We start from the raw sequence: 288358 nt of genomic DNA on the forward strand, positions 1-288358 counted from the left end.
ATCGCCCAGCTGGAATACCCAGTTGGAGCAGCAATAGCATGCAATGACGTCCCTCGTTATTTTATTTAATAACAAAAGCAAAACGAGAGGACCTGAGAGGCTGAGTGAAACCATTTGTCTTGTGTGGCGGGCATCGTCGTAGTTGGCCCTGCTGAGACTGCTTGTACACAGCACAGCGTCTGTCGGAGCCCCATGTGGAGACAGGCTGCAACCCACCACCCTGGGGGCCGAGCGCGATCCATTCATATCGGTCACGGAGCCATTTGGCTGTAGACTCAAGTTGTTAATTTGATCAGGGGCTAAGGGGGAAGAGAGCTCACCCAAAGTTTCTTCTTTGTCAAAGGGGGTGAGTGCAGTGTGTGTAGTGCAGTTGACTCCCAAATTAAAGGGACTTTATTAATCAAAGTGGCCTGTCCTAGTGCTTTTGTAATGCTTGATGGTGATTGAAGATGAAATGCAGTGACAGTCAGTGATATCATGCTCATAGAGGGCACAAAGTCAACTGCCCCTTTAGATTTCTACAGTTTAAAAATAATCTGATGTTAAATGAATTACTAACTTTTTGACGACAATACCTTTTGTGCAGTATTGTGGGTGGAGGAGTGTAGAGTGACACACAGCATTTGATTAGCTGCCGGTGATGGGTAGGACTCACAGGAGTTAATATATGTTTGTAAATCAATTTGATCAAGCTACAGTATGTAGCAGATTGATTCCTTCTTGATTAATACATATTTTAATACATTTATTTTGTTCTTCTTCTGTAATACTAGCCACCTTGCAACTGTATGAAGTTGGCTTTAGCTAGCTAATCTCCCAACCTCCTAACTAGCTACCTTTTCAAGCTACCAATCAAGTTAGAGTAGCTTGTCTAACTAGCTTAGCTGGCATGCCTGCTTACAAAGTGCTAGCCTTTGAAAAGCAAGCATTTGCTTAGTGTACTGAGTAAGACTCACATTCATTTCAATCTTTTACCCAGTTTGTTTGCAGAGAAGCACATTTAGTTTACTTAAGTAAGTAGTTTAAGTAGTTTACTTACTTAAAAGTTATTTGCTTTGGCAAATTGTACTTTCTTGCTGAGTTTAAATGACCTTCACTCTAAAGCGATATCGTAAAGCCCTGTCTCTCACCCGAAATTGTTCAAGGAGCATAATTGTTTTAAGGCAAAACAGGTGTCAACTTAAATCAAATCAATGTTTTATGGATGTGACAATAAGCACACAAAATTGTGGGGTTCGATCAATTGAAAGAGGGCCAAGGAGACTCTCATTCTTCATTCCAAATTCATTTTGTGTTGTGTCATTTTCATCCTTTTCAGTTCTCTTGCGCTCCAGTCTTTAGCTGAAATGAAATTGTTTTGCATAATGAAAAGGAGATTACATTTACTGTACAGAAATTAGACATGGAGAATAGGGTATAAACCACAAAAAGAGAAGTGAACGACGCAATTACACAGCGCCAATAAACATAATTCCTCCACGTACCAATACCAAGATCGGAGGCTCACATTATTTTTCATTCCACAACGCCACAAAGGCTCATTCAAAGCCGCAATGAGTCTTACAACACAACAATTCCTCTAATCGCCAATGCGTCAAAAGTAAAAGGACAATGTAGGCAGCCCTGTGGACAGCTCCTTCCTTTCGCTGGTATTGCTAATTACATTTCTATTATCATGCTAATGCCAAGTCTCAACGTAGAATCTTATCGTTCTGTTACAGGTATATCTCTGTTAGGGGAATCATGTCAGGGAGTGAGGGAAAAATATTAGATATTGTACATCTGGGCTTGGATTAAGTATGTTGTTCTCTTGGTTTGTGTTAAAACTGGCAAATGGGTTTTCAAAGTTCTCAAAACGATATTTTACAGCAGATGTAGAGGGGTTATCCATAGGCATAACTGACAAAGCATCTTGTTTAATTTTGGAGTGCAGCCCAGTAGTAAGCTCTTCTAAATCACACACTACTGTTGACACAACACTATTTGCAACACCACTTGCTTGCAACTTGGCAAGGATGAAGGCACATATCTTTAGCAAGACTCTGTCCATTCTTCTCAAAACAATCACTTTGAGTGTTATCATGTGGGACACCAATTTGTGGCGCTTCTGAATGGACTGGAGAATCAGCAGCCTGAGAGGGCACAGTTTAATGCATCAACTACTTGACCAATATCCATATGAATACTATTCAAATGTTTTCTGAAACCTGAGTATGTTGAAAACTTCCGTCTACCACCATCTTGAGCACAGACCAATCTAAACTTGGAGGGATAGAAGCTATGCTCAATTCTCAAATGAGATATCAATGACTGGCTGTTTCTGTGCAACGCTTGACAACAAAAGCCTGTAACATACTGTACATGTATATAGTTAAGACGTTTTGTCCTCACGCCTGGGGCCTCATTGTTAAGCCTACATTAATGTTGTAGATGGTTGTCAGCACAAATGTGTAGAAGTTGCCAAAATCACACGTCAGCTTAAAGATAAAGTGGGCTTTTAACAGTTCATCACAGGCCACTAGTTGCTTAGCTGTCAATCTTGCTCTGTCTTCTTCCGATAGCAAGGAGGTATGGCTGTCGACCATGGCTCCCATCAAGATGGTCTTCAATGCTGCAACATGACTGCAAAACACAAATGGTATTTTTAAGTCACTCTCCAGATGTTAAGGCAAGGAAGAGAATCCAAAAAAAGAAATTACATAACAATTACTGTATCATATGCCCTTACGAAAGTGCACTAGTCTGCCCACAGCCTAACTGGCACTGATCTTGGTCCTCTTCCCTCCTGCTGGTGGTGAGAGGAGACGAAGCAGCAGCGAGGACATATTGTCCCAGTCTGAGGGCAATGAAACAGAGAATCCCCTTACCGATTTCACTGTCATTCTCTGTCAGTATTTCTGCAGACTTCAGGAGGCGACGCAAATCAGTGGTTGTAGTAGTCAGGGATTTTGCCAGTTTGATGACATTAGGCTTTAATACAGTGTTCCATTTTTCAAGGAGCTTAGAGGATATTTCATAGTCGAACATCAGAAAAAAGTCCTGATTCACCTACAACAAAGTGGATCAACAACTTCATGACCAACACAAAATCATGTGAATTCCCTTGGACCTAGATTTGGCGCTACAGTACCGTTTGCCGTGCGGCAGCAGAGAGAACAGTCTATAACTTGGGTGGCTGGAGACTTTGGCAATTTTTAGGGCCTTCCTCTGACACTGCCTGGTATAGAGATCCTGGATGGCAGGAAGCTTGGCCCCAGTGATGTACTGGGCCGAACACACTACCCTCTGTAGTGCCTTGCGGTCGGAGGCCGAGCAGTTGCCATACGAGGTAGTGAAGCAACCACTCAAGATGCTCACAATGGTGCAGGAGTAGGACCTTTTGAGGATCTGAGGACCCATGCCAAATCTTTTCAATCTCCTGAGGGGGAATAGGTTTTGTCGTGCCCTCTTCATGACTGTCTTGGACCATTTTAGTTTGTTGGTGATGTGGACACGAAGGAAGTTGAAGCTCTCAACCTGCTCCACTGCAGCCCCGTCGATGAGAATGGGGGCCTGCTCAGTACTCTTTTTCCTGCAGTCCACAATCATCTCCTTTGTCTTGATCACGTTGAGGGAGAGGTTGTTGTCCTGGCATCTCCCTATAGGCTGTCTCATCGTTGTCTGTGATCAGGCCTACGACTGTTGTGTCATCAGCTAATTTAATGATGGTGTTGGAGTCGTGCAGTCATGAGTGAACAGGGAGTACAGGAAGGGACTGAGCACGCATCCCTGAGGGAGGATCAGTGTGGCGGATGTGTTATTACCTACCCTCACCACCTAGGGGCGGCACGTCAGGAACTCCATGATACAGTTGCAGAGGGAGGTGTTTAGTCCCAGGGTCCTTAGCTTATTGATGAGTTTTTAGGGCACTATGATGTTGAATGCTGAGCTGTAGTTAATGAATAGCATTCTCACATAGGTGTTCCTTTTGTCCAGGTGGGAAAGGGCAGTATGGAGTGCAATAGAGACTGGATCTGTTGGGGAGGTATGCAAATTAGAGTGGGTCTTGGGTTTCTTGGATGATGGTGTTGATGCGAGCCATGACCAGCCTTTCAAAGCACATCATGGCTACAGACGTGAGTGCTACGGGTTGGTAGTCATTTAGGTAGGTTACCTTAGTGTTCTTGGATTTTCCATATGGAGGGCGAGGGAGAGCTTTGTATGCGTCACTGTGTGTGGAGTATATGTGGTCCAGAGTTCTTTTTCCTCTGGTTGCACTTGCTGATAGAAATTTGCTAAAACGGATTTAAGTTACCTGCATTAAAGTCACCGGCTGCTAGGAGCACCGTCTCTGGATGAGCGTTTTCTTGTTTGCTTATGGAGGAATACAGCTCATCCAATGCTTTCTTAGTGCCAGCCTCTAACTGTGATGGTGTGTAAACAGCTACAAAGAATACAGATAAACTCTTGGTCGGTAGTGTGGTCTACAGCTTATCATGAGATACTCTACCTCAGGCGAGCAATAGCTCGAGACTTCCTTAGGATATTAGGATATCCGCCGCTCCTCATCTTACCAGACGCCGCTGTTCCATCCTGCCGGTACATCGTATAACCAGCCAGCTGTATGTTGATATTGTCGTCGTTCAGCCACGACTCTGACGCATAAGACGTTAGTTTTTATTGTCCCATTGGTAGTTTAATCTTCCGCTTAACTCATTGATTTTATTCTCCAAGGATTGCACGTTTGCTAGCAGGATGGAGGGGAGTGGGGGTTTATTCGATCGCCTATGAATTCTCAGATGGCAGCCCACCCTTCGGCCCCTCTTTCTCCGCCTCTTCACGCAGATCACGGGGATCAGGGCCTGTTCCCAAGGAAGCAGTATATCCTTTGCGTCTGGCTCATCAGAGTCGTGAAAGGAAAAAGGATTCTGCTAGTCCATGGTGAGAAATCGCAGTCCTGATGTCTAGAAGTTATTTTCGGTCATAAGAGATGGTAGCGGCAACATTATGTACAAAATAAGTAAAGAAATAAGTTGCAAATAAAATTTAAAATACACAAATCAGCTGGGGACACATAAAATGTCTGCCTTCTTCTCTGACGCCATCTCCTTGATCCAAGACATACTAAATCATTCCAGAAACCTAGTTAATACTGCGAGGACATCTATGCTTCTGTCTTGACTATAAACTAGCACTTGGCGACACTGGAACTCCTCCATCTTCTGATAGATTTGTTTTTCATAGGCCGAGTGGACAAGGAATGATATGGCCTACTTGCAAGCATCACCAACAAGCTGGTAGACCAGGTCGGCCTTCTGACTGGGGGGAAATACTCGATGGGTCGAAGTGTGGTCTTCCTTGATACCATCTTCACTCAATAATTCAGATATGGCCCATGTCAGGATTATAGAAGTGTTCCTAAGATGTCAGAAAAGGTGACCAACATGGTATTCAAATCATTGTTATTTTTAGACTTGATTCTATGATAGTTTGATGCCCCTTTCAGAACAAGTGTCAAAATATTAAAGCAAGCATGCTCCAAGAGCATAACGTTCTCTCTGTTGACGAGTGGGAAGCCTCATGCTCAAAAACAGTAAAGCATACACACTCCAAATATGTTTAGCCAAATTTTTGTTGATGAAGGTACGGAGTCTTTTAACAGCTTCATAATAATGCCAAATAACAATGTATAGTTTGATTGTTTTGATCGATTGTTTGTGGTCGGATTGGTTAATGAGAAGCTTACCCATGCATCTCTTTTATGTGGCTGACTAAGATGGCAATCAGCTCTCTCCTGGTTCTGTGGTCCAATGTTTTGGTTGTCTTGCCACCATGTATACTAGTCAGGGCATCTTGGACCATCTATTAAATCAAGAGAAAAGTGAAACAATTTAGGGTTGTTTTATGCAGTCGGAATCTCCATGAAGAGCAAACACAGCAATGTGATCATCAACATCCAATATCAGTTATCATTATCTCTTTTACTGCTGTGGAGTCGATGGCCTCATCTCCTAAGGTTGTGTTAGCCTTTTTAGAGTCTTTCTGGAGATCTCAGGTCTGTGTCTGTGCACGAACTAGGTGTCGAACAGCCTGCAGGAGAAAAGTCAGAGCACAATGGATCAAAGCAATCAATCCATACATTTCTGTTATTATGTGAGACTGTAGAAAGATACCTTCAAGATCTTTGATTGTGAGGCAGAGGTCTGGATTGGCCTCAATTCCAGCAGGACATCATACTTCACTTCAGTTTGTGAATCATCAAAACTTTGTATTTGTGCTGCAGAGGGCAGTCCAAACCTATTTTGGACTACAAAAAAAAGAGAGACTAATCAGAATACAGGAAGATAAACCACCTAGGGGGCAACAGAATGGGTCTGACCCAAATCAAGCACAAGGGTTCAATTAAGAATATACAGACTGCTCATATATTCACCTTGATTGATGAAATCCACATTAGAGAACCCAAGTTGCAGCAACTTCATAAACGTCGTGCATTTTTGGTATTGGACCTTCACCAACATGTTACACTGCATTCCTGCAAAATGCAAATCCACACACAATGTCATATTTAAGTTCAATTTGGTTGCAAACATTGTATGGTGTAGCTGTACATATAGAAACAACCACACAAAATTCCCCCTTATACCCTCTGCCCTTTGTGTTCCATGCAGTGGATCAACCATTTGTTCCAAATACCACTTTAATGATGTAACAGGCCTGCCTGCGGATCTGGGGCTTGGCAAGGCAATATTCCAGTGAAATCAACCAACAAAACTAGCTTCAGTTACCAAAACTCAACTCTATAGGAAAGAAACTGCCCAATGCATTTCAAACAGTATTGGCTTGGACACAATGTCTGATCTGTGATTAACAACAAGCACACACCAGACATGGTGACCAAGGACAACCCTATCACGTTTGGCCATGTGCACTAAATAGCTAACGTTAGCGCTAAGTTACAATATTAGCCATGTTGTTACCCTTACTTTCTGGTTAGCTACCAACTGCACCAAACAAGGCTCAAATTGATCACACCCCAATTAACACCATGCACCACTAGTGTTAGTTGGCCTCAAGAACTCAACACGCACATGGTTGAAATCACCTAACGGTACAGCCGGACTGATCCTTTTGGATTTCGATTCATTTTCTCAAATCTAATAGTTTCCTAATTTTAGCGATCCAATGAAGTGGAGACAAAGTTCCCACTAACATTTAGCTAGATAGCTAATTAATCTAGTGCTAGCGTTAACTAGCCACATTAGCTAACTAGCAACCTAAATCTAAACTTTGCAGATGTAGCTATATCTACAAACAAAGATCTCAACCATTCACTTAGCCGATATAACAAGTTTGGCCACCAGCTAACTTATACATTTTTTTACTTATTGCTTACCTTTCACTGCTGCGCAATGTCGGCAATTAGATGAAAAGGAAGTTAAGTTAAAACCGGAAGCTCAATCAACACTGCTCAGTGCCACGACCCAACCACTGTACAGTAACTCACCTGTGAGTTATATTAGCACAGAGCGTGTAAAAACAAGTCTTAAATCAACACGTCTTAACACTAAAACTGTAACACCAAGAAAATCAACACATTAACACTGGCAAATTTACTGTAAGAAACACCTTCATCCACAACTCAGGGATGAGACATTTACTGTAACCATTTCATTGACACAACACAATGAGCAACTCACCACCAACTGGTTCCCACCACAGACTGGCCTCTTCTCCATTGCCATGTTTTTAATAATGCATGAAGACCGAGTCGGTGCTACCTGTCTCTCCTCTTGAAAAATGTCAGAGGTGAACGGTGAGGAAGGTTGAACAGAGCACTTCCTTATACGTCACGCCGCTTCAAGCGAGAAAGGAAAATAACCCTTAATTGCCTCCCAGGTAAATTGATAAGCATGCGGATGAACCCCCACACCCTATAGTCATGGCTCCGCTGCCCACGCCATAATTCTATCTGCCTCCACTCTCACTCAATTTGGGTGCCCATTATAATGATGAACGAAGCTATATCATTCCATGCTTCAAAATTGGACAAAGTCTATTATACAGTGTTTATTTTAATTAAAACTAGGGAGCGGTATTCTCCTTTTCCAATTATTGGACTTGTCCATGGTTTTGCTTTCAAGTGCAGAAGCTCGGATTAAGAAGCTTCGCATTAATGTAAGCACATGCGAATTCTCATCTATTGAGAGTGGTATGTTAAACCACGTCTCAGAGTCACCGACTTTCAAGGAGCCTCTCAAGTGAGCCTCAGGATATGTTCTTTGGTGGTGCATGGTACACGGTGTGGTCCTGAATAGAAAGAAATTGGTATTTGGTGGCTGAAATTAAAATAATATGATGTGTCTTGTAAACTGAATCCACCTTGAAGCTGCCGTTTTGCCAATTGCAATTTTGGGGCCATTCACGCCAAGGCATGAGCGTGCATAAATGGAAGTTGGCATGTAAATTTCCAGGCCTTGGCAACCTGTTTATCTGACATTATTTAGCAATCCTTCTGGCACTGTCATGTCATTGGATGTGACACATTTTTGTTTAATAGTTTAGCCATGAATGGCCACTAAAAGTGTGAATAATTTTGGACAAACAAGTATCAAAACAGGTTTGAATGTATGCCACATAAAACAGTGAAGAACAAATACCAAATGAGTGTTTTGCATTACAGAGGAGAGGACACGTGCACGATATGAAAAAGGGAACTAACATCCTCGGCAGGATTGGCAAATCAATGTGAAACTTAAATGCGCTATCCATTTTATCGTAGCAAGGCAAGCCATAGTGAGAGTGCATACGTCTACACTGAACTATAGAAAAATAAGATCAAAGCATGCAACAATTTCAAAGATTGAAATAAATTCACAAGGCCCTAATCTATGGATTTCACATGACTTGGAGTACAGATATGTGGATGCAGCGCGACATCTCCTTAGTATAGAGTTGATCAGGCTGTTGATTGTGGCTGTTGATCAGGCTGTTGATTGTTGTCCCACTCCTCTTCAATGGCTGTGCGAAGTTGCTCGATATTGGTGGGAACTGGAACATGAGCATCCCAAACATAGTCAATTGTGACATATCTGGTGAGTATGCAGGCCATGGAAGAACGGGGACATTTTTAGCTTCCAGGTATTGTGTACAGATCCTTGCGACATGGGCCGTGCATTATCATGCTGAACCGTGAGGTGTTTGCGGCTGATAAATAAATGGCACGAGAATTGCCTCAGTGTCTCATCACGGTTTCTCAGTGGAATTCAAACACACCTAATTCTTTATTTTGACTGTTTTCTACATTGTAGAATAATAGTGAAGACATCAAAACGGTGAAATAACTTGGAATCATGTAACAAAAAAAAAAGTGTTAAACAAATCTAAATATGTTATATTTTAGATTCTTCAAAGTAGCCATGCTTTGCACACTCTTGTCATTCTCTACATGATTCCATATGTGTAATTTCATAGTTGCAATGTCTTCACTATTATTCTACAATGTAGAAGATAGTAAAAATAAAGAAACCCTTGAATGAGTAGGTGTCCAAACTGTTGACTGGTACTGTATGAGGTAATAGTTGCAGGCGGGAATAGCTCCCCAACTATAGAAAAGCTATACAGCATTAGAACACATCCCATAGGATATTTTATTGACTTGCCTAGTTAAATAAAAGGTTAAGAACAAATTCTTATTTACAATGACGGCCTAGGAACAGTGGGTTAAATGCCAATATCAGGTGCTAGGGCGCCCATTAATTTGACCATGCATCTTCAGGATGGACATCACTGATGAAGTGGCTACATTTCCACAGTGCTGGCTGGACAACTTTTCTTCCCAGGCAGGATGACTAATCTCAAAACATGTATTGGGAATATGCTGGATAGGGCAGATTACATAGTCAGCAGACGACTATGGTCCAGATCTGGTTGTTTGGCAGCACATATAGCTCAATGCTGCCACTGCAACGTGTCATATCGGCTAGATCTGGTCCAAATGTGGAAGATACAACCTGGAGTAGGTTTGAAATGTTTCTTATGGCTCAGCTCAGGTTTGAGATATATAGCCTTAACAAGTTCCCGTAGTTGATGGGCCACATTTCGAATCAAATTTTGTCACGTGCCGAATACAACAAGTGTAGACCTCACCGTGAAATGCTTACTTACAAGCCCTTAACCAACAGTGCAGTTCAAGATGAGTTCATTACCAAATGAACTAAAAGTAAAAAATTATAAAAAGTAACAAAATAACGAGGCTATTCACAGGGGGAGGCGGTACCGAGTCAATGTGTGGGGGTACAGGTTAGTCAAGGTAATTTGTACATGTAGGTAGGGGTGAAGTGACTATGCATAGATAATAAACAGTGAGTAGCAGCAATGTACAAAACAAATGGAGGGGGAGTGACAATGCAAATAGTCCTGTGGGTATTTGATATGGCTTGGGATGTGTTTGCCGGGCTATGTCACTGCCAACAGCGCCACCTCACACTGACCTTTTCATGGCGAAGATTTGGTTTAGGTATGGTAACTAATATATGATAAATGGTAAAAATGGAGATGTGGGTCAGATTTAGGGCGATTAATAATTTTGACGTCTGGGTGGTCTGTAAGTTAATGTCAGCCTGGGCTCACATGGTTACTCTAATTAGAATTGGCACCATCCCCTGAAATGCCAATTCGAGGGCATATCGAACAAATTCTGGTGTCTCTTCTGTGTGCATATGATGACATCAAAAAGGATCGTCTTTGGCTTTCTGAACGCTGCTTTTGAAAAAAAAAACCCTGAGGGAGTTCCTGCATTGTGGCAGCTGAATTTCCGAAAAACATTTCAAAATATTACTTATGACAGTTGATGTCAACCTAGGTGAACCAATGGCCTGGAGGGAAGTATCATCTAACGGCATTGGTGAGGCCCATGATAGAGTAAGCCTAGAGAAATAGGGGCTCAAGGGCATCTACAATGAGACGTGTGAGAGGATCAAGCTATCTTTCAACTGTGTAAACTAGTTAAGATTGTCAGCTTTTTTTCTGGAGCAGAACAGGGATTTTGCCAGTTCTGAAATGAGGGGGAAAAAAAGGATGGAGAGATAGCACGGCAAGCCCCATAAAGCTTAGAGCTAAAACAGCAGCAGACATCTGGGAAGGGATATACTTCTATAAAAACCTTGAACCAATATAGCTATCAGAATTCAAGTAAAGAGTACAGCACCACTGTACTACAGAGGTATCTAATTATTGTATTAACCTTAAGATATTGCTAGCAACATTATAATATGTAATATTAATAACCAATGAGTAAATGTATTTAATATGTTTTTGCTCCTGAATAATGAAAAGTATTTGAGTGCTTATTTACATTAGAAAAAGCATATTTACCCAATGCATAAAAGATTCAGAACAAAAACATATTGCATTTTCAAAATGTAATCCTCACAGGCTCTCTATGCAGGCTTTTGTGCATTGTGGGTTCTGGGAGGCATCCTGAAAGCACAGATAACCAGCCTTTTATCTTTCTCCGACTGGCAAGATTGCTGACATTATACAACATGATGAACTGTAAAATAATACAATTTACACACAAGCCACGGGAAGAGAGAGAGAGAGACAATACCAGCCTTTTCTCCATAGCAGACAGATTACAGCATCCATAGTGCTTATGTTCTTTTTTATTCAAAGTGACAGAGGTGCAGTAGAGGTATAGTCTCAGCACTAACATGGAGTCAGTATTGAATCAGTTCTTTAGCTACGGAGTCAATGTCTATTGTTCTTAAAGAATGGTGACGTCTTCAAATAGCCACATCAGTTCTATGTTGTGATATTTTTTTATATTTTTTTATTTCACCTTTATTTAATCAGGTAGGCAAGTTGAGAACAAGTTCTCATTTACAATTGCGACCTGGTCAAGATAAAGCAAAGCACTTCGACACATACAACGACACAGACTTACACATGGAGTAAAACAAACATACAGTCAATAATACAGTATAAACAAGTCTATATACGATGTGAGCAAATGAGGTGCGATAAGGGAGGTAAAGGCAAAAAAAGGCCATGGTGGCAAAGTAAATACAATATAGCAAGTAAAACATTGGAATGGTAGATTTGCAGTGGAAGAATGTGCAAAGTAGAAATACAAATAATGGGGTGCAAAGGAGCAAAATAAATAAATAAATTAAATTAAATACAGTAGGAAAAGAGGTAGTTGTTTGGGCTAAATTATAGGTGGGTTATGTACAGGTGCAGTAATCTGTGAGCTGCTCTGCAAAAGCCGACCTAATAAAATATTAAACTGTATGCGCTAATTGATTTGTTTTCTAGATGTTCATTTGGTGACGTTTTCAGTGGTAATGGAAGTATTAGCTAATACACAAGGCATTTTTCTTAGCTCAGGGCTATCCTTAAACCTGGTAAACTGCCCAGGGCTAGTTTACCCTACTTTCAGACAAGCAGTTGTTTACACAGGGCTATCTGAAAACTTTCACTTTTCTGGAGTAGAATATTCAAAATTACGTGACAACAGAACATAAATTGGTGCTAAGATTGCTTCTGAGCTGGTCCATCTAGCCCTGGTTTTAGGTTGGCGCTATTTTACTTTAGAATGTGCAAATGTTAAGTCACTTAGCCCCAGGCTAAAATCTTTCTTAGCCCAGGGCAGTGTGAACACAGCTATAGGTCCCAGGGTCTTCAAAAGTCCATTATTGCAAATATCATACAGCTGGTAGGGCTCTATTCTTTCAAAAGTCTTCAAGCAAGAAATTTAACTATCTGGAAGTTAATGATAAACGAGACAGGATTTGTTTAATAAACTCAAGTTTAATTATTGTCAATCATATAAATAAAACAGTTTTGAAATGGCAAAGGTTGTGACGTGACAGTCATTAATGCGATGACTTATCTTATCAAATCAATGAACTATGTTTAACTGATTCAATTAATCATGTAACAATTAACTCAGTAACTTGGGGCACCATGGGAACTTATTTACCAAGTTACTTTCTCTCGAATTAACCTCTTATAAGATATACATATGTCACTTAATGTATTTTTACCTCAGTCTCATTCTGAACATCGTTGACTTAAAATCTGCACAAACCCTAGTCTACATGCCTTAGTAAATAAATAATCAAATTTATGTAAGCGAAAAAATCACACAGAAATACACAGTATAGGTTGAATTGATTACTAACATAATGCAATGAACAGTCCTTAGTGGACTAACTCGATGACGGCTGGTTACACAATGAAAGGGATGGGGGAAAAAAAAGAGCGGGAGAAGGAGATATAGGAATTCAACTACCGTACATACAGTTGAATATACGCTCATTGTAAATATAGATATTTAGCACCCCAACAACCGCTCATTCGTATTTAGATATGCAATGTACATATTTACGCTTGCATGTCTTTGTCGTCTCTCTGTTGAAATCGCCCGATCCGTCTGTGACTAATAGTTAGACAGAGTCTCTGGTTGTGTAAGTCTATGGTTGTCCACTAGAGGTCACAATGTCCTATGTAGTTGTAGGTTTCCTTTGTTCTGGAAGTGTTTGTTAGGCTGGATACATCAGACGTTCCAATGGTCATTTGATAAGATCTTCCTCGTGTCTGGTCAAAGTTCTAGACTACTTTCAATCAATCAAATGCATCTATAAAGCCCTTTTTACATCAGCCGATGTCACAAAGTGCTATACAGAAACCCAGCCTAAAACCCCAAACAGCAAGCAATGCAAATGTAGAAGCACGGTGGCTAGGAAAAACTCACAAGAAAGGTGAAAACCTAGGAAGAAACATAGAGAGGAGCCAGGCCATGAGGGTTGGCCAGTCCTCCTCTGGCTGTGCTGGGTTGAGATTATAACAGTACATGGTCAAGATGTTCAAACGTTCATAGATGACCAGCAGGGTCAAATAATAATAATAATCACAGTGGTTGTAGAGGGTGAAACAGGTCAGCACCTCAGGAGTAAATGTCAGTTGGCTTTTCATAGCCGAGCATTCAGAGTTAGAAACAGCAGGTGCGGTAGAGAGAGAGTCGAAAACAGCAGGTCCTGGACAAGGTAGCACGTCCGGTGAACAGGTCAGGTTTCCATAGCGGCAGGCAGAACAGTTGAAACTGGAGCAGCAGCATGACCAGGTGGACTGGGGACAAGGAGTCATCAGGCCAGGTAGTCTTGAGGCACGGTCCCAGGGCTCAGGTCCTCCGGGAGGGAGAGAGAGAATTAGAGGGAGCATACTTAAGTTTACACAAGACACCGGATAAGAAAGGAGAAATGCTCCAGACAAAACAGACTGACCCTAGCCCCCCCCCCCCCCCCCCCCGACACATTGCAGCAAAAATACTGGGGGCTGAGACAGGAGGGGTCAAGAGACACTGTGGCTCCGTCTGACGATACCCCTGGACAGGGCCATGCAGAGCTGCATGTGGTGCATGTCTTAGTCTTCACTTGTCGAATTTCAGAGGGTCTTGTAGTTTTAGACCATTTGTCACGTAATTCAGCTCACGCCGCATGTACACTGGTCTAGTAGTTTTAAACCATTTTACACGCCAGTAGGGTCTTTGACCCTATTTAAAATGGCAACCATTTCAACATGTAGCCACCGCTACACGTTTTCTGGTCTAATGTAAATTTCGTTGAGTCCTTTTATAAGCACTCTGGCAAAAGGGGTATTCCATCCTTTTGCCATAATGTCTTCGCTCACGTGGACGTGGTTACTAACTGGAAAAAATGAACTAGTAGGATAAAAATCACATTTAATCATATAAGTTCGACAACATTTAGATGTAACTCTGACATATACATTGTGAAAGCTCTTATAGTATTTCCGCCGTCGCGTTCCTAGGAAACTATGCAGTTTTTTTTACATGTTATTACTTACATTGGTACCCCAGGTAATCTCAGGTTTCATTACATACAGTCGGGAAGAACTACTGAATATAAGAGCAACGTCAACTCACCACCAGTACGACCAGGAATATGACTTTCCCGAAGCAGATCCTGTGTTCTGCCTTCCACCCAGGACAACGGAATGAATCCCAGCCTGCGACCCAAAACAAAGACGTCGTAAAAGAGGGAAACGTAGCGGTTTCTGGTCAGGCTCCGGAGACGGGCACATCGTGCACCACTCCCTAGCACACTACTCGCCAATGTCCAGTCTCTTGACAACAAGGTTGATGAAATCCGAGCAATGGTAGCATTCCAGAGGGATATCAGAGACTAACGTTCTTTGCTTCACGGAAACATGGCTCACTCGAGAGACGCTAACGGAATCGGTGCAGCCAGCTGGTTTCTTCACGCATCGCGCCGACAAACAAACAGCTTTCTGGTGAGAAGAGGGGCGGGGGCGTATGCCTTATGATTAACGAGACGTGGTGTGGTCACAACAACATACAGGAACTCAAGTCCTTCTGTTCACCTGACTTAGAATTCCTCACAATCAAATGTCGTCCTCATTATCTACCAAGGGAATTCTCTTCGATTATAATCACAGCCGTATATATTCCCCCCCAAGCAGACACATCAATGGCCCTGAACAAACTTTATTTGACTCTTTGCAAACTGGAAACCACATATCCTGAGGCTGCATTCATTGTAGCTGGGGATTTTAACAAGGCTAATCTAAAAACAAGACTCCCTAAATTGTATCAGCATATCGATTGCGCAACCAGGGCTGGTAAAACCTTGGATCATTGCTATTCTAACTTCCATGATGCATATAAGGCCCTCCCCCACCCTCCTTTCGGAAAAGCTGACCACGACTACATTTTGTTGATTCCTGCCTACAGACAGAAATAAGAAGCTCCCGCGCTCAGGTCTGTTCAACGCTGGTCCGACCAATCTGATTCCATGCTTCAAGACTGCTTCGATCACACGGACTGGGATATGTTCCGCATTGCGTCCAACAACAACATTGACGAATATGCTGATTCCCAAACCAGAAACCGTAGATTGATGGCAGCATTCGTGTGAAACTGAAAGCGCGGACCACTGCTGTTAACCTCTTGAGCTTAGCCATGCCGGATCCGGTAGCGTAATGATAGCCTCAAGCTCAATACCATAACGCAAAGTTAACTATTCATGAAAATCGCAAATGAAATGAAATTAATATACTAACTCTCAAGCTTAGCCTTTTGTTAACAACACTGTCATCTCATATTTTAAAAAATATGCTTCTCAAGCATAGCAAACTAGCATTTGTGTAACAGTACTGATAACTAGCGTAACATTTAGCATTAGCATCAGCAGGAAACATTTTCACAAAAACCAGCAAAAACATTCAAATAAATCTTTTACCTTTGAAGAACTTTGGATGTTTTCAATGAGGAGACTCTCAGTTAGATATCAATGTTCAGGTTTTCCTGAAAGATGTTTTGTGCAGGAGAAATCGCTTCGTTTGGGGCGTCACGTTTGGCTACCAAAAAAAAACGAAAATTCAGTTATCCAAACGCCAAACTTTTTTCCAAATTAACTCCATAATATCGACTGAAACATGGCAAACGTTGTTTAGAACCAATCCTCAAGGTGTTTTTCACACATATCTCTTCAATGATGCACACTTCCAGGAACGATACTTCGCTGTCTGTATCGCATGGTAAAATTTTTGCCGCTGAGAGTTACGCACCAACGTAGACAAAGGACACCGGACGGGCCCCTGGCAAATGTAGTCTCTTATGGCCAATCTTCCAATGATATGCCTACAAATACATCACAATGCTGCAGACATCTTGGAGGAACGGCAGAGCGCATAAGCTCGTTCACAGCATATTCACAGCCATATAAGGAGACAACGGGAAACGGAGCCTCAAAAATCCTGCTCATTTCCTGGTTGAAGTTGCATCTTGGTTTCGCCTGTAAGATCAGTTCTGGGGCACTCAAAGATAATATCTTTGCAGCTTTGAAAACGTCAGAGTGTTTTCTTTCCAAAGCTGGCAATTCCATGCATAGTCGAGCATCTTTTTGTGACAAAATATTGCGCTTAAAACGGGCACGTTTTTTTATCCAATAATGAAATAGCGCCCCCCTAGCTTCAACTGGTTAACCAGGGAAAGGTGGCGGAAACATGACCGAATACAAACAATGTAGCTATTCCCTCCGCAAGGCAATCAAACAAGCTAAGCGTCAGTATAGAGACAAAGTAGAGTCACAATTCAACGGCTCAGACACAAGAGGTATGTGGCAGGGTCTACAGTCAATCAAGGATTACAAAAAGAAAACAAGCCCCGTCACGGACCAGGATGTCTTGCTCCCAGGCAGACTAAATAACTTTTTTTGCCCGCTTTGAGGACAATACAGTGCCACTGACACGGCCCACAACCAAAACCTGCAGACCCTCCTTCACTGCAGCCGACGTGAGAAAAACATTTAAACGTGTTAACCCTCGCAAGGCTGCAGGCCCAGACGGCATCCCCAGCCGCGTCCTCAGAACATGCGCAGACCAGCTGGCTTGTGTGTTTACGGACATATTCAATCAATCCTTATCCCAGTCTGCTGTTCCCACATGCTTCAAGAGGGCCACCATTGTCCCTGTTCCCAAGAAAGCTAAGGTAACTGAGCTAAACGACTACCACCCTGTAGCACTCACTTCCGTCATCATGAAGTGCTTTGAGAGACTAGTCAAAGACCATATCACTTCCACCCTACCTGACACCCTAGACCCACTCCAATTTGCTTACCGCCCAAATAGGTCCACAGACGATGCAATCTCAACCACACTGCACACTGCCCTAACCCATCTGGACAAGAGGAATACCTATGTGAGAATGCTGTTCATCGACTACAGCTCAGCATTTAACACCATAGTACCCTCCAAACTCGTCATCAAGCTCGAGACCCCACCCTGTGCAACTGGGTACTGGATTTCCTGAGGGGCCGCCCCCAGGAGGTGAGGGTAGGTAACAACATCTCCACCCCGCTGATCATCAACACTGGGGCCCCACAAGGGTACGTTCTGAGCCCTCTCCTGTACTCCCTGTTCACCAATGACTGCGTGGCCATGCACGCCTCCAACTCAATCAAGTTTGCGGACGACACTACAGTGGTAGGCTTGATTACCAACAACGACAGGGAGGAGGTGAGGGCCTTCGAAGTGTTGTGTCAGGAAAATAACCTCACACTCAACGTCAACAAAACAAAGGAGATGATTGTGGACTTCAGGAAACAGCAGAGGGAGCACCCCCCTATCCACATCGACGGGACAGTAGTGGAGAGGGTAGTAAGTTTTAAGTTCCTCGGCGTACACATCACGGACAAGCTGAATTGGTCCACCCACACAGACAGCGTCGTGAAGAAGGCGCAGCAGCACCTCTTCAACCTCAGGAGGCTGAAGAAATTTGTCTTGTCACCGAAAGCACTCACAAACTTCTACAGATGCACAATCGAGAGCATCCTGTCGGGCTGTATCACCGCCTGGTACGGCAACTGCTCCGCCACAACCGTAAGGCTCTCCAGAGGGTAGTGAGGTCTGCACAACGCATCACCGGGGGCAAACTACCTGCCCTCCAGGACACCTACACCACCCGATTTCACAGGAAGACCATAAGGCCACTCGAGCCACTGCCTGTTCACCCCGCTATCATCCAGAAGGTGAGGTCAGTACAGGTGCATCAAAGCAGGGACCGAGAGACTGAAAAACAGCTTCTATCTCAAGGCCAGCAGACTGTTAAACAGCCACCACTAACATTGAGTGGCTGCTGCCAACACACTGACTCACCTCCAGCCACTTTAATAATGGGAATTGATGGACATTGATGTAAAATATATCCCTAGCCACTTTAAACAATGCTACTTAATATAATGTTTACATACCCTACATTAATCATCTCATATGTATATGTATATACTGTACCCTATATCATCTACTGCATCTTTATGTAATACATGTGTCACTAGCCACTTTAAACTATGCCACTTTGTTTACATACTCATCTCATATGTATATACTGTTCTCGATACCATCTACTGCATCTTGCCTATGCCGCTCTGTACCATCACTCATTCATATATCTTTATGTACATATTCTTTATCCCTTTACACTTCTGTGTATAAGGTAGTAGTTTTGGAATTGTTAGGTTAGATTACTTTTTGGTTATTACTGCATTGTCGGAACTAGAAGCACAAGCATTTCGCTACACTCGCTTTAACATCTGCTAACCATGTGTATGTGACAAATGGATTGGATTTGAAGTTACCGTGTTTCCGTTATACCGTCTTTAATCACAAAATCAAATGATACGACAATCATTGTTTGTATCCCCATCGACAATTTCCCACATTCTTTATATGTTTAGAAATATGGTTTCATTATCTACTTTTGGATGAAGAAGTTCTTTGGGCAAGAGTCTCTCTATACCACTCAGACATTCCATTCTTGGATACTGCAAATGCAAGAGAAAGAAAGTTCACGACCAGACGTTAAATTCCTAGAACCGGCACCACTCCCCCTCTTTGGTGGGAGAGAGGGGGGCTCGCTTTGATCCTCACTCAGGAGGGAAAGTCATGACAGTGTCATGGTTTTTCAATCAAGAAATAATCAAGTTTAAGTGATAAAACAAGATGTCAAAATTATTTAAACCGAAACCTCTGAAATTAAGTAAAGTTCTATTCCCAATTCTAAATCATCTGAATGAACTGTGTTGTGCATAACTCTAACTGCCTACATGCCTGCAACCTGGCATTAGGTTTTGCCAAGTCTTGCATTTCATAACACAAGTAAAGAAATAGGTGGTTTGTTATTACTCTTTCAAATCAGCTTTATTTTTCATGTGCCTTCAAAAAGTAAATAGTGCTGCCCAGACTTTAGGCCTATTTTTGATGAATATGTTCTGCGGTACATTCATATTTGCAGAATGCTTTATCAATTGTCATTATCAATTCCAATGAGAAAAGAGGGGGACTTTAATGTCACCACAGAAATCCCCCAGAGCACTGTCAATCACCTGTCATCCATGCTCATAACAAATGAAGGTCCTCATGTTGCACTTGGACTAGGGGAAACGTGTGATTTATTACAACACATGAATATGTTTGAATGTACATCCCATTACTGAAAAATGGCCGCTGCTACCTCAGTGAAGATGCTCATTTACGTGTGGAGAGTGGACTGACCAGGAGTCCTGGGGGAAACGGAGATTCTCCCTTTGACAGTGCTTACTCTTTAACCTTCTCCATTGGATTGGTCATACGGTGGTATACTTCTGACATTTCACTGATGAGGAATTCATTAAGAGCCCAGAACAACCCCGTCTCCTCTCCTATGACTAATGGCCGGTGTTCATAGGCAAGAGTCTAGAGGATTCTAGGCTCTTGACATCACATCATCTGGTGCTGTCATCTTGGCGCAATGATTAACAATGGATGGACCATCTCCCTACATCACGATTAGACCTGACCACATCCAATCTCGCCTGACCACATATGGTTCCATTTATCTGTTCTTATGCATATTTCAAGTCACATATACACAGAACAAAAATATAAATGCAACAACTAACGATTTTATTGAAATACAGTTTAAAATGGAACTCAGTCAATTGAAATAAATTAATTAGGCCCTAATCTATGGATTTTACATGACTGGGAATACAGATATACATTGGTAGGTCACAGATACCTTTAAAAAAAAAAGTAGGGGTGTGGATCAGAAAACCAGTCAGTATCTGGTGCGACCACCATTTGCCTCATGCAGCTCCTTCAAATAGAGTTGATCAGGCTGTTGATTGTGACCTGTGGAATGTTGTCCCACTCTTCAATGGCTGTGCAAAGTTGCTGGATATTGGCGGGATCTGAAACACGCTGTCATACATGATCCATAGCATTCCAAACATGCTCAATGGGTGACTTGTCTGGTGAGTACACAGGCCATGGAAGAACTGTGACATTGTTAGCTTCCAGGAATTGTATACAGATCTTTGCGACATGGGGCCGTGCATTATCATGCTGAAACATGAGGTGACGGCGGCAGATGAATGGCACAAGAATGGGCCTCAGGATCTCATCACGGTATTGCTGTGCATTCAAATTGCAATCGTTAAAATGCAATTGTGTGCTTTTTCTGTAGCTCTTGCCTGCCCTCACCATAACCCCACTCTGACATCAGCAAACCGCTCGCCCACACAATGCCATCTTCCCAGTACAGTTGAAACCGAGATTAATCCATGAAGAACACACTTCTCCAGCAGCCATCGAAGATGAGCATTTGCCCACTGAAGGCGGTTACGACACTGAACTGCAGTCAGGTCAAGACCCTAGTGAGGATGACAAGCACGCAGATGAGCTTCCCTGAGAAACTTTCTGGCAGTTTGTGCAGAAATTCTTTGGTTGTTCAAACTCGCAGGTTCATCAGTTGTCCGGGTGGCTGATCTCAGACGATCCCGCAGATTAAGAAGCCCGATGTGGAGGTCCTGGGCAGGCATGGTTACACGTGGTCTGCAGTTGTACTGCCAAATTCTCTAAAACAACGCTGGAGGTGGCTTATTGTAGAGAAATGAACATTCAATTATCTGGCAACAGCTCTGGTGAACATTCCTGCAGTCAGCATGCCAATTGCACGCTCCCTCAAAGCATCTGTGGCATTGTGTTGACAAAACTGCATGTTTTAGAGTGACCTTTTATTGTCCCCAGCACAAGCTGGACCTGTGTAATGATCATATTGTTTAAATCAGCTTCTTGATATGCCACACCTGTCAGGTGGATGGATTCTCTTGGCAAATGAGAAAGGCTCACTAACATGGATGTGAACAAATTTGTGCACACAATTGAGAAATATTTTGTGCAAATAGAACATTTCTGGGATCTTTTATTTCTGCTCATGAAATACGTGTTTTGTTTCCCAGCAAGAAAACCCAATAATGTCACTCAAACAGAAGGGGGAACAAACAAAGAGTTACTGACAACCAAAACAAAAAAGGTAGGGTTTTAGGAGTTCTGAAAGACTCATATAGGGGTCTCCACTGAAAGTTGCACAGCAACAACTGGGACCTATGACACCCACCATGAGCTCCTACTAAATTTACCCACTAAGGAGGCAAACAAAAGAAAAACCCACACCAAACTTAGACAGCAAGCAAACCAAAAAGTGGAGGAAACCAAAAACAGGGAAGATCAGATCAAGGATTGTACTTTTAGATATCAAATGGGGCACGCTGACTAAAGGTGTTAACACTCCACATCTCTCAAAACAACTGGAGCACTGGACCAGCCATTATTAAATAGCACCTGGGCCAGCACAGGTGAAAGCCCTTCCCACTAATGAGATAGCAACCGGCACAGATGTAAGACATACCGACTAACAAGGTGACACCAATTGGTGCGCCCTACGTGCTCAAACTCTAAACATAAATAGAAAAAACAAAACCTGTAACACATGAGACCAACACTTACCATGTTGGTTTATATTGTTGTTCAGTATACTTCTGGCCCACAGTCAAGCTGAAGATTTGATTATCAGAATTATTTTTACTGATCAATAGGACCTTGAAATGAAGACATATATTATGTTTTGGAAGTGGATATTCAGCCAGAGATTGTGATTAGTTTAAGGTAAAATAGGAATTGGTTAAGTTCAGGGTTAATATTAGGATCATGTTTACAATAAGTGTTAAGTGTGGTGTTAGGATAAGTGTTACATTTATAAGATTAGGGATAGGGATCTGTCAGCTGAATGTACACTGTCCAACGCTTTCCAATGTCCTGTCTCAACACTCGAATAAGAAAAGTGAACTTTGAGCTCACCATGAACCTCCAACTCCTTTGAAGCATAACCACAAATGTTATGAGTGGGCCACCTTGACCACCACCACAGACCACAAAGATGAGACTCAACTCCATATGCGACAGTATCCTCAGGTGACCATGTCAAATAATGGGTTTGGGAGTAGGGAGATACTCTGAACTCCCTTAATCTGCATCTAGCCATCGTCGGCAGTAATTATACCTACACATTCTGACTGTACTGTAGTGGAACCAAGCTACACAATTCACTTCCTGGATGCAGGATTATTGCTCCCTGAAAAGAAACAAGTCTTCAGTAAACAAGTGTCATCATACCGTAATTATGAGGGTAGTTTTAATGTATTGGATCAACTACGATAAGATAAAACTGTATCCTGGCAATGCTGTAGTGACTCTCAAACATTGACTTGGTAAGATAAGATGTAATAAATCTATTAGATCATAAAGATCTCCGTTTTTACAATGTGGAGAAAAAGCCATCAGTCTTTTTACAAAACAAATCATTACATTTTTTATTGATTTTATTTTCCATACATTTGCAAGTTTAAGATCAACATTAAATAGGTTTTGGATACTGGGTGGAGGAATTCCATCTACTCATCCCTTATTTCTGTACCTGTCACCCCACATATTCATCCACCCTGTGAAATAAAAGTAATCAAATCTTCTGGAATAGAAAACAAGTTGGACACACACATACAAATTCTGGAATGAACAAATACCCAACTCCATGAAAAAAACACAGTCATTTCATACAGTATAGTCTTGAATCACTTGTGCGGATTGTGCCTTATTGCCTTTTAAATGGCGGTGAAAAAGCCAAGCAAAAACCCAGTTAACACCTAATGTCCCGCATCCTTCATAACACCTTAGAAATCTTTACAATACATTGAAAGCATATCAAACCAAAACCAATCTTTGCACTGAATCGACTCATCCTTTTGTTCTCTGACCCTTTTCTTTTTAGTCGCGCTCCGTCTTCCAGTCTTGTTGTCTATTTTTACAAAAGTGTTCCTAAAAAATTAATACAAATATTTCCAAGACTGTAGTTGTTTGTGACCCAAATATCATGTTTGTGAAGTCCTCTGCTACGTGCTTATACAGAAGCTCTTCTCTCCTCAGGTTTTTTTCACCATAATAAATATTTCTCTATCATTCTTCATTGATGTCCATTGTTACAAGTGGTGCGGTGATTATGGACAAAATAAATACATAAATACAAAAGGAATAAATACATTAATATTTGTTCATAAATAAATGCATATTTATCACACATACATATTAACCCCCTGCTGAGTTTCATAACGTTCATTTCTCTGAATGTCCTCAGAGCCTCCACACTCACAAAGCTAAAAATAGACCAGTCTTTGACTCCAGACAGAAAATACCCAGAAACAAATGTAAAATGTAATTGTATTGTAACCTGTGGCGCACCACTTATATTGTATTACGTCTTACTCCTTTTTTCTTTACTGTAAAGGGAATAGTGAATGGATAACACCTCCTTTAATCCCTCATTTAATCAGCCCACCTTTCACCATGACGTTTCAAACCATGTGAAAACACAATGTTTCTCTTTGAAAAAAAGTCAAACTTGAAGTTTCGAAATAAGATTTTTTGTTGTTGACCAAATTGATTTCCGACTCACACTGACTGGGATTCAGTTCTGTTGCTCTGAAGAAGTTGGAGGAGTGCTTTTTAGGACAGTTTTGACACTGGGCTCTTGATACAGTGCTGGGGATGGAAAAGGAGAAAGGGTCTGGGCCGAGGACACCGCTAGGAGCCGTCTTCCTCAGGATGTCCCGGGGCATAGTATCCCGCCAGTTGCCTGAAGCGCGGCCCCCAGTCGCTGAGGTAGGAGAAATCCTGATCAGATGTGGTGGACAGGGTGTGGATGGAGCTGAGAGAGAGGGCTGGCGAGCTGTTTCCCTCGAAGGCGTACGTCTGGAATGAGTCGTAGGGCGGCACCGACAGGTCGCCATCTGTCTGCTCCACCTTCTTGCGGATGTAGCCCTTGAAGAGGGAAAAGTCGGCCGCCTCGCCGTCACCACTCATCTGCCCCTGAATCCACTGGGGCAGCGTGCGTAGTTCAGGGCCTGACTCGGACGAGCCACCCTTGGCCTCTGGAAAGTCAAAGAGGTTGCGCAGGGTACTCATGTCGTAGGCCTGCGTGTCCTGCTCGCCGCCACCCTCGTCGTTGTACTTGATGACATTGTCGCGCATGTCCTCCTCATCCTCCGACATGCTCTGGCCCTTGCGGTGACGCTTCAGGGTTAGGATTAGCAGCACCAGGACTGCAGAGGTGGAGAAAGAGCATGGGATTAGGGATTAAGGGGTTTAGGGATTAGCCACATCGACAGTGGGGAAGTCAGAGCCTAGGAAGTGTGTCTGTGCTGTGCAGAAGTTGTGAGCCAAAGCTCTGGATTATTATCTGGAGTTGCCAGTGAACATTTGGAGAAACTCTCAGAGAGTATCTGGTAGAGAGTAATTTCACGTCATGAAGCGAAGGCTAATGAATTATACGAATGAACAAAAACATCTGCCCTTTTGTAAAGATTCTCTCAAGCACAAAGGGGAATAACACAAGACGAATGAAGAATATTGGATTGTGCAAATGGTGGGTGGCTAATGAAATTACAACAGCCTTTTTTGTATTTATTAGCAAAAAGTTTGCCCTTTCCTTTTCCATCTCTGGTTTTCCAATTTTGATTTCACCCCAAAAAAGACAGCAAATTGAAGCTTAAATGATGATGGGTAACATTTCCAATGCATGGGCATTGATTCTCCACCAGTGCACAAAGCAAAATTCCTAATTGCTCGCCCAGAAATATGTTTTCAAATCCTTAATAGAGGCTGATCTGTTCATCAATACTTATTCAAGTGAGACATGCTGCATTAGAACCAGACAGAAATTTAGAGCAGAGCTCTACTGTTTTGGCGTCCACCAACAGAGGGTTTAATGACAGAAAAATTAAGTCTGAATTAAAAAGGAAAACAACTGAGATGGATCACTTAATAGTCTAATGAGGCGGAGGAAAAACAAAAGCTGTATCCATCCCAATAAATCAATCAGGGCTTTAATCCAAGCTTACTTATTTTAATTACTGCCTGATTAGAAAACTACCACTTAGCTGTAGCCACCCTTCTCCAGACATATGGTTATTCCGGAGGGGCTCCGATTGATTAATTCATTAAAACTTCCTGTCTACCACTTACCAAACTAAATGTCAGCGCTATGACAACAACACCAATCTTCACTAATCTAGTCTTCATCAAATGTGGAAATAAAAATATAATGATGATATGAATATTCAAACAATGTAGATCATGACTATTTTGGAGTAATATGACGATTAATATGTATATCACTGCTATTACCATTACTATTATTGTTGGGATTGAAGCCATTATCGTTCCACGCGGCATGAGGTTGATATGCTATCACCTCCATCGTTGAACATTGACTAATCTAGCATGTGATGATGGCCATCAGGGGGTCAGCTCACTAATGACTTTCATTAACAGTGCATTCAGAAAGTATTCACACCCCTTGACTTTTTCCACATTTTGTTGTATTACAGTGTGAATTTTAAATTGTTAATTTTAGATTTTGTGTCACTGGCCTACAATAAATACCCCATATTGTCAAAGTGGAATTATGTTTTTAGAAAGTTTGAAAAAATAATTAAAAACAAAAAGCTGAAATGTCTTGAGTCAATAAGTATTAATTGAATATCCCTTTGAGCATGATGAAGTTATTAATACAATTTTGGATGGAGTATCAATACACCTAAGCAATGAAGTGAAACTACAAATAAATGTCAAATAAATGACCTGAAACTAGAGTGTTATGTTTGGGACAAATCCAACACAACACATCACTGTGGTACCCCTCTTTATATTTTCAAGCATGGTGGTGGCTGTATCATGTTATGGGTATGCTTGTCTTCGGCAAAGACTTGGGAGATTACAGTAATGCCAGCAAAATCACTACAGTAAATACTACAGTAAAGTCTGCAACAACACTACATTGAATACTATAGTATATAAATATAGTAATAATACAGTATTTAGACCATAGTATACTATAGTATTTTTTCATGTGAGTTAGTTGTAAATGTGTAACATGTTTGAACTAGGACCACAATAAAAATACATTAAACGTTTTTAGTTATTCTCAACAAATTTCTAAATTCATCGTATCCAAATTTGTGGTTGTATTGTGTTTTTATATAGTCAAATAAAATCAATCACTCAAGGGATACTACAGTGTGGAGTATATTATTCTACAGTATACTACACAATTCTATAGTAAGCAATACACGATCGAGGGGGAACCTTAGAGGAAATTCCTGGCATGAGCTCCCCAAGGACATCCCGTTGAAATCAAAACAACATCGACAAAGCTAGCAGGTAGCAGTAAAGCTAGCTAGGAGTCCCAATCGATCTAAAACTTCTAAAGTAAGCACTACGTGTTTGAGAGTTAGTACAGTGTGTACTATAGTATTCTACACATTATACAACAATGTTCTAAAGTAAACACTACATGATCAAGGAATACTACAGTTTGTAGTATAGTATTCTACAGTATACTACAACATCCTATAGTAAGCACTACACGATCGAGGGGGATACTACAGTGTGTTGTATAGTATTATGTTTTATCTTAGTGGAAATGGAAATCAGAGGGAATACATTGGCTGCTTCATTCTTGTTAAAGAGATATGAATTTAATCTTTCAATGTTACTGTTATGTGCAGTGTTACAGTGACGGTAACATAACACATCATCTCCAAAGTCACATTTTGTATGTTATGCATGGCATAATGCACAGCCTATGATATGTCCTGCGTACATGTTGTACCTGCCCTCTTAACATGTGGCTGCTCCTCTGTGTACAGAGTGCTCCGATAAGCGGTCCAGACAAGACGGGCAATTTACTCTTGGGCTGCGCCAAGCCACATGAGCCAAGGAGTTCATCACAGCAGATGGGGCGTAATTGGTACGGATGTGCGCAGATTCCTCGCCGCGCCAAAATGGATTCCTCACGTCACCCACTAAATTAACTGATGGAGGGATTGTTTGTTTGTTGCTAATTAGGCAGAAATGTGTTTTCATTTCGCTCATCATGCCACAATCTAATACAGTGCTTGGGTACCTCCGGAGAGCTGGGTTATCCCCCCAACCACACTCACAAACACGTACAGATCAACAGGCGAGTTGGTGGGAGTCATTTTGTTTGTGAGTTCTGTGTGTGTGTCTAGGCTCTCTGCGTGGTTATATAGGCTGTGTGTGTGTGTGTGTGTGTGTGTGTTTGCGCTCTTTGTGTGTGTTCTGTGGGTGGATCGTTGGGAAGTCAAGGCTGACACACAAGTAAGTCAGTCGTTTTGCTCCAATCCCTATCACAAGGTGGCTGTTAAACACACGCTGTCCGTTCTCATTCCCTTGAGCCCAGCTCAGCTCTCTCCCAGCCCAGGACCTCCACTATAATTGGCAATACCTCAGTGGTCTTAGAGCTGCTTAGAGCACTAGCCACTTAATATAGGTGTTGTTTCCATTTTCTACCAATGAATATCAATCAGTCAATATTAATTTGTGTGTATCTGACATCACTTGAACTGCGATCTTTTCAAATGGGTGAAAATCAGCCAAGGTATTGGCAGAATTACACTGCAAACAGTAAATGGGAGTTTAATGATGACAGATATCAATGTTTTTTCAATTTCAGCTTAGGCTAATCACCAACACATACGCCACATCATATTTTATATCTAATTTCCCTTTAAACAATGGGAAATTTTATGGACAGCTAGTTTTTGAAGACAGGAACTTTACTGAGATAGCAGGCTTAGGGTAAGTGGCATTTCAATTGAGTTTATTTAGGAAGTACACTGATATTCCAATTCGACATTTAAATGCATTGGGGAAAACTGGAATTAAAAGGTCTGTTTTAATTCCTGACTTTAAATTACCCTTTGAGGTGGTACAGCTATAGTACCACAAAACACAGTACTTTTTAACCACTGCTTTTTATAGTTAAGCTTGCCTGCTTCAGGTTTGTACATCATCTTTACGTTTTGGTTGAGGGCCAAAAGGCATTTGAAATCGAATCAAATCAAATTATATTAGTCACATGCACCGAATACAACATGTGTAAACCTTACAGTGAAATTCTTACTTACGAGCCCCTAACCAACAATGCAGTTTAAAAAATATATATAAATACGACTAAGAATAAAAAATAAAAGTAACAAGTGATTAAGGAGCAGCAGTAAAACAATAATAGCGAGACAATATACAGGGGGGTACCGGTACAGAGTCAATGTGCGGGGACACTGGTTAGTCGAGGTAATTGAGGTAATATGTACATGTAGGTAGAGTTATTAAAGTGACTATGCATAGATGATAACAACAGAGAGGTGCAGCACTGTAAAATAGGGGGGGGGGGGGGTAATGCAAATAGTCTGGGTAGACATTTGATTAGATGTTCAGGAGACTTATGGCTTGGGGGTAGAAGCTGTTAAGAAGCCTAGACTTGGCACTCCAGTACCGCTTGCCGTGCAGTAGCAGAGAGAACAGTCTATGACTTGGGTGGCTGGAGTCTTTGACAATATTTAGGGCCTTCCTCTGGCACCGCCTGGTACAGAGGTCCTGGATGGCTGGAAGCTTGGCCCCAGTGATGAACTAAGCCGTTTGCACTACCCTCTGTAGTGCCTTGCGGTCAGAGGCTGAGCAGTTGCCATACCAGGCAGTGATGTAAAAACCCCAATTCATAAAATATAGGTTCCTTTTGAAGCTTACTACGCTTAAGTTAATAAAGAAATGACATCAAAACTACCCTAAAAACAATACTACCTCCCTGATTCAGAGATACTGGATGACCCAAGGTAAATCCCAAATGGCACCCTATTCTCTAGTGCACTACTTGACCAGAGCACTCTGGGCCCTGGAATAGGGTGCCATTTGGGTTGAAACCCCAGCCTGTTCATCAGTCATTCAAAACAAACGAGATGTGAAACACATATTAGCAAAGTAAGAAAAAAATAAACTGACGACGACGTGCACTGCTTTCGTTTCTACCGCAGCCAAATAAGGAACATTTTGCCAGTATTGACGAGGCAAGAATTTAAAGCGACTCATTAAACTTTCAAAGATGACAACACAAAATCTTCTCTCGCCTAGCACTCCTGCTGAGAGTGTGTGTGTGTGAATGCTTGTATCTGAGAACGTCTGGAACGCCTTGTCTATTTAAAGAGCGTTGTTCCAGGGAGATGTGAGTGCTGGGGCAGCTCCACCCTCCCACCTTCTTTCTACTAGGCCTCCCACTCTCACCATTCAGCTCCCCCTCCCCAACTATTGTATCCAACTATTGTCCAACTAAGTCCAACTATTGTATGTACTATCCACTTGGGGTAAAAAAGATAATGAAAGGGGATTGAGAGTTGCCCAACTGCAATGTCACAAATATGGAAAATTGAAAATAGAAAACAAATCATAGATACATGACATTCATGAATGAAGGATACATCTCTAGATGTAGACTGTACTTTGGTTGTACAGTCCCTATACTGTATTATTCACATTGTTTTGAATTATTCCCATTTACTCATATATGCCACGTACTTATACCTGTATTCCCTATACTGTATATATTTGTATACTTCTCTCCTGTTTTAAAACAAAAACATTGTTCTGTGTCCTGATAGACCCCCATCAGATCATGCAGAGCAGATGTCTTTCCTTTATTAATGGCAGTTGTAAACATAGTTAATCCTATGTTTACCAAAAAATCTGTATCCTTCAATTTGATCCTATCTCCAGATTGTGTCTTTACAGTTGACTTATTCCACCAGAAGGGCGGTTTCATTAATTTGTGACTCAGTAAATATTTAAAAAATATCCCAACAAGTGTGCAATTTATTTTGTCCAAAAACCGTACAAGCAGACTAACAGGTCAACGTGTTGTTTGTTTTAAATAGTTTCTTTACCCAAGTGCTCACTTATTTTGGAGCTAAAACAGATGATTGCAGACCTAGATTAAAATAACATTTTTTTTTCCTTTTCTTCCTTTGAGCATTTGATTTCCTACAGTGCCAAATGGACGGGGTTGCACTTTTAGGACTATGCTGTTGGTTATTTTATGCCAGACAGGCTCAATCAAGCGCAGCTAAATTTGAAGGAACTCAGTTCAATTTTCACTTGCTTCAATTGTTCCATACTTACCAATGAGTATGAGCATGCAGACCAGTAGGGCTATGAGGGCCCCGGGACTGAGTGAGGTGCTAATGGCGTAGGCGGTGGCATTGCAGGACTGGATGGTGCCCTCCGGGTCACAGCCACACACGTGGATGGTCAAGGTGCCCGTGGAGCTCAGGGCGGGAGGCCCGCTATCCACTACCAGGATAGGCAGAAGGTAGACGTTCTGCTCGTGGCGGTTGAAGCCTGAGCGCTGTGTCCGGATTCCCGCAGTATTGTCTGGAACAAAGAGATACAATATTATACCAGTGGCCTGTCATACCTTCATAACTATCTGCTGTTGGCGGTTGAAGCCCAAGCGCTGGGTTCAAATCCCTGCAGGGTTATCTGTAACATAGAGACATAATACTGTTTATGAGATAATACTAGAGTGGCCTATGCCATAGACCTTCATAACGTGGCGGTTGAATTGCCGTCCTGCATAGTCATGTTGCCAATATGCCAATGTCCATTATAGTGTTCCAATTTTATAGTCCCACACAGGCAGACAAGTCAGAGAACAAGATAATTCTGTAAAGAAATGTGGTGCTACCTGAGAAATAGATTTGCCTCTGCGCAGATAGGTACTTGACAAGAAGCTGCCATGTGGGGAATCGTACGTGGCTCGATTCATCTAGTTTTCTCTTGTTCTTAATACCACACATTGTTTTGAATGATGTCCTGTCTATGATAATATGGCTAAAATTCGCTAGTTAGCTAATCAAGAACTGTAACTGTCTATTCATCACACATTCTTTTTAGTCAAATGTAACCAAGGGGAGAAAATTGGAGGATGCCAAATTTGAAATAAAACCTAACTGGTGCACGGCCTCTCAGAGAGACATATACAATACATACAGCATCAGGCGTTGACAAATATAGTCAGAATATCTAGTGTGGATGGATTTGTATATAAGACGCTAGACAATTCATCACTGGAGGCATACTGTATATCACTGTCATCGATGCAGCTAGACCACTGCTCTGTCACAGGCAGGCAGTGCACTCTTCCTATCACCATGGCTGTTTGTGTACGGGAACTTTGCTGAGTATAATGTCTGTGACATTGACCCTCTGACTTTGACTCTGCATCCTATTTCATAAGTATGCCTTTCTGAACGGACAGAAGAGGGATGCAGTAATCTTAGGCTCTCTCGTCGTTGAATTGTAACTTTCCGAAAGACATTTTGATAATCACCTTGAAATGGCTAAAATGGTAGTTCCCTAATAATTTCAATATTCATTTCACTTTGAGATTCATTGACAAAAGCGTTAAGAAATTACCAATGGTGTTAACCTCTGAGGGCAGTATTTCATTTTTGGATGAAAAACGTTCCCGTTTTAAACAAGATATTTTGTCACGAAAAGATGCTCGACTATGCATATAATTGACAGCTTTGGAAAGAAAACACTCTGACGTTTCCAAAACTGCAAAGATATTGTCTGTGAGTGCCACAGAACTAATGCTACAGGCGAAACCAAGATGAAATTTCATACAGCAAGGGAGCCAGATTTTTGAGGCGCTGTGTACCAATGTCTCCTTATATGGCTGTGAATTGCGCAAGGAGAGAGCCTACACTTTCTGTCGTTTCCCCAAGGTGTTTGCAGCATTGTGACGTATTTGTAGGCATATCATTGGAAAATTGACCATAAGAGACTACATTTACCAGGTGTCCGCTGGGTGTCCTCCGTCGAAACTATTGCGCAATCTCCAGGTACGCGCATTTTTTCCATTTTGAACAGAGGAGAAACCAAACTGCCAGGAGTGACTTATCATCGAATAGATATGTGAAAAACACCTTGAGGATTGATTCTAAACAACGTTTGCCATGTTTCTGTCGATATTATGGAGTTAATTTGGAAAAAAGTTCGCATTGTTATGACTGAATTTTCGGGTTTTTTTCTCAGCCAAACGTGAAGAACAAAACGGACCGATTTGTCCTACACAAATAATATTTTTGGAAAAACTGAACATTTGCTAACTAACTGAGAGTCTCCTCATTGAAAACATCTGAAGTTCTTCAAAGGTAAATGATTTTATTTGAATGCTTTTCTTGTTTTTGTGAAAATGTTGCACGCTGAATGCTATGCTAAATGCTATGCTAAATGCTACGCTAGGTATCAATACTCTTACACAAATGCTTGTTTTGCTATGGTTGAAAAGCATATTTTGAAAATCTGAGATGACAGTGTTGTTAACAAAAGGCTAAGCTTGAGAGCTAGCATATTTATTTCATTTCATTTGCGATTTTCATGAATAGTTAACGTTGCGTTATGGTAATGAGCTTGAGGCTATAAATAGGATCCCGGATCCGGGTTTGCTCGTCGCAACTGGTTAAATTACTTGAGGTAAGTACCAGAAAGTATCCATACCATCTTAAACCCATTGAAAATAAAGGGACATTTCATTGCACTAATAGGTGCGTTGACAAGTGCGTTCTAAACAGTGTATTTTTTAGATATTTTATGAGGTGACAGGGGAATGTATAAGCTAATCATGCGTGTTTTATTGGAGTCGTTTTTTTTATTGAATGTCATGTTAAATTACATGAATCAGATTAGTAAATTAAAAATGACTTATTAACAGTAACAAAAACTGATCTGACAAAACAAAACACACTTATTTTACAAGCTTTATAACAAATTTTCCCCACCACGACTATAAAGTCAAATAAGTAAAGCAAGAAGTCACTTTTGCGACAACTGTAGACCTTTGATCCTTCAGTGGCGAAGATTAGCTTTGCAGACTTCCAAAAATAATCACTAAAAAGTTTTGAGGAATGAAAATAAGTGCCTGTTTGTCTTCATGTGTCAAAGCACGAAAACAGAATGGAATGTGAAGCCGTGATGGTGAAAAGAGAAAGTGACAGATCCAATCTGACAGGTTGACAAATGTGTCCATGAAAACTGAAGAACAGTGGAAAAAATAGGTGGGAGGATAAAAGGTCTGAGCCACTGTGTCTCTGTGTGAGAGCATGCATACTGCTGAGCACATAGTGTATGTGTGTGTGTGTGTATTTATGTGTGTGTGTGTGTGTGTGATGCCAGCATATAGGTTTGTCTGTGTGTGTATACCTGTGTGATTAGTTCAAATAGCCTGTGTCAATGCATGTGCATTTGTGTGCTTGCCTGTGTCTCTGCGTATATGCATGAGTCTGTGTGTGTATGTGGGCGGAGGGGTGAGTCGACTCATGCAGACGCTGAGCCCGTGTTTCCCAGTACCCAGGCCCCCCTGTCCAGGCATGTGACTGCGCTACACCAGGCCACGCCACAGCCTCCTCTGACATTTGCCTGGCTCGCTCCTCTGACATTTTCACCATGTCAGATCAATCTTGATTAGGCCACGCGTCACATCCACTTAGGTACCCATTTCCAAAGAGGGATTTGCTTGCTAACATGTCATCCCGCTTGGCTCCATGGAGTCAGCGTTTTGCAACAACAACAAAAAGAAAAAGGTTTGGGTCCACTGCAAAGTCGCCACTAGAAAATGGATGTCCTTACATTGTGTTTCATAATGTAGGGGCACTTATATTAATTAAGCAGAGCAGTATGTCCATATACTGCATCATATGCCCATATGACACATACAGTACTTTTCCAGCTACACATATTTCACAGTATATTCAATAACCTTTCATGCTACACAGTTTGACTCATTCATATCACATATGACACAGTATACTCTAACAGCTTCCACTCACACACGGGCAGCTTAAAGATCCTCTGAGGCATTGCACAGGGATGTCCAGTATCATCCCTTAAAATGACCTTCAGAGTCGCTCTGTAAGAACTGTATGACCTCTGACCTATAACTTTTGACATTCTTACCTTTGACATCCCACAGGGTGAAGTGGCGGTTGTTGGTGGCCTCCGGTGCCAGGGTGAAGTAGTAGCGGTGGCCCAACTGCGGCTCGTCCCTATCCACCACGCTGATAGAGTGAATGAGCTGCCAGAGAGGAAGGAAATCAAGACACGAGGATGACTTTACACAAGCCACAATTCCTACCCCAGCCATCGCTTAACCTCAAGACAGCCCCGCAATGAAAATTCACACCTCCTCATTCTATTTCATTGAAGCCAGCATTGAAGCGCTAGTTGATAAATTACGTTTTCACATTTAATCAGTGTGCCACAGACTGATGAGTAGAGTAGCACATGGAAGGAAATATGGGGAACTTTATGGTTAACCAAATTAGCTGCAGATATTCAATTAAGTGACTATCTAAAACAACAGATGGGTATCTTTATAGAGGGGAAGGGGGGATTGAAATAAAAGGGGACACATCAGGCAATCCTCCTAAAATCCAACGTTCAGTTCTCATTATACGCTTGTCAACAGGCTCGTACAGTTCTGGATTTATTACACACACACACACACACACACACACACACACACACACACACACACACACACACACACACACACACACACACACACACACACACACACACACACACACACACACACACACACACTCACACACACACACACACACACACACACAGAGAGAGAGAGTAAAGGGGTTCCACACACATATGCATGCATCTCTCGATGTTCACACACAGACAAATTGTTCCTAACAGTAACACTTTTAAAGATGATTAAAGCTAACGATTTGGAGAGCCGTATGTGAGGACATGATTCCCTTTTCTGGACATGGAAAGATGCTCTATAAGATAAGTCTTGTGGGAATAAATCAAGAAGATACAACTTGTTTTAAAACATCTTCGGGATCGGTGTCCCTTCCACGGGATGGTTGAGCTAATGTAGGCTAATGAGATTACCATGAGGTTGTAAGTAACAAGAACATTTCCCAGGACATAGACATATCTGATATTAGCAGAAAGCTTAAATTCTTAGTAATCTAACTGTACTGTCCAATTTACAGTAGCTATTACAGTGAAATAATACTGCGCTATTGCTTGAGGGGAGTGCACATTTTGAACATGAAAAGTTATTAATAAACAAATTAGGCACATTTGGGCAGTCTTGATACAACATTTTGAACAGAAATACAATGGTTCATTGGATCAGTCTAAAACTTTGCACATACACTGCTGCCATCTATTGGCCAACATCTAAATTGCACCTGGGCTGGAATAATACATTATGGCCTTCCTCTTGCATTTCAAAGATGATTTTATTTTTTCATTTTATTTTTTTACAAATTAACAATTCATTTTGTTTTTGTATTATCTTTTACTAGATCTATTGTGTTATATTCTACTACATTAATTTCACATTTCTATAAACCTCAGTGTTTCCTTTCAAATGGTACCAATAACATGCATATCCTTGCTTCAGCGCCTGAACATTGCTGCTGGTGATTCTTTGATCCACCTCTACACAGACGACACACCATTCTGTATACTTCTGGCCCTTCATTGGACACGGTGTTAACTAACCTCCAGACAAGCTTCAATGCTATACAACTCTCCTTCCGCGGCCTCCAACTGCTCTTAAATGCAAGTAAAACTAAATGCATGCTCTTCAACAGATCGCTGCCCACACCTGCCCGCCTGCCCAGCATCACTACTCTGCATGGTTCTGACTTAGAATATGTGGACAACTACAAATACCTAGGGTGTCTGGTTAGACTGGAAACTCTCCTTCCAGATTCACATCAAGCATCTCCAATCTAACATTAAATCTAGAATCGGCTTCCTATTTCGCAAACAAAGCCTCCTTCACTCATGCTGCCAAACATACCCTCGTAAAACTGACCATCCTACCGATCCTTGACTTCAGCGATGTCATTTACAAAATAGCCCCCAACACTCTACTCAACAAATTGGATGCCGTCTATCACAGTGCCATCCTTTTTGTCACCAAAGCCCCATATACTACCCACCACTGCGATCTGTACACTCTCAGTCTTGCCCTCGCTGTTATAAGTGCTGTTATTGTGAAGTGGAAACGTCTAGGAGCAACAACGCCTCAGCCGTAAGTGGTAGGTCACACAAGCTCACAGAATGGGACCACCGAGTGCTGAAGCGCGTAGCGTGTAAAAATCTTCTGTTCTCGGTTGCAACACTCACTGCCGAGTTCCAAACTGCCTCTAGAAGCAATGTCAGCAGAAGAACTGTTCGTCAGGAGCTTCATGAAATGGGTTTCCATAGCCGCACACAAGCCTAAGATCACCATGAGCAATGCCAAGCATTGGCTGGAGCGGTGTAAAGCTCCCTGCCATTGGACTCTGGAGCAGTGGAAATGCATTCTCTGGAGTGATGAATCACGTTTCACCATTTGACAATCCGACGGACAAATCTGAGTTTGGCGGATGCCAGGAGAACATTACCTACCCCAATGGATAGTTCCAACTGTAAAGTTTGGTGGATGAGGAATAATGGTCTGGGAATGTTTTTTATGGTTTGGGCTAGGCCCCTTAGTTTTTGATGAAGGGAAATCTTAACACAACAGCATACAATTACATTCAAGACCATACTGTGTTTCCAACTTGGTGTCAACAGTTTGGGGAAGGCCCATTCCTGTTTCAGCATGAAAATGCCCCCGTGCACAAAGGGAGGTGCATACAGAAATGGTTTATCGAAATCAGTGTGAAAGAACTTGACTGACCCGCATAGAGCCTGACCTCAACCCCATTGAACACCTTTGGGATACATTGGAACGCCGATTGCGAGCCAGGCCTCATCTCCCAACGCCAGTACCCAACCTCACTATTGCTCTTGTGGCTGAATGGAAACAAGTCCCAGCATCTAGTGGAAAGCCTTCCAAGAAGAGTGGAGGCTGTTATAGCAGCAAATGGGGGACCAACTCCATATTAATACCCATGAGTGTGGAATGAGATGTTCGACGATCAGGTGTCCACATACCTTTAGTAATGTAGAGAATTTTCCATAACCCAAAATATTGTTGTTTCAGCTGTTTGAAGCTGGTGTAAAAAAACATACTATTTTCTATACTTTTTTGTATTATAGCTACTATTTTGTATTACTGTCACTGTTGTTTTTAGAATTGTATGTATCACTTTGCTTTGGCAACATTAACCTTTTTATTCATTCAATTAAAGCATATTGAATGAGAGAGAGTGTTTATTGAGCAGCTCCCTCAAGCACAAGCACAATCACCTAATTAGATTTCTATCTAACAGTACCCCATCTGACCCTTTACATCTGAAACACCCTTGGAAAGCACGAGGGATCGATTTTTCCAAAACTAGCATATATACCCTGGGGCCAGGGTACAGGGTAAAGGTCCAGAGAATGTGTCTTGCTTTCCCATTTGTGAAGGTAATCTGCCACTTCAGTGGGCAACCAGGGAGATTTTAAGAGGGGAGACTGAAGTTCAGCCGTGTCAAGATAAGATACATGAACCTCAAATCGTTGCAAAGGGGTTCACAATCATTAGGGGTAGGTTAGAATGAAATAAAACATTATTTAAGTGAATACTTGTAAAATGACTCATTGTCCGAGAAAAATTGTTGGAAAATTGTGGAGGGTTGTTAAATCAAGACAGTGTATGTGTCTTTCAGGTTATATGTGCATGTTAATCAGCAAAAAAATGGTTGAATGTCATTTTAGTGAGTTAGAAAATGATTCAGTCAATCTCGGATGCAACACATTAAATAATGTTGCAAATCTGCCTGTCTGCTTGTCATATTGTCTATTTGCATGCTGTGTGTGGGGGGGGGGGGATCTGTATGTGTGCATATATATGTGTGCGTGTGTATCTGTATGTATGTGACTGTGCACATGCTTCTGTCTGTGCGAGTCGATGTGATTGCGGATTTGAGCATGTTTTTGTGATCATGAGCCCCCATGTGTGTGCATGTGGCAATGTGAGCACACATGTGCCAGTGTGTGTGTTTCAGAGGGACCTCACATTATTCATCTCACTTGTACTGTCCCAGGGGAGAATTGAGCCCTGGTGATCTGTCACACTGACCCACTAGCTGGGCTTTGAGAAGGCTATGTTGAGTTGACAGGCACCTCTACCCGGGGCCTTACTCAGTATTTGCTTCTCCGCCCCGCCTTTTCCTGCACACACAGCACTATATGATATCTGTCTATTTGCATCTAGTCTGGAAAATGCCACAGGGTCGATGAGGGGAATCGACACAGGCCTGAGACTTGTTTAACGTGTCAATCCGAAAAGGGCAGACAAGGAGAATGTGCCAGATTTGGGGGTTGGTTCAAAAATGGAAAGACACAGATGTTGAGGGGGTGGAATGTGGAGGACTTACAGAACAAGGAGGCTGTATAACGGTTTGAATGATTCAACTTGTCGCGTCTCATCATTACCTATAGTAAAGATGGTACCGGAAATTGCAACAAAAGCTTTGGATGCCTTCTCACGATCTTAAATCATTTTGAATAAGCAAGTCAACCAGCACATCTCAGCTATGAGAGAAATTGTATTTATTGATTTTTATTTAACTAGGCAAGTCAGTTAAGAACAAATTCTTATTTACAATGACGGCCTACCAAAAGGCAAAAGGCCTTCTGTGGGGACAGGGGCTGGGATTAAAAATAAAAATAAATTAAATAAAAATATAGGACAAAAAACACATCAAGACAAGGGAGACAACACAACACTACATAAAGAGAGACCCAAGACAACAACATAGCATGGCAGCAACACATGACAACACAGCATGGCAGCAACACAAGATGACAAGAACATGGTAGCAACACAACATGGCAGCAGCACAGGGTACAAACATTATTGGGCACAGACAATAACACAAAGAGCAAGAAGATAGAGACAACAATACATTACAAAAAGCAGCCACAAGTGTCAGTAAAAGTGTCCATGATTGAGTCTTTGAATGAAGAGATTGAGAAAAACAACTATGCAGTTTGAGTGTTTGTTGCAGCTTGTTCCAGTCACTAGCTGCAGCAAACTGAAAAGATGAGCGACCCAGGGATGTGTGTGCTTTGGGGACCTTTAACAGAATGTGACTGTCAGAATGGGTATTGTATGTGGAGGATGAGCACTGCAGTAGATATCTCAGATAGGGGGGAGTGAGGCCTAAGAGGGTTTTGTAAATAAGCATCAACCTGTGGGTCTTGCGACAGGTATTTAGAAAATGTTTATTTTATTTTATTTCACCTTTATTTAACCAGGTAGGCCAGTTGAGAACAAGTTATCATTTACAACTGCGACCTGGCCAAGATGAAGAAGTGCGTGCGACAAAAACAACAACACAGAGTTACACATGGGATAAACAATCGTACAGTCAATAACACAATAGAAAAATCTATGTACAGTGTGTGCAAATGTAATAAGATTAGGGAGGTAAGGCAATAAATAGGCCAAAGAGGATAAATAATTACAATTTAGCATTAACACTGGAGTCATAGATGTGCAGATGATGATGTGCAAGTAGAGATACTGGGGTGCAAAATAGCAAAAAGTAAATAAATAACAATATGGGGATGAGGTAGTTGGGTGTGCTATTTACAGATGAGCTGTGTACAGGTACAGTGATCGGTAAGCTGCTCTGACTCCTGATGCTTAAAGTTAGCGAGGGAGATATGTCTACAGCTTCAGTGATTTTTGCTATTTGTTCCAGTCATTGGCAGCAGAGAACTGGAAGGAAAGGCGGCCAAACAAGGTGTTGGCTTTGGGGATGACCAGTGAAATATATCTGCTGGAGCGCGTGCTACGGGTGGGTGTTGCTATGGTGACCAGTGAGATAAGGTTGGGCTTTATCTAGCAAAGCCTTATAGATGAACCGGAGTGGGTTTGGCATCGAAAATGTAGTGAGGGCCAGCCAACGAGAGCATACAGGTCGCAGTGGTGGGTAGTATATCCTGTTAGGTTAGGGGGCAGCACATCTCACTTTTTGATGAATTGCGTGCCCAAACTAAACTGCCTCCTACTCTGTCCCAGATGCTAATATATGCATATTATCATTAGTATTGGATAGAAATCACTCTGAAGTTTCTAAAACTGTTTGAATGATGTCTGAGTATAACAGAACTCATATGGCAAGCAAAAACTTGAGAAGAAATCCAAACAGGAAGTGAGAAGTCGAATTTCAAAACAGAGCCCATTTAAATCCCTGATAGTTATGGATGTGCATGCACTTCCCAGGGCTTCCACTAGATGTCACCGTCTTTAGATCCTAGTTTTAAGATTATACTCTTAAGGAGGGGCTCATGAGACCCCTTTTAGTGAGTGGTCTGGCAGAGCGCCTCAGTCTCATGAAGCGCGCTCCCGAGAGAGTATCCTCTCATTCCAGGGCTTTTATTCAGACAATGAAATTCTCCAGGTTGGAACCTTATTGATGATATATGTTAAAAACATCCTCAAGATTAATTGCAGACATGTTTTGACTTGTTTCTACGACCTGTAATGGAACTTTTTGAGTTTTGTCATGGAGGAAATAGTCGTGCCTCCATAAAGATGGATTACTGGGCTGAACACGCTAACAACCGGTGGCTAAATGATGGCCTTTAGGGAACTTTACGGAACAAATCACTCATTTATTGTTGAACTGAGATTCCTGGGAGTGCCTTCTGCTGAAGATCATCAAAGAAAGGTAAGTGAATATTTATAGTGTTTTTTCTAACTCATATTGACTACAAGATGGCGGAATTATCTAATTGTTTATAAGCAGGTACTGAGCGCCGATCTCAGATTATGCTTTTTCCATAAAGTTCTTTAATTCTGTGAATAACACTTGCATCTTTTATCAATGTTTATTATGAGTATTTCTGGGAAAATCACCAGATGTTTTGGAATCAAAATATTACTGCACGTAACGCGCCAATGTAAACTGAGATTTTTGGATATAAATATGCATGTATTGTATAACATGATGTCCTATGAGTGTCATCATCAAAGGTTAGTTATTAATTGTATCTATATTTCTGCTTTTTGTGACTCCTCTCTTTGGCTGGAAAATGGCTGTGTTTGTTTTTGTGACTTGACTATGACCTAACACAATCATATGTGGTGTTTTCACTGTAAATCATTTTTTAAATCAGACACCATGGGTAGATTAACAAGATGTTTATCTTTCATTTGCTGTATTGGACTTGTTAATGTGTGAAAGTTACATATTTAAAAAAAAAAAATTGAATTTCGCATGCTGCCTTTTCAGCGGAATGTTGAGGTGGGGTTCGGCTAGCGGAACGCTTGGCACTGTGATAGACTGCATCCAATGTGCTGAGTAGAGTGTTGGGAGCTATTTTGTAAATGACATCACATATAATTAGTAGATTTGGATAGAAGTTTCTAAAACTGTTTGAATGTTGTCTGTGAGTATAACATAACTCATATGGCAGGCAAAAACCTGAGAAAAAATCCAACCAGGAAGTGGAAAATCTGTGGTTTGTAGTTTTTCAAGTCATCGCCTATCGAATATACAGTGTCTATGGGGTCATATTGCACTTCCTAAGGTTTCCACTAGATGTCAACAGTCTTTAGAACCTTGTTTGAGGCTTCTACTGTGAAGGGGGAGAGAATGAGAGCTGTTTCAACCAGGTGTCTGGCAGAGTTCCATGAGCTCAGTCTCGCGTGCACCCGTGAGAGTTAGCTGCATTCCATTCCATTTCTAAAGACAAAGGAATTGTCCGGTTGAAAGATCATTGAAGATTTATGATAAAAACATCATAAAGATTGATTCTATACATCGTTTGATATGTTTCTACGAAATGTAATATAACTTTTGGGACTTTTCGTCGGATCTTTCGCCTGGACTTGAAGGTATTTGGACTCAAATGATGGACTTTATCGAACAAAGCAAACGTTTATTGTGGAACTGGGATTCCTGGGAGTGCATTCTGATGAAGATCACCAAGTGTATATTAATATTTATAATGCTATTTATGACTTTTGTGACACCTCTCCTTTGGAAAATGGCTGTATGTTTTTCTGTGGCTAGGTGCTGACCTAACATAATCGCAAGGTGTGCTTTCGCAGTAAAGCCTTTTTGAAATCTGACACAGCGGTTGCATTAAGGAGAAGTTTATCTATATCCCATGCATAAACTTTGAATCTTTTACAATGTTTATTATGAGTATTTCTGTAATTTGATGTGGCGCTCTGCACTTTCACCGGATGTTTGTTTGAGACAATGCATTTCTGAACATAACACACCAATTTCAAATGAGGTTTTTGGACATAAATATGAACTTTATCGAAGAAAAAAAACACATTTATTGTGAGTGCCATCTGATGAAGATCATCAAAGGTTAGTGATTAATTTAATCACAATTTCTGACTTTTGTGAGGGCTCTCCTTGGCTGGAAAATGAACTCAGTAGATTGCAACACAGCCCCCTTTGACGGTTGTAGTTTGGGATGGAAATTTCAGAATTTTTGGTGGCCTTCCTAAACCAGGATTCAGACACGGCTAGGACATCAGGGTTGGCGGAGTGTGCTTAAGCAGTAAATAAAATAAACTTAGAGAGGAGGCTTCTGATGTTAACATGCATGAAACCAAGGCTTTTATGGTTACAGAAGTCAACAAATGAGAGTGCCTGGGGCCTGGGAATAGGTGTGGTGCTGGGGGCTACAGGACCTGGGTTAACCTCTACATCATCAGGGGAACAGGGGAGGAGTAGGATAAGGGTACGGCTAAAGGCTATAAGAACTGGTCGTCTAGTGCGTTGGGAACAGAGAATAAAAAGAGCAGATTTCTGGGCGTGGTGGAATAGCTTCAGGGTGTATTGTACAGGCAATGGTATGGTAGGATGTGAGTACAGTGGAGGTAAACCTAGGCATTGAGTGACGATGAGAGCGGTAGGTAGTGTCTCTGGAGGCACCAGTTAAGCCAGGTGAGGTCTCCACATGTGTGGGAGGTAGGACAAAAGAGCTATCCAAGGCATGTAGGGTGGGTTTGGAGTCTCTACAGTGAAACAAAACAATAATAACTAACCTAAACAGCAGCAGTAGACAAGGCATATTGACATTAGGGAGAGGCATGTGTAGCCGAGTGATCATAGGGTCCAACTACAATAGGCGAGCTGGAGATACGGGAATTCAGAAAGCTAGCGGGCCGGGGCTAGCAGATGGGTCTACGGCAACGTCGCCACGGAAAAGCCTGTTGAAACCTCCTCGGACGATTACGTCGGCAAAGCAGTAGTGCTGGATCGGCGGGGCTCTGTTTCGGCAAAAAGGGTCCAGGCCAATTTGCAAAAGAGCTATTGTAGCCCAAGAATTAACTGGTAGACCTCTTCGGCTAGCCAGGAGATGGGCCTAACTCGAGGCTAGCTCAAGACTAACTGGTGCTTGCTTCGGGACAGAGGCGTTAGCCAGCAGAAGCCACTCAGGTTGCAGATAGCTAGCTGCGATGATGCGATACGGTGTACTGGTCCAGAGCTTGCTGTAGGAATCCGGTCATGTTGTAGAGAAATGATAGTCTGATATGCTCCGGGTTGATATCGGGCTGTGCAGACTGGCAGGTATTGACGGAGCAGAAGCTGGCTGGTATCCGAGTTAACGGTGAAGACCGCTAGGAGTGGCTAACTGCCTACTAATTAGCAGCTAGTTAGCTGGCTAGCTTCTGATGGGGTTCCGGTTCTAAAGTATAAAAATAGCAGATCTGTACCACATTGGGTGAGGTAGGTTGCAGGAAAGAGTGATTACAATATATACAAAATATATACAGAAAAAATAAAGAAGATGACTATTTACACGGGACAAGACAAAACACACGTCCGACTGCTACGCAGTACTTGGAAATACAGAGATGACCAGTTTACAGAATAGAATAGAGTGCAGTGATGTGTCCTATAAGGAACATTGGCAAATCTGATGGCCGAATGGTAAAGAACATCTAGCCACTCGAGAGCATCCTTACCTGCCGTAATCTAGCATGGATGGTAGGATGGTCATCTGAATCAGGGTTAGTTTGGCAGCTGGGGTGAAAGAGGAGAGATTACGATAGAGGAAACCAAGTCTAGATATAAATTTAGCCTGCAGCTTTGATATGTGCTAAGAGAAGGACAGTGTGACTACCTTAAGCTCTAAACCCTCAGAGGTAGTAATTACAACTGTGGGGAGAGGGGCATTCTTCTTACCAAACCACATGACCTTTGTTTTGGAGGTGTTCAGAACAAGGTTAAGGGCAGAGAAACCTTGTTGGACATTAACTTCTTATGGTATAGGGCAGGGGTGTCAAAGTCAAATGGACGGAGGGCCAAATAAAAAAATCAGCTACAAGACGAGGGCCGGACTGTTCGAATGTTCATTGAAAAATTTTTAAATGACGCATATAGTCTAGTGAACCTAATTGAACCTACTGAAAACCTAACAAATATATTACAATATGATCAGATAAATAAAGCAATATTTTCTTATGGCTCTGTCAGTAATCTTTAATTTTCAACAGACACAAAAGACAAATTTCCTTTATATAAATATCCCCATAACATGAACATTAAATGAAAGAAACCGGTATTCAAGGCACCATCAGTAGACTATATTTTCTATTTTAGCAAAAGTGGGCTAAATTTACTTCAAAGAAAAAACAATAATAGCAATTTTCTATCATCCACTCAACTGAAATATTTTTAAAATATAATTGGATTGAAATACAAAAAAATAAAGTGCAAAAATCTATTAATCAAAAACAACACTTTGTTTAAGGAGAAGTAACATGCAGTGAAAACAAATATTAAATTTTAACTTTTAAACTTGAACTGAGTAAAAACTCTAAATATGTGATTGCACAGTAATGTTCACTTGTTTGAGGTTGAGGGTGATACTTGGTGGTGTCCCATCTTTTCCACAAGTTCATCAATGTTCGGGGTAAGGCTCTGAGCTGAAGAAATCCTCAGAATTGAGTGGAGGTGTTCAGCAGTAAGTCGACTTCTGTGTGATGTTTTGTTCAGGTTCATCAAAGAAAACAGTTGTTCACACAGGTATGTGCTGCCAAACATAGACAACGTTTGAGCAGCCTGGATGCGCAGCTGGGGCATTGTGCCGGGGAGGAAACGGGCGAACTCCGCAGCACCCACTGCCGCATATTTTGCCCTCAGTGCATCATTGCATTGGAGGTCAATCAACTCCATTTGGAGGTTTGGTGGTGAGCTTTCCACGTCAACAGCAAATGGGTTACCGAGCAGTTCCAACCTGCTTTTTTGTGCTTCAAAGTCAGCAAATCGGCGTCGAAAGTCAGCGGCAAGCATACCTATTTTATCAGCCAACTGTGTGCTCGGGAACGCACTGGTAGAGAGCTTCTCTTTCATGGTCTGGCAGCTGGGAAAGTGGCTCAAATTTTCTTTCCGCATCTGCGTCTCCCACAGAGTCAGTTTGGTTTTAAATGCCTTCACTGTACTGTACATATCAGAGATGACACGATCCCGACCCTGCAGCTGCAAGTTTATTGCATTCAGATGACTCGTAATGTCACACAGAAAAGCCATTTCACACAGAAACATTTCGTCTCGGAGTTGTGTTGTGTCTTTCCCTTTGCTGTCCAAGAACAGACAAATCTCCTCACGAAGCTCGAAACATCTTTGAAGCACCTTTCCCTGGCTTAGCCATCGCACCTCTGTGTGATAAGGCAAATCACCATGCTCCGTTTCTAACTCCGTCAGAAATGCCTTGAACTGGCGGTGATTCAAACCTTTGGCTCTGATAAAGTTAACTGTGCGCGTGATGATGCTCATTACATGCTCCATTTTCAAGGCTTTACCGCACAACGCTTCCTGGTGTATGATACAATGATAAGCTGTCAGCTCACCTGTCGCGTTTTCCTCTTGCATCTTTTCCCGTATCTTCGCCACCAGTCCGCTCCTGTGTCCACACATCGCAGGTGCTCCGTCGGTTGTCAAACCCACGAGTTTTTCCCAAGGCAGCTCCATCTCATTTACACATCTTGACACCTCTTCATACAAATCATGCCCCGTAGTTGTGCCATGCATAGGACGTAAAGCCAAAAACTCCTCTGTCACGCTTAGGTTGGAGTCCACTCCGCGGATGAAAATTGACAACTGGGCAATGTCAGAAATGTCGGTGCTCTCATCCACAGCCAAGGAATATGCAATAAAATCTTTTCCCTTTTTCACAAGCTGCTCTTTTAGATTGATGGACAACTGGTCTACTCTCTCGGCAATGGTGTTTCTGCTCAGACTCACATTTAAAAAGAGTTGCCTTTTTTCTGGGCAAACTTCGTCACAAACTTTAATCATGCAGTTTTTGATGAAATCCCCCTCCGTAAATGGCCGGGCTGATTTAGCGATCTCTTCTGCCAAAATAAAACTGGCCTTGACAGCAGCCTGGCCTTGTGATTTGGCTTTTTTGAACAGAGCCTGTCGAGATTTGAGGCCTCGTTTTAATTCCTCTGCCTTTTGTAGCCTTTGTTCCATGTCCATATTCTTGTTTTTGTCCGCGTGTTTCGTTTCATAATGTCGTCTCAGATTATACTCTTTCAGTACCGCCACACTTTCTCCACACAGAAGACACACAGGTTTTCCAGCTACCTTCGTGAACATATACTCCGACTCCCACCTTGTTTGAAACCCCCGGTTCTCAGTATCCACCTTCCGTTTTGCCATTTTTGATGGGTATCTGAAAGTTAATTTTACTGTGATGCTGACGACTGCTGTGCCAATAAATATTGAAATGAAGCAGCCTACTGCTCGGTGCGTCACCTTTGCATTGTGGGAAATGTAGTATTGGTGCGTGTAAAAGATCTGCGGGCTGCCGGCTTGCTGCGGGCCGGTTCTAATAATAAATCAAGATCATCCCAGGGGCCGTAAAAAACCTTCTTGCGGGCCGGATGTGGCCCGCGGGCCTTGACTCTGACATATGTGGTATAGGGGATGCTTGCGTCCCACTTGGCCAAAAGCTAGGGAAAATGCAGCGCAAATTCAAATAAAATGATATAAAAATCAAACTTTCATTAAATCACACATGTAAGATACTAAACTCGTTGTGAATCCAGCCAACATGTCAGATTTTAAAAAGGCTTTTCGGTGAAAGCATAAGAAGCTATTATCTGATGATAGCACAACAGTAAACAAAGAGAGTAGCATATTTCAACCCTGCAGGCGCTACACAAAACGCAGAAATAAAATATAAAACATGACTTACCTTTGACGAGCTTCTTTTGTTGGCACTCCCATATATCCCATAAACATCACAATTGGTCCTTTTGTTCGATTAATTCCGTCCATATTTTTCCAAAATGTCCATTTATTTGGCGCGTTTGATCCAGAAAAAAACAGCTTCCAAACTGCGCAACGTCACTACAAAATATTTCAATATTTGTAATACAACTTTATTTTTAAACGTTAATAATCGATCAAATTGAAGACGGGTCTATCTGTGTTCAATACAGGAAGACAACAAACCAAGCTACTTTTCAAGTCTTGCGCAACTGTCAACAGTGTTACGCCATTCCTAGATGGTCAAGAAAGTCAGTCAATTGATTATAGACAACTTTTTCCAACACTTTTGATAAATAGGGCAAAATAGAAATGGTCCTATAACAGTGAGGATCAGTTTGATCCCCCCTTTAAATAAAGGACGATGTCACAATCGTCTAAGGTGGAAACAGTGGACCAACGTGCAGCGTGGGGAGCGTACATACTTCTTTATTTTAAGCTGTTGCCAACAAAACAATAAACATCAAACGAAAACATGAAGCCAACGTAGTGCTCACATGCAACTATACATGGACAACTACCCACCAATACATGTGGGAAAATGCTACCTAAGTATGGTTCTCAATCAGAGACAACGATAGACAGCTGCCTCTGATTGAGAACCACACCAGGCCAAACACACATAAATACAAATCATAGAACAAGGAACATAGAATGCCCACCCAAATCACACCCTGACCAAACCAAAATAGAGACATATTATAGAGACATATATACGGTCAAGGCGTGACAGACGAACTGTGGCTGCCTTCGAAGCAATGGGAACCTCCCCAGAGAGGAAAGGTTTAAAAAAGTCAGAGATAAGCTTGGCAATTATAGGGGCAGAAACCTTAAAACCTGTTGAGGATATGGCTGACTTATGCCCCCTTTGGAGGAATTGGGTACCCCTAGTAAACTGAAAAAAAAATTGTCAAAAATTGCTAATATATGCATATAATAATTATTATTGGATAGAAAACACTCTAAAGCTTCTAAAACCGTTGGAATTATGTCTGTAAGTATAGCAGAACTCACAGGGCAGGCATTCTTCCAAACTAGTTTTGTGGTCATGAAAGTTGGAGCAACTTTGACGTCATCGCCCCCACCCTTCCCAACCACTTATGGATCTGGGGACACTTTCTATGTCTTCCACTAGATGTCCTCATTCTGTAGAGCGTTTAATCGTTCAAATCCCGCGAGAATTGGCCCTATGGGAGTGATTTGAGTAAGTGCCGCGAGAAAAAACCTGTGCGTTAGGGCGCGAATTGGTCACAGCCATTCCTTTGCTCCAGTACTCAGAAGAAGGACAAGCAATGACCGGTTGAATTGAAAATTGTTTTGTATGTCTATAACATCCTAAAGCTTGGTTTTGTACTTAGTTTGACCTGTTTAGTCGACATATAATATGTAATTTTGAAGTTTTGATGCGCAACTTTTCCGGACCAGAGGACATTTTGGGTGCATTTCAGCTGATGTTATTAGCAGTAGCTAATACAAAGACGCAAGACTTGAAACCAAACGATGTATTGGGTAAGTATGAACCTTTCCAGAACATTCTGAACGAAGACCATCGAAGGTAAGGGAATATTTATGCTGAAATCTGTGTTTCTGTTGACTCCAACATTACGGAGAAATGTAGCTTATATCTGAGTGCCGTCTCAGAATATTGAATAGTGTGCGATTTCTGTAACGTTAAAAATAAATTTAACAAAGCGATTGCATAAAGAAGCAGTGTATCTTTCTAACTATATGTAGAACATGTATATTTAGTCAAAGTTTATGATGTCTATTTACGTTATCTTGCGGCGCTACCTACATTTTCTGCGGACATTTTTGAGTATTTTCTGAACATGAATTCAATGTAAATGGACATTTATGGATATAAATGGCATATTATTGAAAAAAAAAATGTCCTATTACTGTCATCTGATGAAGATTTTCAAAAGGTTAGTGAATGATTTATTTTTTAATCCTGCTTTTATAATTTTATATTTTCTGGGACAAAATGGCTGCCTCTTGTCTTGGTTTCGGTGGTGGTCTAATATAAATATGTGGTGTGTTTTCGGCGTAAAACATTTAAAAAAATCTGACATGCTGGGTAGATGAACAAGGTGTTTATCTTTCATTTGAGCTATTGGACTTGTTAATGTGTGGAGGTTAAATATTTCTAAGAATATTTTTGCGTTCCATGCGCCACGGTTTGAGCTGAACGGGGGGGGGGGGGTGGCGTTCCTCTAGAGGATCCCCTGGCATCAACAGAAGAAAGGGTCTAAATCATCTGACTCAGATGTTTTTTGGGGGTCAAGTTTAAGGAGCTCCTTTACCACCTCAGACTCAGTGACCGCCTGCAGGGAGATACTTTGTAGCGGGGCAGGGGGAAAAGAGGGAGGAGCATCAGGGCTAGTTGCATTAGAGGAGGTAGGAAATTAGGAAATGTTGGACGGGAAATCCTGACTTAATGAAGTGGTGATGAAAAAGCTCAGCCATGTGCTTCTTTCTAGTAACAACCACATCATCAAATTTAAGGGACATGGGCAGCTGTGAGGAGGAGGGTTTATTCTCCAGGTCTTTAACCGTTTTCCAGAACTTATTGAGGTTCGACCCACATAACTTTGGCCTTATGGATAGCCTGAGTGCACTTATTTATAATTTGCCTGAATGAGAGCCAGTCAGCGTGAGTATGCGTGTACCGAGCCTTTCGCCAAATGCAAATTCTTGAGGTGGAGTAACTCTGCAAGCTGACGGTCGAACCAGGGTCTGAAACTCATTTTCCTTATGGGGTTGTGTTTTAAAAATACCACTGAAAATATCAAAAAAAGAAGGTCCAAGCGTCTTTGACAGAGGGGATCATGCTGATTATGTAACAATTTACAAAGGCCAAGTCAAGAAGGAAGGCTTGCAAAGTTTTTTAGCAAGCGTCTATGTCAAACCAGGGCAGGTCGTTTCACTGAGCAGCCATTACGAACACAGGCTGTAAAACAGTGATCAATTAGGTCATACAGAATACACCAGACTAATACCTATCAGGATTATTTGTGAGGATAACATTGAGGAGAGTAGCCTTTTCTGGGTGTTTGGGGTCATACCTTGTGGGATTGGTAATAATCTGAGAAAGATTTAGGGAGTCCCATTGCCTTAGAACTTGGTCAGGTGGTTTAAGCATGTCCCAGTTTAGGTCACCTAGCAGGTCAAATTCAGACTTGTAAGTGTAAGGGGCCAGAAGAGAGCTTTAGGGCAGGTAGGGTACATGCCTGTGCTGATGGAGGACGATAACACCCAGCAACAGTCAACGAAGAGCTATTTGAAAGTTTATTGCTTAAAACCAGCAAATCATATTGTTTGAGGACAGACTTTGTGGAGACAACCGAGCACTGAAGGTGATCCTTGGTAAAGATTGCCACTCCCCCACCTTTGGAAGATATGTCTTGCCGATAAAGGTTATAACCAGAAAGGTTAACATCAGTATTCAAAACACTCTTTCTTAACCACGTCTCATTAATGACCAACACATCTGGATTGGAGCTGTGAACCGACACTATCAATTGATGCATTCTAGGTAATAAGCTTCTTGTGTTAAAATGCCGAAAACCCAGGCATTTACGAGAGCAGAAATCAGTGAAACAGATATCAGAGCACAAGTCAGAATTGGGGCTAGCAACTGTAGATGGGCCATTTCCAGATATCATCAACAGTAAAGCAATCAAGGCACGGCAGAGGATAGTGATCTCTCTCTCTCTCTCTCTCTCTCTCTCAATCCTCGGCAATCCAAGATGAGCCTTTAAATATGTAAATTCAGAAGGAACCTACAGTGAATCCCAGGAAGAGTAGCTGCCGCATAAGGAACAGCTAATAGAGATTCTAATACGATAAGCGACGACAGTTTTATGTAGCCTACGTGTCACCAATGTGTTTCTTCGACCCCTTACTGTATTCAGAAAGCCATACAGTTGAACGAGTCCCTTCATAGTGACCTAAAGGACATACATAAACACCCACAAATAAATAGCAGAAAAGCAATTTGCCACAATCTGCGCCTGTCACACAACTGGCATGAACTTTGCTCTCGAGCTAAAGCTGCTTATCCTCTGTCACCTAAAGTTGCGTCTCAAATGACACTCTAATTCTTGACACTACATTGTGAACTACTTTTGTCCATGGGGGCTGGTCAAATGTAATGCAATACAGGGGGTACCATTTGGGACAGAACCCTAAGTCCTTTATTTACATCTCAGCCATTTTTTTTGCCTGATTTATCTTGCCTTTAAACACAAACAAATATGCCATGTTGCCAGCTCCTCAAATTTTCACTGCAGTGCCACCAAACTTGAGTCACAAAACTCACACGCTGACAAGGCATGGGTGATAGGCATGCCATATACACACTTAATGAAAAGCCCCTAATGAGGTTGCGTGGGCCATACTGAGCTGACAGATGCTGGGATGACAGAGTTCCTGGGCTGAAAGTGGAAATATGGTGGTGTGTGTGTTGATAGGCTTAAAGGGGATATTTCGAGCAAATGAAGTGTCCACTGTGTAAGACTGTGTAGACACCATATAGGATGGCAGTTCATGTTTTGTTATGCCATGGTAAACCTGCATGACTAGTACAGAGAGGAAAATAAAGTTGAATGATGACTACCTAGAAAATGACTATCTAGAATACCCTAAAAAATTAGCACAAGTGGAAACATTGCAACCAGCTATTCCAGAAACTATTGAGGGAAAATAAATACAGTCATTGGCCTTACACATTTCTTAGAGGCCATAAAGTAATTGCATGTACTGAAGGCAGAGCAGACAGAATCATGGCCAAAGTGCAGATATCAAATGTTTAGCTAGTACTCCAGGTGTAAGAAACATTTAGGCAATTATGCTCACTTCTGAGAGGCTGTGCTCTATCCAACTTAGCCAGCTGATAAATAGTGTTCTCGGGAACGGTAACAAAATTCAAGCTAATTTAACACGCAAACAACCACTGCCTTTCCGCACCTCCAGGCTCTGCCTTTGGCTGCCTAATTTGTTGAATAAATATCAGGTTTCTGGCTGTGCATCACTGACACTAGGCATGAGCTTTATATGCAAGTAAATATCATGACCCAATGGTAATACTGTAATACCCAGTGCAGAGAGCGTTCCTTAAGGAGGATTAAGATACTGTACGGCCTTGTATTAATTGTGTCAATTTTTTTTATCAGGAAACTATGAGTGGGTCATACATTGCCCTTTAAAAAAAAACATGTTTTTTGGCAGAACTACCTTTTAGCATTTGGTGTACAGCTGATTTTAGCCAAAACATGAAAGTATTCAAAGTTTCTTTCCTTACTCAACAAATCCTCTTAGAATAAGCTATTTCTTAACAGCAATATACTGTAAATGTACAGTATGTCATTCTGGTAATTCATGAATGGGTTGATGTATTGATTCATGCTCCCCTGCAGGACTAAGAGTGAAAGGAACATGGCATCTAAGAGACATTTGCACGTATTGTAAAAAGGTTCAGAAGTAGAGTGAAACAAAATGGGTCAAAAAAACAACATAGCACCCGATTCAGACAGGAAATCTATTCCTTTTTTCAGTAGTGGTGCATGGGTTAAATCACTGGGGAAGTAAGTAAAAAAATGTTGTGATATAACCCATTCGTTCATACGCCACCGTGATGTACAATAAGGCCGAGACAACAAAAAGACAGTCACACAGTGGCGGAATAAATTAATAAATAATAATAATAAATATATTTATTATTATATTAATCAAAATAAATTCATTTGTTTCATCACAAAACTGGAGAGCAACCTCTGTCTCGTGAAGTCCACAAAGCAAATATTGATTGTAACAAACAGTTACATGACCTACAGCAATGTCAAGCAAGTTAATATTTTCGGCAGTTTACTAAACAACTACCGATTTAGAACCACAGAGTTACCACAAGTCAGCACAGAGACAACAGGAGCACTGCCTCCGCTATTCCAGCAACATCTCAACATAAACATTTAAACATCATAAAATCAACCAGGCTATGGATGCTTAGTTTAATACAGTGAATACAAACTTAAAGATACCAAAAACAATGTAGTCCAATCAATGTTCCTAAATATCATTTGTGGCTATCCAGAGTACTGATTTCTCTCTGTGTGTGCGTGCATCCGTGCAAGTAATTATTAGTTGAAAGCCAATGCCAGCCTCCTCTCTTTCATGTAGACAAAACAGTCTATGGCTCTGTCATACAGTATGCTTTTTGTTGTCATAGCTTACCTAGCTAAAATGCTTGCTAGCCTAACTACTTTACATAGGCAACAATGAACCAGAAAAGTTAGCTAGCTAGTTAACATGAGCCTACTAGGCTACAGCTTGGCTTCATATTGAACTTCAATCATCTTAGGCTAGTGGCATAATATATGCATTTTTTGGTTAGATCATAATCATTGTCCTGTACAGAGAATTAAGTCCAAATACCCATCTCCATCAATGGCTTAGAAAAGGGCTGATTTAGCAAGCTAGCTACTGCAGGACAACACAAGCAGACCAGAAACAGATATGTTTTTCTGACAATAACGTTTTGCTTTGGATGTGATTTGATTTGTGTGAAGCCAAATCCAAACTGGCCTACCTTGGGGGGAGTTTTGCTGCGCCAGGACAACCACAATTGAGCTCAGTTCAATGCTGATTGGCTAACTATTTAATATTTTTTTTATCAAGGGTGGCCAAATGCTTGCTGGCATCAATCAATCAAATGCTACGGCGGACACATGTCATACTCTTTTGGTCATCAGATACATGGGCTACACATACTGAGACAGAGGGAAGCTGTTTCCCTTGCTATGATGATTTTTCCGGTGAGATTCAGCCACTTGCGAATTGAAGTAAAATTATGAAAACTCAGAGAGACAAAAGATACAGTATTTTATCATTAAAAAAAAATGATTGGTAAAATAGTTCAGAAAACTTGGCTTACCTTGATATCCATGAAGAAATACAAGCCACGGTCCTTTTCTACGCGCTCTGTTATTATCAGACGTATGTTATTCATGTGTGTGACAAGCTAGTTTGGGTGTGTCTTCCTTCCGCATTCTGAAAATGTATATTCTAGGCAAGAAAACCACACCCCATGTTGATCTTCTTTTGGCTGCTGCAATGTTATCATGGAGATCCCACACAGACAAAATGTCCTCAATAAACAAACCAGCTCAAGAACCTCACTACTTTTATTTTGAAAGTCAAAGTTAACATACAGGACACTGTCACCATGAAATAAGAATACAAATCTGTTATTGAAACATAAAGCAGGCTATCCCAGATTAAAATTGTAATATCTTTCTTTGGCTGTCAAATCGAATAAAATTTAAGTTGACATTTAGAACCTGGATAGTGCTTGACCGTAAGCTATTTTAATTTGCATATTTGAAACTATGGGTGCACAAAGCCTAATATAGGCAATTTCTTACTTGTGCAGGTGGTGGGGCAGCTTGACTCAATTTCAGGGATTACATTGCACAAGTAAAATTCAATTAACAGCTGCAGCTTGCCCATTTCAGTGGGGTTATCATCATGGTAAATTAAGGGCTATCACCCGACTTGTAAACAATTGTTTCAACTAGATGGAATGGAATACTGGGCTATTTAAGGTTATCAGTATGACTAGTAGTCTAGAACCACCATGGAAGAGATGGAAAAAAGACACAAACCAATTTCGCCAGCGAGGAGCTGGAGATACTGGCCACTGATGTGACTCGCTCTATTTATTTACTATACGCTTAAAAGTGACTCCAGTAGAAAACAACAAATATGGCATTCAGTATTAGGCTGGATGAGCGCACTGACAAGTTGCAAAAGAGACATCCAAACTGCAGTAAAGTCCAGATTGTGGAACCATAGGATCTTGTTCAGTGCGACCAGTGGAGGGCCAAGCACGAAGCTCCACCTCACTCCTTGGGAGGAGCTGATTGGATCGACCCTCTCCACCACCGACACCCACGGATATGGTGATGGTGTGGATAATGATCAAGGTAAATACATACAGTATTAATTAGCCTACAATGATAAGGATTGACAAAAGATGAATTGTAGACATCTGTCTCAAATAAAAGCAGTTTGTTTATCCCACAGTGCAGGCAGGGATGTCGGACAGTGACCCCCTATCAGATGCTGTAGCCGGGATTGCAGAAGCACTAGTCAGTAAGGCCAGCAATTCCATGACACTGTTGAAAGAAATTAAGAAATGTATAATTAGAGACTGCAGATGGCGTCCTACAGTATAGGTAAAACTGAGACTTTCCCTCCTACTTTCATCTCCTCAGATGAGGAGACACCTGCTGTTCCCCCGAGATAGGGCGGTAAAAGGCCTACTTTGTAGCTTTCCTCCAGTTGAGGGTTGAACGGAGGAAGAAAGACATGTGCAGAGTGCCAATCCACCCCCAGGCCCAGATGACCCAGTGTACCGTCCTCAATTGCGGTTGGAGGAGGAGCGGATGGAAGAGTTTAGTTTAGTTCATGAGGATACCCATTAGCTACTGCAAAATGTAGCAGCTACTATTCTTTGGGTCCACATAAAATATACAAATGCATTAGAAAGTACAAAACAGTTATAGACAAGAACAACATGAGATATTACATAAAATAAAAGAAAATAAGAGTTATATATGGGAAAGACACCAAGAGACAACACAAATTACACACTAATCATATATTCATATTCTTATTGTGATATACAGTAGCCTACAGTTAAAGTAGATCTTTTAGAAAGAGGAGAGGCGCTGTGATACAATATGTTTTTTATCTGGGTTTTCTTTTAAGCTAAACTAGCTTTTTGCCTGTTAAGCTGGCTCTATAAATATAACTGAGCAACGCATTAAATCTGTTTTTGGTTTTGGTACCTGAAGCAACACGTGTCTGATGGGGGTATGTGCGTCTGTCTGAAGTGTACGCTAATAGATTATACAAGTAGGCATTTTCAACACACACAAGTTTTTTTAAAGACTAGAAGAGAAGACGTCAATTTCTCCTAAACTATGAAAGACTATCATTCATGTTGTTGGTGTTAGTTCAGTGTGTACAGTTCAGGACAAGGCGTGGTGCTTTTGTTTTGAGCCAGCTGCAGCTTCGATAGGTATTTCTTTGCTGCACCTGACCATATTACCGGACAGTAATCAAGATGGGGCAAGATCAGAGCCTGAAAAAACCCAGAACAGCTTTTTATAACAGACATACCTCTTCCCATCTTCACAACAACTTTGTCTAAATGACTTGACCATGATAACTGACTTAGTAACTACTTAACATACTTTGCAACTACTTACGAATGTTACTCCTGGGAGTTCAACTTCTTCAATTTGTTCAATGGTCACCCTTTATGCACAACTCTTGGACGTTCTGGTCCAAGAGAATGTTTTGAACCAAATAAAATGCTTTTGGTTTTAGATGTATTTAAGATCATTATATTGTTAATGACCCATTCTGACACTGACTCTAACTCCTTGCTAAGAGCCTCAGTGATATCACTGGCTGTAGGTGCTGTTGAGTAGAGTGTGCAATCATCAGCATATATAGTAGTCTGGGCTTCTTGTAAGACAAGTGGCATATCAAGGCAACCTCCCTGAGGGATACCGCACTGTACATATCTGCCGTTAGAAAAGCTTTCATTGAAGAATAGTCTCGGAGATCTATTGGGTAAGTAATTCTCCAACCATGCGATGGCAGGTGATTTAAAGCCATAACAAGTGAGTTTTTTCAATAACAAATTATGACCAAAAACATGAAAGGCTGCACTGATAATCTAAAACAGCTCCAGCTATCATCTTCTTATCAATTTCTTTTTAGCCAGCCATCTGAGTAACTGCAGTACAAGTTGAGTGCCCTTCTCTATATGCATGCTGAAAGTCAGTAGTAAACTTGTTCTTTAAAAAAAGAGCGTTGTATTTGTTCAAACACAATTCTCTCTATCAGTTTACTAAGAACAGGCAGCAAACTGATTGGGTGGTTGTTGGAGCCAGCAAAGGTTACTTTACTATTTTTAGGTAGTGGAATTACTTAAGCTTCCTTCCACGCCTGTTGACACACATTACTTTAGGCTTTGGTTAAAGAGATGGAAAATAGGGGTGACAATACAGAGGGGAGAGGGCCCTCCAGGAGACGTTCCGCACCCGTTTGACCACGCCCCTAACAGGAATTGATCCAACCCATTATCACAGATTATTGTAAAATAGACACTAATATTGCTTATTGGAAATACATGTTTTTGTGTGCAGTACACGATTTTGTATTCAGTGCATTGATTTAGATTTTTGATTCAGTGATTTTGTATTCAATCGGAGATTAATACAGTAGGTTACAAAGGTTGCGTGTTCAAATCTCATCACAGAAATCTTTAGCATTTTTGCTACCTTGCAACGACTTACTACTTTGTAACTACTTAGCATGTTGGCTAACACTTACCTAAACTTAACCCTTTAGCCTAACCCTAACCTTAACCCCAACCTTAATCCTAAATTTAACCCTAACCTTAACCTTTAACTACTTAGCTAGCATGTTACCAAACCATAATCTTAACCCCTAAACCTAACCTTAACCGCTAACCCAGCGAACATAAGCCACCTAGCTAGCCTAGCCAATGTTAGCCACCTAGCGAGCCTAGCTAACGTTAGCCACAACAAATTGGAATTTGTACACGAATGCGTTATGAAGAATAAGTGATGTTGTGTCTATTTCACAATAAGCTGTGATAGTGTGTTGATGTACCACGTGCTGAAGGAGCTCAAAGCTACCCTTAACCACAGATTGGGGGAGATTATAGAGGAACTCCAGGACCATAGCCCCAAGTTAAAAAGGCCCAAACCAGGGGAACTTTTAATAATAAAGATTGCATTCAGTTTATAGTTTGTTCTGAGTGTCTAGTATTACTGGTTTATTAATTTACTATTACGCATGTTTTTAGTGCACATGAAAATTCACATGTTCGAGAAGGCATTTCTGCCAAAAATCGCATTTTGCTAAAAACATTTTTTTACGTTCAAACGGCTCTCCTGTGAAGTCGTGACTTGCGACATCCGCCTTTCCTGAATCGGGTCACATATATGGAAAGTGTTTGGTTTGATAGGATGAACCTAAGCAATATAGCCATTAGCCAGTTGTTGGTGTGCTCTTCTAACACTGCCATCTCCCTGGTGACCTGCAAGTAACGGCCTTCCTCTTCATCTTGCTGCAGCTGTTGTGGACCAGGACCGGGTGCTTGGATGTCTCGCCTCACTGCCATGTTGTGTAATATGGCGCATGCCACGAACACCAGGCACATCTTGACAGGTGTTAGCAGCATGGTACAGTCAGAAGTGTCAAGTTGCAGGAACCTGCTCTTTAGGACTCTGAAGATACTCTCCACGATACCCCTGGTGAGAGTGTGCCACATTATACCCCTCCTGGCTTGAAGGGTTGTGGAAGGACATCATGAGCCATGGCAGAAGTGGATTGCCTTTGTCGCCTGTTGAGATAAACACATTTTAATATAACTAATAGCACAATTACATACATCTTACACCTTAAACATGGGTTATATATAGGCTACTCACCGACTAGCAAGTCCCCATTCAGAGTGGCCATTCTTTCCGCCAACCCAGAGTGCCACAAAATGAAGGAGTCAAGGGCTGACCCTGGAAATTTGGAACAAACTCTCTAAATCAACTGATCTGCATCACAGACCACTTGAGCATTCACAGCTTGTTGCCTCATTCAATTTCTGTACACATGCCCGTCGACAGAGGGTGCCCTGGTGGCTACAGTATATGGGTGCCACCGATGGCACCGAGCACATTGGGGTCTTGGCGTGGAACCTCTCCTTGATGCACCAATGTTCTGCAGGGGCGTCGGGGAAATTAATGAAGTGGTTGGTGTACCGTAGCATCGCAGCAAGGAAGAGGGACAGGCACATGGACACAGATTTGGGAGATGCCAGCGACATCTCCGGACACTCTGAAATGACCCAGTAGCAAACACAGAGTGGGCACAGGTGACTGAGGAGAACCGGGAGTGATGTTGGCTGGTTGTTCCTGCTCTCCAAATCATCCGACATAAGATGACAGCTCCATACTCACTGCTCTGTCCAGCTAAAAGTGTTGCACCCACTCCGTGTCAGTAATTCCCATTACATTTAGACTGCCTCAGAATGTGCAAAGGCGTGATCACAGGCTGATCTCCGTTGTCTGTCCCTCAGGAACACCAAATCAAATCAAATTTATTTGTCACATACACATGGTTAGCAGATGTTAATGCGAGTGTAGCGAAATGCTTGTGCTTCTAGTTCCGACAAAGCAGTAATAACAAGTAATCTAACTAACAATTCCAAAACTACTCTCTTGTACACAGTGTAAGGGGATAAAGAATATGTACATAAGGATATATGAATGAGTGATGGTACAGAGCAGCATAGGCAAGATACAGTAGATGGTATCGAGTACAGTATATACATATGAGATGAGTATGTAAACAAAGTGGCATAGTTAAAGTGGCTAGTGATACATGTATTACATAAGAATACAGTCGATGATATAGAGTACAGTATATACGTATGCATATGAGATTAATAATGTCGGGTAAGTAACATTATATAAGGTAGCATTGTTTAAAGTGGCTAGTGATATATTTACATCATTTCCCATTATTAAAGTGGCTGAAGTTGAGTCAGTGTCAGTGTGTTGGCAGCAGCCACTCAATGTTAGTGGTGGCTGTTTAACAGTCTGATGGCCTTGAGATAGAAGCTGTTTTTCAGTCTCTCGGTCCCAGCTTTGATGCCCCTGTACTGACCTCGCCTTCTGGATGATAGCGGCGTGAACAGGCAGTGGCTCGGGTGGTTGATGTCCTTGATGATCTTTATGGCCTTCCTGTGACATCGGGTGGTGTAGGTGTCCTGGAGGGCAGGTAGTTTGCCCCCGGTGATGCGTTGTGCAGACCTCACTACCCTCTGGAGAGCCTTACGGTTGAGGGCGGAGCAGTTGCTGTACCAGGCGGTGATACAGCCCGACAGGATGCTCTCGATTGTGCATCTGTAGAAGTTTGTGAGTGCTTTTGGTGACAAGCCAAATTTCTTCAGCCTCCTGAGGTTGAAGAGGCGCTGCTGCGCCTTCTTCACAATGCTGTCTGTGTGAGTGGACCAATTCAGTTTGTCTGTGATGTGTATGCCGAGGAACTTAAAACTTGCTACCCTCTCCACTACTGTTCCATCGATGTGGATAGGGGGGTGTTCCCTCTGCTGTTTCCTGAAGTCCACAATCATCTCCTTAGTTTTTTTGACGTTGAGTGTGAGGTTATTTTCCTGTAACCACACTCCGAGGGCCCTCACCTCCTCCCTGTAGGCCGTCTCGTCGTTGTTGGTAGTCAAGCCTACCACTGTTGTGTCGTCCGCAAACTTGATGATTGAGTTGGAGGCGTGCGTGGCCACGCAGTCGTGGGTGAACAGGGAGTACAGGAGAGGGCTCAGAACGCACCCTTGTGGGGCCCCAGTGTTGAGGATCAGCGGGGGGGAGATGTTGTTGCCTACCCTCACCACCTGGGGGCGGCCCGTCAGGAAGTCCAGTACCCAGTTGCACAGGGCGGGGTCGAGACCCAGGGTCTCGAGCTTGATGACGAGCTTGGAGGGTACTATGGTGTTGAATGCCGAGCTGTAGTCGATGAACAGCATTCTCACATAGGTATTCCTCTTGTCCAGATGGGTTAGGGCAGTGTGCAGTGTGATTGAGATTGCATCGTCTGTGGACCTATTTGGGCGGTAAGCAAATTGGAGTGGGTCTAGGGTGTCAGGTAGGGTGGAGGTGATATGGTCTTTGACTAGTCTCTCAAAGCACTTCATGATGACGGAAGTGAGTGCTACGGGGCGGTAGTCGTTTAGCTCAGTTACCTTTGCTTTCTTGGGAACAGGAACAATGGTGGCCCTCTTGAAGCATGTGGGAACAGCAGACTGGTATAGGGATTGATTGAATATGTCCGTAAACACACCGGCCAGCTGGTCTGCGCATGCTCTGAGGGCGCGGCTGGGGATGCCGTCTGGGCCTGCAGCATTGCGAGGGTTAACACGTTTAAATGTCTTACTCACCTCAGCTGCAGTGAAGGAGAGACCGCATGTTTTCGTTGCAGGCCGTGTCAGTGGCACTGTATTGTCCTCAAAGCGGGCAAAAAAGTTATTTAGTCTGCCTGGGAGCAGGACATCCTGGTCCGTGACTGGGCTGGATTTCTTCCTGTAGTCCGTGATTGACTGCAGACCCTGCCACATGCCTCTTGTGTCTGAGCCGTTGAATTGAGATTCTACTTTGTCTCTGTACTGACGCTTAGCTTGTTTGATAGCCTTGCGGAGGGAATAGCTGCACTGTTTGTATTCGGTCATGTTACCAGAAACCTTGCCCTGATTAAAAGCAGTGGTTCGCACTTTCAGTTCCACACGAATGCTGCCATCAATCCAGGGTTTCTGGTTAGGGAATGTTTTAATCAATGCTATGGGAACGACATCTTCAACGCACGTTCTAATGAACTCGCACACCGAATCAGCGTATTCGTCAATGTTGTTGTCTGACGCAATACGAAACATGTCCCAGTCCACGTGATGGAAGCAGTCTTGGAGTGTGGAGTCAGCTTGGTCGGTCCAGCGTTGGACAGACCTCAGCGTGGGAGCCTCTTGTTTTAGTTTCTGTCTGTAGGCAGGGATCAACAAAATGGAGTCGTGGTCAGCTTTTCCGAAAGGGGGGCGGGGCAGGGCCTTATATGCGTTGCGGAAGTTAGAGTAACAATGATCCAAGGTCTTTCCACCCCTGGTTGCGCAATCGATATGCTGATAAAATTTAGGGAGTCTTGTTTTCAGATTAGCTTTGTTAAAATCCCCAGCTACAATGAATGCAGCCTCCGGATAAATGGTTTCCAGTTTGCAAAGAGTCAAATAAAGTTCATTCAGAGCCATCGATGTGTCTGCTTGGGGGGGGATATATACGGCTGTGATTATAATCGAAGAGAATTCTCTTGGTAGATAATGCGGTCTACATTTGATTGTGAGGAATTCTAAATCAGGTGAACAGAAGGATTTGAGTTCCTGTATGTTTCTTTCATCACACCATGTCACGTTAGCCATAAGGCATACGCCCCCGCCCCTCTTCTTACCAGAAAGATGTTTGTTTCTGTCTGCGCGATGCGTGGAGAAACCCGTTGGCTGCATCGCCTCGGATAGCGTCTCTCCAGTGAGCCACGTTTCCGTGTAGCAAAGAACGTTACAGTCTCTGATGTCCCTCTGGAATGCTACCCTTGCTCGGATTTCATCAACCTTGTTGTCAAGAGACTGGACATTGGCAAGAAGAATGCTAGGGAGTGGTGCACGGTGTGCCCGTCTCCGGAGTCTGACCAGAAGACCGCCTCGTTTCCCTCTTTTTCGGAGTCGTTTTTTTGGGTCGCTGCATGGGATCCGCTCCGTTGTCCTGTTTGTAAGAACACAGGATCCGCATCGCGAAAAACATATTCTTGGTCGTACTGATGGTGAGTTGACGCTGATCTTATATTCAGTAGTTCTTCTCGACTGTATGTAATGAAACCTAAGATGACCTGGGGTACTAATGTAAGAAATAACACGTAAAAAAACAAAAAACTGCATAGTTTCCTAGGAACGCGAAGCGAGGCGGCCATCTCTGTCGGCGCCGGAAGTAAACCAGGGAACAATCACGGTTTATATACCTGTGGGTTTGAGTTTAGAGCGTGTTCAGACCAAACAAATGATGCATAAAAACACAGCAACTCAATAATTTTCATGTGCTTGGGAAGGGCCTGTTGTAATGTGTAATGTGTTCCTGCAATGCTCTGCTCCCATTGAGTTGCTGCATTTTTTACATTAGTTTTTCTGGTTTGCAGGCGACCTTATCCTACATCGGCTACTGAACAACATATTTTACCAAATTATATTAATCTGCAAACCCACAAGTTAGGTATTAATAGAATGCAGGCTAATCTATCAAATGTACACTACATGACCAAAAGTGTGTTCCAAAATCATGGGCATTAATATGGAGTTGGTCTCCCCTTTGCTGCTGTCACAGCCTCCACTCTTCTGGGAAGGCTTTCTACTACATGTTAGAACATTACTGCGGGGACTTGCTTCCATTCAGCCACAAGAGCATTAGTGAGGTCGGGCACTGATGTTGGGAGATTATGCCTGGCTCGTAGTCGCCATTCCAATTCATCCCAAAGGTGTTCAATGGGGTTGAGGTCAATTGGCACTATGCATTCGGGCAGGTAGCGTGGTCCTGACATCTGCCAAACTCAGATTTGTCCATTGGACTGCCAGATGGTAAAGCGTGATTCATCACTCCAGAGAATGCATTTCCACTGCTCCAGAGTCCAATGCCAGTAAGCTTTACAACACTCTAGCTGAGGCTTGGAATTGCGCATGGTGATGTTAGGCTTGTGTGCGGCTGCTCGGCCATGGAAACCCATTTCATAAAGTTCCCGACACACAGTTCTTGTGCTGACGTTGCTTCCAGATGCACAGATGCAGTTTGGGGTGGTGGAGTAGACATTTCCACTTCACAATAACAGTATTTACAGCATTGACCGGGGCAGATCTAGCAGGGCAGAAATTTGACGAACTGACTTATTGGAAAGCTGGCATCCTATGACGGTGCCGCGTTGAATGTCACTGAGCACTTCAGTAAGGCCATTTTACTGCCAATGTTCAATATGGAGATGGCGCGGCTGTGTGCTCGATTTTATACTTCTTTTGGCAATGAGTGTGGCTGAAATAGCCGAATCCACTCATTTGAAGGGTGTTCGCATACACTATATATACAAATGTATCTCTGCATCAAAGTTTTAGGCTGTGCAAAATGGGCACATTCAATGTTGGGGAAATGAAATGGTTCATATACAATAATTAAAAAGGTACTATTATTTGAAGGTAGTATAAAGTGAGGAAAGCAGAAACAATCACATGCAAAAAAACTGTAATAGACTTCATGTGGTTCGTAAAACCAAAATCCAATCCAACATTAAGGGTGGCTGAAAACAAATATATATATAAAAAAATATTGGTTTGCAATAGACAGGGTACTAGATAACACAGACATTCTGGTGCATACCACCTTCTCCAGTGTGGAATAATAGTAAAACATGTATTTTATTGATGTCCACATGTGCTTTGACTTTTGCTGCAAACTATTTTATGATGATTATTCCCTAATGGATTTTGAACTTTAGGTACCTTCTCTAACGCCAGAGGTAACCACAAAACAGGTCTTAGTAACAGGTATCTAGGCCCTTGAGCCATAAAATCGGCCATAGGTGTCCTTAAGCGATTAAGATGTTTCAGATGTATAGTCTATTCAACCCTAAGGTCTCAGTATTGATTTATTGCTTTGGCACCAGGCATGGACGGGTGAAACAGCGAACAGATAAGGCAAGAGTATTTAGGTCTGCCTTCCCTTCTGGAGGGGGAGAGATTTGCTGAGAACCTTTAATGGGAACGTGGCTGTCTTTCTATATGCATACAGTGCCTTCAGAAAGTATTCATACCCCTTGACTTATTCCACATTTTGCTGTGTTACAGCCTGAATTCAAAATGGAGTAAATATATTGTTTTTCTCATCTACACACAATACCCCATAACGACAGTGAAAACATGTTAAGAGATTTTTGCTAATATAATGAAAATTAAATTCAGAAATATCTCATTTGCATAAATATTTACACATCTGAGGCAATACATGTTAGAATCCCCTTTGACAGCGATTACAGCTGTGTCTTTCTGGGTATGTTTTTAAGAGCTTTGCACATCTGGATTGTACAATATTTGCACATTATTCTGTTTAAAATTCTTAATTGATAGACATTCATTTTCAAGTCTTGCCATAGATTTTCAAGTCGATTTAAGTCAAGACTGTAACTAAGCCACTCAGGAACATTCAATGTCGTCTTGGTAAACAACTCCAGTGTATATTTGGCCATGTGTTTTAGGTTATTGTCCTGCTGAAAGGTGAATTTCCCTTCCAGTGCCTGTTGGAAAGCAGACTGAACCAGGTTTTCCTCTAGGATTTTGCCTGTGCTTAGCTCTATTCTGTTTCTTTTTATCCTAAAAAACATACATTTTCCTTGCCGATGACAAGCGTACCCATAACATGATGCAGCCACAACCATGCTTGAAAATATGAAAAGTGCTACCCAGTGATGTGTTGCGTTGGATTTGCCCCAAACATAACACTTTTTTCAGGAGATGAAGTTAATTTCTTTGCCACATTTATTGCAGTTTTACTTTAGTGCCTTATTGCAAACAGGATGCATGTTTTGGAATATTTGTATTTTCTGTACAGCCTTCCTTCTTTTCACTGTCATTTAGGTTTGTACTGTGGAGTAACTAAAATGTTGTTGAGCCATCCTTAGTTTTCTCTGAAAGTGTAAAGTGTAATTAATAACTTCCCCATGCTCAAACGGAGAGTCAATGTCTGCTTTTTTAACTTTAACCAATCCACCAATAGGTGCCCTTCTTTGCGGGGTATTGGAAAACCTTCCTGGTCTTTGTGGTTGAATCTGTGTTTGATATTCCATGCTAGACTGAGGGACCGTACAGATCATTGTATGTGTGGGGTACAGAGATCAGGTAGTCATTTTGAGGCGGCAGGTAGCCTAGTGGTTAGAGCTTTGGGCCAGTCACCGAAAGGTTGTTGGATTGAATCCCCGAGCTGACAAGGTAAAAACCTGTCGTTCTGTCCCTGAACAAGGCAGTTAACCACATGTTCCCCGGTAGGCCATCATTGTAAATAAGAATTTGTTCTTGCCTAGTTAAATAAAAGGAATATATATATATATATATATTAAAATGTAAAAATGTTAATGTTACACACTATTATTTGTAAAAATGTATAAAAACATTATTCCATTAATAGGGTATTGTGTGTAGGTCAGTGACACAAAATCTCAATATAATATATTCTTAATTCAGGATGTAACAACACAGTGTGGAAAAAGGCAAGGGGTGTGAATACTTATTGAAGGCACTGTATGTATGTCTATTAAACCTCATTTTTCATCTAGTATTTCTCTATACCTTGACCGGTTTTCGAACCCAAACAGTTGTTACACGTTTGCTACAGTGGCACATTCCTTATTCCAACTTTTCACGAGCACTAGGCTGGTGGAATTATGAGGGAAGTAAGTCAAGGTCAGAATATGAAGTCTCTGTAGACACACCTCCTCCACACCTTAATTTCTTTGATCTCCACCCCAAAATAATTACGGTTGAATAGCATGTTATTCTCATGCTTAAGTTCAAGGTCAGAATACGCATAGAGAAAAGTGCATAAAAAGGGAATTAAGTTTCATTTTCGCACACATAACTTGGGTCGGAATTGGCCCCATAGAGAGCAGCAAATCTGTCCCAGAATGCTCCAAGTAGCTATGCCAAGGCAGAGAATGAACACGAGAAACCCCTGACCCAAAGACAACACATTTCCATTAAAACATTTTGCGGTCAAAGACGAGAGAACTTCTGGAACATTACAGAGCAGGAAGAAAATATATGAAATGTCCCAGCAGCTACGAGACAGCTAGACCAAGAGAGCTCAGTTTTGAGTGTCCTGGTTTACAGTACTGTATGCATTGTAGTGGAGCAGATTGAGAGCTTCAAGTTCATTGCCGTCCACGTCAACAACAAACGATCAAGGCACTACAGAGGGTAGTGCGTACGCCCCAGTACATCACTGGGGCCAAGCTTCCTGCCATCCAGGACCTCTATACCATGTGGTGTCAGAGGAAGGTCCTAAAACTAAAACTCCAGCCACCCTAGTCATAGACTGTTCTCTCTGCTACCGCACGGCAAGCGGTACTGGAGCACCAAGTCTAGGTCCAAAATACTTATTAACAGCTTCTACCCGCAAGCCATAAGAGTCCTGAACAGCTAATCAAATGGATGCCCAGACTATTTGCATTTCCCCCCCCCCCTCTTTTACATTGCTGTTACTCTCTGTTTATTATCTATGCATAGTCACTTTAACTCTACCTACATGTTCATATTACCTCAGTTACCTTGCCTAACCGATGCCCCCGCACATTGACTCTGTACCAGCACCCCATGTATATAACCTTGCTTTTGTTATTTTTCTGCTGCTCTTTAATTATTTGTTACTTTTATTTTAGATGTTTTATTTTTAACATGTATTTATTTTCTTAACTGTATTGTTGGATAAGGGCTTGTAAGTAAGAATTTCACTGTGTGGTCTACCCTGTTGTATTCGGCGCATGAGACAAATACAATTTTATTTGTTTGTGCCTTCAACAAAAACAGAAGCCCATTCCATTTTATTTCTAACGCTTACCTCACCATTTTTCCTGACCCATCAATGGATAGACGTCAGTGGATCAATTAAAATGGGAAAATATGGTCCTATCTACGTTATTTGAAAAATATTTCCAAATGCCAATGTGCCCGTGAGCTGAACATCTTTGAGCTGCACGTCTGAAATCTAAATGGACCTGTGAAAGAATTCTGTTGGGGAAAATCTCAACAATAAGACTAATGGTCTCCCTATGATTATGTGTTGAAGGTTAATGTTGGCTTGCAGATGGAGGAGGGAGCGAGGAAGGAGCGAGGTGGCGAGAGATCAGACCAGACAATGTTATTGGGAGAGGTGGCAAACACAGAGGGCGATGAGCAGTTAAGAGTCTGCAGAGCAAGAGGAGGGGAGGCCTAAGCCTCATTACACATGTAAATGTGGATTCCAGCTTGGAGGCCTCGCTTAAAATCTCTGTGCATCCCAGATGTCACCCTACTCCTTATATAGTGCACTACCTTTGACTAGGGCCTATAGGGCCCTGATCAAAAGTAGTGCACTATACTATATAGGGAGTAAAATACCATTTGGGATGCATCCCCAGTCTTTTAATTATTCCTTTGCTCCGCTCAGTGTAATTGGCTCCAACTGAGCCCGTGGCTTGTTGACCATGAATGGAAATAAAATACCTTAATGACCCCGTCCATTTTTAATGGGAGTTGAGAATCAGGGCTATTCTGTCTATTCTCCTTCTTCTGCACTATGCATACAGCCACACATGTTTTATTCTTACGCCACCAACTGTTCCAAGTTCATGACCTTTGGATTATGCATTCATTTCTGTCCAACTTCAATGATATTGTGTAATCTCTCCACTAAATCGGCTGTTGAATATTATGTAGTAAATTTCAAAACAGCTGGCATTTTTTGTTTGTTTAATAAATACAACAGATAAAAGGGTATAAAATCGCATGCAAATGCATGATGTCAACAAATTAAAATTAGCATACTCCCCCAAAGCGGCTAAGTCAATTTGTATTTTTTGACACTATATTGACTGATACTTGTATATTGATGCTGGGGCCACCAAATGTAAAATGTACACACTCACTGTAAGTTACTTTGGATAAAAGTGTCTGCTAAATGGCTTATTATATACTGATTCAATCCCAGCTTTACATCTTCAGTCAAGAAAGCACAAATGCAAAGAGCACAGACATACATTTTCCTTTTATGTCCAATAACTCAAGTATTGGCGTAAGCCTAGTTTGGTAAGCTGCTTGTGTGCCAAAAACAGAGTTTATAAATTGCCTTTGGAACAAAGTGTCAAATAGATCATGCTGTCCAATTGAGAATCTAGGCGATAATGAAACAATTCTGACAAAGAGGAAGAATGTCTTGGCTGTGCTCTACAACCAACACAAACTGATTTCACAACATTGCATCCGACCAGCAAGTATACAAAGGTCTACTAGTATATGGCAAACAACTTATGTTTTAAACACAGCTTTGGAAACAACATCTTCGATGTTGATGTGTCAGAGATAGTTTAAATGAAGTAGAGGAGTTGGATTGCTGGTGCTGGATAGTTCTTAAAACAAAACTGGATAGAGCACAATGCAACCATGGGCTGTTCCACAACTGTGATATTGAAAACCCTGCGTTGGTAAATCATCACATTACATTACATTTCTGTATGTACACCTTAGAAATTCAAAATGTATTAAAAAATATTGCCAATTAAGTCAGGTTTCCAATGGGATTTGTTTTCTTAGCCCTTTATTGCTGTTGAACTCAGTTTTGGTTGAGTCATGGTAATATTTTTGCTAATCTACTGGAAATAATTATGATGATGAATTCATGAAATACCAGCAACTTCATTCACACACACCATTCACACAACCAGCACATTAAATACATGGTATTAATGCAATACTTTAAAGTTTGCCCTTACCTGACCCGGCTTGGCATCCTCACAGATAGATGCCTCATAGGGCGTGGCCAGTTCAGGAGGGTTGTCATTCACATCCAGGATACGAATACTCACTGACGAATGGGATATCTGGGATACATTATCTACAAAGAGAACAGAGATTAATTTACAGTGTTTCTATTGAATATTTTACAAAATGGTGATGACCTGTATGCTATAACAGTAATATTGTAGTGACTGAAGTAACGTGTTGAACTGGACATCCACTCTTTCAATGTATAATATTGAAAGACTGAAAGAAATGACCAAATAAAACCAAAACTGTACATCATTCTATATATAACTTTCAGAGGTGAAATGCAGTGCAAAGCTAATTGAAATCTGAGAAAACGGGGAGGTCATAATATCGTGCAGTGCATATTAATATCACCTTTTCTCCACACACAGAGACGCATACAAAGCTCTCCAATCTCCCTCCATTTGGCAAATCTGACCATAATTATATCCTCCTGATTCCTGCTTACAAGCAAAAAATTTAAAGCAGGAAGCACCAGTGACTTGGTCTATAAAAAAGTGGTCAGAAGAAGCAGATGCTAAACTACAGGATTGTTTTTCTAGCACAGACTGGAATATATACTGTGATTCTTCCGATGGTATTGAGGAGTACAACACATCAGTCACATCAATAAGTGCATTGAGGATGTCGTCCCCACAGTGACTGTACGTACATACCTCAACCAGAACACATGGATTACAGGCAATATTCGCATTGCACTAAAGGGTAGAGCTGCCGCTTTCAAGGAGCGGGACACTAACGAGGAAGCTTATAAGAAATGCCCTCCGACGAACCATCAAACAGGCAAAGCGTCAATAATGGACTAAGATCGAATTGTACTACACCGGCTCTGACACTTGTCGGATGTGGCAGGGCTTGCAAGCGATTACAAACTACAAAGGGAAGCACAGCCGAGAGCTGCCCAGTGACACAAGAGCATCAGCTGTCCCGGACGACTGTGTGATCATGCTCTCCGCAGCCGATGTGAGTAAGACCTTTTAACAGGTCAACATTCACAAGGCCGCAGGGCCACTGATTTTCATATCAGAGCTCCAACTATCAAATAATGGATATAAAAAAATACAACTTTAATGATTAGAGTACACCAGGGGCCTGACTTAAACATTGAAATATGGATTAACACACTTAATAATGTTTTATAATCATGTCAATTATTTTGATCATGCCCCTGTTAAAAGATAACAAAGCAATGTTCACACCCCTATTCTCTCAGTGAACTTCTTAAAAGGCCACATCGAAACGTGGAAGGGAAGACGATTACATAATTAGCACAATCAAAATCCGCTTTAAATTAGACTCACTACCCCTAATTACAAAACTCTGTGGGTTCTGCGCGTCGACATCTCCTTGCATTTTAATTCCGATTCCTAATTATTTGATTATGTTTGACGAGTTTCCATGTTGGAAGTTATGAGTTACCATTTTACGAATGTATCTCCTTATCAATTGAGAGTGAGTCATCATTGCAATCTCATGTGTGATGACCCTATCTAATGGATGTGCATGTATTGTAATTACATTCAAACATATGTAACTGTGTACAGTCAACAAATGTTGTGATGTTATTATAATTGTCATCCATTCACAGTTTCAAAGTCCATAACAACACAACATTTAAATTGAAAGTGCCACCAATCACTCACTCTTCATTTCACAGTGGTGGTAGTGTTGCTAATGAGAATACTCACTCCACTAACAGCATAATCCTTACATCGATGCTATATTTTAATTGACTGCTATTTGCCTGAGCAGCAAGAATATAAATGGATGTGCACTCACAGTACTCACAGGGGTCCTACAGAGCAGATAGGAGAATGGCATCAGTGGAAATTACATAAAAACCACTGCTATTCCACAGAACCAGGCTCTAGACATAAAGGGATTGTGTAGTTCACACCTAATAGTTCAGCTTGGTTGCTACAGGAAGCAGTTTGTTCTAAATGTCAATTCGGTCAATAGGGAAATGGGGATATGAATGGATTGAGTTATTTGGTCTTTGTTTCATCTCCCTTCTGAGGCGAAAGATCAGTGAAGCAGAGAATGGGGTCATACAGTACTGTATATCAACAATCAAATTGTGACGTTGTACTATACAGCTGACCAAAACAAGACATATTTAGATGTTTGTTTTCATACCTTGAATGACAATAAGTGACTGGAATACACACTTTGGTTTAAATGTCATCCCCAAATCATTCCCCCCACCCCCTAAATATGCTTCTCTGCATCTCTGCTAAAATCTGGGTAAACAATATGTGGTCTTATTCTGTACATTTAGTTATTGCTTGCTTTTCTAAAGTCTACCAACTTTGCCAAGACTTGAGACTTGACATTCACTTGAGACTGATGACTTGAAATTATCTGGCCAGGTTTTGTAACGTTTTGTCACTCATTTTGTGGCACAGAGTCTCTGTGGGTTAGGCTACTCTCCATGCAGCTAGTGAAACACACTCAGCCCTCTGATTGGGCCAGCAATTGTCAATCAACACAAATCAGTGCAGTGAGAAGTGCTAGTGCAGTGAGAAGGTTTTGGAGGGTTGTGAGTAGAGGTCGACCGATTAATCGGAATGGCCAATTTATTAGGAAAGTTTTCATAACAATCGGAAATCTGTATTTTTGGATGCCGATTTGGCCGACTTTTCTTTTTCCCCCCCCTTTTTTTTACACGCAAGTCAGTTAAGAACACATTCTTATTTTCAATGATGGCCTAGATACAGTGGGTTAACTGCCTTGTTCAGGGGCAGAACGACAAATTTTTACCTTGTCAGCTCAGAGATTCAATCTTGCAACCTTACAGTTAACTAGTCCAACGCTCTAACCACCTGCCACATGAGGAGCCTGCCTATTACGCAAATGCAGTAAGAAGCCAAGGTAAGCTGCTAGCTAGCATTAAACTTATCTTATAAAAAACAATCAATCAATCAATCATAATCACTCACTACACATGGTTGATGATATTACTAGTTTATCTAGAGTGTCCTGTGTTGCATATAATCGATGCGGTGCGCATTCGTGATAAAGGACTGCCGTTGTTCCAACGTGTACCTAACCATAAATATTAATGACTTTCTTAAAATTAATACACAGAAGTATATATTTTTAAACCTGCATATTTAGCTAAAAGAAATCCAGGTTAGCAGGCAATATTCATAAGGTCAAATTGTGTTACTTCTCTTGCGTTCATTACACGCAGAGTCAGGGTATATGCAACAGTTTGGGCCGCCTGGCTCGTTGCGAACTCATTTGCCAGAATTCTACGTAATTATGACATAACATTGAAGGTTGTGCAATGTAACAGGAATATTTAGACTTAGGGATGCCACCTATTAGATAAAATACGGAACGGTTCCGTATTTCACTGAAAGAATAAACGTTTTGTTTGAGATGATAGTTTCCGGATTCGACCATATTAATGACCTAAGGCTCATATTTCTGTGTGTTATTATGTTATAATTAAGTCTGATTTGATAGAGCAGTCTGACTGAGTGATGGTAGGCACCAGCAGGCTCGTAAGCATTCATTCAAACAGCACTTTCATGCGTTTTGCCAGCAGCTCTGTGCTTCAGGCATTGTGCTGTTTATGACTTCAAAGCCTATCAACTTCCGCTAATAGCGTTTCAAACGTCACTCGCTCTGTGCCTTCGAGTGGTTGTTTCCCTTGCTCTGCATGGGTAATGCTGCTTTGAGGGTGGCTGTTGTCATTGTGTTCCTGGTTCGAGCCCAGGGAGGAGCGAGGAGAGGGACGGAGGCTATATTGTTACACTGGAAATACTAAAGTGCCTATGAGAACATCCAATAGTCAAAGGTTAATGAAATACAAATGGTATAGAGAGAAATAGTCCTATAATTCCTATAATAACTACAACCTAAAACTTCTTACCTGGGAATATTGAAGACTCATGTTAAAAGGAACCACCAGCTTTCATATGTTCTGTCACGCCCTGGCCATAGAGAGGCTTTTATTCTCTATTTTGGTTAGGCTAGGGTGTGACTAGGGTGGGCATTCTATGTTAATTTTCTATGTTTTGTATTTCTTTGTTGTTTGGCTGGTGTGGTTCTCAATCAGAGGCAGATGTATATCGTTGTCTCTGATTGAGAACCATAATTAGGTAGCTTTTTCCCACTGGGTTTTTGTGGGTAGTTGCTTTCTGTTTCTGTGTCTGCACCAGACAGAACTATTTGGGTTGTTCTCTTTGTTGTTTTGCTTTTCAGTGTTCAGTTCAACTAATAAAGCATGAACACGTACCACGCTGCACCTTGGTCCTCACCTTCTTCCACCAACAGCCGTTACAGAACTACCAACCACCAAAGGACAAAGCAGCATGGAAAAGAGGACTGGACAATGGAGGACATTCTGGACGGGAAGGGATCCTACACATGGGAGGAGATCCTGGCTGGAAGGGATCGCCTCCCATGGGAACAGGTGGAGAGCCAGGAGAGCAAAGGCAGCAGGAGAAGGGAACCAGCGGTATGAGGGAACACGGTTGGCCAGGAAGCCCGAGAGGCAGCCACAAAAATGTTTTTGCGGGGGGCACCTGGGGAGTGTGGCGGAGTCAGGTTGGAGACCTGAGCCCACTCCCCGTGCTTACTGTGGCACGCATGGGATTGGTCAGGCCCCATGCTATGGGGTGATGCGCACTGTGTCTCAGCCGAGCATTCATAGGCCGGTGTGCTCGGTGCCAGCGTCCCGCATTTGCCGGGTGGAAGCTGGCATCCAGACAGAACGGGTGGGGCCAGCTCTGCGCTCGAGACTGCAAGTGCGCCTCCACGGCCCAGTGTATTCACCGCCTGTCCGGCGCTGCCAGAGTCTCCCGCCTGTCCGGCGCTGCCAGAGTCTCACGCCTGTCCGGCGCTGCCAGAGTCTCCCGCCTGTCCGGGGTCGGCGGCGAGGGTCCCCACTCCGCACCAGAGGCACCACCTAAGTGGGCCAAGTCAAAGGTGGAGCGGGGTCCACATCCCGCACCAGAGCCGCCGCCGTAAAGAAGGCCCACCCGGACCCTCCCTTTAGAGTAATATCTGAAATTCTTGAACAATATAGCCTAAATGTACACTGTGACAGTTATAATCTCCACTGGCATAGCCAGAAGAGGACTGGCCACCCCTCAGAGCCTTGTTCCCCTCTAGGTTTCTTCCTATGTTCCTGCCTTTTCTAGGGAGTTTTTCCTAGCCACCATGCTTCTACATCTGCATTGCTCTGCTGATGTAAAAAGGGCTTTATAAATACATTTTATTGATTGATTTATTGACCAACGACCAGTCATCAGCATTGGCATGCAAGGGCGGGCTCTCATATCCAGATGAGTGACCATAAAGTTCTTGTTTAATTTTCTTAGGTGTTGCTTGGCAAAACCAGAGTAGCCGACCTAGTAGCCGACGAAATGAATTACGATATTTGTGAGGAAGAAAAAGGCCACCGGCAGATCATGCTTTTCATCTGATCCCGCAGCCCTTGCTGCATACAGGTAGGCCGTATAATCGGGCTTAATCTGGACTCCAGAGAAGTGACAAGATGACATGATATTCCTAGTTTATATTGACTGCTAACTTGAATAACATTCAGCTCAAAATGCAGCTGTAAAATGCAGTGTATTTCTGTATCTTGAGTTTTGAAAATGCATCCCTGTTTATGGCTGTAATAACAGGCTACATTTGTGCAGTGATCGTTTGCACGTGTTCTCCCTGTACATATGCAGCTCCAATTTTTTGGGGGGGGTGATCAACAATTGTAACTATTTACGATGCAAGCTCACCAGCAATGGGGCATCAAGCAGCAATTACTAGCATAGGCCTACTGGTCTTTTGGTATGTCAAAATAGCTTGATATTTATAATTTACTTATGAAGCTTGTATTTGGAATTTGTTGTTCAAATGAATTATTACATAATGTAGACAAAATAATGAAAAGGGCTGTCTGGTAGCCTCAAAAATAGACAAATACTTAATGACCCTGGGACTGTACAAAACACTGTTTTGAGACACTAAGCATCAAAGCTTTCACGTGTCAGATCTCACCTTAAAGGTACAGAGTATCAAAATCCTGAGCCATTTATAAATCTGTTTTTTAGGGGGGTGCAATTGCTGATAGAACATTATGGCTCTGAAATGTAAATCTGGGTTCAGATCATACGGTTCTATCACTGTAGGACGGCTCCTAATAATGTCTGGAATGGATTCAATGGAATGGTATCAAACATGTTTTTTATAATTGTATTAAACCTCTTAAGTCGACCACCTACTTTTACGAACATTCTGTTAAAAATCGCGCAACATTTCAGCGTCCTGCTACTCATGCCAGGAATATAGTATATGCATATGATTAGTATGTGTGGATAGAAAACACTCTCACGTTTCTAAAACTGGTTAAATCACGACTGTGACTATAACAGAGCGTGTTTCATCGAAAAGCGCAAGAAAAACTGGTCACTGAAAACTGGAAAAAATATCCATGCGCCACTTGCATGTATTGTTTAAGGGACACCAAATTAAATGGGTCCGAGATTGCAATTCCTACGGCTTCCAAACGATGTCGCCAGTCTTGTGTAACCTGGGAGTTATTTCTTGGTCAAACAAAGGAGAGAGATTCCATTCCGTCCGGTCTCCGACAGGAAGTTTTGGAAGAGAGATTTCCCGAACATGATTTGAAGACGTGGAGCTATTGAATACACATCGCCCCGTGATCAATTTGATATGTTATTAACGTTTACTAATACCTAAAGTTGGATTACAAAAGTATTTCGAAGTGTTTTGTGAAAGTTTATCGTCGACTTTTTTAATTTAAAAAAATGACGCTGCGTTTTGAAACAGTGTTTTTTTATGAATCACACAGTTTCCATAGATGGATATTTTGGGTATATATGGACCGATTTAATCGAAAAAAAGACCCAATAGTGATGTTTATGGGGCATATAGGAGTGCCAACAAAGAAGCTCGTCAAAGGTAATTAATGTTTTATATTTTATTTCTGCTATTTGTGTAGCGCCGGCTACGCTAATTATTTTGTTTACGTCGCCTTCAGGTATTTCGGGGTGTTGCATGCTATCAGATAATAGCTTCTCATGCTTTCGCCGAAAAGCATTTTAAAAATCGGACTTGTTGGCTAGATTCACAACGAGTGTAGCTTTAATTCAATACCCTGCATGTGTGTTTTAATGAACGTTTGAGTTTTAACGAGTACATTTAGCATTTAGCGTAGCGCATTTGCATTTCCAGGTGTCTAGATGGGACGTCTGCGTGTCGGGTGGGAGTAAGAGGTTTTAATGTATTATTATTGTTTTATTTGTATATTTTCCTTTTATATATACAAATGTAGAGGGTGGATCAGCTTTAATATTGTGGATATATTGTTGCTTCCATCAATGTAATTGTATGCATCATTTCCAATATCCCATATATTTTTGGGGTATACAGTTGAAGTCGGAAGTTCACATACACTTTAGCCAAATACATGTAAACTCAGTTTTTCACAATTCCTGACATTTAATCCTATTGAAAATTCCCTGTTTTAGGTCAGTAAGGATCACCACTTTACAATCAGATGCTTCTCAAATATGCCCTTGGTGGTCAAACTAGCAATAACTTGCAGTAACAGAAAAAATGGCTGCGTGCCACAGAATGCTGCAGCAGCACACAAGGTGAGCCGCAGTACGACGCAACTTTTAAAGGAGGAACCATTGTAAGTGTCACATGACCTCAGTATATTTACACCTGTTCTGAAAGGCCTCAGAGTCTGCAACACCACTAAGCAACGGGCACTACCAAGCAAGCGGCACTATGAAGATCAAGGAGCTCTCCAAACAGGTCAGGGACAAAGTTGTGGAGAAGTACAGATCAAGGTTGAGTTATAAAAAAAATCTGAATCTTTGAACATCCCATGGAGCACCATTAAATCCATTATTAAAAACTGGAAAGAATATAACACCACAGCAAACCTGCCAAGAGAGGGCTGCCTACCAAAACACATGGACCAGGCAAGGAGGGCATTGATCAGAGAGACAACAAAGACCAAAGATAAACCTGAAGGAGCTGCAGTGGAGATTGGAGTAACTGTCCACAGGACCACTTTAAGCTGTACACTCCACAGAGCTGGGCTTTACGGAAGAGTGTCCATAAAAAAAGCAAACATGTTTGGTGTTTGCCAAATGGCATTTGGGAGACTCCCCAAACATAAGGAAGAAGGTACTCTGGTAAGGTTGAGACTAAATGTGAGCTTTTTGGCCATCAAGGAAAACGCCATGTCTGGCGCAAACCCAACACCTCTCATCGCCCCAAGAACAACATCCCCACAGTGAAGCATGGTGGTGGCAGCATCATGGTGTGGGGATGTTTTTCATCGACAGGGACTGGTAAACTGGTCAGAATTGAAGAAATTATGGATGGTGCTAAATACAGGGAAATTATTGAGGGAAACCTGTTTCAGTCTTCCAGAGATTTGAGACTGGGACGGAGGTTCACCTTCCAGCAGGACAATGACACTAAGCATACTGCTAAAGCAACACTTGAGTGCTTTAAGGGGAAACATGTAAATGTCTTGGAAGGGCCTAGTCAAAGAACAGACCTCAATCCAATTGAGAATCTGTGGTATGACTTAAAGATTGCTGTACACCAGTGGAACCCATCAAACTTGAAGGAGCTGGAGCAGATTTGCTTTGAAGAACGGGCAAAGATCCCAGTGGCTAGATGTGCCAAGCTTATAGAGACATACTCCAAGAGACTTACAGCTGTAATTGCTGCAAAAGGTGGCTCTACAAAGTATTGACTTGGGGGGGGGGGGGGTGAATAGTTATGCACGCACAAGTTTTCAGTTTAAAAAAAATGTATTTCTTGTTTGTTTCACAATAACAAATATTTTGCATCTTCAAAGTGGTAGGCATGTTGTGTAAGTCAAATGATACAACCCCCCCCAAAATATATTTTAATTCCTGGTTGAAAGGCAACAAAATAGGAAAAATGCAAAAAGGGGTGATTACTTTCGCAAGCCACTGTATATAGAGATACAGTTGAAGTCGGAAGTTTACATACACTTAGGTTGGAGTCATTATAACTAGTTGTTCAACCTCTCCACACATTTCTTGTTAATTAACAAACGATAGTTTTGGCAAGTCGGTTAGGACATCTACTTTGTAAATAACACAACTCATTTTTCCAACAATTGTTTACAGACATATTATTTCAATGTATCACAATTCCAGTGGATCAGAAGTTTACATACACAAAGTCGACTGTGCCTTTAATCAGCTTGGAAAATTCCAGAAAATTATGTCATGGCTTTAGAAGCTTCTGATAGGCTAATCGACATAATTTGAGTCAATTGGAGGTGTACCCGTGGATGTATTTCAAGGCCTACCTTCAAACTCAGTGCCTCTTTGCTTGACATCATGGCAAAATCAAAAGAAATCAGCCAAGCCAAAACAATTGTAGACCTCCACAAGTCTAGTTCATCCTTGGGAGCAATTTCCAAATGCTTGAAGGTACATTCATCTGTACATCTGTAAACTCGATGGGACCACGCATCCATCATACCGCTCAGGAAGGAGACGCGTTCTGTCTCCTAGAGATTAACGTACTTGGTGCGAAAAGTGCAAATCAATCCCAGAACAACAGCAAAGAACCTTGTGAAGATGCGGTAGGAAACAAATACAAAAGTATCTATATCCACAGAAAAACAAGTCGTATTGTCGTCTAATTCTGATAATTCCCCAACAGTATATAGACATAATCTGAAAGGTCGCTCAGCAAGGAAGAAGCCACGTGCCTATTTATATAATGAATATGAATTTAGGCGGCTAAAATTATTATTAAATATTAAAGCTTTAAACCTCTCACTAAAAGCTTCACTCATACATAAGTTATACTTAAACCCAAAATGTTTCTCCAGTAGATTATTAAGAAGGCTCATCCTTTGTTCAAAAACTTCTAATTTCCGACTAATTGAAAACAACAAAGTATCGCCCTTTCTTAAACAAGCCATACAAAGCTGGTTACAATTTCAGTTTTATCCTCCAGAAAAGATAGAACAAATATTACAACAAATGTTATGGTTAAACTCAAATATACTGATTAATAAAAAAACATTCTTTATGGAAAAAATGTTTTAAAATGCTATTATATTTATTAATGATATTAGGAATAGAAACAGAGGAGTTATGTCACATGCAGCTATCAAAAATATATGTGAATATCTGCTCAATCTAAACTAACAACCAACTGATTGCAGTACCACCACAAAAATGGAGGAGGCAAGTGGAAAATAGAGAAGGTTGGGGATTTGTTTGCCTCACATATATTAAAGATACAAATTGGCTGAAAAGAACTGGCATAAATATAAAAATATACCAGTTTCATTTGAGGACAAAAATGTTGATCTCTGCGCCATACAGGTTGCAAAATAAATGGGAAGGATTTTCGATGTACCAATTCCATGGCACATGGTACAAAAAACTACACTTGATTCAATTAAGATTTTAAAATTAAATTATTATATAAAATCACTGCCACCAACAGAATGCATAATTTCAGTCTCAGCTCTGTAGATTTTGCTGCGAAGAGACAGAATCAATAGATAATTTACTCTGGTATTTTTTTTATTTAACCAGGCAAGTCAGTTAAGAACAAACTCTTATTTACAATGACCGCCTACCAGGGAAAAGTGCCTTATTTCAGGGGAGAATGACAGATTTTTTCAAATCTGGTTGTGTTACAAACAAAACAGTTGATTGCAATGAAACCAAACATGACTGGAAAAGTCATGTTTTGTGTGTGTATATACCTCAAATGTGTCGTCGAAAATGCAATGAGACGAAATTCACGACACAAGCGGTTCACAAAATGTTTTGTGTTAGGCTATAAAAATGGATTTTATCAAACAAAGGACCATTCATTGTGTAACAAAGAGCATTGGGATTGCAAACAGAGGAAGATCGTCAAAGGTAAACTATTTATTTTATTGCAGTTTGTGATTTTGTTACGCCTGTGCTGGTTGAAATAGTTTTTTTTTTATGGGGCTCTATCCTCAGATAATCACATCGTATCCTTTCGCAGTAAATCCTTTTTTAAATCTGACAACGCAGTTGGATTAGCAAGATTCTAGGCTTTCGAAACATGTGAGACACTTGTATTTTCATGAATGTTTAATATGACTATTTACGTAGCGATCACTGTATGTTGTTGAATTTCATCCCGCTAACGGGTTCTGTGCACAGATAGGTTAAGAAATGCATTATGATCATCAGACAAATTATTATCATCACTGAACAATGAAGTGACAACATAATTCACTTAAATATTTCTGACATGGAAGTTTTCGCTGGCGTGCAATTATTGATGGCTAGACTAGCCTAGACCATACGTAGAGGGAGATGGCAAAGATGTATTCTGATTGGTCCATCTGTATTTGTTAAGACTTGTGCTTGGATTGCAGATGGAACCTCTACTTACACATCATCATCTGCACATCTATCACTCCAGTGTTAATGCTAAATTGTAATTATTTCGCATCTGGCCAATTTATTGCCTTACCCCCCTACTCTTCCACATTTGCACATACTGTCCATAGATTTTTTCTATTGACTGTATGTTTGTTTACATGTTGTTGTTTTTGTTGCACTGCTTTGCTTTATCTCGCCCAGGTCGCAGTTGTAAATGAGAACTTGTTCTCAACTGGCCTACCTGGTAAAATAAAGGTGAAATAAAAAAATATATACAAACATATCGCCAAGTTCAAATGGGTTTATACAGATACACAACTTGGAATTGACTTGAGACTCGGCCTGTTCTACTTGTGACTCGACTTGAGATTCGTACCTTCTGACTTGTGACTTACTTGTGACTCAAATAATAGTGACTTGGTCCCACCTCTGGATTACAGCCTTACTCAATATTGTTAGACATGGTAGTGGATGAGGTGAGTTTCCTCTGAACAATGTAAAGATCTTGTGCATTTGGATGTAAATCCAAATCCAGCGCTATATACAGTCCATTATATACAAATGGCTGACATGATATATTCATCATAAATACAATAAATTGTAAGTCATTTCGAAAGTTCTAAATATCCCTAAAAGCTATTCTTGATAAGGACATTATAGATAATACAATCACATAGATGAAACAGTCACAGACACAGGTCAGTGGCTCTGATGCACATCTGATGTACGGTGCATCATCTGTCTGAAATGTCCTAGAAACTGCACACCATTACTAAATGAATCCAACAATAATTTCCTCTTTTGTATAATTTCCTTTCTCATTTTAACTGTTACACAGGCTACCACAAGTGTGTTGTATACGATTAGATAAAAGTTTCACTATCTGTCTAATTTCTATTCATTTTCTACGGTTGCAACTTTTGAAAGATATTTCCGTGTGAGGAAGCAGTCTGCACCAGGTCAGGGGAAATGTGAAACCTACGCTGTAAAAAGTATTTTGTACTCTGGTATCTTTTAACCCTAAGGGTGGGAATATTATTTTTTTCCATTTACCTGTCTCGAAAAATACAGTTTTGCAATGTGATATGCTCACTATCACAGGTCTCTGAAATGATGTGTCAGTCTTCCTACTCTGATAGGATTCTGCACCGAAAGCAGGTCTGTCAGGAGTCTGCAGAAGATGCAAAAGGCTGCTCATGACACTACAACTCAGGTCCTCAGTCTCCCATCGAGGGAAGGACTACATGTACCGCAGAGGAGCCGCCTTTATGATGCATTCATGCACAAGTTGGAACTAAGAAACTCTGAAATATCCAACTTGGAAACAAAGGATGTAACGATGCTACCCGAGTTTCCAACTCATATTTAACACTCCGGTTATAAACTGTTTTGGATGTTGGAGGTTCTGAGTTTATACGTGTTTTAATAAAAATAATTAAGCGTATGTGAATGCAAACAATTTAGTTGACACACTGTATATTCTCTAACTCTGATATGGAGAGTATGTGGTATGACTTCCTCTGACATGGAGAAATAATAGTTAAAAATATTATGAGTTAGGTTTTTCTGGCCTTGCTCATTACTAATCAGGGTCAATCACCCATGCAACATGATGACCAACCATGGACCTCATTTCATCAAGGAAGAAATCAACAGGGCTGATGAAGCAATCACAGGGCATTAACATTTTCACACATGAGTTCCAGCTATCTCTAACCGTCGCCCCTGCATGAGTTTTGTCATGCGTGTGATGTTAGAATACTCTCACTGTTCCAAAATGTGAATGTTACACAACAGGACAGTTAGTTACCCATGCTGCCCTCAAACCAAAGGCAAGCTGACTGCTAATTATCAATAGGCTATGTTTCAACTTGTCAATTTCAAATTATTTTCTAACAAGTTTTATTTTCTAACAACTATTTGAATTGAGGTGTGTTCCGCCTCCTCGTTAATTCGCATAATAAGTATCCCATTTCACTCTTGCAAACAATTTATGTTTGAGACTTTACTGAACAGACAAACTTCTCTCTTCAACGTGAGCCCAAGCTCTCCCCGAGTGTTTACCCAGATCAAATATGAAGACATTGCGCATCTCTAGTCAGAACAGGCCTTACACAAACATTTTCCCCCACCACATTTTCTGGCTGGCACTTGTATTACCTTCATGGTTGTTTGTCTTACAAATTGGACTTTGGACATGTGTGCGTTCCTATCAAAGTAAGTAGCTTACTTTCTGTATAACCTGTTTCTGCTGTAGCACACCATATGTATGTATGGATCATAATGTATTTACTGTTTTATTAACATGTTTTCAAGTACTGGTGACAAATCATGAATTCCGATACTTGCAATGATTGTAATGGACGCATATGATGTGTGTAAAATACTATAATGTTGTTCCGATTATGATGAGCTAATGCTAAGCTATTTCCTGGCTATGTGTGGTGCCATGTTTGTTGACATCATACAATGCATTCTGTTTGTCACGTTAGCGTCTGTCAGACCAAAGATGTTATCACAAAGGTTAGTTCACTCGACTGACTTATGGTGCTTTCAAGACAACTGTGACGTCAATGATCTTCAGGTCAGAAAGTCGGAGTTTTAGAAAGAGGCCCGAGTTCCCGAGTTGGAATTCTGAATTGAAGGACCATTCAAAACTTTTTTTTTCCTTTGAGTTCCCAGTTGTCTTGATCGCGGTATCAGATCGTAACTTTGGTACCTCAGGGTTGCCAGCTCAGATCCCCCTTTCCAAGGGGTTATTTTTATTTATATATTTTATATAACCTTCTCTTGTGTTTGTCCCCCATTTATTGATAAATTACCCATCATAGCAGTATATTATGCATTATATCCCCCCACAATACCTTCTCCCATTTCTACCCCCCACAGACTTACAAATCCCCTAAAATCGTTTCAGCCCTGTTTAGCTTTTGTGCTATGGTTAGGCTAGGTAGTAGGCTAGTATTTGATGTGATGATCTGTGAGGTTAAACATTGTATTTGCTTTGTGATTTGTCAAAAACGGTAAAGACTTGTCAAGACATGTGCTCCGGTTCTTGTATATACTGTAACAAGTACATCAATGATTTGTAATATGCTGAAAAGTGTCTAAACAAAGTTGATATTTTTCAGGCAATGAGCAAAGCCATCTTTGACTTTGTTTATTTGTATTTTATAGTGGATGGCATTCTGGGATTAGGGTGTTTTCATGAATTTAGCTGCTGTTAGCTTAGCTGACATGCATTTATTTTCTAAACAGCATTACATTAGTCTCTTTAGTCTCACCATTAGTCTCACCAGAGATGTGGTACATTGTAAACTAGTTTAGCTTTTAGGTCACTAACCTGTTATTTAGACTGGTTTATGGAAGGAGTTTGGCTGTGGATGTGTGATGCTTGGATGATGAAGTTCACATTTATCTTTTACAATAAAAGGTACAATTGAGGAATACAGTTTAAGACCTTAATTTTTCATCAGTACAAAATAATATTTAGATGCTGTTTCAGACAACAATGGTGTTTAGACTTGTTTGTTGCATCATACGTTCTGTTGCTACTGTTTCAATCACGTATTTGAGATCGTACGCTGCAGTGACCACTTAATAATGACCACAAATATGTGATTGTACGCGTCAAAGGGTTAAGGTCAATAATGGAGTTGGGGAATAATGAGGTCATGTTATTTTACTGTAACCTTAAATTGGCCTCATTCAATTCAACCTTTTGCCACTCCAATGGTAATTCATCGAAGAGTCATAAAACCAAGTTGCGCAAAACTTCTCCTCAGTGTCTTCGGGACTGGATGAGCCACTGGTGATAAGAAACATTTGGATAGAATTTCTGATGAAATCAAGCATCGACTTTGTTTGTCTGGGCTTTTTTTTGGGAGATGCAAGGAAGGGCCCTGTGTTTATGCTTGCTATGGGCTGAAATGACTGTCTCACACCCTTGAATGGTCAATTAACATAAAAAATGTGCCTATGACATAATGCACAAAGAGGAAGAGCACAAAAGCAAACAATTTGTCTTGAGAAATACAGCTCCAAGTAGATACTGAAAGACTCCCGAATTAAAATCTGCTTTAAATGTTTGCATAAGAAGTTCAAATCAAATAAAATTTTAACACAACAGGAATAAAATACACTACAAAGGAGCTTTATACAGGGAGTACCAGTACCAGATCAATGTGCAGAGGTACAATGTATTTGAGGTAGATACTGTATGTAAACTCAGCAAAAAAAGAAATGTCCTCTCACTATCAACTGTGTTTATTTTCAGCAAACTTAACATGTGTAAATATTTGTATGAACATAACAAGATTCAACAACTGAGACATAAACTGAACAAGTTACACAGACATGTGACTAACAGAAATGGAATAATGTGTCCCTGAACAAAGGGGGTTCAAAATCAAAAGTAACAGTCAGTATCTGGTGTGGCCACCAGCTGCATTAAGTATTGCAGTGTATCTCCTCCTCATGGACAGCACCAGATTTGCCAGTTCTTGCTGTGAGATGTCACCCCACTCTTCCACCAAGGCACCTGTAATTTCCCGGACATTTTTGGGGGGAATGGCCTTAGTCCTCACCCTCCGATCCAACAGGTCCCAGACGTGCTCAATGGGATTGAGATCCGGGCTCTTCGCTGGCCATGGCAGAAGACTGACATTCCTGTCTTGCAGTATATCACGCACAGAACGAGCAGTATGTCTGGTGGCATTGTCATGCTGGAGGGTCATGTCAGGATGAGCCTGCAGGAAGGGTACCACATGAGGGAGGAGGATGTCTTCCCTAGAACGCACAGTGTTGAGATTGCCTGCAATGACAACAAGCTCAGTCTGATGATGCTGTGACACTTTGCCCCAGACCATGACAGACACTCCACCTCCAAATCGATCCCACTCCAGAGTATAGGCCTCGCGTGTAACGCTCATTCCTTCCACGATAAACGCGAATCGATCATCACCCCTGGTGAGACAAAACCACGACTCATCAGCGAAGAGCACTTTTTGCTCCAGCCTCTCTCAGCCTATTGTGGACAGTCTGAACACTGATGGAGGGATTGTGCTTTCCTGGTGTAACTCGTGCAGTTGTTGTTGTCATCTTGTACCTGTCCCGCAAGTGTGATGTTCGGATGGACCTATCCTGTGCAGGTGTTGTTACACATGGTCTGCTACTGTGAGGACGATCAGCTGTCCGTCCTGTCTCCCTGTAGCGCTGTCTTAGGCGTCTCACTGTACGGACATTGCAATTTATTGCCCTGGCCATATCTGCAGTCCTTGTGCCTCCTTGCAGCATGCCTAAGGCACATTCACGCAGATGAGCAGGGACCGTGTGCATCTTTCGTTTTGGTGTTTTTCAGAGTCAGTAGAAAGGCCTCTTTAGTGTCCTACATTTTCATAACTGTGACCTACCGTCTGTAAACTGTTAGTGTCTAAATGACTGTTCCACAGGTGCATGTTCATGAATTGTTTGTGGTTCATTGAACAAGCATGGGAAACAGTGTTTAAACCCTTTACAATGAATATCTGTGAAGTTATTTGGATTTGTACAAAATATCTTTGTAAGACAGGGTCCTGAAAAGGGACGTTTCTTTTTTTGCTGAGGTTACATGAAGGCAGGGTAAAGTGACTAGGCATCTGGATAGATAATACCAAGAGTAAAATAAAGAACAGAGTAGCAGCAGCAGATAATGAGTGTAAAAGTGTGTATATGTGTTTGCTTCCAAGGCAAACAAGTGTGTCGCGTAGAGCACTTAAATAAGCATAATCCCAAACTACTATGAATAATTCCATTCATACACATATTTCTATAACATACAGTTAGGGCTATGTTTTTACAATTGCAGATGCAATATGTAACTTTTTGGGCAACTGACCAAATTCACATATAGAAATGTGAGTTATTGATCTGTCATTCTTAGTGAAAGCATGTTTTAGAAACGTTAGATCTATTCTATGTGCGTTTTTTTTATGCATCCATTTCTTAAAGGTGCACTATGCAGAAATGCTTTGCCATTTACTGGTTGCTAAAATTCTATACTGAACAAAAATATAAACGCAACATGTAAAGTGTTGGTCCCATGTTTCATGTGCTGAAATAAAAGATCCCAGAAATGTGCCATTTACACAAAAAGCTTATTTCTCTCAAATTGTGTGCACAAATGTATTTACGTGCCTGGAAATGAGCATTTCTCATTTGCTAAAATAATCCATCCACCTGATAGGTGTGGCATATCAAGAAGCTGATTAAACAGAATGCTCATTACAAAGGTGCACCTTGTGCTGGGGACAATAAAAGGGCACTCTAAAATGTGCAGTTTTGTCATACAACACAATGCCACTAAGTTTTGAGGGAGAGTGCAATTGACATGCTGACTGCAGGAATGTCCACCAGAGCTGTTGCCAAAGAATTTCATGTTAATTTATTTACCATAAGCCACCTCCAACGTCGTTTTAGAGAATTTGGCAGTACATCCAACCAGCCTCACAACCGCAGACCACGTGTAACCACGCCAGCCCAGGACCTCCATATCCGGCTTCTTCACCTGTGGGATCATCTTACCCGCCACCTGGACAGCTGATTAAACTGAGGAGTATTTCTGTCTGTAATAAAGCCCTTTTGTGGGGAAAACTTATTCTGATTGGCTGGGCCTGGCTCCCCAGTGGGTGGGCCTATGCCCTCCAAGGCCCACCCATGTCTGCACCCCTGCCCTGTCATGTGAAATCCATAGATTAACCTGTTGCGACGACCAAACCCGGATCCGGGATTCTATTTATAGACCTAAGCTCATTACCATAACGCAACGTTAACTATTCATGAAAATCGCAAATGAAATGAAATAAATATGCTAGCTCTCAAGCTTAGCCTTTTGTTAACAACACTGTCATCTCAGATTTTCAAAATATGCTTTTCAACCATAGGAAAACAATCATTTGTGTAACAGTAGCTAGCTAGCGTAGCATTTAGCGTTAGCATTAGCGTTAGCATTAGCATTAGCATTTAGCAGGCAACTATCACAAAAACAAGTAAAGCCTTCAAATAAAATAACTTACCTTTGAAGAACTTCTGATGTTTTCAATGAGGAGACTCTCAGTTAGATAGCAGATGCTCCGTTTTTCCAAAAAGATGCTTTGTGTATTAGAAATAGCTCCGTTTTGTACATCACATTTGGCTACAAAAAAAAAAAAAAAAAAAAAACGAAAATTCAGCCCTCAAAACGCGAACTTTTTTCCAAATTAACTCCATAATATCGACTGAAACATGGCAAACGTGGTTTAGAATCAATCCTCAAGGTGTTTTTCCACATATCTCTTCAATGATATATCCTTCGTGGAAGCCTGGTTTCTCCTTGCTCTCAAATGGAAAAATAATTGCACCTGGCTTTACGCTCCAATTTCGACGCAGGGACACCAGGCGGACACTTGGAAAATGTAGTCTCTTATGGTCAATCTTCCAATGATATGCCTACAAATACGTCACAATGCTGCTAACACTTTGGGGGAACGACAGAAAGTGTAGGCTCATTCCTTGCGCAATCACAGCCATATAAGGAGACAATGGAAAACAGAGCTTCAGAAATTCTGCTCATTTCCTGGTTGATGCATCATCTTGGTTTCGCCTGTAGAATGAGTTCTGGGGCACTTACAGACAATATCTTTGCAGATTCTGAAACTTCAGAGTGTTTTCTTTCAAAAACTGTCAAGAATATGCATAGTCGAGCATCTTTTCGTGACAAAATATCGCGCTTAAAACGGGAACGTTTTTTATCCAAAAATGAAATAGCGCCCCTAGAGATCAAAGAGGTTAAGGCCTGATTTCCTTATATGAACTTCAACTCAGTAATCGTTAAAATTGTTGCATGTTGCTTTTATATTTTTGTTATGTATAATAGTTTGCCTAGTTTCAGTTTGTGAGAAAACTGTGAAATACAGTACATTTTCCATAACCAGAAATATTGTATTTCCAGCTGTTTGAAGCTGGTGTACAAAATCAAAAGACGCAAAAACGAAACTTAAGAACACAAAGCATAGAAATAGAGCACAATAGAACAGATCTCCCGCGTCTTAGACTTGCTTTCAATGAGAATGACAGATCTATAAATCACACCTCTATGTGAATTTGGTCGAGTCATCCAAAAAGTTACATATTGTAGCTTTAAGTTTAGTTTTTCAGACTTTTACTTTGGGTTTTGTACACCAGCTTCAAAACAGCTTAAAATATATTTCACAGCGGTTTAGATGGTACAATGATTCTCTACGCTATACATTGCTTGTTTTGTCACATACACTGAAATTAGGCCAACTATTCGAATTTTAGCAACCGGGAGATTGCGAACCAATTTCTGCATGTTGCACCTTTAAGGGGGAAACACAAATACAAAGAGATGTAGAATTCAGTGTTGTTGTGCTGTAATACTTTCTTTCATCCTGTGCGGACAGGTAGGTATTACTAGCCAGATGCAGAATGCAATCTCTTGTGCTTTGAATACAATCCCAAAATCACATCTGTCGAAGATTAGAAAAAGTATTGAGTGAATGCCTGTCCCTCCTCTTTGCTCCCCTAAGAACTAAACTAAGGAGGGACGGGCATTCACTCAGTACTTCTTCTAATCTTCGACAGATGTGATTTTGGGATTGTATTCAAAGCACAAGAATAGCTTGTCACCAGCTACTCCACAGTCAGGTTATTACATTCTTCATTTTCTTTGCTAATGAAAAAGTATTAGGCGAGACAAAACAACATTACAGGTGTTCTGCTTTCATGTTGGATTATGTGACAGCTTGGTTGGACGCTGATATTTGTCCGCCAACTGTGATTCCTTATCAATATCATAATAATCACATCACGTTAGGCCCATTGATATTTGAAAAAAGAAAACAAACAAGCTTCAGGCTTGTATTATGTCAGTTATTATAGGGGCAGGGCTGGGTGTTATAAACTGTTATGACATATGCTATGTCATTCTCATGACAGTGTTATGTATCATGGCCCTGTGTCAGCATCTCCATCAAAGGCTTATTAACGATTCTTAAAAACACTTTACTTAAAACATCCAAATATAATGCTTTAAAAACGTGTTAGAAGCATGTACTGTATGAGCCTTTACAATATCTTATAAATGGGGTAGTTTGGGTTCTGGATGCTGATTGTCTGAAAGCTATTGTATATCAGACATTATAAACTGGGTGGTTAGAGCCCTGAATGCTGATTGGCTGACAGCCGTGGTATATTAGACCGTATACCACGGGTATGACAAAGCATTTATTTTTAATGATCCAATTACATTGGAAACCAGTTTATAATAGCAATAAGGCACCTCGGAACTTTGTGGTATATGCACAATATAACACGGCTAAGTGCTGTATCCAGGCACTCCGCAACAAGAACAGCCCTTAGCCGTGGTATATTGGCCATATACCACACCCCATCGGGCCTTATTGCTTAAATATACCACAGGTATGACGCAAAAATGACTTGTTTATTGTTCTACTTATGTTGGTATGTTTATAATAACAATAAGGCACCTCAAGTGTTTGTGCTATATGGCCAATATACCACGTCTAAGTGTTGTATCCAGGCACTCTGTGTTGTGTCTTGCCTAAGAACAGCCCTTAGCCGTGTTATATTGGCCATATATTTATATCGCCACACTTCCTTAGACTTTATTGCTTAGTAATATAAGGCTTTTGATATGTTATGTCTATCTATGCATACCATGCAATACAACATGATTTATAGTACTGTAGCATTTACCTGCTTCCACTGCCATCACAGTAATGTTGTGCCAGCCAGCCGTCTCTCGGTCCAGAATATTGCCCAACGTGATGGCACCCGAAACTGGATCAATGTGGAAGATCTGCTCCTGGTCCGTACTCTGGTCAATAGAGTACCTGGTAGGGAGAGTGAGAAAAAAGGGGAATACATGATTGAATGGGGAGTCCATCTGCAATACTTTTTTAGTGGCGCCCGAACACTGTGGCCCATGGGGATATTGCCAGTTGCATTTGACATCAGGTTATGGCTTCACATTAGCATTTTCAAGTGGGAAACTGTGAGCCAGATTCAGAGGACGATGAAAATAATGATGCATTTAGCCAATGTGCTTGTTTCCCTACTGCACCTTTGTCCCCAAACATGTCTGCGGTTTCAGCCCTTCCTGGAGAAAAAACATTATAATTAATATTTAATGCTGCACTCCAATGAAACCAAAATACATTTGCACATCCTTGTGGTTGGCTACTCAAGGACCATTCAGGAGAGTACAGAGCCAACAAAATACGATGAGTAGTTTCTCTTATTTTTCAGCAGGCTTGTATGCCCATTGGGACTTTAATTAAATATTATGAGGATCATCAGTTTCATTTTCTACCTTTTCCACAAAAAGCTCATCAAAGGGATTGGTCGGGTCTTTGTACATGCCATATAAGATTGCCAAAACGGCTACAGTGAGATGAGCTTCTTATAGTCTAGGTTTGGAGAGCATACTGCATCCACAGTTAGATTATTCTAGTCATATTACATTAGTCTGCCTGTTCTACATTTTACATTTTTTGTCATTTATCCAGAGCGACTTACAGTTACTGCATTCATATTAAGATAGCTAAGTGGGACAACTACATATCACAGGCATAGAAAGTACACTTTTCCTCAATAAAGTAGTTACGGGGGGGGGGGGATCAAGTGCATCTGCTGGTTCTGGTTTTATTTCTTATTTTAGAGATGAGGAGTAGGATTATTTAAGATTTGAAGAGGTAGGGTTTTCGATGTCTTCAGGAAGATGGGCAGGGACTCTGCTGTCCTAGCTTCAGGGGGAAGCTGGTTCCACCATTGGGGTGCCAGAACAGAGAAGAGCTTGGACTGAGCTGAGCGGGCGCTGCCCTCCCGTAGGGGTTTTGATGGCCAAGAGACCTGAGGTGGCAGAATGGAGTGCTCGGGTTGGAATGTAGGGTTTGAGCATATTCTGAACGTAGGGAGGGGTAGTTCCTCTTGCTGTTCCGTAGGTTCTGAATCTGAATCGAAGCTGTAATGTTTATACCAAACATACTATATTAATAAACGGTATTACAAAACTTGAAAATCTATCATTAAAATATGTTTTATTTATGCAAGAATTGGGAATAAACTGTGACACCTACACAATAATGATGTAAATTACATACAATTACAGTGGGGGAAAAAAGTATTTAGTCAGCCACCGATTGTGCAAGTTCTCCCACATAAAAAGATGAGAGAGGCCTGTAATTTTCATCATAGGTACACTTCAAATATGACTGAAAAAAAATCCAGAAAATCCCATTGTAAGATGTTTTATGAATTTATTTGCAAATTATCGTGAAAAAGAAATATTTGGTCACCTACAAACAAGCAAGATGTATGGCTCTCACAGACCTGTAGCTTCTTCTTTAAGAGGCTCCTCTGTCCTCCACTCGTTACCTGCATTAATGGCACCTGTTTGAACTTGTTATCAGTATAAAAGACACCTGTCCACAAACTCAAACAGTCACACTCCAAACTCCACTATGGCCAAGACCAAAGAGCTGTCAAAGGACAGCAGAAACAAAACTGTAAACCTGCACCAGGCTGGGAAGACTGAATCTGCAATAGGTAAACAGCTTGGTTTGAAGAAATCAACTGTGGGAGCAATTATTAGGAAATGGAAGACATACAAGACCACTGATAATCTCCCTCGATCTGGGGCTCCACGCAAGATCTCACCCCATGGGGTCAAAATGATCACAAGAACGGTGAGCAAAAATCCCAGAACCACACGGGGGGACCTAGTGAATGACCTGCAGAGAGCTGGGAACAAAGTAACAAAGCCTACCATCAGTAACACACTACGCCGCCAGGGGCTCAAATCCTGCAGTGCCAGACGTGTCCCCCTGCTTAAGCCAGTACATGTCCAGGCCCGTCTGAAGTTTGCGTTTGGAGCATTTGGATGATCCAGAAGAAGATTGGGAGAATGTCATATGGTCTGATAAAACCAAAATATAACTTTTTGGTAAAAACTCAACTTGTCGTGTTTGGATGACAAAGAATGCTGAGTGGCATCCAAATAACACCATACCTACTGTGAAGCATGGGGGTGGAAACATCATGCTTTTCTGCAAAGGGACCAGGACGACTGATCCATGTAAAGGAAAGAATGAATGGGGCCATGTATCGTGAGATTTTGAGTGAAAACTTCCTTCCATCAGCAAGGGCATTGAAGATGAAACGTGGCTGGGTCTTTCAGCATGACAATGATCCCAAACACATCGCCCGGGCAACGAAGGAGCGGCTTCGTAAGAAGCATTTCAAGGTCCTGGAGTGGCCTAGCCAGTCTACAGATCTCAACCCCATAGAAAATCTTTGGAGGGAGTTGAAAGTCCGTGTTGCCCAGCAACAGTCCCAAAACATCACTGCTCTAGAGGAGATCTGCATGGAGGAATGGGCCAAAATACCAGCAACAGTGTGTGAAAACCTTGTGAAGACTTACAGAAAACGTTTGACCTCTGTCATTGCCATCAAAGGGTATATAACAAAGTATTGAGATGAACTTTTGTTATTGACCAAATACTTATTTTCCACCATAATTTGCAAATAAATTCATTAAAAATCAATTGGTGGCTGACTAAATACTTTTTTGCCCCACTGTATATTTCGGCATTCGAAAGTGATATTGTAGGTGTTGAGGTGAAATTGTGTAGATGTTAGCAATGCATTCTATAGCAATTGCAATTGTCAGCACTCTAATATATTCATGGAGAAGTACACATTTTCCAGAAAACTGGAAAGCACTAATAAGATGCCACTAAATTGTTTTGACAACACAACTACCCATACACATCAGTTTCAAGACGCCATTACATCTTCCCCAGTCGATAAAGAGCCAAACAAAGAAAAGCTTGGTCAGCTTTTGTGTCCAGATGCTGTATTCATTCCTCTGGGCCTCTTAACCCCTTGGTACAGCTAGTACCAGGCAGTGGCCACCAATGCCCAGTTGGTGCAGGGTGGCAGGGGTGTGGGAGAGTGATGTCCCATGGGCACCGGGCACCTGGGTTAGTTCCATCCAATAGAGATGATTAAAGTGGTACAGATGGGCACGGCACCGCGCCAACACTCAGGCGGCGGCACTGCCATTGTGTTGTACTTTGTTACACCTGGAGCACTTTCAGTTCAGCCTCATGCATTTTTAATACAGGTAATTTGAACAGCCTGTGTGAGTCGGTGTACGTGAAGCTCTGTTCATCGCACTTGACTAGCCTCTTTTATTCTTCCACCAAAGACCTAAGAGGCTCTGGCACAAAATAATAGAATTTTGCTCATAAATAGGGATCTGATCGAACTCAAAGCCGTGTGAGATATTGATCAACCCTCTAGCACAGTCATCAGTCAATGCGGTAGCCTTCGGTAATAAAATGGATGAATCAATGTATTCATGATATATATTGTTGTTATGAAGTGGTGTCTTCCTATAGTGCGTTTATTACCATTGTTTTGATTGAAATGTCAGTCCCAAAGTCCATGTACGCTCCATGACAAACTGGGATGATTGTTTCTATCGGGGCTCATCGCAACGTGTGATGTTGATATAAGATAACATTTGCATCAGCAGTGTTTGTGAATATCTTATTCATGTCAGGACCTGTTTATAAATGCAGTTAAGTAGTCCTTATTTGGGGGTCTTTAATTTGACATGAAATTGCACAAATAAAGAAGGGTCATTTGTAGCTACAGTATAAACAAGTTTCTATTTGTTGAAAGTTCTACTTCTTTACTCGTGAACCATACATTATACTAATAGCATGTCTTATTATACACTCTTAGAAAAAAAAGTGCTCCCGAGTGGTGCAGCTGTCTAAGGTACTGCATCTCAGTGCTAGAGGTGTCACTACAGACCCTGGTTCGATCCCGGACTGTATCACAACGGGTCGTGATTTGGAGGCACACAATTGGCCCAGCGTCGTCCGGGTTAGGGGAAGATTTGGCTGGGATAGGCCATCGTTATAAAATAAGAATTTGTTCTTAACGGACTTGCCTAGTTAAATAAAATAAAACATCTAGAACCTAAAATGGTTCTTCGGCTGTTCCGATAGGATAACCATTTGAAGAACCCTTTTTGGTTCCAGGTCAGAACCCTTTTGTTTGTAGGTAGAACCCATTAGGGTTCCATGTAGGACCCTTTTCTTGCATCATACAACATAATTAAAAAACATGTTAGTATGTAGGTGACTAAAGCATTGAACACCACACATGGCTGCTACTGTAGGATGTATCATAGAATAGCTATTTTCAAGTGAAAATGTTATGGGATGCATTTTCTCAATAATTTTTGATGGTAGGCAACCCTGACAGGTTTCACTGTACATTATGATCAAATAGCCACAGTAGCCTACTTGGACACTGGGAAACGCTGTCACAGTAGGATCCATGATCCATACCTGACAGGTGCGTTCTCCATGTCCGGGTCCTTGGCAGTCACAGTGCCCACCAGCGCCCCTAGCCTAGCATCCTCCTGGACCTCCAAGATGGTTCCCTCAGCAGGGTGGAAGACAGGCGGCTCATCAATGTCGTTTACACTGACCCGCACGATGGTCTGGTCCCGAAAAGAACCCAGCTCCGAAAAGCGGGGGTCTACGTGCTTGTTGACAGCCTCCACCACCACGTTGTGTGTGCGCTTGCTCTCAAAGTCCAATGCCTTAACAGAGCACAAACAGAGAGGAGCTAAAGCAGTGACATGTCACAAAGGGTGCCTACGTGTAAGCTGAACAGGTATAAGCACTCCTTCATACCTAAACAGCAATAAGTACATCTGAGCTGTGGTAGTATGCCACTGACATAATGTGTAAGGGCAGTTTACAGTATATTGCACACTGGGTGTACAAAACATTAAGAACACCTTCCAAATATGTTTGCAAATGTATTAATATCACATTTGCATAAGTATTCAGACCCGTTACTCAGTACTTTGTTGAAGCTCCTTTGGCAGCGATTAAAGCATTGAGTCTTCTTGGGTATGACGCTATAAGCTTGAAACACCTGTATTTGGAGAGTTTCTCCCATTCTTATCTGCAGATCCTCTCAAGCTCTGTCAGGTTGGATGGGGAGCATCGCTGCACAGCTACTTTCAGGTCTCTCCAGAGATGTTCGATCGGGTTCATGTCAGGACTCTAGCTGGGCCACTCAAGGACATTCAGAGACTTGTCCCGAAGCCACTCCTGCTTTGTCTTTGCTGTGTGCTTAGGGTCGTTGTCCTGTTGGAAGGTGAACTTTCACCCCAGTCTGAGGTCCTGAGCGCTCTGGAGCAGGTTTTCATCAAGGATCTCTCTGTACTTTAGTCTATTCATCTTTCCTTAGATCCTGACTAGTCTCCCAGTCCCTGCCACTGAAAAACAATCACAATGCTTCACTGTAGGGATGGTGCCAGGTTTCCTCCAGACGTGACACTTGGCATTCAGGCCAAATAGTTCAATCTGGTTTCCTCAGACCAGAGAATTTTGTTTCTCATGGTCATGTGCCTTTTACTGAGGAGTGGCTTCCGTCTGGACACTCTACCACAATGGCCTGATTGGTGGAGAGCTGCAGAGTTGGTAGTCCTTCTGAAAGGTTATCTCATCTCCACAGAGGAACTGTCTGGTCACTTGGTAACATCCCTGACCAAGGCCCTTCTCCCCCAATTTCTCAGTTTGGCCGAACGGCCAGCTCTAGGAAGAGTCTAGGTAGTTCCAAGCATCTTCCCTTTAAGAATGATGGAGGCCACTGTGTTCTTGGGGACCGTCAATACTGCAGAAATGTTTTGGTACCCTTCCCAAGAGCTATGCCTCGACACAGTCCTGTCTGTGAGCTTCGACCTCATGACTTGTTTTTACTCTGACATGCACTGTCAACTGTGGGACCTTATGTAGACAGGTGTGTGCCTTTCCAAATCATGTCCAATCAATTAAATTTACCACAGGTGGACTCCTATAAAGTTGTAGAAACATGTCAAGTATGATCAATGGAAACTGGATGCACCCGAGCTCGATTTTGAGACTCACAGCAAATGGTCTGAATACTTATGTAAATATTTCTAAAAACCTGTTTTCGGTTTTGTTATTTTGGGGTATTTTGTTTAGATTGATGAGGAATTTGTTTAATTTAATCAATTTCAGAATAAGGCTATAAAGTAACAAAATGTGGAAAAGGGAAGAGGTCTGATGTGTATGTGCGAGACATGTACAATGTCTATGACATGGGTAACGTGCAATGCATGTATTATGTTGAGGTTGTAATGCACATTGATTATTTTGTGTACAGCAGCACTGTGTGTCTAAGACCATGATCCCCTCAGGGACAGTAAAGTTAATTATATTTTATTCCATCATGCTTCCGTAAGTATTCACCCCCTTGTCATTTTTCCTATTTTGTTGCCTTAAACCTGGAATTAAAATTGATTTTTGGGAGGTTTGTATCATTTGATTTACACAACATGCCTACCACTTTGAAGATGCAAAATATTTTTAATTGTGAAACAAACGAGAAATAAGACAAAAAAAATGAAAATGTGAGGGTTCATAAATATTCACCCCCGAAGGTCAATACTTTGTAGAGCCACATTTTGCAGCAATTACAGCTGCAAGTCTCTTGGAGTATGTCAATATAATCTTGGCACATCTAGCCACTGGGATTTTTGCTCATTCTTCAATGAAAAACTGCTCCAGCTCCTTCAAGTTGGATGGGTTCCGCTGGTGTACAGCAATCTTTAAGTTATAGCACAGATTCTCAATTGGATTGAGGTCTGGGCTTTGACTAGGCCATTCCAAGACATTTACATGTTTCCCCTTAAACCACTTAAGTGTTTTTTTAGCAGTATGCTTAGTGTCATTGTCCTGCAGGAAGGTAAACCTCCGTCCCAGTCTCAAATCTCTGGAAGACTGAAACAGGTTTCCCTCAATAATTTCCCTGTATTTAGCACCATCCAGCATTCCTTCAATTCCAACCAGTTTCCCAGTCCCGGCCTATGAAAAACATCCCCACGGGATGATGCTGCCACCACCATGCTTAACTGTGGGGATGTTGTTCTCGGGGTGATGAGAGGTGTTGGATTTGTGCCAGACATAGCGTTTTCCTTGATGGCCAAAAGCTAAATTTTTGTCTCATCTGACCAGAGCACCTTCTTCCATATGTTTGGGGAGTCTCCCACATGCCTTTTGGCGAACACCAAACATTTTTGCTTACTTTTTTCTGGACACTCTTCCGTAAAGCCCAGCTCTGTGGAGTGTACAGCTTAAAGTTGTCCTGTGGACAGATACTCCAATCTCCACTGTGGAGCTTTACAGCTCCTTCAGGGTTATCTTTGGTCTCTTCGTTGCCCTCCTTGCCTGGTCCATGTGTTTTGGTGGGCGGCCCTCTCTTGGCAGGTTGTGGTGGTGTCATATTCTTTCCATTTTTAATAATGGATTTAATTGTGCTCTGTGGGATGTTCAAAGTTTCACATGTTTTTTTATAACCCAACCCTGATCTGTACTTCTCCACAACTTTGTCCCTGGCCTGTTTGGAGAGCTCCTTAGTCTTCATAGTCAAATCAAATCAAATCAATTTTTTTTGTCACATACACATGGTTAGCAGATGTTAATGCGAGTGTAGCGAAATGCTTGTGCTTCTAGTTCCGACAATGCAGTAATAACCAACAAGTAATCTAACTAACAATTCCAAAACTACTGTCTTGTACACAGTGTGAGGGGATAAAGAATATGTACATAAGGATATATGAATGAGTGATGGTACAGAGCAGCATAGTCAAGATACAGTAGATGGTATCGAGTACAGTATATACATATGAGATGAGTATGTAAACAAAGTGGCATAGTTAGTGGCTAGTGATACATGTATTACATAAGGATACAGTCGATGATATAGAGTACAGTATATACGTATGCATATGAGCTGAATAATGTAGGGTAAGTAACATTATATAAGGTAGCATCGGGTGGTGTAAGTGTCCTGGAGGGCAGGTAGTTTGCCCCCGGTGATGCGTTGTGCAGACCTCACTACCCTCTGGAGAGCCTTACGGTTGAGGGCGGAGCAGTTGCCGTACCAGGCGGTGATACAGCCCGACAGGATGCTCTCGATTGTGCATCTGTAGAAGTTTGTGAGTGCTTTTGGTGACAAGCCGAATTTCTTCAGCCTACTGAGGTTGAAGAGGCGCTGCTGCGCCTTCTTCACAATGCTGTCTGTGTGAGTGGACCAATTCAGTTTGTCTGTGATGTGTATGCCGAGGAACTTAAAACTTGCTACCCTCTCCACTACTGTTCCATCGATGTGGATAGGGGGGTGTTCCCTCTGCTGTTTCCTGAAGTCCACAATCATCTCCTTAGTTTTGTTGACGTTGAGTGTGAGGTTATTTTCCTGACACCACACTCCGAGGGCCCTCACCTCCTCCCTGTAGGCCGTCTCGTCGTTGTTGGTAATCAAGCCTACCACTGTTGTGTCGTCCGCAAACTTGATGATTGAGTTGGAGGCGTGCGTGGCCACGCAGTCGTGGGTGAACAGGGAGTACAGGAGAGGGCTCAGAACGCACCCTTGTGGGGCCCCAGTGTTGAGGATCAGCGGGGAGGAGATGTTGTTGCCTACCCTCACCACCTGGGGGCGGCCCGTCAGGAAGTCCAGTACCCAGTTGCACAGGGCGGGGTCGAGACCCAGGGTCTCGAGCTTGATGACGAGCTTGGAGGGTACTATGGTGTTGAATGCTGAGCTGTAGTCAATGAACAGCATTCTCACATAGGTATTCCTCTTGTCCAGATGGGTTAGGGCAGTGTGCAGTGTGGTTGAGATTGCATCGTCTGTGGACCTATTTGGGCGGTAAGCAAATTGGAGTGGGTCTAGGGTGTCAGGTAGGGTGGAGGTGATATGGTCCTTGACTAGTCTCTCAAAGCACTTCATGATGACGGAAGTGAGTGCTACGGGGCGGTATTCGTTTAGCTCAGTTACCTTAGCTTTCTTGGGAACAGGAACAATAGTGGCCCTCTTGAAGCATGTGGGAACAGCAGACTGGTATAGGGATTGATTGAATATGTCCGTAAACACACCGGCCAGCTGGTCTGCGCATGCTCTGAGGGCGCGGCTGGGGATGCCGTCTGGGCCTGCAGCCTTGCGAGGGTTAACACGTTTAAATGTCTTACTCACCTCGGCTGCAGTGAAGGAGAGACCGCATGTTTTCGTTGCAGGCCGTGTCGGTGGCACTGTATTGTCCTCAAAGCGGGCAAAAAAGTTATTTAGTCTGGCTGGGAGCAGGACATCCTGGTCCGTGACTGGGCTGGATTTCTTCCTGTAGTCCGTGATTGACTGTAGACCCTGCCACATGCCTCTTGTGTCTGAGCCGTTGAATTGAGATTCTACTTTGTCTCTGTACTGACGCTTAGCTTGTTTGATAGCCTTGCGGAGGGAATAGCTGCACTGTTTGTATTCGGTCATGTTACCAGACACCTTGCCCTGATTAAAAGCAGTGGTTCGCGCTTTCAGTTTCACGCGAATGCTGCCATCAATCCACGGTTTCTGGTTAGGGAATGTTTTAATCGTTGCTATGGGAACGACATCTTCAACGCACGTTCTAATGAACTCGCACACCGAATCAGCGTATTCGTCAATGTTGTTGTCTGACGCAATACGAAACATGTCCCAGTCCACGTGATGGAAGCAGTCTTGGAGTGTGGAGTCAGCTTGGTCGGACCAGCGTTGGACAGACCTCAGCGTGGGAGCCTCTTGTTTTAGTTTCTGTCTGTAGGCAGGGATCAACAAAATGGAGTCGTGGTCAGCTTTTCCGAAAGGGGGGCGGGGCAGGGCCTTATATGCGTCGCGGAAGTTAGAGTAACAATGATCCAAGGTCTTTCCACCCCTGGTTGCGCAATCGATATGCTGATAAAATTTAGGGAGTCTTGTTTTCAGATTAGCCTTGTTAAAATCCCCAGCTACAATGAATGCAGCCTCCGGATAAATGGTTTCCATTTTGCAAAGAGTCAAATAAAGTTCATTCAGAGCCATCGATGTGTCTGCTTGGGGGGGGATATATACGGCTGTGATTATAATCGAAGAGAATTCTCTTGGTAGATAATGCGGTCTACATTTGATTGTGAGGAATTCTAAATCAGGTGAACAGAAGGATTTGAGTTCCTGTATGTTTCTTTCATCACACCATGTCACGTTAGTCATAAGGCATACGCCCCCGCCCCTCTTCTTACCAGAAAGATGTTTGTTTCTGTCTGCGCGATGCGTGGAGAAACCCGTTGGCTGCACCGCCTCGGATAGCGTCTCTCCAGTGAGCCACGTTTCCGTGAAGCAAAGAACGTTACAGTCTCTGATGTCCCTCTGGAATGCTACCCTTGCTCGGATTTCATCAACCTTGTTGACTGAACATTGGCAAGAAGAATGCTAGGGAGTGGTGCACGGTGTGCCCGTCTCCGGAGTCTGACCAGAGGACCGCCTCGTTTCCCTCTTTTTCGGAGTCGTTTTTTTGGGTCGCTGCATGGGATCCACTCCGTTGTCCTGTTTGTAAGGCAGAACACAGGATCCGCGTCGCGAAAAACATATTCTTGGTCGTACTGATGGTGAGTTGACGCTGATCTTATATTCAGTAGTTCTTCTCGACTGTATGTAATGAAACCTAAAATGACCTGGGGTACTAATGTAAGAAATAACACGTAAAAAAACTAAAAACTGCATAGTTTCCTAGGAACGCGAAGCGAGGCGGCCATCTCTGTCGGCGCCGGAAGTAATAGTGCCGCTTGCTTGGTGGTGCCCCTTGCTTAGTGGTGTTGCAGACTCTGGGGCCTTTCAGAACAGGTGTATATATACTGAGATCATGTGACAGATCATGTGATACTTTGATTTAATACATGTTGACTTTATTTAACTAATGATGTGACTTCTGAAGGTAATTGGTTGCACCAGATCTTATTTAGGGGCTTCATTGCAAAGGGGGTGAATACAAACGCACCACTTTTCCGTTTTTGAAACAAGTCATTGTTTTAATTTAACTTCACCAATTTGGACTATTTTGTGTATGTCCATTACATGAAATCCAAATAAAAATGTATTTAAATTATAGGTTGTAAAGCAGCAAAATAGGAAAAACGCCAAGGGGGTGAATAATTTTGCAAGGCACTGTGGTTTGCCAGGTGAATGGTTGTCAAATGTCTCTGGTATATGAAATCTTTACCTTTCAAGCAATCAGTTAAGATTAATGACAATATATGACAATGTTCTGATGTGAAAGAATGTAATGATTTCCTTCCCACACAGTCAATTAACAGATTGGTTCAACTTAATTAAGATTAGATAGAATCAAGACAATCAGGAATTAGAAGGATCATTCTGCAATTAACACTTGTAATTGCTGTGACGATAGACTGAACTTCTATATGCTTTACAAAATGTAACACAGAAATATCACATTACTGGCACATTCTTTGTTACAGAAAGTAGAACGTTTTGTACTATAAGCTTTTGCTTCATGTAGGCACAGATCTTAGATCACTGTTTAGGGGCAACTGTATCCTACTCTAACCTTGTGTAGAAGTTACCCGTAGACACAGATCTAGGATCAGCACAAAACTGATGTTAGATCATTGTTTAGGGGCAACTTTATCCTACACTAACCCTGTGTAAAAGTTACCCGTAGACATAGGATTTGATTTGATTCGGATCCTAAATCTAACTATAACCATTAGGTGGTAAAGCTTTATTTTACTCCCACCTTTTTGATGGTGATGATGGCCTCTTGCGTGTCACTGTCGGTGGTGACTTTGAAGAGTTCCCCGCCCTCCTCATCTTTGATCAGGTAGCTCATGTCTGTGTTCTCCCCCATGTCTGCGTCGGTGGCGATCACCCTCCCCACCGGCGTCCCCACGGCTGCCCCCTCAGACATTGAAAACTGGTACATCTCTGAAGAAGAGGAGTGGGGAGGTGGAGAAGGTGGAGGGAGACATTTGTGTAAGAAGAGGAGAGAAGGTGGAGGAGGTGAAGATTAGGGGAAGCATGAGGAGAAGGAGGAAGATAATATTTGGGAAGGAGAGTAAGAGGAAGAAGAGAAGTAGATGATGAAGACGGTTGGTAGGTGGAGGAAGAAAGACAGATGCCTTCAATACATAAGCCCACAATTTACTCTATGTATGAGCACTTCCATAATCAGCAAAAAGAGAATTCACCCAGGATCTTTATTCTGTAGAGACAACAACCTAGTGACTCATGCATCCATCCACCCCCAGTGTTTGACCCATAATCCCATTGGTACTCACGATTCAATGCCCTATGTGCTATATCTTTAACTAAAGCCTAAAGGAATGTGTGTGTCCACAGGCGTGAAGGAACCTAAAGTAACTGCACTGCCTAAAAATAGTAAAGCACCCTTTTGCTGGCTCTAACTGCCTCCCAATCAGTTTGCTGCCTGTTCTTAATGAACCAATGGTGAAGATTGTGTTTGACCAAATATAATGCTATTTTTCTGAGAACAAGTTAAAGTAGGGATATAGGCGTCCTGTCAACAGGGCAGTTTTAAATCATGCAGTGCCGTGTGTCACAAAATCGCAGATTTTAGAGAAACAACAAATATCGGTACATATAAGTGTCTTATATCGGCTGAAAGCTTACATTCTTGTTAATTTAACTTCGCTGTATTTCCACGCGTTCAATTTGTGATTGAACCCCAGGCTGTAGTGACCCCATAACACTGCGGTGCAGTGCCTTAGATTACTGTGCCACCCGAGAGGCCATAATCCTGTGCTTTTCTAATAAAACTATGTATCCTCTTACCCCCATACAGTATTTTGAAATGGCTAAGAAGTTATAGAGCAGAAAAAAATCATATAGGCGACAGCCAAGAGATGGACTAAATCAGCTTATGTGAGATGAAGAGACTAGAGTGTCATGACTGGAAGAGAAGAAATCAAGTACAACACACTTAAACTCAAGACAGTTATCTGATACAAGTAATGTTGGTCATCTCATAAGAATGGGAAATGAGGAAAAACACTCACTGCTACTATTCACCAGGGTTGGGATCAATTCCAATTAAATTAGATATTCCAATTCAAATCTTGATTTCACTCATGAAGTGGAGAAATAAATGTGAATTTCAACAATCTTCAAATTATGGAATTGGAATTAGACTGTTTGAATTTTTGACATTGAATTGTAATCATAAAACCTTAAATCTTTGGAATTGAATTGGAATTCAATATTTGTACATTTCCCAATTAGTGTAATTGGTATAGCAAATGTACTGAAGGATTTGTTTTAAATCATTTCAAAATATATTTCTATGTGTTCAGTATAGCTAGGCTGTCTGAACAGTGACATATGGCGGCCATATTATTATTATTTGACCCTGCTGGTCATCTATGAACATTTGCACATCTTGGCCATGTTCTGTTATAACCTCCACCCGGCACAGCCAGAAGAGGTCACCCCTCATAGCCTGGTTCCTCTCTAGGTTTCTTCCTAGGTTCTGGCCTTTCTAGGGAGTTTTTCCTAGCCACCGTGCTTCTACACCTGCATTGCTTGCTGTTTGGGTTTTTAGGCTGGGTTTCTGTACAGCACTTTGAGATATCAGCTGATGTAAGAAGTCTTTATAAATACATTTGATTTGATTAACAGACCATGTGCTGGTATTGTGCATGTGGTTTACAAGATAACTACACTTTTAGTTCCACGAAGACGTCAAGAATACACTAGAAAAGGTTCTTAACGTTTCTGCATCATGTACTAGTGTCATAGGTAGGATTTTGTTTCACCAGGAAACACATGTTGAAGACATCCTCATCCTTTTACTGAGGACCAATGTGAAATGTACAATACATATTTATATGTCCGTTGTGAAATAGAATTTGTCTATTTTTTTGCTGTTGTATAGTACTGCTTTGGTTCAAGTTTGTTCACTTGAGTTTCATTTATACAAGACACTGAGAAATAAAAAAGAAAAGTATCAGAATTCTAAATTACAGGAAAATGTTGCAGCATTTTATTTTCCAAGGCCCTGTTTAAATTCTTTAGACAGACATCTTCCTTCCTTATTTCCATAAGCTTAGCAGATATCTATAAGTGATTGGATAAGCTTAAGCAAGGTCAGCAACCTATTAATTTCACCAGGTCAGATCTGTTAGTACTTCAAGAAAGGTATGAAGGAAGGATGCATTTCTGAAGTATTCAAACAGGACCCTCTATATTGATAACCGGGTTCCATTACGACCTTTCTCCAGCTGATACATTACGAATGTCAACAGCATAAATCCATACCACTGGAATAAAAAAATCGTTAATCAGCTCTATTGATTCTGTGCCTTATCATATGCAGACATATGGAAACTCCCAAAACCACTTTCATCAGTTAATTGCTTAACCCTTCTAAGCCAAGTGTTAGACCTGTGGATAAATATAAGTGAAATTATTTTCTCCAAGTGCTTCTGGACACTCCATGTAGACTGATACTTATATTACTGATGGGTGTAAGTGCACTGCAAGCATATATCTCGTCCCGCCTCTTAATAAGAGAGTGACTCACTCTGCGGAAAGCGTGGTGGGTTGTCATTAACATCTGTGATAACTATGGTCACTGTGGTGGAGCCGGAGAGACCGCCCATTTGGCCTGCCATGTCAGTTGCCTTGACGACCAGCTCGTAGCGATCCTGCTTCTCCCGGTCCAGATCTGCCACGGCCGTCCGAATCAGTCCTGATATGAGAGAAAGAGGGTGGGGGGGGGGTGTATGGAGGGATGGAGGGAGAGAGAGACGCCGAAAGGGAAAGGTCACGTTAGCGCTTAGCTCTCAGATGTGATAGCCTGCTAAATCTTCTCTAGTAGCGAATATCAACTTCAGTTAAGCACTCTATTAGAGGCACAAGTGCGGCACATTCCATTTCACCCTCTCAGCTCGTCTTGATAGAGTAGATTGTGTCACATCTGTGCCTCCATGCTTATATCATTACGGCTGAGCTGTATTAAAATGAATAATATATAGGGGCCAGAATGAAGGCACACACCACTGAAGAATGTTCCGGCGAAAAATCCAGTGCTCGTCTTTCACTGGCAATCTAGGAGGAGTGGATTTAAGATAGAAAACCAAGACAATCTTATGACTTCTCTTCATGTGATGTGAGTGAGCATTTTGTGAAGTTCCGACGCTTTAACAATAACATAAATATACTCTACCGTTCAAAAGTTTGGGGTCACTTTAGAAATGTCCTTGTTTTTGAAAGAAAAGCATGTTTTTTGCTTTTCAAATTGATCAGAAATACTGTTTAGGCATTGTTAATGTTGTAAAGGACTATTGTAGCTAGAAACTGCATTTTTTTAAATGGAATATCTACATAGGCGTAGAGAGGCCCATTATCAGCAGCTATCACTCCTGTGTTCCAATGACACGTTGTGTTATCTAATCCAAGTTTATCATTTTAAAAGCTCTTTTGCAATTATGTTAGCACAGCTGAAAACTGTCGTGCTGATTAAAGAAGCAATAAAACTGGCCTTCTTTAGAATAGTTGAGTATCTGGAGCATCAGTATTTGTTGGTTCGATTACAGGCTCAAAATGGCCAGAAACAAATAACTTTCTTCTGAAACTCAATAGTCTATTCTTGTTCTGAAAAAGGAAGGCTATTCCATGCAAGAAATTGCCAATAAACTGAAGATCTCATACAACGCTGTTTACTACTCCCTTCACAGAACAGCGCAAATTGGCTCTAACCAGAATAAAAAGAGGAGTGGGAGGCCCCGGTGCACAACTGAGCAAGAGGACAAGTACATTAGAGTGTCTAGTTTGAGAGACAGACACCTCACAAGTCCTCAATTGGCAGCTTCATTAATTAGTACCCGCAAAACACCAGTCTCAACGTCAACAGTGATGAGGTGACTCCGGGAAAAAGCCATATATCAGAATGGCCTAAGAGTATTTCAAAACAGAAAAAGGAAATTCTAAATCAGAGAAGGTTGTGAATTTCTCCTCCTTTCAGTGCAATTTCCATCTGTATATATTTTCATACCGATCCCAGACTCACTGAACGAGATGATAATGTAAAGAGTCAACTTTCTGGTCAAATAGTGGGAGCTGTGTGCTGCTGACTAATGCAATTATATTCCCTGGTGGGATATCTGCATCAAATTCCATTGTTGCATTGCCCAGGTTGATGGCATCTCTCCCAGTGCCTTGCATTGTGCTTGTCTGCTAGACACACAACTTAGAGATTCCACTCACATTCAACATCAAGTAGCTGCAGGCAATGTTTGTATGTCAGCATAGTCAAATTCAGTTGCGGGATATAGAGGCACATAATACTGCTTTCAAGAACCAAGGGCATGGGAGACATCATAAATTCAGCTTTTTGCATCAGCTCTTTCTTAGTAAGATCTCATTCAACTCTATCAAATGTTCCTTGACTGCTAATGTTTGTAACATACTTGAAATTTCATTCCTAAAAAAATATTGCACATCAGTTGTCAATGACTGAGCCCTGTGTGTTTGACTGTTAGTCGCTCTGTATAAGAGTGTCTGCAAATTTACCAAAATGTAAATGTATTTTTATGACAGGGTAGTGAGATCAGAGCTCCAAGAAGTTGTTATATCTCTAGAAATGTATGGAATATAATTAAGTAGAATCCTTAGGCTTTTATCCTGAGAAGTAACTCAAACTTGAACTTCAATACCAAATACCATAGTGAAGTTAAAATACATTCAAATGACATACCATTCCTTTAAAAAACCCTCAAATGTAAGTCATTGTTCATGGATCCAGAAAGATGGTTAAGGATTAACACTTTTGAGTGACCGCGACAAAATTTATGAGGTGAAATTCTCAGCTGTTCTGTTCTTTTACCTGCACCTACACTACATGACCAAACGTATGTGGACACCTGCTCATCGAACATCTCATTCCAAAGTCATGAACATTAATATGTAGTTGGTCCTCCATTTGCTGCTATAACAGCCTCCACTCTTCTGGGCAGTCTTTCCACTAGATGTTGGAATATTACTGCGGGAACTTGCTTCCATGCAGTCACAATTAGTAAGGTTGTGCACTGAGGTTGGGCGATTAGGCATGGCTCGCAGTCGGCGTTCCAATTCATCCCAAAGGTGTTTGATGGGGTTTGAGGTCAGGGCTCTGTCCAGGCCATTCAAGTTCTTCTACACCAATCTTGACAAACCATTTCTGTATGGACCTCACTTTGTGCACGGTGGCATTGTCATGCTGAAACAGGAAAGGGCCTTCCCCAAACTGTTGCCACAAAGTTGGAAGCCCAGAATCATCTAGAATATTATTGTATACTGTAGCGTTAATATTTCCCTCTTCCGGAACTAAAGGGCCTAGCCCGAACCATGAAAAACAGCCCCAGATCATTATTCGTCCTCCACCAAACAGTTGGCACAATGCCTTCTGGCAGGTAGTATTCTCCTGGCATCTGCAAAAACCAGATTCGTCCTTCGGACTGCCAGATGGTGAAGCGTTCATCACTCCAGAGAACTCATTTCCACTGCTCCAGAGTCCAATGGCTGCAAGCTTTACACCACTCCAGCTGACACTTGGCATTGCGCACGGTGATCTTAGGCTTGTGTTTAGCTGCATGGAAATTTCATGAAGCTTCCGAAGAACAGCTATTGTGCTGACGTTGCTTCTAGAGGCAGTTTGGAACTCGGTAGTTAGTGTTGCAACCGAGGAAAGACGATATTTAGAAACTTCGCGCTTCAGCACTCGGCTGTCCTGTTCACTGAGCTTGTGTGGCCTACCACTTCGCGACTGAGCTGTTGTCACTCCTAGAGGTTTCCATTTCACAATAACAGCACTTACAGTTGACTGGGGCAGCTCTAGCAGGTCATACATTTTAACTGACTTGTTGGAAAGGTGGCATCCTATGACGGTACCACTTTTAAAGTCACTGAGCTTTTCAGTAAGGCCATTCTACTGTGAATGTTTGACTATGGAGATTGGATGGTGGCGGGCATGATTTTATACACATATCAGCAACGGGTGTGGCTGAAATAGCCGAATCCACTAATTTGAAGAGGTGTCCACTTACTTACAAATACATAGTGTATTTGAACTGATTGTGAATAAAAAATGATCTATGAGTCTGAGGCAGGGCCATTCATAAAAATGCATAAAAATGATCCAACGCCGCTGAGGCAAGACCATTCATCATCTAGGCACAACCGAATCAAAGTGGGAAGACCAAAAAAGGAATCATTGAAAGTAGGGGGTACATTTGCAGACAACACAAACCTTGGGATATGCATGAGAGACCACAGTTCATGCCCATGTACCTCAGACAAAGAGGGAATTCACCCAAATGTGCTGACTGGTAGATACAATCAGTTTTCTCAACAGACTGTAATATAACACTTCAGAGATGTAATGATAACTATTTCATTTCAATACCTATTCTTAGATTTTGAGAAGTATAAGTATACAATTTGAGGTATGAGACAAGAAATACATAAACTCACTATTTGCTGATTCATTATTATTTCCTTGGATAAAGTATCCAGGACCTCTGTACCAGGTGGTGTCAGAGGAAGGCCCTAAAACTTGTCAAAGACTCCAGTCACCCAAGTCATAGACTGTTCTCTCTGCTACCGCACGGCAAGCGGTACCAAAGCGCCAAGTCTGGGACCAAAAGGCTCCTTAACAGTTTCTACCCCCAAGCCATAAGACTGCTGAATAGTTCCTGTAATCAAATGGCTACCCGGACTACTTGCATTGACCCCCTTATTTAATTATTATTTATTCTCTATTGCACAGGCTGGATGTACACTCACTGGACTCTAACCTCACACTCACACATACTACACTGACACTCCAACACACACACACACACACACACACACTCCTTCACACTCTTCACATACGCTGCTGCTACTCTTTGTACCCCTACCAAAATGTATATATTACCTCAATTACCTCGACTAACCCCTGTATATTGATTCGGTACCCCTTATATTTAGACTTGTTATTGTTATTTATTGTGTTACTATGTTTCCTTTAGTTTATTGAGCACATTTTTCTTACTTACTTTTAAAAAATCTGCGTTGTCGTGTAGTAAGCATTTCACGGTAAGGTGTCACGAATACAATTTCATTTGTAATTTGTAAAACTACAAGTCTGTGAGTCTGCCCTTACCCTTACCCATCTGTGAGTCTGCCCTTACTCTTACCTGTCTGTCTGTCCACTGTGAAGAACCTCTCTCCGTCCAGCACGCTGTACACAACCCTGGCACTGCTCCCGTATGTAGGATCATCTGCATCCGACGCAGTGACCTTCATCACCGATGTTCCTGCAGGAGAATTACATGTCAGAACAGCATAATAACACAAGGCTTCAGGACGGCCAGGTGAGCCCTCCACTCATACAAACAGATAGTGAATCAGTGAGGAAGAGGAACCACGAGACAGAGAGAGTGGGGAGGCTGGAAAGGCTGTGGAGCCATTTCAGTTCCTCAAAATAATATATGTGTTATTTCAGGACACCTCCCCTTCGTGACCAAGTGTTCTTCCCTTCATAGGACAACAAGCTGTGTCTTTCGAGATGAAAGAGAACATTAAGACATTTAACAACTCTATTTTCAAAGACTGATGAAAGAACGTGATAAATTGAAGAAACATTTAACAGTGATTACAACCACATATGGACATGAATAGTTTCCATGATGACTTTAAAATTGTGATTTATTGGGGAACACAGTTGTTTCATTGAAGCATAATTGTCGCTCTGTTCCAAGTCAATTGTGTGTGTAGCCACAGGCCTCTGGCACTACAATGCAAAGGCCATATTTACATTTCGTCACACATTTTAGCCAAAGCAAAGCCCTAAGCACATAAAGCTTAATGAGCCTGAGTCCTGTGGGGAAAGGAAGCTAAACTTGCCTTTTAGCTTGTTAGCCATTTCTCTGTGGAGAAACACCTTGAATGGCAGCAATGGCCCCTCAAGGAAAGAGAGTCGGCCTCCATCCCAGGCCAAGATATAGGTAATTACTGACAGCTGGTGTTGTCCACAAAAGGTCACAGCTGTAGTCTTTCCCAGAGCCCTGTCATGCTACTGTCCAGTCGCATAATGACCGTATGATAATGATGCTAATTAGCAGGATGTGTCAGCGCTCTGTTTGTTTCCTGTCATGGTGGTGTAAGGAAAAGGACAGTGGATTATCATTAAAAGCCACCCAGCCATTACCACAGGTTTTTTTTTTCGTTTCTCTCGCTAGCAGGGCCGCAAAGTTTCTCCACAGTGACTTGCGCCAGCTATTAGCAAAGCTAGCTAAAGTAAATGTTCTCTGCAATGGTACGGAACTAAAGCCTGGGAATTCTGTGATGTGCTTGAACTTTAAGCTAGCGTCCTATTATTGCACTGCTAAATCCTTGTGATCAGTGTAGCTCTTTAAATTGAACCTAATTCCCGCTTAGAGTTCATATTTCAACTCCCTTTGGATTATTCAATGGCTGGATCTATTGATGCTGTTCGAATGAGGTCTTTAAGCGTGTACTGTGTTGTATGCTACCATCATTATCACTGCTACGAACAGTCTTGATCTCCTTACAGCGAAACATAATGTAAGCTCGGGAGATCAGGGGGGTTGGTACGGGGCTAAAAGTAGATACCCTGCCTATCCTCAAATATCAGGTTTTCTGTCATTGTCTGGCTGGTATCAATTTGAAACTGTCCTTATCGCCTTAGAAACAGAAGGCATTACAGCAGATAACTTTTTTTGCATTGCTGGAAATAGGGGGGTAGTCCATTTTTGCATACCTGGTTGTGCACTGGTAAAGCAGAGCAGCCATTCCCTTTCATGGGATTACTTTCTTATCTTAATTTTCCCCAGGTAATAATCAGCGTGACGCTCAGCTGTTTCGGGGCTGCCTGGGTGCGAGGCGGCTGGAAGAACTATATAAATGCAAATGCTACGTTATTGTGTATATATTAAAAAAAAGGTGAAGTAGGAGTAAGTCTGCAGCAGCTAGAGTCGTTACTAATGCCTTGGCTGGCCTCAGCTCTCACAAGCAGAAGCAGCTAAGGCATTAGTTATCGGCTGTGGGGTTTGTCAGTCTTAAGCAGATTCCACTTTGTGACAGCCTCAAGAGAATTTCAATAAAAGTTATTGACTAACCCAATAGGTAAACAACAAAATGTTACAGTAATGAGAAAAGTATTTTAATGAAGAAAGCGCCCATTATTCATTATCTAAAGATTCGTTTTGCCCGCTCTCTAAATAGAAGCGGATGAGTAAATTGCTTTGAGATGAGACGGAAGGTAGTGCAGTAATTTATTTCCTTTTTTTTAACAGCGTAATGGCAGATATACACTAAGTGCACATATTTTTTTTTAACAAGCATGTTTACCTGTTTGTTTGTGGATCTTTCTCGTATTCAGCCGAGTTTCACATTGAATGTTTTCAATCTCTGGCTACTGTTTGTTTGGAAAGACCTATTAGCTATTAGCGTGTCCTGGCCATTAATGTTGCATATACTATAGAACCTCATATCACTGCTCCACCAGAATGAAAGGCATTCTGAAACCTATGTCTGCATACCAAATTGCAACCTATTCCCTAGAACGTGCACTCCTTTTGACGAGGCCCAATAGGGCTCTTGTCAAAAGTAGTCCAAATAGTGCACTATGTAGAGAATAGGGTGCCATTTGGGACGCACAGCTATGTAATATCAATGTACCAGCATCGCACATACATCACTATTCCTGCTCAGCAATGGCATTGATGTTACATCAGCTAGCAGATATGGACTGCATATCCCTGCCAATTTCAAACTTAAGACACACAACTCGGAGGTAGATGCAGTTTAGTCTTTGAATGGGAAAGAGACTATGTATCTCCGAGGAAATGTATCAGGAAACAGTCCCTGCCACGATCTCAGAATTGTGTTGTCACAATGGCAATATGAACATAATTTCTTTGAAACTTATCGTTCTGACCATGGTTGAAGCAATCAAATCAAATGTATCTTATAAAGCCATTTATACATCAGCAGTTGTCACAAAGTACTGTATCTGGCCTCATCTCCATTGCTTCTTCGTTGTCTAATGTGGACATGAACGGGGGAGTCTGGCATACCATTACCCATCACAGATCTAACTACTTTACACCCTTCTCAGTTGAAACAGTTGAGGAAAATTAGTAGTGACTGGCTGTGTCATAAAAGATACATTAAAGGGTGCTTAATTTCTGTCGTACAAACACCCCCGCCTAAATGTCACCTCTCAGCTTTCAAGCTGTCTGTCTCTCAGTGGAAAAAGCGTGGAGTGGTGAACTGCATATTTCACAGATGCTCTGCAACGGCGTCCAATAAGCACACTGGACAACAATGCAAAATGTGGCGCTTTCGAATGCTTATTACCAATTAATAGCATGTTAGTTACTAAGTAGTACAGTGTTCACAACAAAAAATGAGGTCAAATCCCGCGTCAGTGTTTTAAAACATCTAATAGTTCAACGAGCTAGGTGTGTGGAGTGTGTCTGAGTAATTGTACCCTCCGTGATTTACTGTACTGGGGATGAAAATACATAGGCTATTGAGGAAGATACGTGCGAAAATGAAAGCTCTAATAAAAAAAACACATTTTAAGGCCAGCTCCTCTGGAACGAATGGAGGGTTTTGGTGTGATATATTTATTTTTCGCACCTACTGGCAAGATTTATGCACGGGTCGGTTTTAATGGCACAAACACAGTCTGTTCAAACGGCTTCCCACAGCATTCTGCACTCATGGGGAGATGGTTCAATTACCGTGTGGGGAGCTGGAAGAGAGTGCCATGTGTGAGACACTAGACTGACAGCTATTTAAGGGGCAGCCTCGTAAAAGAGATTTGTGCCCATCTCCGGCGCGGCGGTGATGGCTGCACGGTGGCACTGGCTAATGCGGCACCCTCCCCTAGTCCGGCCCACCCTAATCTGCAGGACCGAGTGCTCCCTTCCCATATTATGGATAATTTAGTAAAGCCATAAAAGCCTAGGTGTTTTCACATGAAAAGTTATTTCTCCACTACTTTCAGTTGTGATTCATTCCTCAGCATTCCGCATAAAGGTGAGGAAGGAAAAAAAAGTGGAGGGAAAAAAATTACTGTCATAAAAGTCAATGGCCTGCTTACTGAGGTCCCTATGAGGATTTAGTGATAATATTTCCCATCTGCCGCGACAGAAAAATAAATCTAGCCTTTATTAGCCCGTACCTTGGTTCTTTTATTAGATTGTGTCATTATTTGTTTAGTAGACAGTATTGTGGAGCCGTGACCTTCGGTTGGCTCCTGTGAACCACATCTACTGTTCAGTTTGAAAGTAATCGATTTAATGCTTACAGTGCAGAGTAGGCACTAGCGCGGCCAGGGGACCTAGGAACATAGCGAAAATGTTGCTGAATAATGCAATAGGCAATACGAACATAATCTCTTTGAAACAATAAACTGTACTGGAATCGGGTTAACAAACCTGTGTGTGTAATGAAATGTATCAGTTGAATATTCTTTACTGCACATCCAAAAGACTGCCACTACTAACATGTCTGGGTCATTTTACTCAAGGCATGAAAAATATCCCTTGAAAGCGTCTCTGCCTGCTCTACATTTGTCCATCCAGCTCTCCCAGGTGACACATCAGATTTCCCCACTTCCATGTCTATTCATGCTCAGCCAATCTCCTGACACGTCAAAACCAATGAGTTACAACGCAGGGCTTGAGTCTATAACACTGAATGTTCCTCGGCTCACAAATATACCTGGATGTGGGCCATATTGATCGAGGCACGTGGCCACCGTATCCCATTCCTCTTCTCTGTGATCTCTCTCATTTCACATCTCTCCTGCACTTAGCCCAGATAGGCTGGCGCTGTCATAACTGTGACCTCCACAAGCTACAGTTCTCCACAGCCTTCCACAGCATCCAAAGGTTATATGACCATATGAGTGATGATTACTTTAGTCTCTACTAGACCTGTGGTGGGATTCCACTAAGAGGCTGCTCTCTTGTGTGCTGATCTGTGCTCTACGCAAAGCCATGTGCTGTGCCCTGTCAATCAACACAAGCAGCATCAGGTAGGGGTTAGATGGCTGTGACACAAATCTAATTTCCTGGCTTGTCTTTGCTGTCCAGCGTCCCCTTAGAAGAGAACCACATTAGTCACAGGATTAACGCAGCGCAAAAAAGTTCACGCAACGTTCACCCAGCGACTCTCCAGTCAGAGAGATGGCTCTGCTTCTCACTGTGTTGATCTTTGGGGTCACTGTGAGGATGTCTCGTGTGCAAATACGACTTAAAAGCATACACACGACTACAATTTGAGAAATGCTTTCTTGCTGTTTCTACCAGACCTGGGTTCAAATCCTATTTTAAATTATTTTAAAATACTATATCTGTGCTTGATTGAGCCTTCCTGGCTAAATGGACTAATACAATAGTCCAACAACTGCAAATCCCACCCATTGGCACTTCAGGTAGGGTAGAGCAAACACTAAAATACTTCATAAGATTTCAATAGTATTTGAAGCCAGGTCTTTTCTAATTAAGGGCCCTTGCAGAGTATAGGGCCCTACAAAAAGTTGTTACCGGGCAGATGTGAAGATTCACCTTTTCTGTTAGGTCAAGGAGCATGACCTTTTGAGGATAATGGTTCAGAGATTATTGGAAGATGCAGGTTAAAGGTTGTGTGGATGAACACTAATGACCATTGTCCAATGAGGTTTGTCTTTGGTCCTATTGATCCATATGGATATTTTAGACACAAAATACAAATTTGCCTCAAGTCCAGAAAAGTTAAGCACCATTGTGTTCATGAAGAGCAACGTGTGAGAATTATCCCTAGTGCTGTGGATCCTTGAAAATGTACAGAACAAATTTGACAACTTTTTCATGTAGTATTTTTTTTTAAAACTCTATGAACTCAATGCAACATCTAAGTATTTAAACCACTACTATGGATGGCATAGTCCGAAAGAGTGGGGAGATGGATGACATTCAAATGTGACTTGTTTCAGGAAACTAGGTGTATGTCACGCGTCACTACTTCACAGGAGAGCCATTTGAATGTAAACTTTTTGGGCAGAAATGGCTTCTGGAACATGTGAACTTTCATGTGCCTTAATATCAAACTTGTATGCTATAATTAAATACAAATACAATGGTTAAATCACAAGATTAGTTGGTTTAGCCACTGAAAAAGACAGGATTGGCTGAGATAATGGGTGAGCTGGACATGCTGAGAGATGAGTTCGGATTGGTCTGCCATGTTGCACGCTTCTGTCTATAACATGAACTGGTCAATATGTCAAGGTAATCCTTTCTAACCCAGCTTTTTTTTAAAGATATCACATAGTAGAACTGCAAAAATGTTGCTCTCCACTTTCTGAAGGACCGAGTTTTGAAATCAGTGGAATGCCCGATGGAATTACTGTAGTGTATGATAGCTAAGGAGATGGAGAAGATTCTGGCATGTGATTGCAAATATGTAGAGGGAGTCGAAAAGTGAACAAGCAGAAGGCTGGTGTATAAAACACCTGTCTCCAGATTTCATCTTCAAAGTAAGAGTAACCATGGCATCTGTGACAGAGAGGGAGAAATGTCCATCCATGTATACGGGTAAGATAGCTACATTTTCAGATATTACATGTTTGTAATTTAGTCAGAAAGTATTTTTCATTTCAAGTTAAAGCCTACTGTTAGCTAGCAAGCTAACGTTATTCGGCTGGCTCGCTAGCAAACGTTAAATGTATGATCTGTGTAGTAATATTATTTGTATCTCAGATCCATTTGCATTGCTAGGTATAGCCTAATGTTAGCTAGCTAGCTAACATTGAACCTCAAATCAAATCAAATCAAATCAAATTTTATTTGTCACATACACATGGTTAGCAGATGTTAATGCGAGTGTAGCGAAATGCTTGTGCTTCTAGTTCCGACAATGCAGTAATAACAAGTAATCTAACTAACAATTCCAAAACTACTGTCTTGTACACAGTGTAAGGGGATAAAGAATATGTACATAAGGATATATGAATGAGTGATGGTACAGAGCAGCATAGGCAAGATACAGTAGATGGTATCGGGTACAGTATGTACAAATGAGATGAGTATGTAAACAAAGTGGCATAGTATAGTATAAAGTGGCTAGTGATACATGTATTACATAAGGATACCGTCGATGATATAGAGTACAGTATATACGTATGCGTATGAGATGAATAATGTAGGGTAAGTAACATTTATATAAGGTAGCATTGTTTAAAGTGGCTAGTGATATATTTACATCATTTCCCATCAATTCCCATTATTAAAGTGGCTGGAGTTGAGTCAGTGTCAGTGTGTTGGCAGCAGCCACTCAGTGTTAGTGGTGGCTGTTTAACAGTCTGATGGCCTTGAGATAGAAGCTGTTTTTCAGTCTCTCGGTCCCAGCTTTGATGCACCTGTACTGACCTCGCCTTCTGGATGATAGCGGGGTGAACAGGCAGTGGCTCGGGTGGTTGATGTCCTTGATGATCTTTATGGCCTTCCTGTGACATCGGGTGGTGTAGGTGTCCTGGAGGGCAGGTAGTTTGCCCCCGGTGATGCGTTGTGCAGACCTCACTACCCTCTGGAGAGCCTTACGGTTGAGGGCGGTGCAGTTGCCATACCAGGCGGTGATACAGCCCGCCAGGATGCTCTCGATTGTGCATCTGTAGAAGTTTGTGAGTGCTTTTGGTGACAAGCCGAATTTCTTCAGCCTCCTGAGGTTGAAGAGGCGCTGCTGCGCCTTCTTCACGATGCTGTCTGTGTGAGTGGACCAATTCAGTTTGTCTGTGATGTGTATGCCGAGGAACTTAAAACTTGCTACCCTCTCCACTACTGTTCCATCGATGTGGATAGGGGGGTGTTCCCTCTGCTGTTTCCTGAAGTCCACAATCATCTCCTTAGTTTTGTTGACGTTGAGTGTGAGGTTGTTTTCCTGACACCACACTCCGAGGGCCCTCACCTCCTCCCTGTAGGCCGTCTCATCGTTGTTGGTAATCAAGCCTACCACTGTTGTGTCGTCCGCAAACTTGATGATTGAGTTGGAGGCGTGCGTGGCCACGCAGTCGTGGGTGAACAGGGAGTACAGGAGAGGGCTCAGAACGCAACCTTGTGGGGCCCCAGTGTTGAGGATCAGCGGGGAGGAGATGTTGTTGCCTACCCTCACCACCTGGGGGCGGCCCGTCAGGAAGTCCAGTACCCAGTTGCACAGGGCGGGGTCGAGACCCAGGGTCTCGAGCTTGATGACGAGCTTGGAGGGTACTATGGTGTTGAATGCCGAGCTGTAGTCGATGAACAGCATTCTCACATAGGTATTCCTCTTGTCCAGATGGGTTAGGGCAGTGTGCAGTGTGGTTGAGATTGCATCGTCTGTGGACCTATTTGGGCGGTAAGCAAATTGGAGTGGGTCTAGGGTGTCAGGTAGGGTGGAGGTGATATGGTCCTTGACTAGTCTCTCAAAGCACTTCATGATGACGGATGTGAGTGCTACGGGGCGGTAGTCATTTAGCTCAGTTACCTTAGCTTTCTTGGGAACAGGAACAATGGTGGCCCTCTTGAAGCATGTGGGAACAGCAGACTGGTATAGGGATTGATTGAATATGTCCGTAAACACACCGGCCAGCTGGTCTGCGCATGCTCTGAGGGCGCGGCTGGGGATGCCATCTGGGCCTGCAGCCTTGCGAGGGTTAACACGTTTAAATGTCTTACTCACCTCGGCTGCAGTGAAGGAGAGACCGCATGTTTTCGTTGCAGGCCGTGTCAGTGGCACTGTATTGTCCTCAAAGCGGGCAAAAAAGTTATTTAGTCTGCCTGGGAGCAAGACATCCTGGTCCGTGACTGGGCTGGGTTTCTTCCTGTAGTCCGTGATTGACTGTAGACCCTGCCACATGCCTCTTGTGTCTGAGCCGTTGAATTGAGATTCTACTTTGTCTCTGTACTGGCGCTTAGCTTGTTTGATAGCCTTGCGGAGGGAATAGCTGCACTGTTTGTATTCGGTCATGTTACCAGACACCTTGCCCTGATTAAAAGCAGTGGTTCGCGCTTTCAGTTTCACACGAATGCTGCCATCAATCCACGGTTTCTGGTTAGGGAATGTTTTAATCGTTGCTATGGGAACGACATCTTCAACGCACGTTCTAATGAACTCGCACACCGAATCAGCGTATTCGTCAATGTTGTTATCTGACGCAATACGAAACATCTCCCAGTCCACGTGATGGAAGCAGTCTTGGAGTGTGGAGTCAGCTTGGTCGGACCAGCGTTGGACAGACCTCAGCGTGGGAGCCTCTTGTTTTAGTTTCTGTCTGTAGGCAGGGATCAACAAAATGGAGTCGTGGTCAGCTTTTCCGAAAGGGGGGCGGGGCAGGGCCTTATATGCGTCGCGGAAGTTAGAGTAACAATGGTCCAAGGTCTTTCCTCCCCTGGTTGCGCAATCGATATGCTGATAAAATTTGGGGAGTCTTGTTTTCAGATTAGCCTTGTTAAAATCCCCAGCTACAATGAATGCAGCCTCCGGATAAATTGTTTCCAGTTTGCAGAGAGTTAAATAAAGTTCGTTCAGAGCCATCGATGTGTCTGCTTGGGGGGGGATATATACGGCTGTGATTATAATCGAAGAGAATTCTCTTGGTAGATAATGCGGTCTACATTTGATTGTGAGGAATTCTAAATCAGGTGAACAGAAGGATTTGAGTTCCTGTATGTTTCTTTCATCGCACCATGTCACGTTAGTCATAAGGCATACGCCCCCGCCCCTCTTTTTACCAGAAAGATGTTTTTTCCTGTCTGCGCGATGCGTGGAGAAACCTGTTGGCTGCACCGCTTCGGATTGCGTCTCTCCAGTAAGCCACGTTTCCGTGAAGCAAAGAACGTTACAGTCTCTGATGTCCCTCTGGAATGCTACCCTTACTCGGATTTCATCAACCTTGTTGTCAAGAGACTGGACATTGGCAAGAAGAATGCTAGGGAGTGGTGTGCGCTGTGCCCGTCTCCGGAGTCTGACCAGAAGACCGCCTCGTTTCCCTCTCTTTCGGAGTCGTTTTTTTGGGTCGCTGCATAGGATCCACTCCGTTGTCCTGTTCGTAAGGCAGAACACAGGATCCGCGTCGCGAAAAACATATTCTTGGTCGTACTGATGGTGAGTTGAACCTAGTTGGTTAGTCACAGTTGAAGTCGGACATTTACATACAGCTTAGCCAAATACATTTAAACTCTGTTTTAAAAATTCCTGATATTTAATCTTAGTAAAAAATCCCTTTCTTAGGTAAATTAGGATCACCACTTTATTTTAAGAATGTGAAATGTCAGAATAATAGTAGAGAGAGAATGATTTATTTCCGCTTTTATTTATTTCATCACAGTCCCAGTGGGTCAGATGTTTACATACACTTAATTAGTATTTGGTAGCATTGCCTTTAAATTGTTTAACTTGGGTCAAACATTTTGGGTAGCCTTCCACACGCTTCCCACAATAAATTGGGTGAATTTTGGCCCATTCCCCCTGACAGAGCTGGTGTAACTGAGTCAGGTTTTTAGGCCTCCTTGCTCGCACATGCTTTTTCAGTTCTGCCCACACGTTTCTATGGGATTTGTGGTCAAGGCTTTGTGATTGCCACTCCAATACCTTGACTTTGTTGTCCTCAAGCCATTTTGCCTCAACTTTGGAAGTATGCTTGGGGTCATTGTCCATTTGGAAGACCGAATTGCGACCATGCTTTAACTTCCTGACTGATGTCTTGAGATGTTGCTTCAATATATCCACGTAATTTTCCTACCTCATGAGCTATCTATTTTGTGAAGTGCACCAGTCCCTCATGCAGCAAAGCACCCCCACAACATGATGCTGCCACCCCAGTGTTTCAAGGTTGGGATGGTGTTCTTCGGCTTGCAAGCCTCCCCCTTTTCCCAACAAACATAACGATGGTCATTATGGCCAAACAGTTATATTTTTGTTTCATCAGATCAGAGGACATTTCTCAAAAAAGTACGATCTTTGTCCCCATGTGCAGTTTCAAATCGTAGTCTGGCTTTTTTTATGGCGGTTTTGGAGCAGTGGCTTCTTCCTTGCTGAGCGGCCATTCAAGTTATGTCAATATAAGACTTGTTTTACCGTGGATATAGATACTTTTTTTGCACCAAAGTATGTTCATCTCTAGGAGACAGAACGCGTCTCCTTCCTGAGCGGTATGACGGCTGCGTGGTCCCATGGTGTTTACACTTGCGTACTATCGTTTGTACAGATGAACGTGGTAAAAAAATATGTATTGAGTCATGCACAAAGTAGATGTCCAAACCGACTTGCCAAAACTACAGTTTGTTAACAAGAAATTTGTGGAGTGGTTTTAAAACAAGTTTTAATGACTCCAACCTAAGTGTATGTAAACTTCTGACTTCAACTGTACCTGCAGATTCATGCAGGGTAGTAACGTTATGAGTTAGGATTATGGTTCATTGTTTAGCTAGCTTGCTAGCTAGCTACAAGTCTAAACAAAAAATTCCACTATGCAAATAACCATTTCATTAGAATGTTCATGATGTCACTGCGTCATCCGTCGATAAATGTAGCTGGTAAATTCGCACTGGCTATTTATTCCGATTTCAGAGCGCACTCGGCAGAACGAAGAATAACTGACAAAGTTACGAATGCTCAACACCCGTTGAATATGGCCAGTGTCAGTAACGTTGGCAAAATAAATGTTGCCAGCAGCACAGTTACAGTCACCAATGCTCTGGATAACATAAAAACAGCCTAACCAGCTCTGCTAGGGCGAGTAAAATGGTCAGAGTAAGCTGTTCTCTCAGAAGTAGCTAACAAGCTAGCCAACGTTAGCCAGTTAGCCTGGGTGCTTGACTGCTGTTAGGTCAGAACTGTTAGGTCAGAACCCTACTCCTCGGCCAGTGCATCCAGTGAGATTGTGTGCTCTGAATGCTCCGAAAGCGAAATGCTCTGAATTTACAAACGAACCATCTAACAACACACTGAGTTTATGAAAGCCCAGAGCGCACTCTGGCCCTCCAGATTGAATTTACGAACACACCGTAGTATATACCAGCCTTTAGTGTTGAAATCTTTGGTTGTTTGGTACATGGCCTCACATGTGAATCCTTAAAGAGATGGGTGGGGATAAGGCTTAGGAGGGTATGAACGATGCTGAATGGATGCAGAAAAGAAGAGGTCTCCAGTAGGTTTACCAAAATATTCAAGGACATTTTCTCAAAAGTGAGGTTACAAGTTTATCAACTTTCAAAGCAGAATTACTTTCCCATTGTTCCTCAACTGTCGTGTAAGATATACCACTTTCTAGCTCTGAGTCTCTAATTTTATCCAATGTAAAAAAAAACATTTCAAATTTTGCTGTATAAGACTGAATCGAGCCGGTCACAAATATTAATAGCTTAGCTTTCTGTAGCGCAAACAAAAGCCAAAGTTTGATCCCATTTAAGCCCCTCTCAATAAGTTATTTTCAAATTGTCAGCACAGAACTAAAAGACTGGTATTTGTTCAAAAGATTTAAAAAAAATCCATGTCCCAAACACAGTAAGTTGTTGTGTGGTGTACTGCAATGCCATAGGCAACTCAAAGTACTATTATTGTTTTTCAAGTGTAGTTTTTTCAAAACTGTATTCACACTCTTTGTGTGCTACTGTATACTGCCAGGCTTCCACAGAAAACCCAATCTTACTCTATAAATATCAACAAACAGAGATACACAATGCCCTGCATGCATCAGTACAGTATGTTTGCATCATATATAAAATATAATATTTTTCAGCAAAGTGGGTTTTCCCATCTTGCACCACTTGAAAAGACAAACCATTCCCTTCTCAGTTGCATAAGCAATGGCAAGGAGCCACGCTGTGAGCGCTTAACCACCTCCTCACTATAGAGCTGGTACACCTACGGAAGTTTGTTTACCCATTACCAACTTCTGAGTGGACTGTGTGAATGAAATGTTCTCTTTCAGAAAGGGTCCATCTCGACATACAAACACAGTTTTTGTCCGAGTGAAATTAGAGATATGTGAAAAGCAGCTAGTGCTTTTGGACTTTAAATGGATGGCTGCCCATGACTTGCAAATGGACAGAGGTAGGTAACATTAGCTTTTAACATGGCCAAATAATGTACATTAATGCCAGGAAAATAAAAAAGGAAAAACTATAAAGAGAGATGATGACCTGGTGGTTTTTAAGTGAACAGCCATTAATCAAAAAGGCATAGATAGTCCTCCACACGATGAAGCCTTCTATCTCATGTTACCGTTAGCACTGGCTTCTCACGTTAGCATTGAACCAACTGGCTGACCCCCCAGCGACCCACAATTTGCTGTGCTAGCTGCTGCTTTTACCCAATATATTTTAACAGATACATGGGAGCATAATAGGGCAGCTACACTATACAGTAGGACACTACAGAGACCATGAATGCACCATAGGTGGGCAGAGAGAGTAGCACTCACAAAAAAATGCTAATGCTAACTCGACAACTAATGTTCTGACAATAGAGCCCGTCAGTGGAGCTGTCATAACACCCATAAAACCTAGTGGTCAAACAGGGAATGGTTCCAATAATTTTTTCCACCATAAATTTTTCCTATATGGGATTTTAGAAACACTTTTAAAAAATGGCCATGTTTTGTGTAGGCTTACCCTGATGTGACGTTTTGATAACCGTGTAAATCTCTCTCGGACAAGGTGACTTTTATGAGTATTCTATATATATACCACTTTATATACCAAGGTTTGGACACTCATTCAAGGGGTTTTCTTTATTTTTACTATTTTCTACATTGTAGATTAATGAAGACATCAAATCTATGAAAAAACATTCTGTAAATGGCCCATCCAACTACTTCATCCCCATACTGTTATTTATTTTAATTAGTTTTGCTCCTTTGCACCCCAGTATCTCTACTTACATACTCATCTTCTGCACATCTATCACTCCAGTGTTTAATTGCTATATTGTAATTATTTTGCCACTATGGCCTATTTATTGCCTTAGCTCCATTATCCTATCTCATTTGCACACACTGTATATAGACTGTATGTTTGTTTATTCCATGTGTAACTCTGTGTTGTTGTATGTGTCACACTTCTTTGCTTTATCTTGGCCAGGTCGCCGTTGTAAATGAGAACTTGTTCTCAACTAGCCTACCTGGTTAATATAGGTGAACAAAATGGAATCATGTAGTAACCAAAAAAGTGTTAAACAAGTGTTAAAATATATTTTAGATTTTAGATTCTTCAGAGTAGCCACCCTTTGCACACTCTTGACATTGTCTCAACCAGCTTCACCTGGAATGAATTTCCAACAGTCTTGAATGAGTTCCCACATATGCTGAGCACTTGTTGGCTGCTTTTCCGTCACTCTGCAGTCCAACTCATCCCAAACCATCTCAACTGAGTTGAGGTTGGGTGATTTTGGAGGCCAGATCATCTGATGCATCACTCCATCTCTCTCCTTCTTGGTCAATAGCCCTTACACAGGCTGGAGGTGTGTTGGGTCAATGTGCTGTTGAAAAACAAATAATGGTTCCACTAAGCGCAAACCAGATGGGATGGCATATCGCTGCAGAATGCTGTGGTATCCATGTTGGTTAAGTGTGCCTTGAATTCTAAATAAATCACAGACAGTGTCACCAGCAAAGCACCCCCACACCATCACACCTCCTTATCCATGCTTCACGGTGGGAACCACAAATGCGGAGATCATCCGTTCACCTTCTCTGTGTCTCACAAAGACAAGGCGGTTGGAACCAAAAATCTCATCAGACAAAAGGACAGATTTTCACTGGACTAATGTCCATTGCGCGGGTATCTTGGCCCAAGCAAGTCTCTTCTTATTATTGGTGTCCTTTAGTAGTGGTTTCTTTGCAGCAATTCAACCACGAAGGCCTGATTCACACAGTCTCCTCTGAACAGTTGATGTTTGTGTGTCTGTTACTTTAACTCAGTGAAGCATTTATTTGGGCTGCAATTTCTGAGGCTGGTAACTCTAATGAACTTAATCTCTGCAACAGAGGTAACTCTGGGTCTTCCTTTCCTGTGGCTGTCCTCATGAGAGCCAGTTTCATCATAGTGCTTGATGGTTTTTGCGACTGCACAAGTAACTTTCAAAGTTCTTAATGTTCCTTATTGACTGACCTTCGTGTCTTAAAGTAATGATGGACTGTTGTTTCTTCTTGCTTATTTGAGCTGTTCTTGCCATAATATGGACTTGGTCTTTTAGGCACACCTGTTAATCGAAATAAATTCCAGGTGACAACCTCATGAAAACTGATAGAGACATACCCCAAGCGACTTACAGCTGTAATCGCAGCAAAAGGTGGCGCTACAAAGTATTAACTTAAGGGGGCTGAATAATTTTGCACGCCCAATTTTTCAGTTTTTGATTTGTTAAAAAAGTTTGAAATATCCAATAAATATTGTTCCACATCATGATTGTGTCCCACTTGTTGTTGATTCTTCACAAAAAAAATACAGTTTTATATCTTTATGTTTGAAGCCTGAAATGTGGCAAAAGGTCGCAAAGTTCAAGGGGGCCGAATACTTTCGCAAGGCACTGTATGCACCAACTGAAAACTGTCAGTAACTGGGGAATGTGTGTGTGATGATAGATAAGGTATCTGATGCTAACAGAGACATTTATTTGCTTGGTGACCTGAATATAACTGGTTATCATTTACACTGAACAAAAATATCAAAGCAACATGTAAAGCGTTGGTCCCATGTTTTGTGAGCTGAAATAAAAGGGGCGGCAGGGTAGCCTAGTGGTTAGAGAGTTGGACTAGGAACCGGAAATGTGCAGATTTGTGAAGTCAAGTTTTAAGGGAGCGTGCAACTGGCATGCTGACTGCTGGAATGTCTTCCAGAGCTGTTGCCAGATAATTGAATGTTAATTTCTCTACCATATGCCACCTCCAGCATTGTTTTAGAGAATTTGGCACTAGGTCCAACCGGCCTCACAACCACAGACCACGTGTATGGCGTTGTGTGAGCGAGCAGTTTGCTGATGTCAAAGCTGTGAACAGAGTGCCCCATGGTGGTAGTAGGGTTATGTTATGGGCAGGCATAAGCTACGGACAATGAATACAATTTAATTTTATTGCACAGAGATACCGTGATGAGATCGTGAAGCCCATTGTCTTGCCATTCATCCGCTGCTTTCTTCTCATGTTTCAGGATGATAATGCACGGCCCCATGTTGCAGGAATCTATGCACAATTCCTGAAGGAATTGGGGCTGTGCATTAGTTCTTCCATGGCCTGCATACTCACCAGACATGTCACACATTGAGCATGTTTGGAATGCTCTGGATCGATGTGTATGACAGCGTGTTCCAGTTCCTGCCAATATCCAGCAAATGCACACAGCCATTGAAAAGGAGTGGGACAACATTACACAATCAACAGCCTGATCAACTCTAGGAGATGTGTCGTACTGCGTGAGGCCAATGGTGGTCATGCCAGTTACTGACTGGTTTTCTGATCCACGCTCCTATCTTTTTTTTAAGGTACTGTGACCAACAGATGCATATTTGTATTCCCAGGCACGTGAAATCCATAAATGATGGCCTAATGAAATTATTTAAATTGAATGATTTCCTTATTGGAACTGTAACTCAATGAAATCGTTGAAATTGTTGCATGTTGCGTTTATATTTTTGTTCAGTATATGTGTCCCCTCAAGAGGAAGCTTCTTACTGTGGCTAATGCCTGTAACATGACTCAGGTTATCACTCAACCAACTACTATATACCAATAGTGTTGGATCTGTGACACCCACTTGTATTGATCATATCTTCACCATTGCTGCAGAGCATTGCTCCAAAGCAATTTCAGTTCCAATTGTTTTCTAAGGACTCAAAATGTTTTCTAAGGACACTTTCGTTGAAGATAATGTTGTGTATTTGGAGTAGAATCGAGATGCAGCACTTTTTTATTGACAATTGTTGACAAACAAGCACCTGTTAAGAAACTAACTGTGAGAACTGATAGAGCCCTCTGGATCGATGATGAATTGAAAAATGTTACGGTTCAAATAAATGATGCAAAAAAAGTGGCAAACAAGTCAGGCTTCTCAGCTGATTGGTTGACATACTGTTGTGAAAAAAGACTTTGGAGCACCATAAATTATATTATGGGCAGAAAACCCAATTCATCTCAATCATTCAAGTTGATGGGTCAATTATAACAAAACCTTTTGTTACAGCCCATCATTTCAATGACTATTTTACCAGTAAAGTGAAAAAAACATTGAATAAGTTGGAGAAGCGGAGTAACATTGGTAAAAAAAACAAAACATTGGATGGTCAGTTATCATGCTCAAGTCATATTGACAAAGTTATTGTGAAGATGGGGAGAGATATGTCTGTTATAAAAATATGTTCTTATGGAACAAAAGGAACATTTGCTGTCTAACTGGGAGTCTTGTGAGTGAAAACATCCGAAGCTCATCAAAGGTAAACGGTTAATTTGATTGCTTTTCTGATTTTCGTGACCAAGCTTCCTGCTGCTAGCTGGACATAATGCTATGCTAGGCTATCGATAAACTTACAAAAACGTTTGTCTTGCTTTGGCTGTAAAGCATAATTTCAAAATCTGAGATGACAGGGTGATTAACAAAAGGTTAAGCTGTGTTTCACTATATTTCACTTGTGATTTCATGAATATGAATATTTTCTAGTAATTTTTCTTGACCGTTGCTGACAATTCTGATGACAATTCTCCCGGACCCGGGATGGGTAGTTCCAAGAGTTAATCTAACTGCACTGTCTGATTTACAGTAGCTATTACAGCGAAAACATGCCATGCGATTGTTTGAGGACGGCATCCCACATCAAAATATTTTTCAACCGGCACAGGTTTCATAAATTCACAGATAGCGATTAAATATTCACTTATGTTTTGAAAATCTTCCTCTGATTTGTAATCCAAAGTGCCCCAGCTATAACATGTAGTGTCGTTTTGTTAGATAAAATCCTTCTTTATATCCCAAAATGTCAGTTTAGTTGGCGCCATCGATTTGAGTAATCCACTCGTTCAACATACAGAGAAACTTTGTTTCAACAAGTCAAAATACGTTTCTATCTACTCCTCAGATACCCTAAAATGTAATCATAATATTTCTTACGGAAAGAAGTATGTTCAATAGGAAACCGATTTTAGTAGGTGCGTCCTGTCTTCATGGTGCGTGCAAACACAAATTTCCAAGACTGTCTCCCTGAACTAAAACTGATATTTCTTATTCGTTTCTGAAGTTACCATATCTCTTACATTCTTCTAACATTTCTACAAACTTTAAAGTGTTTTCTTTCCAATGGTACCAATTATATGCATATCCTGGCATCAGGGCCTGAGCAACAGGCAGTGTACTTTGGGCACGTCAAAAAAACAAAAAAGGGGCCTAGCCCTAAGCAGACCAACATAGTCTCTGTACCCAGGAACACTAAGGTAACCTGCCTAAATGACTACTGACCCATAGCACTCATGTCTGTGCTTATGAGGTGCTTTGAAAGGCTGGTCATGGCTCACATCAACACCATTATCCCAGAAACCCAAGACCCAACCAATTTGCACACCGCACTAAAATATTCACATATGATGCAATCTCTATTGCACTCCACACTGCCCTTTCCCACCTGGACAAAAGGAAAACCTACTGTATGTGAAAATGCTATTCATTGACTACAGCTCAGAATTCAACACCATAGTGCCCTCAAAGCTCATCAATAAGCTAAAGACCCTGGGACTAAACACCTCCCTCTGCAACTGTATCCTGGACTTCCTGATGGGCCGCTCCCAGGTGATAAGGGTAAGTAACAACACATCTGCCATGCTGATCCTCAACACAGGGGCCCCTCAGGGGTGCGTGCTCAGTCCCCTCCTGTACTCCCTGTTCACTCATGACTGCATGGCCAGGCACGACTCCAACATCATCATTACGTTTGCTGATGACACAACAGTGGTAGGCCTGATCACAGACAACGACGAGACAGCCTATAGGGGGGAGGTCAGAGACCTGGCGTGTGGTGCCAGGACAACAACCTCTCCCTTATCGTTATCAAGACAAAGGAGATGATTGTGGACTTCAGGAAAAAGAGGACCGAGCACGCCCCCATTCACATCGACGGTGGTGTAGTGGAGCTGGTTGAGAGCTTCAAGTTCCTTGGTGTCCACATCACCAACAAACTAACATGGTCCAAGCACACCAAGACAGTCATGAAGACGACATGACAAAACCTATTCCCCCCCAGGAGACTAAAAAGTTTTGACATGGGTCCCCAGATCCTCAAAAGGTTCTACAGCTGCACCATCGAGAGCATCCTGACGGGTTGCATCACTGCCTGGTATGGAAACTGCTCAGCCTCCGACCGCAAGGCACTACAGAGGGTAGTGCGTACGGCCCAGTACATCACTGGGGCCAAGCTTCCTGCCATCCAGGACCTCAACACCAGGTAGTGTCAGAGGAAGGCCCAAACAATTGTCAAAGACTCCAGCCACCCTAATCATAGACTGTTCTCTCTGTTACCGCACGGCAAGCAGCACCAGAATGCCAAGTCTAGGTCCAAGAGGATTCTAAACAGCTTCTATCCCCAAGCCATAAGACTCCTGAACATCTAAATAAATGGCTACCCAGACAATTTGCAGTGCACTTCCCCCCTCTTTTATACTGCTGCTAATCTCTGCTGTTATCATCTACGCACAGTCACTTTAATAACTCCACCTACATGTACATATTACCTCAACTAACCGGTACCCCCGCACATTGACTCTGTACCGGTACCTCGCTGAGTAGTCTCACAATTGTTATTTTGCTGCTGCTCTTTAATTAGTTGTTACTTTTATTTCTTATTCTACTCATATTTTTTTTTAACTGCATTGTTGGTTAGGGGCTCGTAAGTAAGTGTTTCACCATAAGGTCTACAGCTGTTGTATTCAGCACATGTGACTAATAATTTGATTTGATTTGAATACTTGTAATTGAAAAATTTCATTGAATTTTTTTTTTTTTTTACATTTTCTTACATTTCTAAAAACCTGTTTTTGCTTTGTCATTATGGGGTACAGTATTGTATGTAGACTGATGTGGGGAAAAACTATTTAATACATTTTAGAATAAGGCTGTAACATAACAAAATGTGGAAAAAGTCAACAGGTGTTACGATCAACTAGGTGTGGTGGGTGGAATCAGGCGCAGAGAGCAGGGTTCAGTCGTTTTTCAAATGTATTCCCCAGCGCAACAAAACAGTCACGCCAACACACAGGGCGTATATAAGTTGCCAGTCCAAACAACAGGACAAAATAGTCCGGAGAATAAATACACAAAAAAAATGACACCATCAAACACAGAGTAACAAAACAAGCCCGCACAAATACCCAGCGGGCCTAGTGCCCTTAAATACCCTACAAACAAACCCTAATACAAAACAGGTGTACCCAATTACCCAATAACCCAAAACAAACGGAAAGGGAATCGATGGCAGCTAATAGGCCGGCGACGACGACCGCCGAGCACCGCCCGAACAGGAAGAGGCACCATCTTCGGCGAGGTTCGTGACAACGGGTCTGAATACTTTCCGAATGCACTGTAGCCCACCAGACATGGATTTATTCACGATAAACCATTACAAAAAACCGATGTAATTTGTCACTCAGTTATGTATAGAGCCATGTCATCGTGGAATGCTCTGACACCAGAGGATAATCAGGCAAAAAGCAAGTTTAGCTTTAAAAAACAGATAAAAAAAACATATTGTATCACAGCGCCTCTCCTCTTTCTAAATATCTAATTAAAACAGTACTGTATATAAGAATATGAATATACATATATGAATAGTGTGTAAATTGTATTGTTGTTGTCTCTTGGTGTCTTTCCTATATACAGTTTATGTCGGAAGTTTACATCCACTTAGGTTGGAGTCATTAAAACTCGTTTCTCAACCAACCAAATTTCTTGTTAACAAACTATATTTTGGCAAGTCGGTTAGGACATCTACTTTGTGCATGACACAAGTCATTTTTCCAACAATTGTTTGCAGACAGATTACTTCACTAATTGAAATGACTGTATCACAATTCCAGTGGGTCAGAAGATTATATACACCAAGTTGACTGTGCCTTTAAACAGCTTGGAAAATTCCAGGAAATGATGTCATGGCTTTAGAAGCTTCTGATAGGCTAATTTACATAATTTGAGTCAATTGGATGTGTACCTGTGGATGTATTTCAAGGCCTACCTTCAAACTCAGTGCCTCATTGCTTGACATCATGGTAAAATCAAAAGAAATCAGCCAAGACCTCAGAAAAAAATATGTAGACCTCAGATAGTCTGGTTCATCCTCGGGAGCAGATTCCAAATGCCTGAAGGTACCACGTTCATCTGTACAAACTATAGTACACAAGAATAAACTCGATGGGACCACACAGACGTCATACCGCTCAGGAAGGAGACGCGTTCTGTCTCCTAAAGATGAACAACAAGATGAACAGATGAACAACAACAGCAAAGGACCTTGTGAAGATGCTGGAGGAAACAGTTATAAAAGTATCTATATCCACAGTAAAACAAGTCCTATATTGACATAACCAAGGCCGCTCAGCAAGGAAGAAGCCACTGCTCCAAAACCACCATACAAAAGACAGACTACGGTTTGCAACTACACATGGGGACAAAGATCTTACTTTTTGGAGAAATGTCCTCTGGTCTGATGAAACAAAAATAGATCTGTTTGAACATAATGACCATCGATATGTATGGGAAAGGGGGAGGCTTGCAAGCCGAAGAACACCATCCTAACCATGAAGCACGGGGGTGGCTGCATCATGTTGTGGGGTTGCTTTGCTGCAGGAGGGTCTGGTGCACTTCACAAAATAGATAACATCATGAGGTAGGAAAAGTATGTGGATATATTGAAGCAACATCTCAAGGCATCAGTCAGGAAGTTAAAGCTTGGTCGCAAATGGGTCTTACAAATGGACAATGACCCCAAGCATACTTCCAAAGTTGAGGCAAAATGGCTTAAGGACAACGAAGGTATTGGAGTGATCATCACAAAGCCCTGACCTCCATTGCATAGAAAATTTGTGGGCAGAACTGAAAAAGAGTGTGCGAGCAAGGAGGCCTAATAACCTGACTCAGTTACACCAGCTAAAAGGAGGAATGGGCCAAAATTCACCCAACTTATTGTGGAAGGCTACAACTTATTGTGGAAGGCTTGTGGAAGGTCACACAAAACGTTGACCCAAATTAAATAATTTAAAGGCAATGCTACCAAATACTAATTGTGTATGTACACTTCTGACCCACTGAGAATGTGATGAAAGAAATAAAAGCTGAAGCTGAAATAAATCATTCTCTCTACCATTATTCTGACATTTCACATTCTTAAAATAAAGTGGTGATCCTAACTGACCTAATAAAAATAATTTTTAGGATTAAATGTCAGGAATTTTTAAAACTGAGTTTAAATGTATTTGGCTAAGGTGTGTTCAACTGTACATTATAACTCTTATTTATTTCATTTTTTATTTTAATGTAATATCTTATGTTGTTCTTGTCTATTACTGTTGTGTACTTTGTATGTTTTATGTGGACTCCAGGTAGAGTAACTGATGCATGTGTAGTAGCTAATTGAGATCCTAATAAACTAAACTAAACTAACTACATAGAACATGTATAGGGCCCTTAATACAGAGGTGAAACAGCCACAGCACGACTCTATTCCTGTTCAACCAATGGTCCGAACATGAAGACATTCACACGGCTCAATGCAAAAATCATTCAACGTCGTGACGCAATTTTGATTTAGGACTCCAATTTCATTAGCCGGGCCATGTTTTCACAGGACGGCGGCGAATGATCCCTCTGCATTCATCTTCGGCCTGACAGGCCTAATTTATTCTCCCCTCCTCTCTTCCTAGGCGTTAACCGAGCCGAAACAACAAGCAGACTTTGAATGATATGTAAAGAAATACATTTTGGTTCCTGGGCCCTCTCTCATTGGGGCCATGAGCTATGACAGGGCCATGTTAGGAAGAACATGACAGGAGCGATAAGTGAAAATGAATATGCCGCAGGCTGCCTTGTGATTACTTTCTTGTTATTATTGCAGACCAGCTTTCCACCAAGGCCATAAAAAAGCACAGTGAGCATGTGCATGCTACTGGCTGAAGATGTCTCCCAAATGGCACCCTATTACATACAGTAGTGCGCTAGGGCCACTAGGCATGTGGTAAAAAGCAGTACACTATGTAGGGCATAGGGTGCCATTAGGAACGAAGCCTGGGATAATACTGGAAACCTGCTCCCATTACCGTTCCATCCAGTACCGTCTCAGATCAGTGGTTCTCACATTTGTCTCACTCCATGCCACAGATTAAAGTGTCTGGATAGAGTGAAAAGACATCAGAAATAAATGCTGATTTGTGCTAATCAATTAGTCAAATTGTAAAGCTTGATGGCAGTGCAATGTATTGGGATGTGTATGGAATGGCAAAAAAAAACATTAACTGAAAAGTTGACACGCATTTTTGGAAAGAGAATAATACGTGTATTAACATTCATTCACTTTTCCATTCAACAATAGTTTCCAATTAATTGATTAATTTAATTTAATTAATCCAATTAAATTCAAAATTATCTCACAAGGCTTCATATAGTTCACATTTTCCATAAAAACATTTAACAAGTGTTACTTCTTCCATCATAAGATGGCTGCTACTACGACAAAGTAACTCAGGTGAATACATGTATGTATACTTTAGCAAACATCATATTGAAGTGTGAGCGCCACCATCAACTAGGCCTACGCAGTGGCCCTTAGCGCTGTGCATTTGGTTTGAAGTGTGCATCATTGATCGTCAGTCTGTCACCCAAGCCCTCTGCCTCTCAACCATGCACCGCGGTGAACTTATCACAGTGGTGCCACAGCAACGCCATTAGCTGTTGTTCTACAGGAAGAGCAAATATGACCAGAAAACTAAACGGTGAGAAATGCTTGACTAAGCACTCCAGTTATCTCATTAGCATTGGCACTGTAGTCAATGTATAAAACATGAAGTGCACACTAATTTAGTGTGTAATTTGACTGAGAGGTGGGGGAACAAGTGGGAGGAGGAGAAATGGAGGGCGCGAACATGAACTATTCTCCCCATCTCTCTCTCTCTCTCGCTCTGTCTCTCTCTACACTGTTATCTTGCCTTCTGTCTCTTCTCTTTCCCCTGTTTCAATAAGCACTGCCGGCAGAAAAAAGGCCAAAACGTGCTGAGAAGGCAGGAATTAATTCCAATCAGGAGCGAAGGAGGGCGAGAGACATTACATTTTGCCTAGTATCTCCTACTTACAAGTAGTCCCTCTCTGACACACACACACAATTCTTTCTATACTTTACCTCGAAAACATTCACACACGCTTAAACAACGTTTCTTATTTCCTAACAAACTCTCAAACTTTTACCTCGGGTGATTGTAATCTTGGGACTGGATTAGGTAGCATGGTAAAAATTGTACCATCAACAAATGTCTCTTCAAATACTATTAACATTATTTAATGTCCTCCCAATGACAGGTAATGAAGGCCCTATCACTTTTCCCTATGGACACATACTGTATCTCTGATACTTAAAATGAACTCCTCACATCTTCATGATCAGACCTGAACATAGTCAGAACACATTCCTGCAATCCAGCACCGCCTTTGTTTCACAAATACACACACACACCCCTCCCTCCTTACCTATTTGTGAAAGCTCTCCCACACTCCCGATATAGGGCCCTTCCAGGAACTTGGGTTCACTGTCGTTGATATCCTGGACTTTGATGACAAACTCTGACTCGGATTCCAGCAGGTGGTTGGTGAGCCGGTCCCGGGCCTGAGCTCTGAGGGTGTAGTAGCTCTGCTCCTCGCGGTCTAATCGCTCGGTGGCGTGGATGTCGCCCGTCAGCTCGTCGATGATGAAGATCGTGCCCGCCCCTTCCCCGGAGATGGTGTACTTGATGTTCCCCTCGCCCTCGTCCGAATCTGTGTGGATCTGGCAATCAAGGCAATCAAAGTCAAGCTGAGATTTCATGCTTTCTGGAGGTATATAACATGTTGTTGAAAAGGTTCTATAGAATGCATTGATTTCATTGATTGACAGTTGATACTATTGTGAATGCAATACAATAAGGACTAATGCAGCGGTTTATATCTCAATATCAAATCATGGGTACCTTAGTGTTGTTGTTTTCAATTTAAATGGTCAAAAATAAACAAAAAAAGGCTTCTAAGCAAGGAGCAATTTCTCAAGCAATAATTTTTCTAGGACTGTCTGGAAGTGGTCTGAGTAGGGAGGGGGAAACTGACAACTAGCTGTTATTGGCAGAGAGGTTTGGAACTCTTTCTTATTGGTCTATTAACTAATTTACCACCTGGTGATGTCGCCGGGCAGGCCAACATTTCAGGCAGTCTTTTCAACAGCTCTTGCACTAAACAGGCCTTATCATCATTTTCACAATTTCACAGTATTATTCCAACCTAATAGTGTGGAAATATATATAAAACACAGTAAAATCACATTTATGACTGCAATGGACCTTTAACAACATCAGAGAAGATTAACAGAAAGTGAGGGATAGTTCTACATAGCTACAGTCGATAAACAATTCCATGCTTCAAAGAACAAGACATGTTCAAAATGTCAGATTCTAAAACAGCCTTGAACCTGCCAATCCCAACATGTTTATTATATACATTTGTAGCACTTCACAGTATGCCCTTTATAGTATGGTCAAGGCTTTTCTCTTTCTTTTATGTCAAGGATGTTCTATCTAGTCATCAAGAAGCAAAGTTCCTATTCCACAGCCAGCGAAAGAGGGAAGAGGAGAAGTCATCACCTCCCAGTAAGGCAGTCAACATATGTACTATGACAAAAGACACTGCAGCACTACCTATGATTAACTCAATTCCCACATGGCGTGCCCTTCACAGAATAGGGGCCCATTGAATTAGAAGATCAGTCATTTCTATAGATTGTTAAAGGTGCGGTATGAACACAAACAAGGTAGGGGCCAAAGAGTGAAGTTAAAGAGCCCTTATAAATCTGCCAAGACTTCTATTAATGTGATTAAAATACATTCTAACAGTCCCCTATATACCCTTTGGCTTCATTGCACATCCGAACTGCTACTCCCTCCCTATCTGAAATTAGAACGCAGGACTCAGGCTCCATAGCCAGTAGGACCCATCTCACAAAACAGGTGGGAATTGAGGGAGAAAATGGGAGAAAATGCCCATCTCCCGCGTTAATATTTTATAAAGGCTTGATTAAATACAGGACTCGATCGCTGTTGCTGTGGTATTTGGCGTAAAATGGGGGAATAATGCAAAACCCAGCCTTCATATTGCCTTTTCTTTCACCCTTCCCACTCTTTTTTTCATTTTGAATTGTCCCCATGTCAAATAAATGAACACTCCGAGAGAAAATATACTATTTTTGGGGGTATCAATATTTCAGCAATAATAAAATAAACTTCAATAGCCCAGTAGAAAGACCGTAGAAAGCTCTCCAATATCTGGAGATATGTGACGGGAAAAGAACGACTCTCTTCTCTCTTTGCCTGCCTTCACATTGTCTGACTGTCTCTCTATTGCTCACTGTCGTTGATCAACTTGTGACAACTTACTGCAATTACATAAGTCTTTCAAGACTAGTAGAGTAGACGCGGAGACAAGAATCAACAGTGATGCCATGCGCATCATCCAAACACATACACAAACATCTTTTGGGAGCCTGATTACTGTAATGTGTTCTGTGAATGTAAAGGGTTTTCTATCATCAAAGTCCAGATGCAGTACTTTGATATTTGCTCTCTGATCACACGTACTGTTTACATACAAACACACACACACACACACACACACACACACACACACACACACACACACACACACACACACACACACACACACACACACACACACAGACAGTATGGTACCATATACGGAAACATTTTACATTTTCCCAACAAACAAAACACATGTTGTGGTGACCAGGCACACGTGGCAACAACGCAGCGCGAATGTGATTATATAGATATTTTTGACAGATCGTTCTCCCCCTTCAGGCTCAATGTGTCCATCCGTCAGTCTGTCCTCAGTGGAGTGACTCGGGCCGTGGCTAAGCTGTGGACTTCAAACAAAAAGTCAAAGCCAGGGCTTCACTTGCTTAGCAATGTCAACACGCCATTTCTAGCTAAAAAAACCTGCAATCAAACAGTAGGCTTGCGTCCCAAATGGCACACTATTCCCTATATAGTTCACAACTGTTGACCAGCCAAATCAAAAGTACAGCACTAAATAGGGTGCCATTTGGGACACACTTAGGCCAACAGTAAGCGTTCCAGTCAAGAACAAAGAAGAGGTGGAGAGGTATTTATCAAAACAATGGTGTTGGCACTTGGCACACAAAATATAAAGTTGGGACAAAACAATGACTCATAACGTCACCTCCCACTCAGGGAAATAGTAGCTTTGTCCCGAATGGCACCATATAGGGCTCTATGTTGCCTGCTTCATCAGCAACTAGTTTACATAAAATGTCAGGCAGACAGGCTGGCGAGTGCCAGACCCAAGCTGTGTGAGGAAAGAGTCAAGAGTTAGCCTGAAGCACCGTGGTTGGTGTGAACCCCCCTTGCCTTGTCACACCCTGATCTGTTTCACCTGTCTTGTGCTTGTCTCGTCAAGCCTACCAGCGTTTTTCCTGTACTCCTGTATTTCTCTCTAGGCCCTGTTTTCTACTTTTCCCGGTTTTGACCATTCTGCCTGCCCTGACCCTGAGCCTGGCTGCCATTCTGAACCTTTTGGACTCTGCTCTGGATTACTGACCTCTGCCTGCCCTTGACCTGTCGTTTGCCTGCCCCTGTTCTTGTAATAAACTTTTGTTACTTCGAACTGTCTGCATCTGGGTCTTATCCCAAGGTCTGATAGTACGAACTGGCCATGACTGACCCAGCAGACTCGGAACAGCTCCGCGGCGCCATCACCTCCCAAGGAGCCCCCATTGGGAGACACAAGGAGTTACTCCGAGGTCTTATGGATGGATTCCATGCCTTGGCAGAACGCCATTACTTTGCCTTGAATGCAATGCTGGAGCAATTCCACGGATTATCTGTGAGGCCGTCGGCCACGACAGTAGCCTCGCAGACCCCCAGTAACACCGCTGTCAGCAGTGCATCTCTCCAGGCCACCCCGCCTTCCCGAGTGCCCTGCTTCTACACACTCGGAACCCGAGACCATTCTTCCTACCTCGTGCCTGCGGCTACCCTCGTCAGGCGAATAGAGATCCAGGTCCGTGAGGTAGAACGGGTGGGGGGTGGGCCCAGCTAACCGGATGTTTGTCCCAGACGCTGCCCACTCCCCGGCCCTGGAATGGGCTCATTCCTCAAGGCTTGCCTGCCACCCTGGCTCCCGTTGGACCCTGGCCTTTGTGCGACAAAGCTTTTGGTGGCCCACCATGGTTCTGTACGTCTCCGCGTTCGGCGCCGCCTGCTCTGTCTGTGCTCAGAACAAGACTCCTCTGCAAGCTCCAGCTGGCCTCCTTCAACCTTTTTGTCCTTCACCGTCCCTGGTCACACATAGTCCTGGACAGTCACTGGTCTCCCTCCATCTGATGGCATCACCACTATCCTCACAGTGGTGGACAGGTTTTCCAAAGCCGCCCATTTCATTCTCCTCACTTAGCTACCGTTGGCCAAGGAGACAGCCCAGCTCATGGTGCACCACGTCTTCAGGATCCATGGACTTCCGTTGGACATGGTTTTCGACAGTGGTCCTCTATTCTCGTCCTGGTTTTGGAACGCATTCTGCACACTCATTGGGTTGTCGGCCAGCCTGTCCTTCGGGTTTCATACCCAAACCAATGGCCAGTCGGAGTGTGCCAATCAGGACCTGGAGACAACTCTTCAGTACCTCATCTCGGCCAACTCCACCACCTGGGGCCAGCAACTCATGTGGGTGGATTACTCCCAGAACACCCTTCCCTGCTCAGTCACCGGGCTCTCGCCCTTCGAGTGCTCCATGGGTTATCAGCCCCCGCTCTTCCCGGAGCAAGAGGTTAACATATCCTCTGCACAGATGCTCATCCGCCGCTGTCGGTGTAACCTGGAAGAGAATATAAAAACTATCGGCCTAAATCGAATCTTCCATTCCTCTCAAAATGTTTAGAAAAAGCTGCTGTAGCACTGAGACTGCACATGTGAAGGTGGTAAATTGCCTTTTAATGGCTTCAGACCGAGGCTCTGCATCTGTCCTCGTGCTAATAGACCCTAGTGCTGCTTTTGAGACCATCGATCACCACATTCTTTTGGAGAGATTGGAAACCCAAATTGGTCTACCCGGACAAGTTCTGGCCTGGTTTAGATCTTATCTGTCGGAAAGATATCAGTTTGTCTCTGTGAATGGTTTGTCCTCTGACAAATCAACTGTAAATTTCGGTGTTCCTCAATGTTCCGTTTTAGGACCACTATTGTTTTCACTATATATTTTACCTCTTGGGGATATAATTTGAAAATATAATGTTAACTTTCACTGCTATGCGGATGACACACAGCTGTACATTTCAATGAAACATGGTGAAGCCCCAAAATTGCCCTCGCTAGAAGCCTGTGTTTCAGACATAAGGAAGTGGATGGCTGCAAACTTTCTACTTTTAAACTCAGACAAAACAGAGATGCTTGTTCTAGGTCCCAAGAAACAAAGAGATCTTCTGTTGAATCTGACAATTAATCTTGATGGTTGTACAGTCTTCTCAAATATAAATGTGAAGGACCTCGGCGTGACTCTGGACCCTGATCTCTCTTTTGACGAACATATCAAGACTGTTTCAAGGACAGCTTTTTTCCATCTATGTAACATTGCAAAAATCTGAAACTTTCTGTCCAAAAATGATGCAGAAAAATTAATCCATGCTTTTGTTACTTCTAGGTTAGACTACTGCAATGCTCTACTTTCCGGCTACCCGGATAAAGCACTAAATAAACTTCAGTTAGTGCTAAATACGGCTGCTAGAATCCTGACTAGAACCCAAAAATTTCATCATATTACTCCAGTGCTAGCCTCCTGGCTTCCTGTTAAGTCAACGGTTTACTGCTGACCTACAAAGCATTACATGGGCTTGCTCCTACCTATTTTTCTGATTTGGTCCTGCCGTACATACCTACACGTACGCTACGGTCAAAAGACGCAGGCCTCCTAATTGTCCCTAGAATTTCTAAGCAAACAGCTGGAGGCAGGGCTTTCTCCTATAGAGCTTAATTTTTATGGAATGGTCTGCCTACCAATGTGAGAGACGCAAACTCGGTCTCAACCTTTAAGTCTTTACTGAAGACTCATCACTTCAGTGGGTCATATGATTGAGTGAACGGAAAGGCTCTGGAGCAACGAACCGTCCTTGCTGTCTCTGCCTGGCCGGTTCCCCTCTCTCCACTGTGATTCTCTGCCTCTAACCCTATTACAGGGGCTGAGTCACTGGCTTACTGGTGCTCTTTCATGCCGTCCCTAGGTGCGTCACTTGAGTGGGTTGAGTCACTGACGTGATCTTCCTGTCTGAGTTGGCGCCCCCCCTTGGGTTGTGCCGTGGCGGAGAACTTTGTGGGCTATACTCGGCCTTGTCTCAGGATGGTAAGTTGGTGGTTGAAGATATCCCTCTAGTGGTGTGGGGGCTGTGCTTTGGAAAAGTGGGAGGGGTTATATCTTTCCTATTTGGCCCTGTCTGGGGGTATCATCGGATGGGTCCACAGTGTCTCCTGACCCCTCCTGTCTCAGCCTCCAGTATTTATTCTGCAGTAGTTTACGTGTCGGGGGGCTAGGGTCAGTTTGTTATATCTGGAGTACTTCTTCCATCTTATCCGGTGTCCTGTGTGAATTTAAGCATGCTCTCTCTAATTCTCTCTTTCTCTCTGAGGACCTGAGCCCTAGGACCATGCCTCAGGACTACCTGGTATGATGACTCCCTCATCGCTGAGTTCCACTGCCGGCACCCTGGTCAACCAGGTTTGTGCCCGGGTAGGATGCCAGGTGGCGTCCCTAGAGGTGGGGGGTGTCTGCATCTGGGTCTTATCCTGAGGTCTGATATCCCTGGCCATCACTGAAACTGACTGTGCAAATACTCACATACACACACAGATTCTGGCACCCACACACAGACAAAAACACACGCGCACAAATGCACAAACACACACACGAACCCACAGAGACACAACTACACACACATTATCTTCTTCTCTCTATCTTACACTCTGTCTCACACATACATAACTGGGCAAGCTGAGGGCTGACTCAGAGAAAGAGCAGGGGTGGATGGGATATGGAACTGCCTGCCAAGTAGGGGTCCGCACGCAAACGAAGACCTCTGGTATCACTTTGGATTCAGGGAGAGCCACCCTACAGAAGGACATTACAAATGAGACCGCTGATTTGAAGTTAACAACGAGATCAGATATACTACATTTTGTGTAGTGAATTGGCATTGTGCCTCTGCTCACCTATTCTCGCTCGCCCTCCTACACATATTCCTATTCACCCTCCTTCGCTCTACCATTCATATGCACAGACATATACACACAGTGTACACCCACTCACACACACACACATCCATGTAACAATTATTGACAATTATTAACATACATGCTGGGTCAAGGATGTTCCTAGCGGGGACCCAGCCCTCATCGCTGAGTTGCACCGCCAGCACCCTGGTCAACCAGGTATGTGCCCGGGTAGGATGCCAGGTGGCGTCCCTAGAGGTGGGGGGTGTCTGCATCTGGTTCTTATCCTGAGGTCTCTTATCACTAGCCATGTCACTGAAACTGACTGTGCAAATACTCACATACACACACAAATGCTGACACCCACACACAGACAAAAACACACGTGCACACATGCACAAACACACACAGAGACAAACACACACATACAAACACATACACACACACAGACACACACAAACACAACTACACACACATTATATTTCTCTCTCTACCTTACACTCTGTCTCACACATACATAACTGGGCAAGCTGAGGGCTGACTCAGAGAAAGAGCAGGGGTGGATGGGATATGGAACTGCCTGCCAAGTAGGGGTCCGCACGCAAACGAAGACCTCTGGTGTCACTTTGGATTCAGGGCAAGCCACCCTACAGAAGGACATTACAAATGAGACCGCTGATTTGAAGTTAACAACGAGATCAGATATATAAAATTGGCATTGTGCCTCTGCTCACCTATTCTCACTCGCCCTCCTAGACATATTCCTATTCACCCTCCTTCGCTCTACCATTCATATGCACAGACATATACACACACTGTATACCCACTCACACACACACATCCATGTAACAATTATGGACAATTATTAGCATACATGCTATATTTAACCAATAAGGCCCGGGGGGGGGGCCCCACCCACTTTGCCATACCCTTGGTTTAGCTGAACTGACGCCACTGCTTCCAACACACCGATTAAATGTGTTGTCAAAGATGACTTAACTTTCACAGCCAATCAGAAAGCAAAATACTGTCCATGAAAATAATCTAAATTTAAATCGGGACTATACATGTGGTCAGTCTGGTAAATAGGCAAAGCTCAATGACATTCAAAGTTGTCCATGCTACATGTGCCCATGTTTCAACCCGTTTTAGTCGTTCAATTGTTGTTTTAATCTGATCTCTTGTTCTGTAAATCTAGAAATATTAAATTAAACTTAAAGCCACAGTCTGGGAGATGTCATGAAAAATACCTGATTTGTAATAATATTAGTGCAGTACAATCGCCGTAACAAAAAAAGGACAATGATTCTTTTGTCTATGCATTTGTTGTCATAGGCGGCTTTGCAAGCAAATTATGTGTAGCAATAAATCATAATGTAAATTATATTTCAAAAATAAGTGTTGCTCAAACTTTGAAGACATTCCTTGAGCACTACAGATATATCACAACAGATATATAACAGAAGTCCATGTGAAAATGTCATGGAATGCATTCGCTCAATTGCTTACGTTTTTTGTTGGTGGCCCACTGTTTGGTGGCATGCACATCTCACAGAGTGTGGGTTTAACTGAGTCTAACACATCTTGTATCTGGAATGAAACAAATGAATACAGCTTGAGACAAAGGTTGTGTCACCAAACAGTATGCTTTTATCATCTATGATCTATACATGTAACATTTCATTTTGTTTTATGTTTTGTGTACAATTTGATGGCTAGTGTCTTGTAAGCTCAAAAAAAAAATCAATGAATGAATGAATCATTCAATCCATCCATCAATCAACCACTCAATCAATAATATATAGTAGAGGAATTAAACCTGGTAGTTTTTAGTAGTTTGAAACCTGCTATTACACTTTGGGGTTACTATATATACTACAATAAAGGTGGAAAAGGTTTAATTCTCTTTCTCCCTTATACAAAAGGTTCATCATTCTAAGTATCCAGACCTTTGGTTCAGATATATTATTGTCCGATTGTATCTGAATGCCTCTAGCTGACAATGAGTTCAAATGTATCCTAAGTACAGGTAGTTGTAAGTACCTGTAACCACAGAATTAGAACGTGATTATGTGGCTGCGTTTACACAGGCAGCACAATTCTTATATTTTGCCAATAACTGTTTATTTGACCAATCAGATTTGATCTTTGGCCAATAATTGGGCAAAACATCAGGATTGTGCTGCCTGTGTAAACGCAGCCACATAATCACATTCTAATTCTGTGGTTACAGGTACTTAGATACGCAGCCATAGTCAATGTCTGTAACCTTCTACCTCCTGAATGAGGTTCAGCATTGGCATGGAACTATCTTAAATGGCTCTTTAAATAATCTTAAATCGTAACACTTTCAGATCTCTGCTTTGCATTAATCTGCATGGAAACCTTGGAATACCTTTCCCTTTCAACATTAGGTAACCCTCACAAACTTCTACATGCATTCTGTCAGGCTGCATCACCGCCTGGTGCAGCAACTGCACCACCCGCAAACACTTGGCTCTCTAGAAGGCGGCGCGGTCAGCCCAATGCATCACTGGGGGCACAATGCCTGCCCTACAGGTCATCTACAGGACCTAGTGTCATAGGAAGGCCAAGAAGATCATCAAGGACCTCAGCCACCTGAGCCACAGTCTGTTCACCCTGCTACCATCTAGCAGACTCTGCCCTACACCTTAGAGACTGCTGCCCCATGTATATAGATAAATTGAACACTGGTAACTTTAACAATATTTGTATACTGTTTGACCCACTTTATATGTGTATACTGTATTCCAGTCATGGCTCACCTTATACTGTATATCTACTGCTGTACACACCTTTTCTATCCATATATTTATGCTCATGATTTTGGAATGTGATGTTCGACGAGCAGGTGTCTATATACTTTTGGTCATATAGTGTATATATATACACTGGCAAGAAAAGGTATGTGAACCCCTTGGAATTACCTGGATTTCTGCATACGTTTGTCATAAAATGTGATCTGATGTTGATCTAAGTCACAACAATGGACAAACAGAGTGTGCTTAAACTAATAACACACAAATTATTGTATTTTTCTTGTCTATGCTGACTGAATACATAATTTAAACATTCACAGTGTAGGTTGGAAAAAGTATGTGAACCCCATGGCTAATGACTTCTCCAAAAGCTAATTGGAGTCAGGAGACGATGAGACGAGATTGGATATGTTGGTTAGGGATGCCCTGCCCTATAAAAAAAAACATTTACAAAACTTGAGTTTGCTATTCACAAGAAGCATTGCCTGATGTGAACCATGCCTCGAACAAAAGAGATCTTAGAAGACCTAAGATTAAGAATTGTTGACTTGCATAAAGCTAGAAAGGGTTACAAAAGTATCTCTAAAAGCATTGATGTTCATCAGTCCACAGAAAGACAAATTGTTTATAAATGGAGAAAGTTCAGCACTGTTGCTACTCTCCCTAGGAGTGGCCGTCCTGCAAAGATGACTGCAAGAGCACAGCGCAGAATGCTCAATGAGGTTAAGAAGAATCCTAGAGTGTCAGTTAAAGACTTACAGAAATCTCTAACATGCTAACATCTCTGTTGACATGTCTACGACACATAAAACACGAAGCAAGAATGTTGTTCATGGGAGGACACCAAGGAAGAACCCATTGCTGTCTAAAAAAAACCATTGCTGCACGTCTGAAGTTCAAAAGAGTACCTGGATGTTCCACAGCGCTACTGGAAAAATATTCTGTGGACAGATGAAACTAAAGTTGAGTTGTTTGGAAGGAAAGAACTCCCAACACTATGTGTGGGGGAAAAAGGCACAGCATACAAACATCAAAACCTCATCCCAACTGTAAATTATGGTGGAGGGAGGTCATGGTTTGGGACTGCTTTAGTGCCTCAGAGCCTGGACAGCTTGCTATCATCGACAGAAACATGAATTCCCAAGTTTATCAAGACATTTTGCATGAGAATGTAAGGCTGTCTGTCCACCAATTGAAAACCAACAGTAACAGCACAATAACCCAAAACACAGAAGGAAAAGGGTCATCAAGGAAAAGGGTGGCTACTTTGAAGAATCTCAAAAATAAATTGTTGTGAAGAAGGCTTCAGGGCACCCAAGAAAGTCCAGCAAGCGCCAGGACCGTCTCCTAAAGTTGGGGTAAAGTCATTTGCTCTGATGAATCCCCTTTCCGATTGTTTGGGGCATCCGGAAAAAATCTTGTCCGGAAAAGACAAGGTGAGCGCTGCCATCAGTCCTGTGTCAACAGTAAAGCATCCTGAGACCATTCATGTGTGGGTTTGCTTCTCAGCCAAGGGAGTGGGCTCACTCACAATTTTGCCTAAGAACACAGCCATGAATAAAGAATGGTACCAACACATCCTCCGAGAACAACTTCTACCAACCATCCAGGAACAGTTTGGTGAGGCAAAAGTGATAACTAAGTGGCTCGAGGAACAAAACATTGATATTTTGGGTCCATGGCCAGGAAACTCCACAGACCTTCATCCCATTGAGAACTTGTGGTCAATCCTCAAGAGGCGGGTGGACAAACAAAAACCCACAGATTCTGACAAACTCCAAGAATTGATTATGCAGGAATGGGCTGCCATCAGTCAGGATGTGGCCCAGAAGGTAATTGACAGCATGCCAGGGCGGATTGCAGACGTCTTGAAAAAGAAGGGTCAACACTGCAAATATTGACTCTTTGTATCAACTTCATGTAATTGTCATTAAAAGCTTTTGACACTTATGAAATGCTTGTAAGTATACTTCAGTATTTCATAGTAACATCTGACAAACATATCTAAAGACTCTGACGCAGCAAACTTTATGAAAATTAATATTTGTGTAATTCTCAAAACTTTTGGCCACGACTGACTTTGACTAGAGCAGTGAAGTCAGGTATATTTTATGACGTTGCTATGCGCAGGATCGCTGAGAGGTGAGAGTCGGTAAGAGATGATCTGTGCCTTGACTTGTTCTATTTCATCCCTGAAAATGTCTGTTCACATACATCGGTTGAGCCAAACAGTACAAACGTTTTCTGAGCATGACTCCTAATCTTTAGAAAGTTTTGTTCATCGAGAGATACAGTGGAGAGAACAAGTATTTGATACACTGCGACTTTGCAGGTTTTCCAACTTACAAAGCATGTAGAGGTCTGTATTTTTTTAATCATAGGTACATTTCAACTGTGAGAGACGGAATCTAAAACAAAAATTCTTAAAATCACATTGTATGATTTTTAAGTAATTAATTTGCAGTTTATGGCATGACATAAGTATTTGATACATCAGAAAAGCAGAACTTAATATTTGGTACAGAAAACTTTGTTTGCAATTACAGAGATCATACGTTTCCTGTAGTTCTTGACCAGGTTTGCACACACTGCAGCAGGGATTTTGGTCCACTCCTCCATGCAGACCTTCTCCAGATCCTTCAGGTTTCGGGGCTGTCGCTGGGCAATACGGATTTTCAGCTCCCTCCAAAGATGTTCTATTGGGTTCAGGTCTGGAGACTGGCTAGGCCACTCCAGGACCTTGAGATGCTTCTTACGGAGCCACTCCTTAATTGCCCTTGCTGTGTGTTTCGGGTCGTTGTCATGCTGGAAGACCCAGCCATGACCCATCTTCAATGCTCTTACAGAGGGAAGGAGGTTGTTGGCCAAGATCTCGCGATACATGGCTCCATCCCTCCTCCCCTCAATACGGTGCAGTCGTCCTGTCCCCTTTGCAGAAAAGCATCCCCAAAGAATGATGTTTCCACCTCCATGCTTCCCGGTTGGGATGGTGTTCTTGGGGTTGTACTCATCCTTCTTCTTCCTCCAAACACGCCGAGTGGAGTTTAGACCAAAAAGCTATTTTTGTCTCATCAGACCACATGACCTTTTCCCATTCCTCTTCTGGATCATCCAGATGGTAATTGGCAAACTTCAGACGGGGCTGGACATGCGCTGGCTTGAGCAGGGGGACCTTGCGTGCACTGCAGGATTTTAATCCATGACGGCGTAGTGTGTTACTAATGGTTTTCTTTGAGACTGTGGTCCCAGCTCTCTTCAGGTCATTGACCAGGTCCTGCCGTGCAGTTCTGGGCTGATCCCTCACCTTCCTCATGATCATTGATGCCCCACGAGGTGAGATCTTGCATGGAGCCCCAGACCGAGGGTGATTGACCGTCATCTTGAACTTCTTCCATTTTCTAATAATTGCGCCAACAGTTGTTGCCTTCTCACCGAGCTGTTGCCTATTGTCCTGTAGCCCATCCCAGCCTTGTGCAGGTCTACAATTTTATCCCTGTTAAGGCTTCTAGGAGTAGTAGGTTGAGGAGTCAGGCGCAGAGAGCAGGTTTAGTTCCGAACGTGGATCTTTATTCCAAAGACAGTGAAAACAGACATGCCAAACACAAGGGCGCATGAAATAACCAGTCCAAACAAACAGGACTTCTGTCCGGAAAAATAGAATCCACAAAATAATCCAACACCCTGAACAGAAAACAAGCCCGCACAATAGCCTGCGGGCCTAGTGCACTTAAATAGCCCACAAACAAAACTAAACTCAAAACAGGTGTAACCAATCAGACCAAACTAACATAAACAAAATAGGGAATCAATGGCAGCTAGTAGCCCGGCGACGACGACCGCCGAGCGCCCCGCCCGAACAGGAAGATGCACCATCTTCGGAGGGATTCGTGACAATCCCTAATGTCCTTACACAGCTCTCTGGTCTTGGCCATTGTGGAGAGGTTGGAGTCTGTTTGATTGAGTGTGTGGACAGGTGTCTTTTATACAGGTAATGAGTTCAAACAGGTGTAGTTAATACAGGTAATGAGTGGAGAACAGGAGGGCTTCTTAAGTAAAAACTAACAGGTCTGTGAGAGCCGAAATTCTTACTGGTTGGTAGGTGATCAAATACTTATGTCATGCAATAAAATGCAAATTAATTACTTAAAAATCATACAATGTGAATGTGATTTTTGTTTTAGATTCCGTCTCTCACAGTTGAAGTGTACCTATGATAAAAATTACAGACCTCTACATGCTTTGTAAGTAGGAAAACCTGCTAAATCGGCAGTGTATCAAATACTTGTTCTCCCCACTGTACATAGAACCTCGTCAGTGGCATGGTTTTGAATAGGTCTTCCATCACTGCATCAGACTGAAGATCGATAAGCTCAAGTTGCAGGTCAGTGGGAGCGTTATCCACATTGAAGGTGAAAGGAGAGGAAACCAACCGTATGTAATTTTCCAACACTTTGAAATCCTCAAAATGACGAGAAAACTCACTGTTCAAAGCACGCAGCAGCGATGTATACTTCTCCCGCTGGTCATCGGATAGGCAACAGACTAGTAGTCTGATGGGTGGGTGAGATTGTTGGCTTCTGCTTGGCGGGTCAGGGGGAATAATTTTCCCTTGAAGGTTTTGACAAGGCTCTACATCTGATGTGCAAAAAAGGCCCTTCCCTTGCAGTTTGGAATTCAGTTCATTCATTAGGGCCATGATGTCCACGGTGAAGGCAAAATCAGCCAACAATTTTTTATCTTGCAGTTGAGGGAAATCCACATATTTTCCATTAATTTGCAAAAACTCAGTAATCTCCGACTTCAGGTCCCACAGCCTTTTAAGCACCTTCCCCAAACTCTCACGTTTGTGTGGTAGGGGAGAGCTGCATGACCCGACTCTGTCTCTTCCAACAGTGAGACAAACTGCCTGTGGTTTAAAGATTTTGCTCTTGTGAATTTTCCCACTTTAGTGACTGTGTCCACAACATGGTTCATTTTCATTACACATTTCCATAGCACCTCCTGATGAATAATATAATTCAGGAGAATTATTTTATGATCTGGGTTCAGCTCAGCTACTTCATCTTGCATCCTTTTCAAAAGGCCAACATTTTTTCCTGTCAAGTTTGGGCACCCATCAGTGGTCACACTGGATAACTTGTCAAAACTCAGTCCCAGCTTTGCCACACACTTATTAACCTCCTCCAATGGTTGTGCTCTTCATTGACTGCACTGAAGCAAACTCCTCTGTAATTTCAAAGTCTGGGATTATGCCTCATAAGAATATCAACAACTGTCAAGTGCATCGCTGCTCTCATCCAGGCCAAGGAGAAATAGGTGAAATTCTTTACCTTGTCTTTCAACCTTTGTTACATATTCTCTGCGATGTCTTCAACACGCCATGTCATTGTTCGTCTTGACAGGGAAACATTTTCAAAAAGCTCTTTCTTGTTTGGGCAAAGTATTGCTGCAGAGTCAATAAAATATTCTTTAATGAATTCGCCCTCAGCGAATGGCTTGCTTTGTTTAGCAATTTTGTGGGACAGTATATAGCTATCTCTCAATTCCGTTGTTTGCAAAACACAGTTTTGTGAAAAGTCCTTGCTGCTTTTGCAACTGAGAAAGCAACTATTTCGATGCATTTGCCCTCTGCTCAGAAGACATATTCCTATATTTCTCTGCATGCTTCGTCTGGAAGTGTTGGAACATGTTGTAGTCTTTCATGACAGTGATGCTCTCTTTGCACACTAAGAACACAGCTTTCCCTGATTCCTCAATAAATAAATATTTCGATGTCCACTCCTGCTGGAGCACCCTACATTCATTGTCTACTTTCCTTTTCGTTTTGTGAAATGTCTAGCTAGCTACTATTTGTAACTGTGACATCTGTGTCAGCCTGTCAGTCACTGTCTGTCCTCGTGCAGTTGTTATTTATATGTGCCTTCAAAATAAATGTCCCACTAGCTGTGAGAGTTAAATCATTACACAAAGATGAGTATTCATTGGGCTTTTAATTTGAATAACAAATATGTTTTTCAAAACTTTACTATCATTCAACACCATAGTACCCTCCAAACTCGTCATTAAGCTTGAGACCCTGGGCCTCGATCCTGCCCTGTGCAACTGTGTCCTGGACTTCCTGGTGGTGAATGTAGTAAACCACATCTCCACTCTGCTGATCCTCAACACTGGGGCCCCACAAAGGTGTGTTCTCAGCCCCCTCCTGTACTCCTACTCCCTGGAGCACCCCCCCCATTCACATCGACAGGACCAGTGGAGAAAGTGGAAAGTTCTCAGTTCCTCGGTGTACATATTACTGACAAACTGAAATGGTCCACGCATACAGACAGTATGATGAAGGCGGCGCAACAGCGCCTCTTCAACCTCAGGAGGCTGAAAAAATGTGACTTGTCATCCGAAAACCCTCACTAACTTTTACAGGTGCACAATTGAGAGCATCCTGTCAAACTACCTGCCCTCCAGGACACCTAAAACACCTGATGTCAAAGGAAGGCAAAAAAAGATCATAAAGGACAATAACCAACGAGCCACTGCCTGTTCACCCCGCTTCCATCCAGAAGGCGAAGTCAGTACAGGTGCATCAAAGCTGGGACAGAGAGATTGAAAAACAGCTTCTATCTCAAGGCCATCAGATTGTTAAACAGCCACCACTTGCACAGAGGCGGCTGCCTATCTAGAGACTTGATATCATTGGCCACTTTAATAAATGGAACACAAGTCACTTTAATAATGGCACAATAAGAATGTTTACATATCTCGCATTACTCATCTCATATGTACAGTGGGGCAAAAAAGTATTTAGTCAGCCACCAATTGTGCAAGTTCTCCCACTTAAAAAGATGAGAGAGGCCTGTATTTTTCATCATAGGTACACTTCAACTATGACAGACAAAATGAGAAAAAAAATCCAGAAAATCACGTTGTAGGATTTTTTATGAATTTAATTTGCAAATTATGGTGGAAAATAAGTATTTGGTCAATAACAAAAGTTTATCTCAATACTTTGTTATATACCCTTTGTTGGCAATGACAGAGGTCAAACATTTTCTGTTTGGAGGTTTTCACACACTGTTGCTGGTATTTTGGCCCATTCCTCCATGCAGATCTCCTCTAGAGCAGTGATGTTTTAGGGCTGTTACTGGGCAACACGGACTTTCAACTCCCTCCAAAGATTTTCTATGGGGTTGAGATCTAGAGACTGGCTAGGCCACTCCAGGACCTTGAAATGCTTCTTACGAAGCCACTCCTTCGTTGCCCGGGCGGTGTGTTTGGGATCAGTGTCATGCTGAAAGTTTCATTTTCAACGTGCCACGTTTCATTTTCAATGCCCTTGCTGATGAAAGGAGGTTTTCACTCAAAATCTCACGATTCATGGCCCCATTCATTCTTTCCTTTACATCAGGGGTGTCAAAGTCAAATGGACGGAGGGCCAAATAAAAAAATCAGCTACAAGACGAGGGCCGGACTGTTCGAATGTTCATTGAAAAATTTTTAAATGACGCATATAGTCTAGTGAACCTAATTGAACCTACTGAAAACCTAACAAATATATTACAATATGATCAGATAAATAAAGCAATATTTTCTTATGGCTCTGTCAGTAATCTTTAATTTTCAACAGACACAAAAGACAAATTTCCTTTATATAAATATCCCCATAACATGAACATTAAATGAAAGAAACCGGTATTCAAGGCACCATCAGTAGACTATATTTTCTATTTTAGCAAAAGTGGGCTAAATTTACTTCAAAGAAAAAACAATAATAGCAATTTTCTATCATCCACTCAACTGAAATATTTTTAAAATATAATTGGATTGAAATACAAAAAAATAAAGTGCAAAAATCTATTAATCAAAAACAACACTTTGTTTAAGGAGAAGTAACATGCAGTGAAAACAAATATTAAATTTTAACTTTTAAACTTGAACTGAGTAAAAACTCTAAATATGTGATTGCACAGTAATGTTCACTTGTTTGAGGTTGAGGGTGATACTTGGTGGTGTCCCATCTTTTCCACAAGTTCATCAATGTTCGGGGTAAGGCTCTGAGCTGAAGAAATCCTCAGAATTGAGTGGAGGTGTTCAGCAGTAAGTCGACTTCTGTGTGATGTTTTGTTCAGGTTCATCAAAGAAAACAGTTGTTCACACAGGTATGTGCTGCCAAACATAGACAACGTTTGAGCAGCCTGGATGCGCAGCTGGGGCATTGTGCCGGGGAGGAAACGGGCGAACTCCGCAGCACCCACTGCCGCATATTTTGCCCTCAGTGCATCATTGCATTGGAGGTCAATCAACTCCATTTGGAGGTTTGGTGGTGAGCTTTCCACGTCAACAGCAAATGGGTTACCGAGCAGTTCCAACCTGCTTTTTTGTGCTTCAAAGTCAGCAAATCGGCGTCGAAAGTCAGCGGCAAGCATACCTATTTTATCAGCCAACTGTGTGCTCGGGAACGCACTGGTAGAGAGCTTCTCTTTCATGGTCTGGCAGCTGGGAAAGTGGCTCAAATTTTCTTTCCGCATCTGCGTCTCCCACAGAGTCAGTTTGGTTTTAAATGCCTTCACTGTACTGTACATATCAGAGATGACACGATCCCGACCCTGCAGCTGCAAGTTTATTGCATTCAGATGACTCGTAATGTCACACAGAAAAGCCATTTCACACAGAAACATTTCGTCTCGGAGTTGTGTTGTGTCTTTCCCTTTGCTGTCCAAGAACAGACAAATCTCCTCACGAAGCTCGAAACATCTTTGAAGCACCTTTCCCTGGCTTAGCCATCGCACCTCTGTGTGATAAGGCAAATCACCATGCTCCGTTTCTAACTCCGTCAGAAATGCCTTGAACTGGCGGTGATTCAAACCTTTGGCTCTGATAAAGTTAACTGTGCGCGTGATGATGCTCATTACATGCTCCATTTTCAAGGCTTTACCGCACAACGCTTCCTGGTGTATGATACAATGATAAGCTGTCAGCTCACCTGTCGCGTTTTCCTCTTGCATCTTTTCCCGTATCTTCGCCACCAGTCCGCTCCTGTGTCCACACATCGCAGGTGCTCCGTCGGTTGTCAAACCCACGAGTTTTTCCCAAGGCAGCTCCATCTCATTTACACATCTTGACACCTCTTCATACAAATCATGCCCCGTAGTTGTGCCATGCATAGGACGTAAAGCCAAAAACTCCTCTGTCACGCTTAGGTTGGAGTCCACTCCGCGGATGAAAATTGACAACTGGGCAATGTCAGAAATGTCGGTGCTCTCATCCACAGCCAAGGAATATGCAATAAAATCTTTTCCCTTTTTCACAAGCTGCTCCTTTAGATTGATGGACAACTGGTCTACTCTCTCGGCAATGGTGTTTCTGCTCAGACTCACATTTAAAAAGAGTTGCCTTTTTTCTGGGCAAACTTCGTCACAAACTTTAATCATGCAGTTTTTGATGAAATCCCCCTCCGTAAATGGCCGGGCTGATTTAGCGATCTCTTCTGCCAAAATAAAACTGGCCTTGACAGTTGCGTCCGCGTGTGTGTCCGCGTGTTTCGTTTCATAATGTCGTCTCAGATTATACTCTTTCAGTACCGCCACACTTTCTCCACACAGAAGACACACAGGTTTTCCAGCTACCTTCGTGAACATATACTCCGACTCCCACCTTGTTTGAAACCCCCGGTTCTCAGTATCCACCTTCCGTTTTGCCATTTTTGATGGGTATCTGAAAGTTAATTTTACTGTGATGCTGACGACTGCTGTGCCAATAAATATTGAAATGAAGCAGCCTACTGCTCGGTGCGTCACCTTTGCATTGTGGGAAATGTAGTATTGGTGCGTGTAAAAGATCTGCGGGCTGCCGGCTTGCTGCGGGCCGGTTCTAATAATAAATCAAGATCATCCCAGGGGCCGTAAAAAACCTTCTTGCGGGCCGGATGTGGCCCGCGGGCCTTGACTCTGACATATGTGCTTTACATGGATCAGTCGTCCTGGTCCCTTTGCAGAAAAACAGCCCCAAAGCATGATGTTTCCACCCCCAGGCTTCACAGTAGGTATGGTGTTCTTTGGATGCAACTCAGCATTCTTTGTCCTCCAAACACGACGAGTTGAGTTTTTTACCAAAAAGTTATATTTTGGTTTCATCTGACCATATGACATTCTCCCAATCTTCTTCTGAATCTACCAAATGCTCTCTAGCAAACTTCAGAAGGGCCTGGACATGCACTATCTTAAGCATGGGGACACATCTGGCACTGCAGGATTTGAGTCCCTGGTGGCGTAGTGTGTTACTGATGGTAGGCTTTGTTACTTTGGTCCCAGCTTTCTGCAGGTCATTCACTAGGTCCCCCCGTGTGGTTCTGGGATTTTTGCTCACCGTTCTTGTAATCATTTTGACCCCACGGGGTGAGATCTTGTGTGGAGCCCCAGATCGAGGGAGATTATAATTGGTCTTGTATGTCTTCCATTTCCTAATAATTTCTCCCACAGTTGATTTCTTCAAACCAAGCTGCTTACCTATTGCAGATTCAGTCTTCCAGCCTGGTGCAGGTCTACAATTTTGTTTCTGGTGTCCTTTGACAGCTCTTTGGTCTTGGCCATAGTGGAGTTTGGAGTGTGACTGTTTGAGGTTGTGGACAGGTGTCTTTTATACTGATAACAAGTTCAAACAGGTGCCATTAATACAGGTAACGAGTGGAGGACAGAGGAGCCTCTTAAAGAAGAAGTTACAGGTATGTGAGAGCCAGAAATCTTGCTTGTATGTAGGTGACCAAATACTTATTTTCCAACCATAATTTGCAAATAAATTCATTATGATGAAAATTACAGGCCTCTCTCATCTTTTTAAGTGGGAGAACTTGCACAATTGGTGGCTGACTAAAATACTTTTTTGCCCCACTGTATATACTGTGTACTATATCCTTAACTATCTATTCTTTACTATCAATTGCATCTTGCCGCTCTGTCACTGCTCATCCATATATTTCATAATTATATATTCTTATCCCATTCCTTTACTAGATTGTGTGGATTATGTTTTGTTGTGGAATTTGTTAGATATTATGTTTTGTTGTGGAATGTTAGATACCTGCAATAACATCTGCTAACCATGTGACCATAACATTTGATTTGATTTGACATGAGTTTTGACTGAACTACCATCTAGTCTCAAACCAGGAAATGGCAACACACTGTAGATAAATACTGAATGGGATAATATAGCTTTCAGAATTTGAATATTGAACTTAGCAGAAGGGGGGAATCAAACAGACGGACAGATCATAGAAGGCCAAGGAAATTCATTACCCAAATGTATCAAACAAAGCTGCCAGTTTATTGCGATGTGAGTGGCCATTTAGTGAAAATAATATTTCATTAGCAGATTAATGGCCAGCAGGACAGCCTTGGCAGCTTTGCTGAGTTGGGTGAGAAGAAGTTGTCCCACACTGGCCGTATTTAATCCTATATTGCTCTAATTAAAGTTTTTGATATCCTTAGCGATGGATGAGTCCGGCAACATCACCACCGAGCTACTATTAATAGTCCTGGCTTGTGCCCCGGCTTCATGGACAGCAATAACTCTGGGTAATTGTATTAATAAAATCATCTCTCTTTTGCTCCCCCTTGCTATGCCTCTACCGCGTTTTTATATCAGTGCCTCGCTTGCCCCGCCACACTCTCCCGTAATGAGTCACTTCGAAATGCATGAATCCTCTCTCTCCACCTCTCATTCTTTTGAGCTCATCTTTTCTCATGCTCTGTCTTTCTGTCCATCTGTATGCGTGTCTGTTCATCTGTCTGTCTGTCTGTTTCTTTATCTTCAAGCCCCACCCCACCCCACCCTCTTTCTCTCCTCTGCTCGTCCTCTCTATCGGCCTGGCTAAGGCCTATCATGTATCCTGGCTGAATAGATAGCACAGTCTGTCTCCTAATAGAAAAATAATACAGTGGCAGACGGGGAGGCCTGGGGGTAATTCCTGCCTTTATAAGGAAAAGCATTCAGACTAGAGTTTAATATATGAATTTATGATTATCAATTGTCAATGACTGAATTCAGACAATCATGGGTATGCAGAAACAATTTACCAGCACCATCCCTATTTCTTTCGCTTTTGCCATCTTATCTTTTCCAATCATAACATGTCATACAAATCAAATCGCAATCAACTCATAAGTAAGATATGAATGAGGATAGGATGTCTGGGGATGTTTCGAGCAAATACTTAATCTGTTATGTTGGTGTTATCCCGCTAAACACACGAACATCTCTCAGACATAGTTGACTTACCTTTCCAACGTAGAGTGGTTCCGTGCCTGTGTACTCCTCCACCACAAAGAACTGGTTCCACACCCATCCTCTCTTCACTCGTTCATGGGACATGAGCTCCTGCTCCTTCGTTTCACCCTTGGCCACGCCATTAGTCCTTGTGGTCTCTGACCATCCACAACTACAGCAATGCAAAAGCCAAAGGGCCACCAAGAGGCTACAAGCTCCCAGTCTCCAACAGGTAGCCATTTTGGAAAATCCTGATTGGCTCTACATACGACGGAGATTACAGAAGAGGTGAAAAGAGTCCTCAAGCCAGCAATGTTGAAGAACAAACACACCAAGGACAACCAAGATTTCTGTTCTAGGACTCTTGGATTAATTCACAAGATTCTTGAGTATTCAATTGTCTTAAATAGTTCCGTCTCAGGATGCAGGGCATGTCATGACACGCCATGATTCGGGGAATTTAGAAAGACTGCAGAATGTTTTTTCTCTTTGCAGAAGAAACTTGACAAATCATTTTGAAACAGACTTATCTTTCCCGTGTGATTTTCGCCATTGAGTTTTTCCAGACTTATATCCACTGTCTGTCTACACTGGTATCAAATCCATTCTGGTAACAGAGATGTCTTTTGTTACTGTACAAGGGAAAACTCCATTCGAGATTTCCAAGACTAGCTTTCCCATATGCTTTATGGGTAGCACAGTTTCACGTCGTTGACGGCAGCACCACAATCTCTAAAACAAGTATGGCGTTGAAGGGAGTGGGCCTGATATTGATACAAAACTCCCTGAGAATTCAAATTGACAATTTCAATCCATACATGGTATTTTTTTGTAAAAATTCAATCACATAATTTGGGAAATCCTGCAATGGACAAGCTCCTTTGAGTAGAAGATCGTGGGACCTATAACCATTGAAATGGCCTTGGTATCATTATCAAGGTCAATTTGGGATGCAACTGGTAAAACAAGGTTAAAATCTTACTAAAAACCTTGGGTATCTCACCACTAACTTCAAACTATTGGAGCTGATTGACACTAAAATACGTAGTTATTATCTTTCAAAATATCTTTATTTTGTATTTTCAAATTAAAATGGATTTCAAAGAAATGCAGGTCATTCGAACACTTGAGTCCTCAGATCCACAGATTACAAGCGTCCAGCGACCGTCTCTTTTCACTACATTGCAGTATTAGGGAACAGTATCCTTCATGGGACTCCATTGGCTTAGATATTATTCCATTCCAGAATTCTTCTCGATGATTCAGGCATAGAGAGGGTCCCCATAAAGTGCTGAAGGAAATGGCAAAACCTGAAAAAGACAAGAAGGAAAAGTATAGGTTACCATCATGTTTTCCTGTAGAACAAAAGGCATTTATCACTGGCTGGGCTTTACACTGCAGTGTTTTCCATCACATATGAAATTGTATAAATGCTTTAAATGCATACTGCAAACACAAAACATGCCTAAAGCTCAACTCATTTATCGTTCATTATCTCTCCAAAACATGCATGTCTTTTCATGCCAACTTTCATCTAGCTCTTCACAACTCGAGCCACAATAATGAAAATGTGTTTTCAGCCTGCCATTTGTTGTGTTCGGCAAGCACCCAAACAATGTGCTCTAAGCACAAGAGCGATGGCACAGTACTGTATGAGGGGAGCGCGCGCCAGGTGTATGGAGGGGAGGATGGAGAAGAATAGAGGCAAGAGAGAAAAAAGGGGATGGTTCTTCATCACGAGTCAGGCCCCTAGCATCTGTCTGCCTCCGTCTGGCCAACCAAGTGGGCCTAACCCCGGCCAGCTGATTAATTGCATGAGGGAACACTAATTGGATAAAAGTATTAATCAATCAATTCAATCCCTCATGGCAACAACCCCCTAATACTTCAAACAAACAACGGAGGAAGATATTGCGATTAAGACAGGGCTTTGCGTTGTATTTGGGCAGCAAAGACATGCTTCCTGAACACACACTGAATTCTGAAATCGAAATTCCATGAATAACAACTACTACGTTTTGTAAGGAGAATATAACTTTTATATAGATATTGTATACAAAGTACAACATCTGTGAAGTGTAAACACACAGTATCTTCACATCATCAGATGCCCATGTGTGATATACAGGCCAATTGAATAAAATGCACGGCTTCATGACAGACTGCACCTTGAATTATTGGATGCACTTCAGTTATGGATTCTTCCAATTCTGGCCTCATGCTTTCCATTTGATTTTGTCATGTCTTTGGCTGTGAAATGCTGTGCTCTGATAGCTTTGTGTTCTATCTTATATAACACTGAGTAATAGCGCTACAGTTTGTCCCGCATCTATGAATCATTGTGATATTAAAAGGTTATGACATATGTGACATTTAGAGTAAGAAGTGGCAAAGATTAATCAAGTCACAATTCAACATGACTGTTTGATCCAACGGGAAAACCCTGACAACTGGGAGGAGAAACACCAGGGTCAAACACGCACCATCAATGGACAAAACAGCACTTCACTTTTTATCAACCAGGATTTTAGAATATGAAATGGTAACAAAAAGATATCAAACACTTTTCTGGGTAAAAGTACAGCTCTTAAGTTGCTCTGTAAACCAAAACACTTGCTCGACTCCGAACCGCTTGTCATTTCAAAACAGCAACCAGACTACCAGCTAACTCTGAATTTCATTAAGTACGTATGCATTCACTCTTAATTAGGTGTAAAAAAAAGTATGCAACCATAATGAGTTTGAGAGAGCAAGCGAGAGAAGATGTTCGTTGCTAGTAGCCAGGGTTAATTAGCGCTGTGTCAATGAATGCCCTTCCGAGAAGGAGCCATTTAGTTAGCCGATACAGTACAGTCACAAGTCATCTCTTCCACCCCTAAAGCTATTGGCAAGTCCTGTGCAGTCATTCGTGACATATTAGGGTGGTGGATTGATTTTAAAGCATGGCTGCTGCTTCTCATCAGTGGCCGTGCCCAGAGTAGGCCCCCTGTCAGCTGGCAAGCGGCAGACGACGGATTGGGAGATGGATCACTGCAAAGTGATGGGCATGGTGAGGCCAGTGACAGGGAGACAGGTCATCTCAGTCACTCCCCTCTCCCACATTCTGTCCATTACACCCATCTCTTCATCAGCTCTTGCTTTCTCTCTCTGGATCTCTCTTTCTCATCCTCCTCTTTTTCCAAATGGTCTCCTCCCTCTCTCTCCACCTCCTCTCCCACTGTCTCCACCTCCCCATCCTTCTCTTTTCCTTCCTCTTCTCCCACTCTTCTACCTCTCCCTCTATCTCCTCCGCTCTTCTCTATCACTCCATACTCTTCTTCTCTCTGTCTCTGCAGACAAAGGCTACTATTTTTCATTCAAGGCTACTATTGATGTTCATTCATTTCATAGCTTGTGTCTGCTATTGACAGTATGTGCCTTCTCTTCCTTTATTCCCTTTTTATGTTTAGATGTTTCCATCTATTTCGCTCACCCTGCATTACCCCATCTCTCAGTCTGTCTCAATCTATTTTTCCTCCTCTTTGAATCTCTTCATCATGCTCCCTCAAGTAATTGCACCCTGTTAATGTCCTTGTCATGTAAACTAGTGATTAAGGTTTACTGTTCCAACAAGTGAGTAAAAAATGAATGGCCACCATGTTGGTTCCTTTAAAGAACTAATCCGCAGTTGAAACAATAACAAAGCAGGACCCCGCCACAGAGCTATGGATGCAAGGACTGACCATTCATGATATCAAAACATCTATCCTTTAACCATGTTTTCAGGCTCTACAGTGTGTGTTTATATTTACATTGTTTACAAACATTGGAGTAAAATAAGCTTATATTTTGGGATCTGATGTGGACAGTTGAACAGCTCATGAGGCATTTATAAGTTATATTATTAGTTATATTATTTAAAAATCTATGGATATTTATCATTAATTTATGAATGTAGCCACTGCAGATTTCCCCTTTAAACACGTGACAGCAGAGCTGTGTCCTAATATCACTGCAACATCACCACATTTCTCCTATAACAGCTCGTCATTTCAGGGGGGCAAGAAATACAGACAGAATTGATTAAAATCTAAGGGGGGTGAGGGATTATATTTGTAAACTAATAGCCTGAGGTTGACACATACCCTTCCCATCCTCCCTCCTGTGTTTTTTATATTATTTGTTTTGAATATGCATCTGCAACACTGTCCATGCGATGGATGAAAGTGATCATCAAAGCAGGACCCACGAGGAGTTCAGACAGTCTGCTTATTCAAGTGAGCTCCGCCGCCAGAGTCAAATCCCCTTCGCTATGCTTAGAAAAAAAGTTGATTTTGTTATCTCAAATCCTAATTTGTCACAGTTGCTTGGGTTCCATGGCCCCAGTTTCGGGGAGAAAAACCACAAAAAGCAGCATCCACAACAAAAACATTGCTTTGCAGTGAAATTTTTACGTGGTTGTGCTTTATCTGGAGTTTTAAATGGGTAGTCTGGTTCAGGATTGACAAAGAGTGGGTTGAGAATTCAGTAGGCAGAAAAGATAGCAATGATGCTCACACAGGAGTACTATAACTTTGGTCAAACCATTTGAAACTTGACATAATAGTTTAAAAGTTTATCCGTAAAAGCAAATCAAGCTTTATTGATATTGCACATTTCAGACATGAATGCAACGCAATGCGCATCACAGGAAACATTTTTGTTGTTGTTGTACTTTTACACCTTTTTCGTGATATCCAATTGGTAGTTACAGTCTTGTCCCATCGCTGCAACTACCATACAGACTCAGGAGAGGTGAAGGTCAAGAGCAATGCGTCCTCCAAAACACAACCCTGCCAAGCCGCACTTCTCACTTCTTAACTCGGAAGCCAGCCGCACCTATGTGTCGGAGGAAACACCGTACAACTGGCAACCGGGGTCAGGTTGCAGGCGCCTGGACCGCCACAAGGAGTCGCTAGAGCGCGAAGGGACAAGGACATCCCGGCCGGCCAAACCCTCCCCTAACCCGGACAATTGTGCTCCACCTCAAGAGTCTCCCGGTCACAGCCGGCTGTGACACAGCCTGGGATCATGCCTTAGACCGCTGTGCCACTCGGGAGGCCCTAGGAAAAAACGTTATTTTTAAACTATGAAAATAAAAACAAATATTTACTACACAACAAACATAAGAGGATAAAAACAAAATAATAACAACTAAAAGACTAGAAAAGCAACACTAAAAAGGTGTTTTAATATCTCTTTAAAATATGTCCAAAGAAGTTTTAAACTAATAACACAAATGATTGTACTTTTCTTTTCTGTATTGAATACATCATTTTAACATTCACAGTGTAGGAAAAAGAATGTGAACCCCTAGGCTAATGAGTTTTCCAACAGCTTATTCGAGTCAAGAGTCAGATAACTTGGAGTCCAATCAATGAGATGAGATTGGAGGTGTTGGTTAGAGCTGCCCTGCCCTATAAAAAAACTCACAAAATTTGAGTTTGCTATTCACAAAAGAAGCATTACCTGATGTGAACCATGCCTCAAACAAAATAGATCTCAGACGACCTAAGATTAAGAATTGTTGACTTGCATGAAGCTGGAAAGGGTTACAAAAGTATCTCTAAAAGCCTTGATGTTCATCAGTCCACAGTAAGACAAATTGTCAATAAATGGAGAAAGTTCAGCACCGTTGCTACTCTCCCTAGGAGTGGCCATCCTGCAAAGATGACTGCAAGAGCACAGTGCAGAATGCCAAATAAGGTTAAGAAGAATACTACATCTCTACATCTCTGTTGACAAGTTTAAGATACGTAAAACACTAATCAAGAATGGTGGTCATGGGAAGACACCACGGAAGAAGCTACTGCTGTCCCCCCAAAATATTGCTGCACGTCTGAAGTTCTTATGGAAACATATTCTGTGAACAGATTATACTAAAGTTGAGTTGTTTGGAAGGAACACACAACACTATGTGTGGAGAAAAAAAAGGCACAGCACACCAACATCAAAACCTCATCCCAACTGTAAAGTATGGTGGAGGGAGCATCATAGTTTGGGGCTGTTTTTCTGCCTCAGGGCCAAGACAGCTTGCTATCATCAATGGAAAAATTAAGTTAATTAAGATATTTTGCAGGAGAATGTAAGGCTATCTGTCCGCCAATTGAAGCTCAACAAAAGTTAGGGGGATGCAACAGGACAATAACCCAAAACACAGAAGTAAATCAACAACAGAATGGCTTCAACAGAAGAAAATACGCCTGCTGCAGTGGCCCAGTCAGAGTCCTGACCTCAACCCGATTTAAAATGCTGTGGAATGACCTCAAAAGTGGTTCACACCAGACATCCTAAGAATATTGCTGAACTGAAACAGTTTTGTAAAGATGAAGGGTCTAAAATGTATCCTGACCGTTGTGCATGTCGGATCCACAACTACAGAAAACTTTTGGTTGAATTTATTGTTGCCAGGGTCAACAAGTTATTAAATCCAAAGGGTTCACCTACTTTTTCCACCCTACACTGTGAATGTTTACGCAGCGTTCAATAAAGACATGAAAATGTATAATTGTGTGTGTGTGTGTGTGTTATTAGTTTAAGCAGACTGTGTTTGTCTAATGGTGTGTATTAGATAAAGATCACATCAAAATGTTATGACCAATTTATGCAGAAATCCAGGAAATTCCAAAGGGTTCACATACTTTTTCTTGACACCGTACCTGGATAAGAGAGTATTTGCTTCGTGGACCATCATTATTATATAAATGTGTTTTTCAAATCTCTTCATTTACACACCAAAATGGAGCAAGTTAATACAAAAGACCATTTGGATTCACTGGCTGTAAAAATGTTCCTATCAAATGATGGGATTTGCTAAAATATCTAGTTATGCATTCAAACATCTCCAGACACCACAACTGAAACATTGACTCATGAATTATTAAAAGCCCCTCTGATGCTGTGATAATCCAGACATTTGGCTCATCCAGACAGCAATGCTACAGAGACAATTATCGTTTGGAAACTTCACCTTGAAAAAAAGCATTCTGCATACAGAGGACCCAGTGTCCTATTGGCCAAGTCGATGATGCAGCCGGCTGAGATCAGAGACGAGAATCCGGATTGACCGCGTCAGCCAGGAAAATGTCTGGAAAAACTGTCCAAAGAACGCTGAAACACGCTGCTACTTATTAAGCCATTAAGCCACCAAATAAAATCAAAACGTATTGGTCACATACACATATTTTGAAGATGTTATTGCGGGTGTAGCAAAATGTTTGTGTTCCTAGCTCCAACAGAATTGAACAATTCACAACAATACACACAAATCTTAGAGTAAAATAATGGAATTACGAAATATATTCAGTTGAAGTCGGAAGTTTACATACACGTAGGTTGGAGTCATTAAAACTTGTTTTTCAACCACTCCACAAAGTTATTGTTAACAAACTATAGTCTTGGCAAGTCGGTTAGGGCATCTACTTTATAAATTACACAATTTGAGTCAATTGGAGGTGTATCTGTGGATGTATTTCAAGGCCTACCTTCAAACTCGGTGCCTTTTTGCTTGACATCATGGGAAAATCAAAAGAAATCAGCCAAGATCTCAGAAAAACAATTACAGACCTCCACAAGTCTGTTTCAACCTTGGGAGCAATTTCCAAAAGACCTTGTGAAGATGCTGGAGGAAACAGGTACAAAAGTATCAATATCCACAGTAAAAAGAGTCCTATATCGACATAACCTGAAAGGCCGCTCAGCAAGGAAGAAGCAATGCTCAAAAACCACCATAAAAAACCCAGACTACAGTTTGCAACTGCACATGGGGACAAAGATCGTACTTTTTGGAGAAATATCCTTTGGTCTGATGAAACAAAAATATAATACTGTTTGGCCATAATGACCATCGTTATGTTTGGAGGAAAAAGGGGGAGGCTTGTAAGCTGAAGAGCACCATCCAACCGTGAAGCACGGGGGTGGCAGCATCATTTTGTGGGGGTGCTTTGCTGCAGGAGGGACTGGTGTACTTCGCAAACATGAGGATGGCAAATTATGTGGATATATTGAAGCAACATCTCAAGACATCAATCAGGAAGTTAACCTTTCTAGGGTGGGGTTCAGGGCGGGATTCAGACCCAGGTTCCGAGCTTAACCTTTTTACACGTACCAACAAATGGGTGTGATCATTCTACAGTGGTCACTTATTTAGAATGTCCGGTTTCGAATAACGCAACAATCAGCATTTGAGCTGCCACTGTTTTTTTCACAGAAACATTTTGCACAAACACAGTCCTTACAAAGTTATGTCCAGAATGTGACCAGTTTATTTTTGGATGCAATGTTCAGACATTCACAGAAGTAGCTACAGCATAACACAATCATCCAAACCGGAAAATGTAAAAATTTACATTTGTCCTAGCGCTAACTGAGAAAAGATTGACGTAACACAAGCAGTCATATTTTTATAACTCTCAGCTGACAGAAACTACAATATGAATTAGCTAATAGCAATGACTATTTATAATGAGTCATATCACGGGTGAGCTCCCCACTGTTCAATATAATTGAGTAATACACTTTCTAGTTATCGAAAGTAATCCGACTATGGGTAGTTTGTGATTGCCACCATGTTAGTTTTTTCACATCAATCAAAGATATTAAGGAGACAAGATGAGTTTGGTCTGTTTATAGTTTATATTATTGTTTATATAGTTTATATTATATGTTTATATTATTTCAACACCTTGTAAACACCACTATTTAAAAGAGATCTTAAAACACACCTTTTTAGCTTTGCTTTTCCTTACGGTGCCTTTTAGTCGTTCAGTTTTTATTGTTATTCTGGTCGTGCTTTAAAAGACGTGCAATTTATAAAGTCTTCATAAAGCCTTCATAAACACTACATACATGTGTTACACATCATCTATGACCATATGTCATGCTTTATAAAAGGTTTATAAATGTGGCAGAACTGTGTGACATACCACCAGTGTCAAATGTGACAAGCATGACTTAATAAATTATTTATAAATCAATAAATCGAGGCTTCACAAAGCATTTATAACCCTGTCATGCATATTGGTAGAGCATTGCAAATCCAGGATAGTGGGTTTGATTCCCGTGACCATCCACATGTAATAATTTATTAATGCATAACTTTAAGTCGCTTTGGATAAAAGTGTCTCTAAAACATTTCTAAGATGGCCCAACCTCTTTCCCTCTTGGGTGCATAGCCAATATTGGACCAGACCTCAACTTTCCCCAAAATTATGTGCTGCAGGATAACACATACACTCTAAAGGGCAGTCATGCACAGGAAAAAACATTGATAGGACCTTTTAAAATATGTTTACATGTTTTTGCCTAATTCTGTTTTTATTGCAAATACCATTTTCCATTTTTGTTTTGTTTTTCCAGTTTTGGATTTCCCACATTTTTTCTAGTGTTCCCTGAATTTATTCACACTTTTTAAATAGAAAAAAAAAAGATGTTCTGTGTTCACAACAATGTCACATCAGGGGATGGCTTTTGAGGTCTGGGAAAAATCTAAGAAACTTTGATTTTTTTGTGTAGTTGTCCTTTTAATTTAGTGTGCATGCCCTGCACTGTTGTTTGGTTAGCAGGTTTTCTGTAGCACAGTAAGTGCACGTGATGAGTTCACAAATCAAATACCTACTTGTGTTGCCACTGGACAGTGATAAACAAGTAAGATAACCTTTATTTATTGCAATTTAAATGTGTTTGTAGTAGTTAAGTGTTGAGTTAGATTACATACTGTAGACACCTCTATTATTATTTCAAGTCATTTCTGTGACTTCACAGCAACTGATAGCTAGCGAAACATTTTCTAGCTAGCAGATTCAGCAAAATAAAATCCCCATAGATATAACCAGGTCTCATAGTCACATCTTGAGATTTGTAAATGAAAGAGGAATATAATAATACAAATCAAATGGAGTTTCCTATCTCCCCATTTAGTTTTTCTAGCACAGCACAGAAATATCCTTATCTAGATAGTGAGACAAAGGCATTTCCTAACAGACCTGATAACTTTCTTTGTTGTTACTTTTAAGGTTGGAACCAACATGCAGTTCCTCCAGCAGCCAAAGGCAAGAACCATTCGTCCACCAACTCAGGAACAAGCTATTGTACACTATTTACAGTGTGTGTAATGTTCAATGTAATTGCATTGCTGAACTTTTTGAAACATAATGTATTTGATTCGTTTTAAAAAATATTGAAATAAAGGATATGTATGGCTTAAACATGTCTTTAATGCTTATTTGTTGTAGCTGTCAATGATAATTCCCTAAGTGTTAATACATTTGTGGTTACGTCATTAAGCCTTTATGTATGTGTTATGAATGACCAAAGGTAACTGGCTTTATAGTAAGTACAGCATCATGTGATGTAGTCTTTATGGATGTGTTATGAATGACCAGAGGGATCTGACTTTACAGTAAGTACAGCATCATGTGATGTAGTCTTTATGGATGTGTTATGAATGACTGAAGGTGTCTCACTTAGGGCTGTTAAGGTGGCCATATCATCGTCACAACAGCGGTCACGAGTTATGCAGGCAATCAAATTCGGCGTGACTGTTTAGCGGAGGTATGGACTCGAGTCACACAACTTGACCTCGAGTCAGACTCGAGTCACAAATATGATGACTTGCAACTCGACTTTGACTTTAACACCAACGACTTGTGACTTGACTTGGACTTGAGCCTTATGACTCGACCTGACTTGATACCCTCCCCAAGCCCAAATATTAAAAATGATGCTATCAAAAATGTGTGCAGCACATCAACTCTTCATTTAACGGATTACAGTTTGGAGCACTTGGAAAGATGATACCCATAATTATTATTTTTGGGTATAAAGACGACAGTGTATGAACAAAAAAAGGATTGCAACATGCGAGAAGAAAATTACAGACGGAGGCACATCAATTTTAATTTTTTTTCGACATTTGAAGCTGCACAAAGAATGGTAAGTCATGGCTAATAGAGCCGAAAGCTATATATTTTATTACTTTACTAGTGTATCATGTAGGCTAACGTAACGTTAAATCAATGAGCCTCCACACAGTCAGTCAGTGTGGGAACGTGATAATTGCACCCAAGATTGAGGCAGTTGGTAGCCTAAATCCTGCCTGATGTTACTGCTGTTCCTAAAACAAGGTTGGGCGATTGTGGTTGGGCGACTGTGTACAAGCCTACATCGCCCGATTGTGCCCCATAGCAATCCTCGATAGTCGATCACTATGGGGGGGGGGGTCTTTCTCATGGCTACCCATGTATTTCCATCGAAATATAACGTTGATTTGGAAAGTAATAAAAATATCTATATTTTTAAAAGCATTCAGGATTTGCGTAAATGTAATATACTAACTGTTACTCTTGTTAAAAATATAAAATTGTATTACATTTGGTGAAGAGCACATTATGACTTGTTTACAACTCAAAACTTGACGGTCTCAGCATTCTAATGTCCCTCTAATCACTCTAACATCAACGCAAATGTAATCAAAAATTGAATCAAACACTCCATGAGAGCCCATGAGCTCATGTTGCACAACATTTCTGTAGGCTATGGAATTGCGTAAGAAAACAGAGTGATGGCCTCTATTAAAAAGAGGAGGATCCCATCAGCTTTCTATAGGTTAGACCTACTATATTTATTTCTCAACTCCTAATATTAACATTGATTCTCCTTACAACAGGAGTATAGCCTAACTGGCGGGCATGAAAATGTACCATGTGAAATGCATCCACGATTCGCTATTTAAGTGCATAGATGACATATATTTTTCAACTACCCCTGTTTCGAGACAGGTGCATGATAATGGTCCATTCTAAATCAAAACTAATTTCAAACATACACTACCAGTCAAAGGTTTGGACACACCTACTCATTCAAGGGTTTTTCTTTATTTCTACTGTTTCCTACATTGTAGAATAATAGTGAAGACATAAAACTATGAAAGAACACATATGAAATAATGTAGTAACCAACAAAGTGTTAAACAAAATATGTTTTACATTCTTCTAGTAGCCACCCTTTGCCTTGATGACAGCTTTTTAAAATGTAGATGTTCCAAAGGTCTGCATCATGTGTGGAAGCCATGAGATGCTAAACGTGTTCATGTTAATTAACAGTCAATTACCGTGAGACTGGCAGGTATTTTCTTGAGAATCACTGGCTCACAAATTGCATGACCGCCAAAGCCCTAGTCTCACTTCAAACTAAGCATTACAGAACACTACATAATGTGTAAATAAATAGGTTACAAAGTCACAAAGTCATATTTATTGTTAAACCATGCCTGTTTCCACAATTGCTCTCCTTAAAATGTGTTTTTTAACCTAACCCTAACTAATGAAGGCGAAGGTTGATGCGTTGGTCCACCAGACCTTCCACGCATTTAGCCGGAAGTCTCTGGAAATGAGATTGGTGTAATGTTACAAGACTTCACTTTAGAGCATATGCCATCCTTCAGCACACAACATGTCACCCTTAATTAAGCACATGTTTATATCATATCCGACATAGCTGGTTATGTCACATTTGACATTGGTGATTGTCACAGTTATGCCACATTTATGAACCCTTTATAAAGCATGACATAGATACTTTCTAACACATTTATGAAGTGTTTATGAAGCCATTATGAAGGCTTTATGAAGCCTTTATAAGCTGAAAGTCATTTAAAGTGGGACTGTTATTCTTTTGTATTTCATCCACTTATGTTTGTTGTGTAGAATATATTTCATTTTTTGTCATTGTTTTTATTAGTTTTTTCCTGTGAAGCACATTGTGTTGCATTCCATGTCTGAAATGTGCTGTATAAATAAAGCTTGATTTGATTTGTAGAGTCCATGCCCCGATGAATTGAGGTTGTTCTAAAGGCAAAAGGCAACTCAATATTAGGAAGGTGTTCCTAATGTTTGGTATACTCAGTGTATATTGTCAGTCTAGCTAATTACGCAAATTGCTGCTTTCCGCTCCCATCCTCTCTGTCATTCTTTCCCCCCTCTCCTCTCTCGTTCCCTCCAGTACAGGCACAGCTCTAAAAATCTATTCTATATCTGCCCACAGCGCGAGGCTTAGAAGAGGATTCCTTCCACTATCTCTATTTGTATTAGTCTCTCTCTCTCACAGATAGGGCTGTGGCGGTCACAAATTTTCGTCAGCCTGTGATTGTCAAGCAAATAACTCTCGGTCCAACAGTAATTGAACGTTAATTAGCATAAACACATTTAGCATCTCCTGGCTTCCACACAGCCTACAAGCAATTTTAAAAAGTCTAATAAATCCATGTAATATAGTCTACACCTTCACAATAAATCCATTATTTATTTTAGACAGGTCTAAAGAAGCATGATATGAAGAAAATAAAGTAAAAAAAATGGCACCGACTGAGAGGGCTGGCTCGCTTCTAGTCCTTAGGAAACTTTGCAGTAATTTTTTTATTTCTTACAATGTTAGCCCAGAAAATGTTGTGTTATTACATACAGCAGGGAAGAACTATTGGATATCAGAGCGGCGTCAACTTACCAGCACCAGGAACACGACTTTCCCGAAGCGGATCCTTTGTCCGCACCACCCAGGGAATTTGAACTGATTCCCAGAGGCCGACCCAAAAGAACGCCGCTGGAGAAGAGGGAGTCAGAGCGGTCTTCTAGTCAGACTTAAGAGGCGTGCACACCACCCACCGCTTTGAGTATATTAATCACTAATGTCCAGTCCCTAGATAACAAAGTTGACGAGATCAGGGCAAGGGTAACTATCCAGAGAGACATCAGGGATTGTAACATATTCTGTTTCATGGACTTGGCTTTCTCGGGATATACTGTTGGAGTCGATACAGCCACCTGGATTCTCAGTGCATCACGCCGACAGGAATAAACATCTCTCCGGGAAGAAGAAGGGTGGGGCTGTATGTTTCATGATTAACGACGCATGGTGTAATTGTAACAACATACAGCAACTCAAGTGCTTTTGTTCACCTGACCTAGAATTCCTCACAAGCAAATGCCGACTGTATTATCTCTCAAGAGAATTCTCTTCGGTTATTGTCACAGCCGTGTATATCCTCTCTCAAGCTGATATCACGACGGCCCTTAAGGAACTTCACTGGACTTTATGCAAACTGGAAATCATATATCCTGAGGCTGCATTTATTGTAGCTGAGGATTTTAACATAGCTCATTTTAGGAAAATTCTATCAGCATATTGACTGTAGCACTCTCGCTGGAAAAACACTGGACCATTGTTACTCTAACTTCCGGGATGCTCACAAGGCCCTCCCCTGCACTCCTTTCGGCAAATCTGACCACGACTAAGTTTTGCCCTCCCCCTTCCTATAGGCAGAAACTCAAACAGGAAGCTAAGGACTATTCAACGCTGGTCTGACCAATCGGAATCCAAGCTTCAAGAATGTTGTGATCACACAAACTGGGATATGTTCTGGGTAGCTTCTGGGAATAATATGGACGTGTACACCAAGACGGTCACTGAATTTGTATAGGACGTGTATAGGAGATGTTGTACCCACTGTGACTATTAAAACCTACCCTAACCAGAAACAGTGAATAGATGGCAGCATTCGTGCAAAACTGAAAGCATGAAGCACCGCATTTAACTACGGCAAGGTGACGGGGAATATGGCAGAATACAAACAGAGTAGTCGCTCCCTCCACAACGGAATCAAACAGGCAAAACATCAATATCGACACAAAGTGATGTCGCAATTCAACGGCTCAGACACAAGAAGTATGTGGCAGGGTTTACAGACAATCACGGACTACAAAAGGAAAACCAGCCACGTCACGGACATGTCTTGCTGCCAGACAAGCTAAACACTTTCTTTGCCTGCTTTGAAGATTAACACAGTGCCACCGACGCGGCCAGCTATTCATGAATTACATTCATTTTAAAATAAGTGTTATTGTTCTGCATGTAGTTGCAGAACAAGCTATAATATATTTTCTATAAAAATCTAACTTCAAAATGACCAGTGCAATAATGTATAGGCTTAACATTATTTACTTATAAATTAGACAAAATATTGAATTTAAATATAAGAGCAAAAAAATTATCTCCTTCTCCATGCCCGATGTGAGTAAGACACATGTTAACCCTCGCAAGGCTGACGGCCCAGATGGCATCCCTAGCAGTCCTCAGAGCATGCGCAGACCAACTGGCTGATGTATTTACGGACATTCTATCATATTCACAAAATGTGTTTCCTTTCAAATGGTACCAATAATATGCATATCCTTGCTTCAGGGCCTGAGCTACAGGCAGTTAGATTTGGGTATGTCATTTTAGGCAAAAATTGAAACAATACATCCCTTAATGTAACTTTCGTTGTTCTACAAAAGTTGGGCTATATGTTTTGATTTAATGATTATTTGAAAAAAAGACGCTTGAAAGGTATGAGCTCTATTTTTATTTTTTTTTGCACAGGCTGTACCCACTCCAATGGTTTCTCATTCACAATTTGACAAGAACTTAAATGACTCAAATTTCATGGCGGCATCCCCCTTTTGGCCGTAATGCACCCTAAAAAAATCCATGCCTTTTGTGACCTTGAGTGCTGCGTGGTGCCCTTCTCCCTGAGTGTGCTGCGCAATCTGACATGGCTCTCCGTCACATGATCAGTTCTTCCTCAGACACATTGGGGACGCAACTGCGCGCGTTCCTTATCCAGTTCCGAGACGCATATTGAAGATATTGGAAGAACTGTCGACATTTACTTTTCGTCAGCCAACAAGATGAGCAGGCCTAACGAACAGCAAAAGCACTAGCCTATGTCAATTTACTATCCCCCATTGTACAAAAGTCAAACTATTTTATTCTGTGTGAGAAATAAATATTACCAACATAGTTTGGGACAGTTGTGGGATGCGATAGATCCCAAATTAATACAACCACTAGCATCAAAATAAAAAAATGTATGCAATGTGGCTGACACAACAGATCAGAATGTTTAGCTTAAAACATTGATTGACTATTAGGCTATTTCTTCACATTATAAGCACAGCAATGCTATAAGCGCAAATGTTCCATTAGCGGAAAACACCATTATCAAAAGTGACAATAATGCATGTAATTCTTTTATTATCAAGGTGCATTTTTATGAAGAAAATTAACCTCCACAAACTTGAAACTCACGCGCTGCTTATAGACTGGGGGGGTGTAGACTCTACACCCCTTGTAAAGTGGATTCATGTGCTTAATTGTAAGAAGTTATTTGGCCACTTGAGTTGTGATAGGCCCCGGGGCTAGGCTAGGCATGAGGTGTGCGACAATGATTCGAAGTCGCAAAAAAAGCATTGTTTCTTATGCTGGGCATCATTCACAAGTGATAATATATAATTCACAAGTGAGAGGCTAATATTGTCACCCATAAGACTATTCTTGATTTAATCTTGTCTTTACATATTCTAAATAATATGTGTGTGACATTTGTTTTGATTTAGAATGGACCATTATCATGCACCTGTATCGAAGCAGGGGCAGTGGAAAAAATACATGTAATCTAAGCACTTAAATAGTGAATGGTGGACGCTTTTCCCCATGGTTTATTTTCATGCCAGCCAGATATTGCTTATATTTACAACATGAGTATAACCTGTGCTTAATATTAGGAAAGTTGAGAAATAAATATTGGAGGCCTAGCCTATAGAAAGCTGATGGGATCTTCTTCTTTTTATTAGCAGCCATCACTTGCATTGCCTATAGAAATGTTGCACAACATGAGCTCATGGGCTCTCATGAAGTGTTTGATTCAATTGTCGAAAACAATGCATTGATGTCAGAGTGATTAGAGGGACAATAGAGTGCTGAGCACCAGGCAGTTAGCAATTTCTGTAGGCTACTAATAACCTGCAGCAGCATCTAAGGTTGGAGAAGCCTAATTACCGTGACTAAACGGTCATGTGGAATTTGACTGCCTTCCTGACTCGTGACCACTGGTGTGGCGGTAATATGGTCACCGCAACAGACCTACTCACAGACGGCTCTGCTAAAAACAGGCCTCTCTCTCTCTATCTCACAGACAGCTCTGCTACAGACAGGCCACTGACTGATGTCTACACATTCAACACTGCCCACCACCGTGGTGCAGGCACACACATGGGATGCCAGCTGCACAATTACTCAATCGCTCATCTGGCGCACTGGAAGCCCCAGCTCTGGCCAATGATCAGGGGCCACAAGATAGAGCAGGGAGAACTTGGAAATCTCTGAGGCCAGACTACTCCCCACTGGCAAAGACAGAAATCTCGCAAACACTGAAAGACACGGGATGGCCAAGGCAGCTGACAGCTGTCGGGCCCAGAACAGAACAGCAGAAAAGCATGGGTACCTGCCAGTTCCTGTAAGCTCAGGTTCGTTAAGGGGTCGAGGTTAGGGCCAGGGGTTTGACAGAGCCGAGGAGATGAAGAGTCTAGAGACCCAAATCTGGACCATGTCCAATGTGATCAATCATCCACAAGCCATGGCGTGTCTCTCTGAGGAGGTCCTCATTACATCATAATTAGCCATCATCATTCAGGTGCTGCTGCGTGGCCTGTCAATTGATGGTTGCTAAGCTAATCACACACAACAGCAGGGGCATAATCTGTATATTTGCTACTATGTTGAGCTTCCTTGTTGGTATATAGCCCACTGACCCAGTGAGTCCAGAGTGCACTCAATCAAACAGATTAAACTGCTTTGTTTCACATTGCAAAGGGATTTTAAAGGGACCATTCAGCGATTTTATATATTAAAACTTCTTAGGGATGGGGGCAGTATTTTCAAGTCCGGATGAAAAGCGTGCCCAAAGTAAACTGCCTGCTACTCAGGCCCAGAAGCTAGGATACGCATATAATTGGTAGATTTGGATAGAAAAGTATCTAAAACTGTTAAAATAATGTCTGTGAGTATAACATAACTGATTTGGCTGGCAAAACCCAGAGGACAAACCATCCAGGAATTGTTTTGTTGTTGAGATCCCAGTATTTCCCATTAGATTTCTATTGAAATCCCTATTTAATAGGAACCTGGTTGCAGTTTCTATGGCTTCCACTAGATGTCAGTCTTTAGAAATTGGTTGATGTTTTTCTTTTGAGAAAAGAAGTAGGGCTGTTCTTTGTGAGTATCAAGCCATGTGGACTCTTCTGTTTGGTGTACGTGAACTGGAATGCGCTTCACATTGTTTTTATCCGGTATTGAACCCAGTATATTCCATCTTAAATTTTATCGATTATTTACGTTTTAGGATACCTTAGGTTGGATTAGCAACGTTGTTTGAAATGTTTGGACCAAGTTTACAGGTACTTTGTAGTCATGTTGGGCGAGTTGGAACCGGTGGATTTCTGAATCAAATGCGCCAAATTAAATGGACATTTTGGGGATATAAAGAAGGACATTATCGAACAAAAGGACCATTTGTGATGTTTCTAGGACATTTTGGAGTGCCAACAGAAGAAGATCTTCAAAGGTAAGGCATTTAATATCGTTATTTCTGACTTTTGTGTCATCACCTGCCTGGTTGAAAATTATTTTCATGAGTTTGTATGCGGGGTGCTGTCCTCAGATAATCGCATGGTCTGCTTTCGTCGTGAAGACTTTTTGAACTGCGGCTGGATTAACAAGAAGTTAAGCTTTATTTTGATGTATTACACTTATATTTTTGGTTATCTTGAATATTGATATTTCTGTAGTTTGAATTTGGCGCTCTGCAATTTCACTGGATGTTGTCAAATTGATCCCGCTAACGGCACTGGAAGGGATCATTAACAGGTTTTAAGATAGTTATTTCCTTACCTTGAAAGCAGTCAATGGACAAGGAGTGACCACAATCCACAATTTGGTTTTGTTAAAATAGCCACAAATGCTAATATTAGCATTTTCAGATCAAACTGCAAAAGTAAATCATTGAACTGGCCCTTTTAAATTACTTCACTGTTAACTCTTAAAGATCTATATGTTTTAGAGCCCACTAGTGCAGTAAAGATATGCAGAAGAGCTATACAAACAGGCCATGAAGGCACTGAGACAGAAAGGGTGCTAATTGGGTGTGTCCATGCACACTACGTATTGACACGTAAAGTGTTCAAAGTTCTTATATTAACCCACATGAGAAAGAGCAAGAATCTAAGCCCCAAACAAGGTCTTCAACTAGTAAAGAATGGTTAACTCTGGAATCATTTATGGTGAAACTGCCACAAAGAAGCTACTGCAAACAACAAACACTTTCTTTCCCCTCTGACATTATTGCTGGCTCGATAGAACAGCAGAAAATGTTATTGCACAATGCTTCTCACCTCTGCTTGGTCAACAAAACTAAAACAATAACAACAGCGGTGGGGCCGTCAGTGGCACTCTTTCCCTTATTTCAGATTCAATCTTTAACATGAAACAAGAAACCAAAATATAAATGATTATCAGAACTCAGGATAAGACCCAGATGCAGACAGCTAGTTGTTGTTTATTGTTTATGTTTATTGACCCAAACAGGGGGCAGGCAAAAGACAGGTCAAAGGCAGGCAGAGGTCCGTAATCCAGGGCAGAGTCAATAAAGTACAGAACAGCAGGCAGGCTCGGTGTCACGACTTCTACCGAGGGTAACTCCTCTCCCTGTTCGGGCGGCGCTCGGCGCTCGGCGTCGCCGGTCTACTAGCCACTACCGATCCCTTTTTCTTTTTCTGGTTGTTTTGTCTGTGTTCCTTTTCACACCTGGTTTTCAATTGCTTTGATTTCTGTGGCTATATAGGGCAGCTGTTACCTGCCGTAATTCGTGCAGGATTAGACTTGTGTGTATTGCGTTCGATGGTATTTGATGTTTGTTGTTTTTTCGCATTTACGCACGTGTATGTAAAGTGTCGGAACTGTGTTAGTTCCTCCGTGTGTTTGCACGATTATGCGAGAGCGTAGTTTTGGGATTTTTGTTCTGTGCCATTTGCATTGCTGGACTATTATTAAACACGCTTCTCAGACATCCCTGCTCTCCTGCGCCTGACTCCTACACCTCTCACCAAGACGCATGTTATCACACTCGGGTCAGGACAGTCAGAGGTTCGTAAACGGGTCAGAGTCAGGCAGGTACAGAACGGCAGGCAGGCTCAGGGTCAGGGCAGGCAGAAATGGTCAGAACCGGCGAAACAGAACTTGAGAAAGGAGAGAGACGGGAAAACACGCTGGTAAGACCTGACAAGACGAACTGAGAACAGACAAACAGAGAACACAGGCCTAAATACACTGGGGATAATGAGGAAGACGGGTGACACCTGGAGGTGGGTGGAGACAAGCACAAAGACAGGTGAAACAGATCAGGATTGGATAATGGTCAATTTATTCAAGAGGAATGTTAGTATATATATATATATATATATATATATATATATATATATATATATATATATATATATATACACACGTTTTTTGCAATGATACTTCATTTTCTCATTAAAGAAATATGCTGATCAAATTTCTGTAGTCATTTATGCTAATATTCTGTTTTTGAATGACGGTCATTCAAATTGCTTTGTTTATAATTTTATTTTATAATGTTTTTTTTTTATTTAACCTTTAATTAACTAGGCAAGTCAGTTAAGAACAAATTCTTATTTACAATGACAGCCTAAAAGGCAAAGTCCTCCAGCGGGGATGGGGGCTGGGATTAAAAATAAAAATGAATAAAATATATAGGACAAGAGAGACAACATAACACAACATAAAGAGAGACCTAAGACGACAACATAGCATGGCAGCAAGACATGACAACACAGCATTATAGCAACACAACATGACAACAACATGGTAGCAACACGGCAGCAGCACAACATGGTAGCAGCACAAAACAGGGTACAAACATTGTTGGGCACAGACAACAGCACAAAGGTCAAGAAGGTAGAGACAACACTATATCACGCAAAGCAGCCACAACTGTCAGTAAGAGTGTCCATGATTGAGTCTTTGAATGACGAGATTGAAAATAGTCAAATTAACGCACTTATCAAGAGAATACATGGTCATCCTGTGGCTTGGCGGACTCACTAAGCACAAACACATATTTTGTAAAAAATCTCTGAGTGTTGGAGTGTTCCCCTGACAATCCATAAATTTTACCATAAAATGGTGCCATCTGCATTCCTTAATGTAAGGAATTTTAAGTGATTAACACTTTTGCATTAGATACTTAAGTACATTTGAGCAATTACATTTACTTTTGATATTTATGTATATTTAAAACCAAATACTTTTAGACTTACTTGTGTAGTATTTTACTGGCGTACCTTTCTATTAAGGTATCTATACTTTTACTCAAGTATGACAATTGGGAACTTTTTCCACTACTGAAATTATGTTTCCATAATGTAGCATGGGTAGGATGGTCATCTGAATCAGGGTTAGTTTGGCAGCTGGGGTGAAAGAGGAACAATAGAGGAAACAAAGTCTAGATTTAACTTTAGCCTGCAGCTTTGATACGTGCTGAGAGAAGGACAGTGTACCATCTAGCCATACTCCCAAGTACTTGTATAAGGTGACTACCTCAAGCTCTAAAGCCTCAGAGGTAGTAATCACACCTGTGAGGAGAGGGGCATTCTTCTTACCAAACTAAACAACCTTTGTTTTGGAGGTGTTCAGAACAAGGTTAAGGGCAGAGAAAGCTTGTTGGACACAAAGAAGGCTTTGTTGTAGAGAGTTTAACACAAAATCTGGGGAGGGGCCAGTTGAGCATAAGACTGTATCATCTGCATATAATGGATGAGAGAGCTTTCTACTGCCTGAGCTATGTTGTTGATGTAAATTGAGAAGAGCATGGGGCCTAGGATCATGTAATAATTATAATAATGTAATGAACCAGTGGAGGCTGCTGAGGGGAGGACGGCTCATAATATTGGCTGGAACGGAGTAAATGGAATGGCATCAAACACACAGACTATGTGTTTGATGTATTTGTTACCATTCCACCAACTCCACTCCAGCCATTACCATGAGCCTGTCCTCCACAATTAATATGCCACCAACCTCCTATGCTACTGTATGTACAGCCTCAATATATTCAGGCTAATAAAAATGTTATGGGGACTTCAGAAGCACAAATATTGTATGCTTTTCCTTTATCTATACAAATTCAGGGATATAATATCCTGAGACAAAATAAATCCTATCTCAATAAATGGAACAAATACGTACTGTACCTCAACAGAACAAACAATACACCATGTACGTGTACAGGGGCATTTTCCACCACTATAACCCAGATACTCTTAACGCCAAAGCAACAGGGACAACCAAACCATCTAGCCGATAACTACAAAGCTTCATTGCATCAGTGTGAGAAGACAAGCAGGAGCACTGAATGACTTTCGACTGTCTCGCTGCCTGGGAAGAAAATAAACACCTTGGCTCTGATTTGACCACTTCATCATTAATCCCATTGTGGACTATTTCTATCAGCAGCAGCAGCCTTCCCACTTTCCCCCTGCTCTCCCTCACAGTGGAGTTCATTTTCCATGTCAGCCGCACAGCTGGAATACTTTCATTCCTCCACCATACACCCTGCGCACTCAGCCATAAGATTCCCATTAGACCGGCCTGCAGTCAGTGAAGGCCAGTCTCCCAGTGTGTGTGTGTGTGTGTGTGTGTGTGTGTGTGTGTGTGTGTGTGTGTGTGTGTGTGTGTTTCCCCTCAACCTCCCAATGTGTTGTAGCTGCCTCCCTGCCTCCTCAAGCCCAGGTAAGCCCACACCCCGAGTGGCCATTAGATTTTCATAAAGAGAGAATGTGAGAGAAAGGAGAGGATGCCCAATCCCAAATGAAGTATTGTTGTGGTAAATTGTAAAATGTGGCAAAAGGTCGCAAAGTTCAAGGGGGCCGAATACTTTCGCAAGGCACTGTAACTATGATCATTATGGCAAAACAGTTCTATTTTTGTTTCATCAGACCAGAGGACATTTCTCCAAAAAGTACGATCTTTGTCCCCATGTGCAGTTGCAAACCATAGTCTGGCTTCTTTATGGCGATTTTGTAGCAGCAGCTTCTCTTTGCTGAGCAGCCTTTCAGGTTATGTCGATATAGGACTGGTTTTACTGTGGATGTGGATACTTTTGTACCTGTTTCCTCCAGCATCTTCACAAGTCCTTTGCTGTTGTTCTGGGATTGATTTGCACTTTTCTCACCAAAGTACATTCATCTCTAGGAGACCGAACACATCTCCTTCCTGAGCGTTATGATGGCTGCGTGGTCCCATGGTGTTTATACTTGTGTACTATTGTTTGTAAAGATGAACATGGTACCTACAGGCGTTTGAAAATCGCTTCCAAGGATGAACCAGACTTGTGGAGGTCTAGAATTATTTTTCTGAGGTTTTGGCTGATTTCTTTAGATTTTCCTATGATGTCAAGCAAACAGGCACTGAGTTTGAAGGTAGGCCTTGAAATACATCCACAGGTACACCTCCAATTACTCCAATTATATCAATTAGCCTATCAGAAGCTTCTAAAGCCATGACATCATTTTTTCCAAGCTGATTAAATGCACAGTCAACTTAGTGTATGTAAACTTCTGACCCACTGGAATTGTGATACAGTGAATTATAAGTGACATAATCTGTCTGTAAAAAATTGTTGGAAAAATTACTTGTGTCATGCACAAAGTAGATGACCTAACCGACTTGGCAAAACTATAGTTTGTTAACAAGAAATTTGTGGAGTGGTTTAAAAGCGAGTTTTAATGACTCCAACCTAAGTGTATGTAAACTTCCGACTTCAATTAATATATATATATATATATATATATATATATATATATATATATATTATACATATGGTCTAATAGAGGATCTAAGAAGGCTTCATTAAACCTAACGGTACTTTAAAAGTAGGCTTGGCATTATGAACTCGACAATCTCTAGATAAAGGGTTTCAATACACATACTCCTTCCCCGTTCATTCACATAGCAAGAGTAATGCCAATAATGTATAACTAACCCAAGATGGACCACAGCCTGTCATTTCCAATGGGAGAAAAGTAATCATAGTGGATAGAACAAGCAAGCAGGTGAGCAGAGCCAAGCATGCGCTAGCGTTCTAGCATGTATTTGCATACTGCCTACTCTGTGAAGTGCGCGTGTGCAATAACTCAATCAGCAACGCAATTTATTTGAAACTTTGACAAAGAGTAAAGTCTACAAAACTAAGTCCACTCTGTTTGGAACAGATTCTAGTTTTGGGAACAGGAAACTGTTATGAGATTAAATGTTTCCTAGATGAGAAAAGTTTCCAGAATGTCAGCCAAAATCATCTCACTCCATCTTCTACCACTGCCGGCCACTGTGGGAAATGCCAAGCGGATGTTTTAGATTTATATATCCGGTGAAACATCTAACCCCTTATTCTGTGGTAATAATCCATACCCTCACACACATTGTCCCCAACATGATTGACAGGCTCATTACATGACTCGCCATTATGATATAGGCTAATCAATCTATTCGTTGTGTTTCATCGAGGCAAAAAGAGGCAATCTTTTGCATAAAATGACTAGGATGTCGGAGTGATTTGAAGGAGGAAAAGGGCAGGATTTTAATTGGCTGAGTGGGAAAGCGAGATCGTTGAGAGGAATCTACTTCAGGAGGTGTTTGGCAAGTTTTTTATTCTCACTTTCTCATCTAAAGAAATGAATGAGACATTCAACAGTGATGCAATGAATATGCCATAATGTGCATCATTTTGCATGTACTTCCTTACTGATGATAATCAGATTATGAATACTATGAATATACAATAATCCCAGAAAATATTAAAATCCATCCAGCACAGTTCTCTTTCTTCCTCATCTTTCAGAACACAATACGCACGAACACATCAAGCCACTCAAAATGTAATTTGGCTAAATACACCCCTAAATAATTTGCTGTCCAATTTTGAATTATCAGTACCAGTACACCCAGAATAAATGATAAGTGGTTTCACTAATTCCAGTGATTCTGTACTACCAATACATGCCTGCCAGACAAACTAATCCTACAGCACTGTTATGCCACTGTATCTTAGATGCATCTGCTGCTTGGCCCTTCTCTCAAATCCAGCTAGCGGTGTTTCAAAGCGGACTGATATAGTAGAGATACAGACTGTATTGTCTTTACTATCATTAAATTGAAGACTTAGTTTTTATCAAAGATTCTCTGTAATTAGTATTACGCGATCAAACTGATTAATCATGTAACTGTAATTAACTAGGAAGTCTGGGCACCAAGGAAAATATTCAGATTACAAAGTTATAATTTTCCAATATAACCTTTGATATATTTTAATATCTGATGCATAGTCTTCTGATTAATTAATTATTTACTTTACCTCACGTTAGTCTCATTCCAAACTTCGTAAAGGGTTGGTTATCTGCACAAACCCAGTCTTCACTATGAGTCATCCATACATCAACTGTCTTAAATCATGTATTTATTACTAACTAAGTAATTCACAGAAATGCATAAACAAACACAGTAAATATGGTTACAAGAAATGATAGGGAAATGTGCCCTAGTGGGCTAAACTGGCATAGCAACTTGTTAGACAAAAGGGAAGTGGGGGTCGACTAAGAAGTCACAGAGTTAATAATTATAACAATTGAAAAGCTACTCCTTTACACATGAATGCTCACTCATTTGGGAACAAAAACTCTGTGTGTCGTCTTGTCTTTGTTCTTCGCGTTCAATGATACCGAATTCCTAGCTGCAGACTAGTAATTAATATCAAAGACTTGTTCTTATTCTGTCGGTATCGATAGTCTAAGAGTTTAACCACGTGGTATGGTTAAAAGATTCAGCAATGGTCTGCAACCTCCGTCCACTCGTAATAGAGAAAAACATGGTCTGCTGAGAATTTCTCAAAGTTGGGTTTTATTCGGAATTGCAGAAAAGGGGCTGTCCGGGATGCCTGACCCTAACTGGGCTCATGTGCGGTCCTCTGATTTAGTTAAACTCAAAAGGGAATTGGAGTTTCCTTCATTAAACAGTCCAAAATCACATTACACAATTTTACAAACATTATCATACTCACTCATTCATCTTATACAACAATTAGATGTAAACCTCATATCTGAGGCCATTATATAAACATTATTATGGTAATGTGGCCACACTGTCTCCCATGAGCTTCCCCAAGTTGTAACAAACAGACCAGTTCGTAGCTGAATTCTTCACCGATCTTGTATACCTTCTCCGGAACATGAAATTTGTTCGGACCTCGAGTTCTGTGAGGTGGAAGAAATTCCTTTGTTCTCTATGAAGATTCACTCTGTCTCAAATACTGTGTGGCCATGAGGCAGGGTCTTCTCCTCAGGAATTTACGACCTCTCTCTGACCACAGCAGTCTGGTTGTAGAAGCAGAGAGCGGTGGATGGTGCTCGCTGTACCCAAAGAGTGCAACATCATGACAAGACACTATCCTTGATGAACATACTGTAGCTTTTTGTAACTTTTTGAGCGACGCTACCAAATTCACATAGACATGAGTTATAGATCTATCATTCTTTTTGAAAGCAACTCTAAGAGATGGTAGATCTGTTCTATTTGCGTTTTTCACTTTCGGTTTTGTACACCTGCTTCAAAACAACTGAACCACTATATTTTTGGTTTATGAAATATATTTCACCACAGTTTAGATGGTAAAATGGTTCTCTAAACATTACTAGGTTATTTTGTCACATCAACTGAAATTAGGTGAACTTTTAGAGTTTTAGCAACCCGGTAATGGTGGAGAGATCTCTGCATTGTGCAACTTTAAACCAAAACTGGATTGACATTTCAAAGAAAAAACAAATGTATCTTCCTTTTTGTCTTTAGAAACTCTCAGCAGTTATTTTCTTTAGAAACTCTCAGCAGTGATTGTGTTTAAAAAGGTGTTTTTGGATTAATTTTTCCAGTTTGAGTACATTTCTATTGAAATAGATTAATTAGGATGAGAGGAGCTATCAACCTTAGATTTCAAGCTATCCTTATTTACACACAATTTACTTTGACTAATTTACAGTTTTACAGTTTGTCAGTATAACCTAATATTTATAGTTGAATCAATTTAACATTTTAGTATAGATAACTACCCTTAATTTTTCAATGACTTCATATTTTTTTTATTAATCTAAATCCCTATCAAGTTAAAAAAAAAAATATTTAATCTTTATTTAACTAGGAAAGTCAGTTAAAGGGATCTTCAATAAGTGCCCTTCTTTGCAAGGCATTTAAAAACCTCCCTTATCTTTGTGGTTGAATCTGTGTTTGAAATTCACTGCTCGACTGAGGGACCGTACAGATAATTGTATGTGTTGGGTACAGAGATGAGGTAGTCATTCAAAAATCATGATAAACACTATTATTGTAACACAGAGTGAGTGCATGCAACTTATGTGACTTGTTAAGCAATGTTTTACTCCTGAATGTATTTAAGCTTGCCATAACAAAGGGGCTGAAAACTCATTGACTCAAGGCGGCAGGGTAGCCTAGTGGTTAGAGCGTTGGACTAGTAACCGGAAGGTAGCGAGTTCAAACCCCCGAGCTGACAAGGTACAAATCTGTCGTTCTGCCCCTGAACAGGCAGTTAACCCACTGTTCCCAGGCCGTCATTGAAAATAAGAATTTGTTCTTAACTGACTTGCCTGGCTAAATAAAGGTAAAAAAAATAAAAAAAAAAGAAACTTCAGCTTTTTATTTTTTATTAATTTGTAAACACATAATTTCCCTTTCACAATATGGGGTATTGTGTGTTAGGCCAGTGACACAAAATCAAAATTTAATACATTTTAAATTCAGGCGTGAATACTTTCTGAAGGAGCGAGTGCATAGGCGTAGAAAAGTGGACAATTACAGTCTAAATAGCCGCTTTCAAACTCCCTGCATTCATTTTCCTTAATTACCTGGCAAATATTCTCCCTCTTCTGATCATTAGCTCCTTTGTTGAGCAGTTAGTAAACAACCCTAACCCTAACAATGATATAATAGAGACTTTAGAACATTATGTTCCCATCTGTCTCTTGGTCATGCGTGAACTTTTTTTGTCAGTTTAACTTCTCTAGGGTATGGGCAGCATTTGGAATTTTGGATGAAAAGCGTGCCCAAATTAAACTGCCTTCTACTCAGGCCAAGAAGATAGGATATGCATATAATTAGTAGATTTGGACAGAAAACATTCTAAAGTTTCCAAAACTGTTAATATAATGTCTGGGTATAACAGAACTGATTTGGGAGGCAAAAACCTGAGAAATCAATTCAGGAAGTAGGATTTTTTGTTGTTGTTGTAGTTTTCTATTCAATGCCATTACAGTATCCATTGACTTAGGACTCACATTGCAGTTCCTATGCCTTCCACTAGATGTCAACAGTCTTTAGAAATTGTTTCAGGCTTGTATTCTGAAAAATGAGGGAGTAAGAGCAGTCTGAATGAGTGGACCCTGCCGCGTCGCAGAGCTTTTTCATGCATGCGACCGAGAGAGTGCCTTTCTTGTTTACCTTTTATAATGACGACGTTATTGTCCGGTTGAAATATTATCGACTATTAAGGCTAAAAACAACCTGAGGTTTGAATATAAACATCGTTTTCCATGTTTCTATGAACTTTACGGATACAATTTGGATTTTTTTTGTCTGCCTGTTGTGACTGCGTTTGAGCCTTGTGGATTACTGAAGAAAACGCGCAAACAAAACTGAGATTTTCAGATATAAAGAGACTTTATCAAACAAAAGGAACATTTATTGAATAAATGAATGCCTTCTGAGTACAAACATATGAAGCTCATCAAAAGGTAAGTGATTCATTTTATCTCTATTTTTGACTTGTGTAACTCTTCTACTTGGCTGGTTACTGTTTGTAATGATTTGTCTGCTGGGCTATGTTCTCAAATTATTGTAAGGTATGCTTTCGCCGTAAAGCATTTTAAAAATCTGACACCGTGGCTGTATTCACAAGAAGTTAATCTTTAAACCTATGTAAAATAGTTGTTTCTTTTCTGAATTTTTATATTGAATATTTATTTATTTTAATTTGGCGCTCTGCAATCTAGCGTCCCACATACCCTATAGAGGGTAAAACTGGCAGTGCAATCAGTAATGTCAACCCATCAACAGACCACTTTAAGCAATATTCTCAGTAACGGTTACAGAAACATTTTACTTGTGGTTGTTGTGATGCGGTTGTGGTCATCAAGGACAACAACCACCCGAGCCACTGCCTGTTCACCTCGCTATCATCCAGAAGGCGAGGTCAGTACAGGTGCATCAAAGCTGGGACCGAGAGACTGAAAAACAGCTTCTATCTCAAGGCCACCAGACAGTTAAACAGACTTCACTAGCACATTAGAGGCTGCTGCCCTATATACATAGACTTGAAGTCACTGGCCACTTTAATAATTGGAACACTAGTCAATTTAATAATGTTGACATATTTTGCATTACTCATCTCATATGTATATACTGTATTTTATCCTATGCCGCTCTGACATTGCTACTCCAAATATTTACATATTCTTAATTCCATTCCTTTACTTTAGATTGTGTTTATTGTTTGATTTTACTTGTTAGCTATTACTGCACTGTTGGAGCTAGAAACACAAGCATTTAGCTATACCCACAATTACATCTGCTAACCACGTGTATGGGACAAATACAATTTTATTTTATTTATTAATCTACCTTTGTTGAATGCACTAACTAAAGTTGCTCTAGATATAAGTGTCTGCTAAAGTAGCAAAATGTAAATGTTAAAATTAACAGTTGCAAAGCATTCTTGACATTATTCTAATGAGCTCCGCCCCTCAAAAATAAGTTGAAATCATCTTAACTTGACATTTTTAATCAACAACTGTTATGTTGCTTCAGCAAATTTAACATCATAGTTGTGAATATCTAAGTAAAAACATTGTTTTTTGCTAACTCAACTTGATTTCTTAAGTTTTTACATTTTGAGTGAGTTGAAGTCAAATGTTGTTGACTTGGCTTGATAAAACATGTAATTTTGACTGAATCTCTATATAAACAGTCAAGGCCAAAAGTTTTGAGAATGACAAAAATATTAATTTTCACAAAGTTTGCTGCTTCAGTGTCTTTAGATATTTTTGGCAGATGTTACTATGGAATACTGACATATAATTACAAGCATTTCATAAGTGTCAAAGGCTATTATCGACAATTACATGAAGTTGATGCAAAGAGTCAATATTTGCAGTGTTGACCCTTCTTTTTCAAGACCTCTACAATCCACCATGGCATGCTGTCAATTAACTTCTGGGCCACATCCTGACTGAGCCCATTCTTGCATAATCAATGCTTGGACTTTGTCAGAATTTCTGTTTTTTTGTTTGTCCACCTGCCTCTTGACGATTGACCACAAGTTCTCAATGGGATTAAGGTCTGGGGAGTTTCCTGGCCATGGACCCAAAGTATCGATGTTTTGTTCCCCGAGCCACTTAGTTATCACTTTTGCATTATGGCAAGGTGCTCCATCATGCTGGAAAAGGCATTGTTCGTCACCAAACTGTTCCTGGATGGTTGGGAGAAGTTAATCTCGAGGATGTGATGGTACCATTCTTTATTCATGGCTGTGTTCTTAGGCAAAATTGTGAGTGAGCCCACTCCCTTGGCTGAGAAGCAACTTCACACATGAATGGTCTCAGGATGCTTTACTGTTGGCATGACACAGGACTGATGGTAGCACTCACCTTGTCTTTTCCGGACAAGCTTTTTTTCCGGATGCCCCAAACAATCGGAAAGGGGATTCATCAGAGAAAATGACTTTACCCCAGTCCTCAGCAGTCCAATCCCTGTACCTTTTGCAGAATATCAGTCTGTCCCAGATGTTTATCCTGGAGAGAATTGGCTTCTTTTGCTGCCCTTCTTGACACCAGGCCATCCTCCAAAAGTCTTCGCCTCACTGTGCGTGCTTGTGCACTCACACCTGCCTGCTGACATTCCTGAGCAAGCTCTGTACTGGTGGTGCCCCGGTCCCGCAGCTGAATCAACTTTAGGAGACGGTCCTGGTGCTTGCTGGACTTTCTTGGGTGCCGTAAAGCCTTCTTCACAACAATTGAACCACTCTCCTTGAAGTTCTTGATAAATTCTTGATCCGATAAATGGTTGGTTTAGGTGCAATCTTAATGGCAGCAATATCCTTGCCTGTGAAGCCCTTTTTGTGCAAAACAATGATGACGGCACGTGTTTCCTTGCAGGTAACCATGGATGACAGAGGAAGAACAATGATTCCAAGGACCACCCTCCTTTTGAAGCTTCCAGTCTGTTATTCGAACTCAATTAGCATGACAGAGTGATCTCCAGCCTTGTCCTCATCAACACTCACACCTGTGTTAACAAGAGAATCACTGACATGATGTCAGCTGGTCCTTTTGTGGCAGGGCTGAAATGCAGTGGAAATGTTAGTTGGGGATTCAGTTAATTTGCTTGTCAAAGAGGGACTTTGCAATTAATTGCAATTCATTTGATCACTCTTCATAACATTCTGGAGTATATGCAAATGTCCATCATACAAACTGAGGCAGCAGACTTTGTGAAAATCAATATTTGTTTCATTCTCAAAACTTTTGGCAACGACTGTATATATTTAGAGTGAGCTTGATTGTTACATCTACTGCATGCACACAACAGAAAATAACCGGCACATTAGCAGTGGCTAAGCCACTGCCAGCATGACACCCATAAACAAAACATAATTGTGTTAATTACATGCTGAAAACATAAAGATAGGAGGGAGGGAGTGCATAGGTGTAGAAAAGTATAGACCAGAGTGTAGAGAAGAGGATAATTACAGTCTAAATAGCTGCTTTCAAACTTCCTGCTTTCTTTTTTCTTAAGTAGCGGCAAAATTCCCCCTCTGCTGCTTCATTAGGTCCTTTGTTGAGCAGTTAGCAATGTCAAAGAGGAGATAGAGAGACGGGGTAGTGAAGCGAGAGGGGGAAAATATTATAAATTGCCTAGAGCCCTTGCCTTCAGTGTCAGATCATGCACCCGTATTAGCTCTTAGGAAGGTTTCCCGAGTGTCTGCGGCCACTATAACTCAAAGTCCACCAGTCTGACAGACGAATGCCCATAGAAACAGGGTCAAAAGCTTCCCCAGTTCTGACAGACTTAAAGGCATCGACAAGAGGGAGAGAGATCAGGCTTTCTTAACTGACATACAGGTGTACTTATAAGAGGAAAAATCCATATTCCGTTTTTTTACTTAGCTATTCTCAAATACAAATATCATCCTTACTCGAGAGACAGTAGTGGTCTTGCCATTTGGTCTAATTTAGGCAGAGCTTGTTCTCCTCTCTCTCTCTCTCATGGTCATTTCTCTTTTGCTCTTTTTCTCTCTCCTCTTCCCTTTCTCAAACCCTCTTCACCATCCCACATGGCACGCTGAAATTGTTATTTCCAAGTCATTATCTTATTTGTGCGTCTCCACTCGACTGCAAATACTCCAGATATTCCATCCTTCTCCTCAAGTAGCTACACTGCACCAAAGCTTCAGATCAATGGGGAGAGGGGTTTCTTTCGGTTTGTAGATAAGGCAGTGAGTGCTTGCTGGGGATACAGTACAGAATATAGAGTGCTAATTGGAAATTTGGTGAAGTTTGACAGAGGACTGCCTTTAGAGAAAATGGAATCTCGATCTGCAAGACCAGTGTGGCTATGAGGAATCTGGGCTGGATAACAAGACAAATGAACAAGTCTTGCCTGGACTTTGCACATGTTCATCAAGCTCCTATTTGAAATATCAAGATACTCTGGATTTACTAAACAATGAAGCAAAAAAACACAGGTGATCCTACCTAACAATTCTAAGGAGAGAGAACATTTTTGTAATGTTACCTGTAATATTCCCCTCATGTTTGAGTGTCCAGTTTGCCATTGTTCAGGGGGACATTCTATGTTAGCACAAACCTTCTGGGAAACATTTTTGGAAGTTTTAGTGTTAAAGTTAGGAGAAAATTCCCTTCATGTCAAGTAGAACTTATTTAAAACATGGTTCCAATGTTCTCAGTATATACACCATTAATGTTCTAGACAAGTTTTATGAGACGTTGAAAGAACATTCATGTGTCCAGTTTTCTAACGGTTAGGAGAATATTCCATCAACATTCCACCAAACATGGCTGCCATGTTCTCTGAATATACGAAGGGGAAACCTAGTCAGTTGCACAGCTGAATGCATTTGACATAGCCCCTCTGATATTAATGTGCTAGAAACATTTCATGGGATGTTGCAAGAACATTCCTGTGTCCAGTTTTCTAAGGGTTCACAGAGTAGTCCATCAAGTAAGGAAACTCCCCTAGCAGGTGAGTTCAAATTCAGGCCACCAACACCAAAGACAAATGTTCTAACCCCTGTTCCAATAAGGGATATCTCTAGAGCATGTGCGTATTGCACCAGAATAGTTAGGCCTTGTCCAGAAGAAAATATAAACCCTCCTCCCTAGGCACCTGTATAGATCTGAAACTACTTGATAGGTGTAAGCAATAAGGTGAATACACTGTGAAATAAATCTCAGCTCTATTAAACATACACTCAAAAACATTTTGTGATCATAGTGATTGAGGAGTATCATTAAAACATGTTAATATGCCACACCAAAATTAGACAACTATACAGAAAGTCCTTTGCGGAAATACGTTCAAAAAATCAATTATGAAAATAGTCAGATTAAGCGACGCCTGACGTATCCATTACAACCGACACGATCAGGAGCCGCCGATAGAGCAACCACCATGAGTAACCAGAGACTCTCTGATTAACTGACTCTCCCGCAGACGGACTGACGATTCCAACAGAGAAGATCACAATGACATATGGGCGTAAATATATATTGATTGCAATTATTCCCGAATGAGTGAGTGTTCATGTGCAAAGGATTAGCATTTAAATTAATATAATTATCAACTGTGTGTAGCGATCCCTTTTGTCTTTCCCGTTCCTTTCTCAGTCCACACACCCTTCCCTTTGTCCACCAAGCCGTCATATCGGTAGTATTAACCAATATCTACTGTTTGTTTGTTGATGCATTTCTGTGATTATTTAGATAGTTAGTAAATAAATGATTAAGCTAATTGGTGTATGGATGATTCATAGTAAAGGCTGGGTTTGTGCAGAGAACCAACAATTTATGACATTCAGATGAGACTGACGTGAGGTAAAGAATAATTAATTAATAGAAGAGTTCTATTCTGAAAAGTATAACTTTGTAATCTGAAGATCTTCCCTAGTGCCCCGACTTCCTAGTTAATTCAATTTACATGATTACTTAAATCACATAATAATAATTACAGAGAATTGATTTGATAAAATAACAGTCTTCACCTTTACTGATGCCAAAGACACGACAATAGTCAGTCAACATGTTCTGTGGTGCCATTGCGCCGTGAGGTCGCCTAGGCAGAGTGCTCTGAAAATGTTGTACATACAGTATATTAAGAGTTTTAGTTTCAAGTGGTATATCGGCCAACTAAATGCTTACTTGCAGGTTCCTTCTCGACAATACAAAACAAAAGTAAATGGTAGTAGAACAGAATAAAGATTTTAACATAAATATAATCCAGGAAGGGACAATTTATAGTACAATATTACACGTGTATTGGGGAAGGTGGGGACGGGGGGCAAGTGTATAAATTGAGCAGTATAATAAGTCTGTTAGCAGCAGTTGTGATGTGGGCTAAGGTGCTTTCCTCGCTCAATGTTTTTCATTCAATTTTTTCACCCCGGATGCTTTATCTGGACATAGTTCTACAGGACCTCCACTAGCTGAAAAAGCTAAGTAGTAACATTAACGCTATGCCATCTAATTTCAGTTGCTGTACTCAAAATATGAAGTAGAACAATCGCCTTAAGGTGAGGATAGCCGAGTTGCAAGCCCAGCTTCAGACGCAATCATTAGGCAAGGTCAATTTAAGTGTAGGAAAGGATGAAACAATGTCTGTGTCACCAGTAAGTACAGATAGTAGTATAAATCCCCCCCAATGTTAGGATGAAACAGTCAGAGGTCAAAAAGCGCAACATAGCTTCAATGTCTAAATTAGCTAGAAAGATGTGTCGGCATCGAGTAATTGTCTCTGGCCCCCTCCCAGTCGGGTGGAGTAATGCGCTCTACAGCAGTCTCACAACTCAATTGCTGGTTGAAAAACTGTTTCTGCCCCTCCCAAAATATACTATTTGTAGATAATTGTCCCTCTTTCTGGGATTCACCTATACACAGGACCAACCTGATGGCGCTAAAGGGGATGGCTGGCTTTTTATTGGCTCTTAACCAAACATGCTATTTTGTTAGTTTTTTTGCATTGTTTGTAACTTATTTTGTACATAATGTTGCTGCTACCATCTCTTACACCCGCAAAGATCTTTTGGACATCAGAACAGTGTTTACTCACCTCGAATTGGACAAATAATTTTTCTTAATGAGTCGGACGGGAAGGATATACTCCAAACACCAGAACAGGGATACGGGTGCCTTTTGAGGATCAGGCGATAAGTGGATAATCTGCCTTTGCCATCCAATACTGCTAGCTGGTTATAAAAAACACATACTGAAGGAATGAGATTCAAAGCCGCGGAAAATACTGTCATAGGGATCTGTACCAAAAACAAGACAAGCAGTTTTACCTCATTTCTATCAGCATGTTAAATGTGCAACCAGAGGGTAAAAAAACTCTAGACCACCTTTACTCGACACACAGAGACATGTACAAAGCTCTCCCCAGTGACTGTACACTCTCCACAGTGACTGGACATACATAACCCAACCAGATGCCATGGATTACAGGCAACATTCGCACTGAGCTAAAGGGTTGAGCTGCAGCCTTTAAGGAGCGGGACTCTGACCCGGAAGCTTATAACAAATCCCGTTATGCCCTCCGCCGACCCATCAAACAGGCAATGTGTCAATACAGGACAAAGATTGAATCGTACTACACCGGCTCCGACGCTCGTCGGATGTGGCAGGGCTTGCAATCTAATACAGACTACAAAGGGAAACACAGCCGAGAGCTGCCCAGTGACACGAGCCTACCAGACGACCTAAATAACTTCTATGCTCACTTCGAGACAAGTAACACTGAAACATGCATGAGAGCATCAGCTGTCCTGGACGACTGCGTGATCCTGCTCTCCCCAGCCGATGTGAGTAAGACATTTAAACAGGTCAACATTCACAAGGCCTCAGGGCCAGATGGATTACCAGAACACGTACTCTGAGCATGCACTAACCAACTGGCAAGTGTCTTCACTGACATTTTGTAATACCAACATGTTTTAAGCAGACCATCATAGTCCCTGTGCCAAAGAACACTAAAGTATCCTGCCTAAATGACTAGCAACCCATAGCACTCACATCTGTAGCCATTAAATGCTTTAAAAGGCTGGTCATGGCTCACATCAACACCATTATCCACTAAACCCTAGACCCACTCCAATTTGCATACCGCCCCAACAGATCCACAGATGATGCAATCTCTATTGCACTCCACACTGCCTTTTCACACCTGGACAAAAGGAACACCTATGTGAGAATGATAATCATTGACTACAGCTCAGCATTCAACACCATTGTGCCCTCAAAGCTCACCAATAAGCTAAGGACCCTGGGACTAAACACCTCCCTCTGCAACTGGATCCTGGACTTCCCCAAGGTGGTAAGGGTAGATAACGCTAATCCTCAACACGGGGGCCCCTCGGGGATGCATGTTCATTCCCATCCTGTACTCCCTGTTCACTCATGACGGTACGGCCAGGCACGACTCCAACACCATCATTAAGTTTGCTGATGACACAACAGTGGTAGGCCTGATCACTGACAACAATGAGACAGCCTATAGGGAGTAGGTCAGAGACATGGCTGTGTGGTGCAAGGACAACAACATCTCCCTCAACGTGATTAAGACAAAGGACATTATTGTGGACTACAGGAAAAGGAGGATTGAGCACACCCCATTCTCATCGAAGGGGCCATAGTTGAGCAGGTTGAGCGCTTCAAGTTCCTTGGCGTCCACATCACCAACAAACTAACATGTTCCAAGCACACCAAGACAGTTGTGAAGAGGGCATGACAAAACCTATTCCCCTCTCAGGAGACTGAAAAGATTTGGCATGGATCCTCAGATCCAACATCGAGAGCATCCTGACGGGTTGCATCACTTCCTGGTATGGCAAGTGCTCAGCCTTCGACTGCAAGGCACTACAGAGGGTAGTGCGCACAGCAAAGGACATCACCAGGGTCAAGCTTTCTGTCATCCTGGACCTCTATACCAGGCGGTGTCAGAGAAAGGCCCTAAAAATGGTCAAAGTCTCCAGCCACCCTAGTCATTGACTGTTCTCTCTGTTTCCGCACAGCAAGCGGTACCGGAGCGCCAATCCTAGGTCCAAAAGGCTTCTAAACAGCTTCTACCTCCAAGCCATAAGACTCCTGCAAATATAATATAATGGCTACCCATACTATTTGCATGTAACCCCCCCCCCCTCCTTCTACACTGCTGATACTCTCTATTATTATCTATGAATAGTCACTTTAATAACTCTACCTACATGTACATATTACCTCAATTACCCCCACACATTGACTCTATTTTCTTAAAACTGCATTGTTGGACAATGGCTTGTAAATAAAATTTCACTTTAAGGTACACCTGTTGTACAGTGGCTTGCAAAAGTATTCACACCCCTTGGCATTTTTCCTATTTTGTTGCCTTACAACCTGGAATTAAAATTGATATTTGGGGGGTTTGTATCATTTGATTTTCACAACATGCCTACCACTTTAAAGATGTGCAACAAACAAAAAATAAGACAAAAAAACTGAAAACTTGAGCGTGCATAACTATTCACGCCCCAAAGTCAATACAGCCACCTTTTGCAGCAATTACAGCTGCAAGTCCCTTGGGGTATGTCTCTATAAGCTTGGCAGATATAGCCATTGGGATTTTTTCCCCATTCTTCAAGGATAAACTGCTCCAGTTCCTTCAAGTTGGATGGATTCCGCTGATGTACAGCAATATTTAAGTCATACCAAAGATTCTCAATTGGATTGAGGTCTGGGCTTTGACTAGGCCATCCCAAGACATTTAAATGTTTCCCCTTAAACCACTCAAGTGTTGCTTTAGCAGTATGCTTAGGGTCATTGTCCTGTTGGAAGGGGAACCTCCGTCCCAGTCTCAAATCTCTGGAAGACTGAAACAGGTTTCCCTCAAGAATTTCCCTGCATTTAGCGCCACCCATCATTACTTCAATTCTGACCAGTTCCCCAGTCCCTAATGATGAAAAACATCACCACAGCATGATGCTGCCACCACCATGCTTCACCGTGGTGATGGTATTCTCGGGGTGATGAGAGGTGCTGGGTTTGCGCCAGACATAGAGTTTTCCTTGATGGCCAAAAAGCTCCCTTAGTCTAATCTGACCAGAGTACCTTCTTCCATATGTTTGGGGAGTCTCCCACATGCCTTTTTGATGAACATCAAACGTGTTTGCTTATTTTGTTCTTTAATTAAGCAATGGATTTCTTCTGGCCACTCTTCCGTAAAACCCAGCTCTGTGGAGTGTACGGCTTAAAGTGGTCCTATGGACAGATACTCCAATTTCTGCTGTGGAGCTTTGCAGCTCCTTCAGAGTCCCTTTGTTGCCTCTCTGATTAATGCCATCCTTACCTGGTCCGTGAGTTTTTGTGGGCGGCCCTCTCTTGGCACGTTTGTTGTGGTGCCATATTCTTTCCATTTTTTTTAAATAATGGATTTAATGGTGCTCCATGGGATGTTCAAAGTTTGGGATATTTATTGGAGTGGAGTGACGAACTCCATCCTAGCTGGAGGGGTGCTCTCATATCTATCAACACAGGCAGGGCTCTAACTCCTCTAGCTCCACAATGAGATAGGGTGCAGGTAGCCAGCCTGCCAGCTTATTGGAGTCTGCCACTAGCGCAGTCAGATTTGTCAGCTCAGCTATCCCCATTGAGACCGTGTCTGTGCCTCGATATAGGTTGGACAGAACTAAACATGGCGGTGTTCGCCTTAGAAATCACACTGGAATAAAAAGCTCCTCCATTCCTGTCATTATTGAAAGAGATTGTGATATCTCAAAATAGGGATATTTTATTTTGACTGATACATGACTCAAGCCTGATCAACTTACTGTGTTAAAAGAGGCCTCTCCTCCTGGTTACACTAGTGACCACATCAACCTGTGCATCCCGCAAAGGCGGAGGTGTTGCTAACATTTACGAGGTGTTGCTAACATGTCATGACATCTATGTAGCCTACTCAATCACTTTAATAGCTGCTATTTACAGGCCACCTGGGCCGTCTAAAGCGTTCTTCACTGATTCCCCTGAATTCCTATCGGACCATAGTCAGCGCAGATAATATTCACATTTTTGTTGACTTCAATAGTCACATGGAAATGTCCACACACCCATTCCAACAGGCTTTTGGAGCCATCATCGACTTAGTGGGTTTTGTCCAACATGTCTCCGGACCTACGCATTGCCACAGTCATTCCCTGGATCTAGTTTTGTCCTGTGGAATAAATATTGTAGATCCACAAAATCCTTCAATATCAGACCACCATATTATTATGCTTGCAATCGTAACAAATAATCTGCTCAGACCCCAACCAAGGATTATCAAAAGCTGCGCTATAAATTCTCGGACAACCAAAAGATTCCTAGATGCCCTTCCAGAATCCCACCACCGGAGTACAAAAATCGGTTAACCACCTAACTGAGGATCTAAATGTATCCTTGCGTAATAACCTAGATGCAGTCTCACCCCTAAAAACTAAAAAAGTATTTGTCAAAAGAAATTACCTCCCTGGTATACAGAAAATAATCAGAGCACTGAAGCAAGCTTCCAGAAAATTGGAAAGGAAATGGTGCTCCACCAAACTGGAAGTCTTCTGACTAGCTTGGAAAGACAGCAAAGTGAAATATCGGAAAGCGCTCACTGCTGCTCAATCAGGCAATTTTTCCAACCTAATTGGGGCGAATAAGAACAATACAAATTGTGTTTTTGATACTGTTGCAAAGCTAACTAAAAAGCAGCATTCCCCAAGAAAAGACAGCTTTCACTTCAGCGGTAATGAATTCATGAACTTCTTCAACAAAAAGATCATGATCATTAGAAAGCAAATTACAGACAAATTATGGACTAGGGAGTTTTTCATAGCCACCATACTTCTATATCTGCATTGCTTGCTGTTTGGGATTTTAGACTTTTACATCTGCTGATGTAAAAAGGGCTTTATAAACACATTTGAATTTGAATCAGAGCAGGTGGTCAGTCCAGTTCAAGTGTTCAGCAGTCTGATGGCTTGTAGATATAAACGCTCTCTGAACCTGTTGGTATCAGACTTCATGCTACCATGCCGTCTGCCCGACAGTAAGGGTGAGAACAGCTCGTGGCTGGGGTGTGTGGGGGACTTGATGATGCTGCGTGCCTTTCTCAGGCACCGTTTTGAGTAGATGTCCTGGATGGGTGGAAACACGGCCCCATGTCGTAATGCAACCGGTCAGTATGCTCTCGATGGTGCATCGGTAGTATTCTTCAGCCGCCTTAGGAAGTAGAACCCCCTTGACAAGAGTGGTGGTGTAGTTGGTCCATGATAAGTTCATGGTAATGTGGACGCAAATTAACTTCAAACTTGTAACTCAATCTTGATTCTTGAGTTGGTGCCGTGCAAAGCCACGCAGTCGTGGATGAACAGGGAGTACAGCTGAGGACTGAGGACACACCCCTAGGGACCCCCTGTGTTAAGAGTCACTGTGGAGGAGGTGTTGTTTCCACTCCACACAGCCTCCACACAGTCTGGGGAATGCCCGTCAGGAAATCCAGGATCCATTTGCAGAGGGTGGTGTCCAGACCTAGGGCTCTGAGTTTTGGGTTGAACTTAGAGGGAACAATAGTGTTGAATGCTGAACTGTAGTCAATGAACATCATTCTCACATAGGTTTTCCTCTTGTCCAGATGTGTTACAGCCGTGTGAATACTGATAAAAATGGCATCTTCCGTGGATCTGTTGGAGCGGTAGGCAAATTGGAGTGGGTCTAGAGTGCATGGCATGCTGGCCTTGATGTGGCCTATGATCAGCATCTCAAAGCACTTCATGATGACCGAGTTGAGAACGATGGGGCGATTTTCGGAGGAGTTTACCAAGGAGTCTACGGCCCCCCCTGCTCAACCCTTCATCTGGGCCACGGTCGGAAGAGACGTGGATGGAGCGGGAGAAGAAGGTGCGCATGGAGTGTGGATCGGACACAGGATGTGACCTTTTGGACTTGCACCTGCCTCTGTGGATGACTATGGAAGATTTACCAGCCAAAACTGTCAATAGCCTTACTGAAATGTTTTGATTTGTTGTTTTAAGAGTGTTTGAGGTTCTTGCTGGAATGAAAAGCGCTATAAAAATGATATCATATTATTTTATGTGCATATTAATGTTCTGTGTGACATTGATGGAATTTTCTCCTCACCCACAGAAAACTGGACACATTAATGTTCTTGCAATGTTCCCATGAAACGTGTCTAGAACATTAACATCTTAAGTGGTAACCACGTTCTGGGTAAATTCTATTTGACATTAAGGGAGAGGTCGCGGGAACATTCCTATGAAAACGTTAATCTAGCTCAGAATGATCTTCTTGACCCTAACAAGTCAGGCTTCAAGGTGGCTCACTCAACTGAGACCGCTCTCCTCTGTGTCTCAGAGGCTTTCCGCACACTCCTGGTTTACATCATTCCTGTTAGGTTGCTCTTACCAGGTGACGTGGAGAAGATCTGTGTCTGCACTACATGCTGTTATTGTTGTCGTCCCCCAGGGCTCGGTCCTATGCCCTACACACTTTTCTCCTTACACCAAATCACTCGGCTCTGTCATATCCTCACATGGACTCTCCTATCATTGCTATGCGGATAACACTTCTCCTTCCCCATTCTGACACACATGTAGAAACACACATCTCTGCGTGATGGCAGACATCTCAGCTGGATGTTGGCCCACCACCTCAAGCTCAATCTCGACAAAACAGAGCTGCTCTTCCTCCCGGTGAAAGGCCTGCTCGGGAGGAGGAACACCATGGTGTCCCCCTCCCAGAGTGCAAAGAATCTTGGCATGACCTTGGACAACACCCTTTCATTCTCTGCAAACATTAAAGCAGTGGCTCACTCCTGCATGTTTATGCTCTTCAACATTCTGGGCTCCCCCATTTGTGCCATCAAACCCCTGCAACTTATGCAGAGTCCACCTGGTGTTCAACCTTAATAAGTTCTCCCATGTCACACCGCTCCTCCGCACACGCCACCGGCTTCCAGTAGAACCTTGATCCTCTTGAAGTGCTTGCTTACGGAGCAGCAAGGGGAACTGACCCTCCTTACCATCAGGTTATGCTCAAACCCTACATCCCAACCCGAGCACTCCGTTCCGTCACATCTGGTCTCTTGGCCCTCCCACACCTATGGGAGGGCAGCACCCGCTCAGCCCAGCCAAAGCTTTTCTCTATTCTGGCACCCCAATGGTGGAACAAGCTTTTCCCTAAAGTCAGGACATCAGAGTCCCTGCCCATCTTCCCGAAAACGTCAAAACACTTTTAAGAGTATTTTCATAACTCTCACAGTACCCCCCAAAAAGGCACTTGTCTTTTCCTACTAGCACTGACTTTGCTGATAAAAACCTTGAGGGAAAATGTACTTGATACGACTGTCATGTGTTGTTTCACCTAGCTAACTAAAGATGAATGCACTAATTGTAAGTCGCGCTGGTTGAGTAACTGCTAAATTGCTAAAATATAAAATGAAACACCCAGATTTAAGCCTACATGTGTCACACCCTGATCAATTTCACCTGTTTTTGTGCTTGTCTTCACCCCCCACCAGGTGTAGCCCATCTTCCCAATTACCCCTTTTGTATTTATACCTGTGTTCTCTGTCTGTCTGTTGCCAGTTCGTCTTGCCTTACCAGCGTTGTTTCCCGCCTTCCTGTTTCTCTAGTTCTGTTTCCTAGTTTTTCCCGGTTCTGACCCCTTAGCCTGCCTGCCGTTCTGTACCTGCCTGACTCTGACCTGATCACGAACCTCTGACTGCCCTCGACCTGCCCTTTGCATGCCCCTGTGTTTCAAATAAATAATCTGAGAACTGTACAATCAGCCTCCCGTGTCTGCATCTGGGTCATATCCTGAGTTGTGATACATGTACATACAGTACCAGTCAAAATATGACATTCAAGGGTTTTTCTTTATTTTTACTATTTTCTAAATATAGTAACCAAAAAAAGTGTTAAATCAAAATATATTTTAGTTTCTTCAAAGTAGCCACCCTTTGCCTTGATGACAGCTTTGCACACTCTTGGCATTCTCTCAAGCAGCTTCACCTGGAATGCTTTTCCAACAGTCTTGAAGAAGTTCCCACATTTGCTGAGCACTTGTTGGCTGCTTTTTCTTCACTCTGCGGTCCAACTCATCTCAAACCATCTCAATTGGGTTGAGGTCAGGTGACTGTGGAGGCCAAATTTGGACTCGTAAGACCAAAGGACGGAGTTCCACAGGTCTAATGTCCATTGCATTCCAGAAGACTATCTCATGAAGCAGGTTGAGAGAATGCCAAGAGTGTGCAAAGCTGTCATCAAGGCAAAGGGTGGATACTTTGAAGAATCTCAAATATAAAATACATTTTGATTTGTTTAACACTTATTTGGTTACTACATGATTACATATGTGTTATTTCATAGTTTTGATGTAGAAAATAGGAAAAAATAAAGGAAAACCCTGGAATGAGTTGGTGTGTCCAAACTTTTGACTGGTACTGTACACATTCCTGAACTGAGCTAGTGATCCACCCATTAATCCACTAGCTACCGTCCCAGGCTGCATCAGAAATTCCACCCTATCTCCTACATACGACTTTTGACCAGTGCCGCATTATAGGCCCTATATAGTGGAGTTCACTATATAGGGAATATGGTGCCATTTGGGATGCAACTAGCCTTAGCTTTGTTTGTTAATTACCTCTACCAATCCCCCTCTGATTAGTACATACCCATCAGTCTCTGTGCACTGCAGTAGCCGCCTTTGCACCATGCCTCAATTTCCCATCTCATCCTGCACATCTGAATGCAGCAATCACCATGGGTTGAAATTTTCCGCTAAGTTTGTCGTGCAGGGATGCCAAAATAAGGCATTAGCAGGTGGTGATCCACCACCAGTACTTCGATATCAAATAAGAACGGTTCTGGAAAATGACATACAAGTTGTATGATGCTGACTTAATGCAAGGGGACAACAATATGCATGTGCCATTACTCTTATCGGCCAGGCTTACTTTCTGGTTTGTTGTTCTCATGAATCGTAATGATTTTATTTCCCTAGCGAGGCCAGGATGTTAGTGAAGCACGGACTGGAAATGGAAAAGTCTCTTTTCACATTGCAGAAGTTTCAGGAAGGCAATAAAACACATTGATTTGTAAGAGCAGACTAGCTTTGGATCATTAATAAATTAGTCCTGTATTGGTGGTACCAAAATGGTGGATTGTAGGTACCTGCATTAGAAGATGCTTTAGCTTCGGTCTGAAAATCATAAAATCTTTTCCCCAATATTATAGTGTACAGTATATTACATTTTTCCTCATAGTTTACTTAGCATAAAACATTTTGACATAGTCCAAAATCAAACAAATGAAAGAAAGTGGAAATCCCATGGCATGACCTGTTCAGTTCTGACCACACACCTGGCTGAGAAGTCATTCAGAGTACACAACCAGACAGGTAATTTTTATATTAAGTGTCAAGTCATGAGGCTGTGCAAAATAGTGGAAAATTAAATGCCCTTCTTAAAGTACCATCTGGAAATCCACTATCTGTATTTGGTTGAATCCCATTCATATATTTTCTTTCCAATATTTTCTGACAAACCTATTCGCTGGATTCAGTATTTATCTAAATTACATGTCGGATTTGTGTACATAAATGCTACATTAAAAAAATACTGTATCCTGTCAACATGCTACAGAATATCACAATTTATTTCCATTAGTTTTACATGTGCTGGTCCTGACAATAACGCTGTTTGATTTACAATACATTTAAAAATCTACAGTCGGAAATCCTGCAATAGTATTCTGGGGAAAGGTTGTGTACTGATCAAGCTCTGTGACAATTTTGGCCTAAATTAAACTTCACGTTAAAAGTACATAGTACACAGCCAAAACAGGAGGTTCATCTCTCATGGCAGAACTTTTCGACGAGAAACAGCCACCTCACTCGGCAAAATGCAAATCTCTATCGACGGCATGAAGGCTACTCTAGAGAAAAATGATAAACAGATGACCCACATTGAAAAGAAAAATGAGGATATTGACAAAAAGTTAATACAACAAGACCTGATGGGCCAGGTAGAGGAATTGGAAAAGAAGGGAGACTTGTTGCAAAACTATTCGTGTCATAATAATATTATAATTTTTGGGGTTGAAACCAATGCAGAAAGGGGGCAGAAAATGTCAACATTTGAGAACATAGATGGCCTACAGAACCGCACCTGCAGCCCAGAGCAGGCCCGGAGTGAAGGGCACACAGAGGCTCAGCGCTATCATTGTGCACCTTCTCAACTTCAAAACGAAGCAGGACATAATGCAGCTGTCAAGAACCAAGGGAAAACTATTCTACAAAGACAAAGTCATATCTATCGTCAATGACTAGTCTGCAGAGCTGTTGCAGAAGAGAAAAGATTACGACGGGATCAAGAGAGAATTGGCAGCCAAAAACATCACATACTTTCTTATGTTCCCTGCGAAGTTGTGCGTCACCCAAGAGAGCAAGACCCATATCTTTCATTCTGTAGCTAATGCCGAGTCCTTCCTGCGCTCCATTGGGATTACACCACCTTCCCGGGTCCAAACAAATATGCCGACTATGTGGAAAATTGTTGGCCCAGAAGGAGTGAGAGACTGAAGGACCCAAGCCCTAGGAAGTAGCCTAAATCTACTGCGGAACATTGTCCAATTCACATTGACTACTGAAGCGACCCCTTCTTCATATTGACTTGAAACTACCTGGATGTATGAACATAGTTGGGATATTATTGCTGGACTAATTCATCAATCTTTTTTCATTTTACCGTTATTTAACTAGGCAAGTCAGTTAACAAATTATTATTTTCAATGACGGCCTAGGAACAGTGGGTTAACTGCCTTGTTCAGGGGCAGAAGGCCAGATTCTTACCTTGTCAGCTCGGGCTTCCATCTTGCAACCTTTCGGTTAGTAGTCCAACGCTCTAACCACTAGGCTACCTGCTGCCCAATAGGCTTTGACCTACAGTTTGTTGGGATGATAAAGTAATTATTCAATCTGGAAAAAAACAGAATAGCCTGCTTTCCTTATTCCCACTTGTTTAGTACTATAGAGTACAGATGATCAATGTTTTACGTTGTTTTATGGCAATTACATATAGGCTACCCAAGTGTAGGTTAGTGAAAATATTAGTCTAAAATGTGCTGATCCTATATTGATTTATACAATGCTTTTGGATTACATTTAATTTCCAGCATGTAACCCTTACCGTTTAGCACAGCCTGCTTTGGAAGGAGAGACAGTTAGCCTGCCCGCATATGCTTGTATAATTAAAAAAATAATAATTGTGTTCTGTTTTCTTATTGCCTAATATTATTTGAGTTGGGAAAACATTTAATAGGCTATGGGGCTATATGTCATAGTTTATAACGGGTCCGTTTATGGGCTCCTCTCCTTTTCTGTTTCTTATTTATTAATTTATTTTTGAATCCAGGCTACTCTTTAAATTATAGGTCGCTGAAGTGAAATTGTCTGTGATAAATACCCAGTCTTATGTGTTCAACTTTTAATCTCACTGCTTGGGCTCCCTTCGTTCTAGTGGGGACTTGTTTTTGTGTTGATTTTCTTGTTGTTTCTCTGTGTGTTTTGTATTGAAATGAAAAACAAGGGAGAATTTCTGTCTGCAATTATGGGTACAAGGAAAAGGTCAATTCAAAAAAGGTCTGTAGTGTTTTATATAGACACTTTATAATGACAATGAAGTCACTTAATATTTTGATTTATAACGTGAAGGGCTTAAACCATGTGATTAAACTGAAGAAAATATTGACACAGCTAAAACAAATGGATTGTGACATTGTGTAAGGGATTTCTTCCATTGACGGAGAGGCGGACCAAAGCGCAGCGTGGTTATTTTGACTCATGTTTTAATAAATCACTTCACATGAACAAACTAACAAACTAACAAAAACAAGAAACGAGAAAACCCAAAACAGCCCTATCTGGTGCAAAACACAGAGACAGGAACAATCACCCACAAACACACAGTGAAACCCAGGCTACCTAAGTATGATTCTCAATCAGAGACAACTAATGACACCTGCCTCTGATTGAGAACCATACTAGGCCGAAACATAGAAATACCCAAATCATAGAAAAACAAACATAGACTGCCCACCCAACTCACGCCCTGAACATACTAAATAAATACAAAACCAAGGAAATAAAGGTCAGAACGTGACACATTGCCCTCCTCCAGGAGACCCACTTATCAGATGAGGAGCACAAAAAGCTTAAACGGGAATGGGTAGGTCAGACCTTTTTCTCCTCTCACTCTTCCGCAAAGAGAAATCTTGTTTGTATACTGGTTAATAAGTATTTTACATTGAAAAAATCAGGTAACTGATTCAGGGGGTAGGTTTGTTGTTGTTCAGTGCCTACTATTTGGCATAGATTTGACTTTTGCTTATTTGTATGCACCAAATTATGTTTCCCACAATTTATTAATATATGTTTCTAAGAGAATGCTAAGCATCCAAATACACATTGTGTAGTTAGAGGTGACTTTAATTGCACATTGCCTCCACATTTGGACAAGACACAACGAGGTGATCCCATATTAAACACGTATAGAGCAGTTACATGTCACTGTGAAGAACAAGGGCTTATTGATATTTGTAGAAAGTTAAACCCAACAACAAAATATTATACTCTCTTTTCAAATCCTCATGGCACTTACTCTAGGATAGACTTTTTACTTATCACTCAGACCTTAGCTCATCAGGTAGAAAACTGTATTATTAATGACATCACCATCTCAAATCATAGTCCGGTATCACTAAAACTAAAGTTAAAAGATTGACAACATGATGCATGGAGGTGGAGGCTAAATGCTTCTCTTCTTGGAGAAACTTGTTTTCAAAAGATTATTCAAGCTGAACTTACAACATTTTGGGAATTTAACTGAACAGAAGGTATCAGCCCACCGGTACTTCCGGCGCCGACAGAGATGGCCGCCTCGCTTCGCGTTCCTAGGAAACTATGCAGTTTTTTGTTTTTTTTACGTGTTATTTCTTACATTAGTACCCCAGGTCATCTTAGGTTTCATTACATACAGTCAAGAAGAACTACTGAATATAAGATCAGCGTCAACTCACCATCAGTACGACCAAGAATATGTTTTTCGGAGACGGGCACACCGTGCACCACTCCCTAGCATTCTTCTTGCCAATGTCCAGTCTCTTGACAACAAGGTTGATGAAATCCGAGCAAGGGTAGCATTCCAGAGGGACATCAGAGACTGTAACGTTCTTTGCTTCACGGAAACGTGGCTCACTGGAGAGACGCTATCCGAGGCGGTGCAGCCAACGGGTTTCTCCACGCATCGCGCAGACAGAAACAAACATCTTTCTGGTAAGAAGAGGGGCGGGGGCGTATGCCTTTTGGCTAACGTGACATGGTGTGATGAAAGAAACATACAGGAACTCAAATCCTTCTGTTCACCTGATTTAGAATTCCTCACAATCAAATGTAGACCGCATTATCTACCAAGAGAATTCTCTTCGATTATAATCACAGCCGTATATATCCCCCCCCAAGAAGACACATTGATGGCTCTGAATGAACTTTATTTGACTCTTTGCAAACTGGAAACCATTTATCCGGAGGCTGCATTCATTGTAGCTGGGGAAAGACCTTGGATCATTGTTACTCTAACTTCTGCGACGCATATAAGGCCCTGCCCCGCCCCCCTTTCGGAAAAGCTGACCACGACTCCATTTTGTTGATCCCTGCCTACAGACAGAAACTAAAACAAGAGGCTCCAACGCTGGTCCGACCAAGCTGACTCCACACTCCAAGACTGCTTCCATCACGTGGACTGGGACATGTTTCGTATTGCGTCAGACAACAACATTGACGAATACGCTGATTCGGTGTGCGAGTTCATTAGAACGTGTGTTGAAGATGACGTTCCCATAGCAACGATTAAAACATTCCCTAACCAGAAACCGTGGATTGATGGCAGCATTCGCGTGAAACTGAAAGCGCGAACCACTGCTTTTAATCAGGGCAAGGTGTCTGGTAACATGACCGAATACAAACAGTGCAATTATTCCCTCCGCAAGGCTATCAAACAAGCTAAGCGTCAGTACAGAGACAAAGTAGAATCTCAATTCAACGGCTCAGACACAAGAGGCATGTGGCAGGGTCTACAGTCAATCACGGACTACAGGAAGAAATCCAGCCCAGTCACGGACCAGGATGTCCTGCTCCCAGGCAGACTAAATAACTTTTTTGCCCGCTTTGAGGACAATACAGTGCCACTGTCACAGCCTGCAACGAAAACATGCGGTCTCTCCTTCACTGCAGCCGAGGTGAGTAAGACATTTAAACGTGTTAACCCTCGCAAGGCTGCAGGCCCAGACGGCATCCCCAGCCGCGCCCTCAGAGCATGCGCAGACCAGCTGGCCGGTGTGTTTACGGACATATTCAATCAATCCCTATACCAGTCTGCTGTTCCCACATGCTTCAAGAGGGCCACCATTGTTCCTGTTCCCAAGAAAGCTAAGGTAACTGAGCTAAACGACTACCGCCCCGTAGCACTCACTTCCGTCATCATGAAGTGCTTTGAGAGACTAGTCAAGGACCATATCACCTCCACCCTACCTGACACCCTAGACCCACTCCAATTTGCTTACCGCCCAAATAGGTCCACAGACGATGCAATCTCAACCACACTGCACACTGCCCTAACCCATCTGGACAAGAGGAATACCTATGTGAGAATGCTGTTCATCGACTACAGCTCGGCATTCAACACCATAGTACCCTCCAAGCTCGTCATCAAGCTCGAGACCCTGGGTCTCGACCCCGCCCTGTGCAACTGGGTACTGGACTTCCTGACGGGCCGCCCCCAGGTGGTGAGGGTAGGCAACAACATCTCCCCCCCGCTGATCCTCAACACTGGGGCCCCACAAGGGTGCGTTCTGAGCCCTCTCCTGTACTCCCTGTTCACCCACGACTGCGTGGCCACGCACGCCTCCAACTCAATCATCAAGTTTGCGGACGACACAACAGTGGTAGGCTTGATTACCAACAACGACGAGACGGCCTACAGGGAAGAGGTGAGGGCCCTCTGATTGTGGTGTCAGGAAAATAACCTCACACTCAACGTCAACAAAACTAAGGAGATGATTGTGGACTTCAGGAAACAGCAGAGGGAACACCCCCCTATCCACATCGATGGAAAAGTAGTGGAGAGGGTAGCAAGTTTTAAGTTCCTCGGCATACACATCACAGACAAACTGAATTGGTCCACTCACACAGACAGCATTGTGAAGAAGGCGCAGCAGCGCCTCTTCAACCTCAGGAGGCTGAAGAAATTTGGCTTGTCACCAAAAGCACTCACAAACTTCTACAGATGCACAATCGAGAGCATCCTGTCGGGCTGTATCACCGCCTGGTACGGCAACTGCTCCGCCCTCAACCGTAAGGCTCTCCAGAGGGTAGTGAGGTCTGCACAACGCATCACCGGGGGCAAACTACCTGCCCTCCAGGACACCTACACCACCCGATGTCACAGGAAGGCCATAAAGATCATCAAGGACATCAACCACCCGAGCCACTGCCTGTTCACCCTGCTATCATCCAGAAGGCGAGGTCAGTACAGGTGCATCAAAGCTGGGACCGAGAGACTTAAAAACAGCTTCTATCTCAAGGCCATCAGACTGTTAAACAGCCACCACTAACATTGAGTGGCTGCTGCCAACACACTGACACTGACTCAACTCCAGCCACTTTAATAATGGGAATTGATGGGCAATGTAAATATATCACTAGCCACTTTAAACAATGCTACCTTATATAATGTTACTTACCCTACATTATTCATCTCATATGCATACGTATATACTGTACTCTATATCATTGACTGTATTCTTATGTAATACATGTATCACTAGCCACTTTAACTATGCCACTTTGTTTACATACTCATCGCATATGTATATACTGTACTCGATACCATCTACTGTATCTTGCCTATGCTGCTCTGTACCATCACTCATTCATATATCCTTATGTACATATTCTTTATCCCCTTACACTGTGTACAAGACAGTAGTTTTGGAATTGTTAGTTAGATTACTTGTTATTACTGCATTGTCGGAACTAGAAGCACAAGCATTTCGCTACACTCGCATTAACATCTGCTAACCATGTGTATGTGACAAATAAAATTTGATTTGATTTGATTTGATTTTATGGGAGAGTGCTAAGGCTTATCTTAGAGGTCAAATCATAGCCTATTCATCTATGCAACAGAAAAAAATCGGATACAAAAACAAGAGAAGATGGATAGAGAAATCTCACAATTAGAAGAAATAGGTAACTTCAAGTATGGCAATTCATTGTTTAAAAAGCATTGTTACAAAAAATGACTGAGCCGATTATGCCTATTGACGAGATGATTGAATAACTTTATCAAGGGGAAAGCAATGGAACCATTTCACATTTGAATCACAATATCCTTAACATGCAAATATTATATTTAGATAATCTTAGAAACTCATGGCAGGTTGAATTACAGGTGCAAGTATCAGAGGAGAGCTGGGTGAATACTATATAAAGCTACTACATGTAATCAAACAAGGGGGTTTCAACTCAAAGTACTACAACATTTTTTATGAGCCCTGATAAACTTAATAAAATTAACAAAGGAATATCAGCTACTTGGAGGCAGTGGACAAATAGGCACTTTATCACATATATTTTGGCAATGTCCAAACATTTTGAAATTCTCCATGTTATACAGGACATCACAGGTATTCCACCAGACCCATGTCATCTCCTCCTAGGTATTGTTCAAAATCAAATAAAATCGTACTTGTCACATGCGCCCAATACAACAGTTGTAGACCTTACCATGAAATGCTTACTTTACAAGCCCTTAACCAACAGTGCAGTTCAAGAAGAGTGAAGAAAATATTTACCAAATAAACTAAAGTAAAAAATTATTAAAAGTAACACAATAACATAACAATAACGAGGCTATATATAGGGGATACCGGTACCGAGTCAGTGTGCGGGGGTACAGGTTAGAGGTAAATTGTAGGGGTGAAGTGACTATGCATAGATAATAAAGTGAGTAGCAGCAGTATACAAAAAAAAACGGAGGGCGTGGTCAATGTAATAGTCCGGTGGCCAATTGATTAATTGTTCAGCAGTCTTATGGCTAGGGGGTAGAAGCTGTTAAGGAGCCTTTTGGTTCTAGACATGGCGCTCCGATACCGCTTGTCGTGCGGAAGCAGAGAAAATAGTCTATGACTTGGATGACTGGAGTCTCTGACAATTTTATGGGCTTTCCTCCGACACCGCCTATGAAATACAGTTGAACTCGAAAGTTTACATACACCTCAGCCAAACACATTTAAACTCAGTTTTTCACAATTTCTGTCTTAGGTCAGTTAGGAACACCACTTTACTTTAAGAATGTGAAACGTCAGAATAATAGTAGAGAGAATGATTTGTTTCAACTTTAATTTCTTTCATCACATTCCCAGCAGGTCAGAAGATTACATACACTCAATTAGTATTTGGTAGCATTGCCTTTAAATTGTTGAACTTGGGTCAAACGTTTCGGGCAGCCTTCCACATCTTCCCACAATAAGTTGGGTGAATTTTGGCCCATTCCTCCTGACAGAGCTGGTGTAACTGAATCAAGTTTTGTAGGCCTCCTTGCTCGCACACACTTTTTCAGTTCTGCCCACAAATGATCTATGGGATTGAGGTCAGGGCTTTGTGATGGCTACCATTTTGACTTTGTTGTCCTTAAGCCATTTTGCCACAACTTTGGAAGAAACCTTGGGGTCATTGTCCATTTGGAAGACCCATTTGCGACCAAGCTTTAACTTCCTGACTGATGTCTTGAGATGTTGCTTCAATATATCCACATAATGTTCCTACCTCATGATGCCATCTTTTTTTGTGAAGTGCACCAGTCCCTTCTGCAGCAAAGCACCCCCACAACATGATGCTGCCACCCCCGTGCTTCACAGCTGGGATGGTGTTCTTTGGCTTGCAAGCCTCCCTCTTTTCCTCCAAACATAAGGATGGTCATTATGGCCAAACAGCAAGGCTTCGTCCTTGCTGAGTGTCATATCAGGTTAAGTCGATATAGGACTCGTTTTACTGTGGATATAGATACTTTTGTATCTGTTTCCTCCAGCATCTTCACAAGGTCCTTTGCTGTTGTTCTGGGATAGATTTGCACTTTTCGCACCAAAGTACATTCATCTGTAGGAGACAGAATGCGTCTCCCTCCTGAGCGGTATGACGGCTGTGTGGTCCCATGGTGTTTATACTTGCGTACTATTGTGGGTACAGATGCACGTGGTACCTTTAGGCGTTTGGAAATGTATCCCAAGCAATTGTCCTAACCGACTTGCCAAAACTATAGTGTGTTAACAAGAAATTTGTGGAGTGGTTGAAAAACGAGTTTTAATGATTCCAACATAAGTGTAGGTAAACTTCCGACTTCAACTGTAGGTCCTGGATTGCAGGTAAATTTGCCCGAGTGATATACTGGGCCCTTCGCACTACCCTCTGTAGCACTTTATTAATAGATGCCGAGCAGTTGCCATACCAGGAGGTGATGCAACCGGTCAGGATGCTCTCGATGGTGCAGCTGTCTAATATTTTGAGGATCTGGGGACCCATGCCAAACATTTACAGTCTCCTGAGGGGGAAAAGGCTTTGTCGTGCCCTCTTCACGACTGTCTTGGTGTGTTTGGACCATGATAGATCGTTGTTAATGTGGACACCAAGTAACTTGAAACTCTCGACCCGCCTCACTACAGCCACGTTTATGTTAATGGGGCCTGTTCGGCCCGCATTTTCCTGTAGTCCACCATCAGCTCCTTTGTCTTGCTCACATTGAGGGAGAGGTTGTTGTCCGGGCACCACACTGCCAGTTCTCTGACATCCTCCCTATAGGCTGTCTCATCATTGTTGGTGATCAGGCCTACCACTGTTGTATCGTCAGCAAACTTAATGGTGTTGGAGTCGTGGGTGAACAGAGAGTACAGGAGGTGACTAAGTACATACCCCTGATGGGCCCCCGTGTTGAGGATCAGCGCGGCAGACGTGTTGTTGCCTACCCTTACCACTTTTGGGTGGCCCGTCAGGAAGTCCAGGATCCAGAGGTGTTTAGTCTCAGGGTCCTTAGCTTAGTGATGAGCTTTGTGGGCACTATGGTGTTGAACCCTGAGCTGTGGTCAATGAACAGCATTCTCACATAGGTGTTCCTTTTGTCCAGGTGGGAAAGGGCAGTGTGGCGTGCGATTGAGATTGCGTCATCTGTGGATCTGTTGGCGTGGTATGTGAATTGGAGTGGGTCTAGGGTATTCGGGAGGATGCTGTTGATGTGAGCCATGACCAGCCTTTGAAAGCACTTCATGGCTACCGATGTAAGTGCTACGGGGCGGTAATCATTTAGGCAGGTTACCTTCGCTTCCTTGGGCACAGGGACTATGGTGGTCTGCTTGAAACATGTTTGTATTACAGACTCAGTCTAGGAGAGGTTGAAAATGTGGATACACTCCAATCCTCTCCACTTAAATTGATAGATTATCTTTGAGCAGCAGCAAGGAAATGTGTAACAAAATGCTGGAAAAACGAACACGCACGAACTTGCTGACATGGAGAGAATTCCATCAACCTTGCAACATAGACAGCATAGGTATGACGGTGTCTGGTCAGAGTTCCTGACATATCGTACTTATTCTGTCTTTTATGTGCTTTTTGTTTTTTTCTGTTGTTTTTGTATGGTTTAATCCACATTGTATTCTTATTCAGACTCTTGAAATATTTGCTCTGTACAGCCAAAATGTACCCTTAGCATGTTAATGTAAAGACAGCAAAGATAAGTTGTGTATGTATGGTACATGGTCTTTATGTGCTCTTGAACAAAAATGTATTTAAAAAAAAGTCTTGACACAAACTGTATTACAAGCCAATATCTGTGTCGACTAGAAACATACTACAGTCGAGCCCAGATCACCTGATTCATTTTAGAGATCTAAATGACCCCTCAGTGTAATCTGGATTACAAGAATACAATTTCAAACAGGGTACCATTATAACCAGGCCTAACAGTTAGGTAAAAAGTTAGTGCCCTATTCTTCATGGAAAGTAACATCTCGTCTTGATTGTACTGTACTAGTCGATTTTGTCAATCGAGAATTTACTGTTTTCTTCAGGAACAGTCGCTATCTGAAAATGGACCATTGATTGTTTTTCAGGCAGGTGTCGTCAGTGCAAGTAACTCATATCCTGGGGGAAATTCAATTGGGAGTGTGGCGGAGTGTTTGTTGACTTTTTATTGAAGGCGGCTGGTAGCTCTCTCGATCGAGACAAGCCGTTCCCACAACCCAAACAAAGGGGTCAGAGAAGAGAGGTATCACAATCAATGAATGACTGACAAAGCTGGGAAGAGCTTCACCACACACACACAACACCTGGTTTCAAATAGTATTTTGTTTTCTTTCAGATACTTTGAGAGTTTGTTTGAGCCTGCCTGGAGTGCAAGATAGGCGGGGTTGCACTTTTGGGATTATTCCATTGGTTCCTTTGCACCATGCAAGCTTAATCAAGCTCAGGTACAGTATTTCAAAGAACACATACTATTTGAACCCAGGTCTGACATGTACACATACATATGAACAAATATGTCCACAAACAAGCCCACACCCGTACCCACATATTAAAACACACACACACGACGAGATGACGAGATGCTGGTTTTGCTAACTACTTTTTTTGAAGGCTGGGTGCTTGCCAGTTGAAGGAAAATATAGATTGAAATACAACTTGGTAAAATCGAAACCGGGATGAAAAGGCATTAATTACTGTGTTTTGTTAAAGTATTCTTTGGGAGATCCATCATGATTTCCCCCTAACTTCAACTATTGAGCCATTATTAACTGGCGCTAGGTTAGTGGGCTAACGTTAGAGGATTAAACTAGTTGGGCGGCAGGTAGATTGGTGGTTAGAGTGTTGAGCCAGTAACCAAAAGATCACTGGTTTGAATACCCGAGCCGACAAGTAGAAACATATTTCGATGTGCACTTAATCCTAATATGCTCCAGGGGCACCATACTAACATGGCTGACCCTGTAAAATAATACATTTAACTGCACCTATCCAGTGTATGTAACAATTAAACAATTGTTAAAATTGTGAGACAAATCAAGCAACATTTCTTAACAGGTTCCTATGCAATCAAATTGAACATAATGCCTGAATGCTTCACAACTGTGAGTTGTAGACAGATAATCGTATGCATGACCAACATAGCACTAGTTTTGACACACTTTGGAGTTACTGCCACTGTTGTGCTTTCTGTTACTTTCAATGACATTCATGACTTTCATTGTCAATCGTGACAACTGAGTTACAGTTCATAAGGAAATCAGTCTAATCAAAAGAAACCGACAGTGTCTGGTGTGACCACCATTTGCCTCATGCAGTGCGACACATCTCCTTTGCATAGAGTTGATCAGGCTGTTCATTGTAGCTGGTGGAACGTTGTCCCTCTCCTCTTCAATGGCTGTATGAAGTTGCTAGATATTGGCGGCAACTGGAACACGCTGTCATACATGTCGATCCAGAACATCCCAAACACGCTCAATGGGTGACATGTCTGGTAAGTATGCAGGTCACGGAAGAACTTGGACATTTTCAGCTTCTAGGAATTGTGTACAGATTCTTGTGACATGAGGCAGACTGGTTATCATGCTGAAACATGAGGTGATGCCAGCAGATGAATGGCACGACAATGGGCCTCAGGATCTCGTCACGGTATCTCTATGCAATAAAATTGCCATCAACAAAATGCAATTGTGTTCGTTGTCTGTAGCTTATGCCTGCCCACACCATAACCCTACCGCCACCATGGGGTACTCTGTTCACAACGCTGACATCAGCAAACTGCTCGCTCACACGACGCCATACACGTGGTCTGTGGTTGTGAGGCCGGTCAGACCTAGTGCCAAATTCTCTAAAACTGTGGAGGTGGCTTATGGTAGAGAAAATAACATGAAATTATCTGGCAACAGCTCTGGTGGACATACCCGCAGTCAGCATGCCAATTGCACGCTTCCTCAGAGACATCTGTGGCATTGCATTTGTGACAAAACCGCACATTTTAGAGTGGCCTTTTATTGTCCCCAGCACAAGGTGCTCATATGGAGACCGTAAATAGACACATGTACTGTATATGTTAGTGTTTCCATTAGCCGGCTATTGTCGGCTCTTGGCCAGGTCGCAGTTTCTAAAAAAAGATGCAAAGACGATTAAATAAAACTGTCCCAGAGAAAAATGCAAAACATCTGTTTTTATTCATTGACAGAAATACCAATCGAATAAAAAACATTTGACCGTCATGCTTTTCTGTCTAGATACATTTGCATTATTTAATTGGAATTACATTGGCCTGTGTTCATTTTCGTTAGTCATCATGTATCTTATTTATCGATCACAGGAGCATAACATACAGAGCCTATTTTGAGAGGGATTTCTCTTGTAACTCCTCAGTTGGTGGTTCCTGCTTTTATAAGCCCATTCATTGCAAAACAATTCTAAATGCAACAACCTGTTAAAAACGGGCTACTATTTTTATTTATACACAGGCAGTTTGAAAAAACTAGCCTTTTCTTTCCTAAGAGAAATTTGCATCCTGTAGCACAAACTACAAAATGTTCTGGGACACTGTAAAGTCCATGGAGAATTAGAGCATCTCCTCCCAGCTGCCCACTGCACTGAGGCTAGGAAACACTGTCACCACCGATAAATCCATGATAATTGAGAATTTCAATAAACATTTCTCTACGGCTGGCCTTGCTTTCCACCTGGCTACCCCTACACCTGTCAACAGCCCTGCACCACCCACAGCAACTTACCCAAGCCTCCCCCACTTCTCTTTCACCCAAATCTAGATAGCTGATGTTCTGAAAGAGCTACAAAATCTGGACCCCTACAAATCAGCCGGGCTAGACAATCTGGACCCTCTTTCTAAAATTACCAGCCGAAATTTTTGCAACCCCTGCTACTAGCATGTTTAACCTCTTTCGTATCGTCTGAGATCCCCAAAGATTGGAAAGCTTCCGCGGTCATCCCCCTCTTCAAAGGGGGAGATACTCTAGACCCAAATTTCTACTATATCTATCCTACCCTGCCTTTCTAAGGTCTTTGAAAGCCAAGTTAACAAACAGTTCACCGACCATTTCGAATCCCACCGTACCTTCTCCACTATGCAATCTGGTTTCTGAGCTGGTCATGGGTGCACCTCAGCCATGCTGAAGGTCCTAAACTATATCATAATCGCCATCAATGAGAGACAATACTGTGCAGCTGTATTTATCAACCTGGCCAAGGCTTTGGACTCTGTCAATCACCACATTTATAATCGGGAGACTCAACCGCCTTGGTTTCTCAAATGACTGCTTCGCCTGGTTCACCAACTACTTCTCAGATAGAGTTCAGTGTGTCAAATCGGAGGGCCTGTTGTCCGGACCTCTGGCAGTCTCTATGGGGGTGCCACAGGGTTCAATTATTGTACCGACTCTCTTCTCTGCATACATCAATGATGTCACTCTTGCTGCGGATGATTCTCTGATCCACCTCTACGCAGACGACACCATTTTGTATACATCTGTCCCTTCTTTGGACACTGTGTTAACTAACCTCCAGACGAGCTTCAATGCCATACAACTCTCCTTCTGTGGCCTCCAACTGCTCTTAAATGCTAGTAAAACTAGATGCATGCTCTTCAACCGATCGCTGCCCACACCTGCCCACCTGTCCAGCATCACTACTCTGGACGGTTCTGACTTAGAATATGTGGACAACTACAAATACCTAGGTGTCTGGTTAGACTGTAGACTCTCCTTCCAGACTCACATTAAGTATCTCCAGTCCAAGATTAAATCTAGAATCGGCTTCCTATTTCGCAACAAAGCATTCTTCACTCATGCTGCCAAACATACCCTCGTAAAACTGACTTTCTGACCGATCCTTGACTTCGGCGATGTCATTTACAAAATAGCCTCCAACACTCTACTCAGCATATTGGATGTAGTCTATCACAGTGCCATCCGTTTTGTCACCAAAGCCCCACATACTACCCACCACTGTGACCTGCATGCTCTTATTGGCTGGCCCTCGCTACATTTTTGACACCAAACACACTGGCTCCAGGTCATCTATAAGTCTTTGCTAGGTAAAGCCCCGCATTATCTCAGCACCCACCCGTAGCACACATTCCAGCAGGTATATCTCACTGGTCACCCCCAAAGCCAATTCCTACTTTGGCCGCCTTTCCTTCCAGTTTTCTGCTGCCAATGACTTGAACGAACTGCAAAAATCACTGAAGCTGGAGACTCATATCTCCCTCACTAACTTTAAGCACCAGCTGTCAGAGCAGCTCACAGATCACTGTACCTGTACATAGTCCATCTGTAAATAGCCCATCCGACTACCTCATCCCCCATACTGTTATTTATTTTTCTCCTTTGCACCCCAGTATCTCTACTTGCACACTCATCTTCTACACATCTATCACTTAATTGCTATAGGCAATTATTCACCACTATGGCATATTTATTGCCTTACCTCCCTTATCCTACCTCATTTGCACACACTGTATATAGACTTTTTCTATTGTATTATTGACTGTATGTTTGTTTATTCCATGTGTAACGTTGTGTTGTTGTTTGTTGTTTCTTTATCTTGGCCGGGTCGCAGTTGTAAATGAGAACTTGTTCTCAACTAGCCTATCTGGTTAAATAAAGGTTAAATAAAAATTAAATAAATAAATAAAATTGTCAGCTAAAGAAATGAGCGCAATGAACTCATAGCCTATAGACAAATGCAGCAGTAGGTCTATATCTTCCATTGCGCTTTCACACAAAGGATTGGTGATTATCGAGGGAGAAATTGTTGGAAAGATTTTTCAAATAGCTCAATGTGAGGAACTTTAGTTTTAATATATTTTCTATAAACTGGAAGTGTCATTCAAAAGCATTATAGACCATATAAATAAGCCTATGTTTGGATTTGATTCGAGATGTGATCAAAAATTCAAGCCTGATGCTACCTGAGCTTGATGAACCCTACATTAGAAATATTTAATGAGCCCAAGTCAAAAAAGCCCAAATGATTGTGCTGTTACCAATACATACAGTACTACTGCACATTGCGCATGACAGAAAAACACAAAAGCCCATATATGTAGCTAGCTATATGCTCTCTGGGGTAAATACATTAAACTTGCTCCAATAGGCTAATATTTTTGAGTGTGAACTGTATTACTGTATTGTATTATACTGTATTATTTGGATTGGAATTACGCACATCGTTCAAACCATGATAAAGCAGTTGAGAATACATGAGATGCAGCAAATCCGGCCTACAAAGTTTAGGCTAGCGAATTTGATTTTAATTTTGAAAAATAGGGTTTATTTGTATAATTAGTTGGCTAACGCATATATAACTTTCATAATATTTGTTATAATAATGTTATTAGCGTACCTCCTTTTCTCTCTATTGTTGCTTCATTCCTTCTTTGCTTTCAACAGTTAAATGTAATAAGTTTGGTTGTTCTTATCTTCATCATTCCAATTACTTCCTTGAATAACATAGGACTAGAATTAGATACAGAAGGTTTTCACTTCTCTTCAGGAAGACTGAATAAATAACTGCTATAGCCTACCACCATTGGAAGTTCACACATCTTTCAAAATACCCCTGAGATCTATTAGCTGCTGTATTTAACATTCAGCAAACAAGAGCTTTGCGTCCCTCTTCAAATAGTAAAAAAAAAAAATGTACAGCAAGCTATCCTAGCTTTTCCTGCATAGGACGCCAAGAGCTAAGGAGCGTTTAAGGAGAGAGGCCAGCAGAGATCAGGTGCATGCGTATTGCGCAAGAGACGGAGGCTATAAGTTAGAAGCTTATCATACATAACCCATCATTAAATAGCTAAATATGAGGATACTACCGCATTGAATGTATTACCTGGAAGAGGTAGGCTAGGACATCTATATATTGGGATATATTTGTATTTATTTATTTAACTAGGCAAGTCAGTTAAGAACAAAGTCTTATTTACATTAACGGCCTACCAAAAGGCCACCTGCGGGGACAGGGAATAAATATATGACAAAACACATCAATTTAGAACAGGATTATCTATTTTGGATGGAGAAAGAAAAAGACAGAGTGCTCACATATGCACTGATTTAAAGCAACAATATTCGAGTTATAGGCTGTTTAAAAACTCTGCAACTGCAATTAAAAAAATATATTATATTTCAAATAAGGTGACCCCGGAAAGCCAGATGGAGATGGGTAAATTAGACTCGCATTTGGTCTTTATATTATTGTAGCATAGGACTATGCTGCAAAAAATGCAGGCCTACCTGTCACAATATTTTTTTTTACCATGATTAGATGATAGGTCTACATGCATTGTGTACTGCGCTTCATATGGAGATGGGCTGTTTGTCCCTACCCTGAGCGTTGATGATTCATCATGCAGGGGCCGTAAAGAAGCCAGATTCATGACGTCACCATATAATGTAACAGTTCCATTACAAGCCATGCTGTTCATATAAATAATAAATAATATTTTACCAGTTTCTCGCAGTTATTTATCCCAGGAAAAGGGAGTGGTTTTAGGTGGTAAATCCCGGTAACTGGTTTCCCACAATTCAACCCTAATGCACACTGCCCAAATCATTAGCTTCAAAAGAAGCTAATGATAATCGTTTCCTCTGTGATTGTCATGCTTTCTGGTTAAGTATTTTGAAGTAATTCTGTAAATTTGGCAATTGTATTTCGATTTACTTCCCTATTTGACCCACCACTATGCCATTTATCTGTTGTCCTTTTGTTTTTCATATCAACTTTCTTTCGTTAGTCCAGAAGGCAAAGGCACAATCCTAGTCATATTAGCAACTAGTTCTGAGATCTTTAGATTCCCCCCCTCTTTCTACATTTCTAAAATAGATTTTAATCTCTATCACATATGGAAGCGCTATCAGGTGCGCTGTGTAGAATGCTGTTTTCCAGCGAATTGCATTTTGGCAAATATTTGAAAATGAAGTTTCATTGTCTGCTTCATTACGAGTTGAATGTTCTCTTAAGATGCATTACCATAATCATAATGGGATTTCTGTCATTCTGAGCACCATTGGGTGGATGCCCTAATGGGTAATGCACCCAATGGAAACCCTGGTATATGTTGATGATGCATGTGAGTGCGCAGCTATTTGTAAAACCAACACAAGATGCCAAATTTTAGACAGCAAAATAAAGAAAATCAATACATCCATATCTGTAATGCTGTGTCTGAAAACACAGTGCCCACAGGTAGACGAAACACTCATATTAGTACAAGCAGACACAGGCACCCTGTACATTCATTATAAAGCAATGGGGGCTTTGGACCCTGGGCTAATACTGAAAAACAAACAGGCACGCTGCTAGGCTCATAATGTCACCCTGTTGAGCTACTAAGGCAAGCAACGACACGCTGTTGTTTTGCAGAGGAAAGACATTATGGGCAGTCACATATTATATCAGTCAAGGATTTCATTTTAACACCATGCCCATAGGTGAGGACGTTAGCTGCATAATTCCAATGGCGATGGATAACAGTGCAATGTGCTATAAGGGCTCAGGGCCAGACGCAGATGCAGAAACGGGAGGCAGATGGTTTGAGTGTTTGATATTTATTAGTTCCAAAAGGGGTAGGCAAGAGAATAGTCGTGCACAGGCAAAAGGTCAAAACCAGATCCGAGTCCAGGAAGTACAGAGCGGCAGGGAGGCTCAAGGTCAAGGCAGGCAGACTGGTCAGGCAGGCGGGTACAGGCGGGTACAGAGTCCTGAAAACAGGCAAGGGTCAAACCCCAGAGAACTAGCAAAAGAGAGAATAGCAAAAGCAGGCGCACGGGGAAAACAAGCTGGTTGACTTAAAACAGACAAGACGAACTGGCACAGAGAGACAGGAAACACAGGGACAAATACACTGGGGGAAAATAAGGGACACCTGGAGGGGGTGGAGACAATCAGAAGGACAGGTGAAACAGATCAGTGTGTGACAGTGCAGGTAAAAAGCATCCTAGAAATACTTTTTTGACAATATTATACTAATGTATAATACGTTTTTTTTTAAATGAAATTAGATAAATTGCAAAAATCTTCTCCCCCCATGGTAAATTGGTAGAATTGCAAGAAATTAACACTAAAAATAAAATGCATCTACTGTCAAGGAGGGGGGGGGGGGGCGCTCAGTCGGCTCTGACTGCAGGTGTGGGTATGGATGTGGGTTCTCCCACCCCCATCAAAGTATTCAATAGCATAATAAATTACAGAGCACAGAGAGAAAATTATTATAAGAAATAGCCCCCATCAATACCTCACTAAAAGAGTCAAGAGCTAGAAATGAACTGTGCCTTTAAACCAGGACCTGTATTTATAAAACATCTATGAGTGCTGATCTAGAATCAGTTTTGTGTTTTGGATCACAACGAATAAGATTACAGCCCCCTTGAACTTTGCGACCTTTTGCCACATTTCAGGCTTCAAACATAAAGATATAAAACTGTATTTTTTGTGAAGAATCAACAACAAGTGGGACACAATCATGAAGTGGAACGACATTTATTGGATATTTCAAACTTTTTTAACAAATCAAAAACTGAAAAATTGTGCGTGCAAAATTATTCAGCCCCCTTAAGTTAATACTTTGTAGCGCCACCTTTTGCTGCGGGTTGGGGTATGTCTCTATCAGTTTTGCACATCGAGATACATTTTTTCCCATTCCTCCTTGCAAAACAGCTCGAGCTCAGTGAGGTTGGATGGAGAGCATTTGTGAACAGCAGTTTTCAGTTCTTTCCACAGATTCTCGATTGGATTCAGGTCTGGACTTTGACTTGGCCATTCTAACACCTGGATATGTTTATTTTTTAACCATTCCATTGTAGATTTTGCTTTATGTTTTGGATCATTGTCTTGTTGGAAGACAAATCTCCGTCCCAGTCTCAGGTCTTTTGCAGACTCCATCAGGTTTTCTTCCAGAATGGTCCTGTATTTGGCTCCATCCATCTTCCCATAAATTTTAACCATCTTCCCTGTCCCTGCTGAAGAAAAGCAGGGCCAAACCATGATGCTGCCACCACCATGTTTGACAGTGGGGATGTTGTGTTCAGGGTGATGAGCTGTGTTGCTTTTACGCCAAACATAACGTTTTGCATTGTTGCCAAAAAGTTCAATTTTGGTTTCATCTGACCAGAGCACCTTCTTCCACATGTTTGGTGTGTCTCCCAGGTGGCTTGTGGCAAACTTTAAACAACACTTTTTATGGATATCTTTAAGAAATGGCTTTCTTCTTGCCACTCTTCCATAAAGGCCAGATTTGTGCAATTTACGACTGATTGTTGTCCTATGGACAGAGTCTCCCACCTCAGCTGTAGATCTCTGCAGTTCATCCAGAGTGATCATGGGCCTCTTGGCTGCATCTCTGATCAGTCTTCTCCTTGTATGAGCTGAAAGTTTAGAGGTACGGCCAGGTCTTGGTAGATTTGCTGTGGTCTGATACTCCTTCCATTTCAATATTATCGCTTGCACAGTGCTCCTTGGGATGTTTAAAGCTTGGGAAATCTTTTTGTATCCAAATCCGGCTTTAAACTTCTTCACAACAGTATCTCGGACCTGCCTGGTGTGTTCCTTGTTCTTCATGATGCTCTCTGCGCTTTTAACGGACCTCTGAGACTATCACAGTGCAGGTGCATTTATACGGAGACTTGATTACACACAGGTGGATTGTATTTATCATCATTAGTCATTTAGGTCAACATTGGATCATTCAGAGATCCTCACTGAACTTCTGGAGAGAGTTTGCTGCACTGAAAGTAAAGGGGCTGAATAATTTTGCACGCCCAATTTTTCAGTTTTTGATTTGTTAAAAAAGTTTGAAATATCCAATAAATGTCGTTCCACTTCATGATTGTGTCCCACTTGTTGTTAATTCTTCACAAAAAAATACAGTTTTATATCTTTATGTTTGAAGCCTGAAATGTGAAAAGGTCGCAAAGTTCAAGGGGGCCGAATACTTTCGCAAGGCACTGTACATAGACATGGGGGACTCGATCCTAGATCAGTACTCCTACTCTGAGATGCTTTAGAACACTAGGAGTTCTAAAGCTCATAGCAGAGGTCACAAATGAATTATGCTGCAGTTTGCAAAACATTTCATTTTCCAACTGGGTAAGGGCCATGGATAGTACCAGAATGGATAGAGTAGCTGGACATTCCATATTTCTAAGGGTTCAAACACATTTGGGATTTAATGTCACACACTATAATTCCCAAAACAATGGTAGCAAATATTACGGTAAGTGATTTTCTATCTGCTAGTTTCATGAAAGACAATACACAGAATGAGAAGAGTTAAAAACTACAACTACTATTATCAAAACGCTTCCATGTTTGTGCACAAATAGAAGTAAATTTTTAAGACTTCATGAAGCGTCTCTTTCAGACCCATACTCCATGCCTTACATGAGCTTTACTTACGACTGACTGTATCTTCAGTCACCCCAAGATAAAAAAAAGTTGGTTTTAATTAAGTCTATATTTACATTTTAATACTGAAGCATACTTAAATATAGTACAAATTCATATAACATACTTCTTATACAATATGTACTTTTCTAGTATATTTTAAGTATACTATATGTTCACTATTATTACACTTAAACACACTTATTAAAATTGTTCTTCAATTTCATACGCTTTAATTGTAATTCATTGAAAATACACAGTTGTTAAGTTGACGCATTGATTTTTGTTATGAGTGATCACATTTCAGTGCCAATAATGAGTTTAAATACTTTCTGAATTCCCATTCAGAAGAGTGCAGAGAAAGAGGAAGTTGACACTAGGTATGTTTCCATTAAGATGACGACAGATTTTTCATTTCAACATTCTAAAGTCTGCATGAAACAAATACGCACATTTTCCCACCAGTGGTGTGTTTCCACCAAACTGACTTGTTGCGGATAAAAATCAGTGCGTGGTGCACACAAAATATACTTTTTTGCTAAAATTTCATGTACACAATAAACATCTAAAGTTCAATGTGTTTCCATTACATGTTCAACTCTACTGATAGTTGTCACAAAAACTGTTGTATTAAATAGCAAATGTGCCTAGTCTAGTTTTGGCATGTGCACTCTAGCCATCAGCATTGCAGGTATAATTGTGATTAATTTAGATATAATTTCGATTTTAAATATTCTAAAGTATATTTATCACGGATATACTTAAATATATTAATGTAGTGTAATTGTTACGGTTTTATTGAGGTGAAGGAGAGGAGGACCAAAATGCAGCGTGGTTATTTAGATTCATGTTTAATAAACAAATAAAACACGAACAATACAAAACAAGAAACGCACCGCAAAAACCTATACAGCCTATCTGGTGCAAACAAACAGAGACAGGAACAATCACCCACGAAACACTCAAAGAATATGTCTGCCTAAATATGGTTCCCAATCAGAGACAACGATAAACACCTGTCTCTGATTGAGAACCACTCCAGGCAGCCATAGACTATACTAGATACCCCCACTAAGCCACAAACCCAATACCTAACAAAACCCCAAGACAAAACACACCACATAAAAAACACATGTCACACCCTGGCCTGACCAAATTAATAAAGAAAACACAAAATACTAAGACCAGGGCGTGACAGTAATTGAAAGATATTTAAAACATATTTTTTCCACCTTGGACACCTTATGAAAAGCAACCAGAATACAGTTAACAGCCTCCCCAAAGTAAGAATTATAAAACCAATTATTAGGTATGGTAATTGCTACCGGCACGGCACTTCAAGACCACCAACTTGGTTTCTTTGGAATGTACAAAAGGTAAATATAAGACTATTTTAATGAGAACCCGAGTGACATTAAGTTTACATGTATTTAAACACCTATACACACACGTAATCTCTGAACGATAACTGTCTCTAGGTCTTAAAGCACCCATGCAGTCTTTTTATTCTTTTTAATATTCATTCATCTTAATTTGCTATTGTTGAAATGTTTTCAATAGGTCACCAGAAGATGCAGACTGGTTCCAGAACAGTTTGTTTGCAAGGTGGACCATCCTGGCCTATACCCTGTCTTCCATCTATTCATTGCCAAATGCAATGATTATCTGCAGGGCAAACTATACGCCTCTGCATCTCGGAGGCCAAACACAGTAACCTTGAGTGCGGATTTGGTGCCTTGTCTGTAGAAAGAAATAAAAAATATGCAATACATCTAAAGCACTTTCATATCCATACCATAATTTGCTAGACACCTTTTACATATTCACTGCCCTCTTACACAACACATTTTGACAGAATGTGGTGACATACAAATAGTTATTTAGTAAATTAGAAAGATTGGGAAAAATGGGCCAACAAGATTTGGCTGTCCAAGAGGGTTGAAAAGTCCCCATTTCAATATTGATGAGTTGATGAGGCTGCTGCTGCTAAAACATAGCTAAGCTAGCCAATGACTGTTTTGTGTAAATTATACTATAATAACCTGGAAATACAATGACATTGCTAAAGCAGGCAAATAAAAAGTATGAAACTATGCCATCATAATGTCGTAAAATGAATTTAGAGATGACAATGTTGTCATTAGCTAGCCAAGTTAGCAATGCTAATGGTAGTGGTCAGTGTAGTCCCCACCATCTTAGCTAGCTAGATACAGTTATACCTCATCTAAAGTCAATCTGGCAACATCACAATGATGAAAAAGGTTTTCCTATATAGGCCTCCTTTTTAAATGTCATTGTGTTTAACGTTAAAACTTTCAGTCGGGCTTTAGTCTTCAAAAGAGCGTTCAAAACGCAATGCTCAACCCATGAATAGCATGTCCTTAACTTAATAATAGAAGAATAACCATCTAGACTATGTCCGCTGTACTGCTGCCTATGTTAAACTACATACATTTTGAGATTAAATATTTTAAAATGGGAGGATTGCTATGCATTGATGTGACCTCTGATTATGTGTAAAGTGTAGCGGAGGCCAAATTGGCATGTAGGTTTGCCGATACAGTGCATTCGGAAAGTATTCAGACCCATTGACATTTTCCACTTTTTACGTTACAGCCTTATTCTAAAATTCATTAAATTGTTTTTTTCCCCCTCGTCAATCAAATAAAATTGTATTGGTCACATACAGTTGAAGTCGATAGTTTAAACACACCTTAGCCAAATACATTTAAACTAAGCTTTTCACAATTCCTGACATTTAATCCTGGTAAAAATCTCTAGGAGACAGAACGCGTCTCCTTCCTGAGCGGTATGACGGCTGTGTGGTCCCATGGTGTTATTACTTGCGCACTATTGCTTGTACAGATGAACGTGGTACCTTCAGACGTTTGGAAATTGCTCCCAAGGATGAACCAGACTTTTTTGTCTAATGTCTTGGCTGATTTCTTTTCATTTTCCCATGATGTCAAGCAAAGAGGCACTGAGATTGAGGGTAGGCCTTGAAATACATCCACAGGTACACCTCCAATTGACTCAAATGACGTCAATTAGCCTATCAGAAGCTTCTAAAGCCATGACATAATTTTCTGGAATTTTCCAAACAGTTTAATGGCACAGTAAACTTAGTGTATGTAAACTTCTGTCCCACTGGAATTGTGATAGTGAATTATAAGTTAAATAATCTGTCTGTAAACAATAGTTGGAAAAATTACACAAAGTAGATGTCCTAACCGACTTGCCAAAATGATAGTGTGTTAACAAGACATTTGTGGAGTGGTTGAAAAACGAGTTTAATGACTCCAACCTAAGTGTATGTAAACTTCTGACTTCAACTGTATGAGATGAGTAATGTAGGATATGTAAAGTGATTAGTGATAACATTATTAAATGTGGCCAGGGATTTGAGTCTGTATGTTGGCAGCAGCCTCTCTATGTTGGTGATGAGTGTTTAACAATCTGATGGCCTTGAGATAGAAGCTGTTTTTTCAGTCTCTCGGTCCCAACTTTGATGCATCTATACTGGCCTCACCTTCTGGATGATAGCGAGGTGAACAGGCAGTGGCTCGGGTAGTTGTTGTCCTTGATGTGGGGTGGGGGGGTGGGGTGGTGCTCCCTCTGCTGTTTCCTGAAGTCCACGATCATCTACTTTGTTATGTTATCGTTGAATGAGGGGTTGTTTTCTTGACACCACACTCCGAGGGCTCTCATCTCCTTCTTGTAGGCTGTCAAGTCGTTGTCGGTAATTAATCCTACCACTGTGGTGTTGTCTGCAAACTTGATGATTGAGTTGGAAGCATGCATGGCCACGCAGTCATGGGTGAACAGGGAGAGGGCTGAGAACGCACCCTTGTGGGGCCCCAGTGTTGAGGATCAGCAGTACCTTCCCCACCTGGGGGCGGCCCGTCAGTATGTCCAGGACCCAGATGCACATGGCGGGGTCGAGACCCAAGGTCTCAAGCTTAATGATGAGCTGTAGTCAATGGTGAGGGTACTATGGTGTTGAATGCTGAGCTGTAGTCAATGAACAGCATTCTTACATACTGTAGGTATTCCTCTTGTCCAGATGGGATAAGGCAGTGTGCTGTGTGATGGCGATTGCATCGTCTGTGGACTTATTGGGATGGTAAGCAAATTGGAGTGGGTCTAGGGTATCAGGTAGGGTGGAGGTTATATGACCCTTGACTCATCTCTAAGCACTTCATGATGACAGAAGTGAGTGCTCCGGGGCGATAGTCATTTAGTTCAGTTACCATAGCTTTCTTGGGAACAGGAACAATGGTGGCCATCTTGTAGCATGTGGGGACAGCACACTGGGAGGTGATTGCGACTCTACTTTGTGTTTAAACTGACGCATTGCTTGTTTGATTGCCTTGGAGGGAATAGCTACACTGTTTGTATTTGGTCATGTTTCCAGTCGCCTTGCCATGATTAAATGCTGTGGTTCGAGCTTTCAGTTTTGCGCGAATGCTGCCATCAATCCGTGGTTTCTGGTAAGGGTAGGTTTTAATAGTCATAGTGGGTACAACATCTCCAATGCACTTTAAACTCAGCGTATATGTCAATGTTATTGTCTGAGGCTACCCGGAACATATCCCAGTCCACATGATCGGTGGAATCCAATTGGTCAGACCAGCGTTGAATAGACCGAAGCAGGGGCGCAACCTGTTTTAGTTTCTGCCTATAGGAAGGGAGCAACAAGATGGGAGGGGGAGGGCCTTGTATGCATCGCAGAAGTTAGAGTAGCAGTGGTCTAATGTTTTACTCGAGCGGGTACAACAATCAATGTGCTGGTTGAATTTAGGTAAACTTGTTATTAAATTAGCTTTGTTAAAATCCACAGCTACAATAAATGCAGCCTCAGGATATATGGATTCCAGTTAATATAGAGTCCAGGGGGGGGGGGGGGGGGCTGAGACTATATGATGCTGCAAACTTGGCACACCTGTATTTGAGGAGTTTCTCCCATTCTTCTCTGCAGATCGTCTCAAGCTCTGTCAGGTTGGCTGTGGAGTGGTGCTGCACAGCTATTTTCAGGTCTCTCCAGAGATGTTCAATTGGGTTCAAGCCCGGGCTCAGACTGGGCCACTCAAGGACAATCAGAGACTTGTGTGTTCTTTTGGGTGTGTCATGTAAGAAGGTGAACACTTGCCCCAGTCTGACACCCTAGGCGCTCTGGAGCAGGTTTTCATCAAGGATCTCTTTCCCTCTATCCTGACTAGTCTCCCAGTCCCTGACGCTGAAAAACATCCACACAGCATGATGCTGCCACCACCATGCTTCACCATAGGGATGGTGCCAGTTTTCCTCCAGATTTGACGCTTGGCATTCAGGCCAAAGAGTTCAATCTTTGTTTCATCAGACCAGAGAATCTTGTTTCTCATGGTCTGAGAGTCTTTAGGTACCTTTTGGCAAACTCCAAGCGGGATGTCATGTGCCTTTTACTGAGAAGTGCTACACTCTGGTCACTCTACTATAAAGGCCTGATTGGTGGAGTGTTGCAAAGATGCTTGTCCTTCTGGAAGGTTCTCCAATCTCCAAAGAGGAGCTCTGGAGCTATTTCAGAGTGACAATCACGTTCTTGTTCGCCTCACTGACAAAGGCCCTTCTCCCCAATTGCTCAGTTTGGCCGGGCAGCAAGCTCTAAGAAGAGTATTGGTGGTTCCAAACGTCTTCCATTTGGGAATGATGGAGGCCAGTATGTCCTTGGGGACCTTCAATGCTGCAGACATTTGGTACCCTTCCCCTGAGCTGTGCCTCGACATAATCCTGTCTCCAAGCTCTACGGACAGTTCCTTCAACTTCATGGCTTGGTTTTTGCTCTGACATGCATTGTCACCTGTGGGATGTTATATAGACGTTTGTGCCTTTCCAAATCATGTACAATCAATTGAATTTACAAAAGGTGGACTCCAAGTTGTAGAAACAGCTCAAGGATGATCAATGGTGGAACAGCATGCACCTGAGCTCAATTTTGAATTTCATAGCAAAGGGTCTAAATACTAATGTAAATAAGGTATTTCTGTTTTTATTATTAATACATTTGCAAACATATCTAAAAACCTGTTTTCACGTTGTCATTATGGGGCATTGTGTGTTGATTGAGGGAAAAAAATATTTATTCAATTTTAAAATAAGGCTGTTGCGTTACAAAATGTGGAAAAAGTCAAGGGGTCTGAATACTTTATGAATGCACTGTTTGTCAGCTATAAATCAAAAGTAATTTCAGTCCCCATGTCTTCCTACATTCATTTCAGTTCCCAGTTGCTACTACAGTCATTTCAGTCTCCACACCTTCCTAGTCATTTCCATAACTGCATTTGCTAATTAGAGTATATAATAGGGCAGCCATGTTTGGAGACCTCTATGGTAGGCAAATAATGTACTGTAAATAGAGAAACCATGAGAGGTACGTGCAGCTTGTGTGAGCCACATGAAGAAGAGCACTGTGTCACAGACTGATGACTGACCACAACAAATGAAAGGAAACACAAGATAACACAATCACCTCCACTTCTACAGCAGCCCTAGACTGGGTACTCCACACGCAACTAAGCACCCACTGCTCCAGTCAATTATACAGTTAAAGCCAGAAGTTTACATACACTTCGGTTGGAGTCATAAAAGCTCGTTTTTCAAGCACCTCACAAATTACTTGTCAACAAACTATAGTTTTGGCAAGTCAGTTAGGACATATACGTTGTTCATGACAAGTAATTTTTCCAACAATTGTTTACAGATAGATTATAAAACGTATAATTCACTGTATCACAATTCCAGTGGGTCAAGAAGTTTACATACACTAAGATGACTGTGCCTTTAACCAGCTTGGAAAAATCCAGAAAATTACGTCATGGCTTTAGAAGCATCTGATAGGCTAATTGACATCATTTGAGTAAACTGGAGGTGTAACTGGATGTATTTCAAGGCCTATCTTCAAACTCAGTGTCTCTTTGCTTGACATCATGGGAAAATCAGAAGAAATCAGCCAAGACCTCAAAAATAATTATTGGAGACGTCTTCACGTCTGGTTCATCCTTGGGAGCAATTTACAAATGCCTGAAGGTACCACGTTCATCTGTACAAAAAATAGTACGCAAGTAAAAACACCATGGGACCACGCAGCTGTCATACCGCTCAGGAAGGAGACACGTTCTGTCTCCTAGAGATGAACGTACTTTGGTGTGAAAAGTGCAAATCAATCCCAGAACAACAGCAAAGGACCTTGTGAAGATGCTTGAGGAAACATGCACAAAAATATCTATACCCACAGTAAAACGAGTCCTATATCGACATAACCTGAAAGGCCGCTCAGCAAGGAAGAAGCCACTGCTCCAAAATCGCTATAAAAAAAATGCCAGACTACGGTTTGCAACTGCACATGGGGAAAAATATCAAACTTTTTGGAGAAATGTCCTCTGGTCTGATGAAACAAAAATAGAAATGTTTGGCCATAATTACCATCGTTATGTTTGGAGGAAAAAGGGGGAGGCTTGCAAGCAGAAGAACACCATCCCAACTGTGAAGCACGGGGGTGGCAGCATCGTGTTGTTGGGGTGCTTTGCTGCAGGAGGGACTGGTGCACTTCACAAAATAGATGGCATCATGAGGTAGGACAATTATGTGGATATATTGAAGCAACATTTCAAGACATCAGTCAGGAAGTTAAAGTTTGGTCGCAAATGGGTCTTCCAAATGGACAATGACCTCAAGCATACTTCCAAAGTTGTGGGAAAATGGCTTAAGGACAACAAAGTCAAGGCATTGGAGTGGCCATCAAAGCCCTGACCTCAATCCCGTATACAATTTCTGGGCAGAACTGAAAAAACATGTGCGAGCAAGGAGGCCTACAAACCCGAATCACTCTACTATTATTCTGACATTTCACATTCTTAAAATAAAGTGGTGATCCTAACTGACCTGAAACAGGGATTTTTTACTGGGATTAAATGTCAGGAATTGTGAAAACTGAGTTTAAATGTACTTGGCTAAGGTATATGTAAACTTCCGACTTCAACTCTATGTTCTGCCAGACTCACTCCTAGTTAGTTAGTCCGTCAGTTAGCTGTCAGTTAGCCTTCATGTACATGTGATGTCATAAAATATGCCAGCAAAGCAATACCTGTAACGGGTGTCGTCGAAAGGATGAGACCAAGGTGCAGCGTTCTTTGAGTTCCACATAATTTATTAACAAAGTGAAACTTTAGAAAATACAAAACATTAATGACTGCACAGCTTTGTTGTGCAAACTACCTGCACACAAACAAAGAACAAGATCCCACACAGGAGGGAAAGGGCTGCCTAAGTATGGTCCCCAATCAGAGACAATGAAAGACAGCTGCCTCTGATTGGGAACCACACTCGGCCAGAAAGAAAGAAATAAAGAACATAGAATGCCCACCCAAATCACACCCTGACTAAACCAAAATAGAGACATAAATAAGCTCTCTAAGGTCAGGGCGTTTCAATAACAGAAAAGGCAAAAAAGACACATAGGCTGTACATTGGCAGTTGAAAAACAGAAGGAGAGCAATGCAATTTATTTTTCGAGTGAGAGAGAACAAGAGTGAGTGTGTAAGAGAGAATGAAAACGAAACAAGAGAGCGAGAGAGAGCTGAGGAACCTCCAGCCCATTGGTTGAAGGATAATTTGTACACCGGCTTCAACCTGGCGGCACTGAACTCAATCAAATTCTCCTCATTCTTGAGCAAGTATTAGCCTAGCGAGCAGGGACCCCGGTTCACTCCCTCAATTAAATGCCTTCGCTCACATAATTAACATCTGTTTTGTCCACAGATCAATAAAGGGCTTGTTAATTAAAAGTCCCTTTGCTTCCTCAAAGATCCCCTTACAAAGTTCTATCATGGTATGAAGCGGTTGCACCTGGCAGAATTTGCATTTGGGTTTCATGTTTTTGAGTGTTTTTTTCCTCTGAGGAAAGATACGAGCAGAAGTCAAAGAGAGAAAGAAAGAGGGAAAATAAAAGCTTGCTGGAGATCAGTTGAAAGAGGAAGGGGCTTGATGGAACCTTTTAGATTGAATGCACCGCCACAAGAGAAGTAGAGTGGGTTTGGTTAACTTCTCTGGGGTACACCCCCCTTCTTCTCAATTTCTGCCTAAAGACACCCTAAACTAACTGCCTGTAGCTCAGGCCTAGAGGCAAGGATATGCATATTCTTGGTATCATTTGAAAGGAAACACTCTGAAGTTTGTGGAAATGTGAATTGAATTCAGGAGAATATAACACAATTGATCTGGTAGAAGAAAATACAAGGAAATAAAAATATGTTTTCTGTTTTTTATTGTTGCTGCATCATCTTTCAAATGACCAAGAACAGCGACATATACATATAGGATGCTGTGGATGATTTGAATAAAGAACATAAGACGGCAACAATAACTGAGAAAAGTTTTGGACAGATAACTTCAAAAATGAGCGAGCTACATGACATTGAGCATGAAGTCACCCAGGTGTCCCACACAAATGTACCCAAATGGCCGAATTGGTACAGTGATACATTTTGAAGGAAAGAACTATACAAAATACATAAATGTAGGGAACACTTAAACAACACAATGTAACTCCAAGTCAATCACACTTCTGTGAAATCAAACTGTCCACTTAGGAAGCAACACTGATTGACAATACATTTCACATGCTGTTGTGCAAATGGAATAGACAACAGGTGGAAATTATAGGCAATTAGCAAGACACCCCCAATAAAGGAGTGGTTCTGCAGGTGGGGACCACAGACCACTTCTCAGTTCCTATGCTTCCTGGCTGATGTTTTGGTCACTTTTGAATGCTGGCGGTGCTTTCACTCTAGTGGTAGCATGAGACGGAGTCTACAACCCACACAAGTGGCTCAGGTAGTGCAGCTCATCCAGGATGGCACATCAATGCGAGATGTGGCAAGAAGGTTTGCTGTGTCTGTCAGCGTAGTGTCCAGAGCATGGAGGCGCTACCAGGAGACAGGTCAGTACATCAGGAGACGTGGAGCAGGCCGTAGGAGGACAACAACCCAGCAGCAGGACCGCTACCTCCGCTTTTGTGCAAGGAGGAGCAGGAGGAGCACTGCCAGAGCCCTGCAAAATGACCTCCAGCAGGCCACAAATGTGCATGTGTCTCCTCAAACGGTCAGAAACAGACTCCATGAGGGTGGTATGAGGGCCCGACATCCACAGGTGGGGGTTGTGCTACAGCTCAACACCGTGCAGGACGTTTGGCATTTGCCAGAGAACACCAAGATTGGCAAATTCGCCACTGGCGCACTGTGCTCTTCACAGATGAAAGCAGGTTCACACTGAGCACATGTGACAGATGTGACAGTCTGGAGACACCGTGGAGAACGTTCTGCTGCCTGCAACATCCTCCAGCATGACCGGTTTGGCGGTGGGTCAGTCATGGTGTGGGGTGGCATTTCGTTGGGGGGCCGCACAGCCCTCCATGTGCTCGCCAGAGGTAGCCTGACTGCCATTAGGTACCGAGATGAGATCCTCAGACCCCTTGTGAGACCATATGCTGGTGCGGTTGGCCCTGGGTTCCTCCTAATGCAAGACAATGCTAGACCTCATGTGGCTGGAGTGTGTCAGTAGTTCCTGCAAGAGGAAGGCATTGATGCTATGGACTGGCCCGCCCGTTACCCAGACCTGAATACAATTGAGCACATCTGGAACATCATGTCTCGCTCCATCCACCAACGCCACGTTGCACCACCGACTGTCCAGGAGTTTGAGTGTGACTCCAAATCCAGACCTCCATGGGTTGATAAATTTGATTTCCATTGATAATTTTTGTGTGATTTTTTTGTCAGCACATTCAACTATGTAAAGACAAAAGTATTTAATAAGAATATTTCATTCATTCAGATCTAGGATGTGTTATTTTAGTGTTCCCTTTATTTATTTGAGCAGTGTATCTATATATATATATATATATATATATATATATAAAAAAATATAGAATAATAATAATAAAACAAACAATTAACAAGGGTAACTATTTACATATTTTCTATTTCCAATATTGTGAATACCCTCAGTCCTCTACACAATATTGTGCTGCTGGTGCCATGGCCCATAGCAGTCTCTTTCTGCTGTAAAGCAAATGCTTACTGAACAGGTGGTGCAGGTGATGGGGCATTTCCTGTGACAAAGGGCATAACGACGTCTCCCTACGGTGCCCTTTTTGCCCCAAGGCACATTCATGCCTGTAGAGATGAATCTGGGAAGTGAACACCACTGGTTGGAGCAGAAGGGACAGAGGTAGAGGGGGCAGAAGGTGCTACAGTGGACTTGCTGTAGCTAGCAAGCTCCTGGATGAGCAGCTCCCTGAAGGCTAGCTGTGAGATGGGGGGCTGTCCACAGCTCTTAGCCATTTCCTTCTGGAGGATGAAGACATTCACCACAGCAATGTCAATGAAATGATAGAAAAATGTCTTGTTCCATTTCATGGTCTTGTGGAGAACATTGTAGTATCCTATCAGCGCATCTGACAGGTCCACACCTCCCATGCTCTTGTTTTAGTCCTTCACAGCAGCTGCAATGGGGACATTTTTTGTGGTCCATGCCCCGGCACCGTCCTTCACACGCCTGACGACGTTTGTCTTTGGAAAGCCCACTCTGTTGGTCCGAATGGTGCCACAAGCCCACACATCCCGCTTCCTCAGCTCTGTAAACAGGGTAGGGCTTGTGTAGAAGTTGTCCACAAACAGTTTGTAGCTCTTCCCCAGCAGTTGAAAATCCAATAACTCCATAACGGAATCATAACTCAGTCCATTACCGGTAGCAAAACTGTTTTTCCCTTCATAAACAAAAAAATTGCAAGTGTAGGCACACACAGAATCAGCCAAAACAAACAGTTTGTAACCCCATTTGGTTGGTTTGTTACACATTTATTATTTGAGGCTGATTCTTGCCTTTGAGGCTGTCATCCTCTCATCGATGGACAGGTTCTGGGCGGGCTCAAAATAGGTCTTGCAGGCCTCAACGATGTTGGGGTATAGAGGTTTGATTTTGCACCGCCTATGTGCCTCTCTTCTTGTCATTCTCCCCATCAACTTCTGGGTCACTGATGTGAAGCGCCCGTGAGATAGTCAGAAACCTTTTACAAGACATGACAGTCATGGGGAAAGGCAGTTGATAGAGAGCTGACGTTTTCCAGTAGTCCCTTTTTCAACTTCACCAGCCCCATGTAAATGACCATTGATAAGTAGCAGAAAAGGTCTGCATGGAAATGGTCTTCCATGCCTCTTTCTTTCCTGCCTACTTCTTAGCCCCGTACTTATTTGTGTTCGACACCAGGGAATAAACAACTGACGAGGTGAAAAACAGTTGAAAAAGTTGAAGGGGGCTGTACTTTGCAGTCATGTCTAGTTGAGGACCTGGCTGCCTTTTGGGTCTAAAAACTGGTGGATTTGGTTACACATCATCTTCTAACACAGTGTGCCAAAGGCCATCTGGCCCTCTGTCTGCAGGTTTCTCTCCTCCACACCTCCGCGTCTTTGTCACTGACTTCACATCTCTTGATGGCCAGGTAGGTGTGGAGCCAGAGACAGTGGGGGTCCGGCTGGATGAACCAGCTTCAGAGGGAGATGGACACCTTGACATTGGTGGCTCATAATCAGAATCACTGCCACTGTGAAAGATTTTTAAATATCAGTAACAATACTTTCACGTATGAGCCCTGTATCAACACGTAAAGTAAATATATATAAATATAGAGTACAGGTAACATAATCACTATGGTGAAGGGCTGTTCCATGCCATGTTTATGTAAAATAAATGTTAAAAATATATCACACACACACACAATAGCCAATGTGTACTTTACACATTTCATTACAGATTATATTTTTATATATTGCAAATAAAATAAGAAAATCTCCCAAAAAATCTCAAATTAATAATATTTTATATTATTAATTTCAAACAATGACATTACATATTCTCTTGTGAGATGGTTTACGTGGTTTAAACTTGCAAAGGTAATTGCAGTTTATTAATATTAACCATGTTAGCCCAGACACTACCTTAGCTTTTCTCAAACTAAGTTAAGAAATGTACCATGGGCCTACATTCCACATTTGGTCCTATGGTTCATGAGAAGATTTCTGAAGAATTTTTAGCATATTTTTGCATGTGCTAATATGCATCTACTGGTATAGCTTGGCCATCTTTGAATGCATCAATGTTACTTTCAAAACATCTGATTGAGAGATAAACATGGTAATGCTTTCACTGATTGCACATATTGTAAAGAAAGAATGTTCCTACATGATAGAGTGCTTGCTTTGTTATGCAACTGATCTTGCGTCCTTTCTGTGATCCTGTGAACCCCATTCATTGCTGCTCGCAGCTATATTTATTCTTTATTTTCCATTGGAATAAACAATTGTTGATATATAGAGTTGTACACTACTTAAATTGAATGTAGTTATAGTAATCAACCAATTGTCCTGCACGGATGTCATCCCTATATGCTGAGTGCACTGTTTTCAATTGATTTCTGTTGCACAAAAGTCTTTGTCTTTCCACTTCCAAAGAGTGCATTTGACTATCTGCACACTGCAAAATGTAAACAGAATATGAATGTAATAATATATGTTTTATAACATGCTTCCTTTTCCCTATTATCTTATTTACCATGTGCTGATAATGTACAGTATATCCACATACAATTGCACCGCAACATACAATAAACAATTATTTATATTCTCGTTATCACAATTTCTCCATAACAGCTCTTATCGATGCATCCGCATTTCCCTTTCCCCTTGGGTTTGCAGGCATTGCCACTTGGACAGTCTGAATGCAAATCTAATAATTAAATACATCTCTATAAGAACTCCTTATATAGATGATTCGGCAACCAGCAGCTATATTGTGGCATTCTATCCATTCTCATATCTACTACTCAATCCATTATTGTCTGTGATCAAAGTTGCACAATGGAAAACATTCCACCTAAACTGTGGACCATTAACAGAGAATAATCAATTTGAAACGCAAACTTAATATTTTTTTATTTGCGAAAAAGGGCCCAATTTTTAAAACCAATTTAAAACATATTTCACCCCAGGCAGTTTGTCAATTGGATTCCCATATGTGCTATTTGATGATTCTCTGAGCAGTCTGCAGTTTTGCATTCACTCTCATCTCATAAACTAGTATAAAATCTAATTCTACTGCTTTCAGTACTTTTCTCATATTCTGGGCACAGTCTAAAAATAAGCTTTGTATTGCCTAGTACTGTATATTGCATATGTACAGTAACCAATCTCAAATCAGCATTCCTGGAAATGGAAGGCAGCAAAGCCTTGAAAGTGTGTACAAAATGGAAGCTTATTCCCTATATAGAACACTACTTTAGACCACCATGGGTCATGGAATAGGGACACATATTGGGACACATATCTAAACTGATTTGTAATCTGAGGTCATTTTTACACAGTGCATTCAATGCTAAAACTCAGCCATAAAACTTAAATCATTTTTTTCTCCTAGACAAATTAATGTAGCATACAGTGGCTTGAGAAAGTATTCTTCCCCCTTGGTATTTTTCCTATTTTGTTGCCTTACAAAACTGGAATTAAAATAGATTTTTGTATAATTTGATTTACACAACATGCCTACCACTTTGAAGTTGCAAAATATTTGTTATTGTGAAACAAACAAGAAAACAGAAAACTTGAGCGTGCATAACTATCCACCCCCCCAAAGTCAATACTTTGTAGAGCCACATTTTCAGCAATTACAGCTGCAAGTCAGTTGGGGTATGTCTCTGTAAGCTTGGCACATCTAGCCACCGGCAAAACTGCTCCAGCTCCTTCAAGTTGGATCGGTTCTGCAGATGTACAGCAATATTTAAGTCATACCACAGACTCTCAATCAAATTGAGAGTGGGCTTTGACAAGGCCATCCCAAGATATTTAAATGTTTCTCCTTAAACCACTCGAGTGTTACTTTAGCAGTATGCTTAGGGTCATTGCCCTGCTGGAAGGTGAACCTCCGTCCCAGTCTCAAATCTCTGGAAGACTGAAACAGGTTTCCCTCAAGAATTTCCCTGTATTTAGCGCCATCCATCATACCTTCAATTCTGACCAGTTTCCCAGTCCCTGCCTATGAAAAACATGGGGATGGGGTTCTCGGGATGATGAGAGCTGTTGGGTTTGCGCCAGACATTGTGTTTTCCTTGATGGCCAAAAAGCTAAATTTTAGTCTCATCTGACCAGAGTACCTTCTTCCATATTTGGGGAGTCTCCCACATGCCTTTTGGCAAACACCAAACATATTTGGTTATGTTTTTCTGGTCACTCTTCCGTAAAGCCCAGCTCTGTGGAGTTTAAAGTGATCCTATGGACAGATACCCTATTCGCCACTGTGGAGATTTGCAGCTCCTTCGAGGTTATCTTTGGTCTCTTTGTTGCCTCTCTGATTAATGCCCTCCTTGCCTGGTCTGTGAGTTTTGGTGGGCGGCCCTCTCTTGGCAGGTTTGTTGTGGTGCCTATTTCTTTCCATTTTTTGTATAATGGATATAATGGTGCTCCGTGAGATGTTCAACGTTTCGGATATTGTTTTATAACCCAACCCTGATCTGTACTTCTCCACACTTTGTTCCTGACCTTTTTGGATAGCTCCTTGGTCTTCATGGTGCTGCTTGCTTGGTGGTGCCCCTTGCTTAGTGGTGTTGCAGACGCTGAGGCCTTTCAGAACAGGTGTTTATATACTGAGATCATGTGACACTTAGATTGCACACAGGTGGACTTTATTTAACTAATTATGTGACTTCTGAAGGTAATTGGTTGCACCAGATCTTATTTAGGGGCTTCATAGCAAAGGGGGTGAATACATATGCACGCACCACTTTTCTGTTTTTTTACTCTTCTAATATTTTTTTTTTCATTTCACTTCACCAATTTGGACTATTTTTTGTATGTCCATTTTATGAAATCCATTTAAAATACAGTTTGTAACGTAACAAAATAGGAAAAACTCCAAGGGGATGAATACTTTTGCAAGGCACTGTAAGCATTCTTAGGCTTCCCCCGCTTTCCCGGGTATACTGTGCCAGCCTTGTGGATTATCATCCCAACCCACACATACAAAATGTAAGTATTACTTTTTATTTTGAGAATTTGAGATTTCAGAGCATTTGAAAAATGTCTCTAAAGTAAGTCAGATATAAGATTTACACTTACTGCACTTGTTTTGAATGCATATTAAATTAATTTAATATGAATTATGGTAAATAACCATTTCAATGGACCCTAATAAATAACAACTGCACAAAATGAAAGTATTACATTTAACTTTTGAGCATTTATGATTTCAGAGTATTTTAAACATGTCTCTGCATCAGACATGAGATATACAGCTACTGCACCTTCAGATTTTCAAAAATGTATGGGAGCTTAAGCTAAAGTACAGCATATAACCATCTCATTGGAAAAAACAGTCACTGCTAGAACACTGCTTACGCCCAACTGTGGTAAGGCTGCTGGTACAGTTTGATGCTTAAGGATTTATGGGTAATGCCTTTATCCTGTATTTAAACCAGTGACACACTATTCACAAGTCTACCTCAGTGCCCTATTAACCACAGTTCCACACAATGGGAAAAAACTATGTACATGATGTAACATGCCCTTTTCTGAAAAACAAACTGCAGTAGTACTGTATGCCGTTATGACAACGGCGTTCCCTCACTGTGATAGCAGGAGACAAAAATAAGACACGATACTGTCACGACTTCTGCCGAAGTCGTTGCCTCTCCTTGTTCGGGCGGTGCTCGGCGTTCGACGTCACCGGTCTTCTAGCCATCATTGATCCTTTTTTCATTTTCCATTGGTTTTGTCTTGTCTTCCCACACACCTGTTTTCAATCCCATTCATTACCTGTTGTGTATTTAACCCTCTGTTTCCCCTCATGTCTTTGTCAGAGATTGTTTAATTGTCAGTGTAGTGTGATTGTTGTATAGGTGCGCGTCGGGTCCTCGTACCCATGTTTATGTACATTTAGTGTTATGGAGCATACTCCGTGGACTTTATTAAAAGACTCCATTTTACACTCCATTTGACTCTCCTGCGCCTGACTTCCCTGCCACCTATTACACCTACGCATGACAGAATCTCTGACCAATATATGAAGTCAGCAGGAGAGGACACTATGCCCATGGAGCTGGAGGAACGCGTTCAGGAACAAGCTAGGGAGCTTGACGTTATCAGCTCCGTCATGGATCACATTGTCATGAAAATGGATCGCTGGGAGAGACAGGGAGTTTCTCCAGCGCCACCACCACCACAACCGGAATCTCCCGTGAACGATTTTTCCTCTCCGGAATCGAGGATCCATTTATCCCTACCTACGGGATACAACGGAGATACTGCCGGCTGCCAGGGTTTCCTCCTTAAACTGAACTTGTATCTAGCCACGGCCTCCCCAGTACCATCTGACCGTGAGAAGAGTTACGCCCTCGTCTCATGCCTCACCGGGAAAGCCCTGGAATGGGCCAGCGCTGTGTGTAGTAGGGAGGATGCGGCGCTGGACCATTTTGAGGAGTTCACCCGCCAATTCCGGATAGTATTCGATCACCCACCTGAAGGCAAAGCAGCGGGTGAGCTTCTCTATCATCTGAGGCAGGAGACGAGGAGTGCACAGGATTTTGCTTTGGAGTTTAGGACCTTGGCTGCCGGCGCTGGATGGAGCGACAGGGCCCTGATCGACCATTACCGTTGTAGTCTACGCGAGGACGTCCGTCGGGAGCTGGCCTGTAGAGACACCACCCTCACCTTCAACCAGCTGGTGGACATGTCCGCTCGAGCACCATTCAAGGTCGCAGAGAGCACACTGCTGGTCGGTGCCGGGTTGGTTCCTCTGAGAATAGAGAGGGCAGGCAGGGCATTCTGGCGTCACCCCAGGTGAGTAGGCACCATTCTCATCCAGAGCCCTCTGCTGTTTGTCTCTGTCTTTTTTCCTGATTTTTCACTGCATTCCCAGTATAAGGCGCTAGTAGATTCGGGTGCGGCTGGGAATTTCATTAATAAAAGTCTAGCTCATAGTTTAGGGATCCCTATTGTTCCTGTGGATATGCCTTTCCCTATTCATGCCTTAGATAGTCGACCATTAGGGTCAGGGTTTATCAGGGAGGTAACCGCACCTTTGTGTATGATAACGCAGGAGGGTCACAAGGAGAAGATTAGTCTTTTCCTTATTGATTCTCCTGCGTATTCTGTGGTGCTAGGCCTACCCTGGTTAGTTTGTCATAACCCCACTGTTTCTTGGCCACAGAGGGCTCTCACAGGGTGGTCGCGAGAATGCTCAGGTAGGTGTTTAGGGGTTTCCGTTGGTGCTACTACGGTGGAAAGTCCAGACCAGGTCTCCACCGTGCGCATTCCCCCCGAATATGCCGATTTGGCTCTCTCCTTCTGTAAAAAGAAGGCGACTCAATTACCACCCCATCGACTGGGGGATTGTGCGATAGATCTCCTGGTAGACGCTGCATATCCCAAGAGTCACGTGTATCCCCTGTCGCAAGCGGAGACGGAGGCTATGGAGACATATATCTCTGAATCCCTGCATCATTCATTCGTTCATTCAGCCATCCATTTCACCCGTCTCTTCGAGTTTCTTTTTTGTGAAAAAAAAGGATGGCGGTTTACGCCCGTGCGTTGATTATCGAGGTCTTAATAAAATCACAGTGAAATATAGTTACCCGCTACCTCTGATCAATACGATTATTGAGTTAATGCACGGGGCACGTTTTTTCACAAAATTGGATCTCAGGAGTGCGTACAATCTGGTGCGTATTAAGAAGGGTGATGAGTGGAAGACGGCATTTAGCACCACCTCAGGTCATTATGAGTACCTGGTCATGCCATATGGGTTGATGAATGCTCCATCAGTTTTCCAATCATTTGTAGATGAGATCTTCAGGGACCTGCACGGGCAGGGTGTAGTGGTGTATATCGATGATATTCTGATATACTCTGCTACACGCGCCGAGCATGTGTCCCTGGTGCGCAGGGTGCTTGGTCGCCTGTTGGAGCATGATCTATATGTCAAGTCTGAGAAATGCTTGTTTTTCCAACAATCCATCTCCTTCCTAGGGCATCGGATTTCCACTTCAGGAGTGGAGATGGAGAGCGACCGCATTACAGCCGTGCGTAATTGGCCGACTCCAACCACGGTAAAGGAGTTGCAGCGTTTTTTGGGGTTTTCCAATTACTACCGGAGGTTTATCCGGGGTTTTGGTCAGGTGGCAGCTCCCATTACCTCACTGCTAAAGGGGGGCCCGGTGTGCTTGCGGTGGTCGGCTGAGGCGAACAGGGCTTTTGAGCACCTGAAGACTCTGTTTACTTCGGTGCCTGTGCTGGCTCATCCGGATCCCTCTTTGCCATTCATAGTGGAGGTGGACGCATCCGAAGCTGGGATAGGAGCAGTGCTCTCTCAGCGTTCGGGTACGCCACTGAAGCTTCGCCCCTGTGCTTTCTTTTCAAAGAAGCTCAGCCCGGCGGAGCGAAACGATGATGTGGGGAACCGGGAGCTGTTAGCTGTCGTAGAAGCTTTGAAGGTGTGGAGGCATTGGCTTGAGGGGACTAAACACCCTTTTCTCATCTGGACTGACCACCGCAATCTGGAGTATATCCGGCAGGCAAAGAGATTGAATCCTCGCCAGGCAAGGTGGGCCATGTTTTTCACTCGTTTTGTGTTTACTCTTTCTTACAGACCAGGCTCCCAGAACGTTAAGGCAGACGCATTGTCTCGGCTGTATGACACAGAGGAGCGGTCCATGGATCCCACTCCCATACTCCCAGCTTCGTGTTTGGTGGCGCCAGTAGTGTGGGAGCTGGACACGGACATTGAGCGGGCGTCACGTGCAGAGCCTTCTCCCCCTGAGTGTCCAGCTGGTCGTCTGTACGTTCCGTCTGCTGTCCGCGACCGATTGATATATTGGGCTCACACGTCACCCTCCTCTGGTCATCCTGGGATAGGTCGGACGATGCGCTGTCTTGACGGGAGATACTGGTGGCCCACTTTAGCTAAGGACGTGAAGATTTATGTTTCTTCCTGCTCGGTGTGCGCCCAGTGCAAGGCTCCTAGACACCTGCCCAGAGGTAAGCTACAACCTCTACCCGTTCCTCAACGGCCGTGGTCGCACCTGTCGGTGGATTTTTTGACCGATCTTCCACCTTCACAGGGTTACACCACGATCCTGGTCGTTGTGGATCGGTTTTCTAAGTCCTGTCGTCTCCTCCCTTTGCCCGGTCTCCCTACGGCCTTACAAACTGCAGAGGCCCTGTTTACACACGTTTTCCGGCACTATGGGGTGCCTGAGGATATAGTGTCTGATCGGGGTCCCCAGTTCACATCAAGGGTCTGGAAGGCGTTCATGGAGCGTCTAGGGATCTCGGTTAGTCTTACCTCAGGTTTTCACCCCGAGAGTAATGGGCAGGTGGAGAGAGTTAACCAGGATGTGGGTAGGTTTCTGCGGTCTTATTGCCAGGATCGGCCGGGGGAGTGGGCGAAGTTCGTGCCCTGGGCAGAGATGGCTCAGAACTCGCTACGTCACTCCTCCACTAACCTTACTCCCTTTCAATGTGTATTAGGGTATCAGCCGGTTCTGGCTCCTTGGCATCAGAGCCAGACCGAGGCCCCTGCGGTGGACAATTGGTTTCGGCACGCTGAGGAGACCTGGGAGGCAGCCCACGTCCACCTTCAGCGTGCCATAAGGCGCCAGAAAATTGGCGCAGACCGTCGCCGCAGTGAGGCCCCAGTGTTCGCACCAGGGGACAGGGTCTGGCTCTCGACCCGAAACCTGCCCCTTCGCCTTCTCTGCCGGAAGCTGGGTCCGCGGTTTGTGGGGCCGTTTAAAGTCCTGAGGAGAGTGAACAAGGTATGTTATAGGTTACAACTACCCACTCATTACCGTATTAACCCCTCGTTCCATGTGTCTCTCCTCAGGCCGATGGTGGCTGGCCCGCTCCAGGAGGCTGAAGTGCGTAATGTTCCTCCGCCTCCTCTAGACATCGAGGGGGTTCCGGCGTACTCTGTTCGATCCATTTTGGATTCGAGACGTCGGGCGAGGGGCCTTCAGTACCTCGTGGACTGGGAGGGGTACGGGCCGGAGGAGAGATGCTGGGTTCCGGTGGAGGACGTGTTAGATCCTTCCATGTTATCAGAATTCCACCGTCTCCATCCGGATCGCCCTGCACCTCGCCTTCCGGGTCGTCCCCGAGGCCGGTGTCGACGCGCAGCTGGAGCCGCGCGTCGGGGGGGGGGTACTGTCACGACTTCTGCCGAAGTCGTTGCCTCTCCTTGTTCGGGCGGTGCTCGGCGTTCGACGTCACCGGTCTTCTAGCCATCATTGATCCTTTTTTCATTTTCCATTGGTTTTGTCTTGTCTTCCCACACACCTGTTTTCAATCCCATTCATTACCTGTTGTGTATTTAACCCTCTGTTTCCCCTCATGTCTTTGTCAGAGATTGTTTAATTGTCAGTGTAGTGTGATTGTTGTATAGGTGCGCGTCGGGTCCTCGTACCCATGTTTATGTACATTTAGTGTTATGGAGCATACTCCGTGGACTTTATTAAAAGACTCCATTTTACACTCCATTTGACTCTCCTGCGCCTGACTTCCCTGCCACCTATTACACCTACGCATGACAGATACACTATAAAATATATTCTCATCGTAGAAAGTATTACACCAGATAAGGTAGAAACACTAGTAGTTGTTATAAAAGCTTAGTACTGGGGTAGTAAAGAAAATAAGCACATGAGAGAATTTTATTTTTTTTGTTAACTCCTAACATATTAACCCTTTCATGCGTGAGTTCCAAATATCTCTAAAGGTCGCCCCAGCGTGAGTTTTTTCATGCCCGTGATGTTAGAACGTTCTCTCCGTTCCAGAATGTGATTGTTACACAACAGTACATTTAATCTCCACTGCCCTCAAACCAAGGCATGCAGCTTGTTTTTATTCATAGGCTGTTTTCAACTTCAATTTAAAATTATTTTCTGACAAGTTTTTTTATTTTCTAAGAACAGTTTGATTTGAGGAGTGTTCCGCCTCATTCACATAAAAGTAGTCATTTTTACTTTTGCGGACCAATACATTTTTTAGACATTTCTGACCCGGACAAAATTCCCCAAACACTTCCCAATTGTTAGTGCAGTTCAATACATTTTCCGTCTCTTGCCTGCATCGCAGTCATAGTTGTTTTCGTTACCAATAATAACTTTGGAAATGTGTGAGTTTCTTTCAAAGTAAGAGCCTTATTACGTTATAATAGTTTCTGCATGTCGTGTTATGTCGTTTCTACTTAGCATAATATTTTTGTGTATATTCCTTATAACCGCGGATACGCCAGGTAACGTTACTCTTTTCATAACCTTTATGGTGTTTTGCTCAATGCTTAGGTAGCTAGATACATTATTCTATTAGCTCTGGAAAACAATGCTAATTGCGTCAGAGAAGTATTAGCCTGTGTTGTATTTTGAAGCTACCCTGGCCTTATGACTCCCAAGTGGCGCAGCTGTCTAAGGCACAGCATCTCAGTGCGAGAGGCGTCACTACAGACACCCAGAATCAAATCCAGACTGTGTTTCTATCAAAGTAAGTGCCTTATTACATTATAATAGTTTCTGTATGTCTTGTTATACCGTTTCTACTGTAGCTCACTGTGTGTGGAGCATAATATACAGTGGGGCAAAAAAGTATTTAGTCAGCCACCAATTGTGCAAGTTCTCCCACTTAAAAAGATGAGTGAGGCCTGTAATTTTCATCATAGGTACACTTCAACTATAACAGACAAAATTATAAAAAAATCCAGAAATCACATTGTAGGATTTTTTATGAATTTATTTGCAAATTATGGTTGAAAATAAGTATTTGGATCTCACAGACCTGTAACTTCTTCTTTAAGAAGCTCCTCTGTCCTCCACTCGTTACCTGTATTAATGGCACCTGTTTGAACTTGTTATCAGTATAAAATACACCTGTCCACAACCTCAAACAGTCACACTCCAAACTCCACTATAGCCAGGCCCAAAGAGCTGTCAAAGGACACCAGAAACAAAATTGTAGACCTGCACCAGGCTGGGAAGACTGAATCTGCAATAGGTAAGCAGCTTGCTTTGAAGAAATCAACTGTGGGAGCAATTATTAGGAAATGAAAGACATACAAGACCACTGATAATCTCCCTCGATCTGGAGCTCCACGCAAGATCTCACCCCGTGGGGTGAAAATTATCACAAGAACAGTGAGCAAAAATCCCAGAACCACACGGGGGGACCTAGTGAATGACCTGCAGAGAGCTGGGACCAAAGTACATGTCCAGTACATGTCCAGGCCCGTCTTAAGTTTGCTTATGAGCATTTGGATGATCCAGAAGAAGATTGGGAGAATGTCATATGGTCAGATGAAACCAAAATATAACTTTTTTGGTAAAAACTCAACTCGTCGTATTTGGAGGACAAAGAATGCTGAGTTGCATCCAAAGAACATCATGCCTACTGTGAAGCATGGGGGTGGAAACATCATGCTTTGGGGCTGTTTTTTTGCAAAGGGACCAGGACGACTGATCCATGTAAAGGAAAGAATGAATGGGGAGTGAAAACCTCTTTCCATCAGCAAGGGCATTGAAGATTAAACGTGGCTGGGTCTTTCAGCATGACAATGATCCCAAACACATCGCCCGGGCAACGAAGGAGTGGCTTCGTAAGATGTATTTCAAGGTCCTGGAGTGGCCTAGCCAGTCTCCAGATCTCAACCCCATAGAAAATCTTTGGACGGAGTTGAAAGTCCCTGTTGCCCAGCAACAGCCCCAAAACATCACTGTACTAGAGGAGATCTGCATGGAGGAATGGGCCAAAATACCAGCAACAGTGTGTGAAAACCTTGTGAAGACTTACAGAAAGCGTTTGACCTCTGTCATCGCCAACAAAGGGTATAAAACAAAGTATTGAGATAAACTTTTGTTATTGACCAAATACTTATTTCCCACCATAATTTTCAAATAAATTCATTAAAAATCCTACAATGTGATTTTCTGGATTTTTTTTCTCTCATTTTGTCTGTCATAGTTGAAGTGTACGTATGATGAAAATTACAGGCTTCTCTCATCTTTTTAAGTGGGAAAACTTGAACAATTGGTGGCTGACTAAATACTTTTTTGCCCCACTGTATATGTGTATAGTCCTTATAACCGCAGACACATGTGGTAACGTTACTCATTTCATAACCTTTATGGTGTTATATTCAATCATACTTATGTAGCTAGCTACATTATTCTATTAGCTCTGTAAAACAATGCTAATTACGTCAGAATTATTGACTTGTAATTTGAAGCTACCTTGAAAAATATCTTCTTGTACCACTTGGTCGTTTTCTGAGTGCATTCTACAAAGCTGTTAATAATGTGAATTCCTGACTTTCATACTCAGACTCATTGTCAGAATTGTAAAAAAATTATCCAGAATTTCCGCGTTTGTTAATTGTCTGCTTCTTAAAATACATTGCTAATGCTACAGCTTAGCTCACTAGCATAACAACACTGAATGGCTCAGAGTGGGAGTGAGAGGTTACATGATTGACTGCCGGCACGCGCCATTTCTATCAAATAAATCACAGTCAGAAAATGTTTTGTATGGTAATTATTGATATATTTACTGTTTTATTCACATTTTTTCAAGTAACGGTGATGAATCATGCATTCAGATTCTTGCATAGATTGTAATGGGCAATGTGTGTAAAATAATTTTTTGAAGGTTGTATTGATTATGAGCTAAGCTAATTCCAGCTATGTGTTTGGAGCCATGTTTGTTGACATACAATGCATTCTGGGTTTCACGGACCAAAGATGTCGGACCAAAGATGCTATAAAAGAATGAGGTGAGTAAGGGTTCACTAATTTTTTTAGAACTTCAGGAAGTGAATTGTGGGATATGAACGATGGAAGACAACACTCCGCTTCAAAATGCATACTATAAACAGACCAAACTCATCTTGTCTTCTCTTATTATCTTTGGTTTCTGTGAGGAAAGAAAGCATGGCGGCACGCTGAAACTAATCGTCGGATTACTTTCGATTTCTAGAAAGTGTTTTATTCAATTATTTCAATAAATAGTGAGCTCACCCATGATGTGATGATTTATAAATAGTACTTACTATTAGCTAATTCATATTGTAGTTCGCCAGCCGAGAGTTATACAAATATGACCGCTTGTGTTGCGTCAATCTTTCCTCAGTTAGCGCTAGGACAAATGTAGTCTACATTTTTCCAGTTTGGATGATTGTGTTATGCTATAGATACTTCTGTGAATATCTGAACATTGCATCCACAAATAAACTGCTCACATTATGGACATAACTTTGTAAGGGGTGTGTTTGTGTTAATAGTTTCTGAAAAAAAGTGTGGCCAGCTCAAATGCTGATTGTTGCGTCATTCGAAACTGGCCATTCTAAATAAGCGTTCTAAATAAGCATTCTAATCACACTGGTGTGATCATACGCTTCAGGGACCACTGTAGAATGATCACACCCATGTGATGGTAGTGTGAAAGGGTTAATAGCACATGTGAAAGTGACATATCTGGTAAAAGCCTGTAGTGCTATGGTCTTGAAATACAATGTTATATATTGTAGCCCTTTCATATATTCACATGCCCTTAATTGAGAATTTAGCTAAAACAATTAAGAGACAATTTGGTCGTGAGGTTTGCGTTTTTTATCATGACTCTTGTTTTGGATGCAGCTCTGCAGAGTGGTTTAACCTTCCTAGCGCAGGGGTTCCGCTAGCGAAACACCTCAACAACATTCCGCTGAAAAGGCAAAATTCAAAAATATTTTTTAGAAATATCTAACTTTCACACATTAACAAGTCCAATACAGCAAATGAAAGATACACATCTTGTTAATCTACCCATCGTGCCCAATTTCAAAAATGCTTTACAGCTAAAGCAGAACATATTATTATGTTAGATGGCCGCCAAGTCAAAAAAAGACACAGCCATTTTTCCAGCCAAAGATAGGAGTCACAAAAAGCAGAAATATAGATAAAATGAATCACTAACCTTTAATGATCTTCATCAGCTGACACTCATAGGACATCATGTTACACAATACATGCAGGTTTTTTTTTCGATAATGTGCATATTTATATCCACAAATCTCAGGTTACATTGGGGCCTTACGTAAAGTAATGTTTTGATTCCAAAACATCTGGTGATTTTGCAGAAATACTAATAATAAACATTGATAAAATATAGTGTTATTCACAGAATTAAAGATAGACTTCTCCTTAATGCAACCGCTGTGTCAGATTTCAAAAAAACTTTACGGAAAAGGATAATCTGAGAACGGTGCTCAGAACTCAAAACGGCCAGAGGAATAGCCGCAATTTTGGAATAAACAAAATTAGAAACAACACCAGAAATATTCACTTACCTTTGATGATCCTCATCAGAAGGCACTCCCAGTAATCCAAGTTCGACAATAAATTACTGATTTGTTCCATAAAGTTCCATCATTTATGTCCAAATAGCCACTTGTTGTTAGCGTGTTCAGCCCAGTTATCCATCTTCATGTGTCCATATCTCAATGTGTACTCGGTAGGCCAAGCTTTGAAAAACTACAAACCACAGATGTCCCACTTCCTGGTTGGATTTTTCTCAGGTTTTCGCCTGCCATTTGAGTTATGTTATACTGACAGACATCATTCAAACAGTTTTAGAAACTTCAGAGTGTTTTCTATCCAATACTAATAATAATATGCATATATTAGCATCTGGGACAGAGTAGGAGGCAGTTCACTCTGGGCACGCTATTCATCCAAAAGTGAAAATGCTGCCCGCTATCCCAAAACCTAACCCTAATGCCTAGCACTAACCTTACATTAAGACCACATTTTTGTTTTCAGATCATTTGAAAATATAGGCAATTTTGACTTTGCAGCTGGTCTATCTAAGGGGAAATCACTCAGTTCTGCCTCCAGGACAAGACACATGACATTAAAAATCAACTTGTCACTGGCATGCCATATACATAATATCCACCGTTGTGCCAATGCAAACACATGGAGATGGTAAACACATAACAAGACCTAATTCATACATCGATGTGGAAGAGATTTTGGGTGAGAAGTCCTTACGACACACAACAGCCATGTCCATCCCCCCCCCCCCCCCCCCCCATTAAGTCTCATCAATGTACTTATTTATCCCAAACACACTGGTTGAACATTCCGATCACTCAAAGACTGTGTGCTTACTCTGTTTTTCTGATGCACCTTAGGGGAAATTGAAATAATAATTTGCATTTCTATGTACACTGCTTCGTACTTGTATAGTAGGAAATTGGGGATCTATTGGCAAAATGTACAATAAACATTTGTATTGCAGCACACAGTTGTTTGAGAATGTTTGAATCATAAGCATCATGGCCAGTGGTTTACTTAAAGCAAAGTGAACCAACAAAACTACAGCAGGTATCTAAGATCAATGTGCTGGAATAACTTGATAGTGAATAGGTCATGTATTTTGGTTGTGGTACTCATGTGAACTGAGTCTTTTTAGCTTTTGTCAACCCCAAAACATGTTTTTTTGGTATGTACTACATACAGCGCATTCAGAAAGAATGTATACCCCTTGACTTATTCCACATTTTGTTGCTACAGCCTGAATTTTTCAACCATCTACACGCAATAGCCCAAAATAACTAAGTTAAAACATGTGTTTAGAAATTCTTGCAAAAATATTGAAAATGAAATACAGAAACATCTCATTTACATAAGTATTCACACCCATGAGTCAATTCTTCATAGAAGCACCTTTGGCGGTGATTACAACTTTAATCTTGGGTATGTCTGTATCAGCTTTGCACATGTTGATTTGGGGATTTTCTCCCATTCTTCCTTGCAGATTTTCTCAAGCTGTGTTAAGTTAGAAGGGGAGCGGTGGTGAACAGCAATATTCAAGTCTTTCCACATATTTTCAATGGGATTCAAGTCTGAGCTTTGGCTGAGCCACTCAGGGACTTTCAAATTTTTGATCTGAAGCCATTCCAGTGTTGCTTTGGTTATATGCTTGGTGCCATTGTCCTGTTGGAACGTAAATCTTCACCCCAGTCTAAGATTGTTTGCACTCTGAAGAAGCTTCACTCTGAAATATAAATATCTAATTTGCATAAGTTTTCACACTCCTTTGCTGTGACACTCCCAGAGCTCAGGCGCATCCAATGTCCTTTGATAATCTGTGAGATGTCACTACAACTACAATGCAGGGACTGGGAGACAAGTAAGGATAGAGGGAACAATGAATGGAGCCAAATACAGGAAAATCCTTGATGAGAACCTGCTTCAAAGTTCAAACGACCTTAGAATGGGGTGAAGATATACTGTATGTTCCAACAGGAACTAGAAACAGGACATTGGCCCCAAACATACAGCCAAGCAATGCTGGAATAGCATCATAACAAGAATGTGAAAGTCATTGAGTGGCCCAGCCAAAGCCCAGACTTGAATCCCATTGAAAATATGTGAGAAGACATGAAGATTGCTTGTTTGCCACTGCTCAAATATAAAATACACTTTGATTTGTTTAACACTTTTTGGGTTAGTACATTTAGAAAAAAGGGAAAAATATATTTTGGGTGTTATTTCATAGTTTTGATGTCTTCACTATTATTCTACAATGTAGAAATAGTACAAATAAAGAAAAACCCTTGAATAGGTGTGACCAAACTTTTGACTGGTGCTGTATGTAAATGAGATATTTCTGTATTATCAATACATTTTAAAAAATGTCAAAAATGTCTAAAAACATGTTTTCACTGTTATTATGATGTTTTGTAGATTGATGAGAGAGAAACATCTAGGCTGTAACACAACAAAATGTGAAATAAGTCAAGGGGTATGAAAACTTTCTGTACACAAGGTCTCACTGTTTGACTTTCCATTATGTCAAAGTAGAAGTAGTGTTGTTTTTAACTGGGTAGTGTTGTTTTTTGATTCAGTGCTTATGTATACAAACACTTTGTGCTGTATGCCATACGAGTAGTATTTGTTTTTGTGTGAGCGTAAACGTACATGCAGGAATATTTATATTCCATGCAGGAATATTTATAACATTTTACTAATGGTTAATAAAGTATTTGTACATGTAAATGTACATGCAGGAATATTTTTAACATTTTACTAAAGTATTTGATAATGGTTTAAAAGTGGTTATAAACACGAATTAATTATATAAATTAGGTGTTCATAAGAATATCACCTGACCTTGCTGGTTTCTTTACAGAAAATTATACTCTTCAGGTCTTCCGATCCTCTTCATGTCACCCCTAATTTCACTCTCCATCTCCCCGCAGCCCTACAACAAAGGAGGAATAGTACTTCATTGTTTTCCAAGTGAAGATTAATTCATCTAATGGCAGAGAGAGGGGAGGGGCAGGTAATTCGCTAATGGATGGGAGAAAAATGGTGGGACCATCTCCCTTGCGGACGAAAAGAGAGAATAGCCTCACACTGTCTGGGACGTAAGTAAGAGCTAAAGTGGTTTTATAAAACAGAGTCATTAACTGTCTTCCTCTACTCTCAGGTTGGGAGAAGGCACCACTTTGCTCAGGAGAGAGCACATTCAATAACCCACAGACATTTATTTAATTAACCTCCTCCTCGCTTCCCCCCCCGAAGGTAGGGTACAGGCTACATGATCCCTTGAGATGGTGCTATGTCTACTTAAACTCTTTTAATTACACTTTAACTCCCGTCTAATCACACAAACTTTGTTACTGACAACATACTTACAAAGAGATACATCCTGCATCTGCCCCCCAGTTTCCTGGGACAAGTGTTATTAACTCTGTCATTACGGGTTGGGTGTAAGGTTAGCCCCGTGCTAATATCCTGCCTGTTGTGCTGCTTGAGAGCCCTGGTGAGCTCGAAGTGGATAAGTGGCTTGGTCAAAGAAGAACCACATTGAAATGAGCGTGATTTCTCTCAATTTACCTGGCAACGCACATTTGAACCAGAATTGATCTGTGAGTATAGGTGCATGCAATAATATACAAGAGATCATTCCAAAAGGCAATCAAATGTATTGCAAAGCAACAATATGTTACCTCTCATTCTTTTACCTTTTCAGAAAGCAATATGCAGTTGGGTACAGCTACCGTAAAACAATACTTGACGCTCACGCGAAAACAAATACGACTCGTACGGCATACAGCACAAAGTGTTTGTATACATAAGCACTGAATCAAAAAACAACACTACCGAGTTAGTGACACTTTTACTTCGGCATAATGGAAAGTCAAACAGTGAGACCTTGTGTACTTGACGAAAACAAAGGAAATCCACAAGAGAAGTGTTGTTGAGCACTAAGACAAGACCTTGAGGAGATTGAGTGCAGCTCATCTGATCAAACACTTCAGTATACGGAGAGCTTGTCTCCTCAGGCCTCTGACAGTTCCCTGCTTAGGTCCTGTTGTGCTGAAACAGATCCACCACGTAATGGGGGTCTAAATACACCACCCAAACCCATTCCTGGGGTAGGAATGACAACCCTTTCACACCATTTTCATTTCTCAGGTTTCATTTATCTCTGTCTGTTTGTGAGGGCATAATGTTTGTTCAGTGAAAGACAACACAATGTGGCCTCCGAGGTTTCAGTAGCACTTTACTTGACACCCAGTGTCATAACACTTTATGACATGTCATAATATGTCATAACAGCTGACATAACTTGTCATAACCTGTCATAATATGTTCATAACACTGTAATGACACATATATTTAGACCTGTTGTGAGATACATTGAGTTATTTTATGGCTGGTTATGACACCTACATAAGAGTGTCAAAACCCACAAAACCTCCCACAGTAGTTATTTCATGGCTGATTATGACACCTATATAAGAGTGTCAAAACCAACAATGCTTACCACACAAGGCAAAACGTTCAATTACAGCATGGCCTACGTGTTTATGTTGAATATTATTTTTATTTTTTTACCAAATTAAATTATAATTGTAAATGCGCATATACCAATGCTCTGTTGCTGAGGACTGGGATGAATGCAGGAGCATATTTCAGGAGCAGGACCAGACACCCTCTTTTTGACTGATGACTGATATAAGGGCATGTACGTGATAGGCCTATCTGGCTTATATGATTATGATGGTAATAATGCTTCTTTACAGTGTCATACAGACGATTTTGTCACGAATGTCGTATGAAGGAGTGGACCAAGGCGCAGCGTCGTATGCGTACATTCTTATTTATTAAAAGAATGAACACTGAACAAACTAACAAAATAACAAAACGAAACATGAAGCTATACAAACGAGTACTGACAGGTAACTACACATAGACAAGATCCCACAAACACCAAAGGGAAATGGCTACCTAAATATGATCCCCAATCAGAGACAACGATAAACAGCTGCCTCTGATTGGGAACCATATCAGGCCACCATAGACATACAAATCACCTAGACCTACAAAACTCTAGACATACAAAAAAACTAGACAATACAAAAAACTAGCGTACCCACCCAAGTCACACCCTGACCTAACCAAAATATTAAGAAAACAGAGTTCTCAGGTCAGGGCGTGACTTCTTTCTTAGTCCAAAGTGACACAGGGCGGTCATAATGCTTCATGACAGTGTCATAAAACAACATGAATGTAAATAAATCATTACAACAACAACAAAGTATTTCAGAAAAAAATAAAATAATAAACATACTTCTTGGCAGAATTGTTTTTTTGAATAAATGTGGGTTTTGACACTCTTTTGTAGGTATCATAACCAGCCATAAAATAACTCAATCTATGTCACGACAGGAGTAAATATATGGGTCATAACAGTGTTATGACCATATTATGACAAGATATGACAAGTTATGTCAGCTGTTATGACATATGACATGGTTATGACTGTGTCTTAACGTGTTATGACACTAGGTGTCAAGTAAAGTGCTAATGAGGTTTCACACAAATTCAAAGTACAAACAAATAAGTAGCACAGTGGTTTTGTGTTAAAAAACACACAAACTGAGGTGTAGGACACTGTTTCGTTTAGTTTTGACAGCTTAGGGGAAAAAATCACCTGGAGATGACTTTGCCGTACAGTATGGTGACAAAGATAAATGAAAGCGTTGTTGGAGTGGCTCAAACATTATAACAACATCTATTTATTTTATCATATTTATTGGAGTGGTGGCAATGATTTAGCATGAATATAGGGGAAGCACTGCATATGACAGTTCACCATTAACAAACAGAAATCTGAATTGTCTCAGTGGATCCATTCCACACCAAACCCGAAAATAACAGTTAAAATAAAATAAAATTGTATTTGTCATATACACATGGCTCGCAGAGGTTAATGAGAGTGTAGGGAAATGCTTGTGCTTCAGGTTATGACAGTGCAGTAATAACTAACAATTAATCTAACAATTCCCCAACAACTACCTAACACACACAAATCTAAAGGGGTGAATGAGAATATGTACATGTAAGAATATGGATGAGCGATGGCCGAGAGGCATAGTCAAGGTGCAATAGATGGTATAAAATACAGTATACACGTGATATGAGTAATGTAAGATATGTAAACATTATTAAAGTGGCATTATTTAAAATGTGGCATTGTATAAAGTGGCTAGTGATCTGCTTATTAAAGTGGCTAGTGATTGCTGTTTAGCAGTCTGATGGGCTTGAGATAGATGTTTTTCAGTCTCTCGGTCCTAGCTTTGATGCACCTGTACTGACCTTGCCTTCTGGATGGTAGCGGTGTGAACAAGCAGTGGCTCGGGTGGTTGATGTCTTTGATGATCTTTTTTCCCTTCCTGTGACATTAGATGCTGTAGGTGCGTTGTGAATACTGCTCCACCCTCTGGAGAGTCATACGGTTGAGGCCAGTGCAGTTGCCGTACCAGGCTGTGATACAGCCCGACAGCATGCACTCGATTGTGCATCTGTAAAGGTTTGTCAGGGTTTTGGGTGACAAGCCAAATTTCTTCAGTTTATCCAGATGGGATAGGGCAGTGTGCAGTGTGATGGCGATTGCGTTGTCTGTGGACCTTTTGGGGCGGTATGCAAACTGAAGTGGATCTAGGGTGTCCGGTAAGGTGGAGGTGATATGATCCTTGACTAGTCTCACAAAGCACTTCATGATGACAGAAGTGAGTGCTGCAGGGTGGTAGTCATTTAGTTCAGTTATCTTTGCCTTCTTGGGTACAGGAACAATGGTAGCCATCTTGAAGCATGTGGGGACAACAGATTGGGATAGGAACCGATTGAATATGTCCGTGAACACACCAGCCAGCTGGTCTGCGCATGCTCTGAGGGATGCCATCTAGGCCAGCAGCCTTGCGAGCGTTAACAAGTTTAAATGCTTTACTCACGTCAGCCACAGAGAAGGAGGTGCAGTACTTGGTAGTGGGCCGCAACGGTGGCACTGTAGTATCCTCAAAGCAGGCAAAGAAGGTGTTTAGTTTGTTTGGTAGCCTGACGTCCGGTGTTCTTGGCGTGGCTGGTTTTCTTTTTGAAGTCCATGATTTCCTGTAGACCCTGTCACATACATCTCGTGTCTGAGCTGTTGAAATGCGTCTTCACCTTGTGCCTGTACTGGCATTTTGCTTGTTTGATTGCCCTGCGGAGGGAATAACTACACTGTTTAAATTCAGTCATATTCCCAGACCTCTTTCCATGGTTAAATGCGGTGGATTGCGCTTTCAGTTTTGCGTGAATGTTGTCATCCATCCACGGTTTCTGGTTAGGGTAGGTTTTAATAGTCACAGTGGGTACAACATCTCCAATGCACTTCTTTATAAACGCACTCATAGAGTCAGCGTATAGGTCGATGTTGTTCTCTGAGGCTGACCGGAACATATTCCAGTCCACGTGAACAAAACAATCTTGAAGTGTGGTTTCCGATTGGTCAGACCAGCGTTGAATGGTTCTCATCACTGGTACATCCTGTTTTAGTTTATGCCTATCAGACGGTAGGAGCAAGATGGCGTCGTGGTCGGATTTGCCGAAGGGAGGCCTGGGGAGGGCTTTGTATGCATCGCGGAAGTTAGAGTAACAGTGGTCGAGGATATTGCCCATGCGCGTATGCCAATCAATATGCTGGTAGAATATAGGTAGCCTTGTTCTCAAATTTGCTTTGTTAATAACATCCCCAGCTACAATAAATGCAGCCTCAGGATATATGGTTTACAGTTTTCATATAGTCCAGTGAAGTTCCTTGATAGCAGTCTTGGTGTCTGCTTGAGGGAGAATGTACACAGCTGTGATTATAACTGACGAGAATTCTCTTGGTTGGTAAAATGGCCGGCATTTGATTGTAAGGAATTCTAGGTAGGGTGAGCAGAAGGACTTGAGTTCATGTATGTTGATATAATTACACCATGAGTCGTTAATCATGAAGCATAGACTCCCGCCCTTCCTCTTCCCAGAGAGGTGTTTATCTCTGTTGGCGCGATGCATGGAGAAGCCCGGTGGCTGAACCGATTCCGACAACATATCCCGAGAGAGCCATGTTTCCATGAAGCAGAGAATGTTACAGTCTCTGATGTCTCTCTGGAAGGCAAACCTTGCTCGAATTTCGTTTACCTTGTTCTCAAGAGACTGAACATTGGCTAGTAGTATACTCATCAGCGGTGGGTGATGTACACATCTACAGAGTCTGACCAGGTGGCCGCTTCGTCTGCCTCTTCTGCGGCGCTGTTGTTTTTGGTCGACTACTGGAATTAGATCCATTGTCCTGGGTGGTGGTCCGAACAAAGGATCCGCTTTCGGGAAAGTAGATTCCTGGTCGCAATGTTGGTAAGTTGACATTGCTCTGATATCCAATAGTTCTTCCCAGCTGTATGTAATAAGACTTAAGATTTCCTGGGGTAACAATGTGAGAAATAATACATTAAAATAACTATATACTGCATAGTTTCCTAAGAACTCAAAGTGAGGCGATCATCTCTGTCGGCACCATCAACACAGTTGATAGCATCCTATAACTAATCAACAATCATCCTGTTTAACCGCTCAACTATACTTAACAAGGATGCCTTTTCCATGTCTACCCGAGCGCTATCTTTAGGTGACAACATCCGACAAAGGCAGATGATGGCCCATCTAATCTGTAAATCACAGAAGTAACTTCATGGCTGGTGGCTAGGATTGTCTGCGCCGAAAGGATATGATCAAACCCCTCCTGTGTCCTCAGCGAAGCCCTGTGAACATGGGGGTATTAGACAGATCAGTGTGGAACAGCAGCCAACCGCTTTAATGAGTCTTCCTGAGGTGCTGGTTCAGAAGCCTGCTGCAGAGCTGGATAAACGCACTCGGCCAAACCACAATCCCCCCGATCCTAGGACTTCCTCAGCCCCACTCAGCCTGAATCCCCTATCTCCTCCTTTCTCTTCCCTCCTTCCCTCTTTTCCTCTCGCTAGACTCCCAGGCAGGGAAAGATGCTAATGGCCATCCTCCCCTAGCTGGCACTGAGGATATGGAAGTGGGGCTATACAGTATAGCTGAGGCAGATTCTTCTTATTTTTCCTCTGCTTCTGCATCTTCTCTTCCTTGTCTTCTTCTGTGAAGTTATGCTGTTGTCTATCTGGTGTCGATGCTAAGCTCAATGTACTGTATGTTTCAACGATTTACAAAAAGGATGGTCATTGCATCGCTGAACCCCACCATATTTTCTTTTTTAAAACTCTGTACAGTCTACTCACCATACAACACAGTCAAGATGGCCCACCATATTTTATTAGTTACCAGAATTGTTTGCCCATTCAAGTGCAAACAACACAAGGCCCATCTGCTCCACTGGCTGGGACATATTTGTATGATAAACAGGAAGGAGCAGGTGTTATCACCTACACTGTAATGTCTGTGAAGACAAGAGAGAGAGAGAGAGAGAGAGCGAGAGAGGGAGAAGAGAAAGACTTAAAGGCCCAGTGTAGTCAAAAATGTGATTTCCTGTGGTTTATACAGTGTATATTTCCACACTATGGGGTTGGAATATTACTGAGAAATTTTGAAAAATTATAATAGTCCATTTAGTGTAAGAGCAGTTTGAAAAAGGCGCCTGAAATTTCAGCCTGTTTTGGTGGGATCGTGTTTTGGCCTGCCTGGTGCCATCACCAGGCGTTAAATTCGTTAATAGACCAATAAGAAAGAGTTCCAAACCTCTGACAATAACAGCTAGTTTTCAGTTGTTCATTCCCTACTCAGACCACACCAGTCCTAGCAAACTTCTTGTTTGAGAAATTACTCTTTGCTAAGAAGCTATTTTTGATGATTTTTGACCATTTTCATTGAAAACATTCACACTAAGGTATTGAATTATTACCCAGAAATGATATGTGTTTTGTTCCTACTTTGAAAGATATTGATAGGTACAGTGCCTTGCGAAAGTATTCGGCCCCCTTGAACTTTGCGACCTTTTGCCACATTTCAGGCTTCAAACATAAAGATATAAAACTGTATTTTTTTGTGAAGAATCAACAACAAGTGGGACACAATCATGAAGTGGAACGACATTTATTGGATATTTCAAACTTTTTTAACAAATCAAAAACTGAAAAATTGGGCGTGCAAAATTATTCAGCCCCCTTAAGTTAATACTTTGTAGCACCACCTTTTGCTGCGATTACAGCTGTAAGTCGCTTGGGGTATGTCTCTATCAGTTTTGCACATCGAGAGACTGAAATGTTTTCCCATTCCTCCTTGCAAAACAGCTTGAGCTCAGTGAGGTTGGATGGAGAGCATTTGTGAACAGCAGTTTTCAGTTCTTTCCACAGATTCTCGATTGGATTCAGGTCTGGACTTTGACTTGGCCATTCTAACACCTGGATATGTTTATTTTTGAACCATTCCATTGTAGATTTTGCTTTATGTTTTGGATCATTGTCTTGTTGGAAGACAAATCTCCGTCCCAGTCTCAGGTCTTTTGCAGACTCCATCAGGTTTTCTTCCAGAATGGTCCTGTATTTGGCTCCATCCATCTTCCCATCAATTTTAACCATCTTCCTTGTCCCTGCTGAAGAAAAGCAGGCCCAAACCATGATGCTGCCACCACCATGTTTGACAGTGGGGATGGTGTGTTCAGCTGTGTTGCTTTTACACCAAACATAACGTTTTGCATTGTTGCCAAAAAGTTCAATTTTGGTTTCATCTGACCAGAGCACCTTCTTCCACATGTTTGGTGTGTCTCCCAGGTGGCTTGTGGCAAACTTTAAACGACACTTTTTATGGATATCTTTAAGAAATGGCTTTCTTCTTGCCACTCTTCCATAAAGGCCAGATTTGTGCAATATACGACTGATTGTTGTCCTATGGACAGAGTCTCCCACCTCAGCTGTAGATCTCTGCAGTTCATCCAGAGTGATCATGGGCCTCTTGGCTGCATCTCTGATCAGTCTTCTCCTTGTATGAGCTGAAAGTTTAGAGGGACGGCCAGGTCTTGGTAGATTTGCAGTGGTCTGATACTCCTTCCATTTCAATATTATCGCTTGCACAGTGCTCCTTGGGATGTTTAAAGCTTGGGAAATATTTTTGTATCCAAATCCGGGTTTAAACTTCTTCACAACAGTATCTCGGACCTGCCTGGTGTGTTCCTTGTTCTTCATGATGCTCTCTGCGCTTTTGACGGACCTCTGAGACTATCACAGTGCAGGTGCATTTATACGGAGACTTGATAACACACAGGTGGATTGTATTTATCATCATTAGTCATTTAGGTCAACATTGGATCATTCAGAGATCCTCACTGAACTTCTGGAGAGAGTTTGCTGCACTGAAAGTAAAGGGGCTGAATAATTTTGTAAAACAGACATTACAGTTCTGATCACTGCATAAAATGGTGTGTACATGTAAGTCAGAATATATTTGATAATAAGAAGTAGAAACTCAGTACTGAGAAGTCAGAATAAAAGCAGAGCTGGACCACTCTTGATGGCTCTGAAAGGTCAAGGATCTTCACACATGCTATTAGCCCCTAACACCTTGTCTATTGTCCTCATATCATACCCCAGTGCAGCTCAGCAGGCAATCTACTCCAAACATGTATTTAGTAGCCCTACAACCCACAGGAGGTTGGTGGCACCTTAATTGGGGAGGACAGGCTCATGGTAATGGCTGGAGCGGAATTAGTGGAAGGGTATCAAATACAGTACCTCAAACACATTGTTTTCATGTGTTTGATGCCATTCCAGTCACTTCGTTCCAGCCATTATTATGAGCCGTCCTCTCCTCAGCAGCCTCTACTGCTATAACCTAGCTCATACATTTGGAATACATCTTAATAAGAATGATTGACTATAAAGTTAATGGAGTCTATATTCATACAATCATCAATTAAAGATCCAACATCTAATCAAACTTAAATTAAAATGTTATTTGAAGTGCATTTAAAAGAGCAACACACTTAAAACAATAAAATGAAAAAAACAAGCACGGCAATAAAAGAGATCAAATGTTATCAAAGAACATAAAACATAAAGCCGTCATTGATTAAAGGCCAAGCTAAAAATGCTGGTTGACAAATCGGATTTTAACACCTCAATCAGTTTCACAGTACAATGCAAAGTTCCATATAAAAAAAACAGATAATAAAATGTATAAAAAGTATGAAACACTTTATGAAATAAACACAAACAATGATAAATAATCAAACTATTTTTTATCGCTACAAGAAATAAACATTAGCTTTTCTCTCAAATTCCCGAAGGTAGGCTCATAGTTTAACCTGATTTCTTGATTTCTCATAGTTTAACCTCCAAGTAGCCTAATGCCTAACAAGCAGCTCTGCTTGAAACGGGTAAACTGCACTTTATACAGGCAATATGCACGGCTCTTTATAATTCACTGAACTGGAATAAACTGTGCCTTCAATGCCTTGCCCCAAACCTTAACAGGGGGCTTGACATTATATTGATTTGGATGTTTCTGGAACCAATTTACATGAGCTATGACATGAGAAATGCCTGTGTTTTCATGTGCTGGACCAACAAGCCCACCACAAGAAAACAAATACGTTACTATGCCTGGTGTTAGCTCTGCATCTGGTTGAATGCGTGGTAGGCCCATCTGTCTGTCAGTGGCGAACCACTTTGCAAGTACATATGATGAGCGAAAACATTTACTTTGATCAGTGCATATAACCTCTCACAGCATCCCTACCTTATCATTTTATTCTGTCAGCTGTACAATAGTGAAATCCTTGTTGAGATACATGAATGTGAAGACACCATACACATCATTCCTATCTTCACTTACTACGACAAACAGCTGTTTAGGGGGCAGGCAAATCCTTATTCCCACAGATCCTTATTCTCAATTATGTAAGTACTTGGTACCATCAGGACCTACATGTACTGCGTTTCATCTCTCTCATGACAGGTTTCTCCTTTTACCAGTCAGTTGGCCAGAACCTGCTTTTAACCCTTTGGACAGTTAAAACTTCTCGTTAACTGAACTGAGATGCTGTGATTGTTTGTCTTCTGTGTACCTATGAAACCATTAAATGTCAACATTGTGCTCGCTCAAATGGAAACTACCAGAAACCATATACTGGACCGTAGTCCAAAACCCATTTCTTAAAGTGACTATGGAGATGCATATTTAGTGTGCAATGCGGTTTTCCATACGACCTTGCAAAGTTCTCACACTTGCTGCAAGTGGCGATGAGCCTCTCTAACTTGTTCCATTGTGATACATCTTGTACATTAGACGGTACAGGATTTCACAAAATGGGTTCAGAAATCCAAATGGGCATCCTCAACAAGTCCCTTAAGAGCAAATAAGGAGTAAACGCATTTCCATTCTTGTGCATTGAAATGAGAAAACCCTGATGAGATTTTAGCGGGTTGTTGGCCTATGTCTGCAGGTGCTTTCAGTGCATCAACTTTAAGCTGAATATTTCTTAGTATTCCATCATTCAGCACACTAAAATTCTTCCCGATAGTAAAAATGTGTTTTACTGTCCCCAAAAAGATCATGCATAGGGTCCAATACAGACATGCCTATGGGTGTGAAATTATGAACATTTAAATAGCTCAGAGAATCTAGCCCCAGTTTCAGTCTCTTTTGTTTCCCTCTCCGCCTTGGTCTTCGCCTGTCTCCACATAATCCCTTGCATTTTGTGAACTTCATCCCGACGTTGCAGTACATGGTTGTCCGTCCAGTGCATGACGGACTAATCTGCTTTATCACCCCATTCCCATGGAAATGTCTGTAGGAAATCGTAACGACCTGTGTGAGCTTGACCTGGATCTGTATTGTTGAACGGATAAGAAGCCGGTGGTGAAATCCCAAGTAGGCCACATGAAAGTTCTAAACATCACACTCACAAAAAAAACGTTTTAAATAAAAGTTTCTAATAGAATAACATTGAAAATAGACAAGGTCCTGAAAGGCCCGGCAATAAAGTAACTTTTATAATATATTATCGATGTACACTCGTTTTTAAGTAGGAGAATAGGCAACTGGGGGGACAAGATTACAAATGCTTTTACAGAGGCGACACAAATAATAATGAATACACAATGTTTATCCTGCCAAAATAACTCCTGGGTCTGCTCTTGCTGCAATGGCAATCCTTCGTGAAAGTTGACTGTCTTGCTGTTACCTGTCCATTGAGTGAATTGATCATATAACTTAGCTGTAGGTTCATAGTATGCCATCTTTCCCAAAGGTCTGTGGCACTTGCCACAGTCTTTCATGGGGCAAGTCCTGAGTTAGACATCATCTGCCTTGCGCTTTGAAATGATTGCGACACAGAATCTACACTGACACTCAATCTACGCTGAACAAAAATATAAACGTAACATGTAAAGTGTTGGTTCGATGTTTCTGTGCTGAAATAAAATATCCCAGAAATGTTCCATATGTACTAAAAGCTTATTTCTCTTTTTGCATTTCTCCATTACCAAGACAATCCATTTAACAGACAAGCGTGGCATATCAAGAAGCTGATTATACAGCATGATCATTACACAGGTGGACCTTGTGCTGGGGACAGAAAAAGTCCACTCTAAAATGTGCAGTTTTGTCAGAGAAATTACCAAGAAACATTAAAGAATCAATAAAAATGGCCTTCTTTAGACTAGTTGAGTATCTGGAGTACAGTTAACTTCTTGCTCCTACTTGAGACGCAGATGTCTCAAGTAGACACCTGGAAATGCAAATGCGCTACGCTAAATGCTAAATGTACTCGTTAAAACTCAAACCTTCATCAAAATTCACATGCAGGGTATTGAATTAAAGCTACACTCGTTGTGAACCTAGCCAACAAGTCAGATTTTTAAAATGCTTTTCGGCGAAAGCATGAGAAGCTATTATCTGATAGCATGCAACACCTCAAAATGCCTGAATGCGATGTAAACAAAGATATAGCTTAGCCGGCGCTACACAAAACGCAGAAATAAAATATAAAACATTCATTACCTTTGACGAGCTTCTTTCTTGGCACTCCTATATGCCCCATAAACATCACTATTGGGTCTTTTTTTCGTTTAAATCGGTCCATATATACCCAAAATAGCTTTCTATGGAAGCTGTGTCATTCAGAAAAAAACATCGTTTTTAAACGCTGCGTCATTTTTTAAAATAAAAAAAGTTGACGATAAACTTTCACAAAACACTTCGAAATACTTTTGTAATCCAACTTTAGGTATTAGTAAACGTTTATAATCTATCAAAATGATTACAGGGCGATGTATATTCAATAGCTCCTCGTTTTCAAATCAATGGCTGCCAATGTGCACATTCAAAACATCCTGGTGGAGACCGGAAGAAATGGAATCCAGTTAGTTGGATTTACCAAGAAAAAAGTCCCTTGAAAATGACGACAATGGCGACATCGTGTGGAATCTATAGGAATTGCATGCAGGTCGATAATTAATTTTGTGCCCTTTTAACAACCCATGAAAGTGACGCATGGAAATCATTTTTAGCTTTCAGAGAGCAGTTTTTCTTGCGCTTTTCAATGAAACACACGATCTGTTATAGTCACAGCCGTGATTTAACCAGTTTTAGAAACTTCAGAGTGTTTTCTATCTACACATACTAATCATATGCATATACTATATTCCTGGCATGAGTAGCAGGACGCTGAAAAGTTGCGCGATTTTTAACAGAATGTTCGAAAAAGGAGGGGGTAGACTTAAGAGGATTATTAAAGGCTCAAAATGACCAGAAACAAAGACCTTTCTTCTGAAACTCATCAGTCTATTCTTGTTCCAAGAAATTAAGGCCATTCAATGTGAGAAATTGCCAAGAAAATGAATATCGTACAATGCTGTGTACTACTCCCTTCACAGCACAGAGGAAACTGGCTCTAACCAGAATAGAAAGAGGAGTGGGAGGCCCCGGTGCACAACTGAGCAATAGGACAAGAACATTAGAGTGTCTAGTTTGACAAACAGACGCCTCACAAGTCCTCAACTGGCAGCTTCATTAAACAGTATCCGCAAAACACCAGCCTCAATGTCAACAGTGAAGAGGCGACTCCGGGATGCTGGCCTTGTAGGCAGAGATCCACTGTCCAGTGTCTGTGTTCATTTGCCAATATTAATATTGAATTATTATTGGCCAGTCTGAGATATGGCTTTTTCTTTGCAACTGCCTAGAAGGCCAGCATCCCGGAGTTGCTTCTTCACTGTTGACGTTGAGACGGGTGTTTTGCGGGTTCCAGAAAATGATGTCATGGCTTTAGAAGCATCTGATAGGCTAATTGACATAATTTGAGTCAATTGGAGGTGCACCTGTATTTCATGTATTTCAAGGCCTACATTCAAACTCGTGCTTGACATCATGGGAAAATCAAAAGAAATCAGCCAAGACCTCAGAAAAATAATTGTAGACCTCCACAAGTCTGGTTCATCCTTGGGAGAAATTTCCAAACGCCTGAAGGTACCACGTTCATCTATATAAACAATAGTACGCAAGTATAAACACCATGGGACCACGCAGCCGTCATACCACACAGGAAGGAGACGCGTTCTGTCTCCTAGAGATGAACGTACTTTGGTGCCAAAACTGCAAAACAATATCAGAACAACAGCAAAGGACCTTGTGAAGATGCTGGAGGAAACAGGTGCAAAAGTATCTATATCCACACTAAAACAAGTCCTATATTGAAATATAGCTTCAGCAAGGAAGAAGCCACTGCTTCAAAACCGCCATAAAAAAGTCAGACTACGGATTGCAACTGCACATGGGGACAAATATCACATTTTTGGGAGAAATGTCCTCTGGTCTGATGAAACAAAAATAGAACTGTTTGGTCATAATGACCATCCTTATGTTTGGAGGGAAAAGGGGGAGGCTTGCAAGCCGAAGAGCACCATCCCAACCGTGAAGCAGCATCATGTTGTTGGGGTGCTTTGCTGCAGAGGGGCTGGTGCACTTCACAAAATAGATGGCTTCATGAGGTAGGAAAATTATATGGATATATTGAAGAAACTTCTCAGACATCAGTCAGGGAGTTAAAGCTTGTCCCGATCAGCTCCATTGTCTTGCTGACATTGAGGGAGAGGTTGTTGTTCTGGCACTATACTGCCAGGTCTCTGATTTCCTACCTATAGTCTCATCATCATCGTCAGTGATCAGGCCTACCACCGTTGTGTCATCAGCAAACTTAATGATGTGTTGGAATTGTGCGCTAGGCACACAGCCCTGAGAAGCCCCCGTGTTGAGGGTCAGTGTAACGGATGTGTTGTTGCCTACCCTCATCACCTGGTGGCGGCCACTAGGAAGTCCAGTATCCAGTTGCGAGGGAGGTGTTCAGTCCCAAGGTCCTGAGTTTAATGATGAGCTTGGAGGGCACTATGGTGTTGAACGCTGAGCTGTAGTCAATGAACAGCATTCTCACCTAGGTGTTCCTTTTGTCCAGGTGGAAAAGGGCAGTATGTAGTGTGATAGAGATTGCGTCATCTGTGGATTTTTTGGGTGGTATGCAAATTGGAGTAGGTCCAGGGTGTCTGGGATGATGGTGTTGATGTGAACCATAACTAGCCTTTCAAAGCATTTCATGGCTACAGATGTGAGGGCTACGAGGCGATCGTCATTTAGACAGGTTACCTTTGCGTTCTTGGACTGAAAGAGAGAGGCATAAGTTGTCGGACACCCCAGACAGAGCAAAGGAATGGGACCTAATAGATCGAAAGGCGGTGTCGCCAGAGACAGGAAAGTTCATAAATGTAAACCAATCCATACATTTTAAATACAGTCCTGAGTTTGAAAAGTTGAGTCTTTTTCCCACAGATTTTAGTGTGTGCTTTTTTAACTTTGAGAATCCAATGTTCAAGACCGTGTGTTTATTGGACAGAATAATTGATCCTCTCCTGTAATTTCACAGGCTCTGGCCAGTCGGTCAAAAGAACTCTCTGCTGAAGAGAAACAGCGATTTGCGGGGGCAACTGAAGACATGATGTCTGATGTGGAGATAAACCCAGAGGACCTGGATGCATTTTTAAGAACCTCCTCACCCTGGCGCTCCCCTGAGTTTGAGGACCTGATTGTGTCAGCAGACTGGAGAAGAATGGCCATGGGGAGAAAAAGCAATGTCAGAATGAAAACCAGAGCAACTGGCCACATCCACCACAGCCCTTTCATTAACACCGGGTCGTGCAATCGACCACAGACAATCATCTGCAATTTAGAGATTATTTTCGCTGACTCTTCACACCTGCTTCTCAAGAGGCTTTTTGCAGCGACTGCCACGCGCTCACCCACCCTTATATACATACACGCACAGAACATTACCCTCTTCTTTTTAATACTTTTATTACTTGTAGTTTTTTTTAAATAAATCTCTTGATATTGTGTATTTTTTCATACATTGAACTTGCAATTTTTTGGTTTGCTATTTCATTACTTATTTTTTGTTATTTAATTTGTATTATTATTTTATTTAATTAGAAATGTTGTATTTAATCATTTGTTTGACCTTTGAACGCTTGTTCTTTTTGGTAGGATGGAGGGCAATATAGCACAATTGTAATATTTTTTATGCAATTTTACTTATTCCATGACTTCTTTTTTGGAAGGGGGTATGATAATATTTTGTTTACTTATGTCTTGACATATCTTGGATACTTTTTTTATTTTATTAGAGATGTTTTATTATTTGACACTTGAACACTGAAAAATAATGTTATTCCGACTGGCATGGAAGTGGCTAGAGTCTTCAGAGGTGTACGGATAATTAGTAGTCTGAAACGAGGGTATTTGGTGCAGTGGAAAGACTTGACAGCGCATTACATTGATATGTAGGGTGTTAAGAGATTTGGAGAGCGGTTAAAAAACTGTTTGAAAATTGGTCTACAGTACGCTTTGAGAAAGAGACCAGCAGGGAAGCCCCCTCACACAGGGCCGGAATAAGAAATCATCGGCCCCGGGGCTTTGTTTTGTTGTTTTCCCCCCACTGGCACACTGACTTACCTAATGATGAAGATGAAGCCATAGGCTACTCACAGTGTTGGCTGGTGCACTCGCCATGCTAAAAGCCTATCACGAGATGAGCTACTTTGAATAACTGTGCTGCTGTTAGCAAAAAAAAACATTTTCTATTGGTTTTACAGACAGATTAGTCTTCTCTTTTCAGCAGTAGGTATTTGATTTCCAAACTGTGCGTATTTCCCGTGATTGTATTTTGAAATCTGCTAAATACAGCTGCAAACAACCATAGAAATATAATCCATAGATTGTAATTCCCATTCAAATCAGAACTGGCTTCCATTGCTAATGTACCCATGAGTCCAATTGCCAGGGTAAGAGGTTACAAAACCTTTCTATGGATTATACTCTATGTCTATAGCCACAATGCAACAAGCTGTAGGCCTATATTTGGCGCACATGCTGCTCAAACTGTGGCCTTCCCGACTGTAGGCATAACGGTAACTGCCAAAATAAAGGAAATGCTTGAGTTAACGAGGGATACAAAGTATATACTTTATTATTGGGTGGGTACATTCTGGCATGGTTTAGGTCCACTTGTAGAACCTATGCCAAGGCGCATTGAAACTGTTCTGGCAGCTCGTGGTGGCCCAACACCCTTTTATGACACTTTATGTTGGTGTTTGCTTTATTATGGCAGATAAATGTGCTTGTGATAAAAATTAATCCACAGGCATTTTTTTTTATAAGCTACTTATCCTCTGTGGTTAAATTATGCTCTCTGGTGTGTTTTCAACATTGACAGCTGTGGTTGGATAAAAAAAATATTTATGATCTTTTTTTTTGCATCCTCTTGGGCCCCCCTCAAGCCTGGGCCTAGGGACTTTAGCCCCGGTAAACCCATGGCCTCACAAGTGTCTGAGCAAAGCTTTCAGACCAAACGCACCCCTATCCCCAATGAATACCACTTCACACACATCTCAATCAATCAAGCCTTTCATTCAACATGCTTGCATGTATAGCACTGTGTGAGAACACTTTACGAGGTCACACAAGGCATTGCCAGATACACTGTAAAAAAAATATAAAATAGTTTCAACTAATTCTTTGTTAAGTAAGTGGAACTGCAGCCTTTTTAAGTTTACTTGAATTTTTGATCGAAGTGTAACCTGAATGTAATATTTTTAGTTGGCCAAAACCGAGCTCCAACTTCAGAAAACGTACACAAAAAAATCAGTCAACTTAAAATTATGTATTTGCTCAACTTGTCTCATATGGTTCAAGTTTTTATCGTCACGTGCACTAGTACAGTGAAATGCCTTTCTTGCTTGCTCTTTATGTTTATTCAACTATGAATAATTATTGTGTCATTTTAACAATAAAGGGCAGTGCATCTGGTTACACAGACACACAAAAAACTGGTTACACAGACACACAAAAATTATTATTATTTGGACATCTTAACTAAAAAAGGCTGTGGAACTCATTATACACACACAAACAATGCTTTTAACATACAATGTTTCAACTTACATATTTGACACGTTGACATACATGATTCTCTCACCATGGATTTGATTTTCAGCAATTTTCAGGTTTTCTGTATAGTATTCTTATGTTGATGGGGCATATGACTCTGTTTTAATATTACTCATTAATCACTATGACAAATACATTTGTTTTAGTTGAGTGTATTTTAACAGAGCTGAGATTTACTTTGAAGTGCAAATGTCATTGACACAGACATGGTGGCATAACAGGAAGATCAGTATGCCGTGGACCAAGAGGTTGTGAGTTCAAATACCAGGTTAGGTCATCTTGAATAATAACTGTATAAATGTACATGCACAACGTAATCATGTATGTCAATGTGTGTTAAATATGTAAGTTGAAATCATTGTATGTCAAAAGCATTGTTTGTGTGTGTATAATAAGTTCCACAGCCTTTTTTAGTTAAGATGTCCAAATAATAATTTCTAGTTGAATGAACATATGACATAAGTTGAGCAAACAGATCATTTAAGTTGACAGAAATGTTGCCTAAGTTCACATTTTGGAGATAACTAAAAATTGTAAGTTCTGTTAACACTTTGATCGAAAAGTTGAGTAAACTAAAAAAGGATGTGGAACCAGTTACTTAATAATTGTCACGCCCTGACCATAGAGAGCCATTGTTTCTCTATGGTGTAGTAGGTCAGGGTGTGACTAGGGGGTGATCTAGTATATCTATGTCTATGTTGTGTTCTAGTTTCTTTTTCTATGTTGGTGTTTTGTATGATTCCCAATTAGAGGCAGCTGGAAATCGTTGTCTCTAATTGGGGATCATATTTAAGTAGTTATTTTTCCCACCTGTGTTTGTGGGATCTTGTTTATGTGTAGTTGCCTGTGAGCACTCCATTGTCTTCACGTTTCGTTCATTCCTTTTGTGCGTTTTCAGTTAATAAACATGTGGAAACCATACCACGCTGCACCTTGGTCTGATAATTCTTATGACGAACGTGACAATAATAATTAGTTGAAACTACTATAATTTCTGTACAGTGCAAGAGTAGGCACCAACCAAAGAGAAACGCGTTCAGTGATATCAATATAATTTATGAACTCAAATTCCCAAAAAATAATAAACTCCTGCAAATTCAATCAGCAGTGTATGTACTGCGCATATCAAAGAGAAAGGGAAAAAAACTGACATAAAAGGCCAAGAGATTTGAAAGTTCTGAACTTCAAACATCTCCTGATTTTCATCAAACGGTTTTCAACACACAGACTAACGGAAAGAAAGGATGAAAAAGCATTATTTACCACAAGAAAGAGAGCCCGGGAAGAGAAATAAAAATTCCCTTGCCTTTTCAAATAGCACACCGAGATCTCACCAGGATACGGACACAGAAATAAAACATGGGTAGTATGACATGACAGTATCTCGTACAGAGAGAATAATGCTTCACATTAGCGTGCTAAGGGAGCGAGGGGAAGGAAAGATATATACTTTATCCTACTCTTGTATTGGAGTTGTATCTGATTTAGGAGTTCTGTGTGCCTGTATGCATGTGCGTGCATGTGGGCACAAACACATTCTAAAAAAGGTGTTAATACTGTATGTCTGCTCTACAATATAATCTACAGCCATAATTTCCTCCAGTCAGTGATTTAGCTATTCTGCTGATTAGCACAGAGCAGTAGGCTAAACTACATTAATACATGAGAATAAGTTAGCTATTGATTGATCTGCAGCCTAAAAGCATTTTCATAAAAGACAAAAGGTACTTCTGACAGTCTGTTGTACAATGGGATCTAAAGTTAGACACTTCAAAAAGACCCATTGAAATCCAAAATGTTTGAATCACGAGAGCTCGACAATTACATGTCCCTTTCTCAATCTGCTTTTTACTATGCAACAATGGATGACATTTAGGCAACAATTTTAATCTCAGCATAAACTTCAATTCCAACAATAGCTAGGTTTCCTTCCAATTGGCGACAGATTTCAATATAAAAAAAAATATGCATAAAAACAATATGAGCCTCTTCCCATCAGAGATGTCTTTCCATTAAATTGACTTGTGGCGGATAAAAGTCTGTGCGTGATGACGTAGTACACATAAAAGTAACTTCTGCTGTTAAATTCCCCTGTACCAAAAAAAAATACAAGTTAAATGGGGTTCCATCACAATGTTTTACTGGTGGTTTTGTCCAATTTTTTGTTGTTGCTATATAGCAAATGTGCCCACTTTCGTCTTGACATGTGTACTTTGGCCAACAGCTCGCAGATACACTAAACAGTGCAGGTAGGCTAGCCTACATGATGAGATTACGATGGATAAAAGGGCTAAATTATTTTTTATCTGTGAAACGGCAGCCAAGCATCAGTCATCATGTCACCAGAATAAGACCCTCAATATTTATTGGAAAGGAGCATCAAGCTCATCACCGTGCACTTTCAGCACCCTGTGAAGTTCATCGTAATTTATTTAATATGTAGCCTAATAAACTGCATGCTTTCCCGAGTCGTAGTGCGAGGACCACACAACATATTATCGCGTGACTCCAAGTTTACTTCAATATGATGGTTATTATATCAATACTTCCTCATAAAGACGATTTCCACCACCATTTCTTACATAAATTAATTTTACAGACATAAAAAGTTCCCACCTTGTCTAGTGTGTTTTGTCGACCTTTGGAAAGTTTAGCGCCACATTTACTTTTTCCATCAGGCCTGTCATGATATTTTTATCTGGTGTACTTTAGTCGCATAAAAAGGTTGGCTGGAAACCTGGCTATTGTTGAGCAATCATGTCACGCCTACTCCCGCTCCCTCTCTCCAGTGCTCGACATCGGCGGTCTAATAACCACTAGCCTTGGCAACCATTATTACGCACACCTGCTCCCTACCATTATGCATACCTGCTCCCCTTTATTACACACACCTGGACTCCATCATCACCTCGATTACCTTCCTTTCATTTAGCCCTCAGTAGCCTCAGTAATCAGGCAGTATTGGTTTGTTTTCAAGTTCAGTACGCATCTCCTGTTTTGTTAATTTGCCTTGCATCTTTGTTATTGAATTCCCCTTCTCCTTCTGCACCTGCTTCCTGACCCCCTGTGTATACGTGACAAATCATCTCATGCCCACACTGATTTAGCTTTTTTAACGAACAGCACATCCACGCTGACATGCTACTTTAGAGCAATTATAATCTCCATTATGTCGACATGTACCTGGGTCCAATTATGCTTCAAAATGCCCAAAAAGAGAGGAGACAGGGAAAAGACACACACTTCCCGTCCACATCACTCTTAAAATAAGCTAATAGACACACTATTAGCGACTACTTCAAATATGCTAGCAGATAATTCAGTATGACATCCAATATTAGATAAGTCGTAACAGTGTAGGTGACCAATATACACTACTGTTCAAAAGTTTGGGGTCATTAAGAAATGTCCTTGTTTTTTAACAAAAAGCACATTTCTTGTGCTTAAATTGGTCAGAAATACAGTGTAGACATTGTTAGCATTGTAAATGACTATTGCAGCTGGAAATTGATGATTTTTAATGAAATATCTTCATTGGCGTTGTGGCGGATGAATCAGAATTAGTTGGGTAACAGATAATTAAGATGTCTTATCTGCATAATATGCTCATGTGATATACTTGTTATTAGAATGTATCCCTTCGGACTCTGGTGTTGGCAGTTGTACTTCTTCCCTCAGCTGGGGCTCAGTCACCTGGGGCCCAGAGAAGGGAGAGGTCAGGCTTGTCTTTCACATGTCCCTGGTGCTATGCAGAATACCAGTAAGAGAAGAGGACAGGAGGGAACATTGTCTTCATATGTGAATGTGTCTTTACCTATTCTTAAACCATGACAACGCCCGGGCAACAAAGGAGTGGCTTTGTAAGTACCATTTCAAGGTCCTGGAGTGGCCTAGCCAGTCTCCAGATCTCAACCCCATAGAAAATCTTTGGAGGGAGTTGAAAGTCTGTGTTGCCCAGCAACAGCCCCAAAACATCACTGTACTAGAGGAGATCTGCATGGAGGAATGGGCCAAAATACCAGCAACAGTGTGTGAAAACCTTGTGAAGACTTACAGAAAACGTTTGACCTCGGTCATTGCCAACAAAGGGTATATAACAAAGTATTGAGATAAACTTTTGTTATTGACCAAATACTTATTTTCCACCATAATTTGCAAATAAATTCATTAACAATCCTACAATGTGATTTTCTGGATTTTTTTCTCTCATTTTGTCTGTCATAGTTGAAGTGTACCTATGATGAAAATTACAGGCCTCTCTCATCTTTTTAAGTGGGAGAACTTGCACAATTGGTGGCTGACTAAATACTTTTTTGCCCCACTGTAATTTATAGCGAATGCTATCTGGCTACGGGATGCTCCTTTCTCATTTAAAAAGTCTCACCTTGTGACCCATTCTATATATCTGTTGTTCATCAAGTAGGTTGAAAGGGGTGTATCTTGGCTATAATAGACCTTTGTACTTTTGTCTTGGGGCTTTTCAATGGATCATCAGAAACGGTGATTCGTCGAAATGCCATTGCTATTGCAAAGCTCTCATTATTAAAGATTTAGTTTAAGTATAACTCTGACTTGTGTGATAAGTTTGTCTCTCCTCATTTGATAGTAAAGAAATGTACCACCACAGCGTTGAGGCCCATTATCAGCAACCATCACTCCTGTGTTCAATGGTACGTTGTTGTAGCTAATCTAAGTTTATAATTTTAAATGGCTAATTTATCATTAGAAAACCCTTTTGCAATTATGTTAGAACAGCTGAAAACTGTTGTTCTGGTTAAAGAAGCAATAAAACTGGCCTTCTTAGACTAGTTGAGTATCTGGAGCATCAACATTTGTGGGTTCGATTACAGGCTCAAAATGTCCAGAAAGACATTTCTTCTAAAACTCATCAGTCTATTCTTGTTCTGAGAAATGAAGGCTATTCCATGCGCTGTGCACTACTCCAGCGCAAACTGGCACCGAGGCCCCGGTGCACAATTGAGCAAGAGGACAATTACATTAGAGTGTCTAGTTTGAGAAACACACACCCCACAAGTCCTCAACTGGCAGCTTCATTAAATAGTACCAGCAAAACACCAGTCTCAATGTCAACAGTGAAGAGGCGACTCTGGGATGCTGGCCTTGCAAAGAAAAAGCCATATCTCAAAATGGCCAATAAAAATAAAATATTAAGATGGGCAAAAGAACACAGACACTGGACAGAGGAATTATGCCTAGAAGGCCAGCATCCCGGAGTCACCTCTGTTGACATTGAGACACTGTATTTCTAATCAATTTGATGTTATTTTAATGGACAAAAAAATGTGCTTTCCTTTCAAAAAACAATGACATTCCTAAGTGACCCCAAACTTTTGAACGATAGTGTATATTCCTCAGCAAACAAACAACTGCCACTCTCATTCTCTAGAGACTAACGCCAGCCATAGGCCTATGTGCCACTTGAGAGCTGAAATGTTGCATGCTAAATCAAAAGACGTTAGTTCCCATGTCATTGAATAGCGGAAATGACCAGGCTCACATTGATTCCCATGCCAGAAAGTGGCATTTTAGCTAAGCCACTAGCCAACTGCCCAAAAAGGGCTCACATATTAAAGCATTGAGTAGTAAAATCACAAAATATGTTGTTATAAACAAGCAATAATACCTTATATAACATTTAGATAATATAAAGTATTATATATAATATAAAGGAGTTTCCATATATGCCACATTTGAAGTACAATGAAGATGCCATCTTAATAAGATTCCCAGGGGCACAAAAGAAATGTAAATCATATGAAAGGCCGTCACCTTGAATTCATTTTCTGCTCTGTGTCAATGGGTTGGAAGACTCTCAGCAACACCCTTGAGATAAATCTTCCTGGCTGGCTTTTGCCCAACACAAATCTTGTTTCTGGATGTAATGCGTTGAGTAGTAATTATTATTTGGGCGCCATGGAAAGCAAAGCAAGGCAGCACGTTATCACAGGATGACACATAACTAATTTCCTAAAGCAAAGAATGAGTTCCCTTCACAATTATCAATTTAGACAGCCAAAAGGCAGACATTTTTACCTCAACTCCCCATTTCCCCCAGAGGGAGATAGCCTATTCTTGTTACTACTCATAACTCTCAAGGAGTGAATATGGGTTCTTTGATCACTGGGTATTGTTAATTTAAGTCTCCAGATAGTTTAATTAGTTAAGCATTAGCTATTAATTCCACATACATAAGCTAATTCTGAAGTCAATATCCCTAGCATGCCAGAGTTTCTTGAATTCAAACCTATGCTATTCAATAGATCACACAATGGAGGTCAGTGTTGAAACTCAACGTGCTTATGGGATGTTACATCCACAGATGATTACGTCACTTAAGTTGAGCTATTACAGTAACAATGTCTTGTCATGTTTTGAATGACTTTTTAGGGAAACACAGGCTGTATCACATCCGGCCGTGATTGGGAGTCCCACGGGCGGCGCACAATTGGCCCAGTGTCGTCCGGATATGGCCGGGTTAGGCCGTCATTGTAAATAAGAATTTGTTCTTAACTGACTTGCCTAGTTAAATAAAGGTTCAATAAAACATCTATAAAATAAGTGTAGGTTCTGCACCACTATTGTTAACTTATGATATTTGCTGAATTGCATTCATGGATAGGTCTATCTTTTTCTTCATACATACCATTCACTTTTGAGTATTTCATATTTTAAAGTTATTCTTAAACGTGTCAAATAGTTTCAGTCAAAACTTGACATTGATTTTATGTATGCGATCTGTGTGAATTCTTTGCATTCTAAGATGGATTGGATCAAGACCCTTCACTATACTCAAAATGCTCAAAGTATCACTGTATTCATACATAATATATGACAACAAAAAAATAAGTTTTGAAGATGGAACCAAATGCTCTGTATTCAATGTAAAACAAGGCGTTGTTTCAACAAGCAGCAGTCTCTGGACACAAATGTTGTTGATTTATAAGTATGACATCCAATTCTAACATTGTTGGCTGGGTTAACAAGAGGCTTAACAGAGAACACACAAAGAATAGCCATTGGCAGCCAATTAATGATATGTTGCAGCTATATATAGTTTGGCCCCTCAAAAAAAAGTCTTAATTTTCACTTTGCCTTCCAATATAGGATTGTACAAATTGGCTATTTTTGTTAGAAATTATTCTGTACAGAGGAAGTCATTTTAGACCAACTCCAGTTGTTGTGATTATTGGTCAGTGTTGGCCACAGAGAGCCATGCGACTTGGTGAGAGTGGGCAAGCTGACAGCAAATCAAAACCAAACTCTGAGGCATAGTGACCTGTGTTCAAAGAATGCCCTGTCTTCCTCCCCTCTCTCCTCTCTTTCCCTTTCCCTCTCCTCCCTCTCTTCCCTTCCCTCAATCGCCTAGCCGCAGATGAATGTGTTTGACAAACCACTGAGCAAGAAAAGGCATTAATTGCTACTCAAAGCAGAGGGCTATCATGGGAGCCCTTGTTTGGAGAAAATTGCCCATCTTCAGACCCGCAAGGCAGCAGCAGGCAGGGATGGCAGTACATTGTTATAGAGAGTACTCTCCAAATGCAGTATTGGCCGCAACTGAAAAGGGAAGAGAGGCTTGGGCCTGGATGGGCAACACGTAGGGGCTACACTACGGATCAGCTGGCATTGGCCCCCACTTTGTCGACAATGGCCTAATCAGCAAATGACATGATGATCCAGCTTACAGTGGCAGTCTGACAAAGAGGCTGTGTTCCAGCCACTCCTACACAACACTGGGTCTCATCCTTCCCTTGCGTGTGTGTCCTTGTGTTTGTGTGTGTGTCCTTCTGCGCAAGCTTAACATTCAGCCCTAGAGTGTACATAACGCACACGCTTTTGCTCAATTTCTTGTAATTTCTCTGAATGAACTGGAGAATGTTGTTTGGATAGAAGGTAATTTACCTAAATTGTTCCTTCCTGACCACACAAACAGGCTGGGATGTTGACTTATTTGTCAGCACATCTTGGATACGGTAACTCAAGCTATTTTATCTAGCTTTTCAAAAATAATGACGATCAAGAGCTATTATTCCTTTAAGTTGTCTTTGAGTTGACCCAATTGAATGGCTTCGATGATCAAATTCGCAATAACATGAAAGAAAAAAGTTGCTGTTTTCAGGGTTTTGTGCAATTATAGTGTCCAAGTCTATGTAGCTAATTAACATCCAAGCTGAAAGCTAAGGAAGATATTTGTTGAATATGGGTGGTAGGTAGCCTAGTGGATAGAGCGTTGGGCCTGTAACCAAAAGGTTGCTGGTTTGAATCTCCGAGCTGACAAGGTAAAAATCTGATGTTCTGCCCCTGAACAAGGCAGTTAACCCACTGTTTCCTGGTAGGCTGTCATTTTTGTTCTTAACTGACTTGCCTAGTTAAATAATATATATTTTTATAACAGTGCCTCCTTGCTGTGCTTTCCTTAATTACAAAGCATGCCATTAGTTCGAAAATTCCCATTAGATCCCATCAGTAATCCGAATTGATGCACTGAAAGACATAGTCCATTAAACTGCAACTGCGCCTCTTCCCCCGTAACATCTTGCTTAGATGTTACTGGGCAATGGGTAGGGGCTACAGTAACAGGGGCTCAGTAACATCTACTCCCCTGCCTTAGGGTACAGCCCGGAGGAGGCTGGTGGGAGGAGTTATAGGAGGATGGGCTCATTGTAATGGCTGGAATGGAATAAATGGAACAAAGTCCACATGTTTGATGTTTTTGATACCATTCCAAACAATTCCATTCCAGTCTTCACAATGAGCCTGTCCTCCTATAGCTCCTCCCACCAGCCTCCGCTGGTACTGTACAGCCTCACTGAGACCCATCAACACGCATTAAATCGCATACTGTTTTTGTCCATCAAAAGTACTATTTTCAGAAAAGACGGACAATTTATTTTCTTCGTCTGACAATCAACTCTCGTTTTCATTCATCTGGCAATGGATAATGACTACCATTGATAATGCATTTGCTCCATCCAAAGTTGTATGACACAAAATACCCAACGTGACCACAGCCTTTAGTGTTCAAACAAACATGGTCACCATCTCTGTCACGTCATATGTGGACGCACAGTCCATTAAACTGAAACTACACCTCTCGGTAACTCATACTCCCACGGCCTTACTAGTGTTCCCACAAACATAGCAGCTGACTTCATAATCATATCATCTCAGTGAAGCTGCCTCGCCTAAAGTGGCTGTCGGAGTAGCAAACATCAATCTCACCTGTAATTAGAGGCGAGCCAAATTGCACCGGAGATTATGACTGATGCATGAAAAAGAGGTGTAGGCAAAGGTCTCCGATATTAACTCTTGACTAGGTTTGCCAGATAAGGAACATGCAATTTTCTACCCCTGATCGAATGTTTGAGTGCTCAACTCTGTGTAAATAACCTGGAGCTGAATAGAAGCGGCTGCCCTGGAATAGCTGCAGCCAGATTCTCCTTAATGAATGGGCGGCCATGGTTCTGCCTGGTTAATTATTCAGGAATGACCGGCGATGCTAAGTCAAAAGGGTTCCGACCACAAGTGATACCAGTTGGACAATTTAGCAATTTTGTACGATGTGTGTGTTTTCTCTATTACAGTATGTGTCATCATTGTGTTGTGTGTATTTGAAGAGATATAGACTGTGTGAGAAGGAGGATGGAATGCTGAAGGTAAAGGTTCATTTTGGATGACTTTGCGGTGTTGACAGCTGCTGAAATGTTGCTGCCTAGGCTCCAGACTGTGGCGGCATCCCAAATGGCACCTGTGCTTCCCAAATGGCACTCTATTCCATATTTAGTCCCTTACTTTTCACCAGGGCGTATAAGGCTCTGGTCAAAAGTAGTGCACTAAATACCATTTGGGACGCAACCTTTGGTCTGACAGGTGAAGATGGTGTGCAGGTAGGTTAAAGGGGAGAACTCGCAGCCAAAACCGGTCACTTCCCAGGAGAAATGGACATGGAAATGGAGAGGTTTGTGCACAGCAGCCAAAACTGGGGGTTTAAGGTTTGATTTTGATGTGTTGTTTCTAAAAGTCAAGTAAGTCATTATATATATTTTGATTGACAGCTCATTTGAACCATACTAGTGAACAGTCGCATATTGCCAAATGTGTTAATAAAGTAGGCCTAGTTTAAATCTATTAGTATGTCGTCCCCGTACTATTCTGTATTGTCATTGAAAAGTTCCAAATAAGGTATGCTAATGGGAGAATCCCCAGCTAACAAGGAATGTTCCCCTAACGGTTCTCCTTTGGCTATTTGGAAAAATAACTTTAACACAACGTTCTTGGAACCAACATATGGGTCTGGGCCTGCTCTGACCTTTAACTTCAAAACAAAAACGACTTAGTGCATGTGATTTGTATCTGTTTAAGCCATTCCATGGAATTTGTATTCATTTTCATCCTGACTTTGGGACTATAACAGCTACAGTAAAAGTTTTACATGACAAAAGGTCAGTATGGCTCTGTTCTTTTTTTTCGGGGCTTCTGAAGTTCCTATGCAGAAGGAAGAATAGGTGATGTATCACCCACTCTAAAGGGTAAGAACAACTCTGTGTTCTGAACATTCAAATGAGAACACTGGAACTTCAGATATTAGTAAAATACACACTAAAAAAGCAGTTAGCGCTTGTTTTGGTCAGTATACTACCAGTAATATTGAGCCTCGCTAAAGATTACTGCTCTCTTGCCTTTCCTGCTGAAGGTGCACCTTAGAACAAGAGATCTTGTAAATCAGGTGGTGCTCAATCTCCGCTCTGTGGCAGCTAGATTCAACATTTTGCTCTAACAATGGGGCCTGGGTAAATGGGCCTTGTCCAGTTAACATCTTCGGTCCCTTGTTTTATAGATTCTGCAGTCATGTCCGTCTCCTCTAATGGCTGAGGCTTGGTAAAACATGTTGCTTTGTTGAACGCGATCGAACAGGCAAGAGAACTCTAAAGGCTAAATATATATATATATCCTCCATGTGCAGTGCATTGCCCTGTTTCCCACAGCAAGGGGCCTGTTGCCTTCAGTCGATGAGGTTCGAACGTTAGACATTCAGACCGTTGTTCTCCTCAAGCAAGAAAAACAGATACCTTTCATATTACCGAGATCCTAAGAAACAGACCATAAAAGCTTGTCAGATGCAATTGGAACATATCTTGATGACGCTCTTTGTCTTTTACTTTTACTTTGTGGCTTTGTGTGCTTAGACAGAGAAGAGAATGTGGCTCGGATAACAGAGTGCATTCTGCTTTATAGCAGGCTATGATTACAAGTGCTAAGCACACCAGGCAGCTAATTTTGATGTGAATTTCTCTAACTGCTGTTTCTGTTGAAACTAATTGTGAAAATGGAGCAAAAATGGAATGCACTCATGGTAATATAGTGCCACAATATCTATGTATGTGTCCATGATACAATTGTGTTATGCCAAATGTTTCCATAATTTCTTCACTTCTACTATCTAATCATTGTCTTCTGTGATCTCATCTAAGTTCTTCATGTAATAATATGCCACATATATAGCTCTTCAGCAAAAGAAAACCTTTTGGTCTTTTTTTAAATTAACCTATTTTCTAACAAACAAAACCAAAACATTTTCACAGTGCTTGTGTTTATCTGTTACTGTCCCTTGTTGCAAATTATCTTGTGACATGACTCATAAACGCCAATGTCATTTCCTAATTCCTTGGCCAACAGCTTTGTCTGATTTGTCTTCACCTCTGCTAGGCCATTAGCATTTAGTGTTAGTACTTCAGTCTGCCCTGGTCCGGCAGGGTTGTTTTGCTGAGTTATTTGAGGAAGGAAAGAGAGGAAGACTCCACACCACTCTCTCACTTGAGTATCTTACCTAGTTATTTGCTCTTTTGTAGCTTTGGCAACTATGTGTGTTTTCTATACCTGTTCGTTCCTCTCCTTGTAGGCTTACAGACGCTCCCCACCCCTTGGCTGCAACCCTTCTAATTTAGTGTACCCTGTGCGCACAACACATGTGGAATTCCGGGTCTTTGACAGCGTTTAGAACTGCGACCTGTGGTCAAGAACGCAGAGTTCATATCAGCTTATGCAGCCCTTCCGTCCCTTAACTTTTTGGCCCTGGCGGAGACATGGATCACCCCAGGGAACACTGCTACTCCAGCTGCTCTCTTTTTCATCTGACTACGTTTTCTCTCATAGTCCAAGAGCATCTGGTTGTCGCAGTGGTGGCACAGGGCTACTCATTTCTCCTAACTGGAGATTTTCTCTTTTCTCCCTCTCTCACATGTCCATCTCCTCATTTGAATTCCATGCTGTCACTGTCACTTGTCCACTCAAGCTTAACATTATTGTAATCTATTGCCCACCAGGTGCCCTTGGAGTTCCTCAATGAGCTTAACACATTGATAAGCTCATTTCCTAAAGATGGCTCATCGCTCTTCGTAGTTGGCTCATCGCTCTTCGTAGCTCTTCCTAGTTCAACATCTGCCTTCTAGTCAATTCTTTCCAACTCTCTCTTTCCCCTCCTTGCCTCTTGACCTCACCCTTTCCCAATCTCCCTCCAACTCACAAGGCAGGCAATACGCTTGACCTCATCTTTACTAGAGGCTGTTCACCTACTAATCTCTCGGCAACCCCCCTTCAGGTCTCTGGTCACTACTTTGTTTCCTTTTCTGTCTCCCTTTCCTCCAACCCTAGCCACTCAGCCCCTACCTAGATGGTCATGCGCCGCCACAATCTTTGCTCTCTCTCTCTCTCCCACTACTACTCTCTCCTCTTCTATCCTATAATCTCTCCCTTCTGCTAAATCCTTCTATCTTCTATCTCCTGATTTTGCCTCTTTGACCCTACTCTCCTCCCTTTCCGCATCCTATGACTCACACTGTCTCCTTCCTCCCGGCTAGCCCGACCCTCCCCTACTTCTCCGTGGCTGAGTGACTCAATGCCAGCTTAGAGAACAGGGCTGCGGGCAGCTGAGCAAAAATGGAGGAAACTAAACTAAACTTCCGGAGGACCTATAATACTTTCACTCCCTCCTCCCAACCTTCTATTCCTCTGTATCCGCTTCTAAAGCCACTTTCTATCACTCTAAATTTCAAGCTTCTAACGATAGGAAACTCTTTTCCACCGTCTCCTCCCACATTAATCCTCCCACTCCTCCGCCCTCTCTGCCGTCGACATTGTCAACCACTTTGAAAAGACGGTTGATGACATCCTCATTCACTCAGCCCGTTGAGTCCACTGGTCCCACTAACACATAACTGCCCTACGCTTTGACCTCTTTCTTCCCTCTCTCTCCAAATGAAATCCTGCGACTAGTGAGGTCTGGCTGCCTGACAACCTGCCTACCCCCATCTCCTCCTCCTTTCTCCAGGTCATCTCTGGAGACCTTCTCCCATTCCTCACTTCCCTCATCAACTCATCCCTGAACGCTGGCTGCGTCACCTCTGACTTAAAAATGGCCCGAGTCGCTCCACTCCTCAAGAAACTAATACTCAACTCATCTGACATCAAAAACTACAGACCTGTATCCCCTCTTTTTTATCCCAAAACACTTGAGCTTTTTTAGATTTTTACACGCTGTCTCTAATCAACGCTCTCGTTATTCTCTCTCAGAATGATCTTCTTGAACCTAACCAGTCAGGCATCAAGACGGGTCATTCAACCGAGACTGCTCTTTTCTTTGTCACGGAGACTCTCCACTAGAGGTCGACCGATTAATCGGAATGGCCGATTAATTAGGGCCGATTTCATGTTTTCATAACAATTGGAAATCGGTATTTTTGATTTGGCCGATTATTATTATTATTATATATTTTTTTACACGTTTATTTAATCTTTATTTAACTAGGTAAGTCAGTTAAGAACACATTCTTATTTTCAATGACGGCCTAGGAACGGTGGGTTAACTGCCTTGTTCAGGGGCAGAACAACAGATTTTTACCTTGTCAGCTTGGGGATTCAATCTTGCAACCTTACAGTTAACTAGTCCAAAGCTTTAACCACCTGATTACATTGCACTCCACGAGGAGCCTGCCTGTTACGCCAACGCAGTAAACCAAGGTAAGTTGCTAGCTAGCATTAAACTTATTGTATGAAAAATAATCAATCAATCAATCATAATCACTAGTTACTGTAACTACACATGGTTGATGATATTACTAGTTTATCTAGCGTGTCCTGCGTTGCATATAATCGATGCGGTGCGTATTCGTGAAAAAGGACTGTCGTTGCTCCAAATTTCCACATTTTTTTGGGTCATCTGAGCTCCTAGAGTGTGCGGCTCTCTTTTATTTTCAAGTTGCTCCAATGTGTACCTAACCACAAACATCAATGCCTTTCCTAAAATCAATACACAGAAGTATATATAGGTTTAAATCTGCATATTTAGCTAAAATAAATCCAGGTTAGCAGGCAATATTAACCAGGTGAAATTGTGTCACAGGTGAAATTGTGTCACACATTCATTGCACGCAGAGCCAGTGTATATGCAACAGTTTGGGCCACCTAATTTGCCAGGATTTTACGTAATTATGACATAACATTGAAGGTTGTGCAATGTAACAGGAATATTTAGACTTATGGATGCCACCCGTTAGATAAAATACGGAACGGTTTCGTATTTCATTGAAAGAATAAACGTCTTGTTTTGAAGATGATAGTTTCCGGATTCGACCATATTAATGACCTAAGGCTCGTATTTCTGTGTGTTATTATGTTATAACTAAGTCTATGATTTGATAGAGCAGTCTGACTGAGCGGTGGTAGGCACCAGAAGGCTCGTAAGCATTCATTCAAACAGCATTTTTGTGCGTTTTGCCAGCAGCTCTTCGCAATGCTTCAAGCATTGCACTGTTTATAACTTTAAGCCTAACAACTCCCGAGATTAGGCTGGTGTAACCAATGTGAAATGGCTAGCTAGTTTGCAGGGTGCGCGCTTCAATAGCGTTCAATAGCTTCAATAGCATTTCAAACGTCACTCGCTCTGAGACTTGGAGTGGTTGTTCCCCTTGCTCTGCATGGGTAACGCTGCTTCGAGGGTGGCTGTTGTTGATGTGTTCCTGGTTCAAGCCCAGGGAGGAGAGGGACGGAAGCTATACTGTTACACTGGCAATACTAAAGTACCTATAAGAACATCCAATAGTCAAAGGTTAATGAAATACAAATGGTATAGAGAGAAATAGTCCCATAATTCCTATAATAACTACCACCTAAAACTTCTTACCTGGGAATATTGAAGACTCATGTTAAAAGGAACCACCAGCTTTCATATGTTCTATCACGCCCTGGCCATAGAGAGGCTTTTATTTTCTATTTTGGTTAGGCCAGGGTGTGACTAGGGTGGGCATTCTGTGTTCATTTTCTATGTTTTGTATTTCTTTGTTGTTTGGTCGTGTGGTTCTCAATCAGAGGCAGCTGTCTATCGTTGTCTCTGATTGAGAACCATACTTAGGTAGCTTTTTCCCACTGGGTTTTTGTGGGTAGTTGCTTTCTGTTTTTGTGTCTGCACCAGACAGAACTGTTTCAGTTGTTCTCTTTGTTGAGAGCGAGAAATAGTCCTATGATTCCTATAAAAACTACAACCTAAAACTTCTTACCTGGGAATATTGAAGACTCATGTTAAAAGGAACCACCAGCTTTCACATGTTCTGAGCAAGGAACTTAAACGTTAGCTTTTTTACATGGCACATATTGCCCTTTTACTTTTTCTCCAACACTTTGTTTTGGCATTATTTAAACCAAATTGAACATGTTTCATTATTTGAGGCTAAACTGATTTTATTGATGTGATAAAATAAGTGTTCATTCAGTATTGTTGTAATTGTCATTATTACAAATAAATTAAAATCGGTATGGGCTTTTTTTGGTCCTCCAATAATCGGTATCGGTACGGGCGTTGAAAAGTCATAATCGGTCGACCTCTACTCTCCACATTGCCAAAGCTGGCTCTCTCTCCTCTGTTCTCATCCTCCTAGATCTATCCGCTGCATTCAACACTGTGAACCATCAGATCCTCCACTCCACCCTCTCAGGGCTGGCCGTCTCAGGCTCTGCACACTCTTGGATTGCATCCTACCTGGCCGGCCGCTCCTACCAGGTGACATGGAGAGGATCTGTGTCTGCACCACGTACTCTCACTACCGGTGTCCACCATGGCTCAGTACTAGGCCATCTCATCTCTCTGGTTGTGTCTACACTTGACACTTAAATATGACTTCTGCTATCAAAATACGAAGCTTGCATTGAAAAGACGGGTGTGAATGCACAAAAGTCGCTTTGTGGTCTGATTGTGTTCAGATCTGTCTGACCACTTCAGGAGCTGCTCATGGACGTATTGTGTGCGGATTTCTCCTGTCTGGATGCATTCAGGCTACCGAAAGTGCATACAATGGGTGACATCATCAGCACTCCCACATATCTCCAGGAAACTGTTGTTTTGGGACCGAGAGGCACATTTTCATTATAACGTTGGATGAAATACATTATATATAAAAATACATGGATACTCCTTCAAATAAGTGGATTTGGCTCTTTCAGCCAGACCCGTTGCTGACATGTGTATAAAATCGAGTACATAGCCATGCAATCTCGATAGACAAACATTGGCATTTGAATGGCCTTAATGAAGAGCTCAGTGACCTTCAAAGTGGCACCGTCAGATGATGCCACCTTTCCAACAAGTCCGTTTGTCAAATTTCTGCTCTGCTAGAGCTGCCCCGGTCAACTGTATGTGCTGTTATTGTGAATTATGCAATGGGTGGGTCTAATTCTGAATGCTGATTGGTTAAAACTGCATTCCAGACGGTGTCTATTCCACAAGTTGCCCACGGCTAAATCTATGACATTAAAATGCCTATTTGCAATTTATAAACTTGATCTCCACTATAATATGCATCTGGACATTATCTCACATTTCTTTTAGACTAGAGATTTGTATAAACCTTTCGGTCTGTCTTTACAACATTTGCAATATTGTTTCAATATTCAAATTCGATCTACAGCTGTCCCATAGTAATGAACGTGTCAGGAGTCGGGATGAGACAGAAAGGCAGGCAGCGTTTCTCAGCCCGTCAAAATCATGAATCAGCTGGTATCATTTTTACTTACAAAGAAATGTCAATTGAAACAAGGTTAAATGAAACGAAGTGAAGCTAGTTTGCAGTCTTTCCAGCTTCCGTTTGAAGTTATTGTGTTAGTTGGCTAGTTCCTTTGTACAACAGTGTCCTGACGAGAGAACAAATGTTCTACGTAAGGCGAAATTGCGCCTCATTAGCTCATTGTTATGGATGTATCCTAATAAACGTCACTAGAAAACAGCTTCAGCAAATGTAAATGCAGCTACTTTGTTGTTATTCTGGCTGTACTGTTTGACACGACTGTAAGTTAGCCGTAGTTGGCTAGCTAGCAAGCAAGGGATAAGAATGTTGCCAGTCAGTATGGCAGTGGAACATTTAGAATGAATGACTGGGTCGTGTCCATACAAACAGAACAAAAAGATTGAATGACTGGGCCGCGTCTCTGGCAACCGAACCAAAAGAACGAACGACCACCCGGCTTGGGTAGCTACCCTAGATTTGTGTCGGGACTATATCTTGTGGAAGGATGAAATAGTTTGAATAAATTAATAAAAATATGTCAATAACCCGTTGAATAAAAGTGATCATTTGGAGGTTTGCCGGCCTTCAACTTTGTCCAGGGACTATCAACATTTGTGACAATATATTTACTCCAAACACCAGCTTCTCAGGTATTATCACTTAAGTGGAAACGTCTAGGAGCAACAACAGCTCAAGCTCCCATAACGGGACCGCTGAAGCGCGTAGCGTTACAAAACTCACAACCGAGTTCCAAACTTGCTTCTGGAAGCGACGTCAGCACAAGAACTGTTCGTCGGGAGCTTCATGAAATGGGTTTCCATGACCGACAGCCACACACAAGCCTAAGATCACCATGCACAATGGCAAGCATCGGCTGGAGTGGTGTGAAGCTCACTGCCATGGGACTCTGGTGCAGTGGAAACCTGTTTTCTGGAGTGATGAACCTCGCTTCACCATCAGGCAGTCCGACGGACAAATCTGGATTTGGTGGATGCTAGAAGAACACTACCTGCCCCAGTGCATAGTGCCAACTGTAAAGTTTGGTGAGGAGGAATAACTGTCTGGGGCTGTTTTTCATGGTTCGGGCTAGGCCCCTTAGTTTCAGGGAAGGGAAATCTTAACGCTACAGCATACCATGACATTCTATACGATTCTGTGCTGTTTGGGGTAGGCCCTTTCCTGTTTCAGTATGACAGTGCCCCCGTGTACAAAGAAAGGTTCATACAGAAAGGGTTT

The 288358-nt window shown here is 41.7% G+C and overlaps 1 protein-coding gene across 1 annotated transcript; it reads right to left on the bottom strand.

Annotated features, from left to right (window-relative positions):
- Positions 1-23186: 23186 nt before the first annotated feature.
- On the bottom strand, positions 23187-157544 carry LOC139370665 (cadherin-22-like). The gene is made up of 12 exons (XM_071110279.1): positions 157245-157544; positions 143704-143784; positions 135410-135704; positions 110852-110971; positions 106216-106383; positions 103414-103601; positions 96125-96381; positions 91455-91591; positions 70224-70345; positions 34765-34882; positions 30925-31176; positions 23187-24995 (listed from the first exon to the last, which is right to left on the bottom strand). Exons 1-12 carry the CDS (start codon positions 157470-157472, stop codon positions 24478-24480), a joined length of 2484 nt encoding a protein of 827 aa, XP_070966380.1. The 5' UTR covers positions 157473-157544; the 3' UTR covers positions 23187-24477.
- Positions 157545-288358: the final 130814 nt, after the last annotated feature.

This window comes from Oncorhynchus clarkii, chromosome 17, assembly GCF_045791955.1.
Source record: "Oncorhynchus clarkii lewisi isolate Uvic-CL-2024 chromosome 17, UVic_Ocla_1.0, whole genome shotgun sequence".
Classification (NCBI taxonomy): domain Eukaryota; kingdom Metazoa; phylum Chordata; class Actinopteri; order Salmoniformes; family Salmonidae; genus Oncorhynchus; species Oncorhynchus clarkii.

What these genes read in the sequence shown, in the direction of transcription:
- LOC139370665 (XM_071110279.1), bottom strand. Translation starts at nt 157,472, where the DNA reads ATGGCTACCTGTTGGAGACTGGGAGCTTGTAGCCTCTTGGTGGCCCTT. An exon ending in CCATCATCACCATCAAAAAG is followed by an intron (nt 96,382 to 103,413) that starts GTGGGAGTAAAA and finishes TGCTCTGTTAAG; the next exon opens with GCATTGGACTTTGAGAGCAA. An exon ending in TGTGATGGCAGTGGAAGCAG is followed by an intron (nt 70,346 to 91,454) that starts GTAAATGCTACA and finishes TTCTCTTTGTAG; the next exon opens with ATAATGTATCCCAGATATCC.